At 42.0% G+C, this 225922-nt stretch overlaps 7 protein-coding genes across 11 annotated transcripts; 4 read left to right on the top strand and 3 right to left on the bottom strand.

Annotated features, from left to right (window-relative positions):
- Positions 1-19209: 19209 nt before the first annotated feature.
- On the bottom strand, positions 19210-157615 carry vti1a (vesicle transport through interaction with t-SNAREs 1A). Of its 4 annotated transcripts, none has more exons than XM_069664455.1 (9): positions 157443-157615; positions 149074-149132; positions 148107-148217; positions 128513-128590; positions 122703-122723; positions 113314-113398; positions 65025-65095; positions 61104-61165; positions 19210-20699 (listed from the first exon to the last, which is right to left on the bottom strand). In XM_069664455.1, exons 1-9 carry the CDS (start codon positions 157534-157536, stop codon positions 20606-20608), a joined length of 675 nt encoding a protein of 224 aa, XP_069520556.1. In that variant the 5' UTR covers positions 157537-157615; the 3' UTR covers positions 19210-20605. The 4 variants fall into 4 exon arrangements, with proteins under 4 accessions (XP_069520556.1, XP_069520557.1, XP_069520558.1 ...); XM_069664457.1 differs by having other exon boundaries at positions 20613-20699; positions 61093-61165; XM_069664456.1 differs by lacking the exon at positions 122703-122723.
- Positions 157616-157869: 254 nt separating this feature from the next.
- zdhhc6 (zinc finger DHHC-type palmitoyltransferase 6) lies at positions 157870-163492 on the top strand. 2 transcript variants are annotated; one of them, XM_069664612.1, is made up of 11 exons: positions 157870-157961; positions 158735-159284; positions 159421-159512; positions 159885-160044; positions 160153-160311; positions 161498-161551; positions 161829-161996; positions 162192-162233; positions 162464-162612; positions 162707-162753; positions 162847-163492. In XM_069664612.1, exons 2-11 carry the CDS (start codon positions 159018-159020, stop codon positions 162945-162947), a joined length of 1239 nt encoding a protein of 412 aa, XP_069520713.1. In that variant the 5' UTR covers positions 157870-157961; positions 158735-159017; the 3' UTR covers positions 162948-163492. The 2 variants fall into 2 exon arrangements, with proteins under 2 accessions (XP_069520713.1, XP_069520714.1); XM_069664613.1 differs by having other exon boundaries at positions 162467-162612.
- Positions 163493-164431: 939 nt separating this feature from the next.
- coasy (CoA synthase) lies at positions 164432-173796 on the top strand. Its single transcript, XM_069664992.1, has 10 exons — positions 164432-164552; positions 165736-166477; positions 166547-166761; positions 167057-167188; positions 168961-169150; positions 170834-170898; positions 170984-171068; positions 171172-171269; positions 172453-172599; positions 172679-173796. Exons 2-10 carry the CDS (start codon positions 165811-165813, stop codon positions 172736-172738), a joined length of 1659 nt encoding a protein of 552 aa, XP_069521093.1. The 5' UTR covers positions 164432-164552; positions 165736-165810; the 3' UTR covers positions 172739-173796.
- Positions 173797-173806: 10 nt separating this feature from the next.
- On the bottom strand, positions 173807-185144 carry LOC138593908 (myosin light chain kinase, smooth muscle-like). The gene is made up of 18 exons (XM_069664991.1): positions 185050-185144; positions 184494-184910; positions 181883-182029; positions 181560-181712; positions 181302-181436; positions 181026-181112; positions 180809-180939; positions 180571-180727; positions 179558-179860; positions 179387-179483; positions 179058-179261; positions 178726-178943; positions 177999-178122; positions 176777-176929; positions 176298-176427; positions 176068-176149; positions 175754-175894; positions 173807-174516 (listed from the first exon to the last, which is right to left on the bottom strand). The coding sequence occupies exons 2-18, from the start codon at positions 184657-184659 to the stop codon at positions 174308-174310; spliced, it is 2637 nt and encodes an 878-aa protein (XP_069521092.1). The 5' UTR covers positions 184660-184910; positions 185050-185144; the 3' UTR covers positions 173807-174307.
- Positions 185145-195040: 9896 nt separating this feature from the next.
- On the top strand, positions 195041-198434 carry pus3 (pseudouridylate synthase 3). The gene is made up of 7 exons (XM_069664941.1): positions 195041-195122; positions 195478-195880; positions 195965-196242; positions 196327-196510; positions 196619-196728; positions 196823-196995; positions 198054-198434. Exons 2-7 carry the CDS (start codon positions 195482-195484, stop codon positions 198323-198325), a joined length of 1416 nt encoding a protein of 471 aa, XP_069521042.1. The 5' UTR covers positions 195041-195122; positions 195478-195481; the 3' UTR covers positions 198326-198434.
- A 995-nt stretch (positions 198435-199429) lies between these two features.
- Positions 199430-204281, top strand: dcakd (dephospho-CoA kinase domain containing). Its single transcript, XM_069664888.1, has 5 exons — positions 199430-199709; positions 200380-200491; positions 200915-201118; positions 202691-202778; positions 203045-204281. Exons 2-5 carry the CDS (start codon positions 200380-200382, stop codon positions 203328-203330), a joined length of 690 nt encoding a protein of 229 aa, XP_069520989.1. The 5' UTR covers positions 199430-199709; the 3' UTR covers positions 203331-204281.
- A 9968-nt stretch (positions 204282-214249) lies between these two features.
- Positions 214250-218733, bottom strand: LOC138593497 (C1q-related factor-like). The gene is made up of 2 exons (XM_069664527.1): positions 218077-218733; positions 214250-215357 (listed from the first exon to the last, which is right to left on the bottom strand). Exons 1-2 carry the CDS (start codon positions 218713-218715, stop codon positions 215178-215180), a joined length of 819 nt encoding a protein of 272 aa, XP_069520628.1. The 5' UTR covers positions 218716-218733; the 3' UTR covers positions 214250-215177.
- Positions 218734-225922: the final 7189 nt, after the last annotated feature.

Here is a 225922-nt window from a genome sequence, read left to right on the forward strand (position 1 = left end):
ACTATTTTCTCAAGGTAGCTGAGGGCACTCTTTAAAATGCTGCACCTTCAAACTTTAAAACATCTCAAACCAGTCTAAACTCTTGTTAAATTTTCGTATATTAAGTTTGAATTCTGCGTGGTTACAGCAGGGTATTTATTGCAATCCAATCATAGAAAAAATGGCAGCTATTTAGCTGCTACACTCAGTGTTAGCATCGTCAGTGGGCCACAAAAGCTATCACTGGTGTTACATGATGTTTTCATCTGTGGGAGTTTAGTGCGAGACGTCTGTGATCTATTTTTCGGAGGTGCTAGCTGTGAATCAGCGGGGTGAGTTTAGCTCGGTTACAAGAAAATGCTAGCTAACGTTACAGATAAGTCACTTAGCATTGTCTTTGCAGTTTTGAGAACTGATAGCCAACTGATCTCAGCCAACGTTGCATGCGTATGCTAATCACTAACTACGATACGGATAGCAAAGCATTTTAATGTAATTCAGCCTTCCATGGGTGGACCTGAATCCGGTCTTTTTTGTTCTTCTGTGGGAAATGTTTAAATCTCACCACACGGCCCATAAGGAGACGTGTTCATGATTTTTGTATGAAAAATAAAATGTGTTGAAATTACGTCTTTGTGTAGACGGGATTTCACCGTCCACTGCAAAATTATGTTGAAGAAATTCCTTCACAATATTAGTTTCAGCCCTCCTTTTGACGCTAAAATAAAGAAATGATCAAAATTATAAAACAAAAATGTGTTTCTGATACGTTGATGTCGTAACTGTATTGTTCAAAAGTGAAAGTTTTTTCACCAACTGTTTGAAGACGTTGATTAAACGTTAAAGTTTCGACCAGATTTCACCTGCTTCTGTCACAAGATTCATCACACATTCACACACACACATTAACGGAACTTTTCAAGTCTCATAGCGGCTAAAATGCAGCTCATCACCGTCACCAACGAAAAAATGATGGCATACATGGGTGGACCTGGATTTGATCTCAGGAGAGCTGCATTCAAGTCCAGCTCTCATCACCATCAACCACTGAGGTCTCCTGAAACTTTCCGCCAGGTATTAATGAACCAAGTCTTCTTTTTTCTTCTTCTGTGGGGAATGTTTAAAGCTCACCACACAGCCCATAAAGCGCCATATTTTTTATTTTTGTATGAGAAATAAAATGTGTTGAAATTCCGTCTTTGCTTGGACCGATTTTCACCAACCCCTGCAAAATAATTTGTGTCACAGTCACAGTATTAATTTCCGTCCTCCTTTCAAGGCTAAAATAAACACATTTTTCAAAATTACACGATGTCGTAACCATATTTTAGCCGGTTGAAAAAATGTTAAATTATGTCTTTGACCAAACTTCAACGTTGAAATCCCGGTTGGTGCTCACTGGGATTGAAATGAAGATTTTCAGAAGGCAGGGCTCTGACTTCCTCTACAACTGTTTAAGGCTTCACTACACTTAGTGTCGCATATGCCCTTTAAAATGTAACATGAACTATAGTTCTTAATGTCACAAATGACACGACACTCTTGAAGAAGGTGCAGTTTTTAAGACACCAGACTGAGAAGACCAGAAGAACTCGAAAAGTGTGTTGAGGAGATATGAACAGAGTTACAAACAGGGGCTTAAATGGCAGAAAAGCTTTCTGATTTTATTTAATAAAGTAAATAAATAAAATAATCACTTCAATGTTAAGACAACTAAAAACATTAAACACATACAGTTATTATTGTTGATTAAGTAAATTGCAGTTCAATGCACTTTAATCTGTAGTGTGGTTCCAAAGGTTCTGACAGAAGATGTAATGAATATTTCAGTTTGTAATGATCTTCAATCATAATGCATTCATTACAATAATTTTACAAAGGTTTTTTCTTTATCGAGTGCACATGTGTTGAGTTGCATGAATGATTTCCAAATAATGAGCCCGTATGACCCCACAACAGAGTAATTGTAGCGTGGTATTGATTTTCTAATTTGTGAGTGATTCATGAATATGGATTGAAAGGAAATGCCCAAAAAAATTCAAGAGCATTTTATACACTCAACTAATAAGTCTGTCTACACTCCTTCCCTAAAGTGAGAGAATACGAGGATGTGAATGTGGCGAGACGCTGCAGCAGCTGCAGAGCTCCGGTGAGGACTGAGGGCTTCGTGTAGTGGTTACCGGCTCACTGAAGCCTCTGACCCAGCGACCACCAGCCTCTCAAAAGTAACTCAAGCCAAAAGTGAACATAAGAGCTTCTTTCTTCCAGCCCTGTTAGAGCTCGCATCCATAAAAAGCTCGGCTGGTTCACTCAGTCTAAAGATGGCCAACTCTTCCAAACATCTCCGACCGAAAACTATTAAAACTCTTCAGAAAAATCCACACAAGCAGTCGCTGTCCCGGAGATGTTTTATATGGACTAATGAGGGCTTGATAAATGTGCACTCTGGCTTTCACAGGAGGAAGAATTAGGTTTTAATGTGCTTCTCAGTGCCTTTGTGCATTAAAAAAAAGCATTGGAAAGTGATTATTTTAGTTCTTTGTTTCCTCGAGTAGCTTAAAATCAAATGAAGGCAACAGAAAAAGAGGATGTAGAAGAAAAACTTTGCTGTCTTTCAAAGGAAATGGACATTTTAGTAAGGTCACTTTGCATTTCCGCAGCCCTGGTAGACTCGAATTCCATTTAGAAGAAATTAGTTAATATAGCTAACTGTAATAAATTACTACAACTTCTTTTTATCAAAATAGGCTGTTACCGTAGGTTTTACTGCATGAAGGAGAAGCAGCAATAGAAGAAAAGTTTGTCGTCTTTCTCCAGGAATGAAAATTTCAGAGGGGCTGTTGCTCTCCGATCCCTGCAGGTCCATTAGTGGCCCCCGTACCCCGCCACGACGTGAGAGAAAAACCTGTGTCAAAAGTCTGTTTTCTAACGGAGCCTCATCTGCATATTTGAATAATACATCATGCTTATAAGCATATTAAATGGAATGTGGCCACGCGTCATTTGAAGGCAGAGATTAGACCTTCCCAGTTAATTATAAAGATGTCAAATGTCAGCGGATGAACCCACGCCCTGGGGTCGCCCCCTTTAGTTTGGTGATTATATGCACAAACTATAGATAAAGTGTCATCATACAGGCTATTAAGGTGCTGAGGCTTAAAGAGAGGCTTCCCCTCGCCTTTATTACTATGCAGAATCTGTCAGGGGAGGAAAACGAGACCACGCACTCTTAATGGTTTCTCAAACAACTGCTACACTCTGCCTCATATTTCCCACACAGACTTTGAAACAAAGATTAATAAGGAAGGCTCAACTGATGTTAAATTGCTAAATTAGCTAGCTTAGCCTTTAAGTTTTAGAATTGCTTAAGATAACACACTCATATTGAAGACAATAGTGAGGATTTGTGTGTGTGTGAGGGTTTGTTTTGGTCATTACTGTACCATTAAGAGCCAATCAGCTCAGAAAGGGCAGCCTTGTGGAAAGCAGCCCGGGCCCGGGAGAGTACCTTGGGGTTCACCTTGACAGGACCGCCAGTCAAACGGGGCAGCCCTCTCTGTGTTCCTGTCAATCTGACTCCCCCTCTGAAGTTCATTTAAAGGGAGGAGAAAGCGGCTCACTAGCTCCTAACAGGTGAGAAGGGCCCATATTATCAGCCCTTAGAGGGAGCAGGGCAGAAGTCTGATGTGCTCTTTCAACTGTACTAAACTGTCTGTACTGTAGCTCAGCTCGCTGACTGACTAGACACACACACACACACACACACACACACATTCACACATACATACAGCAGCTCTGTTGGCTGATTGGAAAACAGAGAGAAAGAGAATGAGCAGAAAGAGAAAGAAAGATGAGAGGAGCTGATTTGCATGGAGAAATGGAGATGTAAAGAAACAGAAAGATTAAGGGTAAGGGAATAAGGATGAGATTAAATCTAGGAGAGCCTGGCTGGTGCGTGTGCGTGTGTTTGTGTGTGTTAGACAGAGGGGAGAGAAGAGCGGGTTGAGAAAACAAGAGAGAGAATGGTATATTTTCAATGGAAGGCATATTGCAATCCACTTTTCTGATTTTAGGAGTACACTGGGGGGCTAAGGAGTTTGTTTTGGTTTGGGGGAGCTGACACAACATCCACAGCTTCCACCGTCAGGCAATCCCCACCATGCGCAAACACACACATACACACTCTCACTCACACACACACACAACATGAGGCCCCAGCCCAGCCCTTCCAGCTTCCTCAATATTTCATGGGATGAGCCCATGCTGACTAACTCAAGGCCATGCAAGCAAGACTCCCCGAACAACCAAAGCTCTCGCAGTCTGCTGAGGTTCCTGTTTGCAGATATCCGCGATCATGAAAACAATAACATTTAGCTGCAGTTCCCGGGAATCAGATAAATGAGACAAAGAAGAACAGAGAGAATCCAAGATGACTGCCATTAAATGTAAATGATGTTAGGATTTCTCCAAAGGTAAAGGCGCTAAGGTAAAGGTTTCTAACTGGCAGCAAAACAATTACTCGTATCAACACAATTACGCACAGGCTCGTCTCTGATTGGATCCTGTGGGTATCAGGCAGGTAAAAAGTTCTTGAGCTCAAACTTTTTTGGGGCTGATTGCATGATGTTACCTCATACAAGCTTCTCTTTGTCTCCATTTTGGCCTGCTGGTCAACCTTTACAATCCCGGCAGACAGTTTTCTGTCCAGAAACATATGAAGTGAAAACTAACTGGTCACATGCTCGAGTGAATTATTTAACACGCTCAAACAAAAGGTGCTCTTACATTTGTTTGATTCTGTGTGAGTGTTTGGATTGAGGACGGTATTATAGACAAGGTTTGTAGTTTAATCCCAACTGGTGCAAACCAAATGGCACATGACAAGTGGTCAAAACTTCCATAAAAGAAGACCAAAACCAAAAGCACGTTAATCCTTCCTCAACCCTGTTCTGCCTTTTTGTTAACTTTCTGTTGCTTTTAGTCCCACTGGTTCCTGTAAAAATATTAAATATTCACAGGTGTAAACCGATGAGGAATATATACTTTAATTAAATGAAAAATGCTTTATCATTTCCTTAAACAATTAGGCTCACTTTTCATCCTAATTTAGAAAATTTCACACGGTAGCTATTGGCTAAAGCTAAATAAGGGCCTGTGTCCACTAATGGCGTTTTTTGCGCTGGCAGTGCCCACAACCTCAATTTCAGAGCGCTTCTCTCAGCGCTTGCTGTTGCTAGCTTACAAAAGTTGTCCAGCGACACTCCCACTACCTTTGGTCGTGATCTTTAAGTCTATTTTAAATTGCTCTGTATGCTTAATATTTGCATTTATTCATAGCAATTTTACAAAGAAACCGATGGAAAGGAATCGTGTCCTGACATTAGCAGCATCTCTAAGGAAATTATATCCCATGAAAAAACAAAAGGATTAGCGTCTCCTCCCCTATTGACTAAGTTAATATCTGAAGTCCTGCCCCTTCTTGATTTTGATTGGTCGGTGACAGCTGACACCAAGGGCGTTTTTGCACAAAGGACGTTGAGCGCTGAAAATGCTGAACTGCATTGGTTTTGTATAGAAAATAGACGCTGCCAATGCAAAAATGCTGTGAGTGGACACAGGCCCTAAGAGTACTTGTAAGAATACACGATTCATAGGATTTGGTGAACACAAGAAAAACACAACATATCACCAGATTTCTAGTTTGCAATTCAATTGTTACATTAATTGGTGAACTTGGGGCCGCAGATAGCACCATGGGTTACGCATTACTTGCTAACTCTGCGTGCCCTGCCTCAATGCCTGATTCACAAGACATTGTGTTAACGCTTTTACAGCACCAATATGTCAAACTTTTGCATCGTAGAACAAAACCTACCCTTGCCGTGCACTCCAATCATTCATTTGGCAAAGTAATTGCGTGAAAAGAGCAGGTTAAACAATGGCAGTTCAATCAGAAAGAAATATCTGCTCACGGGCTACTCTGGCTTGTATCTCTGGTGCTATGATCACTGCAACGTTTGGTGCTAACTCCCTTTATAAATAGTTACCACCAACTCTTATGATGCTAATAATTTCACTCTAATCGGTGTTTGCAAATGTAACTTTCTTTTCAATGATAGTCATATAAATAGAAAGGGGGAAATTTAGTGCCAAATGTTTGCATATTACTTTATTTAAGCATGTGCAAATCGCACCGGAGTACGGAGGTGCAATGGCAGTGCAGTCAGGGGTGCATTTCATCCTATGTGGGTGTTTTAAGAATTACATGGTTACTTTTTGTCTTATTTGAGCAAGTTCAGAGTCTGTTTGTCTCACTATCCTTTGGTGAGTTTGTGTTCGGTGTTATGGTATCAGACAGCTCGGTGTCCAGCTGTTGAAGGTAACCCTCTCCCTTCAATGGGACACAGGAAGACTGAGGATAAAGACCATTTTTGGTGTTTGTAGATTGTAATGAAAAATCTGTAACTGTCTACAGTTTTGGCCTGATCTTTGTTTTTGAGTCTTTTCGGCGAGAATATCGAACCATCAAACACTCCCATTTTTGCCACTCTGCCTTGTTTTGTCTAGATTTTCTTCAAGCCGAGTGTCATTGGAGAGTAAACTATGTGTATGCTTTCAGTCCTTTGTATTTTTTTTCCCTCCGCCTCCCTTTTCTCTCTCGCCGGATGTGTGCGAGAGAGCCGATGCGCTTGTGTGTGTGTTTGCAAACGAACGTGTGCAGGCTTTGTTTTTCTTTTGAACATCCCTTTGATGTTGCTGTTTATTTATTTATTTCCCTGCCTGCGAAGGCCCTTTCTCGGCGGTTAGGGCTGGAGCGGATTGGGCGCGCGTTGCTCTGAGTGCCATCCATCAGCGAGGAGCCTCTCTGACGGATGAACCGGTGACCCCCGCTCCCTATAGCACATCAGCTTGAAGCTGGAGCGGCGCCGAGGGATTTTTGTTTTTAAGGAGACGTAGTGTAACCAGGAGGGCCTCTGCTTCATCATCACCTTGTCTGTCTGAGTACCTGTGTGCGTCACATGTAAAACAACTATTTCATCTGTGGCCAGGAGGCTTCGATTCACGTTGGTTTCCCAATGATAATGGAGCTCTTGTAGTTGGTGTACTATTTTGGCTGATTTGATACCTGTGTCTTTTCTGCTTAATCTACAGGCTACAATATTTTGCTGTTGCTGTTGAGGTTATTAAATTGAACATTTAAAATAATCGCTCTCAAAGTCAGATGGAATAATTGGGATGACCATAATGCTTCATAAGAAAGTTTAAAGTCTTGCAGACAGGAGGAAAAGAATCAGATGGACATTCTGGACAAAGTGTCCTCTCCAGTTGTCACCAATCTACTGTTGGTGAAACTCCCTCCTCTCTGAATGTTTTTGAATCTGTCCATGGTGCTGAAATGACCTGGATAGTTTCAATTGGGGGTGTCTGTTCCATCATGACATAAATGGATAAGCAGAATACTGCAGGACATACAGTCTCTCATCAAATTGATACGCATCTTTTGTCATCCCAAATAATTTGAAGATTATTTTTTGGTCTTTTATGCCTTTAATGACAGAGGACAGTGGATAGGGTTGGACACAGGGCAAGAGAGAGTGGGGGATGACACGCGGAAGAGGGCAGATCGCGAGTTGTCCCAGGGCCACCGCATCGAGGACTATAGCCTCTGTACATTGGCCGCCGATTTAACCGGCAGCTGAGCCAATTACCACCTTTTAATTACACTCTAGGTGCTTTTCAACAGCAGGAACTTACCCCAGTAACTAGGAACCTTTGGAAACTATGTGCGTTTCGACAGCAGGGACCAGGGTCTAAATTTAGTTCCAGCGTGCTGATCGTTTCTGATTGGGCGAGTACTCGCAGTGCTTTATTTCACACACTAGGGCTGCATAATATTGGAAAAAAAACATGCATAGCGATATCTTTTTGTCTGTTCTGCGATATTTATTGCAATATTTAAAAATACAGGAAACTCTACCAACTACAAACTCTATTTCTTATTATTTGGGACTTTTAAGTCTATTTTCCTTTGACATAACAACCCCCCCCTTTTACTTTTACCACTCTTGGTTCAGACACGCTGATGAAAAAGTAGGATAGTTCAGGTGGAGCGAGACGTTTCCTTATAAAATAAATAAAAATAGACCTGTGGGCTGCTGTTGTGTTATTTATACGGTATGTCATCAAGCATTTCTAATGGTGTTCCAACGTAAGTTTAATCAGCGTGATCTGCACCGTGAGAGTAACTTTATGAAAAGAAAACTCACGTCTCCTACTTCCTATCCGACGACCTGGGATGAAAATAAGTTGCATATTTAAGAAAACCCGTTCAAAGATTTGGTCACCACCATCCAAGATTTCTTTCAGCCCACTACTTTAGTTGTTGGGCTTAAGACTTTATGGTATGAATAAACTACAGCCAACAAATTGCTTATATGAGGTACAGATATTTGAAAGAAAGATTAAAGTGCATTTCAGTCCAAAGTTTACCTCCTGTCTTCACCAAGTTCAGATCATTCCTTTCCTCCGTGTTGATTTCTTGTTCCTTGAAGCAAATCTTTCAGACCCTGGCCTCCAGGTTCATGTTCAGCTTGTCTTTGACCACATGTCTGCTGCTCCTTGGCTGGTGTCTTCTCTGGTGGATAGCCATCATCCATCAGTCTGTATGTCTCAACCTGTGGAGTTAAACCTCTGACAGACACCTACTGAGACATCCTGACAGCTGGAAGAAACCTGGGCTCTTGTGTCCATTGGTCTCTGCTTACTCACAGAGCTGTGTCCACTGACATCACTCATTTAAATGTACCTCTGCATATATAAGTTTGAAGCGTTACGTTCATGTTAGGGTATTTATTTATTCAGTTGTACTGGCTTTTTTTTTTGCATGTGAAGAACAGTCTTGGCGTGTGAACTCGGTCCCTCGTACCTGACAGACAGAGGACAGGCCTATGATGCACTGTGTTTCTCTGTACTGCTGCCTTCAGGTGCTGTTATGTAGAAAAAAATCTTTTAGTTTTGGTAAACCCAACACGTAAAGACAAAGTTTTCTTTGATGTCGGAGTCAGTTCCTCTGGTAAATTCTGAAGGATCATCAATATCATACACAGTGTGACGGTACGGGTATTCTTTAGTAGCTTGGTTAGGAGTGTTGACGGCTGATTAGATGTGAAAGACTCAATGACATTAAAACTTTAACTTGTTTGTGCCTTTGGAACGTTATAACATAGAACCTGTGTAAACTCTGAAACAATTGGTGTCTTTCTCAAGGAAATTCAGATAAATGAATAGATGGAGCTGAGAATCAAACTTTCAATCCTGCCATTAGAGCTAGTCACTTTATCAGTTGAGTCTCAGCTGACCTTTAAACCCTGTAAGAAAACAGCTTTCGTTAGCATTCAGCCACTTACTGTTTAATATTCACCTTAGCTAGGAAGGGGCTAAAAGCTAACTGACCACTTAGTTTTACACGATACAATAGGAAAGGCCTAAATTCCTAGCATGAGTACTTTTAGCTAGGAATTTTCTTCCTAGCTAACATAGCTACCTAACTTGCTGTCTAGGTAGTTGCTCCCATGCTATAAATTTACTCCCTACAGTGGCGGCTGGCCAATAGAGGGCGCTAGGGCGCCGCCCTCCCTAGTGGAGAGTGTGTTTTTGTTTTTATTTATTTTATTTAAAAAAAACTTATATTGAAAAAATTACTTATTTAAATATGTAATATATATATATGTATATAGACAAAAAATATATACATTAATTAATGTTCATTGGAAATGTGGGAAACAAGCGTTAGGCTACTCATCTCCGCTTTAGGGGCGCTGGAAAAAGCCCCCATAAAGCAGAGACGAGTAGCCAATCAGGGACTGTTGCTGGGGTAAGATACGCGCATATCAACGTTAATTTGGCCAATTAGCGTCTTAGAAAATAATCCCTGAAGAGCGATTCTGAAATCGCCGGATCAGCTAGATATTAAAATCAACCAACAAGCGAGTGAAAAAGGTAAAACCTACACCAGAAGGGCAAATTCTTGTATAAATAAGATAACACAGACACATGAACACATGTTCCCCTTACCCATTTCTTTGTATAGAGGTTATATATATAGATATATAGATATATAGATATATATGTGTGCAGTATTCTGTTATGTTTTTGTTTTTTTTGGAATTAATAATAACACTTTTTCACAAAGCACTGGTATCCTGTAGTTTGTGTCAAATCGTAGTGGGATGGTTGTTAAAAACTGAGTATGGCACAGCACAGCCCCACCTAGAATATTTTTCACCAGCCGCCACTGACTCCCTAGCAAAAGTAATGTTATTCAGCCACTTCCGAGCTAATGCATTGGTGTAAGTGACATCCAAAAAGGAATTTACTTCCAGATTAACGTAGCTATGTCATTTTAAATCTGACAATTAATTTCTGAGCTAGGAATTTACTTCCTAGCAAGCGTAATGTTATTCCACTACTTCCTAGCTAACGTAATAACTTCAGTGATATCCAAACCTGTCTAGCTAGTAATATTCTTCTGAGCAAGGAGTTCACTTTCTAGCAAACGTAATGTTATTCTACCTCCAGAAGTCCAGTTAAATGAACCGTTCGATTACAATTTCAAAGCACCTTCCATACACAACTTCATCACAACACAGATAAAGACGGTTTATATGATTAAATCTCAATTGCAGACATGTTATGTACAATAAAAAGTAACCTCGTGGAAATGTCCTTGTAGCAATGCTTTAACACGCCTAAATGACAACAGCCAACATTGTCAGAGATTTACTTAATCTACACTGATAACAAAGGCAGATGTGTATCTGAAAGAGTGTACAGAATAATGGAGAAGATGCTACCTGAAAGTAGGTCCAGCATAATGAACATGTTCAAATGTCCAATCTGTAACAAAAGGCACCCAAGGCTACAGCACTATCACACGGCACTATACGCCAATAGAGACAATTGCTCAAGGTTCTGACCCCCCCGCATTCTTTATGAAATGGCAGGTACTTATAATAAAAAGTTCTTAGTTACACCATCTTTCGCTTCTACTTACTTCTCCATCCCATTGTCCTGTTTTGCAGAAAGACAACCAAATGAGAAAGCATTTCCACTTTAATGAGCTCTACGAGTGTCCATTGAAAGGCACAGTGTGCAGCTGTAAGATCATTTTCTTTCTAAATAGCTTGTCCTTCAACCATTGCCATCGACTGAGCATACAAGATGATTACATTTGATTTCAATGGGCACAAACAGTGACTGGGCTGAATACGCAGCACGTCTTATTAAACCCATGAAAGATATATTTAATCCATTGGCTTCATTTCTATGGGTTGTACATTTTAAAAGAAAAATACTTGAGCGCTTTTGCATTGACCACTTCACCCATGGTGCTATTGTGTCCATGGGGTGAAGACCCCTTTAACCCTTTGTCTCCCCCACTTTTGCTCAGTCTATGACAAAACCTACAGATACATCCAAGGTTAAAGATTTATAAGCTATGCAAAGAAGTGTTTTTGTTTGTGGGGACTTGAATGTTTAGACAGCATAAGATGGAAAACAGCTCTTCATCCTACAGCCAAACAAATTTGTCTGCTATTTTTCCACTATGTCTAAATATAAATGTCTTTCTTAAGAAACAATGTAGAGGGTGTTTTTGTCTCATTAAGTTGCTTGTGTTTCAGTCTGATTTCATAGTATCATTATGGGTTATATGTGGTTTTCAAGTCTGGTTAAATACTTGATTGATCTTTGAATCATTCTTAAAAGGAAGGTATTGCATACAGAACCTGTACCACTAATAGATTCTCTCTTCACCTAGTCCCATAGATGAGGTTGTGTCCCTCTGTCTGTTGCTTTCTGAAGTCCACATGAGCACATTTGTTCTGCTTCCATTAAGACACAGCTTGTTGTCAGGGCTCTGACCTCTTCTCTGAACGTTGCCTCATGGTCAAGCAGAGATCAGGCCATAAGCAAACTTGACTTATGTCTTTTTGGCTGTGGGTGGCCATGAGTTCTGTGTAAACAGGGTGTAAAAGAGTGGGCTAAGCATGCAGCCCTGAGGAACACCTGTCGTGAGAGTCGGAGTGGAGGACATACACACAGCCTGGGGTCTCCTCTGATTGCTGACAATCTTCTGTACGACCAAATGTCCAGAAAACACATTTGTTTATGTTTCACTACAACGCTTGGCTTCATTTAGAAGCAGTCTAGTCTCTTCTACAGAGATGAAGAAGTGTTCACATTCTCCCTTCATCTTTGTAAACATACCTTACTGTGGTTTGCTGTCTAAACGCTTATTTACATACGTTTTAGCATCAATGAATAGACCAGCGTGCTTTGCTGTTGTTTTGTACCAAGTCTCACACAACAAAATGTAGCTGAATGCATTATTTGGTTGCCAAAGGCAAAGCACACAAGTCCTGAGAACCAGATTGCTGGGTGGTGTGCAGAATTTGCCTGGCGAAGGTCTCTGGACACTTTTTTTTTCTCACTCTCCCCGGAGGGGAGTGTGTGAATTCAGCATTTTGATCCCAGAGTGTAATCGAGCGTCTCCCTGTCTAGAGAACCGCTGAGGGATTGAAGCACGATCAATCACCTCTCTCTGGACTGTCCAGCTGTTTTACATGTGGCTGAGTCCAAGCTGCCCACTGGTAGGAACAATGAAGAAAGAAGGCGTGAAAAGTTTCACATGGCATGCTTGTGTACGAGGAGAGTCGATGATTGACGTTCACTTTCACTTTAAGGAACATTTATTTTGGTGCATGACTACCTTCAAACAATAAAAAGAAAAACAACTGAGCCTTGCGTGTATTTTAGGAGCTGAAAATATTGGATTTGCTCCAGCAGTTTATAATAGACATATTTGTCCTTCTTTCTATGGAAAAATAACATAAAATCTGATAATCTGAAGCGGCACTGTCTCATGAATGGTCCTCAGTTGGGGCAACCTTTGTGGTTTACTTTAACAAGCATGCCAACAGAATAATTAATATGTTTGACCCCCTCCCACGCCGGTCAGAGAAAAGCCTATAGGCCAGAAGTGTTGTTGGTGCGTTTAGCATAAAATGAGTGTATTAATACCCGGAGACTCAATTATTTTGCAAATAGTTTGCTTGACAAACTAACTGCAGGTTACGACAAGCTGCCGACTTTGAAGACCTTTAGGAACAGGCAATGCTGGTTTTAGCACTAATTAAAGATAATAGCATAGCATGGATTACTTGGAATTATGTGTTAAAAATATCTTTGTGACACTATAAAACACATAAATTGAATTCATGAAGTAAATTCATTGATCGTGTGTTTGCTTCTGGATATAATGCTTATAATAACTGTGTATTTCGGGCATCTGGGGGATTGTATCGTATTGTTTGGTTTAAATGAATATTAGCTTAAAATACCTTCTGTACTCACACTTGAAACGTTATGATTGCTATAATTTCGGTTCAATCCCGCCTCTACGTCAGCTCCTCACTCTTGCCCGGTAGATCCAGGCGATTCTCTTTACCCATAATCCCCTGCTGACTCCTTCCCCTTTCTCTCACCTGATTAGAATTTCTGCCGTGGCCTCTGGGATTGGACGATTTCAACATATTTTATTTAACTGCTTTTGTAAGCCCTAATATTCAGCAGCTGTGATCTATGGCTGAATTACAATTTTCAGGGTCAAGGAGGGACTTGGCTTTAGAGAAGGAGTGGGTACAACTGCTACGCTGGTGTGTGGGGGGAGTTGTGTGTGTGTGTGTGTGTAGTACATGTGTGTGTGCTGGAGGGGGGGGTGAACGAAAAAGGAAAAAACAGAGAGAAAAGGGGAAGGAAGAATCTCACGAGTTGTCTTTAAAAATGAATGAGAAAATGGGTAATCCCAGAGTCACAGCATGAAAAGAGGGAAAATCAATATGGCCTCTCAGTTCACTGGGGCCCTCACAAGTCCTTGAGATGAACAAAAAGTTGTGCATTTTGTTGCCACATCCATATGTCTCAATAGAGAAGTGTGTGTGTGTGTGTGTGTGTGTAAGCCTAAGTGAGTGAGTGTGTGTACAGTAAGCCTGCTTTTTGTGTTCGCAAGGCTGTATGTGTGGAGAAGAGGATTTGTGGAGGTGTTTCAGGATATTTGATTCATAATTTGGAGCTTGAACAAATTTTGTGCATAAATTGGACTGTGCCGAGCTTGTTCCAACTTCTAAACTAGTCAAAGAGTCTGACAAAGTAACTTGAACATCCATGTTTCAGTGAGACAATGGATAAGGACGAACCAGAATTCTTTCATGTGCCATGCATCGCCAGTGCGTCACTGTTTCCCGAGAGGCGGAGGGAAGACATCATACAGGTTCTGTAACCTTTGGACTCATGATTCAATTGACCCCACGCACCAGCCTGAAACAGGCCCCCTCATAAGAATCCAATTCCACTTCCTGGCCTATGCGGAGAAAACTGTCCGACGAGCTCTGGGATTGGATGCCCTCTCATGAATATTTAATTGCCACCAACCATCTGAGGCGGAGGCTTCGTAGAGGGGGGGAGTAGGTAACAGACTGCTTGGGGTACAGGAGGGGGTATTACCCCCTTTTTTTTAACCAGACAATGCAAACACGCATTCCTGTCTTCCATCCACCTGCACGTCTAGGAGTTAAGGTTGCTTCCCAGTGAACTCGTACACACCTTCTCCATCCATCCATCCATCTGTCCGTCCATCCATCCCCCACTCTTCTCTGTGCTGTCATGCTAAGCGATACCTCCCCCCCCCCCCCCTCCACCCTTCTCCCCTCCCCAGTTGATTAGCGAGCTCTTCAGTAGCCTGTCATGGCGGATGTGCTCCATCAAAGCTGATCGACTCCCCGTTTTTCCAGAAAGATGTCGCGGGTTATCAGTGCGCGCTCAGATCTCCGGCTACGGGAGGAGCGTGACTGGCAGGCCGTCTTTTGAAGACAGTGATTCCTCCACTGATGCCTCCCAGTTGGAAATTTAGAATCGTGTCTGCTAAGACACCATATGCAAAGTAAATTACTGTACAGGGGCGAGCCCCACTAAACCCTCCTCTCTTTGAACGTCCAGGCCACTGAGTGTCTTCCGGCTAACCTGGCCTCCTTCATCCACACTTTTCTCCTCATTTGTCTCTTTCTATGAATCGTCCACTTTTAAAATAGACAGGGACAGGTAAAACTAGACCAAACGAAATTATGAATTTGCTGGTGTACTTTCGCTTGGATACCAGAGAAATCCATTCATCACCTGACCAAAACAAATCAAACGCTTCAACTTTTACACCTAGGAAATTTGTCTGTCTGTAGCCATTTCTCTCCTTCGGTCTTTCCCTCTATCCAACTTTCCCGACTCATCCAAGTGCGGAACATGGCTGTACACCAATGAGTTTGGTTCTGGTTGAGGTTTCCTTGCCACTGTTGCCAAGTGCTTGCTCATGGTGGTTAATGGTCGGGTCTCCATACATAACTGGGGTAGATGGTAGCTCAGCATGTAGGGACTTGGCTTGGGAACTGGAGGGTGGCCATCCCGGTATGGACCAACCATGGAATTGGGGCTGGTAGCTGGAGAGGTGCTAGTTTCTTTCCTGGGCGCTGTTGAGCAAGGCACCAAGTCCCTAGACTGCATATCCACGTGGACATCTCTCTATTAATGCATGTCCATAGGGTTTTGTTTGTGCATGTGTAGCATGTCGGTACTAACAGAGTACAAACATTTCCCCTCGGGGATCTTCTTCTATAATCCTACAGAGAGTTTGATCTAGACCCGCTCTTTACGGAAAGTTTTATGACTTCCCTTTTGTTGTGGTTAGGCACTACATAAATATAATCTGATCGACTGATAATTGGCTAAAATGTTTTTATACAGTACGCAACATCGAGGACTTTAACTGAAAGGGCAAAGGGCACGCACATAAATAAATAAATGTAAGCAACAAACCTCGGCCGCTATAAAACAGCTCCATTTTCTCCAACTCCTCATTATCATGCAAATGACATTGCTGGTTACAACTGTATGTCTTTGTAGTGGTAAAGTGTTAATTTCAGTTCAAAGGCTGTGGCAGTATTCTACAGGGAGAGATGGAAGGTAAGATGGAGATGGAGGGGAGACGAGGAGGGGAGAGAGAGGAGGGGGTTGTGCTGAGTGGTTTAGCCTGGCTCAGCCTAGCTCTGACCCGGCTCTTTGTGTTTCTATTGTCTCCATGGCGAACAGCATTAGAGCGTCTTGTGCACAAGGCTAGCCATGCCCTTAAAATCAAAAAGGGAGGCAGACGGCGCTACTATGGATTTGAAAATGTCAGCTGCAACGTCCTCACTTGTTCCCAGTCACGTATCTCCATAGGTGTTTTTTTGTGTCTGTTCAATAACAGCTGCCAGAGAAGGGAAATGCAAGTTATGACACAGCGTCTAGGTTGCAGAGATTCAGAGCTGCTTTAATGACAGACAGTAAAAACAGACACTGACGACAGATCACAAAAATCTTTATAGTTTTAGGAGCAGCTCGGAGTTTGATTGGTTCGACTGAAAGACAAGATAACCTGCTGATCCTGGAAGAACGAGTCACACGGACAGATATTTGTGCATACAGACGATTCAGCGTAACCTTTCACACCGAGAACTCCAGCTCTGTCACTACAGGGGGACACATCCTGCATGCACATGCACACCAGCATCCATGTATGTATGACTGCAGCCCCTGTGACTTCCACAAATAATGGGGGGCATTGTCATTTCTTTGTGAGTACAAACACCATTAAAACGGTCGACGCCGCTGATGGGGGCGAAAGAAAAGGCAGATAAAGGGCCGAGGAGAGAAAGAAAGCCATTCTGCTAGGACTGGTGGCGTGTACAAACGGAGAACATGGCTCCTCTTCTAACGGGCGTACACTGGAGCGTGTGTGTCGTCTTATTGGAGGGGCGTCCACCATACGCGTGTGCTTTTCTGTGTGTGCGGAATCAAACAGAAGAAGAGTCATTGTAGTGCTCAAACAGTGCCATTGTGGGTTTTTTTTTTTCTTGGGAAACCGTTGTTGCAGGGCCTCCTTTAATATGTGTGTGTGCGGTAGGGGGGTGGCAACATCATGGACACTCCTGGAGATGAAGCGCCCACCCTCCCGTCGCGATCCCACCACTGGGGCTGTTTATCCCGTTTAAGGCCCGCCCCTTCGCCGGGGGGACAGACAGCTCAAACGACGCTTGTCACAATCTTTCGTCGTCTTAAATGGCTGACAAACATCGGGCTTTTTGTAAGTGGTAGTGCTTCACAGAAGGTTCCACGTTGAAGAACCTTCATGTTTTTTTGCACTAAACCTACTAGAGAAGATCAGGGAGAACAGGAGTAACTGCTGAGCTGGGCGCGAGGGAAGACAGCGAGTAAGACTGACGCAAGATGGCAGTGTAGAAGATAACGTCTCAGGAAAACCGCTTCCCGCTGATGAAATAATAGAAAACAACCGCTTTGTGATCACTCGTGTTATTGTTACTGTATCAAGCGAGAGTCGGGTAGAAATGTTTAGCTTTCACAGGACGGCAAAAGAAGGGGACGTGGTTGGTGTAGAAAATGAACAGGGACTCCCAAAGACTCAGGAGAAGGCAGGGAGAGCTTCAAAATCACTTTTCAGACATCAAATAATTAATTGCCCCCCCTCCCCTCCTGTTTCTCTCCTGGTGTCTGTATGGAAGACACAGCTCCAGTCACTTAAGGAGGGTTAACACCCGTCTAAATTAAATATTAAAAGGTGTCTGTACCTGCTGCTATTGTTGCCCCTTGGAATAAGATATAACCTATTTTTGACAAGTTTTCATCCTCAGCCTTCTGCGGCGAGACGCTTGTCGAAAACCAAATCAGCGAACCGGGGGGGGGGGGTGGTACTTGGGCGTTGGGGAAGGGGGGGGGCATTGATGAATAATCTAGTTCATATTCCGACAACACCCGCCGCTCAGAGGGAGAGAAAGAAAGGGAAGAAGAGCGGGAGAGAGACGGGCAGGTGGAGAGAAAGAGAGAGATGGACAGAGGAGGTGGAGATAAAAGCAGGGGGGAAAGTGAGGGATGAGTAAAAAGGAGAAAAAGAGGGGAAAAAAGGGAGGAGTGGCAGATGATAGCCGACGTCTGCCAAGGTATCACATGACAGTGCTCCTGTTTAAATAATAAAACAGGACGGGGGCTCTAAACAAATCGTTATCTCCCCACCTCCATGCATCCTGCCTTCCCTCTGCCCCTCCCTCGCTTTACCCGCTTTTAAAAACTTGTTTTAATGCCATTTCTTAATGAACATAATAGCTCGGCGCTAATAATGAAAAGAAAATAAAAACATCTAAAAACGCGGAGGGGCCCCCGAGTTGTCGCCGGCGCTCAATTATTTCCTTGTCAAGTGGGTCTGTTTTTAATGAGGCCCTGTGGGACTGACGTCTGTCAGTCAGCCCTGACTTTTTGACACCATTACAACTTCAAATAGAAGCCGCCGCCACGCTGCCTTCCACCGCTCGCTCGCTAGCTACTGCTCCGCTCATCTGACAGGCTGGGAGGGAGGGAGGGAGGGGAGGATAGGGAGGAGGAGGAAAGGTGGCAGGAGAGGTAAAGAGAAGGGGGGTACAAGAGGGGGGAAAAGAAAGAGAGACAGAGAGAGAGAGGAAGAGAAGAGAGCACATCGGCACGTAGGTAGACACGCACACACTGAGCGCCGGGTGAAAAAACAATCACCGAGGGTCATTACCAGATGAGGTTTGTCAAACTGCCAGGGATCTCACCCCCCACCACCACACTTCCTTGTTCACTTCCTTCCTTCCTCTTCCTTCCTTTTTTCATTATTCCCTCACTTTAATGATAAGTCTTGGTGGGTCGGCCCCGCATGGGACGGTCAGAGGCGCGCTATTTTGTCGGCCATTAATTTGAGGCTTTGAAGCAGACTGCGGCGCTGCGGCTGGTGAGGGCCTGTGAAATGGTGGTGGTAGCAGGGGGTGTGTGTTGGGGGGTGGGGGGGTGGGGACACCGCGTCGACACCCCCGCATCATCCGAAAAATGGAGACCGTGGCCCTGAAACAGAATAGCAAATGTCCTCATCGGGAAACCACCACGCCGACCACGAGAGACACGAGCACGCTGCACCCCGCTGTGTGCGCGTTTGTGTCGCGCACAGCGGCTCCTTCATGTATCCCAACTTCTGAAAATCCTCCAAATATGCTCTTAAATTTAGATTTTTCCAAGCAACCCCCCCACCCCACCCCACCCTGAAGAATGGCTTTCCCCTGAAGAATTAAACAACAGCAAACTCACGTTTTTCAAACAGCTGCAAATGTATCACATCATCAGTCGGCGTACAGATAAACACAGAAAAACGAGGGCTGCAGCACGATCTTCAGAAGTTGACAAGAAAAATATAGAACAAAAAGTACAAGTTCTAAAACAAGTTAGATCCATTTATAAGAACAGAAGAAGAAAAAAAACATCTTTAAGACACTAAACTTGAAATCCTCTCGTTTCAGTTGGTCCTGGTGCGCAGCTTATCATTTCATCTAACCACCAAAATGTTGCTAATGTGAATTCTGAAAACGTCTTAAAATATACAGATCTAGCACAGAAGCTTTAATGTGGAACTCATTTATAAATAAATAGTAACAGAATCACTGGTATTGAAAGAAAAACACTATACATAATGTTTAAATGTTAGTACATACAGTATCATGTCTATAGCTATGAACAATGTTAAAAAGTCCATGGGAGGGAGACGTGTGAATCAGTTTGGGAGGTGCGAGGGCTACCAATGTGTGTACTGTATTAATGCATTGTATGATACAAGGCTGGGGTCAGATGCCTTTTCTAATAAAACATTTTAAAAGAGCAGATTTGTACTTTTTTTCAATCTCCAAACGACCTTAAACTGTTCATACTTTCCTCCTGAAATAAACAGTTTCCTCTAAATGAAACTTTTACCTTGATTGACTGAACTGACCTCAACCTTTCTACGTGCATCTTCTTCTCTTCAAGGCAGCGCCACTCGTCTATTTCGGGCTCTGCTGAGCTTTTTAAAGAAGGAGTGTGAACAGCATTTCTCATCTGAAGGCACTGTCCTCTCTGCCGTGCAGGGGGCTACTTAAAGAAGAAGAATCGTTTAGTTACAGATGCTCTTATATACTGCAGAATGTATGACTGTCACTCAAACATACATGTGCAAAACACTCCTCTCCGTCTCATGCATGCTCACGCAATCCTGTATAACACCTGACCCACCTCCATCACAAGAAAAACAAACAGTCTACGTATCTGGATCTGCTTTAAGTTGCAAAAAAATAGTCCCTCAGGCCTTCTTCACCTGGGGACAGGATGGGCTGCACAACCACACAGAGGACGACACCACGAGAACTATCATACAAACATTTGTTCTTGTACCTTGAGATGTAAGAGAAAGCCTGACAGAAAGAGGAAAGGAGAAAAAGGTAAAGAAAGAGAGAAAGAACGGTAGAGGAGAAAGAGATGGAGAAAAAAAAAAGCTCCCTGTCAGGCTTTGGAAACAGTGATTCATGGGGACCATTTGTTCTAATTACAGCAGAACAACGCTTTTGTCGCTATTAATCACGGGCGTGTGTGTTTGTATTTGTGTCAGGGGGGAGTGTGTGTGTGTGCTTGATATATGTGTGCAGAGGGGAGATCAGTGGCCTCGCAGATTGAAATAGATGGCCAGGATGATGGTGAGAAGGATGATGGCTCCGAGGATGAAGACCAGGATTCGATTCTGGATGATCCTGCAGAGAGAGAGAGAGAGAGAGAAAGAGAGAGAGAGATCAGGCGGGGTTCACAGAAGTCATATTGTGTCTGCGCAGAAAAGTAACACACGTAAAACAGTCACATGTTTATGTGCAAACTAAATGACCGGCCATCAAGTGGAGGCTTATCATGTTTAATAGCTACCATGAGGTCTGCGTACACGCTATTTACTGGCGTACGATCTCTGCCATGAGAGTGTATAAACACACACACACAGTTTTTGTACAAAGCCCCTGTCTTAAAATATTATTTCTGACATGCACACACACACGCGTAGCCTCGGCAAAAATGTCTTCCTGACGTGTGGACACAGAAAACAGAGCATAACACTTATAAACAAGCATGACATGCAAAAAATACGTACACACAGCCTCTAAAAGTTTATTTGCACAATAAAGTGGAAAAAGTGGCTCGGTAGTTTCCTGGAGGTAATAAAATCACTGAATTACAGATGGAATTTGCCATAAAACGACTCACTCTTTTGCACATTTAAATTCTCCCACTGTGACCTAAGTAAACTCGACAAGAGGGGGGCTTTGAAGCAAAAAAAAAACACACAGCTGGGAGAGAGAGGGAGAGAGAGAGAGGGAGTGGGTTGCTGGTGTGAGGAGGAGTTGCAGGCCACATCGAGAGTGCGAGGAACTAAATTTGTGTGTGTACCTAAAAAAAATCTCCAGAGTTTGTACTTCTACGCATGCACGGACACAAACACGCACACACAAACTCCGAACCCTCCGCTGCCCCTGACAAATGAGAGAATTATCACATTTGCTGACATGTGGAGGGGGGACGTCGAGGAGGGGAGGGGGCACTGTCCACTTCTCTAAGCAGGAGATGAATAGCCCATGCTGTGGCCATTTATCACTGGGGAGGTTGGGGGTGTTGGCTGGCTGCTCAGTCACCCTGCTACCCTCTAAAGCCGCAGTCTGAGCCCGACGCACCGGTCGAGCTCCAGTCCAGCAGCTCGGACCTGCAGCAGCCTCGACCTGCCACTTAAGCTGAAAACCCACAGCGATGGAAGAAAGGACGACAGAAATATAACACCACGCACTGTTGTTATGTATCACAGTGGTGCTTTTATGCTTACGTCTTTGTATTTCCTCTGTGGGCTTTTTTTTTGACAAGAAGTGGCTTTTTTGTCTACATTGCACAACTACTTTACACAAAGGACTCTACAGCCACATAAACACTCCAAAACACCATATTTATAAACACTACTGTATAGAAAGCTCCTACAACTTGTGATGTGTCTTTACCAGGGGCGTATACAGGGGGTGGCCTGGGCACATCGAACTCTGATTGGCCACCTCATACTCCCAAACTTTGATTGGCTATCTACCCAGTCAGAGGCGGGACTTATGTTCCAACCAACTTATTGTCGGTGTTACAAAAGGGTTCAAGTAGCTTTTGGACAATTAGGTGTAACATATTCAACAACAGTAAGTTCTGCTGATCTGTTTGGATAAGAGGCATTCCATGAGAGCTGATATAGAGTACAACATCACTGGGACTTTTCACTCTCGATATCACTCCACCTCTGCGAGCTGTTCTGAATACTGTGAGGGCCTGTGTCCACTAACAACGTTTCTTGCGCTGGCAGCGCCCACAACCTCAATTTCAGAGCGCTTCTCTCCGGTGCTTACTGTTGCTAGGTTACGAAAGTTGTCTGGCGGCACTTCCGCGTCCCGTTAAGTCTGTTTTGAATTGCTCTGTATGCTTAATATTTGCTTTTATTCGCTGAAATGTACAAAGAAAACATACAAACAATGGAAAGGAATTGTGTGCGGACGAATAAAACGATAAAACGAGAGGATTAGTTGACATCTGAAGTGAGAGAGAAGTGACATTGACGAGTGCAGTGGTGTTCCAAAAGTTCAACTGAGAGTGCTTTGAGTGCAGCGACAAAAAAACAGCTGATGTCGAGGGCATTTTTGCGCTGAGGACACTCAGCGCTAAAAACGCTGAACTGCTTTGGTTTTGTATAGAAAATAGGTGCTACCAGCGCAAAAAAACGCAGTTAGTGGACACAGGCCCTTAATTAACAATACAGCAGAACGTGTATGTCGATACTGAGTGCAGGAGAATGTTTGTGTTTCCAGTTTCAGTTAAGTTGTGGAACTAGTTATCAATTGTTATTTTTACTACTATTTGCTGCTTGTATAACTGTTTGTTTTTTGTTACTTATGGAGATACATCTTCTTTTTGAGTCCTTAAAGAACTAAGATTTGATTTGTATGGTCTCACTATGTTGTGTGTCATTTTTTAAATTAAAAATTAAAAAAACCTTAATACCTTAAAAAATACATTAATGTTAGCAGTAAAAGTATATATGATTAGTTGAGACAGAAATGGTAAATGGTAAATAAGACATATGTGTGTGTCGGCCCCCCCCGGTATAAGTCAGTGCCCATCTTGGGCCACCCCAGTCCAAAACCCTGGACACGCCCCTGGTCGTTTCCGGAACTTTCCAGTTGACATACTGTAATGCTCTTGCTGGGTAACACCAGAGAGCTCATTACAACTACTGCTTGTAAGTAGTGCTGCCTTATAAGAAGACAGTTTATCCTTGAATAAATGCATATATTATCATGACAGCGTCGTACTGTATGAAGTAAACAATGTCTTGCGCTGTACAAGTAACAGTAATGGTTTATTTTTGTATACTTTCATTACATTACGAGGCTTGAGCCTTTAGGATGAAACAGAAAAATAAACAAAATTGTAATAAAATTGCAGTGTAATAGTGACACGTCTATGTTGTGGTAGCAGTATTAGTGATGCTGTGATAGGCCAGCCTGATCCTTGTGTTTGGATGAGCAGCTGGGGAGAGGATCCCACTGAAACACTAATCAGAGCGTGCTTAGCAAGGCCACATCTCCCCCCATTAATTGACATTCATTATTTAGAATGATTATTTATCCCAGCCAAATACCCAGAGGAGGTGCTTGTGTGTGTGTGTGTGTGAGAGAGAGAGTGTTGGGAGAATCCGGATCGCCTTGTGTTGTTTGTTACTTTTGCAGTTGGGGGGAAAAGAGAGGGAGGGCGACTCGAGGCCTGGGGGTGGAAAATGAAGAGGAAGTTAGCTTTTAGCCTCATGGATGAGGAGCTGGGGAAGAAAAGAGAGAGGGGGCTTTAAAATCTGTTAAAAAATGCATTCATTACAAGGAGTCTGATTTGGTGGCAAACAACGCTGAAGAACTTCAAACACTTAAATGTTCAAAGCAGAGAGGAGTATGACAGAGCTGCGATTCAAGAACTACTTCTCAGGGGACGGATATTTTCTTTCTTTGACCCAAACTGATTCTCTGTGCACCAATCTAACAAAACACGCCTTGAAGTGTAATGTAAAGTAGCTGATCTTATTTGTGGCACTTAAAGGAAGCTTGATACAAATTTAGCACTGCCCAGAGAAAAACTTTCAGCAGCTGAGGCAGAAATAAAATTAAGGTTGAATTCAATCCTTTCACTTTTTTAGCTCCAGCGCGAGCAACAACATGTCGGGGCCAAACCAGAACTCGTAACCTCACACATCTCTTTTCTTGCGCTGCCAAAAATTCACTCGATCTTGTGAAGGTTGTGAATCAAGGGTCACCTTTGGCCCAACGACCTGCACACACACACACACACCGTTACGTTAAGATCGAGCCAGACAGACTGGGAGGAGTTACAGTCATAATTTACTTGTGTAGCGTTGAAATCCATCTGTAAAACAGTGTGTGTGACACTTTAAAAAGCCGATGAGTTTTCCTGTGACAGATGAGGACTGAGGATATTAATGTCATCACTCTCCTTTAAGCACCCGCAGAGGTGAAGAGGCTGGAAAGGCAGTACTAGTGTTACATTAAAGCCCGGCAGGAAATTACACTTTTCTTTTAGATTCACACAACGTGATACGAATATATACCGTAAAATCTGGAATATAAATCGCTCGAGAATATCAGACACAGAGGGTAAAAAAGTTTTCTAGCTATGCTAATGCTAATCCTGATGCTAGGTTTTACAGCGGCAACACCAGATCCTCAAACTGCTCCAGGTGATATTTGGCTATTATAAGCATTAAAGTGCAATAGTTATGCTATTAAAGAGCAGCTCCAGTCATGTTTTAAGACCGATAAAATGCTCTGCTTGAAATAATAAATTGTGTCTGATATGTTTTTTCTGCAAAATATGTTTAATTACCTTGTAAAAATTCTCCCAAGGCGTCTCCTCTTTCTCCCTGATTAAAAATCTGCATAGGCCCCGCCCACTATGCAAATTTCCAACCGCCCCCTCCGTCGCGAAAACAAAACACGTCTCTGCCGTCGTTTAGTAGCAACTTGTTGAAAGTTAGCTAGCTTAAAATGTAGTAATTAGTAGTAGCAACGTTAGCAGTCAGTTGTGAGTTAGCAAAAATGACGATGATGGTTACAGCTGGCTTGCGCATCGCCAAAGTGGTTGCCATAGGTTACACATAATGATACGCATAGTGTCACCCCGTCCATTAACGGGATTGGCTCCTTAGGTTTGTGACGTCTCAAACCTGCCAATCTGAAAACGTGTTGTTCAGCCTGTCCTTGGTACACTGCAGTTTAAAAGCAGACAGGCCCAGCCGTGGAGATGACTGCTGATGTTGTCCCTGATAGGTCTTGTAGCACATGAAGAACACCACATGGAGATGTTTACAAGGTTAAACACTTGATTCACTGGAGGGGGTCTTTAATAAAAACGTGTATAGAAGTTATTTCAACTCTATTTCAATGTATTTTTATTTAAAACACAAATTACAGCCTATCATCTGATTTCGCCGTGTCGAGTTTGCAATCCTGCTAGCTAGCGGTGCGGTAGTTGAGCTCAGCCTACGGTAAAGTTGGTTGTTGTGAGGGTGGCGGCTGCACTAGCGATCATGACTACGCATGTCGGTGACGAAGCTTTAGCTAGATTATCACACCATCGTCTACAGTAACACAATAAAATACATCTCTCTGCATTTTATACTAGTATATTGGTTGCGCCCGTATATGGGACGCAGCCCACTTTATAGATGAAAAAAAAAGTATTGAAAGTGCGTCTTCTACACCAAATTTTACGGTAGTTTGTGTAAAAGTTATTTCGCCCATTATTCATATAATCTTTTAGCTGGTGTCTCTAAAAATGGAAACAAATCCCAGGCGACAGATCATTCTCATAATCCTCTAATAAAGTGTAGATTAAATCTACAGATTTATACTCTCTATCCAGTGCACTCTTTTCTATGAGCTCAGCAGTCAAATCAGCTCTTAGAGACGGTTCAGTTTCCATTTGAATTCTTCAGGCAACACAAGCAGCTAAAGTAAAACTCGCACTACAAAAACACAAACCCCGCCAAAAAAGAAATAAATCCCCCAAAATTGGGAGGTATGAGAGTGAAGAACATGGTTTTCCTCTGCCGTACGGTTGATCCCGTCCTGACACGTGGCCAGACAGAACAGAACTTATCAAACCGGATCCATCCTCCAGCTTTGACACTTGACATAAGAGGTGAGGGGGGTGAGGTGTGTGTGTGAGAGACAGAAAGAGGAGGGGAAGATTTAGGGAATGTGTGAGTGGTGCACACAGGGCACGTACAAGAGTGCAGACGAATGCTGACCCACATACACACTCCTGCACTCAAACACACTCAGTCTGGGAAGGTTTGGTTTAACTCTGCGCCCCACTATGATGCTGTGATACCCAAGTCTCCCTCGCTGACGCCCCCTCTAAATCCGAAAAACAAACAAACACTCAAATGTAGTCGGACCAACTGTTTTTGTAATGGAGACGCCAGCCAATAACAGCGCGTATTACTGGCTGTTCTATTGGCTTACGCTGTTCCTTCATCGGGGACAGCCAGTCAGCTCGCGCCTTACTTACTTACGGAAATACACAGATATTCAGCAGTAATGTAAGACAGAGGGGAAGGACGGAAATGGACACACACACAAAAAAAAAAAGCAGCTGCGAGTGAAAAACAAAACCAAAACAGAGGCAGAGAAATGGAGAGAAACAGAGAGGAAGAGGAGAGAAAGAAAGAGAGAGAAAGGAAGGGAGAGAGAGAGAAGTCCGTTTACCCGGGGAGGCAGAGCTGGAGGAGAGGCTCCTCGGAGACAGATGAAAATAATGAGGACTTTTCTGTCAGGAAAGATTTACAAAATCGTACCAGTGTTATTAAAATTTAAAATCTCCCGTTTTTTTTCTTCTCTCTCTCCCTTCCCAGCCTCTTCCTCCCTCCCTCTTTTCCTTCCCCCTGTTTTTTTTTTCCCATCCTCTTCCAGCAGCACAGCCTTATTACCAGCTCTAATGAGCACCGGGATACACCTCAGCTGTGTGTGTGTGTGTGTGTGTGTGTGTTTCTGCATGTGTGTGTGTGTGTGCGCGTTGGGGTCCATGCAGGTCCCTCGTGCCAGCTCCATCAGCGCCCCAGATTCCCTAGTCCCTTCAGTGACACACACACACACAAGGGTGGGCACACAGATACACACACACACACACACACAGCTTTTGATGGCTGAAGGTGGCTGGACATGAACACACACACACATATAGACACACACTCTTCTCAGACAGACACATAACACCCCCCCCACCCCGACCCAAAACAAAAACAGTCTCAGTCAGACAGACATAAGCAGATAGGTACAACCCACCTTAAAACACACACACATGCGCGCACACACACATATAAACACACATTGTCTGAACTAGGAGCAAACTTAGCTGCAGAGTTGCATCTCTCAGGCCCTCCCCGATCCCTCCTCTTTCCACTAGTAGACCAATAAAATAAAAATCAATGGCTGTCTGAGCCATTCTGACTCTCCTCCCTCCAAACCCTGGGAATATACAGCACGGGAGAGGGGGAGGTGGGGGGGAGAGAGGGGAGAAAGGGAGGGAGGAGGGGGGGAAGGATCAATGTGTTCACAAATGGTTTGAGTGATGGACATGGAGGAGGAACGCTGTGAGGGGTAACTCCTAACTAATGCATCGACTTGTTATCACAAACTAATACAAATATATGTTTCATTGTAGGCGCACACACACACACACATTTCACACACAAAACAAAAGGAGCAGACGGGGTTTTTGCGATCGCTCCAGTTTGAGTGAACACAGGCGACTGAAAACGAGGCAGAGCGTTCCAGAACAATCCGACCGGGCTCGTGTCGCTCTGCAGAGATAATGACTTGACCTGTTTGTTGGAGGGATCTGATCCCGCCACGCATGTTCCGCCTATTGTCCCCAAGGGGGTGTTCAAGATAAGTGATGATTTCTGCAACACACACATGCTCACACAAACAGCTGCAGTGGGTCTTTAATTGAAATCTGTTAACTGTAATTATTCAAAAAAGGCCCCGACATCAGGAAGGTCCCCGAAGGACAACAATAGTTAAGAACACACAACACTCACACACACATTGTTGGGTAAACATAGTCTGTTTGTAAACATGTGCAATTATATCACATTATACAACAGTTAGTTGGGACAAAGTAATCTTATTGGATAAGAGGCATTCCATGAGTGCTGATATAGAGAATAACGTCACTGAGACCTCTCACTCTGTGTATCACTCCGCTTCAACCGGACCGTGTATGTCTACATTGATCAAGCTGGTACCTCTGAATCACACAGCAGACTCTTATTTCACTGGTTGATGATAGATTAAAACACAGATTAATGTACATGTGAAAAACAGCTGATCTGTGGTAACCTGTAGACACAAGCAATATCACACTCGAGGTTGTGCTGTTATACTGAATATCAGCACTGCGGTGTTGATAATCAGTATAACAGCATGACCTCAGGTGTGAAATTGCTTAAATATATATATACAAGTCCACTGATGCAAAATAGTATTATATTTATATTCACGTTTTCTAATTTGCAAAAACTTTAAAATAAAAAAAATCTCAACTTACGAGGGAGAAACAAAAAAGACTGGAAGCTTCTATCAATCCAAAAATATGATTGACAGACTGAAAGAACTACTGTAATTCTCTGTTATTGATGTCTTTATCGTGTAAAAAGGTTTGAAGTGTAAAAATACTGCAGTAAAACAGGCTTATATTTGAATTTATGAAAAAATTGAGGCTGCAACAACAAAATATTTTCATTATTGATACATCTGCTGATGTGTATTACAAGAGCAACACAAAAAATGCAGAAGATGGCATCAGTATTTCCTACAACTACAGCTGAGTTGTGTTGTTTTTGTCCGATGAACGGCCACAATCTAAAGATGTTAAGTACATTTTTTGTTTGGGAAAACACTACATTTGTTTTTGTCAGTTCTCTTACTGATTACAAGATTAATTTTGCAGCTTTTAGAACACTTTTAGTGTCACATTTACTACAACTACTAGGGAGGATGAAATGTCTTATTTTTATCCGATGAAATCTAAAGATGTTCAGTACAACAGAGAGAAAAGCAGCAAATTCTCATATTTGAAAATATGGGACAATTAAAGTTTGTACATTTCTGCTTAGGGAAATCTGTTATTTAAAATGTACTTTATGTCAGTTCTCTTATTGATAACAAGATCAACTTTGTAGCTTTTAGTACACACTTTTGAATATTGTTCTATTTAAGCCTTTCAATAATGTATGCAAATAAACCTTACACTTGTCTGGTAACAGGGGCTTTAAATCTGTTCTCCTTTTACTGTGATACGACTGAAATATAAAGTCCCGTACATTCTCACATATAAACGGCACAATTCTGTTGTTTTCACAATCCCCCAACAGAAAAATGAAACTTCTTCTTTGATATTTTTTTGTTGGGATTATCGATCCCTAAAAAGTCGCAGACCTTTGTTTGACCTTTATTGATAAAATTATTTTTTCACAACTGAGAAAAACTGACATGAAAGATGAACAGGGTTTTATTTTGAGGACGTGGTCTGAACAGGGTATTTCATGTCGGCCTTATTCTCTCTCTCTCTCTCGCTCCCACTTTACTCCCTCTCTTTCTACCAGCGTGATACAGGAGAACAGCACCGGGGCTCTACAGGTTCATCCATTTTTTATTTGGCGGCTAACAACCCCGGCCAGCAGCTGCAGCAGCCGAGACTGGGACCCAGATCTCTCTCCCTGAAAAGTGTTGCAAGGAGGGAGAGAGAGAGAGAGGGAGGGAGGGCTGAAGAAGACTCCAAGAAGGAGGAAGAGAGAGGGAGAAAGTAGGAGGAAAATACAGCGTGGGAGGAGAGAGTGTGTGAGACATAAAAAAATGGAGAGAGAGAGACGAGGAGATGGAGAGGGAAATGGAAAATAGGCAGAGTGGGTGAAGGAGGAAGAGGAGGAGAATACATTGCAACTGTGTCTGGAATTTTTACGAACTTTTTTTTTTGCCGGAAGCGATTTCCAGGTAGCTGCTGCAGCTTCTCCTCGCGCTGTTGTGATGTACAGGTGGCTTTCTGAGTCTGCCTGGTTAGCTGCCTGAGCCCTCCTCCGTCTACCCCATCCCTCTCTATCCTTCTTTGTGTTCTCTTTTTGCTCTGTTGCTCGGACGTTCGTACCCCTTATTCTGTTGAGTGATTTTACCTATTTTGACTCACCTTTTTCTACTTTTTATTTACAATATCCGGTTTCTAATGCTCTCACTATAGCAGGAGATTGTTTATAGTCTACGGGAGCGTCACAATAGTCCATATTTAGAGCTGTCAATGTAGCACAACGAACACAACCTTATTCAAGGCTTCTGTAATTACATTATGTCCCGTTTAGATGTAATACCTTAGGTTGTTATGCATAGGATCTTTCAATGGAAAAACATTTAATTATATCTAGTGGAGTTTATTTATGCTTAGAGTTAAACTTGTTGATCTTAACTGTGTTTAATAATTTAACAAGGAACAAATGGCCAATAATGCTGTATTGCTACAGGTATTCTGCATGTAAGGGATAATGTATCTTGAGCATTTATCTTTTCTCCTCCGCGATAACAACCTGCTCACTAAACACTACCCTGCCTATTACACAGCTATTTACTTACAAAATCAATTATTTGACACAAAATATTGATTTAGAAATAATGTTATTAATTTAAAAGTGATTATCTTTCCATTTCCCGTTTAAAAATTACACTCACAGTGAGAGCTGCCTCCATACCAACGGTTAACCCTCTAGCCTTCTTAAAAGCTAAGCTTAAGTATGACACGGGGAACAGGTCTGAAGAAATCAGAGTCTGTTGATATTTTCTTTACCATTCACAGTCTTCAAACACCACCGTTAACTGTACTGTGTTCTGTTTAATGTTTACTTCATGTGCCGTCTTAAAGCTCCTGTGAGGAACTTTCAGTTTGTGTTGATTTTGGCGCCCCCTGTGGACGAAGCTGTACCTCTTATCTCTTTGATGATTTTGTCCTGTACATGCTTAAGTGTTGTTTTAAACAAAAAAATTTCATCCTGCTTTCTTTAACAGTCACGTGTATCACTCACTTTAAATATGTTTGCCCTGGAAAATGTAAACAAAGGCAGCGTGCAATTAATTGCTTCGTCTGACACCTACCCCCCCGCCAGCAGTTTCAGGCATTAAAATAACTATATAGAAATAATCAATCTTGTCTCTGATGGTCTGGTTCGCTTTTGTAGCTCATATAGAGTCATCAGAATTAATTTCAGTCTGTTTCATCACCAGTGAAAAACTCCTCATAGGAGCTTTAAGTTTTGTAGTTCTCTCTGTCGCAGCCTTCAGTTTTTGCGTCTTTTAACCTTCCTTGCTTTCTCTCCGCTGTTTTGTCTCTGTATTTTTTCCCTCTGTAAACAGACTGACGTCAAACATACTGGACTTCTTTTGGCGGATTGTTATGATTACAGTTAGTCCTCCGGATTGTGTGATTAGAGCCGCATCCCTAGCAACAGTCTGTTCTTTATAGCAACAGTCTTTTATAGAGAAATAATAGACCTCGGGATGCCTTAAATAATATCAGAATCAAGTATTTAACACAGCCGTGTAATAATAGATAATATGTAGTTCCAACAATTGTTATGATATCTAAATAGATATTTAATCAACACACAAAAGGAGAAGGATTTGGTTACGTGAGTGAAACTTTTGTGGTGTGCATTTCTCTTTGAAACTCAGTTACGGTCACTGTCAAGGTTCCCTGGGATGGAAAGAAAAAACAGAAACATCACTTGTGTTGCTTTGTTGCCGCTTTGCTCACTTCTTAAAAGTGAAGAATCTAAAAGGATGAAATAAAAACATGACTGACACCCTTTGGATTCAACTCCAACTTTCTTTTGTATTACAAAAAACCTACGTGCAATATTCCTACACCCTGATATCATGACATTCCTCCCCATTCCTCCTTTCTCCTAAGATTTCCCAAAACACAGAATCCCCCTTGTACATACTCCGCGAGGGCCAGGGGCCAGCTGCAGATCCGATTACTGGCCCCGCTGAAAAAGGGCGTAACATTATCCATTAGAGCTGTAGGCCTCCAAAACGATCACGTCCATAAATTTTTATTGTTTGTTCAGGATTGAAATCTCATTAAAGCGCATAAATCATGTGTGCGCTACTTTTTTTTTTAGTTTTAAAGAAAGAAAAGGGAACGAGGAAGAGAAATGAAGAGTGGAGCCGGGATGCTCAGGGAGCACGAGACACCTGAGGCGATGGTTAAAGGCGTGTGCATGCTTTGTTGCCGGTATAATATAGTGACAGAGATAGGGAGGAAAGAGGCTGCTTAGGCTTCACACAGTGCTTCTTAATCTAATTACTGCACAGATTTTTCTTAACCCAACTTTTCAAAGTGTGTTTTTTATTGTTGGTACTTTAAGGAAAGATGTGTTTCTGTTAGGGTTCGTGTCAGGGAAGCAGAGAAGAATACAACCACAGCCTGACACCGAACACCAAATCTAGTGTTGTGAAATTTGACCTGACTTTTTAGACTTAGGAATGAAACACTTGGACTTGCAAAAAGTTGGATTTAAAGCTCTCGTTCCCGCAGCTTCATTCCGTGTGGTGCCTCAAACTCCAAACAAAACCATTCATCAGATCGATGCTTTAAACTCTCCGGGCCCTAAAACGACGTCTGTTTAGGAGTCAGCGACAAAGACGCGACGAGGATATTAGTGTTTATGTCTGAGTCCTTCTTATTAACTGGTGAGGAAGCTCCTCCGCGCGCTGTTTGTTTGCCATTTTAAACCGACTCTCCAAATATTTGCTTCAAGTCCCGTGTGGTTTTAAGGTTCTGCATCCTGTGTGTGTGTCTCCAGATACGGATGATGTTGCAACATTGCCCACCAGCATGCACACAAACACATCCACGCACAGAACATACAAGCACACACACACACACGCACACACACACCCACACAAGCTGACCCACTTCTTATACAAATGTACAAAGAGCTCGCTCTGGCCGAGTCACAAGCATGTGTTCGCCTGCAAACACTCCTATACATGTGAGTTAAAGTGTGTGATACTTTCCTTTATGCAAGAGCTACTTTCCATGTTAAAGTTTGTTCATGTTGGTCGGCTTTCTGGACAGAGTGCATCTCTGCTTTCCACAAGAGTCAGGTTAGCAGCCAACATAAAATCAAAGTGACTTTAAAAGACATAAATGCCTTTTAAGATGTTCTTTTTCATAGCGGTTCAGACTCTGACACACGTATAAAAAGTAGAGCGAGTTCACATGGAGCAACACGTTCTTTATAAACTAGATACAAACAGACTTGTGGGCTGAAGGAGCGTTACTTATACGGTATGTCATCAAACATTTCCAGCGATGTTCAAATGCATGTTTAATCAGCGTGATCAGCGGTGTGTGTGTGCTGCAGGTGTAGCCGCTAGTGGTAGGCAAACACTCCGCGGCACGTCCGCTCCATGAACTGTCCCTTTATGTAACCACAGCATTAACCAGCCCCGGGACGAGGTGCTGCTGTTAACAGGAATCAGTGTTGCCAACTGTTTTCCAATAAAACTAGCTAGCATTAGCTCCTAAAGTAGCATAATGGTGACATCATCGCATACTCATTTGCATTAGTGGTTGTGAGCACATGCTGCCCGCTGCCCCAGTGCTGCTGCGAGAGCAACTCGGAGCTGTTAGCAGGGGAGCTGGGAACTGCGATTACTCTGAGCAGCATACATAGGAATGAATTACAATATGAGAGATTTCACTGGTGTGAAAATGTCGCTAAATTTGTCGCTAGTCACTTTTAAGAAAATAAGTCACCACGAGGGTCTAAAAGCCGCTAAGAAAGTAGCAGAGAAGAAGAAGCAGGAGACGTGAGTTGTCGTGCTTGTTTACAGTTTACAGGCAGGTGACGAACAGACTCTGCAGCTCAGCGGTCAGTTCTCTGATGTGCTCTGATGAAGAGCTGCACTAATGTGACAGACAGACGGACTTTTCCTGTGGATAAGTCACTGAAAACAAGAAACTGGCGAGTTTTCGTTTTGCACCAAGCTACAAAAGAGTAGCAGCTTGACGTATGTTGCTCAATTTGCTTCACTATCGCACTTCCTGCGATGTGACTTTTGCACATGCGCACATCGCAATTGCGATTGTTAGACGATATATCGTGCAGCCCTAGACTGGAGTAATTGTTATAGGTTATAGTTGGGTTTTGCCATTAGCGATAATGGCAGCAAGAGCTGTACAAAACAAGTGAAAAGATTTGTTCAATCCATTTCCATCTTCCAAAGATCCAGTATTTAAGACAGCAGGAAGTCCACCAGCAAAGAAAACTAAGTACTGCTTCTTCTGTCTGTATCCAAGGGTTAAAGGTCAAGGTTGCATGTCAGTGTTCAGACTATCCAAGCTCGGGTTTCATGCCACAGGTAAGCAAGAAAAGAAACCATTTCTTAAACTTGACCTCGTGACCTCCAGGCCACCCTTTCCCCTCGCTCTGTCCTGCAGCTCTGAAACAACTAAAGCCAGCCAAAGGTCACGGTGTCAGAGCGCACATGCGTGTGTGTGTAAAAGATTGCGTAAGGGCGCCTTTCCACATGTGTGTGTACGAACCGTAAATGTGTGAAATCTGCAGGAGCGCGTCTGGCAGTGCGGTGTGAAATAACACCGAACAATTAAGGATTATGTGAACCATCAGGTCCGCCTTGTTTGGACACGCAGGTGCAGTTTGTGCAGCAGGTAAGCTGAGCAGAGAGAGGAAGAGGAGGAGAGAGAATGTAGGGGTATAATGTCATCCCACAACCCCCCCCATTTGACACTACAAGGGAGGCTTTAGTCAGTCTAAATAATCCATGCTGGTCCATTAAATTTGCAGACTAGCTTCCCTAGTCCCTGTGTCTAAGCTGAGAGAGGAGAGAGAGGAAGGGAGAGATGAGAAAGGGGAGTTCGGAATCAAGAGAAGCAACAGTCTTTTACAAGGATAAATCAGTAGTTAAATAATGTTAAGACAGGAATAAGACACAGAGATAGAAAGAGACGTTTGAGTGACACTGATTTGCTCATGATCGCCAGCCCCACCGCTACATCTGTCTCCCTTTCTAAACCCATGAAGAATAACCGCTCGCCCTGTGTGGGGGGGAAGCCACCAGTGTGACGGGTGATTGTTGCAGTAACAGAGTTATTGACTTGTTGCTCCAGCTACATTTGCTTAGTACTCTAGAGGCCCGATCAATAGACTCTGGGCTCTGAAGGCGAGCTAATCAGGGCCTGCAGCCATGCGGGGTCAAAAACAAGAGAGGGGGAAAAAAGGAAGCAAAAAAACAGTAAAGAAAGGGGGAAACCGAAAACGATGACAGCTAACAGAGAATCCTCCTTTAATTCATTTATTTTCCTTCCATCGCTGGAGGTAAACTCATGTGGCGTCCTCTCCCGCTCTCCTTCTCTCTCTCTCTCTCTCTCTCTCAGCAGCCGTGTGGGCGTGAGGCACCAGGAGAGATGCAGATTGCTGCTTCACCTCTGCTTTCCCTGTGAACCGCGGTTCAAAAAGTCAAGGGGCATCCGGGCTGCTTTGGGACTTTTGGAAATGCAGGAGCCAATCCATATTTGCAGCATCCAGTTGCGAGATCTCGAGAGGAGCCGCGGTGCTTAACGCGGATGCGGAAGGAGGGAATCTGTGATTATTCAGGAGGGAATTTAGAGGCCGAAGGTTCAAAGACGTAGATGATTAATGACGCGACATGCTGAGAGTTGTGAGCGTCAAAAGACGAGGGATTCCTTCTGATTTTGAGACATTTGCAAACAAAAACAGAAGCGTGTATTTTTTGTTTGTGATGGATCAGATCTACCTGGTCGCAGTGGTCCTCACGAGACCCCGAGCTGTCTATCAAGTCCCTCGAATCATCTCCATCCGCAGCCCTACGTTCCGCACATCACAAGCCAACTATGGAATGCTATGGGAAATTCACGGGGGAACCGCCCCATTAAAAATTAAAGTCGAGCGTAGTGGGTTTTTCTCACTGCTTTTTTTCTTCCTTCTGGTATCTCTGGTCACTGCCGCGCTAAGAGACTTCCCACAAGAAGCGAAACCAAAGAGAAAAGGAGAAAGAGAAAAAGGGCAAAGAAGGGTAAGGAAAAGGCTCGAAGGGTGCACCGGTGTTCGATATTTTCTTTTGAGAGGTTGGATTCAGCGCAAGCAGGGTCTTGATACACCGGTCCCAAGGTGTAAACACAAACTTGTACACTGTTTGTGTCATTGTTTTTCCGCTCTTTCTCAACACTTCTTTGTGTTGCGCTCGCAGCAGGTGAGGTGGGATCCTCGTGCCCGGTGAGACAGATATAAAGGCAAGGTGCTTTTCAATGACACCGGGTCTTTCCGTTACCTTCTTCCAGGCTTTGCGACAAGGTAAGGCCGTGAACTTTTCCTGCACGATTGAACCGATGGCTCGATATAAAAGGCGATTGCTGGAACTTTATGAGAAGAAAATGAACAAAACTTTCGCGGGGAATAAAAAAGAATAAGCCCTTGAGGCTTCTAGCGGTGGTGAGAGGTCCGATTTAGAGGATGCAAATCAGAGAGCAGGAGACAAACAATAAAAAAAAAGAAAAACGGCAGAACAAGGACTGGAACAGACGCTCATACTTTCATGCAAATATTCAAACACTAAAAAAAAAAAATAACACACTGATGGAAATATTGCAAATGGCTCATCAATGGAGCCCTGTTCTCTGTCTTTGCCACAACCCTCGCATCACCCCCTGGAATACCAACACCCACCATCACAGCATAAGTGGAAGTGCAGGGTCAGCAGCGTCCCCTCTGGCCTTGCTGACCAACAGATATTCTAATAATCACCTTCCTTCTGTGCTGTCAGGCCGCCAACCAACCGATGGATCCCTCGTCCTGCCTTTTTCGCCCTCCATCTCCACTTATACTGGGGGCTTTACGGAGCGGCGCTGCTTCGATACATTAAAACTGCTGCCCCATGATCAAACGAGCAAATACCTCCCGGGTCAGCAAAGGGCTACCCCACGTCAGTTAACAATGCAGCATTTAAACATCAGTCGTATGCAAAGCGGCTGGTACACAGGGGAGGAGATGGGCGGCAGGAGAAAGCACGGAAGCAAGGCCTGGACCGGAGAGATAATGAGCGAGCGAGTACACAGGAGAACATCAGCAGCTATTTAACGCTACCGTGTCAGCTCCAACGCAGCTTTATGATGAAAATATAAGATGTGAGGCTCCATCAGCGCCATAACAAGGATGAGCTAATGGTTGAGCGTGTATTTATCTTGGGGGGGAAATGCAGGCTTGGTATTAATGTGTTAGATTGTAGCAAGTTTAGTGAGCAAATAGTAAAACTATTTCTTCCAAATATACAAACACACCAACGTCTAACACCAAAAAAAAAGGCATATTTATTCAAGAATTCAAAGCAAACGTTCGCATTTGTCTTTGCAGATGTATTGCAAGCACAAAGTCGTCCAAATGTACCTGGTTTCCTACAAAACAAACACCTGAAAGCGTCTTTTTTTAACACAAACAGGAAGGTGCATCTTTTTCAGTGTGAAGAGCCCTTTAATGGAACTTCAGGGTGAAGAGGTGAGGAAGAGTTTTTTTTTTCCTGGCTTATCCCTCTCTCCCTCTGCCTACTGCTTGGTTAACCGACTGACCTGCTGTCAAAGGAGCCTTTGTGAGTGCGCTTTGGCGGAAGGCCAATCAGATCCTCCGGCTTGTCTGTCTCAGAGAGGAAAATGGCGCCCCTGGTATGCCATCAGCGGCAGAAATGTGCAGACAGTCTGACTGCTGGGGCAGGCTCTGCTTGCTGTGGCCCTTCCAAAACTATGCCGGAGGAATTACCTGTCTGGCGCACGGCCAGAGGGACTCGTTCTACAAGCGCCCGGTGGTTATTTATCTGTTTATTCACTTAAACCTTATGCACACGGGCACTTTCAGAAACATTTCATCTCCTTAACACCCACTTCCACGGGTTCTGACAACATTCTCCTGTGAACTACACAGGTAGTCCGAGGTGGAAGCAACAATCGGTTATATAACGAAATGATTCCTCTTACTAAATAAATCTGAAAGAAAACATTTACTGAATGAAACTGGGCGGTTAAATCATATTACTCACTGCATCTTCTACTCAGTGCAGTGACCACAGGTTTAATTTAATTCTGTTCACACCCATTGACACCAATATCCACCTTCCAAACTCTTCCTGTATTTTGGCAACTATGCTAATGATGATTGCTAATGAAACACAGAGTGGAAACTTCAAGGAAAAACCTGAGTTAATGAGTGGACAAAAATACCAAAATACAGATGTATCGACATGTCCGTGGTAAAGTTAGGCAATTTACTTCCCATTATGCTTTGTGGAAAGTATATAAAATGCTAAGCAGGCCCAGCTGATTCTGATTTACAACAACATGAGGACAAGAACATTGAAGGAGGGGTCATTGATAGGGCCCCAATTCAGTCCCAAAGGCTTGAAGAAGAAGAAGTAGAAGTAGGAGAAGTAGAAGTAGAAGTAGAAGTAGGAGAAGTAGAAGTAGAAGTAGAAGTAGAAGAAGTAGAAGAAGTAGAAGTAGAAGAAGTAGAAGTACACATAGAACAAGTAGAAGTAGAAGTAGAAGAAGTAGAAGAAGAAGAAGTAGAAGAAGTAGAAGTAGACATAGAACAAGTAGAAGTAGACGTAGAAGTAGAAGTAGAAGAAGTAGAAGAAGTAGAAGTAGACGTAGAAAAAGTAGACGTAGAAGAAGAAGTAGAAGTAGATGTAGAAGTAGAAGAAGTAGAAGAAGTAGAAGTAGACATAGAACAAGTAGAAGTAGAAGTAGACGTAGAAAAAGTAGACGTAGAAGAAGAAGTAGAAGTAGATGTAGAAGTAGAAGAAGTAGAAGAAGTAGAAGTAGACATAGAACAAGTAGAAGTAGAAGTAGACGTAGAAAAAGTAGACGTAGAAGAAAAAGTAGAAGTAGATGTAGAAGTAGAAGAAGTAGAAGAAGTAGAAGTAGACATAGAACAAGTAGAAGTAGAAGTAGAAGTAGACGTAGAAAAAGTAGACGTAGAAGAAGAAGTAGAAGTAGACGTAGAAGAAGAAGTAGAAGAAGTAGAAGTAGACATAGAACAAGTAGAAGTAGAAGAGGAAGTAGACGTAGAAAAAGTAGACGTAGAAGAAGAAGTAGAAGTAGACGTAGAAGAAGTAGATGTAGAAGTAGAAGTAGACGTAGAAGAAGTAGATGTAGAAGTAGAAGAGGAAGTAGAAGAAGAAGAAGAAGAAGAAGAAGAGCAGCAGAGGAGAGGTCACAATGCATCCGCCAAAAGGGCACAAAAGGTCACTGAAGGTCACTGGTTTGGTTAGTATGAAAATAATGTAATGCAGTAACCAGTTATCAACCCAATTGGACAGCTTTTTTGAGATTTGGGATAAAAAATGATAAGACAGTGCAGGAAAAGGGACTATTTCTTGGAAGAATGGCTCCTGTTAACTCATCAAGCGTCTATACATCAAACTACAAATGTGCATAAGATTTCAGGTAATTTACAGACACAGAGAGGCAGTAACGACTTAAAAGGTAAGAAGATATTATACGTCAGGGGTATTGTGTCTGGGTGAGACTGTGGGAACTCCCAAACCCAAAAACAAAATCAAACACTGAAACGAACGCAAACACTACACAACAAGAATACAAGTTCTGACAAGGCCCCGGCTTACACTAAACAGAGATCACAACTTGCTCGCAACACAATCCCTGTTCATTTCCGCTATGTAAAAACCCTGCCAGAGACGAATACGAGTGCTCAACAAAGTGCCACTTGTGACACATCATCCGAGGAAGCAAGTGTTTAGGCACCTGCTTCAGAAACAAACTTCTGACAGCGGGAGATGATGAAACGGAGCGGATCCGAAATTATTCTCGCACTCCTCTGAACCTGCTCAAGCTGCTGCAGCCTGGAGCATGCCCCTCACCCTCCCCCTGAGAGGAAGAAAGTGAGGAGAGGGCAATAGAAACTAGCAGAAAGAAGGTAGAAAAGATGGAGGGTGATGCAGGAATGCTAGATTATTTATCATTATTTACCTGCTAATGTAAATGTAACGCAAGAATGCACCAATAAAAAGTCAGTCTCTCCTCAGAAAACCATAAACACATTTGTATACGTACACTCGCAAACATTTCCGTTACGCAATGTGACATTTAAATGACACACTCAGCAGATCATAAACCTCCCCAAACACTGTCTCGGCGGCGCTCACGTGTGTCTGCGAGCTCGTGGTGGAGGCGGGGTGAGGAGGACAGTCGAGACTTGCTGATTTCACACGGCGAGGTGAGCCAGGGAGCAGTAACAGAATCTAGCCATAAAACATGGACGCAGTGGAAAAGAAGGAGGGAGGAAGGGAGGGGACGACTACGGCCCATGGTATAGTATGTTTCCAAATGCCACCCCTCCTATACTCCCCCCTCCCGCCTAGCTATTCTCACAGTTATCCATTATCATAACCTCTGTCCCTGCGGGGATGTCTGGCTCACAAGTACACTTAAGCGTGGCGGCTCTCACCTCGACTGGCCTCTTAATGACGTAATACACATAAACAAAAACCACAACCGCTCATATGTACTGAAAACAGCTTCTTGTTTTAAACCTAGCAGCTACTTTCTCTTCATATTTCTCCTCCGAAAGTCGAGGCCTTTTCAGTTTAACCCTACCAGCTCTGCGGCTTTATCAAAGTCTCAGGTTCTCAGGAGGGGGTCCACACCTCAAACAGTGCCACTGCCGACAGAAATAACCCCTATCCCCATCTTCTCCTTCATTTGGGTTAAGTGCACCAGCTCGAGCAACCAAAGCAGAGAGAGGGAGTTTGACGGAGGTGGAAAAAGGAGGAAAGAGTGAGGAAAGAGAGGTGGATTTTGACATGAGAGTTAAAGGGCCAGTTCGCCGATTTTCAACCTCAGTCCTATCATGCTATTATGGGGCGCTAACGCCATTATGGTAGGAAAAAATGCAATTTGGCTCTGTGCCTTTGGAGGACGCTATCCGCTTCTCCAATGGGCCCTGGAAAAATTCCGCCAGACGACGTAAAACAGCTTGCTTAACTACACTTTCTCAATCTAGGACACACGCCTAGCGTCCAGTTTGAAATGTAGACTGCAGACCTGAAGATTTTTTAGACAATCCACTGGTAAATTCTCGTTGTATTTCGGATTCTGTACCGCTCTGAGCCACTCCAGCATCTCTCGCTGGGCCGTTTCTTTCAGAGGGAGGGGTGCAATGCTTGCTGGGTGTTGTAGGAATGTAGAATGGGCGAAACCACGAGCTGTTTGTTCAACTTTCTCCACAGCTATGGCGCCAAATATTATTGCTTCTATCGATTACAGAGAACACCAGCTTTGACCGACAGTGGCTTCTTCCAGGGGCGAACTGCTCCTTTAAAGCTCCTGTGAGGAACTTTAAGTTTGTGTTGATTTTGGCGCCCCCTGTGGACAAAGCCGTGCTGATTTTGTCCTGTATGCTTATGTGGTGGTTTTAACAAAAATCACACCCTGCTTTCTTTAATGTATCACTCATTTAAATATTTGCCCTGGAAAATATAAACAAAGGCAGCATGCAGTTAATCGCTTCGTTTGACACCTACCCCCCCGCCAGCAGTTTCAGGCATTAAAAATAACTATGTGGAGATAATCAATCTTGTTGCTGATGGTCTGGTTTGCTTTTGTAGCTCATACAGAGTCATCAGAATTAATTTCAGTCTGTTTCATAACCGGCAAAAAACTCCTCACAGGAGCTTTAAGAGAGAATAAGGGGGAGAAAATTTGATTACATGGACTTTCCTATCAGTTTCAAATCCACAAAGCTGGACAGTTTAACAACAACGAAAATAAGTATGTTATTATTATTTCCATAAGAAAAAGAGGGTAATCAAATGGATCCAGAGGGCACTCGCTTGAGTTCCACAGTCGCAGTGACTGAAGCGGATTTCACGGGTTAGTCTATTCTCGTCCGCCGGCCACAGTGGTGTGTAAAATGAGAGGGAATGCAATGTTTTGGGAAATCTAATTTGAGGCCTGTGTTTGTTTTCCCTGCCTTATTTTGCAACCATAAGACTGGCTCCAAAGCAGCACAACTCTCCTTTCTCGTACTTTCACAACAACAATGTCCAACATCCAAACCAAAAAACCCCCTTACGCTCGACTAAGGCGAGGAGATTAAGTCGACATGGGTCTCTTTGGCTCTTCTCCTCTCAGCAGAGTTAAGCAGACAGTTAATTGGGAGGTTATTCACCGTGTCACGGGAACATATGCACATGTGCGTACATTCAGACATATTTAAAAAACACAAATATTAGCAGCCATCTTTTGGCAGCTAATTGCGACGTGCTCCCCGTGGGAGGAGAGAGGGGTCCTCGGTCGATAATTAATCCTCGTTTGGAAAAGTAAATGACATTCATTAGCGGGGAATCGAGCCAAGTGCCATTATTTACATGGCAATAATCTGCAGCGTGCTGGTGGTGCTCTTTTAATGTTACAGAAATAACTCCGGGACAGGGGACGAGTACAGTTGCTTTCCTCTCTTTTTTTCCCCGTGTCTTCAGACCCAGGAACAATTAGGCCCCGGCGAACAGATGGGGACGCCTCTGAGTGAGAAAAGCTCCTCTGAACGACTCTTCATCTCCTTCTTATCTCACTCCCTCATACAAACACACTCAGGCGTATGCACACACGCATAAACACGCAGGAGAACTAAAGGGAAATACACACGTGTGTGCATGCTCGTACAAATACACTTCGGGCGCACAAAAGAGCATCACAAGTTCTGAGCATACTGAGCTAACTTTTAACATTAACTGTCGGAAGATAAGCCTCTTACACGAGACCAAACAAGAACTCTGGAATCTTTGCACATCGAAAACACTGCAGGTAAAAACACAAAAGCTGGCCTGCAAATACTCTGAAAGAAAAGGACTGGAAAAGGTTCTACATGGCAAATGTCGGCTCTTTCCTGCCAAGATATCTGTGCTTCTTACTACGTTTATTATTTATGAGAGTATGTTCTGAAATTATAACTGAGAAAACCTCCTATTCTTTGGTTCCTATTGTAGGTTAATAGACAGTGCATGCTTTGTGCACATGTGCCGAACCGAACACAAAAGATATATATCGACGTGTGTGTGTGTGTGTGTGTGTTAACACTGTAGCTGGTGTAATGATCAAAATGTTACACAATGGGCCATTTGTTGCGCAACCCTGAGGTTTTCCACAATGGTACAAGCCACTGCACAATGTACTGTTGGGGTTGTACACATGAACGGTAAGCTATGAATGTCAAGACAAAGCAGACCAATCGACGATACCGTCAACAACTGTTGGATTGTATTTTGAAAATGAGAAAAGAGATAATGAGAGGAAGCTCAAAAGAGCGAGTGGCAGTCAGCTGCTCTACTTTACTATGAATGTACTTAAACGTTACAGGAAAAGATATAATGTAAATGCTTTTTATTACACAAACGGTATGTTTAAAGCTCCTGTGAGGAGTTTTTTGCCGGTCATGAAACAGACTGAAATTAATTCTGATGCCTCTATATGAGCTACAAAAGCAAATAAACCATCAGCGACAAGATTGATTATTTCTATATAGTTATTTTTAATGCCTGAAACTACTGGCGGGGGGGGGTAGGTGTCAGACGAAGCGATTAACTGCAAGCTGCCTTTGTTTACATTTTCCAGGGCAAAAATTTAAAGTGAGTGATACATATGACTGTTAAAGAAAGCAGGAAGTACAGAGTTTACACAGTTTGGTCCACAGGGGGCGCCAAATTCAACACAAAAGTTCCTCACAGGAGCTTTAATGCCCTCTTTCGGCACCTTAGAATGGATCAAGGACTATGTATAATTGTATATGCAAATTAGCTTAATTATTCTGTATAATAATACTGGGATCCTGGAAATTGACCGATAACCGAAAGTTCCTCACAGGAGCTTTAAAACAACATTATAAGCCAAAATGTTAAGACAGGAAACATCCAGTAATCCCAATCCCTACAGAAAACATCATCTAGCGTTGGTGCTTATGACTTTAATTCTAATGCAAATTTAGGTAATTTTCAACATGGCTGAATACAGTTTTTTCCCAGTTTTTCGTGAACAAAAACAAATCCAAAACACAAAGAATAAACAACATAAGCATGAAGTCCAAGAATAAAACTTAGTGAACAATTATAAAGTACACTTTAATGTGGACCCCAGGAACGTACTGTAAGTTGACGCCAAAAGTAGCTGTTGACATCGCAACTAATGAGTATCCAATGAACTATAAATACAGTGGCCTAATTTCTAACCTAGAATATGACTAACGCATATTATTTCCAACACAATGACATCGACCACAGTGTAATCAGAATAACTTGAAAGCCAGTCCCATTGGTTTGCAAGTCTAGAGTACTTAAAAGCCACATGTCTTGTACTCAGTTTTGTTTCAATAATTGATTGCTAGACTTTGGAATTTAGTGTCAACGTCAAGTCTTACAAGGCATCACCTTACAACGCATCACCCCGCACAATCAACTCCTCTCAGGGTCATTATCCTGCTGACCTCAATCCTGTCAGGTTTTCTCACTCTGTCCAATATCAGTCAGCAGGTCACAGCCACGAAAGCCAACACACCTCTTATTGTGCGACCTGTTACCTACCTTTGTCCCGCTAAGTACAATGATTAAGGTATCACTCCTTGGGGGAACCAGGTGACAAAAACAGAGGTGACGGAATTGAATGTCTACATCGCAGCCTCGCAGTTTCACCGTGCCCCCGGCCTCTATGGACAGGGGGGATATTCCCAGCGCCCTCTGGTCGCGCTGCTAGACGGGGAGTGTTCCATCAGACAGTCTAACCCCCTTCTTCACCCGTAAGATTAGGTAACATCATCCTGTGTTTGCTGATACCAAGGATGCAGCCCCAAGCCGCGTAGGCCTCCTCCCCCGTCATATTCTGTTACGGCTCCAAAACAATGGAGGCTGTCAAAAAGACAAACACTAAATATCTCTTCATGCCTCCTTTTTCTTACAGCTAAATCCCTAAACTAGAAAACTCAACAATGGCAAGTTACAAAAACGCCTAAACAAGGGCACTTATTTTGGAACTTTTTTTGCTCTTTGAGAAACTGCTGAATTAATGAATACCTAATGATGTCCACTCTGTAAATCTGATGGTTGTTTCCTATTAGTGACCAAACTTGAAATCAAGCCTCCCTGCCCTCTCTCCTCCCCCGACGCCAACTGCATGCCAGGCTGTTATTTTAGCTATAGGGAGGACTGAGGCCTACCGTGACCTTTCCTGAGCTGAAGGGAAACTTCCGAGAGAAATCCGATAAAATCCAGGGCGCGGGCCTCGCTAATTCGTTCGTCCAGCCCGCCACACTTCCGCGACCTCTTTTCCTTCAGCCAACCCCCCACCAACCCCCAATCGATCTGCTTATCTCCCGAGATCAAAGGCTTGCACCGCCGTTGTACATTTAGCCTCGGCTGGGTCCTCCCACATCATGTCTAAATATTAATGATAATAAAGTCTCACACCCATCCCTGTGTCAGGCAATTACAGCCAACATTGATCCTCGGCTCTCTGCTCCAATTAGAACCCACCGCTCGTAATGCGTCCTAGCACATCAAAGGAAAACAGCCATTGATCCACTCCTGGATCTTAACGTTTACCGTTAGGAGAGAGGGAGGGGGGATGTGGCGTCGTGGTGGGGGGAAGCAATATTCTGACTGGAGAAGAAGAGGGGAGAAAAGAAATCATTTTATCCAGCCAGTCAGGTAAAGGAAGTGCTGAAACTCAGAAGGTAAGGAGAGACAGTAAGGGCTCAAAAATAACAGACACTGACAGTTCAGAAGGTTCCTAGTATCCGGAACCCTGGAAAGACTTCTTCACAACAGCACGGCTACACAAAAAAACCCCACTAAAAAATCTATTGCCTTTTGTTTTAACAGAGATCTTATTGCTCAAGAGCATATAAAAAGACCATGTTTAATAAGCAAAACATTCTTGCAGACATGAGATCAGTAAGAGGCGATGAAAAGTCCATCCAAGTTCAGCTCAGGGACAAAAAATCCTACACTTTTACCCTTCTACTGACTTTCTCTGCCTTTCAGGATTGTGCCTATTTTTGAATATCGATGATTGAACTAAACTTATAAAAATAGTAGAAGGAAGAAACTCGGGGGATTTCTGATCAGCCTTATGAAAAGCAGGTCTCAGTGGGAGGCAAGAAAAGCTTTAGTAAAACATGAGTTATCATGTCACCTCCCACATCATTGTGTCTTAAGGCCAACTATCCTTGACAACTGACCTTTCTGACATCTGAAAGTTTGAGGAAAGAGAAATATATTGATATAAAAATAAAGAAAGCACGATAATATACCATTCTACAGCTGAGAGAGAGAAACAGATTCAACAACAGGCTAAAATCCGTCCCATTGAGTCAATAGACAGCGACACGTCACCATTAAACCGGGGACATTCCTCGCACAAATGAAGCCAAACAATCCCACTGTTGACACCATTATTTGACAGGGCTTGTTGTTCTGCTCTTTCTCTGCCGGACTGATAGCTCTGATAGTGCTGGCCTTGGGCGAGACCTCACAGCCGCTCTTTGTCATAGAGCTGGAAGGAGGCTTAACCATTGCTACGGGCTACAATGATACTCTTCAGGCCACCACAATACACTGAGACACTATGCAGAGAGAATGCAACCCGATGGTTTGTGTACCTACAACTAATTGACTGACCGTGACTGGCTTCTTGACGCTGAGTTGAAATATGTTGAACAATAAGGTAAATATGAAAGACAGGCACCAATTTAATTAGTATGGATGCCGTAATAGTGCTGGCATCTGATGTGAATCCTGTACTACGTATTGAGCGCCAATTTATACCTGGATGGGGAATTTGGGCTGTCATGTTGATGTGTTGAAGTTCATCCAAAGGTCATGGCAGAAATTGCGTTAACTTTCAGTGCGTTCCATCGCAAATCGAGTCACCCCAGCCATCTTCCAGGCCATAAGAAGTCGATTAATATATTCCTAAGTGTAAACACCTTTCGCTTTCTTTTGAGTATTTGTTTGCGTAACATATTTGTTCCTCTATTCGACCCACTGTCCTCCGGCTGTGGTATCCCTCAGTATTATACGCTTTGCTAACATGGTGCTTTGCTTCAACTCTGTACCTCGGCCTCGACCAAACGGTGTAATTAAAGATTGGTGAAATGTAACCAGTGTTTAGAAATGGTTTATGTCAAGCCTGCTCTGAAATGCTATACCACAGGGAAACTTTTAGATCCGATGGGTGTGCGTCAAAGTCTTGTTAAATAAAAAAAGAGCCTTGGCCCTGAAGAGTCAGGCAAAACATCCAACCGACAGAGCCTCAGCGCGAGCCAGGTCAAACGACGAAGGCTGTGTACAATAGTAAAGCAATGGTAACGGGAGGAAAACATTTGTTGTTGGCTGGGGTATCAGGCTCCTCACATGCGTGTGATACTCAGTGATGCATTCAGGTCAGCTGAGGAGAATGAGGGGACTGGCCGCCTCCACAAACAGGCTGGGAAAGTGACACTAGGATGCTAAGCCAAGACTTCAATGTCCTCACAACTTCCCTTTAACACTGAAGCAATGTTAGCCCTGGCGCCATCAGAACATGGGGTGGGGTTTAAAGTTTACACTAAGGCTGACAGGATGTACCCATGTGACCCAGCAAACACTTGAAAATAAACAAAGCTGCACTGCATTTTGCGAGGCAGCGGTTTTTAAGGCTTTAACTGATGGTTGAGAAAGAATTTGTTTAGGGGTTATCTTTGTTGCTACCAGGGTAAGATACAAGCCATGTACAGTGGACACATAGGTATTGTTCATATAGTACAATGTGTCCACGTTACTTTGAAAGAGTCAACTATACAGGTGTTAAATCCAAGAGTTTTTGGTGATGTTTTTTAGATCAGCTGATTGTTTATTAATTTTAAAAACATGGATTTGTGTTCTACTTTTGCTGTTGCCAATAGTGTGAGAAATAATAATAAGTATAACACTCCAAAGGGCGAAGGGAATGGCTCCATAGGTCAGCATTTTTCATTTTCACAACCCTGCAAGAACTTTGGCAGATGCAAGATGGGCAACTGAACTCTTGCACTGTGGAGGCAAACTGCATGTATGTGTGTGTAAACATTATTTGTGTTATATTACACCACAGGGCCACTCAGAAATGCAGTAAAACACATAAAATAAAAGCATGGTCAGTTGTCTCACATCCAGGCTTGTATTACTTTCCGCAAAAAAAAGTAGGCTGCCAAAAAGAAATGGGAAAAAAAATATAGAAACATTTGCAAAGTTTTCAATACTGTTCTGTGAGCAAGGTAGTTGAGACAGATCACGGTGGGATGATGTTGACCCTTGAGGTGCAAACTAAGATCCCTGTCGCCAAAGAGACGTGAAGATGGTGGTGTGAGCGGGGAAGTCTTCTCTCCAGTTGGCAGCAGGCCTGGACTAGCACCGGGGTGCTCAGCCAACAGCTACTCTCCTCTGTCAACCCCCACCCTCCTCCTCCTCCTTCTCCTCAACCTCTTCCCCCGCAGCCTCCTGGATGCCAGTCTGCCTGGCTGGTGTGGGCCAAACAAGGCCCAGCCATTGGGCCAAAGGGGCAACGGAACTGCTGCCAGCTGGGCCAGCACTTCACGGCCGAGCACCACTCTCCAAACAAACAGTGCAGCGGGCCACAAGCCACGGGCAACATGGAACCTGTCATTACCAGCCGTGCATGGCTGGTTCACTCCCCGAAACCCAAGCAGGGCCAAGGGCTTGAACGTGTACGACACTTGACTCGAACTTCTCAGCCAGGGTATGTCAGAAGAGAATCCCATTTCAGAATAATGCTGTATCATCAGCATATCGAGGTACATGTCACGACTCCCTACTCACCTCTTTAATAATGCTGACCGTTACTTTCAACAATAAAAATACATGTAAAGCCATGACTGACAAGGTCACATAGAATTACATAGAAGTGAAAAAGTGGAAAGAGTGTCCCTGCCAAACAGCCACTCAGGATTAACTGCATACCGTCTAATTATACAACATCTAGAAAACTTCCTATGGTCCCTGAGCTAAAAATTGACTCTTTGGGCAGTGGACCTCAATGGGGTTCCTCCACTGATCAAGGTTCTTAAGGAATTTGTGGAACAACTCTGCTTTGTCCTTATGATTTTGGCTACAACAGACGATGGTTTCAGGCATCCATCATGAAAAAAGGCCATTTCAACATGACTAAATATGAATCAGTCAAAAGGAGGATGGTTTAAGCTTACCATGGCTGGAACGCACCACTGGGACTAAGGCATCTAGGGAGAGACTCGGAGTAACAAACAAATAACATGTGATGAAGAGTATTTGACAGCGTTTAGTGCCGTGATTAAATAATCTAGATCCAGAGAAGAGCATACGACACGTATCGGTGGTCATGCCCGAGTCATTGCGAGAGCCTGCCAATTCAAATAACTATGGATATGTTTCTTTCTGTTTCCTTTATTTGTCACATGCATCGGCCAATGTCAAACATCCATGACATTCTGATACAGCAATGCTTCAGTAAAGCCCAACAAAGACCTAAAGTAAATGGGATAGTAGGGTCCTTTACTCTTTTGGAGTGACATGTATGAAGTGCATTAATGTATAAATCTTCAAAATGTGAGATCTCAAAATTGTATGAACGCTGACTGAAGAAACTTCTGAACTGGAATAGAATAAATTTCACTTTGCAATTCGCATCTTTTTTGTTGTCTCTATTTTGTTGAAGTCCCTTCAATGCTGCGAGCATCACACCAAGAATTTTCTTGAAAAGAATTTAAAAAAGAATGAGATCGGCTTTTTTGTGAAGTAGCACAATCCATTGTGAGATTGAGAGTGTTGAGTTTTACACACAATGGAATGCCAAATCGAGCATCACCATCTAAATTAAGGGATGGGTTTGAGTCCTTAGAAAGAGTCGAAGTCTATTTTTGTGTTTAGTAAAAGCACTCAAGGTTAGCCCAATGTGCTGTTTGAGTATTTAGAAGGGAGCTCCTCTCAAATCCTGATGCCTTAACCTCGCAACCTTTCCACTTCCTTAAAAAAAAAGTGGTCCTCTTTTTTTATTGTTTTGCCCGTTGCGATAAAGGGGATCTTTTATGCCATCAAAAACATGGCAACAATGTACTGCCTTTGTTTTATTGCACCATCCTGGGGGTCTGTTAGGGATGAGATACAGACGTACAGAGGCGCAGTAAATGATTGATGGGTTAGAAGAAAATATTAAAAAGAAAAAATAAATAAACACAAGTCAAAATTCAGAATTGTAAATATTTCAAGCTCCTGCACCCTGCCAAAGAGAGATCTGAGGGGCAACAACAAGAACAGCACAAACTACACTTAACCATCTCTCCTGATGCAAACACGACTTAGACGGCTGACTTATTTTGCTGAGACGATCAGCGTTTTGAAAAACTGCTCAGACATCTTAGTTAGGAATGAAGCTACACACAGAAGCAATCTAGAACCGCATGGGGCTTCGGTCTTTTCTTTTCCAATGTTTTTAAGCCACCATATGGTTTTAGCCAACGAAATGGACTGTGCAAAGACGGTGAGAGGAAGAATTAAATGAGAACTGACTGAAAGTGCAGGGAAGGTATGTACAGTGCAAGTGTTTGGGCAGGAGCCACTTTATCCTGGCAAGCAATACAGCCCAAGAGCAAGTTATCATGGCAAAGGGATCCCATGTCCTGGCATGGCTCAAGATGGAATGGTGCCTGACACGCGCATATGAGTCTGTTGCGAAGATATTGGAAACCAAATAGCCCTTATTTCTTCTTGACACAAATGCAGGCATCCAGCAATGCTGTGGCATTCAACAATATTCCAGGCAGCTGTTGCATAGTTTGCCCAGAAGTGTGCACAATGGCTTGCTGGGAGGGAACAACAGTCAGATAAGACACAATGTGATAGGTTCTAATTGCTTCAAAATGTCCTGAAGAAGGCCCCCTATTATCTATTTAAATCGGCTGATAATGGGAGGCTAGGAGGAGGAGAAGGAGAAGGAAAAGGGGAAGGAGTAGAAGGAGGGGGGGGCGACCTAGTCAGAGGGAGAAAGCTATCCTCTGCGCTGCTGTCGCCTCATTATTTTCCGTCTTGACGGACGCCCGCGCTCAACCCCTGGATGAATGGCCCTGTGCTGAATAAGTTATCGCCAGACACACAAAGGGAAGAGTGCCACAAACAACACAGCAGTACTGCAAAGCATGAATCTCTTCTTCCTCTCCTTCCCAGTCTTTCCTCCACCCTTAACTCCCCCCACCCTCCTTCCCCCTGTTCCCTCTAGACGAAAGGCAAGCCCTGCCACAGACTGAGATCTCACCTGTAATTTCTACAGAAGCTCACAGTAGGTGGGGGAAAAAATGTAACGGATATAATAAAATGAAAGGGAGGAAGGATACAGGCTTCTATGCTTGCTGGAAAGATATATATACCTCCATTCCTCCATTTTGTTTCATCTCTCCTTATTGTTGGTGCAGCTCCTCAGTGAAGACAGGGACCTCCTTTGGATGGACTCTGAAGATGTTCGAGGGGATGCTTTTTTTCCCTTTCTTCTTAAGACAAGGCCCACAGCATGATCAGTGAAAATGGTTCGGTTTCATCTAATGTTTGTTTCCATTTTGTTGTTTGGACTGCAGGGACCTGGCATATCAAATCATAATCACCTCCATACAATGCTTCCCTGAGAGGATGCGCAAGAGGGTTCCCTAAAGCTGCTAGGCAAGAGCTAGGGGATAATGACAACAAGAAACAGTCCATTCCCAAATGGTTACAGATCACATCTAATCTACAGCCGCCAATCCCGCTCCCTCGCTGTCACTCAAAAGTAGCAGTGGAACTTTTGGACAGGAGAGCCTCTTTCCCCTCTGACCGGGAAATCAGAGGGTGCCGCGGCCCCGACAGGCGCACGACGGCAGATCAAACAGGGCGGGTACCCTTGGAGTGACACCTGGAGCCACTTCAAGGGATGAGAGCGCCACTGATCTCCAGTCATCTCGTCAGAACGACAGTCTGTCAGGGTTAAAGGAGGGGTGGGGGGGAGCTCTATCAACCGGGATGGTATGAACGAGGTCGAACGAAGCATCACCACAATGTCGTGGCTGGCTGACCCCAGAAGTGCTGTTTGCGAAGAGTGCGTTTTTGTTGGAATGCGAAAAGTTCAGCCTTGATGCCCCATTTCAGGAACTGTGTGACAGCGCGTTGTGCTGAATTAGCAGTTTCACTCAAGACACGGCTGTAGTTTTTGCTTGTTTCGCTTTGATTGCGAATGACATCTGCCTTAAAAGGAATTACTAACTTTAAAGCTTTCTGTCTGTCTCAAACTCTGACATTTTCCCCAGGATTTTAGACGCAAAAAAATCCAAGGAATTTCTTCAGCACCACATTTGGAATAATTAGAATTCAACCACGTCCTGACCTATCAAAAAAAAAACAGGCGCCTGTATGTGCTGGATAATAGAGAAAGGGAGATATGTAGGGAGAAAAAGGGGGCTTTGGCAGCCAGTTAAGCGAGTCAATCCTCAACAGACAAATGCATCCCTTATATAAAACAACAACACGTCTTTGCCCTTGTCAACAACCCCTTCCTCTACAGCCCAGGCTTGTGTGTGTGTGTGTGTATCCTTTTTCTTTCTGCAAAAAACGTCCCATCAGCACTCTCTAATGGGCGAGGTGGAGGAAGAGAGAAAAAGACAGAGATGAAGCAGGAGGGAGAGCAAGAGAGAGAGAGAGAGAGAGGTGGCAGTGGTGCTTGTTTGGCTCAGGAGCAGTGAGTAATGAGGCTGAGGCGCACCCTGTCATTGTCCCAGCAGCAGCCTGTAGCAACAGACACACACACACACACACACACACACACACACACACTGGAAACTTAAAAAGTATCTCCTATCTCCAAGCAAGACTCTTATCTGACATACAAAACCAAAAGAGTGAAGTAAGTTGATAAAAATAAAACAGTAGTTTAATATCACACTGATCAGTGCCTAGCATAAATATTCACTCCCTTGAACTTTATAATATGTTTTCATGTTAAAACTGTTAATTAGAATTGGTTTTGATAGATATATCTAATATATATTGGACCAGTAGGGGTGGGAATCGCAGGGTAACCAACGATACGATACGTGGCCAACAATAACGATAATATCACGATACAGCGATTATGTGATAATTGATATATTGCAAGACAATCATATAATACAACATCACAATATCAGATTAACTGAAGAACACAAAATGAGCGTTAAAAGGTAGGGATCGACTGATTATCGGCCTTTTTTTAAATTTTTTTTTATCCCATGGTCGATAAGAGTGCAGAGTGCTCACACACACGGCAGAGAGGAGAAAAAGTTCATTTCTTTGCAAATTTCATTTAACTTTGTTTTATTTACTTAATAAAACTTCAGGAAGTTATTTATTTATCTATTTACATTTTCAGTTAACTTTATAAGAGATGCTGCTGACCCTGGGAACTCCCTGCGCTTTTTGTTTGTTTGTTTGTTTAATGTACATATGCTTAAAGTCATTTAAACAAAGTTAAGTGTTAGAGTTTGTATTATTCAAAATTTTGACGCCAATATTTTCACTTTTACTGCAAATGAAAATCGGCTCCAAATAACGGTTATCGGCCTCCTTGACTACTAATAATCGGTATAGGTATCGGCCCTGACAAAACCATATCGGTCGATCGATCTCTATTAAAAGGTAGTATTTATTTCATGCAATTTGGTGTCACAGAATCTGACACAAACTGAGATGAAACAACGTATGCGTTTTTAGTCTGTATATTAAATTTACAGAACTATAGAACAACTGTGAAGATAAATTAGGACTTTGAAGTTGGATTAATGTCACAAGAGCCGCCGCGAGGAGTTATGGAGTAGTGATGCGGTGAGTCAAAATGGCAGAGGAATCTTTTTAGAGCGCCGGATATTAGTAAATTTAAATATTGATATTTGGCGCCTGAATTGCACGAGTCAGGACGACGATATATTACTGTATTGATATTTTGTCCGACCCCTATGAGCCAACAGGAAAAAGGTTTTGAAGTGGGATGTAGGGATATTACAGGGTATTCTGCTGTGAGGTTGTAACACTGAAAAACGTCCAGTGGGGCTAAAACTTATGCAACGAGCTGTATTTTTTATCCTTTATCTCGATATATGATAAGATGCATTTATAGAAGATACTATATCCTTCAATGTGAATACTCCTACTATGGTGTAAGATCTCATTTAACATGTAGTCTTCTGATCTTTCTGCTCCTGTTTGATGATGATGTCAAAGCCCTTCAACAAATCATAGGCAGAGAGTGGCCTGTCCCTACAGACCCTTTTAACTACATGGATGTGGAAAGTATAAATGAAACCTATTTTTGCTTCTATATCAAATTGGCCACAAAGATCAGCAACGTTTTCCAGTGCTACTTAAACGACCGCAAACAGTTAACACCAGATATCTTCCTACAATAGCCTAACATGCTACTGTTAATCCTCAGTAATGTGCATGCATGCACAACAGCTGCGCTCATCTTGATATGTAAAAAGTTTAGCTAGGGGTTGTGGCGGGGGCAGAAACGATTCATGCTCCGGCACTTTGCTCCTTTGCCAGAATAAAAACAGACCGGACATGAAAAGCACAGAGTGCTACCCTGGAGGGGGCAGGAAAGGCCAGGGATGGGACTGACCCAGAGGGACGCAGCAATATGGGGATGGGGAGCGAGGGGGTCGAGTGGGGTGGTAATGATGCCAGGCTGAACAAATTGCAAAGCAAAGGGAACGTGTTTAAGCGTAGCACATGGAATTATCGTGGCAGCAACATGGAGAGGAGATCAGAGGGGAAGGATCCACCGGGAGTGATCTGCCACTCTCGAGACTGGAAACACGAAGCTCTGCTATGGCTGCTGTGATGAGTTCAGCTGGAATACAAAGTAAAATAGAATGTAAAATGGGGCAAATATGTCCTACGCACAGAAAGAGATGGATATAAATGACCGTGTAGAGTTGTAAATACATAATGGTAGAACATTAAACCCAACAGCTTTACCCAATCAAATGTTTCCTCTTCACGTAAATTAGGGAAACACAAATAAATAAATGAAAAGAAAAAACAACAAATTGGGAAGAAGAAAAAAACATCTTAACTGCAATCTGCCCGATCGTACAGCTTCAATTAAAAATATCTAATCTTTTTGTTCAACGTCAAGACTTCAAGAAGGCCCCAAGACTCCGATCCCACCACAGCTCAGTGGATTCACAGTTGAATTCCATTAATTATGTGACCTACATATCCCCAGTAGTTAATATTCCAGCCAGACGGATAGTGAGAGAGAGTATATACTGGCCAATAATACAGGAAAGAGGCAAAACTTGGACATCTTTGGGAATCAAAAGTTCCCTTCTCCGGATGCGTTTTTTGGGGTCATGTTCTTTGGTGTATTGGCTCCTGATGTTGATCGCGTTAGGGTTTATTAGGCCGAGTAATCAACGACAAAACAAGGATGTAAATATTGTTTTATGCCATTAGCCATCTGAAGAAGTCTACATCACTGAAATCTGAACCTGCCACATGTAACCACTGTGTAACATCAGAGAAACATGGCCACACATTAGGACAGCTTGTAAACACACGTCTCAAGAAAGGAAGACGGCGCGTAGACTACTGCATCCTCCTCACCCCCGCTCATGGGCTGATCTCTTAATCAGCGTCCAGAGTGTGCATGAGTCCTCCTCTGAAGGCTGAGGCGCTGTCCATCCTCCCTGCCCATCGCTGCTGCCAGTCCCAGCCATGAATATGGAGCTGTTCTGTGGCTGGGAGCTTGCTTATGTTTTCTGTCTGATATCTAGGCCCCATTCCCATTTCAAAGGGAGGTCCACCCGGGGCCTTGACTTTTTGATCTGCCTGGCGACTGAGTCGACCACCTGCATGTGGGATCAGCTGCCAGCGAGAGCAGACAACCCCTCTGCTTCAAAATATACATCCCCCCCCCCTCCTCCTCCTCCTCCTTCCGTCCTGCCTGCTTCATTGCCCTTCACTGTGCCCCCTCCCTCCGTGAAGCTGCCAGGAGCCCCAGTGGTCCTAACTGGGTCTGGAGCTGCCTCCCGTTCCCCGACTGTTCTGACCGGGGTGGGTGTGATGCTTGAGATGTTCAGTGGAGCAGCAGGAAGGATCACGCTACAGTCACAGGGACGTTTTGTACCTATGAGGAGCCATGGTTTCAGTGTGCCCTGGAAACAACAGAGGCCTGATCGTACACCAACAGTCTGTGGTTTCTTTAACCAGGGTTTGTGTCCTGCACTGTGAGCTGGACCCAATTCCCAATGCAGACTGTACAGAAGCCATATTTCTATCTTACTGGAGGGTGACGAAGAAAACACGGTCGACATGTTTAAATCTTTCGACATCAGAGAGTTCAGCGAATACCTGTGAAGATTTTGCCTTAATTAATTCAATCCATGCTTAGACTTGCTAGGCTAAGTGTCTTTTATTTTACAGAAGTGCTTAAAGGGCCAGTTCGGCGATTTTCAACCTCAGTCCTATCATGCTATTACGGGGATGCCATTATGGTAGGAAAAAAATGCAATTTGGCTCTGTGCCTTTAGAGGACGCTATCCGCTTCTCCAATGGGCCTTGGAAAACCTCCACTAGACTACGTAAAACGCGTCATCTGGCGGAGGCCAGGGAGCTCGCTAAACTACACTTCCTCAGTCTAGGACGCCCGCCTCCGATGTCATGTCTCGTTCAAATTCGTCAGGTTTGAAATGTAGACTGCAGACCTGAAGATTTTTTAGACGATCCACCGCTATATTCTCGACGTATTTCGGATTCTGTACCGCTCTGAGCTGCTGCCTGCAGCGATCAATGTCTGGAAAACGGTAGTATTTCACTCCAGCGTCTCTCGTTCCTTTCAGACGGAGGGGCGCAATGCACGCTGGGTGTTGTAGGAATGTAGAATGGGTGAAACCACGAGCAACTTTCTCCACAGCTATGGCGCCAATTTCAAATATTATTGCTTCTATCGATTACAGAGAACACCAGCTTTGACTGACAGTGGCTTTTTCCAGCGGCGAACTGCTCCTTTAATATCCTAAATATGTTCACCATTAAGGTAAATTCAGTCCCTGAAAGTCTGTCTTGTGTAATTTCCATGAAGCATCTGTCTTGTCAGCATGAATTTATGATATTAAAGAGCTGATGAGTTTATACTGTAAGGTGCTAATGAGTACTTAACCTGCTTATGGGATTAAAGTGCTGTTATATTTTACTTTGCATTAAACTAAATACAAAGGAATCCTGTTGCTATAATCCAAAGACATCTGAACAAAATGTTCTATATAAAGGAGTGCAAGCTATCAAAGTTGTGAAATCTCTTGAAAGGCATTGCTCATGGCAAATCATTTCTTTGTGGTATAACGGGGCTGGAAGTGGCTCTAAACCAGCACTGTATCATATCATAGATTATTTGATGATCACAGATATTAATATAATATCAGGATGTCTTTTCTGCCTCATTGGGATCACTGGTCCTGTCTTGGTATAATTAAAACCCAAAGGATTTCAGAGCATTGAATTAAAAATTAACTAAGAGAAGATGCCCGCCACTGGACCACTGACATCCACTGAGTAGATGAAAAGAGGTGACGTGAGACAGAATCTGTTTGCGAGGCTAGCACCTATAAAATACGTTTTATACCAATTACCCTCATCGACAGTGTGAGTGTCACAGTCACAAATTTGGGAAAGATTAATTTTCAAACAATGCAACAGCTATTTTAGATGTGTGTGTCTAACAATAACAATAGTCTTTAAGTTAATTGGCTTTCTTGAACTCTGACAGCTTGCTTAATGAGTGTCTAATTGTTTCTCAGCTGGTGGTGATACACACCAGCCCATGATGACAATTGAAGCAGAGGTGTTTGAAAGAGACTATACCAACTATGAAAAAGGAAACAGTTCATCCTTTGCATCACAAATAAATTGCTCCATCTCTCAAAACACATATTAAAACCACATGGTCACATTTAAGGCCAAAGGATTTGATTCTTGTGCTGAATACAACAGTTTAGTGGCAAAAATGTTACATCTCTTTGTTGACTGATGATATTGGGTTTCAAATTTAGCTAATTATTAGATAACAACAACAAAATAAATAAAAAGTATTAAACAAAAGTTCAAAAATTGATTAATCAGTGCATGAGTAAGCATCTTTGTTAGCCTCAGGTTTGTGTAGAAAGAGCAGAGGTTATAAAACATAACAGGAAGGTTCACTTTACTCACTAAGGGCCTGTGTCCACTTGCGGCGTTTTTTGCGCTGGCAGCGCCCACGACCTGTGCTTCTCATCTGCGCTTACTGTTGCTAGGTTACGAAAGTTGTCTGGCGGCACTTCACCTTCCCTCGGTAGTGACTCGTTAAGTCTGTTTTAAATTGCTCTGTATGCTTAAAGTAACAATCTCGAAGATTTTCATGGAAATAAATATCTGTTAAGTCACTATCTATCGCAGAATGAGTTAACACAATGGTTACTGAGCTTATGGCCCACTGATGAAAGCCTTTGCATTTGCAGAATCGCAGACTGGGTGGCTGGTGCGACTTTCGTGGAAAAAAACACAAGCGGCGCCCAGTTGGTGATGCGTTTTCCATCAGCCAGCAGTGGTTGGTCTGCCAGAGAGGGTAGGCGGAGCTAAGCAGCTGCTTTTCCGCTCTCTACTATGGCTGAACAAGCAAAGAAAAGATCGATGACTACAGATACAACTTCAAAAATAAGTGAAAACCAAAGAAAAGGAAACAAATTGGACACTCAGATGATGAAGAGGACGTCACACATGTGACACTGTCTGGATATCTAGGAAAGCGTGCTCCAGCAATTACAGTTTGTCACCATAGGTGCCGCCAAAGAGAACAAAACTTTATTCAAGGAAATTTTACAAAGAAAAATTTTACTGCGTTAGCAGCAGCTCTAGACAGGAAACTGTACCCTCGTAAAAGCTTAGCTTCTCCTCTGCCATTGTGGTTGACATAGCTGAGATTGGAAGTCCCGCCCCTTATTGATCATGATTGGTCGGTGAGGGAGAAGTGACACTGACAAGCGCGGCGGTGTTCCAAACGTTCAGAGTTGAGGACGCTGAACTGCATTGGTTTGTTATAGAAAATAGGCGCTGCCAAAAAAAGCTGTTAGTGGACACAGGCCCTTATTTGTCATTTGTCATTTATGTATTCTTGTTGGACCAAAAGCTTTTCACTACTTCTCTAGCTGAGACAAACAAGTGGAAATGACACAACAAGCCACCCCCCAACAGCACTGTGAAGAAACTACAATTGCTCTGACATCGCACACAAATAAACAATTAATCAAACGGCACCAAACCAGGGGAGCAAGTAATAAAATGAACGGGCAAATGAGGAAAAATGGCCTAAAAAGGGGGGCTGGGTTGTGAGATATCATTGAACCATCCTGAACTTACTTCTCAGCTCTCAGTTCTCTATCTCTGGTAATAAATTACTTCACGTTTGACGTTTCCAGCCCACAAACTTACAACAAAACACGCTCTTTTATACAAACAGCGAAGAAACAAAAAGGAAAAAAATGACTTTTTGTTAAAGAACAGGCGGGGGGTGTGTGTGTTGTGCTGCTCCCATCAAGCAGAAAGGCGGGAGGTATAGTCGTAGTGGCTCGCAGCCGGGCTCCACTTTGGAAGGCCCTCATAAATCCTGATTTGAGAGGGGCGCTAACCGGAGGAGGGGAGGCACGTCAAGAGAGGGAGGGGGGAGTGGCAGCACGCCTCTTAAAATGCTACGTCTGATTAAGTCTTCCCATTAGGTGACAGCTGAACTTTAACATTAATATGATAATATTGAAATAAGTGTGTTATTTACTTCAGCGGCAGAGGGGGGCGGAGGGGAGAAGAGAGGGAAGGCGGAGGGAATGATGAATGATTTCTGGACAGCTTTGGCTGACACGCCGGGCAAGTTGACCCCCCCCACCGCCACCCTCCTCCTCCTCCTCCTCTCCCCATAATCAGACTTGACAAAATGGAGACATATGCAGAAATATTGGTTACAGTCGGCGTCACAGCCCTTCTCAGGCCGCCCCTCTCTCGTAACTGCCGGCCGCCCTGTGAGCCGCCCTCCAAATTGTCTACGGGCACTGAAGCATCTATTTCAATTGGCACTTCCTTCCTGGCCCCGGGATTTTACATTTAGTCGGTGTCATTTACATATTACTCTTAATCAAAATCCACAGTGGGCGACAGGGAGAGGAGAAAAAAACACAAGAAAGAGGGAGCGGGAAACAAAACCGTGGCGTCACGGTTCAGGGACAGGCACAGAGGCACTTTATGAAATGGAGATGTGACAAGACATTACGGAGTGTGTGTGTGTGTGTGACTGTGTGTGTGTGACTGTGTGTGTTTGGTGGCGCGTGCAGAAGATAATGCAAGGACTATTGAAATATTTGCGTGTGAATGCTCGTGTTTGTGTGATTGTTTGAGCTGTATTGTGCATAAAGTAGCGAGCGAGAGAGACAAAGAGGGCGACTTGGATATGGGCTGTAAATGCATTTTGTGAAAAACAAAAGCAAAGAGAAGAAAAGGATGGGGACATGTACAGCGCGCGCTTGTCTTGTGCAGACTTTTTCCTGCAGGATGCTGCACTAGACAACTCTGTTTCTCTGTCTACCAAAGCACTCAACACTAAGTCCAATGCATGTAACAGAACAAGCATTCACAATGTTAGACTTACATGCTTCCATCCATTCATCTATTTATGTTCCTTTTTGGCAAAGACTTTTTTAGGACTCATCATAAATGGGAAGGATATTATGTGTAATTTTGACCTCAAAATAAACTGTATTAGTTGGTGATGACTTGGAGTAAGCTCGCGGCACAGTGAGAGCATCATACATACAGAGAGTTGCAGAAACAAGGTCCCTACCTGCCTCTTACCTTCTCAGCATGCCGGTAAGGATGCGAGAACTCTTGCCCAGGTTGGCGTCCGTTTCTCTCAGCTGGAGGGGGGCAGAAGATGTGAAAGACAGGATTAGTTTCCATGTGATCAAACAAGCCAACTAAGAGCTTAATAATCTCTGCAAAAACTGGCTAACTCATAAAACAAATAAAGAAGGAAAGGTAATTTCTGTCTTACATTACAGTCGTTACAATTATTACAGCAGCACTGAAAGCTAGTGCAAGGCTACAGTGTTGCACAGCCTTGTACTACAGGCCTTGAGGCAAAGTTGCTTGCTCAAGGGCAAATTGAGAAGGCCCTCTAACATTTGACACTTTATCCTTCCACCCAAAGTTCTTGGTTGGAAGCAAGAGTGAGAGATCCTTTGATTAGCAGCTTGCTTTTTTTACCTTTAGGTTACTGGTTCACCTGTCTGGAGACAACCCCCCACCAAACCCCCTTTTAAAAAAAACTGAGAAAAACAGGTTTTCAATGCTGAAAATCTATGCTTGCTTTAACAGTGTTCAAACTAAAGCCATCTGTTATTTTATGATAAATAGAAGATCTCTGCAACTTTGCACAAGTAGTCAGATTCCTACATAAGAGGATGTGTTATTCTAATAGCGTTTATGCTAATTTTGCTGCAAAGCAAATATTAGAATAGTGTTGAAAAAAGATTGTAACATGCCGTTTATTTTTGACATATACAGCAAGCACAGGGAGTCCTTGAAGGCCCGCTTGAAATAATGATCACGGCCATTCAGGACTAATTGCCTCGGATATTTTCCTCCTTTTTTTGCTCCATCCTCTCTCTGCCTTTTTTTTGCACCCTCAGGGGTCACAGAGATGTTTTCATTCCAGCCTCTTATCAGGCGTAGGGACTCTCACTGGGAAAGAGGAACCGCAGAGATGTTGCCAACAAGGTGCGAGTGTGACTGTAAGAAATGTGCTGACACCGCACTGAGTGAGCTGCCACTAACGTCTACCTGTAGTCGCATTTCTGGAGGATGATGAGGGAGTGCGGGGAAGAATCTCTGCAGAGAGGTTCAGCAGGGAGTCACTCATCTTCATGTCGCTCTCAGATAATAACTGCCTCCCTAATAAAGCCACTTTCACTCGGTATGTTTTCATCAGTGTTTTAGACTTTGTTGTATTCTATTTTTAATTTTCACATCTCTATTTTCAACCTTCCTCTTCTCTACTGTGATTCCAGCATCTCTCTTTTTCCTGTTTGTTCTGGCTCATCTTGCAGTCGTCTCTCACCCTCTCTTCCCACCCCTCCTTTACTGCTTCTTTTTTCCTCTTCTTCCATCCTTCCTTCCTTCCCTCTGGCAGCCTGGGTCGGTGCGATGCAGGTTGCGGGAGCCAAGGATACATGTGGTACAGGGTAGGAGGTGGGGGACCTGGGGTTTGGGCCCTCTGGCAAAGACAACAAGTCCTGCAGTTGCCTGATGTCTGCCTCTACCCACAGATCTGTCCCCTAGATACTTCACACTTTCTCCCAAAATACATCTCTGAATCATTCCTTCTTTCCATTCCTCTTTCTGTTTCCACAGCCGCTCACCAAATATCATGATTTCCTCCTTAACCTGAAATGGAAACCTACTGACATTTTAGTGCAGTTGAGTGTCTAAAATTAACAGTGTCTGTCTATGTGGAAAGAAAGGGAGGAGGATGTACAGCCTCACAAGAGACTACTCTCCACCATAGGTCAATTTCCAGGATTAAAATACTATGACTTATATTAGTATTATTATACAGCTAATTTGCATATACAATAATACATAGTCTTTTATCCATCTAAGGTGCCGAAAGAGGGCGTTAAAGCTCCTGTGAGGAACTTTCAGTTTGTGTTGAATTTGGCGCCCCCTGTGGACAAAGCCGTACCTCTTACTCCTCACAGGAGCTTTAGGTAAAAAAAAGGGGAAGGTTTAGGTTTGAGGATTAAAAGAGCAAATTAAAGGTCTTTTTTGAGTGTTAAAGTTTGAAGTTTGGGAAATCAAATTAATAATTTGTTCATTCATTCAAATTACATTCAAATATTAATAACTCTGTGCTCTCAAATGGCAAAATCCAAGCTGAAAAATTAAACAACAGCTTATACGTATTTTAAATGTTGGCACTTAAAGAGGGGGTATTATGCTGTTTCACATTTTAAGACATATATTTTTTTTTACAATGTTGGATGTCCAGACTAAACGTGGGTGAAGTTTCAAATCTGTAGGTTAAAGTATGTTAGAGTAATCCCCAAGGCTTCTCAGCTCAGTCTGCAGGCTGCTGTGAACGCCACGTTTCACACAGTTTTTTCTACACGCTGCACTTTGTTACATCACAAACGAGAGCTGGCCAATCAGAAGAAATTGGGCTTGTGTGGGGGGGTTTTCTTAAAGGGACAGAGCTGACTGAGTCGTTTCAGTGAGTTTTTTTAACTGTTAATTATGCTAAGCTACTCCACAGGTATCACAGAGTGAAATATGAAGCTTGAAATTAGCATAATACCCCCCTTTTAAGTTATAGATTTTTGTTGCTATAGTCTGGTCAGTTAAGAAAATGAGGCAAAGCAGAAGGCTTAAAAGTAAGTGTCGGTAAGGTGCCTTGAAATTGTTGCCGGAGGTTGATGCACAAACAATTCAAATATGATGATTGGCTATGGGTGAAAAATCTAAGCATGCACCTGTATGATTAAATAGAGAAGGGAGAAGAATGAATAATAAGTCGTTTGGGGGAACATGTTAATATGCTTGTTTTGTACCCTGAAATAAGTCAACCCTTGTCATATATTTTTATATTTTGGAAATATTGATTCAAGGATATAAATTACTAATTTTAAGGGACTTACTGAGACCTACCCTCCACGTCCTGTCAGGTCTGTTTGAACCAGCCAGGAGAGCTGTTAAATTACATCCTTCAATCCACTCAATTGTTCCGAGCTGGAAGCACGCTGCTTTGACCCAGTGCTGAAACCTTCCATTGACTTCTATTTGTACCATAAAAGCAAAACAAAAGGCCACACCCCCTGCTGAGTATAAAGCTTTGTGGTAGTGTGTTTGTGTGTGTGTTTCCGTGAGTGTGTGTGTTTCTATGTTCGCGTTGTGGCATTAATGCTAAAACCATACCTCTTTCAGTTTCCATCTCTTTAATGCAAAAGAGGCGTTAACCAGCCCTTCTATCCTTGTCTTTACATCTTGATGTCTTTCTACTTTACTTTTGCCCCACAAACTGCCTTTAAAGCCCAATGAGTGTGTGTGCGTGTGCGTGTGTGTACATGTAGTGGTAGGGGGGGTTCAGCAAAGAAGACTCATGGGAAGAAGAGGGAGAAAGCAAAAGAAAGAGAGAGCAGGTACTCTCAGTAGACACTGCGGACCGTTTTGAAAGGAGATGTTTGATTTTCCTTTGAAATCGCCTGTGCGAGGCCTTCTGCCATGTTGTGGTCTTTAAGCATTCTGCGTTCGGGGTGCCGTCAGGACCGGGCCCCCTTCCTGTGTTTGGTCTTTTCTGTGTCTGCCTACCTGTCTGTTTGGCAGGCTGGGTGTGAGGAGGGGCAGTGCTCAGGATTGTGGGGGACTCTTTGAGGGGAAAGTGGAGGAGAGTGCTGAAGAGTGAAGGAGGGTAGGTGAGGAAGGATGGCAGATGGCATAGTAAACGGCATTCAGGTTAGAGGAAGAATAGTAAAAAGGTACAAATAAGGACGACATGTGCCCAGGAGAAAGCCGATTTCACGAGACGTGATGTGGAATAATATACTCAACATTCGTGTGCCATGAGCGCAGACTTGTTTTTGTGCGTTTACTTGGCACACCGTGCACAAAGCTGTGAACGTTGTCACCGTTTGCTAACCAGCTGCAGCACCTTTACGGCCTCACGAACACTTGTTAGAATAGACAGATGAGTGTGTGCAGGTGGCATGTGTGGGTACCCACCCTTTCTCTGGCTCTCTGGATCTTCTCACGGTCACCGTGCAGGTTGGAGAGGATCTCCTGACCCACTTGTTCTGTAAGAGAAGAAGAGGCAGCGTGAGAAGAGGTAATGAATTAATGAAAATGCCTTAACTTGTACACTTGAAACCATCACTTTCATAATCTTGGAATACCCTTTAAAATTAAGGACAGACTTTTGAATTTTCTGTCTTTTTGGCGTGATATCAAACTTTTAAACAAGGTAATTATGGTTTTTATGCTGAGGACGCTGAGCACTGAACTGCATTGGTTTTGTATAGAAAATAGATGCTTTTAGCACAAAAAAAAATGCCGTTAGTGGACACAGGCCCTTATTTTGGGCATTTATGTATTCTTGTTGGACCTAAAACTTTCCACTACTTCTATAGCTGAGACAAACAAATGGAAATGACAAACAAGCCACCCCCCAAAAGCACTGTGAAAAAACTGGTTTGAAAACAAAAAAACATTGTTAGTGGACACAGGCCCTTACTGTGGAGTTTTTAGAGAGAGCACAGTCTAGTGGGAGTTGAAAATGGGCAGATAGTAGAATATTGTTTCTGGGTTTTTTTTTTAAACCTTCTTAAAATTCAGAAGAAAATAGTCATGAAGTTGTCTGCAACAATGCCCCAGCATCAAGTCAGTGGGGTCCACTCTGCCAATGTAATATTCATTAAGCCCCTCTTTTTTAAATGCCTCCCGTCAGTTGTTGATGTAAACACATTAACGCACACTTATAAAACATCCCCGACAAGGCACCTGACAAGCTCGTCAGTGGTCACTGTCATTTTCCCGTCCCTTGGGTTGAGGACGACAAAAGACAGCAAAAAAAAAGAAAAGAAAAAAGATAGAAAAAATAAGCCCCCCCCCCTTCACCAAAAACCCACTGCTGCCATCAATGTAACCATACTGGTACAGCATTAGCGTTTAAAAATGAGGGAGGCAGACGATGAATCAGGGAAAAAAAGGAAAAGAAGTGAAGAATCTTTGCATGGATCAAAGACGGGCTTTCAAGCGCACCAAACAAATCCGGAATAAACAACGCACTTGCTGACTGTATTACACTACACAGGTGCCGCACACCAAAGGGCCCACGTGCTGAGCGCCTGTTTGGGGGGAGCAGTGCAGAAATGGGCTACATCTGGCAGCAAAACAAGAGAGAGAGAGAGAAAAAGAGAGACAGAGTGAGGGGATCAGGGGAAAGTAGAAAAAAGCAAAAGCACTGTCAAATGAACGACACTCGTCTCCCATTCATCCCGTCCCTTTTTCTCCCCCCCTACACTGTAACTGACTCAAATGTGTCTCTTCCTGCCTTCATTAATTTCTAATCTGGGACGAGACAGATTGAAGGATACCCAGATTAAACAGTGCAGTCAGACAGTCACATGTGACAAATAGGGCAGATTAAAAGACTGAGTGCAGGTATTAATAACCATAAAAATACAAGCCCTCCCCCGTCGCCATCCGAGGAAGAACAAGGGATAAACAGGAAGGGAGTTGTAGCGGAAATCTTCTGTTAAAGAGACAAATAAGCACTTCTATCCATCTCTGTCAGGGTTGTGTGTTTTCTTCTAAAATAAATGAGTGTGACAAGGACTGCAGCAGTAAAGGGTTTTTTTTGATGGCAAGTGCATTATTGGAAAGGTTTGCAATGTGGAAAAAGACGGATGGGGTAGTCGGAGACAAGGCCTTCAATGTTAGCTTAGCGCGACTACTGAGCAGTCATTATACCCATTGTGTTGAGGTACGTTCTGCAGGAGAATCAGAACAGTGCTGGTGCTATTTAAAGAATGATAGGATACCAAGGCCTGTCCTGACTATCAACCATAGACTGTATAAAATATGGGACGACATGACAGCTCCCTCAAAGTGAAGCCAGAACATCTCTATCGCCCCCTGCTGACTGGCTGCAGTATAGGTCATAAAGCCCGCCTCCTCCATGTTAAAAGATGGGAGATGAGTAAAACTATAAAATCAAAATACACGCCAAATAAATGTTTTCTCAAAAATGGTTTCTGTCATTATAGTTAGTTCTTATCATGCTGATTCACGTGCAAGTGTTCATTTTTCTGACATTTTTAATTAGTTATTTGATGCTGTAAAAAGGATGATTGACAGCTCTGTTGACAAATACGGCTCCTGCAGCCGATCTGTTCCTGATGAGCAGAGTAGAGGAGGAACGGTTAGAGGAGACGTAACTAAGTTAAGTGTGTGTTTTGGTTAGCGGAAGCGGCTACGGCGGCTCCAACTGCGCAGACTCTGGCTCCAAATGACGTCACCATCGCATGATGGCAGCGCCCATCACGGGGGTTATTTTGGCTTCAATTTCATACTATGAGAGCAGATGGAGACGCGTCGTCCATCTATACATGCAGTCATTGCTATCAACTCTAGAATGGTTGCTCCTTAAAAATACTGGGAAAAAAATAGACTAATAAACATTTCTTCATACCTACAGTACATATAATGTCCCAAACCCCACATATTGATTTGTTCTTTGCTACAAAGAAGATAAATTTACAACCTGGATCTAAAGAAGACCTTCTACACTCAAACAAAGTCTAATTTAGTAAAAATATAAAATATGTAAATGAGGGAAGAACAAATTGTACTGCATTAAAGACAGCACATCTGCTCGTGTTGTTTTTAAAGATCTCCAAAATAAGGGCACTGAAATCGACTGCAGTCAATCAAATATTTCTTGAGCTTGCTGGCTTAAAAAAAGTTTCAGCATTAAATATTAAGATAAACATTTTTCCTGGCTGTGTGGTCGTTCAGTTTTCTCCCAAGTCCTCCAAAAGGCCCTCGTTGTTCGTAACAGGGTTTCCCCCACAACACCTCCCCAGGGATTGCATGGTGCCTGTCGTCTCTATCATGCATCTTCTCTTTCATAACTCATTCCCTGGCATGTATCTACATTTCCATTCATCTTATTTAAGCCCTGCTGCCCAGTGGTGCGTGGAAGACTTCATTAGCTAGTGGGAAAAAGAACTTGTTGGGCTATAAATAGTGCAAAATACAAACAAAAATCTCACCGAGAAGAATAACTAAAGGTTCTCTTAAGGTGAGAAATTGTTTCATCATTATCATTATAAGCATCGTTATCTTTTACTTGACCTAGAAAAGGCCTCCACCCTAAAAGTGTCGACACCTGTGAAAAAATACGGAGACCTTTCCCCTCATGTTGACGTGGGAATTATCTGGTAATAACTGTCCTGAAATTGCATTTTAGTGCTTAAAATTTAGCAATCTTAACAGCACAAAACACAAAACATATTTATAAACTGTACAATTTATGACCAGGATAAAATTGTGTGGTATATTCAAATTAAAAGTCCACTGTTGATAAAAAAAACAAAGCAGGAGAGCAGAAATGATTTCCCGTCAATGCCCCCGACTTGTTGCTCGTTAGTGTATAAAATATTCCCCTCCTGTTTAAACAGCTATTAACAATTTAAATAACCCTGGCCCAGAGGCCTTGCTCTGACTCACTTGTTAAAGATCCCCATCCCCCAAGGTCCATTTAACAAGCCCATTATTCCATTACATTACACTCACACCAGCAGCACCACAGAGCCTTAATTTAACCCGCTGCTCTAATGTAAATGTAGACGAGAATTAGTATAGAAAAGTTGAGGGGGAAATTAACGTATAGATCAGGGATTATACTAAAGAACAGTGCAGCTCTATTGTATCTCAGCTCAGACTTCAGTGTTGCTAATAATGATAGGTTGGACGGAAAATATATTAACTGCACAATTAACTTTATGAGTGTTTGTAATGTAATTTGCAACACTAGAATGGGGTCTATAAAACCTGCCAAAGTGCCTTTAAGGAAATGATTTCTGTCTGCTATGACTCTTTAATACAGCCTTAATAAGTAGTGGAGCAACAAATAAAACAATCAGCGACAAGCCACGTTTCCATAGAAACCTTTCCCAGCTTACTTAATTGTGAGAATTTGTTGACTCTCTTGTCTTATGTGGTCAAAAGTAAATATTAAATCTTTACATTTGGGACGTTTGGCTGGAAAATATAAGCAATTCGATGACCTTGTTTTGGGCTTTAGGGAGCTTTGTTTCTTGTTTTTTTTATATTTCCTGTCATTTACAGGCCAAGAAATTAAAGGAAAGTAAACTTCAGATAAATCAATAGTGAAATAAATCATTACTTGCAGCCGTACTGTTGAATTCTCCTTATTTTTATTCTAAAAGAAAAATGCTTTACGACTATAAAACACCCACTTCCGTCCAGCCTGGCTGAGGACACTACAGCTCAGAATTCCAACAACTCTGGCCCCGTCCCAACCTCCACAGCCTTCAACTTTCTCCAGTCCGTGGACACATTTAATTGGAGGCATCATCTATTTTACAGCAGCTGTTTCAGAGCAGTTACACACTGTCTGAGGGCTCTGTCTCTCTGTCTCTGTCGCAGTTTTCTTTTTTTTGGCCTTGCTCCCTCCGTCCCCAGAGCTGAAAGGGTACAAGACCTGACAGTGGTGTTGCTCTGAGGCTTCGGCACAGCTCCTTTTCATTAAGCAGTTGAGACCACTTTTTGAAGGTTACCACACACACTTGTATCCGGACACAAGCCACACACTCCAACAAACGGGGTATGGAAGCCCATGGGAGGGTTGAGGGGAAGTGAGGAGGAGCCAGATAAATGTTAGACTATACATTTTCTCTCTCTAGCTCTCTCTATCACACACACACACACACACACACACACACACGCACACTCAGTGCAGCAGTCAACTTATCTGCCTGTGACTCCCAGGTGAATAAAGTTACCTGTCTTTGTACACTTCCAGAGAAGCTTTTTTTTTTTAAGGACTTCTCAAGTCTACAACCGCCTGGTGACACACTTTCATCACCTCCATCAAAGTTGTACCCACACTGGGATGTATTTGTAATGCTGAGCCCACAGGCCATGAGGCTAGCGTCTTCGCACTGAGATGGAGCTAAGAAATAAAGAGGTGCCAAGTGCTAGGTCACAGGGGGGGCAGGTACCATCTGGGGGGTTCAACGATGTTATGACAGGTAACTTATCATAATAACAAACCCTATTGCATGTTGATCGGGAAATGTTACTTGGCAGGATGGGCAAAGATTGAGGAGTGAAAGATATTCGCTGTTTCTTTATGAGAAGAGTGTAATTTGAGTTGGATTAGAGATGTTTCGATTTGTGATGTTACCATTTTTTCTTCCTGTCTTCCTGATACCTATAGTCTTGTGTATTGGCCGATACAGAGTATCCCTCCAATACCAGCGGGATATTAAAAAATATATATGTAAAAACACTGATTGCTGACATTTTAATAGCTTTGACATGAAATCTGTTAGTTTTTTGTGAAGGGGCTAATAAGTTATGGTATCGGAGTGGTTGACAAGAGTACTTGTCGATACTAAAACAGCATTTTAGGCAGTATCAGAGACTGATACCAATACTGGTATACCGATAACGATACTAGTATCGATGTCAGCTGAGACCAATTCCAGTATGGGAATGGTTGATAAGAGCACTCACCAGGTATCAGCCTCTAATGCTCACTGATGTTGGTATCGGCCTTTAATACTTCCTGATATCGGTATCGGCCTCCAATACTGCCTGATATCTGTATCGGCCTTCAACGCTGCCTGATATCGGTATCGGCCTCCAACGCTGCCTGATATCACTATCGGCCTCCAATGCTGCCTGATATCGGAATAGGCCTCCAATACTGCCTGATATTGGTATCGGCCTTTAATACTATCGGCCTTTAATACTGCCTGATATTGGTATCGGCCTTTAATACTGCCTGATATCGGTATCGGCCTCCAATATTGCCTGATATTGGTATCAGCCTTTAATACTGCCTGATATTGGTATCGGCCTTTAATACTGCCTGATATTGATATCAGCCTCCAATACTGCCTGATATTGGTATCGGCCTCCAATACTGCCTGATATCTGTATTGGCCTTCAACGCTGCCTGATATCGGTATCGGCCTCCAACGCTGCCTGATATCACTATCGGCCTCCAATGCTGCCTGATATCGGAATAGGCCTCCAATACTGCCTGATATTGGTATCGGCCTTTAATACTATCGGCCTTTAATACTGCCTGATATCAGTATCGGCCTCCAATACTACCTGACATCGGTATCGGCCTCCAATGGTGCCCAGCATTAGTATCGGCCTTTAATACTCCCTGATATCGGTATCGGCCTCCAATGGTGCCTGATATTGGTATTGGCCTTCAATACTGCCTGATATCGGTATCGGCCTCCAATATTGCCTGATATTGGTATCGGCCTTTAATACTGCCTGATATCGGTATCGGCCTCTAATACAGCCTTATATCGATATCAGCCTCCAATATTGCCTGGTATCTGGTATCTGCGAGTGTCCCATCCGATGTACTGATGCAATACCATAACTTAGTAACCCCCTCAAAAATTAACCTTTTTCATCATGTGACCAGAGCAAATAGCACTCTGGTGCTAGCCAACAGTTTAATATTTGCCAAAGCTAGCAAAATGTCATGTATCTGTTTTTCCACCGATATTATGTATATTTTGGTATCGGGGGGGATACACAGAATCAGTCAATACTAAAGTCTAAGAAAGTCTAGAATCGTTATTGGCAAGGAAAAAAATTGTATTAAAATCTCTTATGAGAAATGCAGTGTCCTCAATATTGTGATTTTTCTATCCTGTGTGTTCAGACATGGATTCGTCTTTAATAGAACACTGTCTGAGTAGTTTTTGGACTTAAGGCACTGACTTGTTCTTGCACGAGTCAAAAGAACATACAAGGTCCAAAACTAGTAATATTCTGGGCAGAGAGAAGTAAGGCCATCACAGTCGATCCTGACTTAGCCCATGCATCGGCGCTTCCCTTTGCATGTGTATGAGCGGTGGTGGGCAGTCAGGGTGGATTTCTGGGGCCTTTCTTCACTCCGCCAGGCTCTGTTTTATTCATCGCCTGCGCCCTGACCCCGCAGAGCTCCTGTTCTGACAAATCACTTCTGATTAAGACAGATCTCTGTTAGTCAGCCACTCAACTTGGCCTATTCATCATTCCATAGAAAATATCCCTCTCTCCTCCCCGCGTCCCTCCTCCTCCTCCCGGCTCGTTTGCCTGTCCGTCAGACCGAAGCAAGGCGCAAAAGAAATTTCCGCTGCTGTTTTAAATGGCTGATTATAGACAATTGGTGGATGGAGAGACGTAAGAGCGTCTTATGGGTGATAAGACGCCGGTTTAATGGGTATAAATGACCGGGCCTGTAGGAGAGCAGCTGGTAATAGAACCATTTGTTTAAAGCTAAGCCGGGGTGGAGAGAATTGAAAGCTGCATTTTCCTTCTATTTGAGCTCCCCCTCCTCTTTTCCCCTCACCTCAGCCTCAAAGTCAAATTCTCAGATCACCAGATTTACATTTCTTTTAAACCGCAAAGTCCCCTTCACCCTCATTCAATGAGAATTGATGAGGCTTGGAAAAGAATAGTTTGTTTAACATTTATGAAATTACCCATACCTGCATGTCCCTGTGGACCCAGCTGCAGACGCTCTTACACGGTCACTCTTATATTACATTGCCTTCCATGGATTAGGAACAATGTAAACGGAATATTTACGCTCAGGTTTAATTACCAATACAGTCAGATGTCTTCGAGCATTCATATGCAAAGTTATGCCATAATAAACTACAGCAAACTTCCGTGCGCTGTGCCAAAGCATTTACACAGCCACAAAGCTATTGTGTTAAAATTTCTAACAACCCAGATTAAATTAACCTGAACGAGAACCCGAGGGCTGACAAGCAGGAGGGGTGAGCGCAGAATGAGGGCTCCTACAAGCAAATTGCCTGGACTTAATCAACCAGTCTTACTGAACCATCCAAATGAAAACTAATGGACTTGGGTGCTCGCTGTGATTGGCCCGCATGCAACAATGTGTGGGCAGCAGCCCCTGCTTTCTGAGGTCCTCAATTAAAAACCAGGGAATTTCTACAGACGGCTGGTCAGCCCGTACACCTTCTACGTGCCTCCTGATTGGTCAATCAGAGCGGACTTATTAATTCCATTTCCACGGCTTGGGAAATGATTTTTTTTACGTGTTGATTAAACTTGGCTAAAATCGTAAAAAATGTATGAAGTGAAGAATTAAAACTCATATTGAAACGAGCTAATTTGTGTATGCATTATTCATAGTGCTGACATTTGTGTCACACAATTGTGCCGGCCACATTCAATGAAAATGTAAAAAAATAAATAGCACATGAATGAAAATAAAACACAGTAGCACATCAAACTTAATTCGGCTATAGTCAACCTAAACAATGTAACAAAGTTTAAGTGCTTTAGTCTACATTTTAAATAAATAGATGTTATTAGCAGCTGTATAAACGTTGGGTCCACGGAGTATTGGCATTGTAAAAACATAATGACCATATCTAAGCGAAAGGTCAAAGTAGAAGCACATTCTGTTGGATACAGAGGAAATATTGAGCAAATGTGAGCTCCACACATGATGTAAAAACTAGAGAGATTAGGAGAAAACAACATGTCAGCTGGTCCTAATCAAACACAACATCTGATTTAACAACCCCCGCTGGAACTGACGGAGGAGAAAAAGTTTGCCAGTTTGTCGGAAACGGACTCAGGGAGGGATGTACGGAGGAGGAGGAGGAGGGGGGGAGGAAGAAAGGGAAAACTTGACGTTCCTCTGGTTCGTTTTCAACAGTTTAGGAGCGTTAATCATCACATTACTGTTGATTAAAGGCTTTCACGTCTCTAATCAGAACGTTGACAGGCAGATCAAAGAGCGAAACACAAATTTCTTGCCTTTTAATTATCTGTACAACACCACACCTCGGGCAGCTCTTCCCTGCCTATCTCCTCAAACTCAGCGAAAGACTGCGAAAGGAAGATCTAACACTCAACAGTTCATTATCCAATAAAATGGGAGATTGGGGGGGAGAGAAAACACACGCACACACACACACACACGTAATTACACACACCCGCACACAAAGCTTTAAGGCTTTATGATTAGTGAAGACCTGGGGGAGGCCTGCAGTCTTCTTTATTAACATGTCCCGAATTGGAACACCTTAATTATGTTTGTCAAAATCGGACTTGGCGTCGGGCTCATTTGCATGTTTTGACAAGGCCTGTTGGGAGCCTCCCCCCTGTATTTTTCTTCAGAGCGCTTGGAGTATTTAGCGCTTTTCATCACCTACTGATAATAGGGTTTTGTTGCTAAATGAATGAAATAACTTGTTAAATGTGCTTGTTGGATTCGCCCACCCAGCCCCCACTGTTTGTGAGTTAAAGTTAGAACCGAGTGAAGCACACACAAAAGGAGCCTCTACACTGTCTCGATCGGCGCTTGATCACGGCGCCTGTTCAAAACTGATGAGGATGTGACGCCTCGCGCAGCCCGACTGTTCCTGCCCAGCTGTTCCCTGTCAAGTGGTTTGGACTGAAGAATCTTTTAGAAAAGATTTGGCATCGCTTTGGAGGTTCTCAAAAGTCCTGCATGTTCTTGAGCAACACTCTTTCGCGACAACAGATTGCTACCTGACTCAAGATCACATCCTATTTGAATATAAGAAAGCAATAGCCCGCTCCCTCCCTTCCCCCATTAGCAGCGAGCTAAATGAATCCTCGTTACGTCGATGATATGTAAAACAAGCGTGGTCGAAAACAAACAAACAATCTGTGGGGACACGGGACTGTCGGCAGCAATTTAGCAATGGAGGAAAAGGAGGGCATGAAAGCGAGACATCAAACATTAGCCTGAATGGAAGGCGCGGGCCATTAGAAGTGGTTGCACTGACAGGATCTGACAGTTGGAAACACTTAAAGATTATTTTCCTCAAACTTTGAATTCATTAATACTCATGAGCTGAGGACGGGCTCCAAAAACACACAGCACAAAAAAGGGAGAATGCTGGGCTCAGTGCTGAAGCTGGCTGAAGAGTGACAGGTTGCACCGCTGAGGCCAGTTCAGTCTCTGTGAATGAAGCTCATTTTCATGGTACCAATTAGCATTGTAGCTAGTTTCCTGGTTGCATCTGTTCTGCTTCATCTCTTCTCAATGGCGTTATATTTCGGAGCATAAAGCCTTCTCTTCTTACACTTATCCTTTAAGATTAAATACACCAATGAACGCAAACTTAAACTGATGATTTTCCAAGTTCTTTCAACAATACAGTCTTGTAAAAGTAGTGTTCATCTTGGTCCAGTGATTACAGTTTGTCTTTGCAGGTTTGGGTTAGGGTTGTTTCTCAGGCAGGAGAACGAATCAGAGCGTCTGATGGCGCCAAACTCGGTGACGTTATGAGTCCAACACTCGTTCTTTAATTTACAAGACATCCAGGATGTGAGCAGAGCTAATGACAGCTAGCAAGAAATTGCTTCTACGTTAGCTAACCCAGTTTATTGATATGCATACCTTTTATTGGCAAATGTCGATAACGCTAATGACCAAATTTAACATCTAATTGTGACGTACTATCTCCAAATAATGGAAAGGTTTAAACTGTTCCAAACGCTCGTCTTCTGATCGACTTGGATTGTTTTATGCATCCCCCCCGATTTCAGGAGCAACGCGTTGTTGCATAACCAGAGTTTATAGGAACGATAACCAAAATAAAACACTTGTCTTCTATTTGTCAAGTATTGGAGATCTGACTATAAAAGGCTCCTTTCTTGTATTATAGCACATCTTCAACATTTCATGTCAGTAATGGTGGCATTCACTGTAAAACTTGTGCAAAGACGATACATCAAATTCTCTTTTCGCAAATCTAAGGTGCTCTGACAATTTCCTTTGAGCCAGCAACAGTTGGAGCTTGTTATGAGAACACTGTGACATTGTGTCTGCTCTGACAGACAGCACAAACACAAGTTTGTGTTTTACTTTAGGGTAATACCATCACACTTCCCTGCTCTGGTTAAAGGAAAATAATACTGCTATTATAGGGGGAATACGAAGCACAGAGGGGACTCACAAAAGAGAGACACATCATGCGCCTCATTTAACAATGACCCCGGCCACAGAGTTGAAGGCAGATTATTGTCAGCTTCCACTGTGTATACACACAACATGGCACGACATGTCGGGGCATGTCAAAGGCTATTGCATACAGTCTACATTGTTTACTTTGCTTACTTTAAGTCGTTCCTAACAGTTATTTCTACACAGTTATGAAGAATTCAATCCTTTAGGAATTCTCATTGTACACATCGTCTTACAAAAGTTGATCGAAATTCTGTTACATTAAAGTACAAGAGATGACTTCATCGCCCAATGACAGCTGGGTTCGGCTCCAGCCCCCGGTGACCCCCAACAGAATAATCGGTATAGAATGGAAGGATGGATGAAAATTAGACTTCAGCCTCTGAGAATGGCATAAGATGGAAAAAAATTTTTCACATCAAGTCAAGGCTAAAGGTAAATTCAAGTTGTTGCCTACATACCAATCTCGGAACCCATTGGCTTTCGTCTGACAATGATTTAGCCTCTGGAAGGGACGACCAACTTTTTGGGGCTTCCCATGAAGCAAGTGGTAAAGGACTTCTGACCAGACTTTCTAACCCTTTCCTGTTGACTTGGAGTTTCGAGTCGACATGTAAGAGCAGATCGTTAGCTGCATTTGCTAACAGATATCTATTTATAGAGATTAATTAAAGCTAAATCGTTGTAAGCTGAGCACCAATGGGTGCAGGGATGGCATAACAGTAGATTAAGGACTGTTTTCCTGTATACAGTCAATGGCACTAAAAAGCTAGTGGACAATACTACTTAGACTATAAACAGACACCAGTCAATTGCCTACAGATTAGGGCTGCATAATTAGGCTAATCAAATATTCATCCCAATCCTGATTTTGGTTTCCCACGATTAAATAAACATTATTTTCGGCGATATTGACGTTTAACATGCTCCGCCTGTAGAAACTCTGCTGCATATCAAATCAAGCGCTCCCAAAAGTAACAGCCACTCGCCCCGGGGTGCGATTGAGATGTTCTGGCTTTACTTTTGGGGGCGCTGGTGTGTCATGTCATGAGCGAAGAGTTAACAACAGAGGTGTTTCAGTTCAACAAATTTGTCTGTGGTTGTCGTAGTTACAGCAGCGGTTTAAAACAGGAAGAGAATACGAACGTCTCTTAGTTGTTTCCATTACGAGCTCAACATATGCTTACGTGTCACGTCTTTGAAGTGTTGTTTGTGCAAACAAGTCGCGTGTCAAAAGTCACGTTTTGAACGCTGCTTGTTGTTACGCTAAAACAGGAAGTGAAGAAGTAACTCGTTAAACAGAAACATCAGTCCCCCGAAACGGTTCCTCATCAATTTTTTGGAGGTATTTCAGGTTCAGAGCAAGTGACGTTAAGCAAGAAAAAATAATATGCAAAGAGTGCATGAAACCTGTGTCTGCGCCGCAAAGCAACACAACTAACTAGGAATAACGTTGCTACTCCCCGTCCTAGTCCAGCATCGAGTTACACATCCATAACAGCGACGCTGTACAGCGTGACACAATATCCACCCAACTTCCAAAGATAGACTGAAATTACCCATGATGCACCAATGCAAATATGCACCAAATTCAGAAAAACTAACCAAATTTTAAGTCTTAGTTTAATACAAAATCTGTGTATGAGCTGGAATGTAGCACAAAATGGAATCAAAATAATCATGATTATCATTTTGGGCCATAATTGCGCAACCCTACTACAGATATTAAACGTATGCTGTTGAAACAATTACCTATATACTGATGTTCTACAAATAGCTTGCAGATTACAATGCATCCAGAATCTCCCGACCAGCAGACGTACATTGTACCAACACATGCGTTGAATTCCTGAATGTCTGTTAAGTGACACAAATGTAATCCAACACTGAGCATCACTGCTGGGGTGACAAGATGTCTCCTGCTCCTCATCATGAACTAAAACAGGCGAACACCCAACCCCGCCTGCCACCATCTCCCACACTAATGAAGCATATCTAAGTTTTGAGACGTGGCAGAACTAATTTAATCTACCTTCTAAGGGGCCTTGGCGCCATCAAATTAATTATTCATAAAGGACATGATATTATAACTCAATTGTCAACTCCTTAGCTGGCCCGTTTTTTTAACCTTCCCTTGCCTGTCGTTCCCTTTTGTCTTGGTCTCCCTTTCTTTTAAAGAAAGTCCTTCACTTTTAATCTACAACTGAGCAATACGCATTGTCACTGTTGCTGCTGAGCAAAATTATTTCCTTTTTTGTTTTGTTGAAGTTTGCCGACGAAGGTGACAATAGGGTAGGGGAGAGTTTCTACGATCGGCGCGGCTCCCTGAGGGGTTTGCTCTTCACCGCAGAGAAAAAAGAAAGACGCACTGAGAGAGTCATCAAGTCTGTAATAACGCAACCTTATATACGTTTTATATTCCACTCATGAATAATGTATGCCATCTGGCAAAGCTAATCTCGCCATAATGTTACGTAGACAGGTTGGCCAACAGGAAGGAGGGGGACAAAATTTCTCTTACAGTGGTTCATGTAGCCACGTGTCACTTTCTCAGCAGGGGTAGGACGATGGTATGCGACCCCGTCATGACTGACAGGAACAGCAGCAGCCGGGCATGTCTACAACACCCTATAGAGAGAAACTAATACTAATATGCTGATTCCTCATATAAGTATGTCTGTCTGTCGTCTGTGTGAATCAGCATGTGGTCCACACAGCCAGGCAACGACAGGCAAAAATAACCAACAACTCTCGGGCTTGTAATTTATCTTTTGTAACAGAGTATCCATGCACGAGTACGAACTCGAATGCACGCCACAAAGCACAAGGAGATACATGAGCACACTGCAAGTTCACTGCAGCTGTTTGAAAGAAAAGATACACAGTAGTTTTAAGACTATTACGCTATTACACATGGACCAGCACGTGGCGGTATACAAGGTTGGCGACCACCCAAATGTTTGACAAGCCGAGGCCTACGATACCTGTTGGCATGGCTCATCCACACAGGTTGTATCCTTTAAGACTGCTTCCTTCACCTTCATTGTGCAAAACAATGTTGTTGACAGCCAATGAAGTGCAGGCCCGAGTCTAAAATCAAGCAACTTAAAGCCCTTATGCAGTTAACTGTCCACTATATTGTTAAAGTAGACAGAAAACACAAATACAAACATTAGCATAGCTCGAAGTTTTGCCACTGAAAGGTCTAGTTTGATCCACCAACTCCAATCTATGATTACAGATTTAAAGGTAGTCTATTATGTTTGAAACTTGATTGGCGCTATGTAGGTTTTTTGTTATTTCGCTGGTTTACAGTTTGTCGCAATTAATGCTCCAATAAGTCTGGGAATTAATTATGAAAGGACGAAGACAACTTGGATCAAGATCGGGAAAATACTGATTTTAATAAGGCAGAAAAATGGCCTTTTAAGTTTTTTGTGTGACACAAAAAAACCTTAAATGTCCTTTTTTGACTTCAAAGACTCACTTAATGCTTTTTAGTGGAAAACACTTCATGTAAACAAAACTTTTGTTTCACAAAAAAAAATTCACAGTGCAGCTTTAACTTTTTTTTATTATATTATTTCGGGCTTTTGCCTTGATTTGATAGGACAGCTGAAGAGAGACGGGAGTCGAACCTGCGATTAGTGCGTGGAGGACCGTAGCATATGTACATGTGGCGCCTGCTCTACCAACTGAGCTAAACCAGCGCGCCATGCAACTTTAACTTGAAAATGCAGTTAAATTAAATATAGGGGCACTGGTTTAGCTCAGCGGTTAAATCTTCGTCCCATATACAGAGGCTACAGTCTTCGATGCACTGAGCGTAGGTTTGACTCCCACCGTCGGCCCTTTGCTGCGTGTCATCACCACTCTTTCTTCCCGTTTCCGACATTATCCACTGTCCTCTCGCTCTGAGTAAAAGCATAAAAGGCCAAAAAAGTTATTTAAAAGAAAATATATATATATGTGGGCCATCAACTTTGTAAATCTGCATGGGAATATTTATGCTATACATGAGAAACCAGCACATTGTAATACTGACAGCTCTAATTTAAGGCTTTTCCTCAAGGTTACATGAGGAACAAACACAGTATGGCATAATGAATAGATGCAGGCCGAAGCAGACGGGTTGTTAGTGACCGGCAGTTCATTATAAATCATTATAAATAACTTTTTTAGGTGCATATCTAAGGCTAGTCAATGATAGAACAACTACAATTGCGATGGCAGCACACCTCCAGCAAACATCATCAGAATGGGAGGATATAATACAGCGCAGCTATTACTGCAATATGAGCCGTGACAGTGGGCAGCCTTCCCATGCTCCTTCCCCTGATTGTAATTGAGGCCGACGCGTGACAGCCCCCCATGTGCCCTCTCTGCAGCGGCCCGGGGCAGAGGGCGTGCTGACAGAGGACGCACCGGAGACAGTGGCGCAGGGTCCTGGCCTGGCACGGCCATGGCACGGTACCCTTAGGGGCGCTGACCCTCCCCTCCTCGCAACCCACCCCAACTTTCCCCGTCTCACCTCTGTCACCGGGCATCTTGGAGGCTAACGAGAGGGCAGCCGAGACTGCTTAGCAATTCCGCCACATCCGTTGGCTGGGTATGCAAGCAGCTCTTTTTTTTCCCTCCTCTCTTCCCCTCACTCCCCCCACCCCCCTTTTGCTCTGAGACCTTTGGTGAAATAAGTGTCAGCCCGAGGAGACAGGCACTCATCAACACTTTATACCTGGGAGGTATATTAATGCTGTGATGGTTTCCTGGAAGAGGGAGGGAAAAAAAGCTTTGTCCTCGCAGAGAGAGATAAAGGACAAAGACTTGGACAACTTTTGAGGATGTTAACTTCGGCGGGTTTTATGGGCATATAATGTGAAAGGTATATAAGCACGATGACGGAAAATGATCTCCAAAGACACTGGAAACACTTATGGTCAAGTGTTCTCACAAGAACCTATATTTATAGGTTCTTTCCCACTCAAAAAACCCACTAACACCCGGCTTTTTTGCTTAATGGGAAAGGTTACAATCGGCATTCAGACCCGGGTCAAATGACTCTGCAGTAGACACAGGTAATTATCGCATCGGCGCCTCGGCATTGATGGGAACACCAAACCAGTGTCGGCACGCTAATCTCCGTCCCCTCTCCGGCGCGATGCTACTCTCTGTCGCTAACTTCTGCGACTACGTCTCCGTCCGAGCAGCGCTCGAACATCGGTCCAAATTTGTTGCGCCGAGTTTAATAAACGGACTGAATGAGTAATAGATACAATAAAGACCTAACCACCGTAACATCTTCACTGTTTACTAACCTGTCAGGTGCGTTTGTGACTTCAGACGGTGACGCAGCAGAAAAGAGGCCGACAGGAGTATACTTCACTGGCAATGGGAACAGAGACAATCGGCATCTATAAGCGGGTCTCCCCAGGCCTGAAAAACCTGTGTCAACACGCTAAATTTAGGTGGGAAAGTTGTATAAGTAACCGAGATATATAGGAATAACATGATGTAAGAGAGCGAGCAAGGGAGAGGAAAAGAGTGCGAGAAAAAGAAAGATAGAAAAATAGTTTCTCCATTCAGATCCTCCCCACCAAGATCCGAGTTACAAATCAAACTTCACTTCCACAACAAGTGGAGCTGCAAGCCTACAGGGGCCTTCTGGTATCCAGTCGGAGATACATAATTAAAGGAACACGGAGTGGGAGCGTGTTATTACCGATGTTTTCATTAGGCCAAGTTAACACATTGGTTTCCCCATAGACTCGCAGACAACAAGTGGGAAGTGGATGGAATAGGATGCTGTCTTCTGGGGTCTCAAACTCTGTTCAAGAACTGTTCACACTCTCAGTTCTGCATCTTCTCAGTCTGGCCGAAGCGGTTCTCGCTAAAAAACATTTAATTTTGACATCAGAACTAGAAAAAGCATGCACGGGCCTGCCTTTTCATGATATTTTTACTCTTTTCCCCAACATCCAGGCTTAAATTAGCCAGGATTTTTAAGATCAGGGACTGTTTTTTAGGCTATGAAAAATGGATTAAATGAAGAGGAAGTCTGGCCTAATGAGCTCCCTGGGCTACGGAGCAGCAGGGACCGTGAGGGGAAAGAAGGGAGTCGAGGCAAGCCTTTGAGGAAGAAGGGGGCCGCAGCCATGCCCAAAGTGTGCCAGCTTCTCCTCGCTTTGGAGCCAATGGCACAGACGGCACCTGGGCAAAGCATGGCCACCCTTGTCCCGTGCCAAAGGAGAAGAGAGGCGGAGCAGCAAGTTTGTGTTGAACCTCAAAACTTCTATTGGCCGTCTTGTTTTTCTTTGAGGCACTTTTATATATGTATTTTGTATTCTTTTGGTCATGGTTCAGTCCTTGAAAAATGCGTTCTTTATTGTGTGTCAGCCTATATATGCCCTTTTATTGGAAACACACAAGCAACACAGAGTCCTTCTGCGTTAGCAGGCTCAACAGAACGGATAAAAAACAATACTTAAACAATGGAGCAAGTTTTACCTTCAGTTTTTTTACTTATGTGCCGTGTTTTTCTCATTTGATTTGTTAGATATTCTCTTAGAACTGTGTGAACTCTCTTCCCTGATTCGCCTCATAACATGGAATTTAGGTTAGCTGTGAGTCATCCGCAGCCTAAACACAATACTGCTGAAATTTCTGTTATTAACTGCAGCAAAAATACGTTTTTAGATGAGATTTATTTAAAGACATCCTGAGTGCAGAAGGTCACGTTAATGGGAAAAACAACAACTACAATTTTTTGAAATGTAACTGCAGCTCTTTGGCTCCTTTGTTTATATGTTTGTGATTGCTAAGACACATGCTCATTTGCTAAGTAGAAGGATTACTGAAGACTTTACTTTGCCTTTTTACGTTTACAGTAGTGTTGATGTCATTATTTAGTTTAATTTTGATATTGATGATGTTCAGTTCAGTTCATGTTGATTAGCATATTCATGATGATGTCTGCTTTTATACATACTGTGCATTGGCTCTTGCACTGCCTGTCAGCGCCTGTGTCCGCTTGAACTTGAAGCCGTTTGTTGGCTTTTACTCACATTGTTCCCTCCTGTCTTTATTGTTGCTTGTGTTGTATTAACTCTCACATGTACGTCACTTTGGACAAAAGCCTCTGCTGAACAACAGTCAACAAGTTTTTCAATTTGTACAATGATGATGAACTTGTGATATAATGCACATGTGATCACAAACTCCAGCCTGAAAGATTTCATGATGACATTTAAGATAGGAAGGGAAGCTGTTATTGTAGGGCTGTATCGATTAGGGACAGGTCATGAATTTGGAATATTAGAATAGTCATTCATGCGATATTACCTCATCTTAAAAATATATTTTTTCCATTGTTTTTACCTGGGCCTGGTTGTAATGCGGTACTACCGCCAGACACTGGCTGCAGCGCATCTGAAAGCCGCCTGCTAACCGCCATTAAATAACAAAAGAAGAAGAACGCATTAGAGCCAGCGTTGCGCCGTGAGATTCGGAACCGGAGAAAAATGCAGCCGTCAAACATTTCTGCTTCAACAATATATAAACAAAAATGAGATTAAGTGCAAACTTTGAAAGGTAAAATTTGCATATTATAAGTCTACAACAACTATGCACAGCATGACAGGCTGACTGTCACCTTAAGTTGTCCATCCATCCATTATCTTCCGTTTATCCGGGGCCGGGTCGCGGTGGTAAGTTGTGAAAAAGTAAATCAGTCTCTGTCTCTCCGTATGTCAGCTTGTGTTGGAGGATTGAGAAATATTTTTCCTTGAAATGCCCGTCCCTGGTATTGATTGCATTATATTGGGTGTTGATGACACTCTTTATCGGTGTTACAATACTTTAGGCCTGTAAGAATGCAACGACAGCTGTTTAGCATAAGAATACATCTGTACTTCTCCAATAATCTTGCACGCTATGGACTTTCTTTATGAGAGATCAGGAGGAAATAGGACCTGGTCAACGTGTTGCCAAAATGACAAAATGAATATACTTCTCAGTATTTTTCGGGACAACATGATCGCTTTAGAATAGTAGGCACCAGGGCTGGTCAAAACCCTCGCCTGCTGCGATATGAAGTCATGGGACTTGTGTTAAAAATCTAAATGAGGATATAAAGATGAAGAGTTGCTTGTGGTCACACTTTCAAAGTAATAAAACCTTTTCATCATTTCATTTCTCACATATTGGCCAGTTTGCTTTGGCAAAAAGACACCAGGCTAGGCAGGTTGCCAGTGACCATGGGACCCACCGGGACAGGCCGGGCCTTTATGCCAAAGGAATGTCAACAGCTGTCCACAGCGAGGGAAAGGAGGAGGTGGGGTCATCGGAGGAGGAGGGGGGGACAGAGAGGAAGGAGAGGAAGCAGGAAGGAATTACTGTGGCAGGTAGAGGCACCTGGATGCCAGCCAATATAAAGAAAGAGAGCTAAATAAGGGGAGACAAAGATCCTTCAGTCACCTTTAAGGGATACAAGTCAGAGAACGCAGAGAACAACAGCTACAGGAGAGGACAGGAAGGCGAGGAGGGGAGGAAGGGGGGTGTAGCTGGCACATTCTTCAGCTACTTTTCCTGACAGCGATTAGAACCTGTCAGAGCCTCTCAACCTGCCACTCCTCTGCGCTCATAGGAGGCCTGTCATTACAAATAGCCCAGATTAAAATACCACGCTCCCGGGGCACAGGCCTTGACCCCCACCGGGGCCTACCCCGCATTGCCACATGTCTACCCGCACAGTCACCCGCGCTGTCGGAAGGGAGGGGAGGGGAGAGGAGGGGTAGTGAGGAAAGCTGGCGAGGGTGAGGAGATGTTTAAGGAAAAAATGGCTAGGAATAGATAAGCTGGACTAAGAAAAGAAATAACATGAGGGAGGAGAGAATGTATAGCAAGAAGGATTGATGGTTTGATTCTATTAGTTTGGCGTGGATAAAGAAGATGCTTTCAAGAGACCATTATTTTGAAGGAGAGCCCAGAAAGCAAAGTTAAAGTGTAACAACTTTTCCCATTCTGTCAGGATATTAAACATAGCTTCCATTCATTCTAGGTGTGAACATAAAGGGGACAATTGGTGAATTATTTTTCTTCTTCTACTAATTCACAGAACCTCCTTGAATTTAAATCTGCTATTTTCAAGTATAATTTCTATTAAAAAATCTCTGAATACCTGTAAAGTTTGCTATAAAATAAGGTTCAGGGTAATTCATGATACGAAACGTGGCTCACGATAACGATAATATCACGATACAGAGATTCTGCGATAAGTGATATTTTGCAACACAATCATGTACATCACGATATCTGAACAACTTCTTCTTCTGCCGTTCACGTTACCCTCATTCATTTCATAAGTGCCACTGTGTGTGGTCAGGGAAGTAGGGAAATCTGTTTAAAGCGCCACATATTTGTAAATTTAAATATCAATATTTCACGCCAGCCTATCAATAATTGTATTGCACAAGTCAGGACGGCGATATATTGCTGTATCGAAAATTTGTCCCACCCAACATAACTTCCAGTCAGTCTACGTGTTGACATAAAAAGGACAATACAAAAGTAAATGGGGTGGGAATCGCAGGGTAACTCACGATACGATACGTGGCCCACGATAACGATAAAATCACGATACAGCGATTCTGCGATAATTGATACATTGCAAGACAATCATATAACATTGCATCACGATATCTGAGTAACTGAAGAATGCAAAATGCCCCTAAGAATTATTCACTACAACTTTTACAGGTTTGAACACAATTTAGATAAACAATGATGCGTGACTAAAATTGGCATTGATCTGTTTAGAGCGCTGAATTTCTAAAAAAAAAAAAAAACATCGATATTTGGCGCCAGCAATACGATAATTGTATCACACCAGTCGGGTCGAAAATATATCGCAATATCGATATTTTGTCCCACCCCTAACAGTAAAAGTGAATTCTTTTCTTCTTCTCCTGATTCACACAACCTTTTGGTCTCCTTGATGTATTTTAATCGGCTATTTTCAAGAGCCAGAGGAAGGAATCCTGTTTAAAAACCTCTGTATCCATGTAAGGTTTGCTATAGCATCAGGTTGATTTGTTCCTACTTAAAATAAATGGTGGATGGACTGCACTTACATAGAGCTATTCTAGTCTTCAGACCACCCAAATAGCTTTTACACTACATGTGACATTCACCCTTTCACACTCGCGTTCACACACTGATGGCAGAAGCTGCTATGCAAGTTTTCAGTCAGGATGTAACCACTCACACAGTCATACACTGATGGCTATGGTTCAGTGTCTTATCGAAGGAGTCATTGTCATGTAGACTGCAGCAGCCGGGAATCAAACCGCCAACCTTCCGATTGAAAGACGACTCTACCACTGAGCCACAGCTGCCCTATTTGGGTTTCAATAAGATGCAATTCAACCATTTTTATTCAAATCAAGTCCTCCCTAATTGTGTCCACGCTGCAAGAGAAATGATTTCTATAGATATATAACAAGTTAAAGAATGACATGAAATCTAGGATCAAATCCTCCATGTGCTTCTTTTGTGGGACCCCCTATGCATTCATCCTTCCCTGTAAGAGTATGTCACCCACACTGCTAATAGCTAGCAGTGTGTTTACAGGGTTCATTTTGTAATTTCTGTCAGATTTGTGTGTTAGAATCCATAAATCGTTCACATTATTCCTGCACCTGAGATGCACCGCGTTGCAGTTTGATGAGGCTAATGGCAACAAAGCACCGAGAAGCGTTGCAGGTTTGCAGCTCGAGCCTTCTGTACATGTCGACTCGTATTCCTGCATGAGGCAGACATTTGCAAACACAGAATAATGAGTCCAATGTGTCCCGGATCTATCTGGTGCCAACGTGAATCGTCTGTCCTGACACTGAAAAATGACCTATCTCAGCAAGATTTGGATGCTGCGTGTGTGTGTGTGTGTGTGTGTATGTGTGGCAGACACCAGCACCGTGCTGACAGCCCAATAGCGTCGAGGAGGAAGGCATCATTAGGATCACACACACAAATATAGAAATACACACATCATCGCACAAATATTCATGTACGGAATCCTCACATACACTCAGACAGACTTGTGAAATTGTGTGCATGCCTGCTTGCGCAGAAGAAAAAGAAAGAAACATCTTGTGAGTGATATTTTCTAAGTCAAACAGAGCGTGACGTCGTGGCCGCTGTCATGTCAGAGTGGCAGAGAGCCAGACAGAAAACAGGCAGGGAAAACAGATTATATGACACCGCACATCTAAGTTCTACACGGCCTTAATATAAACATAAACACATGACTGAGCGTAACTCCACAGGGCATGACATAATATTCTGTAATACACACATCACTGCCAGGCGCTTTTATTAAAATAGATTAGCCTGAAATTACCTGACAAGCTAAACAAAAATCAACGTCCATATGGTGTCAGAAAGCAGCACCTGCAGAGGCTTGGATAAAACTTAACCCGCAGGGACGGTGCCAAATAAAATCAGATCTCCACCCAAAACTCGTCCTTTATTTTTAACTCTAAATAGCAGTGAAATAAACCTTCATACACAGAGAGCGTGTTTCTGACGACAACATCAGCTCATGGATTTAAACGGAGGGGGAGCTGACGGACGAGTTTCACTCATGAGCCGTCTCCTGAGAGGAGATGACGACTGAATGATGAGCAATAAGGCCCGTCACTTGTTTAATCATCCACATAAGGGCTGAAGGAGACAAGGAAGGAACGGTTTACGTAAATGCCTCTGCAAAGTCGGAGATGAGAAATCTGCAACCTGTAAAAGTGCTCAAACAGACCTGTTCTGGGACGTATAAGTGAGAAATATCTGTCTAATGCCAGAACCCATAACAAACTTGTACTCTGAGCTTCTTTAAGAAGCAGCTCGGGATTCTATACTGTTGCCTTACTCTGTATCCCTCATTACAAAACAGGAAGCAAAGGGCGAACACGGGGATACGAGGAGGTGACAGTGAAAGACGGAGATCTCCGGCGACGTGTTGAGACGTAAACAGCTGATAGTTATCTGTGCACCCAGCCCGGGGTTGTGTTGCTGTGAATCAAGCTCACGGCCCGTGATGTCTGCGATGGGAAAAACAAAATCCGGAGACATTTCATGACAGACAACCTTCACTCTGCTGCGGAGAGCTGTGAGGAGGCCAGAGCCGAGGAGGGGGGTCAGTTTGATTGCTGACTTTTAGCTTTAGTGCGTAGGAAACTTGCAGCATACTGAATACTAAGGATATGTCATGTATAGTGAAAATGATCTTCCAAACGACTAATTGAATAGTTGATTGAAAGAAAAAACACAGCTAGAAGGTTCCGGGTTCAGATGGAGTGGGGCTTTCTGTGTGGAGCGTGCTCTTAAGGTCAATTAGGTCATCTGAATTGCCTGCAGGTGTGAAAGGTTGTCTGTCTGTCAGTGTCAGCCCTGTAGCTGTGTCCCAATTCAGGCGCCTGCATCCTTCGAAGGACGTTATTGAAGGCCGATTGTGTCACAGCGGCGCTTCGAAGGCTGTCCTATTTCGAAGGCTCCTTCAGATGCGGCCGACAAATGCCTCCTGCTTTTCACGGGCAACGAAAGATCCATCAGCTGCATCCATCGTGGCCTAACGTATCCCGAGATTCATTGTGCTGCAATTCAAACAAGACGGCAGACTCTTACGCAGCCGAGGATTTAAGTTTTACATGCAAGTTTTTGGTTACAACGCAATCGACTAGCTAGCGATATAAATGTTAAAAATAACAAAAGGGGCCTTGAAACAAATTATCTTCAGCATAAAAGGTGACGTTACGTGACGCTAGTTATGCTAGCTAGTTAGCGCGCTAGCTACCTGTTGCTAGGCGACAGGAGCGGCGTTTGGTGACAAAAGGTTAAGGACAGGAGGAGCTGGTGACACAAACAGGAAATCTTCCGTAGACCAGACCGTCTCATTGCAGTTGGGCTTTAGCGGTCTACGCAGGCTACGAACGACTCATCCTCCGTAGACCGCCTCCTTCGAAGTCCGCAGCCTCTGAATTGAGACACAGCCTGTGATTGACAGGCAACCAGTCCGGGTTGTAACCCCGCCTCTCGCCCAATGACAGCTGAACAGGATCTGGGTATAGCTAATGGATGGACGGCTGGATTACAAAAACGTCATAAATGTTTTAAATTAAATGTCAAACATCTTAAATGAATGGATTTGCTGCTATTGGTCATTTTGTAAAAGGAAAATCTCTGACTTCACTGGGTGCTGGAAAATTGAAATTAGCATTTTTCTTTTGAACTTTTTTCCTGTTTTACTAATCAAGTAATCAATTTATTGTAACAATAATCAGCCCTAGCTATGTCTTGAGAGCCTTTTGAATTGCATAAAGCGTCTGAGAGTTCTTTCACCACTCAGAAACTCCCTACAAAATAGAGCTCCTGAATCCAAATCTGGCATGACCTGAAGAGAGATGTTCCTCAGTTTGCAAGTCAGATTACCCGCAGACACTAACTAGAGTATCCTCAGAGATGGGAACACAGCAACACACCCTCCACCCTCTTTTCTCCACTCAGGTCATGCTCTCCAAAAAAAAGCACCAAACCTCAGCTAATTACAATAACAAACAAAAAAAAAAACCCTCGCTGTGAGCTGCGCAGTATTCATACAGTACATCATACCTAGAGTGTACAAGCATATAATGTTTAATGTATAGCCCACTCGCCCATCACACATGAAAAATATGTACATATTCCAAAACAATGAGGCGGTACACAACTGCAAGTGGCAGCAGAGAGAGGTGTGTGTGTGTTTGTGTGTGCAGACAAACTCCTGATAGTGACCCCATACCTCATCTCCAGGGCATAAATAAACATGTGTGTGTGAGCGCGCCTGTGGATTATAATCAGAGAGAAAAGGGAATCAAATTTATTCTGCAGCTGTCATTAATATTTCAGGCCTGTTACTGTAGCCCATGTGAAAAGAGCATGAATGATTAATTTAGACATCACCTCTGTCACAGTCCCTTACCAGGCCGGGCCCGTGATCCACCTTTGAGAATAGTAAACAAAAGGTGGGCTCTCCCTCGGTTTTTGTTGTGGTCTGGTTTGGGCTGTTCCTGTCTGGTGAGGGACAGGGGGGGGGTTGAGGTGCTGTGCTGTGTTGTTGGACAAGTTGGCTGTCTTTGTGGTTCGGCTGTGACACTCTGGCGTTAAGCGAGCAGCGGCAGCAGCTTGGTGTAGGGGACAGATATTGTAGGACCATGTGCGAGCGAATGGAGTTTCAGAGAAAGCTTGAAGGAAATACTGTGAATTTTAAAGTTAATGCGCTTAACTTCATAGAGAGCCGTATTAGATATGTAACCACACCTGTTCAAAGGTCTAAGCGTGCAGGATTTTTAAGCTGCTGGAGGAACTGTTGTTCCAGGGAAGCGGATCACTAACACTTGTTTTGGGCCGGACCAAAAGTACTATTTTTTTGGTGTTAGATTTACAAAGAATTAACACGTTTTTGAGACAAACATTACTTCTAATATGGAGCAACTTCTTTTTAGGCTTACATTAATCCAAAAAATATACTTAGAGCCCTGGAAAAAATTAAGCAACCACTCCAAATTGTGCTTAAATCAGCATCTCTCTCTGCATGTCATGGCCAGGCCCATCTGAGCCAGGCCCATCTGAACCCCATTGAAAGCCTCCTGAATGTGATCAAGAGGAATCGTTACAGCGAACAGCAAAGTGAAAGTCTTCCAAAACGCATAAAAGCTGGAATTAAAAACCAGGTTATTCCACCAAATATTGATTTCTGAACGCTTCCTCAGTGAAAACATGAGTATTCTGTTGTTTAAACATGAACTTGTTTTCTTTGCATTATTCGAGGCCTGAAAAACATCTGTTTTGCATCTTTTGGTTTTCTTTACTAGTTGTAATTCTGCAAATAAAAGACCTAAACTTTGGAAGTAGTGAGAAATGTTGTAAACAACAAAACAAAAGTTTGTTCAACAGAAACACAAACTTTGAAATAAAAGAACCAGAGAAAAACTTTTTTTGCAGTGGTCTCTTAATTTTTTCCAAAGCTGTATTTTGATTACTAGAGAAGCTGCCATGAAGGATCATCAGTAATTACATTTTTATAATAGAAGAGTTGATTAACTTCAACTGAGGCTGCAGAAAACCAAATTTGAGCAACTTAGGTGGAAGTTAAAAACGTATATTTCCCTGAAACACTCCTTTGGCCTCGATCAGACAGAGGGCGTTTTGCAGGCTGTAAAACGCAAGGTGCAGCGTTTTATTTGTTGTATCCTACGGTTAAAAAAAAGAGCAGCTCGCTGCACCTTTCTTTTCTACTGTTGTTAAGGCAACCACTGAATCACTAGCTGTCATTAACCTAACCGTAAATGCCAATGACGTCGGGTTTTTTCAACTTGAGGCAACTCAGCAACGCAAAAGCAGCGCGCAAAAAGCTTCAACGTCAAACAACTACAAAAAACCGCCCCCAGCTGCTAAAAGGCGTTCTGTCTGATTGTGCCCTTTTTAAAAAAAATCTAAATCTGTTAAAGGGGGGTGTTATGCTAATTTCAAGCTTCATGTTTCACTATGTGATACCCGTGGAGTAGCTTAGCATAATTTACAGTTAAAAAAACCTAATTTTTCTCACACTGGTGCTCTGTGCAGGCCCTCATACTGCCTCAGTCAGCTCTGTCCCTTTAAGAAACCCCGACCCTACAAGCCCGCTTTCTTCTGATTGGCCAGCTCTCTGAAGCCTGCTGCGGCTCTCTGAAGCCTGCTGCGGCTGCACTTTGTGATGTCACAAAGTGCAGCGTAGAAAAACTGAGAAGCCTGAGAAGCCATTATCCTCCTAAGACCTGAGCTTTTGTGCGCTATGCATTTTTAATTTCTCCTACCTTTTGGGGTTTAATAGGACCTAATAATAAAACCAAAGAATTGTCTTTGTGTTACATTGAAAAAGTCCCAATGTCCTCATGTGAGTGCTTGTTCATATTGATAAAATTAGGCAAATTTGTCTGCCATATCAAGCTACAACTGTTAATACGCATTAAATAAACAAGTTTGAATCATAAAATCTGAAGAGGTTATGTACCAGTGATCAGTGTAATTTGCTTTTGTGACCACAGGGTGGTGGACAAAGTGTCCATGGATGAGACCAACTGGTCTGAGTTTCGCAGAATTAAATATTATGGTGCTGTGAAGCCAAAATGTAATGAGGATGCTGAGCCTGCGTCCCATATGAGGACGCGGCGTCTCAGGAGGTTAAATATGTCTTAAAAAGTGAAACAGCATAATACCCACTCTTTAATGTTAAAGTTATATGTACCTGAGTGTTCTTATACTTGTCTTCTTTTTCAGTTTTTTTCTTACAGGTAAAAACATCCCTTGTTCCATGTTAATGTTCTATAATTATACTCTAAAAGCTGAAAAGGTGCATTATTCTTAAAGTTATTGAACAATTGATGACTGCGTAAATAAAGGTTATAAAAATACATTTTAAAGAGAATTGCCACAGTGTACGTGCGTGTTTGGTTTGAGGGGATGTTTAATGGTTTTTTGGCCACGTACTCAAACAAGTCAGCCACTGAGTTTTGATCCAAAAAAGTTGTTTAAAATCAAAATAGCGCCTACTCTTCTCCAACAGGCAATAACATTAAAGTCTGGGCCATTACAAATCTACCTTTAACGCCCTCTCTATGTATTTCACACTCGACAAAGCTCAGCATAACAGAGCTCACAACATAAACACAACTATTCAACCCATTAGCCTGCAAACCACACACATCAATAAGCTGCAAAACTCGCACAGACCCGTGTTTACGCCCTCCTTCCAAGTCGATTGGGTGAGCGTCTTAGCTTGCTGATGGATGGGGGAGGCATCCACGAGGTCCTATCAAACTGACATGTGCCCCTTACCTGTGTGTTTGATTTGTGTTTGGGCTTTGTGTGACACTTGTCTGACAAGTGGAGATCACAAGGAGACAGGATCCATCTATCAGACCGCTGATGCCACTGCTGCCGTCTCCAGGGCCTGAGGGCGTGGTGGGTACGCCTGTGTGTGTGTGTCTGTATAAGAGAGTTAAAGTAAGTGTGTGAGTCTATATTTGTCTATTGGTAAACTATTGACTCTGACTTTTAGTGCACATGCGCAAGAAAGCAAATTTATAACATTATGTGTGATTTAGAATATGATATATTAAGTGTTAATGTGCGTGTGTGTGCTTGTGTGTGTATGTGTGGCTACCTGCTGAGCAGTGAGCCCACAGGGGCAAAGCGAGGAAGCATGACACTGATGCGATGTGTTGGCATGTGCCCTCGGGTGGTTTTGGTGTGGTTGTCATTTTGTTGTTTTCGTACAGCTCCCCCTTCGTCATACCCCGCATTATTCAAATAACGCGCTTTAAAGTTCCATAAATAAATAATGATTTCACAACGAGATGGATTGATGAACGGTGATGGAGAAGTATTTGGGGTTTTTTTTTTTTTTTCCTCCTTCCTCACAGATTTCTTGTTGTTTGGACAAAGTCTTTGACAGGCGCTCGTCCCTTGGGAGACGGAGCTTATCAGAAAAAGAGGGTTAGAAGGATGCTGTCTCGCTGAGCTGTGTGTGTGCGTGCGCGTGTGTGTTGGTCTATTTTAATTCAAACCATGGCTTGGATTTCTTAAAAATAAAGAAGTTCCACTCTAAAATAGTTATCTGGATAAGCTGGCTGCGTCGGTCAATAACCTGAAAGGAGCTACCAAGTGTGTCAAGAGGTCAAACTCGACGAGAAGAGCCGAAAGATACGTTACACACACACAATACAATGGAGTAGAAATAACACACTCTTTCTCAGTCTTTCTCTACACACAGAAAACGGAAATTAACATGACAGAAGATTACATACAGGATCATAGTCTACTGAACTTCTTTCTAACACATATACATGTTACTACACCCCACCCCTTTCTCTCAGCAAATCTCCATAGCTTATGGGACCCAAGGAGGTCAGCATGCATCTGAAACTTCCTCGTCTTTTTCCCCCAGAATAAAAAAAAAAAAAAATGTGTGGGACTTGAAAGCAGCGGCAACTCGCTGACTCTCTTCTCTATAGTTCCTAAAGCCAATGCAGATCAATACGCAGCCATACATACCACAACTGGAACAACTCCTGTCAAAGGTTACTCCTTTTTCTCTGCTTCTTCTCTCTTCATTTCAGCAGGGCGGAGGAGGATGAGGAGACGCGGAAGAGACGGAATGAGAGGGGGAGCGAGAGGAGACGGACGCGGAGAAGTAAGAGGAGAGCAAGGAAGATAAAACCTAAAATGATCCCTCTCTATAGTTGCGGAACTCTGTGCTAATGGGTTTTGACACATCGCCAGCAGGCCAAAGAGAGAGGGGGCTGGGGGTGAGTCGATAGTGGTGCGCGGCGGTGGCCAGAGGCTAGCAGCAGCGGCTAGGCCGAACCCCTGGTACTAGCATGGGCTGGGGGCCTGACCACTAATCATTAGAAAGTCAATGAGTCCTCTAGCGCTTGCAGCTACACTAGCCTTCCCAGGGAGCCACACCACCTAGTGAGGGCCCTATTGTGGATGTTCACGCACACACAAACACTATGTATGTATTGTATATCCTACATGCATGCCAAACACAGAGCGCTTCACGCACACACGTATATGATTAATGTGCACAAAGCACCTCCAATAGAGTTAGCATATAAAGAGACACACTTAAACGCACACGTCTCATGATGTACGCCATGTCAGTCTGCAGTCTTTGATGCGCCGGCTCTATTATTAAGCGCGGTCCCCTCTCCTGCCCCACACTGGACACAGCCTCTCCTGAGACGCCACACAAACTGCTCCCAGGTCACACCGGGGCTCGGGCACCTCACCCGGACCCCATGCATTTTTTAAACGCCTCAAACTGACGGTGACACGCAGCTTCCGACTAGACTGCGAAATGAGGCAGAGTTTCTCTAATTGGCAAAGAGTTAATTTAAAGAAAAGTTCACATGGATGTTAAATATAGAACAAATATCAGTCAGTTCAAATGTGTTATAGGAACGTTTTCCCATAAGATGTGTGAGCCTATTTGTGTGTAATATATTTGTATTTACCAAGATGACAGGGTGTGTTTTCTATAGATTACACTGTAACCTGTACGTATCCTCAGATTTTGCTGGCTTACACGCAATTCTTGGGTTTATTTTAGTGTTATGATAAAATGTAGATTTTTTAAAATTAGGTTAGGCAGGAAGTTTTGGTGGTCAAGCCCCTTCTTGACAACATATCGATACAGCAATGTATCGTCATCCTGACTCATGCAATACAATTATCGTAAAGCTGGCGCCAACTATCGATATTTTAATTTGCAAATATTTGGCATGAATGAGGGCAACATGAAGAAGAAAATCCCATTATATGATAATCTCGCAATATATCAATTATCGCAGAATCGCTGTATCATGGTATTATCGTTATCGTGGGCCACGTATCGCGTATCGTGTCGTGAGTTATTGTAAGGGTCTTTCGGTTTTGGAAGGATCTATTTATTTCAGTAAGCAACAGGTGGAAGCTTTCCTGCTGGACTGGGGGGCAAAGGCCTGGACACATGGCGGACCACTTCCTGGTCTGACAGGGACTTAAAAGATGCTAATGAAGGCTTCTCAAAATGATGGAAAGACATTAAGTGCCTGTTAAGTTATGACGTTTTAAACTTAAATTATTGAAGAGTTTTATAGGGTTTAATAAAAATGACAACTTATAATGGATATTATTGAAAAAAGCAACATGTTAAAGTCAAATCTGTTAGTACCATTGTCTGGTATTTACTTGCTCTGCTGTGCCTGTGTGTGTTTGTGCAAACAAGATTATTCCATCCAAATGTGTAGACGAACAAAATGAGCTAAAAAAGTGCAAATCCAAAATAAAATCAATAGCCTTACAGCTCCTTAGCCTCTCTCTGATCAATATGCATGCAATCAAACTTTTGGCCAGCATTACCTCCACCACTATGCCCATTGATTGGGCCCATTGATCCCGACGCTCAACCTCCTTTTAGGAGCGGAAGGTATGGATATTTAGCACTTGAGACCTCATCTGGACATCTTTGTGAACTCTGACCTTTGTGTTAATCCTCAGACAAAAGATAGAACTTATTGGAACCTTTACAGTCTGACCTTGAGTCACCCCAGGGGGCTAGACTGAAGCAGCAGGGTGCCGAAACAGACTCTAAAACTCAGACCGATGCCCCCTCTTCTGGGTCCTGGGTTCCACTGCAACACAAGCACCCTGACAGAATTTGAGGTTTGGGACACGTGCGATTTGAAAACAGGGAGATTCACTTTGATATGCAACTTTGGTGCAAGTTAGTCTAGATACGGTCAACTGAAACACTGGTTGAACATGACAGATAAGATCAAGAGCAAAAGAAATGAAGACGGGGAGAAAGAGAGAGTGACGGAGGGTCAATGAGGGTGGGGCAGCCAGAACCAGGGTCTAGCAGGGGATTGGCGTTCGCTGAGCCTTCTCACTGATGTGCCGCCAGGCCCTTTGAAGGGATTATTAACACATTTTGATTACTCTGGTCCAGTTGTCACAGAAAATATAACCTCCATCAGGACTATAAAATGGGCGGCCCTTTTCTTCTCCGGCCTCCCTCGTGTTGTCGCTCCCCTTCGCTCCCCACAGTCCCTTCCTCTGCGCCCTGGGCTGGCCTGACTCAAAGCAATCCACTAATTACAGTCGCAGACATCTTGAAGAATGGACTAACACACTATTAGTCTGATAGGGAGAAGACAGCCTCTTCAACTCACACACATCAATTCACACATACACACACATTACCTGCATTGGCACTGCGCCTGCTGTTAACTTCCTTCCTCTCAACTGTCAGTACCAATATTCAGATATGCATATTGATAATGGAGGGAGCCAATAATTGAGTGATGACCTCTATGTTTCACTTAAAGGTAGCTTTACCAATACTGTCCAATCAATTTTAACCATTGGATCCAGGTTTCAGCCTCTAGGACAACTTCCTATTGATGTCCCATTAATTGCCAGGTTTCCCATGCCACTGGTTACAATGGTGAGCCATATCCTTCTTCACCCATTCAGACAAGTTTGGATCCATTAGGTGTTTTTAGCAAACTTTGACTGTTGGTCAGAGACCAAGCTAACAAGTGCTTTAACTTTTCTGTTGCCCAGAGGAGCTAATTTTGGCCTTTTAACCTGTAGAGTAACGGTCTTTGTGAGCGGGCTGGGATTGTCCTAAAAAGCCTAAAGGGTTTAACAAAATTAAATTTAGATACATTGCAAATTGGCCTTATGATTTAAAGTCAAGGTGAAATGAAAAATGTCATTTTAATCCTTTTAGATCACATCCTCGGTAATATTGTACATCTATTTGATAATATAGGCCCAAAAAAAATACAGAAAATCAATTTCTTCGGATTCTTACATCAAACATCTTTCTTCCGGTAAAACTAAATTTCACGTTTGCTTACGTAAGTTAGCACCAAACAATTTCAACCAACCAATCTGCAACATTTAGCTGCAGAGCACCAAGAACGCTCGGTCAGTTAGCTAGCTACTGCGCTGTGGAGAACGTCTGTCTACGCCCACTTCTCAGCGATCAAATCAAATCCCTCTAATGATATGTCCCGCCTGTTTCACTCGGAAATACGTCACGATACGAAAGCTAGATACTCTCGAAATGCCGTTTCAGCTCAACTTTAAACCCAAGAGTCTGTTATAAGAGAATCCAATGTTTTGGGGTGGGAATTGCAGGGTAACTCACCCTACGATACGCGATACCTGGCCCACGATAACGATAATATCACGATACTGTCTGTTTAAAGCGCCATTTATTTGTAAATTAAAATTTGATATTTGGCGCCAGTCTATCGATAATTGTATCGCACGAGTCAGAACGGCGATATATTGCTGTATCGATATCTTTTCCCACCCCTAGATACGATATATGAGAAAAGGTATTTCCTATTTCCATAGTAGTTAACTGATTATTTGAGGTTTGTTTTTTATTGTGCTTAAAGTTGGGATGATTTCTGACGTTCCTTAGTGGTTGTTTTATAACCACACATACAAGAAACCATACATACAGGACCAACAAGACACTCCAAACCTGATTTATGGACCTGAATGTAAGCGGCTTGAGGTGAGTTCACTGAGGTCATGTTCCCCGCACACTGTGATGACGACGGTGCACAGCCTTGGTGGCCACAGATGCCAAAAATAAAAGCCAGTAAACACGTCACTGGGAACTATATTGAGCAAGCAATGTTTGACAAAACACTGCTAAGTCATCATTTTAAAACCAAACAACAGCCTGAAATTCAGCATGCATCCATGCTATAAAATTGAACTCTCATCCAGCTATTACCGTAAAATTCGGTGTATAAGACGCATTTTTAATATATTTTTTTTCATCTATTAAGTGGGCTGCGTCCTATATACCGGTGTGAACAATATACTTGTATAAAAGAGAGAGGTATTTTATTGTGTTACAGTGGATGATGGCGCTATAATGCAGCTAAAGCTTCGTCACAGACACCATCATGATCGCTAGTTCAGCCGCCATCCTCACAACAATCAATGTTACCGTAGGATGAGCTCAACTATAGCGTGTTTTGAATGTGTTTTAAATAAAAATATAATGTTGCAATAACTTGTAGACACGTTTTTTATTAATAAATAGCTATAGAAAACCTTTTTTTCCCTCTGGGATACCCCCAAAAACAGACTGCGTCTTATACTGCGGTGTGACTTATATTCTGGATTTTACGGTAAATACATAAGTTTCAGTTAAGTCACGATTCAGTTACACGCTGAGTTATTGTGATTGAAAAATAAGTTGTTCTTTTTTATATATATAATTAAATGAATTTGTAATAAAAACCTCCCACTAAAAATTCCAAACAGAAAAATATTACTCAGATGGAAAAAACAACTTTCACAGTTCAAGACTAAATTCTACCATCAGGAATTAAACAACAATGTGAGGTCAGGTGATAAGTATGCACTTCAAGCATTCATACAAGTGTTAACCAACATGGATACTGAACAGTTCTCTGTAGCTGAAGGCAAAGTCTCAACATATTTATTTCATGTGGCAAAATTGTGTAATACAATGCCAAACTGACCGGAGAAACACAAATCCTGTTGATTTCAGCTTCAAAAACTAAAGCAGCACACTTGGTGTCTTGTTAGTGTTTGTGCTTTTGACTTCTGAGATGCACACGCCTACCCAGCTTCACACTCTGTCACTTCAAGCCTAAATGAAAAAGATGCTAACAGACAAGCAAACACATATTTCCTCCCTGAATAAAGCCTCTTCTCTCTTTTCCAGGAACTGAGTTGGGAGATTCGTAGGAGAGGGAGAAAAAAAACACATCAAGAACAAAGAGAAACAAACTCAGCAGTGACTAAAAGAGAAAGGAGAGAATCAAGTAAACGGAAGAGTGGTTTTTACTGTGAACCTTAGCATCATTTACTGTGATAAGCACGGCTAATACATAAGAGAGAACGCTTCTCTTTGTAGACCATTAACCACGTATCCTGTTTGTGAAATGTATATTCATAAACAGACTGAGGAGTGAGCAAAGGGGCCTTCTCTAAACATACACATGATCTGTGGAAGGGGCCAACACAGGCGACATCAAAGGGGTCCGGAGTGGGAGAGGTAAAAGTAGGCCAGGCCACGGCCGGGGAGAGAAGTGGCGAGGATACAGAGGGTCGGGGAAAGAAAGAGAGAGATAGAGATGGAGGGAGCGATAGAGAGAGAGAGAGAGAGAGAGAGGGAGGTTGGTCCCAGGCTGGGAGGAAGCTCAGGTGCGAGTTGTGAGGAGGCACCTTCTGTTCGTGGCTCTGAGGCCCCCGCTGCCCAGACAGACACGGGGCCCCTCTTGTTTGGCCCAAATAAATCCAGGTGGCTCAAGACGCATGGCCTTGTCACTCAACACAACTTCCACCCCCCACAAACACACACACACACTCATGCAGTTGCAGTTTAGTGAAATTTGATGATTTTGTAAAAGGTTTTATGAGCATGCACGCAGGTTATTCCACTTAAAATATCTGTTCTAAGATTTCTAACATTATAAAACAGTTGAAACTGCTGTTTTCTGTTTGCATATTGCACTGCTGTCCTTATTTGGCGCTGCTTTTATTATAAAACAGATGCCACACGGAGGCTTAAGGTGATGCAGAGGCTGCAGAAACTAAGGAAAACAATAGATACACTCTACTTGAATCTCATTAACATCCACATTAACTGGCCTAGGAAAGGTGTAACGCAGACAGTATTATATCAGAGGGCTGTTTGATTTATGTTTTAAGGCTGACATTTATGATCACTGTAGTACAAGAAGGCTCGGGTAGATGGATTGTGCTCTGCAGGATGTACGTTATCTTAAGGGCTATACTTCGGCCGACATGGAGGGAGAGAGAAGAAGCATTTTTTCATGATGGACACTCAAGCTCAAACACTACAGCACAGATTATGCAAAATATGCTAAAAGATTACGACTTTTTGTTTTTGTTTAAAATGCGACAGAAGTGACCCGCATCCCTGTGAAGATCATCCTGACAGATCTACCAAAAAAAAACTTCTCCGTAAGAAAAAGATGCTCAAAACCAACTCAAATCAATGACATCAAAGATGGAGCTCACACATCCAGACTTGTTAAGTTAACTGTAGTCACATTGCAGAGGCAGGGTGCCGGAGCCATTGCTGTCACTCGACGACGCTTGCGTCTAAATTGGGAGTGAAGGCCTCCCCAGGAGAGATGGGTGAACCTGTCACGGAAGACTGAGGGAGCAGGAAAAAAAAACACACCACAACCGCACACACAAACACTAAGCAAACACAGTAGCTCCATATGCTTAAGATCTTAATCATCATCACCATCATCTGTTCTGTCCTTTTAGTGTGTGTGAGTGTGTGTGTGTGTGGTTCAAATGAAAAAAAAGGACATCTGGAATACAATTATTCCAAGACACCCTCACACACACACGCGGCCGCGCACACACATTTTCCCTTTGCTCTAAATTTGCATGAATTCCATACATCTGGCCTTTAAGAGGCAACAACAATTATTCATTGAGATGGTTGTTAGAGTCCAAATGTAACCGGCCACCAGTCTAAACAGCTCATTAAAACAGCACAATACCTACTTCAAGCACGCAGGACAATTGGCATGCAACTCTATCACTGCAATATCCTACAGTTCTGGATGTCCATTCTGGGTGGTATAATGAATCCTGAGCAGGAGAAAGTGAAAGTACTGTATATTTTTAGATGTGATTCTCTGTCTTTGTCTGCTCTCCGTGAATGTCTGGGCTGTGCATTTTTCAAGTAAATCCCGTTCCGGATATCAGGATCAGAATCAGTTTTAGGGGCCTAAAGTGTGTTTACAAACAAGGAATGTGACTCCGGTTACACACACATAAATAGACAATACATCGACAGATATCTCATTTTTCTGCCGATATTTTCCGCCGATAAAACACTGCTTTAATTCTGCCTAAATGCTCGATGATGTCCTAAAATGCAAAAGAAAATACAAACAAATACATATTGCATTTTGTACATAACCTAAGTTTAAGTAGTTTTCTTATATTCCTAGTGAATGTGTACATTTTAAAAATCAATGTAGGGCACAGTGGGCCACTACAATAAGAGTAGGCATGATATCAACTCCACTACAAGGGAGACTTGATGTTCTCAGCAGTTAGGTGGAAAAAAGACATGTGCCTGATATATCGGTATCGAAATAGGCAAAACAGGTGGGAAAATATCGGCATATCCGATATCGGCAAAAAATCCAATATCGTGCATCCCTACATACTTTGTACTACGCTTAAAACAAGTTGGACAAAAGGTAATAGAAACTCTTAAACACTAACACTGCTATGTACAGGCCTACAGATATAAATATACAGCTCTTGGAAATTAAGAGACCACTGCAAAAAAAAGTTGTTTTTCAGAATGCAAAGAAAACAAGTTCTTGTTCATCTTTAATAAACAGAAAAATAATGTTTAACTCAGGAAGAGTTCACCAATCAATATCTGGTGGAATAACCTGCTTTTTAATTACAGCTTTCATGCGTGTTGGAAGACTTTCACGTTGCTGTTGGGTGACGTTATGTCACACTTTGCGCAAAAATTCAAGCAGCTCTGCTTTGTTCCATCCATCTTCCTCTTGATCACATTGAGGAGCTTTTCAGTGGGGTTCAGATCTTGATTGGGCCGACCATGACGTGTAGAGAGGGATGCTGATTTAAGGACAATTTGGAGGGCTCTCTTAATTTTTTCCGGAGCTGTATATTAAAAGTATTAATGTTAAATGCTAAATTTGCACGTTTATTTCTCGTCACAGAAAACGTACAAGAATAAAACGTCACATTTTTACCAATGTTTAAGAAATGTACTAGGTAGAAATTTTTAAAATCCTTTTCTTGCTTATTTGTTACATCTGGACAATGTGATTAAAAGTTGAAAATGACCACTTTATAGGAGGAAAGTACTAAGATAAAGAACTGAAATATGTTTGAAAAAAAACTAGGAAATTCCTCAAACATTAATAAAATCCACATCCCTACTCTTTCTATCAGGTGGCCTTCACCAAACATTAAAAAAAGTCCACATCAATGCGTGCACTCTGTTCTGTGTGTAGTCCTAACTACGCCCATATTCACATCAAACCTGAGACGGGCAAGAGCAAGGAGAGCGTCCCTTAGGCCATCTTAGCCAGTCCTTCACAACTGAGCTTTAAAAGATGGGCCACAGTACAGTACGCTGCAGTTGGCCTTGATTGATGATTGAGTAACCCAAGATCATAGATGTGCTCAGAGAGAGGACTTGCCGGTGCAGAGCTGTGCATACATCAGCCCTTCAGGACTACCACTACAGTACATACATCATGCGGTGAGACTGACTGATGTGAGCACGGGGACTGTGTAGACCACTTAAGGGAAGCTTTCCACGAGGCAGTCAACAGTCAAAGTTGGCTAAAAATGATTACAGCGCAGGAAGGGACGACTTTGTTGTTATAAATCACATTTTATCTGACTGAAACAACCGAGGTGCGAACCACGTGCGCGTGTTACTCGCAGACAAACACATCCAGACACACACACACACACACAGCGCACGTATTAACTTGTGCTGATATCCTTGACAGGCACGACTACAAAAGCAGAACTCAGTGGTAAATAAATAAGTTCATGCTGCATTTTCTTTTTAGGAACTCTTGGGCTCACATAGACCCGTCCAAAGGATTATGTACGTGCATTGGTGCGTGCACAGAGGCCCCCTTTCAGCACCGTCTTACACAGTGAGAACAAGCAGCGCCTCCCTCCTTAAGCAGCTCAAGGGCGCGGCCTATCTACCGAACGGGAGAATGCATGAATTGTGGAGCTGCGCCTCAATTCAAGCAGCCCGACCAGCCTCCCTCTAACTCAGCGCCTTGGTTCATTTATATGGGAGTCAAACTGTTTGTACTGTCAAGGTTATGTTATTTAACAAGGGAACAGGAAAAGGATGGAGGCAATTTAAAATTCTGATGTGTGCTCCAACAACTGTGGTATCCATAAGAAGTGAGAAATGAGACCAATTAACTTCAATCCAGAAATTCTTCCAGACCTACATTTTGCTCCCTTGAAATCTCTGCCATTCAAATATGTTGTGATAAACACAGCAATTATTTTCTTCCTGGTCTGAAGACAGAATTTTGTGGTCAAAATGTGACCGTCCTGCATGCGCGCAGAAGTCACACATAAATTAAAAGGACAATGTCAGCGTGGCGTTTGTGGCTAGGTTCTGCTCTAAACTGTGCTGCAGAGTCTCCTGTCCCAAAGCAACACGCGCACACACACGCGCCTGAGCAGCACGCGGAGCACTCCTAAGGTTACCCCCCAGGACAAAAGCTTTACCGTCCCACTGACTGGCAGATGGGGCGACCAGCTGACATCTCGGCCCGGCTCTGTTTCATGTTCCCCGGGTGTCTTAAACGGGCGGGCACCCTGTCTGATGGGCACAGGACAGCCAAGGAGGAAGCTCCTTTGACAGAGGAAGGGGGGGGGTTGTGCTCCTTGGGGCCACCATTGAGGAAAAGAGGAGCAAGGACAGACGGAGATGGCTAATGTGCTTCACTGTTTGTACAGTATAATTGTGTGTCTTGCAGTGTGGGAGGAACTTCTTTAGAGGATGCACATAATAAAGAGCTAATGACCGCATTTAGCCCTATAAGGTTTTCTAACGCAGCATCAAATATCCTCCTCAAGGCTGGAGTCAAAACTCGCGAGCAGTTGTTTAAAATTTTACACAAAGTCATTTAAATCTAAAAAGTACAAGCCTGGTGTGTTGTAACACAAAAGGTGGCACGCAGCAGTCCGCACACGCGAGGCTACAGGGTCTCTATCTGTGCCGCTGAAAAACATCTGTGTGACTGTAGGAGAAGTGACACACTGCGCGTTCACTAAATGACTCTGACAACAAAGCAGCAGCCACACCATCTTTAGCTGAAAGGGACTCGTTGTTCACTCGCAGACCTTTGGATGCAGTCCATAGCTGGGGAAGCTGCTTTCAACATTACTTAATAATGTCTTTTAAATTATATAACAAGCAATAAAATGCTGTATGTTACTGAATAACAGTGCTGTAGTGACCTAAAAACTATTGGTACACATATTAAAACACATGAAACGCATATTAAATGACATATATTGTTGCTGCTATCATCCATCATGGTGTTCAGTTGTATTTCCACAGGTGTAAAACTTCTGTCTACAATTTAACAAACAAAATGTGTCATTTCTATTATAAATAGCATTTTATAAACAACATTAAATTAATTTATTACAATATAACAATTATAATTTGCAATACAGGTATCTGAATAAGGTGTGTATAATAATCACAAAGTGAATGCACATAACTTTACTTAAAACAATGTTAAACCTGGCATTTTATTTATATTTTAAGATAACTTTTTATGGATACAACTGAATAAGCTGTAAGAATTAAACTTGGACTTGGCGGCACTGCAAAATTAAAAGCTGCTAAAAGTATTTTAGAGAAATTAAATACAAAGAATATTTAAGATTTCTAACTTAGAGCGAGAGCTGCGGCGCAGGGCAAGATGAGATTCATTAAATCATTCAATTAAGAAACTAAAATTTTGACATCTTTTACTGTTATGGTTAAGCAAACTAAAAGTTAAATTTAGCTAAATCTAACTATTATTATAGATATCTATTGTCTTGTATTGTAATGTATACAAATGATATACAGTCTTAAAATCTTAAAATGTATTGTATTTATTTATGTACTTATTAATTTACACTTGAAACATGGGTTTTATTATTGATCGTTCACAAGTATAAGTAACGTATAACTAATTTGGAAGGCGTTAATATTAGCTGACAGTGATAGACGATATACGCTTTAGTTCCTTATTTATGTCATAAGTTTTACAGTTGAAAAAATAAAAATAATTACAGATAGATTTTAAGGAAAGCGAAATGTTATTTATTTATAAGTGAAAAAGTTGCTAATCGTATTCAATAATTACCGTCATAGTTATAGCACCCATTTGGAAAATATGTACTGATGTCATGTGGATGTAAGATGGATTTTATTATGAAAAAGGGAAATGCTTAAAAAACAAACATTTTCCTCCTTAAATCGGCTTCAAAAAGCACATTTATGTCTGTTAGCTTGACAGAAGCCTCACTGCTAATGCTTGTTTCATTACACAGCTGCTTTGTCGTAGGTTGCCTCTTCTTAAATACGGTTGTTGACACTTTACATTGAACACGAGAGCAAATTTAAAGGAGGTGCCCCGTCAAAATAAAAGCAGGGACATTTTTTTTCATTGTAAGCCAGTGAGAAATATTGGATCTCTTGGTTTCATACAAAAGCTGGTCCACACTCGCCCTGATACATTTCCCCTCATTTTTCACTCTTTTAGATTTTTAACTGACATCAATCCGTTCGTCCTCCAGTGCGTCATTCTCATCACTGAATTAATATTTCTGATTTACGTCCTCGGGTGACAAGGTGGCACATTTCTCTCTCACTGCCAATCCTTTACTTTATTACAATATTTCTTTTTTTCCCCTCTTCTGTTTTTAATATTTCAGCGCCTCAGAAGTAGCGGCTCTTTAAAGCGCCCGTGGGGGCTCCAAGTCCTCGCTTTTGTCTCCCATTTCCTTCTGAAACAGTTTTTCTTTAACCCTATGCGGCTCTTCACAGTTGTTGTCTTAGCTCTCTCCACTCTGTCGCGCTTTCTGCTGCTTTCTTTTTCTCCGTCCCCCACTCCTCCTCATCCTCCTCCTCTCCCGCCTCCCCTCCCTCCCTCAGCTTTCTCTGTGTCAGCCAGAGGTCAACGCTACACTTTTTTCTTCTGCATGCAAGAAGGCAGGGGGTATCTTTTTAGTAATTGTAACCTAAAAATAGAATAAGAAGAGTGTGATTTAAGGTTGGGACAAAGGTGTCTTTTTAAGATATAGTGGCGCACCACTATCTGGAAATTAAAGGGTATTTTGTTTCTTGAGATAAGATTATATCAATAAATGATGTGGATGAGGTTTGATCGTTTTTACACACTGGATAAATTACTTAATTTTCAAGGTTACTAATAAGTCACATCATGCGTTTTTTCCAACCTAAAATAAGCATTTTTTTTAATGTAATATATTGTTAATATATTAAGCTATAGTGTGCTGGAGTATGGTGAAACACAAGCTACATTTACCTCTTATAGGGACACTCATTATGGTCTGCTGTTAAAAAAATGTTGCTTTGAGTTGTTGCGTACGGTTAGCAATGCTAATGCTGTTAGCTTAGTACTTCAGCAAACAACACATCAAAGCTCAAGTTACCTGCTCAATCTCTGCTGCTGTTTAAATGTGTACAGTTAAGCTTAAGACCTTTGTTAAATATTAAAATGTTTGATTAAATCAGTGTCACGTTCTACCTTGAACTTTAAATCAATCTTAGAGTTTGGATTTTGTGGAACGACGTAAGCTAAACTAGCATTTCTCTGAGCACTGTTGCCTCATGTTGTACTAAGCCTGAAAGCTTGAATGAGCTCTTTAGTCAGATCATTACTTCCAAGAGTCTCATTATGTCGAGAGCCTTGTTGAAGCTAATAACCGACTAAAGGTCTAATTATTAGATTTTCCTATAATATTATTAAAGCTAGCTAACACCTTAAGCAGACCTAACACAGGGAGGGGCACAACAAGCTAGCAGGTCTTGATGTTGACTGAACTGAACCGCGGTTTTAAGTCAGGAGACGTTTATAGACATCTATCTTTGGTGTTCTCTTCATTATATTTTACACAAACATGTCACTTATTAGCATCTTTGTAGTGCCTCTTAGCTTAAGCTAATATTTGGATGTTTTGCGACAGCACCTGTCGATGCACAGGGAGCAGACTCGCCCATGCACACACAGGGAAACACACACACACACAAGCACATACTCGAGTCTGTTGGTTCAGCTCTTCCATTGAGGGTTCGTATGCTAGCCGGCCATTGTGCGCGGAAGGCCTTTTGTCTGAGCAGCCTGAAACTGGTGATTGCACCTTAGCTACCGCAGTTCAAGCGTAAACAGTGTTTTCATGCCCTCCGATATACACTGTTGCCAGTGGACCCCTAAATCCCTGGAACAGCTGAGTCCTAGGGTGTCAAAGATAATGGCGATTTATTGCAGCGCGAGGCTTTCTCATTGCCCCTCCCGCCCCTCTTTCCAATCGTCCCTCCACCCCTCCTCCTCCCTCAAACAGATTAAAATTAAGCCTTAAACATGTGAGGATGGAATTAACACATTTAGCGAGTCTCCTCTTCCCACATCCCATTTTCGCTCCAGAGCGGCTGATCCCCGCTGCCGAACGCGGGTGCAATTTTAATGACTCGCAACGTTTTTGAAGTCCACATGAAAAAAGCGTCGCTCGCCGTTTGTGGCGGCGCTAGATATGGCTAGGCCACGGCCGGCCGTGATTGGGGGGGACACACGCCGCCGACTCGGACTCCAGGCTCTTCGATAGGATCGGTGTCATTTTCCTCTCCACGATAAGACGCCTTGCTGACAAGGTCCGATTAGGAGAGAAAAAATCATTATTGCTACGCCTTTCATCCACCGGGGGTTTACCGATAAACAGCTCACCCACGGCTAGATTTTCTGAGAGCGAGATGTTGTGCGTTGGAGCATATATATTTAGGAAATACGGTTTCAAGCGACTTTTTCGGGGGTGTTTTTAATAATTATTTTCTTTCTTTAAAACGCTATAGAGAAACAGTTTTTCTCATAAAATACTTTTTTTTTCGGCCTCTTTTCTCCTCAGCTGAAAACTCAAGCTGTGAAATATTTACATCTAGCTCTCGGCTGCAGTAATCAAACAATTATCACATAACTTCATATTCTTTTTATAATACAACATGATGATTTTATCACCTGACAAAAAAGTGATTTTATATGCTATACCTAAAGGAAATACACGTCAGCAAACTGTCCTTATATAGAGAGACATGAGATGGCAGCTGTAAAATATTAAAACTATGTTGTACTACAGAGAGAAGAAACTAAAAATAGAAGTAAAAAGAATTAAGCATGGTGTTAATGAAGTTAAATTTATAAAATATTTATATAAATAGACTGTTTTATTCTACAAATTATTCATATAGTGACGGAAAATTAGATCCTTAAGTAGAATTTTTTTTTTAAATGATGGTAACATAAAACTTATTATAAATAAAGTTAATTTAATAATTAGTAATCTGTTAAAATTATGGGAATTAACTAAAACATTAACAGGACTTATCAAAAAAAATATGGTTAAAATATTTATTTAAATAAAATGTCCATTCCAATAAAAAACATTATTTTTTTTACTTTATAATTTTTATTTTAATTTGTAGTAATATGTTTGGTGATAAAATATATATAATATATAACAATATATTTTTAATAATAAAGAAATAAAATAGCTAAGAGCTAATAATAGCCTCTCCCTGAAATATCCCTCGTGCTTCGTAAATGTAACTGATTATGTCACTCTGCTAAGTGTTTGCTTATGGATTTGAGGAGCGACGCCACTTTGGTGGCCCGGCACCAAAAGACTCATGGAGTCTGATCTTTAGAGAGAACAGGGAGAAATAAAGCGAGTGGGAGAGAAAAAGAGACAGAGCCGGAGATGGAGGGGGAGAGATAGAGAGTCGGGACAAACGTGTGCTGTGTTACTGGGCCACTCCAGCGCCCATGGACTCTCAGCAAGACTCAAAGCCACACTCGGCTTCAAAAGGGAGCCATGAAGATTTTTTTTTTTTATGTTTACAAAAACATATTTATTTATTTCTCGTCACTCCGTCATTTATCTATTTATTTCTCGCTGTCCCAGCACCCCTTGCTCTGCCACTGGAATCGTGTTCGATGCTGCCGACACGCTCGCCCTCCCCTCCCCTCCCCCCCCCCCCTTTTTAATACCACTGCAGTTGAAAATCAAACTGCTCTAAAACAAATTGATGTACTCTTTAATATAGTCGTCACATCATCACAGGGTCCCCGCGCGTCTGCCTTGGTGACAACTGCAGGGCTGCTTAGCTTAGCCCAGCGATGGCTGCCACTTTGTTGGTCGCTTCAATGATTTATCACAAAAAGAGAGGGAGATTGTGAGAGTGGGAAGAGAGAGAGAAAACAGGAGAGACGAAAGAAAAGTCCCCCGGATCATGATTGAGTCGCTGGCACCTTTGATTGACAAGGTCTAATCAGCTTATCTCCATCCTAATAAAGTTGATAGCCTGCGGTGCTGCTCTCTACCTGGCATAGCGTGAACTTTGGGCTCGGCTTTGGCCCCTGGGGGCCGGCCCCGGCCCTCTCTGCTTATCTGAACGGGACTGAAATCAATCCCTAATGAGCTGTTTTCATTTTGCGGGATTGATTACAGGCCCCTAAACACCAAGAACACTCGCCTAAGAAGTGTTCTCAGCCTCTCGCTGGCCACCTTTAAAATGCAGAGTAGCAGCGCTTTTGTCTGCCTCCGTCTTTGTTTCTGCGGCTCATTTTGCTGGCATTGCTAAGTTATTTGTGTCAACTGAACAAGTATAAAGGGGGATGGATTTTCAAAGTCAATACACTGCACATTTTCCGGTTGATTTATTGAGTCGTACATTTTTTAAACAGTGCCTAAGAGATGCATGAGTTTATTCAGAATTGTAGCCTTTATATTTCATGTTAAAATTGAATCTTAAAAAATTAGAAATGTTTTAAATCCTACATGAGTCGTGCTGCAACCAAACTACAGACGCCTTAAGAACCCGGAGTTAAATAATTACCTGGAAGTATACGATTACCGCTCATGTCCTGAAACATTGCATTTTGCAAAGTGCATAGTAAAATGCAGACAAAGCTAATTTAATGCTAATGAATTATTAGTGAGCTAGTGTTAAAAAAATCATATTTACGTCACTGTGATGGAACTTTATTGAAGCCATATTTATTGTATGAAGTGTCTATCAGTATGTAACGCTGAACTCTCTCCCCCTCATTGAATAATGATCACTGCAACTTCTCTGACATGCTATTTATTTCTAAACAAGCAATCATAAATCATTCACAATCTTCTCATACTGTGGAGGGACGGACTAAAATCTGGCATGTCTTTGATTTTAACATCAGTCAAGCCTCCACATTTGGGCATTTCAAATGCCCCTGACTCAAATGTCTTTAAATTGGCTAACTGAATGCCCTCCCTCTTTATTTAGGGCCCTCTTTAACTGGGCTAGCCCCCATGTCTGCTTGTTGCTATGCCTGGGCTTTTAAGTCGCTGCTCTCCACTAATGAAGTTCTATACTTTATTTATGAGACAAACAGAGGTCCCTGCTTCTTGAAGGGTGCGTGTGGTAAATAGCTCTGTACGTCCAAAGAGTCTCCTCTATATCCCTGTGAGGGCTCTCACTGCTTTTGGCAAGCCTTTGTTTTTGCTAAATACACTGGGGACACTGAGAATGGTGAAGCTAAAATCTGATAAAATGGTGCTGTGTGAAGATTCGTCTTTTCTCAGAACTAAGAGTCTTCTTTTTCTCCTTAAATGTGACCTAGAAGCATCCTGGCTTTTTTTGTTCCTGGTCATTAAGAGATATATTGTCGACGCTGAAGAGAAAAAGGGGGCAAAGCTGAGTTTTTCTACGCCGTTTCTTTGTTCAGGATCTCTCGCTTTGAAATAAAAAAATGTCTCTTAGTTCCACTTCCCCCCATTGGTCAATTACAGCTCTTAAGGGCTACTGTGTCATTGTGGATGGAGACCGCAACTTTGAATTACTGCAAAAATAACGATGCTAAACTGCTCTTTTGCGGAAAGTAGAGCTTAGATGTGTGAGGGGGACTTAAGGTTTGTGGCAGGGAAAAGTATTTACAGTGTGACTACAGAGTGTCTGATTGGAGGAGCAGTTAACGCTCCAATTATCCCTGTTTAACGTCTGTTGGTGCTGCACCTTTGTGTTTTAGGACTCACAGATTATTCCTGAACAATTGCCAATGCCATTTTCATATTGTGCATGAATAAAGCGAGGCGCACGTCTTGGGAGTTTTAGTACCTGATATTATATTTGTTGTTGTGAAGGAGAAAGAAGTGCGATAAACGGATCTATTGTTGGAAAATAAACAGTTTAAGGTGTACTTTGTCGCAATACTCGAAGAACTATGGCGTCTTAAAAGAGCAGGATTTCAGGAAGATGTTTGGAAAGTGTCACACGGTAACCCAAGCTGAATCGGTCTTAAACCTTATAAACCATTGGATAAATATGTCTGATGTTATATTCCCTGTGCATCTACGTCCTTTGTGCAGATGTATTCCCTGTTTGACCCGCAGACTTTGCCATTTCAGGTTGTGCATCTGAGCGGAGGGGTTTGGTATCGACAGCACAGCAAAGGAAGGGGTCATGGATTAAAGACGCGGGGCGAAGCTTCCCCACCAAACCACAAACACAGCCCCAGCTGGTGTGGACCACGCCAAGTGTGTGGGGGCCGAGGCGGGATAAACGAGCATTGTTCTTAGCTAGCCGCACACACACACGGCGGATGAGACAGCCACCGGTGACACAGAGGTCAAGGGGCATGTGGTCGACTACAGCAGGGCCCAGAAGGTACTGAACAACGTTAGCCATGGCCCACTTCTTTAACACCGACCAAGCTGTGAGGGAGGAACATGAAAGAAAAAAAAAAAAAGAGCCACTCTGGTGAGTGATACGACTGGGTGGAATTAAAAACATGTCGGCTGTCGCAGAATCCGACACAGTTGAGAAACTGGGAAAACGTCGGGATCATCTGAGGCGTTTGAATCAACATTTTTAAGCAGAGAATGTAGATTGTATTTATGAATCTGTGAATGCGAGTTACAGGGAACATCAAAAGCGGCTGGTCTGCGTGCCTGCGTGCGAACCTTCCTTGACTTGAATTATTAAATCTGTCGATGTCGCGCGCGCCAGCCACCCCGCGATTATAGTGTAAATTGACAAACTTTTTCAAAACTACAACGGAAGCCACAGAAAAAGCTGGTTGATACTTCAAGAATGAGCTTTGATACATCTCTGAGGAATACACTCTGCCTCGATAATGTGGTGACTGTCAGGAAGGAAGACAGGGAGGGGAAAAAAAATATGCTAACTGGTTAAATCTATTTAAGATCCCAATGAGCTTTTTTTTTTTCCTCCTATTTTAAGATAAAAACCAGCCTTGATAATGAGGAAAAAAGGAGTTTGTGTGTTTTTTTTCCGGATGGTTTATTTAGAAAGTGATTTTATGTTTTTTTTCTTCCTTCTGCACTCCTGAATTAAGAACTTCAGGAGGAACGCTGACGTTGTTTATTTTCATAGACCCCCTGTCTGTTTGTGTAAAACAAAAAAAAACACCACCAATGCGCCCAACACACACACACACACACACACTCATAGTGATGCACGATTTTCTTCGGGAGTAGAGCAAGGAGAAGCGTCGCCCGATGCGCCGCCTGTACACCTCTCTCTCTCCCTTCCTGGCTCGCCTTTGATGTGCTCCCGAAAATGTCATCATGCGTCAAGGAAAGAGGTTTTTTTTTCTCCGACCCCCTCCTCCTCCTCCTCTTCCTCCCCACAAACACACATATCCACCCACCTCGCATATGAGCAAGACAATTTGCTGTCGCTCACTCATCCCCACCACTATCTTAAACCCCCCCTCCCTTACACCCAACACCACCACTCCTTCCTAACCCAATCCAAAACAGAATACGCACCAGTTTCCACCGCTATCTGGTACCCGGCCTCCAGTCTCCGTGATGACCTTTCCAGCTTCTCTGTGTTGTCCAACAGATGCGCTCGCTGCAACAAATGGAGAAAAAAAAAAAAATAAAGCCGGAGAAACAAACACACACAAAAAAAAATTGATTGAGAGGGGCTGGGACCCATTTCAAAGAAACACATCAACGCTGTCACATAAACAGACAGACCACATCCACAGCGACAACATAATACAGCCAGGTTGGCAATAACCTTCATGGATGACAATGTGTTATATGCTGATGGAATATCAAGCATATGCATGTTGGGAGTGACAATGTAAGAGGTGCTGCTGCCTCATCTTGGACATGAAAACAAGAAGTACTTTGAGGTGGGTTGGCTGCTCGTATTGTTTCACAGCACAGCTTTCTGCCTCACAGGGAAAAGTTAAGGAAGGGAGGTGGAGCGAATTAAAAAAAGAATTGAGGCTTTCCAGGTGAAAGAAAATCTTACAACTGGAGACAACATTTATTGCCTCAATTAGAGACAGAAATCTAACTCATAGTGTCATTTTTTTACTTTTAAAAATACCAAGAAGTCCTTTTAAATCTACCAACGTCATAAGGGCTGGGTATCGATAAAGATTTCTCAATTCGATTCAATTCCAATTCACAAGGTCCTGATTTGATATTTGTTTAGGGTTATTTCAGTTACAATATCAATTAGAGATAGACCGATATGGTTTTTTCAGGGCCGATACCGATTACTAGTAGTCAAGGAGGGAAAACCGATATTGGAAGCCGATATTAATTTGCAGTAAAAGTGAAAATATTGGCGTCAAAATTTTGAATAATACAAACTCCAACACTTAACTTTGTTTAAATGCCTTTAAGCATATGCATCAGAGCCAAAATAACCCAGTTTTAAATTGATCTCTTATCGGCCGTCGGATTAAAAAAAAAAAAAAGGCCGATGCCGATATGCGTCAAAATGCAAAATATCGGCGCCGATAATCGGTCAACCCTAATATCAATGCACCTTTAACCTGGTCCATTATCAAAACGTTTAATGTTTACAATAAGAATTGATCCTAAAGAAGTTACATCATGTACTTTTTATCTAACATGACAAACACACAGCAGTCAACACAATATTAACAATTTCATGAGTTAGACAGCTCATGAACTTTTTGTCCAGTTTCAGATTTTTAGTCTGAACATCTGGCTCATGGTTCTGATTAAACAAACTGGGCTCCAACTTGCATGAGATTTGGGCACGAGATCTCACAGCGCTTGGAACAAAACCACACGAGACTTAACAACACGCCGAAAATACACTTGCGGCCAAAGCCGACGCTAACAGAGAGTAACATAAACGTCACTGCAAAACTAACTTACATATTCATGGACGCACACGTGATAAAAAGAGTCCGTCAGCGATCACTGAGGTCTCGTAGTAGGTGTAGTAAACAAGTCCGGACATGTCTCCCTCAATGCCGTGTTTCAGGGCTATGCGCTGAGTCATGCTGCGTTCAAGGGCGCTCAGACACGTGAGTGATGAGACACGTTTTTACACATATTTTTAAAGATCGATCTCTGGATTTATTAATCGATATTGAGTCATTCAAATGAGAATCGATTCGAATCAGAAAAGTTGTTTTTTTAAACCCAGCCCTAAATGTCATAACTGTATATAAAACATTGTAAATTATCCTTAAACAAACCCATTTTTCTTTCTGCTCTATTCATCCACATTATTGCACCATAACACAATCCATCATGTATGAGCTCCTGCCTTCCCCCCCTCGACTTTCTCACAGCTATCAACGCCTGACAAGGCTGCCCTTCAGTTCACAGAGCGCATCAAGAAAAGATGTGTTCATAAATACTTAAATAAGCAATTTGATCATTTTTTTTCAAAGTGGATGTTTATGAGTATCAAGGTGATGCTCCGTGAATACCGCGAGTACACATATCAATTGATAGCAGCTCCTTAGATACCGAGAAAACCAGTGGTTGAGGTTTGTGCTCCACAGCTGAAGAATTCATGTCTGACAAGCGAGGCGAGGAAAGATGTGATCTGTTGACTTGTGGCCTTGAGGTCAATCTTTAAGAGTTGTCAAACGTCTACCGTTATGGGTTTATTTCATTGTGTTCATGTATCCAATTACTGACATATACAACTAATAACATACATTATATATAAATATATATGTGGTTCTATGGAAAAGGCAGAGCTTTCTTCTTATAGACTAATAATAATCATACATAAAAAGGCCTCAACGCTGCATTTAAAGAAACACTTACAATGCACTGCATGTTGATCCTTATTAGTGCTGTACAATGTAATGCATGCTTTCTAATCCTCTGTTAAGCAGATTATGCATGTTACCTGTACAAGAAGGTTTCAGGTATGAGTGGGATTTGGTGAGTTTAGTACATGGATATTAAAAAGTAGTGTATCTATGGTTTAGTGCGCATGTTTACAGGGTTTTTCCATGTGATTTAAACTTAATTGTTTCCGCTACAACTGAGGTTTCTAGAGCTACAGGTGGACAGTTTGAAAATTTTTTGGTTGGGAATTTGGGAATTTGGAAACCATTGTACAAAAGTGACTGACTTACAGTGACTGCTCTCTAGCACTGTCAACAAATATTCTAAATTTGAATATATACCCGAATTGTATTAAAAAACATTCTGCGCTACCACAGCTGTCTCTCGAGCTCTCGCGTGTTCTCGTATGTCCTCGCACGTACTCTCTTGGTTACTGAGCGTCTTTGAATGCAAACAATATCACTTTATACTTTAATAATTAACTTTAGTCCAGCTGCATACACCTGCAACTACCGTGTGGCGTGTGGTAATGATGGAGAATTCAAATTCCAGCCTGGCCGGAGAGAGAGATTCTCACCCCCAGCAAAGCAGACAGGTAAAGGTACGTTGATGTTTATGTTTTAATAAATATACCTGTCACAGCACAGCTCGCTCAGAGCGCTGAACGTCCATTCTACCCTAACCAAATTATTTAGTTTATTCTACAAGGTGTAGGAAGCCTATGTTGATCTTTTAAAAGGCATGTTTATGTTTAAATAAATATATCTTTGCACGTATGTTTGTCTTTTGTTGTCTTTTTGATATTTGAATAGTTGGAACTGATGTGTTTTTATTAGAAGGAATAATCAAACCAATTTTGTTGTGGTTGCAATAATTTGGCCATTGGTCAATATCGGACGGTTGTCACAGTTTTCCCATAGAGGGTTTCCTCCAATTTCCTCCACACATTGTGTGTCTCTGTTGTCGACAGTCATGTAAGATTTTCTTTGAAGGGTTTAAACCATCTTTTGGTTCCCAAGACATGACTGTTTATCCAAACGTCTGCATTAGGTTCAATGCTGTGTGTTATACTGACAATTTAACACAATTGCCAAGATGTAATAAACTGTCTCTTAGGGCTGAACGATTTCACACAAAAAAAATGTGATTATTTGGACTTAAATTTCAATTTGATTTGTGATATTAAAAAGGGGCGTTTTTTTTTAATTCTCATTTTTATTGAAACACATTAAAATGATTATGGTGTGATTTTTGCGGAGATCGGTACCAACGTACGTGAAACTTACGTCTGTGTTTGATGTGTAGGCCTGAACATCTCCGCTGCACTATATTTAAATTTAAATGGTGTTTTGACACATTTTAACAAATATTGCGCCTACTGCGATTTGAAAATTGCACTAGGCCATATTGCGATTTCGATAAAATTTCGATTAATTGTTCAGCCCTAATGCCCCTCATAAGAAGATTGTCTTGTAGTGTATCACGAGGGGTGAATCATGGGAGCATCATTCTTTGTTTGGAATAATGGCTGGATAATAACCACTGTATTGAAGTTTAGGATGGTCACTTGGGCGACACTTTTAATATTGACCGAACTGTACAGAGCTTGGTCAAAAATATCAAACTTTTTACTTTTTTTTACGAATTGCCAGGTAAATATTTTGCTGTATTTAAAGACTACCTTGGCCCTGTGATTGACTGCCGATCAGTCCAGTGTGTAACCCCGCCTCTCGCCCAATGACAGCTGGGATAGGCTCCAGATCCCCCGCAACCCAGAACAGGATAAGCGGGATGTACCGTTTTGGGTGTACCGTCTATACAATACTTCCTTAAAAAGTACACAATATCACAATAGGTAATGTGTAATCTCAATAAAGTCTACTTTCATTCTATTTTTGTTTCAACATAGCTTCAAACATCTACAGCCCCATATTGTCCACTGTAGCGACACCCTTTAACTGAAACCCCGCTCTCATTAAATTTAAGTTGCAAGGATCATAAAACATCACAAACATGGAAGACTTGTATGTTTACTCCAATGTTGTTGGTTTGGGGTTTTGATGGCCTTTCTAATATGCTATGTTAAGAAACTGATCAGATGTAACACATTTGACACTCAAAAAACAACCCGACGAATGACAACCGCCTCTCCGACAAGGGTGTATGCCCATCACATGAGCGGAGGGGACAGGGGGGAGAAGTGAAATCTCTAGTTTTGGTAAAGGCTGTCAAAACGCGTACCAGCTAATCACTCAGAGGAAATGAAAAAACGTGGAGGAAAAGGAGGAAAAAAAAAAAAGTCAACGACACACTTTTCAAAGTTTGACAATAAGAGGGATGGGAAAAAGAGCAGGGAGGAGAAAACTCCCTCTGAACTCTTTTCTTTCCCTCGCTTCCTTTTTCTTGGCGCCGCTGACAGATGTCATTTAAAATTGCAGAGATACTTTTTAATAGTTAAAGGGAGGGCAGGGGGGAGGATGGAGGGATGGGAGAACGGGGTGGGTGGGTGGTAATGCGGGCTGCTGGAAGAAGGAAAGCAATGAGGATGGCGGCGGTGAGCAGGACAGGATGCAAGGTGTGGTGGGGAGTTTTTTGGTGAAGGGTGTGGTAGGGGTGTGAATACATGGGTAGTGGCGCCAGCGGAGACGGTGGCAGCGTGCACGTGGGAGAAAATAGACGCCAAGCTTGGGCTATAATGAGCCCCTATGGATCAGAGGGGACGTATTGACATGCAATGCTTAAGCTAATACACCTAGACCATGGCTGCAGTGCCTGTGTGTGCCTGGGAGCATGAGGCAGCCGGGGATACTGACAGAGTAGCGCACTCCCCGGGTTCTTCAAAGAGCTCAAGTGATTAGTATGTTATCATTACCATTCGAAACGTGATTTTCCTATTCCCTCTCGGCAAAGGTGACACGTCTCGGGGAGACGGCCGGCAGACTCACTGCGATGGAAAGCCACTTCAAAGCTGAATTCCTCTCTCTCTCACTCCCTCTCTCCCTCGTTCTGTCTTCTTTTAGGGCCCGGGGGGGGGGGGGGGGGGGGGGGGGGGCGAGTGTGGGTGGGTGGGTGAGTGTGTGAGGTGGGAAAAGCAGGGGGGTGCTGGAGGGTAGTGGCGGCAGTGGCGGTGTGTATATATATATATATATATATATGTGTGTGTGTGTGTGTGTGATCATTAGAATAATGCGCCCCGAGTTTGACGGTGACAGAACCTGAAGGAAAGGGTGAGAGTTCAGACAATGAGAATCCAGTAATGGCGCACTGTGATGGCCCTAATAATGAAACAATCCAGCCACAGACGCTGGATGATTCTGCAGGAAAATAATGAAAAGGAGCATGTTCAATTAAAACTACACATCCTACACAACACAGTCACAGACAGAGGATGATGGAGACGGAAACTTAATCAGAAATGAGAGGCCTCGAAGTCGCCAGAAAAGCGATTATGCTCCAACGTCTGGACATCCCAAAAGTGCATCTAAAGCCGTTTCCCCACTGGTCAAAAAACATGCTAACATCCGGTGACACCTGGCTTTTTTGCTTAGGTTACAATCGGCATTCAGACCCGAGTCAAATGACTCCGCAGTAGACCCGGGTAATTATCACCCCGGCTCAATCGGGATTGATGGGAACACAAACGCTAAATGACGCGCTAAACGACACGCTAATCTCCGAGCGCGATGCTATGAGGGCGAATTTGATCTTTGTTTCGTGCAAGATGCAGCAACACTGCCAAGAAAGCGAGAGCGCTTCTTCTGATCCAAGGGGAAGTTTGTTTTCGGTGCGTTTGTGACGCCAGACGGTGACGCAGCAGAAAAGAGACCGAAAGGAGTATATGCCACTGGCAATGGGAAAAGAGACCTGGTCCCGGGTCTGAAAAACCTGCGTCAACGTCAGTTCGGGTTTATTCTCCACTTGGCATCAAAATCCAAGACACCTTTGTCAGCATTTTTGTTGACGTGAATCCAAAGTGGCGCCTACTGCGCTACAACGTCCCACATCAAGGCTTGACCCTGTGGTTCTCGTATAAACCATCATGAACCATCAGATGAACGCAAAAACACACACACACATGTTTAAGCTAAAAAAAACTAGCTTTCAAGTCAAACCTGCCATTACTCCACTTAGGATCTCATCATAATCACATGTGATGGTCTCATGGAGGCTTCTAGCAAAGGTTTTAAATATAATATATGATAAATATTATGCATCTCGGAGAGCACACACCCCCATCAGCACCACCGTTTCTGCCTATGCATGTATGCCTTTTCATCTGACACCTACATTTTGAACAAAGATCTTCTTAGGAACCTGGAAAATGCTGTTTTTTTGTTGTGCTTTTTTTTTTTTTGCGTCAAGAAACACTCCTCAGTTGTAAGTTATTAACAGGGAGCCCCAGAACAATGCAGCTGTAGCTCAAAAGAAAAATCTCTCCCCTCTTCTCTGTTCGCTCTCCTGCCTTTTTTCAATATCAAACACAGGCGGTTACTATCACCATTTTCCAAAGTTCAGATGATTTCCTTATTATTTCAATAAGGGTGGGGGAGAGTCAAAGTGAATAATGATGACAGCTGTGATTCAGACTGACTGTGTGATCTTCCGTGCCGTTTGTTTGGGACTTGTAAGACGAGGAATTACAAGTGTCAAACAGCTGTGAATATGGGTGCTAAATATTTAAACATGTTTTTCAGCTGAAGAAAAAAAAAAGTATAGTTTTTTTTAAAAGCAAGGCTTAAGTGTGTATAAGCTGTACCAGCCTTTGATTCAAATGCAGGGAGAGCAGAAGGGTGAAAAAAGAGACTGCGATGGGGAAGTGTGAGGGTGAAGAGGGCGCAGAATCAAGCCTGATTACACGGAGTGGGCGAGTCGGACAGGGGCGGACAGGTGAGGCAACTGAGGTTGTTTCCTGAACCTCAGGCGAGGAGGAAATGCACACAAAGTTAGGAAGAAGAGGAAACAGCTAAATAAAGACAGAAGTGTGATAATATGGCACCTGGTCCGGGATGGCACTCTTAATGAGGCTTTGAAGGGAAGTAAATGACACAGCTTTTGTAGAAGCTCTTTTGAACATAGCCTTACTCAAAGGTATACTGTACACATGCAAATGCAGACATGCTTCAGATGACATTACAATGTAACAGACAAAAAAAGGGCCTATATTTCTATAAAATATAATCTTCACATGTACTCATTATAAGATGACAAATGTATATCAGTTGTAAAAACAACAACGTACACTCATGTTCAGGAAACAGTTGCATATCCAAACTATGGGATCTTAAAGACTTCTTTGTGGATGTTTGTTCCTTGTTGCTCACCTCCAGGTGTATGCACTATGTCATTTGACACGTGCTGTATTTTGGTGTACTTGTTTCCTACTATATGAAAAATTAATTAAAAGGAAACAGTTGCATATATAAGTATATTTATGCACTGTATATATTTTTAATGTATGCAGTATTTATATTTCTTTATACTGAGCTTTTTACAAGCTACTTTTGCACACTGGATATTTTTATTACATTTCTAAGCCATCTTTTAGTATCTCATTTGTAAGTTTTACTCAGGTTTAGAAACTTGTGTTATGTGTTGTGTGTATGTCCCTACTTGATCTTATCTTCAGTGTTAGATGTGACGTCTTAACTGAGTTTGAAGCTGCTGTGTGTCCTGTAAAGGATTAATAAACCATCTGTTTATCATGTGACAACTTAGCATGTATCATAAACGTTAATTTTAAATAGCGTATTTGACATTTACTAAGAAATTACGTTTGTTTAAGTTAAAACTCTTTAAGGCTTTTCAACCTTTATGCAACAGTTTATATGCTTTTTAAAACCAAAATCTTACACATTAACTTTTTACGGAACATATAATCAACACTCTTGAACACTTTTAGACTGCTGATTGGAATAATCCTGCTTGTGAAATCACATATCTTCATGATGTTTGGAAATGAAGTTTCTTAAACGAAACAAAGGTCTAATTAGTATTTTAAACTTAATATGAATTCAATTTACTCAGCTTGTATTTAGATATGAGCGTAGACGCTGAGTGAGAGCATCTGTTTAAGAGTTACAGCTGACACAGACAGTGACATAAGGGTTCAGTGATCCTATATTTCTTTACAACATCAGTGCCTTTTGTTTACATCACACCACCTTATGGAGAAAAGTAGTGAAGACAGATGAGTGCAAACTGTTGCTAACAGAAATTGACTTATGAAAAGTCATAGGAATAGTAAAGTAATCATTAATGCCAATTAGCGTTGGATATTGCTTGTCATAATGAAATCACGAAACAGTAGCATTTCTAGTCTGGAAAGCTAATCAGCTAAGCAACAAGCTAGCTACGACTCATGTTCTCTTGGATTTACTGTATACTGCAGCTAACTTTATCTGCTACATTAACATATTATTTTAGGGAAAAACTTCAACTTGTCGATTTCAGGATGTTTCAGAATCATTGTGGGGGTTTTTGAGCATCAGCAGCAGCACTTGAGTTGACATAAATGGTTCAATTACATTGCATACTGCGCATGATACCTTACATTGCACTTTATGGGGTATGGGAAATGAAGAACATCCAAATGTCATGAATAGAGTATGATCATCTTTTGTAATAGTGGTGGTGTTATAGCTGTGAATGATGCGTAGCCTTAAACACGAATGATTTCTCTTATGATAACCCTGCATTCATCACAAAGAGGCATAAAGCGACTAATATGGCCCTATTTAGGAGAATTAAAGGGACAGCAGCAGCTTCCTGTTGAAACTATAAAGTTTATGAAGTTCTGAACTGTGGTTAGCCGAATAACCAAAGCGGCTCTCAGCCTCAGTATATTTTTAAAAAGGCGTATCAGAATTAATATCTAATCTTCACTGTCTGATATTTAATGTAGGGGAAACTGGCCTTCAGTGAATTCATTATCTTTGTCTTGGCCTGTAAGCTGTTCAATCAGACATGCAACAAAAAAAAAGGGTCCAAATGAAAATTTCCTCCAAGAGAGGAGGGCAAATTGAAATTTCAATGTGAAAGCAGAATTTAAATTGTCAGAGCGGAGAAGCACTTACCTCTTCACGCAACTTTATCAACTGCATCAGGAGAGCAGAAAGAGAGAGAAAGATGGAGAGAGTGAAGGAGAGATAAAACAGCAGAAACGTGGCAGGGGGAAGATCAGTCATGTGGCTGGGTGCAGAATTAACCCTGACGATTTATCTGTTGGCGCGTTTTAGCATTTGGAAAATCACGAGACAAACACATTAAACGAAGCTAAACGCGCCGCTCGGGCTGACTTTTGTTTTTGAACAAACAAAGATCAAGTCCTGGCGCTGTCACATTAAACAAAGAGGGGAATGGATCGCTCCGCTCGCGATATCAACTAACATTATCAAAAAAGAGACGTCACAATAGCTGATATAGCAGGAGAGGAAGCAGAATGTAGTCTGCACGGTTACAGCCAAGGCAAAATATTTTGTATCTGTCATTTCGCTGAATTCTCTAGAAACGGATAAAAAGAGAAATGTGCCCTTTGGAAGCGAGTTGCAGAAATGCTGAGCCACTCCATTTGCACCGCTGTTTATCAGCGCTGTCAATTTTTACATGTAGCTTCTGCATCTGAGCAAAAGGTGCATGCTGTTTGGAGCAATGTGAGGCTATACGGCTATACATACATACAGCGCAAGCGTCTTATTGGGACAGCTGCAGATCATGAAAAATGAATCTTAGCATCGCTGTACATTTTTGATGAAAGGGAAATTTAAAGTGACGTAAATAAGAAATGCTGTTTCTATTCCCCCCTGACATGGAGAACCTTGCATCTCTGATAATGTATGAGACATTTGAGGGAGGGCAACAATCCCATTTGTGATTAATTATGCCTGATCACTATTTAAAAAGGTTGCTTCCCTGGCCTGTTCTTAAGTGTGGAGAAGGAGGGAGGAGGATGGGGTTTATTGTGGGAATAATTTGGCTTTAAAAAGGAGGAAAAATTTGTATTTATCCACATTGCTCTGCCAATGTTAAAGGTGAGCGGATCTAAAAGGGATTCTCAGGGCCACTATCACACTGTTGATTTTGAATTGTGTGGATCCGGAGTAACGTTGTTTAAAATAAAGGAGATATTTATTCAACACATGGAAACATCTCCTCTAGCAGCTGTGGACTTGCTGTAACTGCTTTCACAACGGGCTCGTACAAACGTCCAGTCTAAGGGAAACCTGTCGTGACATGTGTGTTGGTCTCCTCCTTATTCATATACACTCGCCGGCCACGTCATTAGGCACACCTGTACAATCTAATGCAGTTCAATACAACAGCACGGCCATGGGTTCTGCTTTTAGGAAGTTTTTGTTGACTTTTGTCAGAAGTGTGTTAATTCAATGATGTTTATTACTGAGGCTGTTGTTAAAAGGCGGTGTTGTACTGAACCCAATTATACTAATTTTTTGTCATACATAAGAGGGCCAGAGTATTAGGAACACCTCTCCTATCATTGAATTATCACCTCTGTGACAGCTTAGAAAGAAGCCTGTACATTACAGGCAGCTTAAAAGCAAATCTTCTGGCTGAGCTGCTGTATTGGATTACATTAGATTTTTCAGGTGTACCTAATAAAGTGGCCGGTGAGTGTGTGTGTGTACATGTGCACTTAGATGTGTGTATAGGTATGTACATCAGTATGTATGTGTATGATTATGTATAAGGATGTGTGACTTTTTTTTTTTTTTGCATTACTTTCTTTTTTTAATATTATTATTGCATCATTGAGTTCTTTTATTTTTATATTGAAAAAAACCCCCAAAAACAATATATAAAAAAAAAAAATTAAAAAAATTAAAAAAAAATTCTTATATTTTGATTCATAAACTTGATAGCTAATTTTAAGATGTAAAATAAACAGGTGGGAGAGGGAGCGAAAGTGTGTAAACAATTCAAAACAAGCGACAAAGAAGAGAAAACACAGCCCAGGCTCCTACTACCACCTCTTATTACCAAAATAAATCAAAGCACTTACATTCTGCATTTGCATCTCTTATTTTGAAATCCTGCACAGAAAGCAATACTGTACACTTTCTCCTCTATTTATATTTAATCACTTGTAAACACACTCAGAGAACACACGATAATAAATGCAGGAGGAATCTGCACTATATAAAACACAAAGTACAATGCTGCATTTGTCACATAATGACACATCCCTGTAATTTTAGAAGCACTTTAAAAATAGTTGCTGCATCCTTTTTCTTTTCTTACAATAAAAAATATAACTGTGAATGTTGCAACTATAAAAATATTGTCAATATGTGTAACGTGGGAGGTAAACAAGTCTAATTGCATGTTTTTCTAAAGAGCTTTTTTTCCTTGGAAACGCTCGCAGGAACGAGACGCACTTAAGGGTGGAAACCGTCTTTTCTGACTTAGGCAACAACTCCCCACTAAGAATGCATTATTAAAGAGGCCAAAGTTTAAAACTACACTGTGGATGTGATTATTTGGGGCTTGAAAAAAGCACAGCGGATCCTGCGATCCCTCACCCCCGGCTCTGCCATCAGTCAATGGGCACCAAACAAAACTTGTTCTAGCTCATTTGTGCTGCCTGACTGATTGCAAGTCCTGGTGAAGGATTTGTAAAAACTATACGAGGGCCGTGTCGAGCCGCGTTTCTTCCTGTCGAGCTTTATTTTTCTTTGGCATCCGTTCTTTAGAAGAGCCAACGTTGCTCAAGAGATACAGAGCAGTAAATACAGAATATTGTAAATGTTATAATTACTCCTGCACGAGCGCCTTTCCTTGTGTTTTTGTGATGCCTGCCAGTATTCAAAATTGCACTGCTGCAATTTTTCTGTTATGATAATCAGCAATTTTTTTTTCAAACAAAAGATTTTTTTTTTATCCAATACGGAATTCGATACAAGTGGTAATCTGCTTCCTTTGTAGCCTGTAAAATCTGGTCCATGCCGGCTCAAACCAGCACAATCTCTTGTGGCCAAGCCTTCTGCTGTGACTGAAATCGAAACTATTCCGTGTAGTGTTCGTGTGTGAAAAATGTGCTGCTTTGTGTGTGGCGTCTGAGAGTGTGTGTGTGTGTGGGGTGTCGGTGTGTGCGTGTGTTGCATGCAGAGGGAAACAGAAAGAAAAAAATGTGCAATAGTAGCCTACCACATTATTAAAAAAAACGAGCGATAGTGCCAATTCAGTCTCTGTCCGCATACAGATAACGAATAAATGCCGAACTCTATTAAATCGTCCTTTGGCCATTATCGCAGGGCCAACACGCCATTTTCAGAACTTATGACGCTTCCCTATTTACTTAGCTATAAATCCTTGCCATGTAACCAGCAGATTTGTGACTGGTAATGATCTGCTCAGCCAGGGCTATATGAAATGATCCTGACCTCTTTCAGATCGTCAGGAATTAAATTGACCGACTTGCCCCGGCCCCCACCATCTTTTCCCCTCTCCTATCGCCGCCGTCTCGTTAGATAAAAAAAAGAAAAAACCCTGAAGTTCCGAGCACTCCACTCACAGCAAGACCAAGACGAGTGTAATCTCCAGAAGTTTTTTAAATGAAAATGAGGTAAATACGGCACCTGGGAGAAAAAGGGAAAACGTACATCATCTGTTTCCTTTGCTTTTAGCCTCAGCCTGAACTCTTTCTAAAGCTCTGGTTTCTATGCTTTTAATTACAACTTTTAAATGTTCACACCAGACTAAATTAGAGCTAATTATTACTGTTATTCTCAATTTAATTATTTATAATGTATGTTTTAAAAATTTATATTTTGAGTCTATTTTATCTTTTTGCAAAAGAAATAAGGAGAATAAAGACAAATGAAGAAAAAAGGAATAAGTCGCTTTCTATGGGTTAGATTGTTTTTAAGTGAAGCATGTTTGGCCTTAATTCCTAAAAATGTATACATTTTAAGAAAATATTTAAAATCTTTATTTTTTTATTCATTTTAACGCAACTTTTGATTTTATTAATATAAATGTTAATATTAATTTACATCAATATTTTGATATGTCCTAAAAAAACAAGAATAAATGTGTAGAAAGTGTTCAAATGTCACATTCTGCACCCTCTGTTTTTCCTGACATGTGTGCATAAATGTATTTAAAAAAGCACATTTTATTGTTTTTCATTTAGCAAAAGAATTTTGGTATAAAATGATACCAAATAATATTACTATTAAGTATTTTAAAGAATAGTAATTTAATTTTAAAAGTGTTATTTCAACAATAAAACAGCAGTTATCAAAATGTAACATACATCTTTAGCATTATTGCATTGTGTTAATTTGATACTGCTAAAAAAATATTCAGATATTTTCTTTGATATGTGTAAAATCTAGATTTATAAATATTGCTCTTAAATATTTTGTATATATTTTTAATGAAAAGGAAATGTGATTTTCTTTGACAGGATGGTGATAGAGCTCATCAGCGTCTCAGACGTGACGTCTCTGACAGCGAGTCTCCTTCCAACTTGAGCAGAAAATGTCACAGTCACTTTTGTGTCTCACTAATTTGCCTGGAATATGCATTTCAATTACACATGGAGGCTCGTGATACATATGTTTGTAAGATGTGCAGTTCATGGGTCATCATTGAAATGGTAATCGGGGGAGAAAAAAAAACTTTATTTAGCTTGGCTTTGGCTGCGAATCATCTAAATATACTCACATAAAGCTCTGTGGGACTAAATGTGTAAATATGCATTCGAGTATTCATCTTTGTCTTTTTTCTTTCTCTCAGAGTGCCCGTTTGGAAATGCAAAGTATTTATTTGCATGTGTGTGTTTGTGTGTGTGTGTGTACTATGAGACACAGTAACCCCTCAGAGCTGACAGCCGATTGTAAAGGCGATATATAATTAGTCAAAAGACGTTTGGTCAGAGTTGAGAGTGGCTGCGTGTGAGTGGCAGCTGTGCAGGTGAGAAATAGGTAAGTGCGTCTTAAATGTTAAAACGCTGCTTGCCGGATCCGTTGGATGTTCCGCCGTTTTGATGCGGCTCTAAACAACTTAAGTTTAAAATAACACGCGGCGTATTTTGGCCCATTAAGATCACAATGCGAGATAATTGTTTGTCTTCTTCGTCGCCACTTTCAGAACCGCTGTGAATGAGACGTTCTGTAGACGTCGCTGACAATGAATGAAAAGTGCTAATGTGTTCTTTATCCCTCCGATTCAACAGGCTGAAGTGATATTCAAACAAAACGTCAGTCATTGTCTTTTAATACACAATCAACCAATTATGAATATGTTGGTGGGTAAAAGATCAAAAACGTAAAGAAATCAAAAAGATTTTTGATTAAAAGCTTTTTAAAATAATAAATAGAAATATTTAGGGGCTTAAGATTAATTTCTAATAACAAAATATTAGTGTATTTTTTCATCAGTTGTCAACCTGCATTATTAATTTTGAGTATCTGCATTGTGCAGGTTCGCCACCCTTGGAGTTTAAAGAAAGAGAACGAGATTTAGAAATTCTGCATGTGTGTGTAAGTGTGTGTGTGTGGACGCTGATGGAGGATCTATTATTGGCCTAAGTCCACACCCGGCTGGAGAACAGCTGTGGGACGGTTGGAGCGGGGAGGCCGGGTTTTTCTGGATTGAAATTTTGCGTCGGATTGTGTGTTTGTGTTTAGGTGTGTGCGTCGGCCACAATCTGTCTTTGGCCAGACACTGGTCCCATGCCCTGAGCCCTCTCACTGGCAGCCCAGCTTTGCATTAAACAGTGTTCCTTCCGCATGACTTGGTGACAATACTCTCGATGGCTCCTACGAGGGGGGGGGGGCCCCCTCTCCGTCACCCCTTGGGGCCAGTCAGCCACCCACACTGGCGGTGGTGCGGCGGTTTGGGCCCCTGATTAGCACCTCACCTGGTTCTCCGAGGAGCTGGCGTCATCCCCCAGGAGCTCGTTGCGCACTTCGTCACTGTAGGCGATACGTGACCTTTTCTGCAGGGGGGGAGGAGGAGAAAAAGGAGGACAAAAAAAGAAGAAGGAGGAGAGGGGAGAAAGAGAGGAGGGGAGAAAAAGAGAAAACAAGTGGGGAAATATGGCTTAGTGCTGTTGTCGATGCAAAAACACAACAGGCATTCCTTAAGCACGAGAGCCCCCTAATGGAACTCGGTGACAAGTCACACACATAACCTGCATGTGTGCGACTGTGTCTCTCTGAAAACAACATGTCTGGGTTTGTGCCCATGCCTCCCCTTCATAGGTGATCTACTCTACCTACTGCACTCGTGCCACAGAAGTGTTGGCAAGGACTCCCACCCCCCCTCTCAGCTTGCCCACTTAAACAAATATAAGTTGAGGGATGAAAAAGCTCATCCTGTGTGCACGGAGAGGCTGTGGAACAGGGGGGACAGGGGAGAGGGCCGCGGAGATGTATTATGAGGAAGTATCACTTGTCAGCGCTAAATCTTTTCTGGGGGCTGTCACTGCTGTCATCCCAGTGCTGTGGCAGGCTCTGTGATAACACCAATGCTGAGACTCAGACAGGGAATAATTCATCACCCATTGGCGGCCCATCGGATTTGGGGTTGCCTCTCTCTCCCTCTCCCTCACACACACACACACAAACCCTTTCTTACTCCCTCTCTTTCTCTGTCTCTAGATAGGCTGGAATAAGAGGGAATGCCATGTCCAAAAAACAAAAAAAACAAAAAGACAAACACACATTTCATACACACTTCAGAGGATGCCACCTCCGATTGTCGAGGAGTGGGCTGCCGTTGTACCGCTTGTTTACAGACGCCCGACCCGTGGAAAAAACAGCCTCTTGGCATGCCCTCTAAACTAAATACACACCAGCAGCAGACACAGAAAGTGTTTACTAAGCCTCCTTCGCTTTCTCTCCCTGCCTTGACAGGGTTTCTAGGTGGGCTGCAGGAGGTGGGCAAAAATCAAAGACAAACACGAGCATAGGAATGAAAATATCACTTTTTCTCCACACGAATTCTTTTCTATTTCCTATATTTACTTAGTTCTCCACTCTAAATAAATAAAACAAAGTAAGAGAATCAGTGAAGGAACACCAATTACCTGCTGGGGACACTTTTTTTCCCCCCTCACATACAGTATCTTTCTTTTATTAAAAAAAGAGTTCACTTTGATGCAACCTTCCACAAGAATAAGAGCTCAAATCAAACTTGAATGATGATATCGAGTTTCCTTGATTGAAATAACTTTGGAGCCAATCACAATCCAGCCCGGTTGATTCTTTTTTTTTTTTTTATTTGTCTCTCCTGATAATCTGGAGCAGTGAGTGGAAAGTCATGGCTGATGTGATTTGGTTGTTATTATCGTGATGGTGAGGGCCACAGTTCTCTGGAGTAATTACTGACTAGACGGAGGGCCTGATTGACCCGGACCACAAAAACCCATTAGATAAAGAGTGCGCCCAAACAATGCTCAACCGCGGGGACCTGAGCCAAGCGCAGAACGCCTACTGTGGGGAGAAAGAGGAGATCGGCAGCACAGAGTCAAGTAAAACAAAAACACCCCCCAACCCCCCAGAACGCGTTACACTGGAGCACTGTGTCAAAATGTGCTCTTAAAGAGGTTTTTGGGATTGTTCCATAGAAAACTTTGCTCAATTATGAACTTTTAAGCTTGTTAGAATTGCTCCAACACGAAATGATGTGACAGAAAACACCAAGATATCTATCTATAGGTATATTGGTGGATTTTTTGGGTGGATGTTGGCACATACAAGGAATTTGACTCCATTACTCTCGATGTACAGACAAACAAATAGACATGTTACACTTAAAACAAGGTAAAGTTAGACAAAAGTAACACAAACTCTGGCACTAAAACTAAAAGCTACATTTACAGGCCTATGGATACAATATATATTATACACATTATAAAAAAAAAAAAAACACTTAAACAACTAGAAATAAACAACAAACAATAGTGCAATAGAGAGTGCAATATCGTCCCCCGACTGGTGCGATAAATTTATCGTACCGCTGGCGCAAACTTTAAAAAATTCAGCACTCCAAACAGATCTTCCTGCCAATTTGAGTCACCGCATCATTGTTTATCACAATTTCCTTTTTTATCATTGATATTTTGTGGATTCAGCACCCAGTCCTTAAGATTTATCTGTGAGTTGAGTCGTTGTGTCTTAATTTTTATCTCAGTTTGTGCAACAATCTGTGAAACAGACACCCAATTGCAGGGAATAATACATCAATTCTCTGCTGCACATCTTGTATTCTTCAGTTAATCAGATATCGCGATGCGTCGTTTTACGATTGTTGTGCAATATATCAATTATCGCAGAATCGCGATAATATCGTGGGCCACGTATCGTATCATGAGTTACCCTGCGATTTCCACCCCTGATATATACACAAGAGGTAGATGCTTGTAGTATTTACAGAATTTAAAGAGAGCAAGGATTGGTATTGGAGGCAGTGATGACGTATATAAATCACAAAAGTCGCTTTACTTCCTCATTACTCTTTTGAGTTAAAAGAAGCAACAAAGATATGCTATTCTATGGAAAATATTGGGTACATTAATGATTGTTATTAATCTTTCTTCTATTTATTAAGTAGAGGTGGGACAAAATATCAATACGGCAATATATCGTCGTCCTGACTCGTGCAATACAATTATCGGTAGGCTGGCGCCACAATACCGATATTTTATTTACAAATATATACGGCGCTCGAAACAGATTTCCCTCCGATTTTCGCCACTAATTCACGACTCCTCACGGTGGCGATTATGGCATTAATGAAGGTAACGTGAACGGAAGGTAATTGGCCGGATGTCAATTATCGCAGAATCGCTGTATCGTGATATTATCGTTATCGTGGGTCACGTATCGCGGATCGTATCGTGAATTACCCTGCGATTCCCACTCCTAATATAAAGTATATTTTTGTTGTGTTTTAAGTGTTAAAAAAGTGATCATATTTTGTCTTCAAATTAAACTGATGAGTCTGATCTCTTATTTCAATTTAAATTCCAGCATGTTTTTAAGCCCTCACTCTCTCTGCAGGGGTAAATAAGGGGTCACTGAGCTGCTGTCAAGACATTAAAGAATTCTGAGTAAAACCAGAAAGACAATAAGCATCAATCTGACGACAGCATGTACACTTGTACACAAGGCACAGACTCACACACGCACAAACATATTTGTTGCCAGGAAAACACCCACATATTCCATTTAAGTGGAGTTTCATCTTAAAGAGCTGCAGTGCAACTTAGGGGGAAAGACGACTGGAGCAGTAATTGAGACGAGGAAGCCTGGGAGAAGCATTGATTTGAATGCTAAGGCTTACGTCGCCTTCAAACCATGTGCAGTGTTTTTTTTTTTGTTTTGGGGTATTTCTAAATAGCTGTCTGTTACAGATGAATGTGTGTGAAGCGTTTCCGCAATGAGAACAGTGCAGATAACAAAGAAACTATAAAGAACGGGAAATGTCACTGAAATGAAAGTGCAGCTACAGTATACACTCCAGTTTTTTGGATTCCCCCTCTGGAAAACAACAGATTCCTGAGTGATTACTGTCTTCCCATTTGATGTGAAACATAAACAGCTGTGTAGTATTGACTGCTTAATACAGTGACAGATTGTGATTATGAGTTTGGGTGGTAAGGAGAACAAAAAAAAAAAAGCAGGATGAATCTTGAGGTCAGGAAAGCAGATATGAGATACCTTTTCTATAATGAAACCCTCTATTCTATAAAGACAATGCACTGAAACGCTCTCATTCTAGCTGCGGCATGTAAAGACGGAGCTCTGCATCTTAAGACGAATCCGGCTAATCAGGCTTTGTAATCTAAAAAAGAACGAGCGCTTTCAGAAGATACCTTATTGCTCAGAGAAGAGAAGAAAAAAAAAAGAGGGAGCTTTTTTTAATCCTTTTGAAAGGTCTGTCTTTTGTCACTTTTTTAATCTTGGGTGAGAATTTTGCTTCTATTCCCGGAAGCACGCGAGAGAAGTACAAAGGTACATCTTAACTTTATGCAAAGTGGCCCGCCTTTAAAACTCCACACATCCCGTCAAACGCGGCGATGGAGGTGCGGGTGTCCTGTCAGAAACACACGTTTTTACCTCTGTTGACATGGATAGCAGACGAAGGGAAGCTATTCTTCTTTAGCCATCAAGATGTAATTACATATGCATGCATAACAATTCATATCAGATATGCTAATCAGCTCTGCATAATCCTCTGAGCTGCAAATTATATTTATTTAATTATAGCAAATATGGATCTTTCCTTTGTGCAGATTCTTTCTAGTATGTTGGCATGCATGGGTGTATGTTTAAATTAACATGATTGTTTTTAAGTTCCTCTGTGGTCCATATAGAATCTTAAATATATGTGTGTTATTAATTTATAAAACAAAGATCTTTCCTGCAATCAAGCAGCCGATAATCACTTCTCTTTGTGATGTAAAGAAATAGTTCCCTTCACGATGATTCAAATCAAATAAACCAACATTTCTATACACACATTTCAATGCCCTCCAACTCTCCTACATGCTTTTCGCACCGTGCAACCGCCGATACAAGGACGAGCGCAAATTATTGTGCCGCCTGGAAAGCGGAAAAATGTAAACAGTTCATTAGATGGGAAATAAAAGGCGTAAAAATACCCAGGGGCAGGGTGTAATGAGGGGCCCTGAAGTTCCTCCGCGCGCGCCTTTTCCCAAGCTTTTTCCTTTTCTTCGCCCTACACACGGCTAACGGCATAGCATGAAGAGTAATTAAGCATATTCAATTTAAGATACTGTGTGCCATTACAGGATGTTTCACCGGTAGGAGAGAGCGGCGGGGCATTTCCAAATTTGAGAGTAATAGCGTTTATGTCCGGCGCCGACGGTCTGAAACTGTCTTTACTGTTAGAGCTGCTTTTTAAATGTGGAAACTTATGAAACAACTAATAAAACTTTTCTTTCAGAGTTTACTCGCCTTGAAAAATTCGCACAAATTCGGCAATGACATGACAATAAATTGAGGTGATAAAAAGTCTCTAAACTCAAAGGTTACCAATACCTCTTCCTGTCCTCCCTCCCCCCCTGCTGTGATTTTTTCCCAGGTGAGGTGTGGACCAGTGCCAGCAGGTCCCGCTCCTGTTTCCCCCTCCTCACAAGTGGGGTGGGGGCAGAGGTGGACCGATCGTGCGGCATGGCGTTAAAAGGAAGCCGAGACCTTTAAGCAGGCACAAGTATCACAACAGCATCTTAAATAATGCATATCTGCTTGGCAGGGGTTTAAACACAGACACACGCGCGCACAAAGGGAAAACACACACACACAAATTGTTGCCTTGCTTCTTTTTTTTTTTACTCTAAACAAATCGGGGTTGTTCAATTAAGTAAGAGCTCTTTTTTTCTCAATGCATTTGATATATTATCAGACAAAAGGGAAAGAGCTACAATTGGGATTGTCACAGGAGGGTGTCATTTGTGCCTTTGTTTCATTGTGGTCTTTGGTGTCATCGAATCCTCCACTTGTGACTGCTGCATGCGTGTGTGTGTGTGTGCGTGCGCGCAGTTTCTACTGTATGAACGACAGAGGCTTCTGTGAGCCTTTGCATCCCGGGGAAACCTCCTTTAGAGAGCGTGCGCGCATGCAGCGACATATGTGAACGGTAGCCCGGTGTGTGTTCTCTTCCCCCTAATAGAAGAGCAGCAGTGGTAGAGGAGCCGCAGCCTTAGATAACAGCATGGGGCCCTCTCATTAGCTCACAGGTTGGCGCTTTGGTGGCTTCGAGAAAAAAAAAAAAAAAAAAAAAACGCACGCCGCATTGTGTTCCACTTCCATGAAAAACCTGAAGGAGTCTCAGAGAGGCGCTTGTCGAAAACACAAATAAAAAGGTGAGTGATCGACCGGGGCGAGGCCCGACATGTCTAAACAGGTGTGAGGTGAGGAGACAAAAATATCACTTATTCAGTTTTATTCAATAACATATTAAAACGCCAATTCCTATCTTGCCATTCTATCACAGGATCGATCATTTTTTACACGAGACCACAAGGAAACAGGATTCATCTCAAGGGGGGAAATACCTATAGCGCTTTGCTGCTGACAGACTATTTTATTCTGATAGGGGCCTTTCATGCTCGTACCTCTGTGATACCGGTGGTGTATTTCCCTGTCAAAGTCATTTCTATTGCTAAGTACAGCCGAGATCAGTCAATAAGCCTAACGACTGTACCCACAAAGCGAGAGGCCGAGAGGCGGCGAGAGCAGAGAGAGGAGGAAGAAGAAGAAGGGGGGGGGGAAGGATCGCAAGTGAACTCCAAACAAAAGAGCAAATTCGAGGAGGGCTTTGATTGAAGAAGCGCCATATACTTTTTGAAGGCCGAGGGATCATCTCTCAATGGTTATTTCTTTAAGGCATGAGGGCCCGATTAAACCCAATATTAAAATATGGAGGCGCTTCTAATGAAAAATCAAAGGCCCCGTTTCCCCTCCCACACCCCCGTCCTTCCATCTCTCTTTCTCTCCTTCTCTCATGTTCTGTCAGGTTCTCTCCCCTCGCCCGTGGACATGTAGGAGGGGACAGGAAGAAAGACGGAGGGAAAGTATGAAAAGAGAGGAAGAAGAGAAGGAAGGAGAGAAAACGGGGAAAGAGGGAGGGTTATAGAGATGAGGGACCTAGGTGCTGGTGGTGCAAAACAGAGACAGACAGCATTGGTTGGAGGAGTAAATCAATAGAGCAGAGCCGTCGGGGAGGCGGGCAGCCGGGGCAAGGAGAGAGGAGAGAGGAGAGGGGGAACCGGCGCAGGGGCTCGGGCTCCGATCACAACGCTGGCTTCTGGCGTGCAGTGGGGAATAAAGTGGGCCTCCCCGGGTCAGCACCAGAGAAAAAGGTGAGATTAGAGGAAAGTGGAGGAGGGATTTTCACAGAGGGGTGGGAGAGGTGGGTGTTGGAGGATGACGAGGAGAGAAAAAGTGTGTGTGGAGGAAGAAGGGGGGTGTTAGGAGATGTGCATTGCAGGATACCTGGCAAGCCAGGGACCAACCGGCCCATTAGCCTGTGGCTACCTACATATGGTTCACTGAACCCTCTGCTGAGAAGAGCTCCTCTCCTATCAGTCCTCCCATCTTTTTTAAAGAAAGAAATACCTTCACTTTTAACCCTTTCTCTGCTTTGGAAAGAGGTTCACTCCTGACCTCGATTTATGATTCATTTTTTGTTTGATGTCTATTCTTGGAGTGTTATCTAAAATTGAAAAATGTAATAAAAAAAATAAAAAAAACCTAGACACAAAGGGAGAGGAGTCGGGCCTGCTGAGCGTGTGCGTGTGCGCGCCCGTCAGTGGACACGCACAGAAGACTATCTCCTTCAGTGCTTTGCCTTTTCTTGTAATGTGACCATTGTTGGCGCTGAATAGCCCGCTCATTAGCATAAGAATGCCGCAGCACATATAGGGACTTAGCCAGATCATTATCTCTATATATTTATGTATACTTTGTTATTTCACTGGCCGGAACACATTCAAATGCTGATGAGGCCAGTAAGGCCCCCCTCCAAAGCCCTTCCAACATGTGCCCTCCTGAACTTCCCCGATACACTTACCAGTTTCCTGGGAGTCTGCGGGTTTGTACTGGAATTTACAAGAGGGGTTGAAAAATTCTCAGAAATGGCAAAGTGAAGGCTACAGAAGGACCTGCTTACAGCTTTAAGCTGGTTTAGAAAACAAAAAGTGCACAGAAAGTGACGCAAGGGATAAAAAAGCAGAGCGGAATAATAAAGAAACAGGAGGAGGAAATTTAAAGAAGGTCCACCGCAGAGTGAAAAAGTGCGTCTGATAATTAAATTGTTTTTAGAAATAGGCAACAGATTTGTTTTCCTCCTGGGAATTCTGTGTGATAGGAACACTTAAAGCCGAGGATGTTTCATGTACGTCGTGAAATTTTCCTGAATAAAACGAAAGAAAAAAAAAAAGAGACAAAAGTTTGACAATGCAGAACAAACAAGCGCTCTATAACGACGAGGGGGAACAAAACTAAAGGGTTTAGTCTCACTGCAGGAGGAGAATGATGCTCTAATGGTGGCCAACCTCTGGGATAATTGAAAAAAAAAAAACGACTTAAATCATCTTCCACAATGTAATTCTGATCAAGGCCGCAGCCGGATTCCACTGCAGGCTTCAAAAAGAGCCGAGGAAAAAGGCAAAAGTGTTGGTCGCTGAGAGTAAAGACGCTTTCTCTTTCTTTGCTGCCTCATTAGAAACACTTAGGATGAGAGGGAGGAAAAAGTTTAATTGTGTGTCTGCATGAAGGAGGGAGCGAGCAGGGGTTAAAGCATCTGTAAACACGGGGCTTCAACTCTGAAGAAAGATGCAATGTAAAGAATCGTCTCCTCCGTCTCCTCTTCTCGGAGTCGCACTTATTAAAAAACAAATGCCTCAAATACAGAGGGAGAAACACAGACCCGATGATTCATAATATATTTCATAAATACTTCATGAATCCCTTCGCCATACTTAAGCCAGTCTGGCAAAAAAAAAAAAGAAAACATTGTCACCTATTCTAGTACCCGCTTGTCAGCACATCACTGGGGAGTGGGTGTCACATGTCACTTCTGGTTTACACTGCTGCGTGGGACAGGCTCGGTGCACGGAAAATCGGGGGGTAGGACAGAAAGAAGAACAGACGGAAAAAGTGATGGGGAGGTGGAAAGGGGAGTAAAGAGGGGGTGGGGTGGGGGGGTGTTATCATATCATCGCCCCATGTCTTTATATTTTCCCCCTTATTATCTTTGGCCCCCACTCGCTCCAGTCACTCAATCACACAAGCCCCGAGGACAGCGAGTGGGACCTGGGAGGGCCCCTCCGCTCGCTTCGTGGCAGCCAGACAAGCGTCTGAAAGCTATACTGATCGCTGTCACTGAGTGTGGAAGTAGCGCGGGCGACTTTGGAGGAGGAGGAGGCCAGGAGAGATAAGCGGGAGAGGAAGCGATCGCGTTGGATAAGGAGAACGGCCGAATTTGCACACTGCCAAACAAAACCTGTGCTCCAGGCATAATGCAGATACCACCCCCCCCACCACCACCACCACCACCATCCATACTGACAAGTGTTAACATAAAGGGATGGAGAGGGAGTAGAGGGGCGATCTGCCTACGAATTACCGGCTGTGTGATTTCCGCGAGACAACTACTGACAAGAACTCATCTTGTTAATGAGTGTAAAACTACTCGGATGACAGTAAAGCAAATGATGGCAGAATTTATTCCCACTTCTCTGTCTGGGAGGTTTTTACGGAGCACTTATCACGTCTGTAAAAACATATTTCTTCATGATAAATGTGCACTCTGTTTCCTGCTGCAGCGATATCAGGTGTGGTGAAAGAAGACACCGGTGTGAAGACTTGTTTTTTCAATTCTTCTTGTGCTAAATACCTTCAATTGTTAACTTGAATATCGCAGCAAAAGCCTGCAACTGCCGCGACACCTGGCTGACCGCACTTTTCCAGCGAGGCTTTTCCATGAGGCTGAAAGACACTTCCATCAATCTTTAATAAAACGTACATATGAAACATAACATATCCAACGTTTTAGCCACAATAAAGTGACAAAAAGAATAAAAACTTTTGTGATATTCTTCTTTGTATCTCTCTCATATTCCCACTCCTCCTTTTGTCCTCATTGTGACACTGTCCTTCAACCCACATTTGACCCGCTGCCGCCGTTACACCATCAACCCCATAAAAAAACAAAAAAACATGAGCGACAAAAGGCTAATCCCGCAGAATGAATCCCATCTTCGTGTCCATAAAGACGACATGGGAAAAGCCTCCAAATCCACAAAAGGCTTCGAGGAAGACGCACTGCGCGCAACAACTTCCATATGAAAGGACGTAATTCATAAGTAGAGGAGAAGATCTATTTGTTTACATCTTAAATCTGCACTCGGCTCAGAGGAAATATACAGAAAAAAATCCCTTTTAAAACTGGTTATGAGCGATTAGACTTTGGTGTCATTGATGGGTTGTTAAGCAACAGACCATGAAAAGAGCCAATCTGCCTTTACTCCTCTGTGTCTAATAAGAACAAGTAAGCCAAGGCAACCTAAGGCGATTTACAGTGTCTAACATCCAACTAATGTGGGTCTGTCATGTTGTCTGCTTGCAGGAGTCACCACAACGAGGACAGGGGCCAAACAGCGAGAGCCCTTCAAGATGGATTACAACAATGCTAATTTATAATCGCTGCTAGTTTGTGTTGGACGGCGAGGAAGGAGTAAAATCTCCCATCAAAACCTAAATCTCATAATTATCGGGATCTGGTTGAAAAAACATTGAGTTTCAGAGCCTCTTAAAGGCGAAACTTTCTGATAAACGACTTTGCAAACTCTTCTTTAGGTTGCTAATTGTGCCAAACATAATGAGTTAATAGCAACTATTAGCTAAAGTTGGATAGTCTCCACAACCTTGAACTGCCCATGACGACTTATTAAGAAAGTAAACAGGAGCATTAATATAGTAAAGGGAGTTAATGAAGGTCGCTTATAGCTTCTTTCATTTTGCTTGGTTATATTTTGGGATGGTTCTCTCTAAATACACAGATGAAAGTTCAAACTCCAACTTAGAACAGAAACCAATTATAAAAAGAACATACTCTATACTAGGGGTGGGACAAAATATCGATACGGCAATATAACATCAGAGCGGTGAGAAGAAGTTAAGTCCTGCACCAGCCACTTTCAAATCCAAAGTCCTAATTTGTTTTTACAGTTGTTCTATAGTTCTGTTTAATTTATAGACAAAAAACATGTTCATTGTTTCATCTCAGTTTGTGTCAAATTCAGTGAAACTAATCCTGCACTTCATTCAGTTATTCAAATATTGTGATGCATCATTATCAGTATCGCTGTATCGTGATATTATCGTTAGCGTGGGCCGATACATATCGCGTATCATATCGTGAGTTACTCCGTGACCCCCACCCCTACTCTACACTTTTTATGGAATTTGAAAAGCCCTAAAAAAAAATAAACTCTTAACACATGATGAAATGATGATGGACATCCTTCAGGCACAAAGGCAAAGTCAGGAGTCATCATTGGATGTTCAGCAACATGTTAAGAATTTGACAGAAGGACAAAAGAAGAAGAAAGGGCAGTGGGATCATTTTGGACAGCGCTGAGACAAAGTTAAAAGATGCGCCAGCCACTTTTAAATCCTAATTTGTTTTTACGGTTGTTCTATCGTTCTTGTGTTCATCAGTTAATCAAATCTCGTGACGATTGTCTTGCAATATATGAATTATCGCAGAATAGCTGTATCATGATGTTATCGTTTACTTGGGCCGATACGTATCGTGTATGGTATTGTGAGCTACCCTGCGATTCCCACCCCAACTCTATAGTTTTTATGGAATTTAAAAAACCCAAAGAAAATATAAATTCTTAAAAATATAACAAACTGATCATGGACATCCTTCAGGCGCAACGGCAGTTGTGACGAATCATCATTGGATCTTCGGCAACACGTTAAGAATTTGACAGCAGGATAAAAGAAGAAGAAAAAGAGAGTGGGATCATTTCGGACAGCGCTGAAAAGAAGTTAAGAGATTCGCCAGCTACTTTCAAATCCAAAGTCCTAATTTGTTTTTACGGTTGTTCTATCGTTCGTCTGTTCATCAGTTAATCAGATATCATGGTATCATTATAAGATTGTCTTGCAATATATCAATTATCGCAGAATCGCTGTATCGTGATATTATCGTTATCGTGGGCTGATACGTATCACGCATCGTACTGCAGGTTACCCTTTGATTCCCACCCCTACTGTATACTTTTTAGGAATTTCAAAAACCCTGATAAAAACCCTGTTTTAAAGGGAGCAATATATTAAAGTTTACACACCAAACTCCAACCTAAACCTGAAAGCAATAACAAAAAGAACATTTACTTTCTATGGGATTTTTAGACCCTATTTAAGTGTTAAACCGTTACATATGTAGAACTGACCGTGGACAACCCTCAGACTGAGACCCAAATTCAGGGATCGTCATTATTTCTTCTGCAAAACGTCCATTTATTCTGATGACAGACTAAATAAGAACGATGAGTTCCAGAAGTTTGCCTTGGCCTCGTTTGAGGCGCGTTTACATTTGATATACGTCCAATTTGATCATTAACTCATCTCATTTGTGTTCCCAGATTTCAATCAAACCCTGTCTCCTCATTTACAAGTTGTTCTTAAAAAGGTCCCATGTGCCGCTTCATTAAACACAGCTCGGCGTCTGCCTTCAACTGAGAGCATTTCAAATAATCTCTAGAAGGTCGCTGATAATAACCACTTATGAAACTGATATATTGAGGTAAATAAAAATCAAGAAATAAAAGGAGTAATGAGAACCAATAGCTCTTTTCATAGCTTTCACCTCGGTGTACCTGGCGAATAAAACTGTTCAGTATTTCAAGGTTGGCCGACTCTTTGGAAACGCATTAATTATCTCCCTGGGCTGACACTAGGAGGCATTCTATCCAAAGGTTTTTATTGAAAGAAAAGGCAGTCCAGACACGGTGCTTGACCGTGACTGTGGCTCCAAACAACAGACCATTAGTCAGAAATTAGAAAGGGATAGTTGTATAACTATGACAGTTGACCTCATGATTCAGAATCAGGGAACAAAGGCTGGGCATGAGTGAGAATAAAATAGTCTTAGTTTCAAATCTTACTGAATGTGAAGTACTGTACAGCTTACATTTACTTGCATTATTTACATGTATTTACAGATGTCATGTAAAGAGTTTGAATGTTTTTCAAAAGATGCTCGGTGATGAATGACACCTTCATAGTCCTTGATGAAAAAAAGCAGACTGCATATTATGGCAACAATAGCTTCATATTCAGAATTGGTGCCTTGACCAGTTTGCACCCAATCCCACCCAAAAAAATCTGAAGATTCAACATGAAAACTTGTCACAGCTTGATATTTAATGACTACTAAATAAACTTTACGAGTCAAGGATCCTTTGACGGAAAGACTTGGACCCGAGGTGTATTTCTGCATATTGAAATATAAAAGAAAACATGTGAATACACCTCTTTAAATAACATTGAAGAGGGTGAAGTGTTTGCAGCAACAGCTCATGTCAGAAAGATTAATTGAGACAGGAAACGAGAGAGTCTTTACAATAACGTTTCAAAACGACTTATTATTCGCAAACGTATTCTTATTTTGTTTTGCTCCCGTGATTAACTTTCAGAGAACGACCCGGCCGAGTCGAACTAAAGGAACGCACGGAAGTTTGAAGCGAAACTGCTTTAATGCACTTTGAATTAACTGAGCTTTTAGCACAAGGACATTTTCGGTCACATTATGTTCAATCTCTATTACAGGGTTTAAAGGATGAGGTCAGACGTAGTAATAAGTGGAGGGATTTATCATAGCGAGTCCACTTATACATCAGAAAGGCAAAGTAATTGGTAAATGTGGCCAATATTGTCCTTGTCATATACCTTAAGCAGGAGGGGAATTCTTAGAGCGATACCGCCATCTGCTGCAGGAAGAGCGCAACGACCGCAGCAGGAAGTGCAAGTGGGAGGCCTCAAAGTAAAAGCAAAGCACTCTACTTTATGTTTTAACAAGAGGCACTTAGAAACAGGTTTAACAAAATATGATGCAGAGATTTGTGATCACTTTTGATTTCTTGTAGGATGCAACACTTTTGTTAACAAACATGACCAGAGGTAAATAAATTCAGGGAAATACAGGAAAGTTCTCACAAGTGATTAATGAGTAAAATGGTAACATAACAGCATTGTCCTCTCAATAAAGGCATAAAAGGCAAAAAAAAATCTTTAAAAAAACTATTAATAATGGCAATATTGTGGGCAAGAAATGCAGCAAAGGGCCGGGGGTGGGAGTCGAACCCTGGGCCGCCGCTTCAAGGTCCTGGCCTCTGTATGTGGGGCGTGCGGTTAAACTAGTGCGCTAAACCAGCTAATTTTTTATCTGTTTTATACTCACAATTAGGGATGCACGATATTATCGGCACATTATCGTTGTCTGCAGATTATGGCTAGAAAATGACATGCCGATGTCATTTTTCTGCCGATATTTTCCGCCGATATAATAACGTTTTAATTCTGCCCAAATGCTCGATGATTCCCTAAAAAAGCTTGACGTAATGCTACGACATTAACTCTTCCATCAAGCGTGAAGAAGGGTGCAAGATGTTCACGGTATGATATTTATTCAAAGAGTATTTCAGTTGACTTTAATCGCTGTACAGTTAGTTTCACATGATCCTATTGGACAGATTTCATTTCATGTGTTTTTTCTGTGCAGTAGGTAACATTTGCCCTGGTTGTGGCTATTGTCAGGATTGTCTCAGGTAGAGCGTCGTCCAAGCCTGTCTAAGTTGTGTGAATATTACAGTTTTATTTGAAAGAAAATGTTACAAACAAATAAATATGGCATTTTGTTCTAAGTTTAAGTAGTTTTCTTGTATTGCCCAGTGAATGTGTACATTTCACAAAGCACTGTATTATGTTATATCTGCATCTACCAGTGGGACACTACAACAAGAGTAGGCATGATATCAAATCCACTACAGGGGAGACTGGGTGTTCTCTGTAATTAGGTGGAGAAAAACTAATATATCGGTATCCAAATCGGGAAACAGGGTTGGAAAATATCGGCATTTCGGATATCGGCAAAAAATCCAATATCGTGCATCCCTACTCACAATATTATTTTTCTCAGTTTGTTTGTTTTGTTTTGTTTTGTTTTGAATCTCAAAACGGTAAACATAATGTTAAATAAAATCATGGCAAGCTGGCATTTTAGACACAATTCTTTCCATTAATTCCAGTTTAGAGTTTAGACACTTTGTTAAGTAAAGGTCTCCTGAAATCTGCGCTGGACTGAAAATATTTCCTTTTCACTCACATATTAAGACAAAAACCTAACAATAAAACATGGAGGAGCTTTGAAAGAGCCAAGAAAGGAGCTCTGATATTAAAAATATGTGCTGACAACACGGAGACACCACTATGAGTTCCCAGGACTGACTAAATCACCTCCAAGTCCCTGAGTCAGTGTTGCTTATGGCATCTCACATTTACAATTAGAATTGTACATAATTCAGAGTCACTTCCTCAAACTGGATTGTGTTTTGAGAGACGCAGCAGACATCTGCAGACCCCCACCTTCCATGCTGGGACAGGCCAAACGTGGCCCTTTGAAGACGGCGCCTCTGTTTACCCGATAGATTTCATTAAATTAAGCTTAAGTTGGGCCTCCTCTTCGCCTGATCAAAGCTGCTGCTAAGAGCCGTGCCACCCTGCTTCCTCTGACTTAAAAAAAGCCATCAAATAGGATTTTCATTGTCCTTTCTAATTCTTCTCCCACTCCGACTTCCTCTCTCTGTCAGGCTGGCATCCCCTTTAGCCGCCGCAATGCCCGTTTGGCACAACCCAGCACCTTTAAGACCCCCACTGTCCCCTCTATTATCGCAATGAAGCTGTCAGCCGAGCCAACAAAGCCACATCTCATATATACACCTTTGGGATGCCCGTTTGATAAGTTGTCTTCCTGGATGAAATGGCTGGGTTACAGAGGTCGACTCGGGGCCCTGTCTGGGAAAAAGGAGCGGGAATGAGGTCTCAAGCTGGCACACCGGTGGTAGGAAGACTTCAAACCACGGGGTGAATGGGAGGATGAGAGAGCAGGTTAAGGGGGGAGACACCCGTGGGAGGCCAGTGGGAGGTGGGGAGGATTGGGTAGTGAGGGAGTGGAAAGGCCTTGATATCCACAGAAAGCACAACAAAGCCGCAGCTTTTTACATTAAAAAGAAAAGAGATTGGCTTTTTTTTTTTTCTCCAGCAGACGCCTTTCGAGCCGGGTGTCATGTCCTCCGCGGGCCTGCAGGAAGCGAGAGGCTGAGCGCGGCTATAGCATTTGGCACATCTGAGGCTCTTCTGAGGGGGCTGAAGTTCTGGCCTTCTGAACACTTGCATCAGATTTACGGGAGGCCTGATATACCAGACGTTGCCGCGTGAGGTGGGTGATCCTGGTTTAAATGTACACTGATCTGACTTCGCCACACACCGAGGTGTAAAAATGAAAATGACTCCATCAAACCAGGAAGTCACAGCTCCAAGCAGGACAGCATTCTTTATACTTTATCCACTAGGGCTATCCTACTGCTGCTACCTTCTGCTTTGCTGCACATGCTGTAATATGGTCAGAACTTAGTCGTAATCATGTTCTCTGTGTGCGTTTTGCATGAAAGGTTTAGTTCTAAAAAGTGGGTGCTAACTTTTTAAAGCTAACCAAACACATTTCCCCACATAAGCCCCTAAGATACAAATTAAAGCACTGAAAAGTAGCACCAATATCAGCCACAGCAGGTGCTAACTGCTCGATGATTAGGCACAGTAAGTGTGGGGGGAAGAAAAGTTAAAGATTAATCATCAGCCAATTAAAGGCCCACGGCGAGGAAAGTAAACTGTCTTGGCACGGAGATCTCCTCTGTGATCTCAGTTAGCACATCTCTGCGCCGCGCCCACAGATCACTAGCGCACCACATCTCCACCCAAAATGGGTTGTTTATGTGTGTTTACTTGTTTGTTCTGCATTTGGAATAGTGAAGGATTTGGAGGGAAAATGTGGCTATGTTTCCAAATGTAATCCAACATAGATTTTGTGATCAACTTTATTAGATATTAAGCAGATGTTTGAAATAATGATAAGGGTAAAATACTAGCAGGTTATTGTTGTAGTCAGTTGTAGTAATACTGCTGTGATAACAGTATAATATAGATAATAAGGGTACTACTGTTTTTCCTGAAGCAACACAACGATCGTATTAAAGTAGAATTTAAGAGGAGAGCTCCACCTTGGATTCATTTCAAGATTTTGAGGAAAGTCTGTTGGCTATTTTGCTGAAATCTCAACAATAAAAAACCTTAAAGTAATAATCTCGATTACAGACTGGCTGTCTGTGGCGACTTCCCCGGAAAAAATCACAAGCGGCGCCCAGTTAGTGACGCGTTATCCATCATCCAGCAGTGGTTGGTCTGCCAGAGAGGGTAGGCGGAGCTAAGCGGCCGCTTTTCCGCTCTCTGCAAGTGTTGCGAGTAAACAGTAATCTACTATGGCTGAAAAAACAAAGAAAAGATGGATGACTTCAGATACAACTTCAAAAATAAGTGAAAATCCATCGTCAGTGAGGAAAATCCGTGAGTTACAATCGGAGCCATCCGTGGACGTCACACATGCGACACTGTCTGGATATCTGGGAAATGTGCTGCCGCAATTACTGTTTATCGCCATAAGGTGCCGCCAAAGAGAACGAAACTGAAATCTTCGGGATTATAACTTGAATTTATCACTGCCTTGATAAGGGTATAATAATGTATAGATAATGGTACTACTGTTATTTCCTGAAGCGACCCAACAATGAAACTAAATAAAAGTTCAAATTTAAGTAAAGCCACAGGAGGAAAGTCATTTTTTATTGGAACCACCTAACGGCACGGTTATATGATGCAAATAACCCGACTGTAAATTGAATCTAAAGTTCTTAAATGTCCATCTCAGTATTTATTTTTCCATCACCTTCTGCGGCTGTTGGATTATTTATCATCACATTTGATTTGGGGAAGGACTCCTCTGCTCTGGAGCTGAAGGTCAGCTGGTTGCATTCACACTGCGGGTTTATTATTGTGTTGTGAGCACCAGAATAACAAAAACCTACCAGAGGAAACAATAATAAACAACAGATAAAATACAGATTGAATTAAAGATAAGTGTTTTTGCAAAGTAAAGATTTGAATGCAAAAAATGTAGCATTGTTACTTTTGGAAGTTAAGGTAACAGGAAAAGCTACAGGATAAAGGACGGAAGCAATCAATGGAATTAGATCCATTAATTTGCTCATTTCTATTGCATCACTGATTAAGTGAAACACACTGAGCTTTATTGGTAGCTAACACTAAAAGCACGAGACCCATAAGACCACGCTGTTCATTAAGCTTTGATAGAGGCTCGAGATCAAGTCAAGACATACACTGATTTATGAATTACTAAACAAGGCCAGATTCTGCAGCAACAACACAAACACACACACAACCTGTTCTCAATAGGCGTTACAGGCGAGTTCAGATCCAAACTCTGAATTAACCTCGGCGGATGCACCTCTGTGCTTCAGCGGAGGGCTGCTGGTGTGCGTGTGAGGGAGATATGTTATCAAGAGAGAGAGAGGGAGGGAGTTTGGTTAAGGGGCTTAACTGTGGACGTGCAAAGGATGATGGAGATGACGTCTTATAATTTTAGTGTCTCGAATGCAAAGAGAGTCGTTTTCTTCTTAAAGCCAGACTAAAACTTAGATTGAGAAATGTTGATGATGGACTATCTAACTGTAGTCAGTAGTTAAAGTTGTAATCTCGAAGATTTTAGTTTCGTTTTCTTCGGCGGTAATTGCGGGCGCACACTTCCCAGATATCCAGACAGTGTTGCATGTGTGACGTCCACGGTTGGCTCGGTTGTAACGCTTGATTTTCATCGCTGACTGTCGCTTTCCTTTTTAGACTGTTTGCCTTCATCTGAGTGTCATATTTGTTTCTTTTTCTTTGGATTTTCACTTATTTTTGAAGTATCTGTAGTCAGCGATCTTTTCTTTCTTTGTTCAGCCATCGCGTCCCAAAAACGTGTCACTAACTGGGCGCCGCTTGTGATTTTTTCATCGCACCAGACACCCACTTCGTAATACTGCAAATGCAAAGGCTTTCATCAGTGGGCCATCAATCTCGGACCCCATCGGCTATAGTCTGAGACAAGACGAACGTGCCGGGTGGTAAGCGATAAACGACTTCCCGTCAACACTTCCTTTTCCACGTGCTGCATTGTTACAGAAAGAGAAAACGTCTTCTTGTGATTTCTTTGTTATTAACGGGTCTTACCTTCGCCCAAATTTCAACATCATGATGCAGATTAGTAAGAAGTAAAAATTCAAGCTTTGTCGGGTCTGTCCTCAAGAGGAGAAGAAAACTTTTAAAATGCTCGTTTGTTGAACGGCAGTCGGATCGATGATGCATTTGGGGGAGTCGGGAAATCTGAACGCTGAATAGCTTTCGTGACACAGCGTCAAGTTAAATTTTAGATCTAGAACGGATTGTTAGCTGTTAGCATGCAGATGTCTGTTTATAGAGATTAATAAGAAGCTATTTTACGATCCGCCGTAAGGCTGCATACGCTGCAGCCTGCTGATACGTGATTGCTCAATATTACTCGGACTACAAGCGTAGTTCAAACAGAACACTTGCCTTCCCAGAAATCCACGTCCCTGCTTACAGGTTCTACATTTCTATGTAGAATCTGTAAATAGAGATCAGTGGGCCATAGGCTCAATCACCATCGTGTAACCTCATTCGGCGATAGATAGCGACTTATTTAGATGAAAATCTTCGAGATTGCAACTTTAAATAACCGTTAACAAAGATTTATTCAGGTGTTAAAGTACTTACAAAGTCTTTCTCCAGCTTCTCCATCTCCTGCTTGTAGCTCTTCAGCCTGCTGTTGTACATGGCTCGGCTCTGGATGGGGATCTCACGCACCTCCAGGTCCATCTGCTCCATCTGAAACGTGCAGGAAATACAGTTTATTTAACATACATTAAAATATTCTTTCTACTGTCAGAATAAAACTACATCTAGATAATAATGTGGAGAAGAAAAAATCAGCTGTAGAATGTATTCTTTACATCATACTGTTAAAGTAGCAACCTGGTGAAATATGTACTTTTAACACGCCTCCTTATCCGCTAACGATCATATTTCTCTTAGCATCTAAGCATTTCTACGTCTAAAAAAAGACTTGTAAACTTCCTAAAATGAGAAACTTGAGCAGCATTAACTGTAATACGCTCCAGTGTTGATTGTGAAAAGAAAAAGCCTCCCGCTCACGTCACTCCGCTGTGATAAAAGCCGCGACGGAGGGAGGCTGTTCTGTAAATAAATACACAATCAAATATGAGGGCCCCTTCATTGCGGTGACACGAAGAGGCCCAACAATGTCGCGGCGAATGTAGTAAAAGTACATTTGATGTATGGCGAGACAGATCTCTGCGTGGCGGATTTGGAGGGATCTAATCACTGTGACATAACAAGACAACTGCGACAACAATTTGTCTCTGTCAGGTGACTTTGCTCATTCTTAAACAGCAACATGAAGACTCCCACCTCCAGATAATGGCTTGAAATGTGTCATAGGTGTCACTTAAAAGCAGATTAGTGGAAAGTAATCATGTGAGGAGGAAGCCTCCGTTCCGCCACGTGAAGTGTGCGTTTGTGTGTGCGCGTCTGCATGTCATGTCACCACCAGGATAACGCAGGTGCTGTTGTCTGGTGCCGGTGAAAATCGCCCCCTCCCTCTTTCCACAAATTCATTATTTAGGAAATGGGAAGAGGAGAAAATTACTGATCAAAGACGTACCAACTCTCTGACTTCTTCAAGCTGTTTGTCGACATTTAGAACCAGCTGTGTCTTCTCCTCTGAAAGGGAAAAAAAACAGCAACATATTGATCAGCCGACAGAGGAACAGCGCTTCATGACAACAACCTAACTCCCCCGCAACGGGGGAAGAGAGGGGGAGAGAGAAAGAAAAGAGACTGGGAGAAAACAACACACGAGGACACATTTGAAGATATATTTACACATTCTCTCTACACGACGAGCCAACATTTGATGTCTCTTAGTTATTGGCGTCTACGAGGCCTTTGTTGGTTTCTGTTGAGGAGCAGTGAGACACCTCGTGCCAACTCAAAGGGAAGGGAGGTGTCAGCTTTGCTCACTTGCCAGAAGTATGAGTCGCACTCAGAATGACTAACGCGCCGTTCTGCGCCTCACCCCGTGGCTGCTCTTCCACATTACCCATTGAAAGTCATTACGACTCGCTCGAGGTTCCAAAGAAGCGTGTAAACTGGAGTACGTCCTGTGGATGTTTAAGGCGGCAACATTAACACTTCTTTTCTGTTCGATAAGATCTGGTCTTTATTCCGAAATTAGCACTTTGGCTTTGAAGTTATTGGAATGTATTGTAGAGGTCTGGTCTCGGAATTTAGTGAACAGGCGTCATAAAACAAGCAACATACACTGAAACTTAATGTGCTTGAATACCTCAATTTTAGGTGTAGTCACAGGTTGATAGCCAAATCATTGTTTAAGCCATATCATTTTCTCACTTTTACATGATGTCACCTTTTTAAATGCGTTTTTAAAATGCTTTTAATCTATTCATCTGTTCGGAGGTCCTCCTCTCGTCCTTTATCGCTTTTATTTACTTATTTGTTCATCTTTTATTTATCTTACCGTTCTAAATCTTTTCATCTGATATTTTCCTCTTATGTGACGTCGTCTTTTTAAATCTTTTTCTTTCTTTTCACACTTTTATTCCTTTATCTCTTAATTTGTATTGCTTTATTACTTTTACTGCTACTACTTTTGAAATCTGAGTTATTCTTTTTATTTGCTTTTATTCTTGTTGACTTTTTGCGTTTGCATTTTGTTCTGGCCTATTGTTGAATTCTCTGTAATCTACTCTGTATTCTGTAATCTTCCTGCCTTTGCTTTGTCCGTCAAAGCACTTTGTAAACATCTTAAAAGGTGCTATATAAATTAAGTAATTATTATTATTATTATTATCAAGAAACATTTATTAAACATTCACACTAATATTTGAGCTTACCTTCTCTATTTTCCATTAATTAAATGTTGTATGTTTTTTTTTTCTGGTCAGACTCTATGATTTTATAACCTCAGTTTTCTTCTAAATTTTCTTTACCAAAAAAAAGTAGTTCCAACCGAAATACAGAGCTGACAGTATAAGTTAAGTAACAGAGTTGTTGCTGTCTGCTATTTCTCGATTACAGACCGTTGCTATGAAGAACAGACCGTTGCTAGGGATGCGGCTCAAACCACAGAATCTGGAGGAATAACTGTAATCATATCAATCCGCTATAAGAAGTCCGGTATGTTTGAAAAAAAAAAAAACTGACGAAAGCAGTGGAGAGAAAACAATAAAGGTTAAAAGACGCAAAACCTGTAGACGATGATCTACAAACCTGAAGACGGCACACAAAGTAAAAACTAAACAGAACACCATTCACAGTGTCACCATCAGTGGAAATGTTGAGTAAAAACAGCTAGCTTAGCTCACTTTAAGAAGGCTAAAGAGTTAACTGTTGCTATGGACGCAGCTCTCACTGTGAGTGTAACAGAATATTTTTAAACTGAAAACTGAAAATGAATCATTTGTCAATTAATAAAATAATTTCCAAATCAATATTTTGTGTCAAATTATTGATGTCTTACGTAAATAGCCGTGTAATAAGCGGGATAATGGATAGTGAGCTATACATCACTATACATTCCCTTACATGAACAATGGCTCAGATCATGTCAAGTGTCCAGGTGACCAATGAAATTCTCTGCATGTTCCACATTCATATTTTATAATAAGTCTATACAGTGCACACATATATATAAACACTTCACACTAATCGGCTTAGTAAACTAATTAAGCATTCAGTAAAGAAACTTAAGCATTTTATTCTAAATGGAAATTTACTGAATACGTTAGAGAGTGAACGTCAGTCACACAGCGACTTAGGATGTCACTGTTAATTAAACCTCACAGAGACAAAGTGTCTTAGCACTGGTAACAATGTCCATCTGTGAGGAACTCCTCCATTGCCTATACGTTGACTAAATTGTGGGGGAGACTTTTTTTTTAAATTTTATTTAACCTTTAATTGACCAGGAAAAAAGATCTTGAGATTAAAAATCCCTTTTTTCAGACCGTGTTGGCCTAGACAGGCAGCAGCATATTAACAAAGTTTCTGACGAACAATGAGCAGCCATACATATAAACATAATACGGGATACAGGATACGTGACTATAATACAATAAAAGACGTGAAATAACAAATGAAACCAGTCAAACTTTGTCTAAATTGACCACAATCATAAATATATCAAGGAGAACATCTACAGCCAGATGTACCTGCCTCCAAGTGCTAGTAGACTACTGAAGTGTCAATGTCAACAAAATAAATGCAAAACACACACAAAAAAGAAAAAGGAATCAATCACATTTAGTATACTGTGTGGTTCAAGTTTCCTTCACTGTGTCACTTTCCAGCTTGAATACTTATTGAAAGCTCAGTTTAGCAGGGATCCGGGAGATGCCAAATGCCGCATGTGTGACAGAATTCACACCTTCGCACACCAAGGTTTACCTTGTCACTACTTTCAGGCTTAATTTTTAAATCTTACAATACATACATACATACATACATAAATTGGCCTTGTGCAAAAAATATCAAATATTACACATCATCCTGGTTGGTTTTGCAAAGGTCCTTGAAGTCCAACTGAAATACAACACTGGTTTACCTAAACCTACAAAACTCAGGAGTAAATACTGCAGACCTACACTGAGGTTGGACTTGAACTGCCAGAAAACAATAGCACTTAGCATCTCTAAAAAGACAGCCAATCTTTGTAAATTAGCTCTAGTCCTAAAAAGAGCAACACATTTTGATGTGTGATTAATTTTAGTATCTTTTAAGATAACATCCTTTTAGATAAATTCTTATAATTTGTAGTTAAAGTAACAATCTTGAACGTTTAAATAGCCTAAATGTCGGTCACATCACTATCTATTGCCAAATGAGGTAACGCAATGGCGAGTCTGTGGCCCACTGATGAAAGCCTTTGCATTTGCAGTATTACAGACTGGGTGTCTGTGGCGACGTTTGTGGAAAAAAAATCACAAGCGGCGCCCAGTTAGTGACGCATTTTCCATCACCCAGCAGTGATTGGTCTGCCAGAGAGGGTAGGCGGAGCTAAGCGGCTGCACTTCCGGTTTCTGTAATCTACTATGGATGAACAAACAAAGAAAAGATGGATGACTACAGATACAACTTCAAAAATAAGTGAAAATCCAGAGAAAAAGAAACAAATTAGACGTTCAGATGAAGACAGTTTACAAACGAAAGTGAGGAAAATCAAGAGTTAGAACCACGACAAAAGGAGCAAGCCGTAGACGTCTGGTTAAATTGGGAAGAGTGTCCTCTTAATATCCGATTATCGCCAGTAGGAGGCACTCATGAGCCCAAACAATGAAATCTTGGAGATTGCATCTTTAAATTTAAATTAATTTAACAGAAAAAACACCCAAATCAATCTGGAAGAGCTTTAAATTTGTTCAATAATTAAACAGAACTTCCATCACCAGCTTATCAGCTGTAGGACTGTAATAACGTAAGAAAACAAGGCCGAGATCTTCATTTCTCAGTCACCGTGGGCCAACGTTACCTTTTGCCCAGTCCTCAAATTCATTTTTAAAACCTGTGTCCAACCCAGCAGCCTACACAGTAAACAGCCAGAGGCGATTCACTGAGAGGTGCGATGGTGCTTTCTTGCTCAAACTCAGGCCCGAGCTGCAGGGCTGTGAAATATGTATGGATATTTACCAAGACTACAACCTGCTGACGGGCGGATGAGGAGTTTTGTACACAATAGAAAGCCAAAAAAAAGAAGAAGAAGAAGCAGCTTGCCAAATATTTTCTTTACTTGAGAAAAATTCTGTATATTTGAGTTGCAGTGATTGACAGGCAATCGCGCGCCATCATGAGTCAATGGTGGGAGAGGAATGACATTTATGTTTCTCGGAAAAAGGGCCTAACGTTTCATTGTATTCCTGATTTTTCCGGAATGGGAACAAATAAATATATAAAACACGCATTCATTTGATTGTCACATGAATGAAGACAGTCAAGGACAATTTTTCCACATGCCCTGGCCATTATCAGCAATTGTGCACATGTAAAATAGAGAGCTACAACAACAGCTGTGACAAAAGCCCTTTGTCTGGAGTTATATTAATGTATTAAATAGAGCGCAGTCAAACCACGGGCAAAATCCAGCCACTTCAGGAAGAAGAGCCAGAAGGACTTAAGAAAGGAAAAAAGAAAAAACCCTAATGAGAAGGAAGGGAATTGAAATTCAACTGTAAACTATTCTGTTGGTGGCAGACGACAATGAGCAGCTACTTATGGTTGTAATGTGTTTCCTGGCTTTGTACATATTCATATGGGCTTACTGTGACACAGTCAACAGATGGCGAGAGGCAGCAATGTGGAATTACAGTGTGGAATGGGCTGCCATGAATCTTCAAAGATGCCAATTCCAAACCAGAAATATTCAGTCAGCCGAGGTTTTTGTGCCCTTTGAAAAAAAAACCAATGAGCGAGTCTGAGTCCAGAGGAAGAGATAAATGTTCCAAGTGCAGGTTGGAGGCACTTTTTAGCACAACTGAAAACTAACTACTGCAAGAGCTAGTCAACTAGTTTTGGCATTGAGGCTACAGGAGCCCATTATATAATATGTAATGCCTTATTATATTATGTAACCCCTGTACATTTATGCCCAATGTACAGAGGCTACAGTCCTCGATGCACTGATTGGTGCACTCCTGGTCTGTGATCATTTAGTGCACATCATCCCCCCTTCTCTCCTCCCCACATTTCCTGTCTCTCCTCAGCTACCCTATCAAATAAAGGCAAAAGCAACCTTTGCTGGAAAATTTGAGTTTGGCCATATGATACGTCCTGATTGTATTTAGCGCCCCAGGAGAGGGAAATAGTGTTATTGGAGCTAAATACATGTCTGCAAACTTTAAAATGTTATACACAGGCTACTTTCCCTTCACTGGAAAAACTCAGCCTCCATGTCAGACAGAACACGTTTTAGCAGCTGGGGGCGACTTTTATGTGGGCGTTTTCAATGAGAGGGACGCTTTTTGCGCGCTGCTTTTGTATTCCTGGCACCTTGCGTTTTTAAGGAAACGCTCTGAGCGCTTCGAGTTGAAAAAACTCAACTCAAAGCAGAAAAGCGCCCGACGTCATGGCCGTTTTTTGTCATTGTCCAATCAGATGAATGGAGAGGCGGGCCTTCTGTCAGTTTACAAAATAACGGTTAGGTTAATGACAGTTAATGATTCGGTGGTTGCCTTAACAATCGGGAAAAAAAGGCACAGCAAGCTGCTCTTTTTTTAACCGTAGGCTTCAACAGAAAAGGCAGTGCAGTGTGTGCGTTTTGCAGGTCTGATCGGGACCGAAGGAAACGAATTCGAGAGAATGTGGTGTCCCTTCCTGTGCCTTACTTAAAGCTCCTGTGAGGAATTTTAGGTTTGTGTTGATTTGGCGCCCCCTGTGGACAAAGACGTACCTCTTATCTCTCTCTGATTCTGTCCTGTACATGCTCAAGTGGCAGTTTTTAACAATAAGTCTTTCTTTAACAGTCAAACGCATCACTCACTTTAAATTTTAGCCCTGGAAAATGTAATCAAAGAAAGCGTGCAGTTAATCGCTTCGTCTGACACCTACCCCCCCCAACAGCAGTTTCAGGCATTAAAAACTATACAGAAATAATCAATCTTGTCACTGATGGTCTGGTTTGCCTTTGTAGCTCATATAGACGCATCAGAATTAATTTCAGTCTGTTTCATAACCCGCAAAAAACTCCTCACAGGAGCTTTAACAGAGACGTGTAATAAATTATTAGTAAGTAACACCTGTGCTTTTCTTTTATAACAACCCAAAGTGTCTGTCATGGAAAAGGAGCACACATTATTGCATATATCCCATTCCTGGTTTAGGCTATCTATTATCACTAAGCACTTTAATGCATTAAATGTTAAGTATTTAAACTGTGAACTCTGTACTCGGGTTGGTACAGATTGTTTTCTTTAACCCAAGCTTTAAATGTCCCAACATGTAAGTTGCAGACTCACGGTCATTTGCCTTCCTTATTGGACATAAATCTGTCACATATTATCTGAAACTGAAAACCAATTTGATTACACAATTTTTTTTAAATGGCTGTAATATTGAAATATGCTGCACATATTAAGAACATTAAGAAATATGTAACTCAATGACAATTTTACCTCGACTTCCAAATGTGATTGTAAGCACGGACATATAGTACAATTACAGATTGTAAGGTTGTATGGGCATTGCGAAAACCTGCGTTTGACCTGTGTAAATAAGAAAAGGCCTTCACACTTATAAGCAAAAGCTTCAGTGCATAACTGTGTGAACATTGATACTTAGTGTGATGTCTGTTTAATACAGATGTGGCAGAAAAAAGGAGTCATATATTGGACAGGACGAAAGTGGGTGTGAGTAAAAATGTGAAATACAATGTGGTAATTGTAATGGTAACAATCACTGAATGGAAACAAGCTGGGAAACTGTTGCATTGACTCAACAGAGAGAAACACTGCTCGACTTAAGTTATTACGCGTCTGTATTTTGTTATTCTTACTTATTCATATTATTTTGTGACCTCAATTTAATACATATATATATATATATATATATATATATATATACACATAGAGGAGTGGACTAGAAGTTAAGCTGTATTACAACTTTTATAAGCGCGAATGACTTTTCCTCTGTGACAGACTGCAGCTTGTGACACTAGACTCCTACCTGTCAGCATAGCAGCCCTACAAGTGTTCTATCTCTCCCATATCTTAACTTGAAACGGCTGCATTTGTTGCCATTGTGTTACATATTATCTTAAAATTGTGGAAATGGGTACACAGTTGTGCCTATTATTTTATTTTATGTAACACACTGAGCATCACAGTACGTGCTTTCAGTCAGTCTTTCTTCTAACAGGCGGAAAAGCACAGGTGTTATTAATAACTTTAACAATGGTTCTGTTCTATTCTGGTGTCTGAGAAAGCCATGACAGGCAGTCAGCGTGCACACAACCATAGATACAGAAACACACAACCAGGACCATGAAACTGAAGCAGCTAAATGGAATACACGTGTGCTTTTCCTACTGTGACATGCTAAAAACCGTGTGCGAAAAATTCAAATCAGATTGATCTTCTCTGCCTCTCTCTCCTCGTTATTGTCTTAATCCACAGTGTGTGGATTAAACGTGAAGTTGCCCGTAACGGTTAGTAAAACAACTTGGTTGCCAGGTACTTTAATAATGCATCTGCACAATCAAGGAAATACTAAGCAACCTGAAACCAGTCCTCTGACTGCATGGATGTGTGCAGGTGGAGAACAAAAGGGGAAAAAAAATCTCTATTCAAGCAACATTTTAAAAATCACAACAAATATTGACTTGGCTGAATGGCTACTTGCATTTGAAGACTATTTTTAACACGGCAGAGTTAGAGAATGTGTTTCATTCATCCGCCTCCTTATTTATGCACTCAGTTATGTACATGCATGTAAAAGCAAAAAATCCTTGTTTCCATCATCTAACAATATGAAATGAAGCCCTGTGTGGTAAACCAAGGGGTAGAAAATGTGTTACCAGTGAATTTCATTTACTATCCATCCATTTGAACATGTTCAAGTAATAGGCCCATTAACTAACCATAATAAAAGTGACCAAAGGTTGACAGCTGATAGAGAAAGTCGTATATAAGACTCCACGTAACCTCCACTACCGGAAAAAAGATGTTATTTGACTCTGAGCTCAGTGTTACACATTTTCACACAGGCTAAACACATTAAAGTCATATCAAGCTATTAGACAAGCAAGCAACACGTGATATGTCATTTTACATAATATTCAATTGCATACACAAGCCGTGTTTCTACATTTAGTGCGATAAATTACTCAAACAAATATGACAAATTGATAAAATAACACAATAAGAACTGTAGGCTACCGTTAGCTAGCCTTCTCAGCTGTGAAATGCCAGCTAACTGATAGCTAGCTCCAGCTCAGCGATTCCAGCTAATACATTAAACTCTTACCTCCACTTAGTTTGGGAATTTTGCCAACTTTGTTAGTTATTTCTGCTGTAATGGTACTAAAGTCCTGTTCGTAAGCTTCAAAGTCTGAAGACATCTTGGCGTTTGAGTTTAAAACAGGTGCTTTAGGTTTGACAGTTAGCTGAGAATAATAATAACAAGGCTCGAATGGAGTCCCTTCCTTGAGTCGCAGTAAAATATGTCCGGCGAGAAACTGGACTTTTATTTTTAAGGAGACTAAAAATGGTACAGGTAGTAGATATAAAATATAAGTCCCTTTATTTTTATTGAATGTTAATAATTGTTTGTATTTTTTCTGCTCTGTGACTGTTGAGTAAGACATTTATTATGTTTAAAAGTGCCAACAAGGGTTGAGGGTAATAGTTTCTGAGACACCACGAGAAAGGTTCCTATCTGTACACAGAAGAAATTAAAGAAAAAAACCAAGGAAGTGGCCAGGTTCCTTTTTTAAAGTGACAGTTTTATTCTCCATTCATAAAAATTATGAGTGTGCGTGTAACCGTAAGTATTTGTTATATTGTTAAGATGCAATATTTTCCCTTTTGCTGTCCTTGGCAGTAACGTTAATCCAGCCTGATACCTGAGTCTTGTCAAGCTAGCGATCAAGCTAACTAACAAGCTAACGTTAGCATAGTGCTAACCGAAATCAACACGTAAAATACCTCGTACATTTTTTCAACTCTGTGGTCTCGCATGTCTTGATGTTTGATATTGTTTGCGGTTGCATGCAATAATTATTTGCGATGTTTTTTTTTCTTCTTGACGTAAATTAGCTAGCTTGGTAACATAAGCTAATTAGTTGGGTCGCTGTTGAATAGATGCTTTGGCTCTGTATCTAATAAGTCCTTTGTGTAGAAATGCAGCACTGTCTGCTTTGGGAATGTAACGCTATATTATGTTTCTCACATGTAGTACCTTACTTTAAAAAGCCATAAGCTGTTAAACTACTTGTTGAAGTTTATGAAAGTTCTTGATCGACAATAGTTAAATTTGGCAGTGACTAAGATGTGAAAGACAAAATATATAAAAAAGGAACAATCAATAAACAATCAAGCTCACTGGGTGTAGTTGGTGTGTTTATTGGCCGCACAGAAGAGGTGTATCATTCAAACTATTACGGTTCTTTATATTTAAATTATGAAACCAGATAACTACAGATGTGGGACAGTTTACAGTTAACAGCAGAGCGTGCTGATGGCACTGTTAGTATTTCACAGTTGAAAAGTGTTGGTCTGATGTTTTAAAAAGTCTCCCTCCCTCCCTTTTTCTTTCAGATGGGGAATTTGAGTCGCTCACAAGGATAGTGTGCTCCAAAGATCGGTAGGAGAGGATGCTGCTCTTTTCCAGGGGAAGGACCAATGGGACACAGAGAGCCCCAGTGACCCAAGACCAAGCCAGTTGCTGGGTACTCAGAAGACGAGGAAAAACATGTGCATCGTCCGCACCGCTGACTTTGCAAGATAGCAGAGGAAGAAAGTAACACTCGACACTGAAGCTCTGTTATACATTTCAGGAACTCAACAGCCAAAATACTACTTCTAACTTTGCTGCGAAAAGATGAACTTCCTGTCAACCTTTGTGACGTTTCAGAACCTCCATGAGGTTCGTAGATTGTGCCACTGGGGTCCAGTCATAGCCCTTTCTGTCATTGCTATATGCTCCACCATGGCAGTTCTGGACTCCATTATCTGGTACTGGCCGCTGGACACTACAGGTGGCAGCATTAACTTCATCATGCTCCTCAACTGGACTGTCCTCATCCTCTACAACTACTTCAACGCTATGTTTGTTGGACCTGGATACATCCCTCTTGGATGGAAACCAGTAAGGACCCTCAGTTAGACTTAACATATCTGTCGCTTGTCTTTTTTTCTGGAAATAATGTCAAGAACAAGGTGGGACCAAGTCATCATAAAGATGTAACTTCAAGTGACGTATTGACTTGTTTGTCCCGTCACAGGAGAGTCAACTGGATGCCCAGTACCTACAGTACTGCAGAGTGTGCCAAGGACATAAGGCCCCAAGATCCCACCATTGTCGCAAGTGTAACAGGTAACTACATTTATCCCAAACGTAAGGGTGGGCTATCTTTCACCTAAAGTAAATTAGAGCCCACAGACTGAGCGACTATAAATAGATAATCACTTGTATATTTCAGGCACACCAAATTAGAGCTAGCTTGTGCGTGCACGTGGCTTGTCCCTCTTATTTCAGCCCACACAGTGCTGTAAAGTCTCTGCGCAGAGTCGCATTATCTCCCCATATGATGTTAAATAGAGCACCATCATCCCTGTGATGTTGCTCTATTTCTTCTGCTAAAAACATCCAGTGTGTCCTGCTTATGAACGTGTCACTCTGTGTCCTCCCTAACAACCAGTCAGTTCCCCCAGCACTCCTCTCCTCCTCTGCCTCCCCTCCCACCAGGTGCGTGATGAAGATGGACCACCACTGCCCTTGGATCAACAACTGCTGCGGCCACCTGAACCACGCCTACTTCACCAGCTTCCTGCTGCTGGCTCCGCTCGGCTGCTCACACGCCGCCATCATCTTCATCATGACCATGTACACACAGCTGTATGAGAGGGTCAGCAGTCTCATTAATCCCACCACACCATGCCTGTTGCACAAACAGCTTCTCTCCAGGCAGGATGTTTGATACTGATGTTACTGTTTTCTTCTCCCTTCACTGCAGATATCATTTGGTTGGAGCACTGTGAAGATTGACATGAGTGCTGTGCGTCAGTTCCAGCCCCTCATGCCCTTCAGTGTGCCCGCTTTCGCTGCCACACTCTTTGCCTTAGGCTTGGCACTTGGCACCACTATTGCTGTTGGCATGCTTTTCGTCATACAGGTACATTTTTTAAGGTCTTCATTCAGTTTACACAAGGAGCTTGCTACTGACTATGATATTTATCATTAGCCTTGAGAAATGTGCATGTGTTCAAAGTATTTTTGTGAAAACCGACCAATCAAAATATTGTGACAAGTATTGAGGAAAGGGCTGTGACGGTACAGAATTTTTCTAACTGTAGTGAAACACTAACACCCTGTTCAGCCAGCTGCGAGAGTGTGTTTTGTTTATTTCACTACAGCGCGTCCCCACGCGATGGAAACGCAAGTTTATTATCACTACTAAGTTTGTATCCTTATTTGTTGCAATAAAATCCGTGGTGACGGGCTAGTTGTTGTTGTAGCGGCTGAACTATCATGTTGCGAGACTGCACACAGGCTCTTCTGCGCCGATTAGATGCGCAGAGGGTTTAAACAGCAGTGCTCTGACAGCAAGGTTTCTCTTGACTATGATTTTTAAAACAACTGTGTTCATAATGTATCGTTCTGTATGGAAACATGAGGTGCGTCCCTGGGAAGTATGGATAAGATAAGATAAGATACACTTTATTGATCCCCCATTGGGGGAAATTCACTTGTTACAACAGCTCAAAGTAAAGGACGTTTTTGTACTAAAATATTGCACAAAGTCAAAAACACGTGGTGTGTATCATGTTGATATGGTTGTGGATGAGTAAACTGGATAGTAAGTTTCCTGCGTCCCTTTAGATTTGAATGCGCCAGAGACGGTGGACGCATACCTAGCAACATCACCGGGTCTATATTTAAAAATAAAAAGGCGGCGATGACGGTCAAAGGGACCACCCCGCGGCTGGCGTCTAATAACCGCGGTATAGCAGTCATGCCGTTACCATGACAGCCCTATTTAAGGATGAAATCACGTTTTGCTTTTCAAAATTTCCTCCTACCTCATTAGCAAATACTTAAAATCATTCTATCAGCTCACTCTGTTCATTTTGATTTTCAAACACTGAGATATCAATTGTGTAAATTGTGAAGTGAAATTAAAACAGGAACAAAATACAAAAAGAAACACTGATTTATACAAGAGAGAAATGTACACAATGATTGCAGCTGTCCAAACTTTAGGTTAAGGGCATGTTAATGAGATCAGTACTGCAACAATCAAGTCCCTGATAAAGAAAATATAAAGCAACTCTGGTAATGAAATGTTTTGTCCCTTTCAGATGAAAGTCATCCTTCGGAATAAGACCTCGATCGAGTCTTGGATCGAGGAAAAGGTGAGGATGTGTCTTTGATTCCAGTGACTCTGTTTAGTTACGACTCTTTGTGATTTTAGAGTAATTTAAGATCAGATGACTTTTTATATTTCTTACCTGATTTCAAATGTTAAACTAGGAAGTCAAAGTGCTTTTTCATTCAAGCAATATTGAAGGATGTCACATGACATGAAGCTATTAAACTTTCAAAGAATCATTTGCCAGTCCAATAGAGTATGATGAGAAACATCAGGTCCCTTTGACACACGCACTTCTTTTCCCTCTGCCTCTCCGCTAGGCCAAAGACAGAATACAGCACTACCAAACAGGGGAGGAGTTCATCTTCCCGTACGACCTCGGCAGCCGCTGGCTGAACTTCAAACAAGTTTTCACGTGGTCAGGGACGCCCAAGGGTGATGGCATCGATTGGCCAGTCCATCCCAAGTGTCACCAGCACACCTTAACTGTAGGTTAACCTTTGAGTCTTGTTGGGTAACCTATTTTTAAATAGCCATTCTTATGCGCCGTTTGTATGTTTTATTATATTAACTTATCTTTTCATAGTAGAAGGATGTATTTTCCTACCCTTGATACATTTCAGAGACAAAGGTAACATCGTCAAACCATGGTGACTTTAATTGTGTTGTTCCTCTCAAAACAGATCGAGCAACTGAAGCAGAAAGCTGATAAACGAGTGAGAAGTGTAAGTACCAAATTTGTATCGTGACACACCACAATCCACATACTTGACACGGCCATAATTCTCAACCTGGCAGCAGTCATAATGTTATAGCTGATCGGTGTGTATAGACTGTTAGAAGTGTTGTCAAAAGTTGTAATTTAATTAGCTTATAAGCACACACCTGTAACTTGTCTGAACATAGGTTGTGGTTAAGGCAGTAGAATAATCAGATTGTTTTATGCCTTGGCCAGCAGGTTCAGTACCGCTCTGTGGAGGACTATAATGGAGCTTGCTGCCCTCTGAGTAAAGGTCTCCAGACCTTCTTCAGAACCCCGTGCACCGAGGAGCCCAGGATCCCCCTGAAAAAGGGCGACACGATCCTGGCCACTCGTGGAACTAAGTGAGTTGTTTGTTTAGAGGTCTGCATTGTTTAATGAACCATGATTAATGGACAAAACTGCATTGTTTACATTCTTGTTATATTTGTTCTTTAGATGGTGGATGTATGGTGACAAAGCTTTGAGCGATGATCAAATGAGAGGTGAGATGAGATTTTTTTTCTATGATTTGAATCGAGTTTAAATCTACTGTGACAAATATGTAACAGCTTTCTGTCTTTCTACTTTGCCGACAGCGGGGGAGCGTGTGAGGGGATGGTTTCCGAGGCGATGTGTGGAGAAGTGCCATTATGACACGGCTGCCAGTGAAAGCACCAGCGATAAGAAAGTAAATTAATATATTTTGAACAGGCTTTATGTAGAGCAGGGGAGTTAAACTGAACAAAAGGTATCTGCCCATTTTCACAAATGTACATCCACTGAAGATGTCATGCCTGACGCTGCAGGCTCCCCATCAAGAATTTCACACTTGATTTAAACTCCTCACACATTTCAGTAACAAGCAGGATTTTCTGAAAGTCTAAACAACCGCATTGCTGTCAAATACCGTCTTGGAGAGGACGACAGTGTTAGGAGAGTGATTCAGTTTGACTCCTCTGATCGAAAGTAAAACCCAGCATAAGTCTTACTTTCCAAGAATTGCCACCAGGCTTTAATGTGACTTCATTGTGACTTTTTACTTGAATCTTTTGTTTTTACTTGTGTTGATGTTCTTTTTTGCTAATTATGCAACGCCTCTGCCCAGCTAACCCCAGGGCTTCGTCATGCAACTCTTTATACAGTACTAAGATAACACCTAATTCCTTTTTTTTATTATTTTTGTAAAAACAAATTGTTGGCCTCAAAGTATAAATTGAAAATTAAAAATGTTCTGCTACAGTGGTTGTTTGCCTCTGTCTTTGTGATTGCTGTATATTCTCTTTTATGAATACATATTCATTTCTTAACAGCCTTTTAAGTATAAATAAGTTATTTTAAATGCATCACATCTTTAACAATGTTTTCACAATCAGTGTCATACACAAGTCTGTGATGCTACAGATTCAATGTATTCTAAACAAATGTTTATAATGCCATGTTACATTTTTAGATAAACAGATTGCTGATCGGCAATTTCCTCACCAGTGCACCATTTAGAAATAAATATTCAAATCTGATTTCCTCTTTTAAGCTTCCATTATTTTTAGCTGGTAGAAATTACTAAAGAAAGAACCAGTCAGAAAGAGAGAGAGAGATAGCTAAAGAAAATTGCATCCATCATGGATCAGTCAAGCTGGATGTAGACCGATCACATAACTAATTCAAAGTTGTATAAAGCAGAACCAATCTTTTTTTCATATAATGTATCATTTTATCCAACTGAATTCACACAATAAACAGCTGCTATTATTTTATTTTAATATTTCTATGGAAAAATTATGTTGTTTTTTTCTATAGCTGCCATGTCATGTGACCTAGTGTCCTCAAATCAGTGTCAGATGTCAATACCCACTTGGACAAATAGGACACACACCTCATTATAGTGGATTAAAGCCCTTTTTCTATTTAATATTGTATGTTTTAACATAACTTAATGTTTCAATGTTTCAACTGCTGATACACTACATCAAGACACAAAAGCAAAACAATAAAGAACATTTTAGAGGAAAACATTCGTTTCCCTGGTTGTTAAACGACTACATATCCCAGACACCACAGCTGTTCCCTCAACCAATCAGAGCGCATGTAGAATGTCACGTGATTATCCAACCCATTTCATGTGTGAGTGACTTCCACCACCAGTGGGTGCTTAGCTATTTGGGCTGGAGTGGACTGGATAAGACAGTAACTCGTTGAAGATTACCAGGACGACGATCCATTCAGTAGATATGTAAACACAGACCTGCTTATATTCAGCATTATTGATCCGTTCTTCACGTCGCTTTAGATTTGCTCGACACAGGTAAACTCAAGCTAAATTGCAGGGCTGCCTCTGCCTGATTGTCAACAATTATGTATCAAATATTGTTTATAGCAAAATACAGACTGCTCCTTTATTGCAGAGTTATAAGTAACATCATCATCGCTTCTTTGCGGATTTTTAATTCGTTCCTGCAGAATTACTTTGCAGACGATTTTTTTATTGTATTTTTGTACAGGCAATGTGAAGGTAGTACTAAGAGTTAGTTAGCTACGACTTTGACATACAGATAAGTTCATTACAGCTCCAGCTGTCAGGTGTTTATGCAAAAAAAGGACATTGCTTCATATTTTACGGCTGTCATGTCACGTTTCCCAGTTGACAGCAGCTAGCTAGCCAGCAATAGTGTCAAAATATTGATCAACTTTCGTCTTAAATTAAGTTAATTTACTGTTCTTTCCACGTTTAAACATTATATGTGATTGCACAATGGCTGAAAGTTCGACCAATAGTGTGTTCAGGTTTATACTGCAACATTTGCGAAGTTACTTGTCCTGTGTGGAAATTCCAGACATGAATTGCCACAGGCACAATGTCATGTGTTAAAGCGTTGTATTGTCACAATGTTTACTTGATACAATGTAACGAATGCGTTGCAACATCAGCAGAAGGGAGGAATTTAATCACAGAGCATTTGTCAAGATTAATAAATCAATCTATTGTTGCAACCCGATACAGCAGATAGATATTACAGAAGGCCCATAGAGTCTCTCCAGGTATGTTAATTATAGTATGTCTCGTGTAGTCGTTCTCTGGCTACTCCCTAATTTAAACAGTGGAGCAGTAACTACAAACAATAGCATAATGATAGTCTGTAGATAGCTGCAGTTAAGTTGCTAGTGTTGCAACAGTAAAAAACATGATTTAAAAAATGTATTTTAAAAGTGCCAGACAGGTAGTGTCTTTTAGTAACTGTTTTAATCTCTTATTTTTATTAAAGCCCTTCTAGGCATTGGCACAACAAAGCAGCATCGCCTAGAAACATTATGATAAGTGCATAGGATAGCTGTTTTTAGTTTATCAATGTATGAAGTGTGTCGGTATCAGTAGTATTTATTATCAGGAAAAAAATTACCAATACAATTAAATATGCAACTATTAGAACTGTCTTTATTTTCTTCCAGTCTTTGAGCTGATACAGTTTTCTGTGCGTCTCCTTCTGCAGTGTTCACCCACACCCTCACTGCACCTCCTCTGTTACCGCGTAAGACTGTGATTCCCTCCGATATCAGGCAGTAACATGTCCATGTTCAGCACGGGCATCCTTGTGCTGACGTCTCCTCTCCACACCCTTCCCTTGCGTATTGCTCCAGTCCTCAGCTCAGCTGCAGAGCGTGTAGAGCGCACGCTTTACGTCCACCTCCACCCGGGGCTGAACCTGGGAAGCGGGAGCCAACCTCGACCAGTTTTCATCCCACCAGTAGTGGACCTGTCAACACTCATTTCCCGCCTTTACAGCAATGCAGCCGATGTTTGCGGCCACCTTGATGTTCGTGTTCTGCTGACCAATGTCCGCAGCGGGACCACTATACCAAACTCCCCCTTCCCCACACCACAGCCTCTGTCCCACTCCCCGGAGGTGGTGCTAACAGACTTTCCTCTGCAGGACCCAGGTCAGACCCATCAGGTTACACAGTGTTTGCAGAGGTACACAGGCCACTGCTATGTGTGCAGCCCCAGCCTGCGCTCGGTGCTGCTTCACCCACAGATGATGACGCTGCAGGAGGAAGAGGAAGGCGTGAAGGAGCCTGAGGAAAAGGCAGAACCCTTGGAAACCTACAGTGATGTGGTGGTAGGAGGGACGTTTGACCGGCTGCACGGGGCCCACAAGACACTACTTAACATCTCATGCCTGCTAGCCAACAGACGGTTCCTTATTGGTGTGTGTGACCAAGCAATGCTGAAAAGTAAGTACTTTATTATTGGTATGTGTATCATGTAAGATTTCTGAGGCTAATTGTCTTATATCCATTTAGAAAAAGTGCTGAAAGAGCTGGTCCAGCCTTACTCGCTGCGTGTCGAGAAACTACGGGAGTTCCTGCAGGACATCAGACCCTCCTTGCAGGTGGAGATAGTGCCCCTTGATGACCCCTATGGAGTGTCCGTGGTCGACCCCTTGCTGCAGTGCATTGTGGTTAGCGAGGAGACTAGAAAGGGAGGCGAGGCCGTCAACAGGAAACGAATTGAGAATGTAAGGAAGCTGACATCATGTTACACAGGCCTACAACAGTAAAAGTTTATCTTATCTTCTATCTAAATTAATCTCTGATGCTAGCTTCTACTCTGAGAATCAATGAGCGTTATTTTCATCCATTGCTTTTAAAAAGAATTTTACTGCAACTTGTTAAAAGAAAACTGACTTCTATAGCAAATTTTAGTCCTGGGAGAGCCGAGGAAGTCATTGGTTTTAATACATTTGAACGTAGCCTAGCTTCACATGAGCACATATATGATTTTTGTGTTGTGATTTCTGCTTCCTAAATCAGGGCCTTCCAGCTCTCGTCCTCCATGAAATCCAGCTGCTTAAAGACGCCCACCACACTGAGATAGAGGAGGAGAAGATCAGCTCCTCCAGTTTACGCTCTCGTCTTCTGGGCACCCTTCTTACCCCTCCTAAAGTAGGTCATTGATAGGAGATTTTAATTAGGGATTGAAGGATGCTAATCATGGTGTATTATAGTCATGCAACTTTCATTAAAGTTTTTAAAGAGTGTGTGCTGAAGAAGAGGAAGATTGTCAATTTGTGCGCTAAAGTGAGTTTGATTTTTAATCACTCACTGAAGCAACACATTTAATTTGAACTGCAGAATTTCCTGCAGCCTTTAGCCCTCCTGTTGTGTTCATTTGTCAGGGACAGCAATAATGTTTTATATATCATCGTCCCATTAGGATAATACACTTGTTTTTTTTAGTCAAAAAAATACATGTTCAAACTATTTTTTATGTTCATTGTAGCTCAGCTCTACCTCCCCACCACAAACCATCTTAGACAGCCAAGCAAAAAAGGGCCGAACAAAGCAAAAGAGAGGCTTTTAAAATGGTGCCCTCCGTCTCTGATTGGCTAATTGGCTGGAGTGTGAGCCAATCCACACCTCTTCTGGAGCTCACAGGTGGCAGCCAATCTTCCACTTCTCACCTGCAGGACAAAGGGAGAAGAGAGCAAGAGAGAGAGAGACACCTACACACAAAACTCTATACACATAACAGTAACTTACATATAAAATACATTCATTTTACAGAACATGTATTTTTTTTTTACATTTTCCCTCATGGGGTGATGTTGTTAAACAGATAAGGCACCTCTTCTGTTCAGCGTCAAATTGACTTGGTTAGTTAAATCAAGTCAAATTAGAAGATGATGAAAGTGTGAAATGTCTCCAGAGAGATGGTGGCTCGAAATAACGGCCGGCCTGTTTCTGCATCCCACACGCTGTTGATTCATTATTCGACTTGTGGAGCCCAAATACATTTCATTCGGCTCTTTCCACTTCTCCCTTTTAGATTAGTCATTTCCGGAAGGATTTTCTGTATTGAATTAAGAATGACGAGCTGACGTCTGTGACACGAGTCACTGCGATTCAGGTGCGCCCTGGCACTGCCTGTATTATGTTTTGTAAAGACAGTGTTGCCTGACGTATATTGGGGGACGAGGACCACTGTGTTTCACAATTCTTTGACATGAATGCGTGTGTGTGTCTGCGTGCCTGCATGCGGTTGTGTGTGTTATTGCGGTAAAATATGGTGCGAGTGAGTAGGAAATACCTTATGTCTCACATTTGCAAAGAATGAAATTCATTCCACTTTCACTGCCGGGTCAAACTGACCCCAACAGTACCTGTGTGATATAAACATGCAGGAGGGGTTGCATATACATGAGATGAACTATTTTAATTTTAAATGGTGATAACACCAAACTAAGGCCAGCAGAAGAAGTTTCACACTGAAAAAATACTTTAAACTATTTTTCCTACATTTCCTACACACGCCCGTAACATAACAGGAGGGATAAGTAGGAAGGGAATTGGTGTTGTCACACAAAAAATGGCAGCTGAGCTTTTCAAAACAAGGGTCAAACTTTAATGTGTAACTGTTCTAATAGGAGCTGTTTCATTTAGGTAAAAAATAACAGCTTTCTTTCCAGCATGAGCCAAAGTACAATGTCTTGTCTTAAGCAACCTACTAGGTTAAAATGTGTTAGGAAGTAGGTGGTAGGAGGTATTATTACTGTGTTATCAGAGAGACAGTGAGCTACACTGCAGTTAGGGAGGAGGGTATATTTCACCTGCCAGGGCAAATAAACCCTTTAATACTATAATCACCTTAACCCATTAATTCTTCATGCTGTAATCTTTAGTGCTGCTGTATTTTGTTCCTGTTTCCTCCGCACTAGGACACATCCCATCTCCCTCCCCTTCCATACGTGATTGGCCTTACGGGGGGCAGCGGCAGCGGAAAGAGCTCCATCGCCAAGCGGCTGGAGGCTCTGGGCGCCGTCCGGATTGACTGCGACAAGTTGGGACACGAGGTGTACCAGCCCGGCACGGCAGCTTATCACAGGGTGCTGGAAGAATTTGGGTCAGGTGAGGAAGAGATCTGCTTTAGAGGCATGTAGTTGTTAGAAGGGTTGAAGTATGTGGCTTGAGATGTGTCATTCATACACATCTTGTTTGTAGTTTTTTTTTAGTATTTTAAAACATAAGCGATTGACATGAGTGCAGTGTAGTAAGTAAAGGTCACAGTCACGATGTCTCTGATTTGATTTTGATGTAAGTTGACGGGATGTCTTCTGGCAGTTGGCCCAGTGACAGGCTAATGGAGCGCTAATAGCATGAGGTCAAAATAACAAATTTGAAAGGCCATAACTCCTACACCAATCCTCTCAAAAGCATCAACAGCACTTACATCTTTTTCAGGATAATTTTCTAAAATGTATCCTTGTTTAAAAACTCAATCACACTGATTCCTCAGACACCTACAGAGCAGTTTCTCTGACTTCCTGATTTTACTTTGAAGGCTTTGAGAGTAAAAGATAATCCTGATATACCGTAATATCCAGAATATAAGACACAGCGTTATTATAGTTTTGAAATTTCCATTAGTTTTTATTTTTATTTAGTCCCTCTGTTTGGTTTTTGATGTCAGTTTAGTTTTAGTTAGTTTAAGAGTTCATAAGTAGTTTTAATTTTATTTTGAGAAAGTAACTCGTTTTAGAAGCTGAAAAAAGTAGGATGAAAGAATGCATGTGTCTGTGTCGTCTTCATTGTAAGTTCTTTTTATTAGGCCAGTGTCTCTCGTCAAAGAGAATAGGACAAAGTGCAACTAAAATAAGATAATTTTACCTGCAATTCTATTTAGTTTTAGTTTGTGTTGAACTGTTGTCATTTTTATTTTTCTTTCAGTTCACAAATTTATTTTTTCAGTGTTAGTTTTAGTCGTTTTAGTTTTCATTAACCATAATAACCCTGGTAAGAAGCAGTTATTACAACACTATTTCAATTTGTTTTCATTTAACACACATTAAAAACATACGCAAATTACAGCCTACCATCTGTTTTCGCCATGTCGAGTTTGCAGTCCTTCTAGCTACTGATGCGGTAGTTGACCTCAGCCTACAGTAACGTTGATTGTTGTCATGATGGCGGCTGCACTGGCGATCGTGACGAAGCTTTAGCCAGATGATAGCGTCATCGTCTGTGTAAGCCCACTTTTCAGATGAAGAAAAATGGATCGAAAAACCAAATTTTATGGTAGTGGGGGCAAGTATTACAATTTTGTCATTCATTTTGACATCAATATGTGAGTGACAAAAATCGACCATCAACACATGTAAATGGTAAATGGTAAATGGACTGTACTTATATAGCGCTTTTCTAGTCTTTGCGACCACTCAAAGCTGCTTTTACACTACATATCACATTCACCCATTCACACACTGATGGCAGAGGCTGCTACGTAAAGTGCCCAACTGTCAATCAGATAACACGTTCATACCCGTTGGCTATGCCAGCGGGAGTAATTTGGGATTCAGTGTCTTGCCCAAGCACACTTCGACATGTAGCCTGGGGATCGAACCTCCGACCTTCCGATTGAAAGACGACCGACTCTACCACTGAGCCACAGCCGCCCCATTGTACATTAGAGGACATAATTCACATTCATAGGTTGCCCACTACCTTGATTTGCATGTTGTCTTATAGATGTTATAGTACATGAAATCTGATGTTTTGCAGTGCAATGATGAAGGTTGTTTTTGTCACTTTCAGATCTTCTGAATGAAGATAAAACCATCAACAGACGTGCGTTGGGAAGGAAGGTGTTTGGAAACCCGGTAATATGACACGTTAGAATTTCAGCACTTTGCAAATTAACATGAGAGACTGGTGCGTTTAACAAACATGCTGTTCTTCATGTAGGAGCGGTTAAAAGCCCTGACAAACATTGTATGGCCGGAGATTGCACTTCTGGTGAAGAAGAGAATCAGCCAAGCAAGAGAGGAAGGTAATGTGCGGACATTTATAAGTATACAAGGTAGACAACAGTGCCCTTGTTGTGTACTAGAAGAGAATTCTCCAGTGTTAATGTGATTCTGTGCTCTTTACAGGTAAACAGGTTTGTGTGATGGATGCAGCCGTTTTACTGGAGGCCGGCTGGACAGACATGGTGCACGAGATCTGGGTCACTGTCATCCCCGAGGAGGAGGTTTGTACCTGCATTCCTTAAAGTGACAAACAGGGAGGCACGCAAGCTTAAGTGACTGTAAGGCGATACATCAGCTACCTCTCACATCCCATCGCTGACTGTTAGAGGATTTTACTGTACACTATGTTCATTATTATGTGTGGCACAAGGAGGTTGCTGTATCAGTATTCCTCAGTGAAAGCAGTGACTACAGACTGCAGCAACAATTTGCATAATAAACCCAGTGATAAGACAGTTTCTTGATTTTCTGGTTTGTGTGGATATCATTGTGCATTGCTGTCTGCTATAATAGTGTATTTTCTGTGTACAACCACCAGAGGCTGCCAAAGTTATTCTACACACACTGGCTCTAACCACAGACTGTATAATAGTAGTAGAAGTAGCCTGTGGTTTAATGAGTGAAGCCAATACAAAAGTACCCTGGACCTGCATTCTCTCTATTGGCCAGCAGGGGGCTCTACTGGTCTTAAAGGGCCAGTTCGCTGCTTTTCAACCTCAGTTCTATCATGCTATCATGGGGAGTTAATGCCATTATAGTAGGAAAAAAATGCAATTTTGCTTTGTGCCTTTGGAGGACGCTATCCGCTTCTCCAATGGGCCCTGGAAAACCTCTGCCAGACTACACTTCCTCAATCTAGGACGCCTGGCTCCGATGTCATGTGTCGTTCAAAATCGTCAGGTTTGAAATGTAGACTGCAGACCTGAAGATTTTTTAGACGATCCACCGGTATATTCTCGTGGTATTTCGGATTCTGTACCGCTCTGAGCCATTGCCTGCAGCGAGACGGTAGTATTTCACTCCAGCGTCTCTCGCTGGGCCGTTTCAGAGGGAGGGGCGCAATGCATGTGGGTGTTGTAGGAATGTAGAATGGGCGAAACCACAAGCTGTTTGTACAACTTTCTCCACAGCTATGGTGCCAATTTCAAATATTATTGCTTCTATTGATTACAGAGAACACCAGCTTTGACTGACAGTGGCTTTTTCCAGGGGCGAACTGCTCCTTTAAGAAGGATCCAACTTTTATTACCTCAGGAAACATGTTTTCTAATAAATGAATTCTTCTTCAATACAGGATAATTTCATTCATTTTGTAAATTATGGCCCCAGTTAGAGTAAAACTGACGATAAAGCAGGGCAGCACAAACCAATGTGTGATTTACCTTGTTTTGCCTCTCCTTTCAGGCAGTGTTGAGGATAACCGAGCGAGACGGCGTGAACACAGACGACGCCCTGCGCAGATTGCAGAGCCAGTGGTCCAACGCTAAGCAAGTAGAGCACGCCAACGTGGTGCTGAGCACGCTGTGGGAGCCAGAGGTCACCGGGAAGCAGGTCAGACTCTCACGAAATCATCTGTTTGAGGCTGTTTTGTTTGTTTGTAATAATGTAATGTTCGTCTTTTATTTTAAAGGTACTGAAAGCTTGGAATCTTCTTCAGGGGAGAATCCAACAGAGGCAAGAGGGACAGTAGCAACATGTGCTGTGACTGGAGCATGCAGAGAGAACACACGTCAGGTCCAGGGAGATGTGTGCGCGTATGACTGATCCACATAATGAAACACTGCCTTAGAAAGAAGTGAGAACGGTTGCTGTGCCATGGCAGCAGAACCAACAACTCCCTCACTTCTTTGCCCAAAACTCAGTGCCTGATTGACTTTCTTCAGGTTTTTAAACTCTAGATTTATTTTAAGAGTCGACAGAGGGTGGGATGAGGAAAAAAAGAGAACTATAAATGCTCCCTATAAAATAATGTTGGAAATTACAAGTTAAATTTATTTTGGGGTTAATGAAATGTTGAATTATCCCAACAATTGTAGGTCTGTTTCCATCCAAAGATGTTTATTTGAAAAGCATGCCTTCTCACGATCGTTGGGCACCTTGTTAGCGACCCTTCCCATGTCTTCTAAGTCTAACGAATATGAATGTAGCTTTGAAAAGCAACAAAAGTTAAGGGAAAGGTGAGATACTGTACGTCAGTGAAAGATTGTGCGACTCCCACAGTTATAGAATAATATGTTGCTTCTTTGTTTCTGGATTGGGAGAATATTTTAACAAGTAAAATATCATTACCTAATAATAAGAATTATAATTAACCAAACAAGATTTGGTAGAAATATTTGCTTAATAGATTATATTTTGTAATATCTCTGTAGTTGTCACGTTGAATGGGAGCAAATTAATGTGTTGGAGACTTTGAGTACTGATGTAGGTTTTCTGTATCTTAGAAAATTGTATCTATAAATGTAAAGAAATGTTATCCAAGAAAATGGCTTCATGTATTTTGTTGTTCACAAACCGGTTGTGACGTGATCGCGATTTGTACACGAGCTCACCGGAACATCCACACATCTGAAAGTGATGACGTGTTTAGCTTGTGGCGAATGTTACGGTGTCTGATACTATTAAACTATTAAGCAATGTTTACATACCGCTAAAATACTTGCTTTATTGATTTAGCCATACCTTCAAGGATTGTCCAATGAAGTCAATGAAGTGTAATGTGATCATAAAGTTGGTTCGAAATGTCAACTGTCTTTGAATCCATCATCTTGCACATCACTTGGATGAATGAGCTAACGAGCTTTCCTATTTTCCATAAATGCTCTTTGAATTCACAAACTTTCACTTTGAAGCGTACGTTCTCTAAAATTCAGCCTTTAATTATTATGTCTAAAAAACATATTTAAATGTGCAAAATGTACAATTTTCATGTGACTTGTGTGTTAATGATGCTGAGCTCAGCAACAGCAGCACATTAACTTATATCAGTACAACAAAACCCTGTGCATTAGTCGAACGTGGTAATAAAAGAATACAGCATGAGTAAGTGCACTAGTAACTGGTGACTTGTGAAACAAAGGGCTCTCTGGGTATGCGTGTCCAAACCTTATTGTCCTTCTGATGGTGGATAAACACGACACACCCTGTTCGCCTTGAAATAATGTGTAAGCAGCCTTTTGTGTGGCAGTGAATAACTGTCCCTCATGACACGACAAAGTCCTGGCTTTATCAAAATCCTTCTACTTCTCTTCTGAAGATTTTAAGTTGTTGCCTTAACTTTCAGTTTGGCGGAGCACATTGCTTCCCCTAGCTTGTTGCTGGCTCTGCACACATAAACCCCAGAGTCAGACGGCTTCAAATCAGCCACAACCAGAGCGCAGAGCCCTTCATGTTGCTCCATGGTCACTCTGCTCGATTCAGACACCGGCTGCTCGTTCTGAAGCCATTTCACCTCTGGCTGTGGGTAGCCTAGAAATGAGACAATAAGACATTACTTTAGAATCGAGAACATAAAATAACAAACATCAAAGATATTTTTGTGTGGTATCCAGACTAGCAAAGTGTGTTCAATATTTACAACACTATACCTGGGATTGTGCGGAGGGTTAGCATGAATATTACCCCATTTTTTGTAATACATGTACAATTTCAACATTTTAAATATAATTAATTCTCCCCGTATTTTAGGTTTTTACTCTCAAACTACTTTAATCTTCTTACTTTGCTCCAGTTCTCTTTCCCCTTTACACAATAGACTGTATGAAAGAAGCTAACGTAGCCATTGGTTTTTCAAATGCCATTCTGAAGCCTTGATTTAAGCATTATGGCGGTCACCATCTTTGTTTTTCGAACCAGAGATGATTATATGTAGACAATAGGATGGAAGGAGAGGAGCAGGGGGTTGGCAAACACTAAGTTATGAGCGCTATATACAGATATCTAGTCTATGCTAAAGGATAATTAGTTTGTTAGATTGAGAACAACTGTTGCGTTTCAGTTCAAGCTAGCTAAAAATCCGCTGGAAGCTAATATGTATTCGGTAAAGCTCTACAAGTTTTTATAATTTTGTCAACATTTCAGTAGCTAGCTTAACTGCCAAAAGAAAGATAAAAAGTGCCCTACAATAAAGCCTTTAAAGTAAACATTAACCTTCAGCTAGCAGCTAATCAGCTTAGCTAGCACAAAAACAAGAAAAACTGCTAGCTTGAAACAGTCCAAATGTAACAAAATATTTCCAGTCATAAATGAGGCTGCTAGGTGACCAGTGCAGTTTTTGTTCATAGCCATGAAATAGTTGTCATTTCCGCACTTTGGATTTGTAGGAATTAAAGAAGATATAGTTTGTGGATAACAGAGAACATGAAAATTGTGTAAATGGACAGAGTTTGTTAGCTTTGGACAGAGCCAAGCTAGCTGCAAAAGAGTAAAGTAGCAGACCATAAATTCAAAACAGTGAGCCAAAACAGTGAAAAGCTCCTTAAAACTGATGTAAAATTAAGTATGATGTAATTTCAAATCAAACTAACTGCAAGGACCTATAGTAGTTTATAGATGACATAAAATATGAATCATGGCAGCTTTAAGTTAAGTCAGTTCGGGCTATTCGACTGCAATAAGAGCATTTCAGACAGTGTTGTCTTCGTTGCTTTAGGCCCTTGCGTTGGGCCATTATTTAATGAACTGCATCACAGTTCTGTCACTCTACCATTGACAATGCATGAAAGCTGAGCGGTTGCTCCTTTGGGAAGGGTGACGTCCTTCAGGGCCTGCTGGAAGCGCGGTTCACTCTGAAGCTGCTTCTCCAGAGACTGGATGGCCTCCTCTGCCTCTGGGCTCCAGCCTGGCTCTGGATGAGAGGGAGGATGGTGACGAATAAAACGGACACAAGGCCTTTACTGATCACAAAACGGTAAACTTGAAGTGACAATCGGAAAGTGCGAGTCATCTGCCATATGTATGTAGCTCTAGGACTTTACAGGACATTATGTGAGTATGAGTGTGTCTTTTTATCTGTCTTACCCTCTGCGGAGCTGCCAGGGGAGTCTGGCCTGTTAGAGAGGTTAGCCATCCGCTGTAGGGCCAAAACAGCCTTTCCAGTTTTCTACAAGTTTAAAGGACACATAGCACTTCATGACGAACTACTCAGAACTCCGCTTCAGGTCTATATAGGAAAAAAATGTATTCATATGGAAGCACTGATAAGAAATTGTACATCTCTCCAGTGCTAGCCTGGCAGCATGTTGTGTTACCTTCCACTTGCGCTTGGCCAGAAAGTGTCTCATCTTCCCCTTATTGAGGGACTTTGTGGGTCTGCGGTTCAGAGGGGTGAAAGAGACCATCCAGGGGTGGGCGAGGGCCTCGGTACATGACAACCTGCATCTACAGAGCACGTGGAGAGACAGGGAGAGGCGAAAAGGTTGTCAAATGCTGCCAGCAGTCTCCTGGGATCACAGCTGTGGATTATCTGCTGCATAAATAAGGCTCCTCTCCTTGACTCATATTAGAAGCTTACTTAACAGCTTGTTTCGATGCAAATTGTCTGTAAATGGTTGGAAATGTCACAAGGAATAAGTTGCTCCTAATGTGACATTATCAACCAGCTAGAATTAAAGCACCCTCATCCATTTTCCTTGCTCTTGTTGCTGCTTCTCACAGTGAGTGAGCTTTGTCACTGTATCACAAGGGTGGGATTTTGATGTGGAAAAAAATAAAGGACAACCAGACCAACCTCTTGTCTTTCTTCAGCATGTAGCCGATGAAGTCTTTAGCCTGATCAGAGATGTCCTCAAAACTCTCCTGGTCAAACTCGTAGCGGGCAGCGGTCACAAGAGCTAAAGTCTCGGCATCGCTGTTCCCCTGGAAGGGAGATTCTCCACTGAGCCTAGGACACAAGAGTGTAAAACAATGAATACTGCACAGTCTTATGGAGGCCCGCCATGTTTTTCTCTTCTTTTAACACTAACGTGAAGATCAATTAATTCTCTCGAGGCTGTTATTCCATTATGCTGGTTTTGGTTAAAATTATGCATATTTAAAGAACTGTAGCACTAATATGATGTTGTGGGCGACTGTAGTGATACAACTTTACCAGGAGATGGCGCCAAATTAGCATTTATACATAAGACTACTTTGGATGTATTTTAGATCATAAATATATATTCCGAGATCGTTTTGTATCCCTTTACATTTTAGTTCTGTTCAAATAACTTTGCCACAGTTGACATGTGGGTAAAAGGAGGTTAAAGAGGAAATACTGAGCATTTATGTCATTTTAAAGGGGCCCTATCTTTTGAATATTTTGCATGGGTTTCACATTTTGGGGTGTTTATTGTTCACAGTGAAAAAGTAAAAACTGCATAACTCTGTTTTTTTTCCCAGAATTACATTAAAAAAATTTTTTTTTTAAAAAGGTCGCCTCTGAAATGAGCCGTTCAGAACAGTTACAGGTTTCTACGTAGAACCTTGCTGTCGCTGCAATCGACCATTCACCATCATTCACCTCAGGCCGCCAACTCACCATTCCAATACCTCCTGGTGATTCTGGCTTGTACATATAAGGCCGAATAACTGATCCTAGAGCAGCCATGTTTTCTACAACTTTGGAGTGACAGTGCGGTGCGGCTGCTCCCTCACGTGGGATCGCACTACGCGGTCACACTAAATGCTGTCAGCCAATCGTGGCTAATGTCTAACCTTTGAATGGCAAAATGGCTTGTTCGTTTCAGATGGACGGAGAGGCTCCGAAAAAATAATTAAATTAAAATCTGTATACAATTTTTAAAACGAAACAAACTTCACCAATGTGATTCAAAAACTGCATTGATTGCATAGCTAATTATGTCCCCTTTAAGCTATTTTTCTGTCCCACAACAACCCCAGTTTCATGTTCTTCTTTAGTAGTGTGTTACACTTGCTTATGTGTAAACCACTACAGCCTTCTTTTCACGTACAAGATGAAGCAGATGACTCCAATGCTCCACATGTCCGTCTCCAGGCCCACGGGCTCGTAGTTGATCACCTCGGGGGCCACAAACTCCGGCGTGCCGTGCATCACCATGAGAGGTTTACTCTCCTCTGAAAAGCAAGACAAGAAAGTCAGAGAATTGTAAATGTCATCCTGAATGTTGTGTTATCGCCTGTTTGCATTAGCCTATTTACAGACGGCTGTAGTCGCCTCTAAATAGACCACACAGTCTGGAGCCAAGCCGTCTGAAGAGTCACCAATTAATCTGCCTGAGTTGGCTTCAGAGACTCTGCTGCATTTATTGAGTTTCGGTCTATTTAAGGAGGTTTTATTATGTAGTGGGATGAGATCTAGGAATTTAGAAACAACACACTTTGAATTGTTGACCCCATGTGGCAAAATACTTATCATTACTTGATGCAAAGTTTTGTGCAGCCAAGATTTTTTAGGCTTCTATGTGAACCATAACAGGAAGAATTTTATTATCTATGCTGGGTGCAAAGGCTGCACAGCACTGACTGCCTTATAAGGACTCTTGGATTTCCCTGTATTGCAACTTTTACAAGAAAACACGCCGGATATGCATTCGAATACACGCAGGGAGAATTATTCACCATCCCTGGTGAGAGGCCGTAAAAGTTAAATATAAGTCCCACTGAGAGATCCCATCGAGACGGCAATGAGGCTGTTTACCGCAAATCCAGCAAACTCACCCAATTTACTCGCCAAGCCGAAGTCAATGATCTTGATCCGCGTGCCGGTTGTGTCAACACAGACGATGTTCTCTGGTTTGAGGTCCAGGTGGACGATATTCTGCTTGTGAACGTACTGCATGCCCTCTAGGATCTGTTGCATGTAGCGGGCGCTGGTGGGCTCTGTGTGCTCGAAGTTGTCGTCCACGATGCGTTCGAAGAGCTCCCCGCCTGCAATACTGGGCAGACAGATAACATCCACCTGCTTTACCGTCTGTGGGCCATATTTTTATTCCCTCTAGCTCACACGGAATAATCCTACAAGATCAAATCGCAGCTTCACAATTACTTACTACTCCATGACCATGACCATCTCCGAGCGCGAGTCATACGCAGCCACACATTGGACCAGTTTGGGGTGGTGCAGGCAGTTCATCAGTTCGATCTCTTTGCGAGCTGCCGTCCTCTCCTTGGAGGTCCGGCCTCGGTAGAACTTCCCCGCCCACTCCTCACCCGTCTCTTTGTGGGTCAACCGGAACACCTGGCCAAACTTCCCACTGGAAATATTCCATCCAGGACAAACAAGGAGACAACTTCAATTCGCTTTTTGGAAATGGTCGTGAGAATTCTCAAAACTGTACAAGTGAAAGATTTGTCTTGAATATAAAGGATTGATGCTTACACTCCCAGCTTCTCATGCACATTGTAGTGATCCTTGACCTTGTTTGTGGTATCAGTGGTCACTGTGACGTACGACGCAGGCTCTTCCTTCTTTTTCTCTTCAAACATAACAACAACAATAAGCACATCCCTCCTGACAGGTTTCTGACAATCCTTTTCTACTATCACTTACTTGTGGTCGCCATCTTGATACACTCAGACTCCTGGCTCGGCTCGCTGACCCCTGCCGAGTTGTACGCTCTGACACGGAAGCGGTACTTCCCCTGAGGCTCCAGGCCCGAGCGGACATGGTAGGATGTGTTTTTACAGCGGGTTGTCACTTCAGTCCAGCTCCCCGCCTCCTCTGGTCTGACCTCCATGATGTAGCCCAGCACGGCCGTGCCTCCGTCGTAGCTGGGACCCGTCCAGGACAGGACCAGGGACTCGGTGGAGAGCTGGGACACGACTGGGTGGGATGCAGGAGGGTCTGGTCGGTCTGGGGGGGAATTCAAGCACAAAACAACTTAATGCGTACTCATAGACACCAGGTGACCAACTTCGGTACATTTTTTTCATTATGGGGAGCTGATGCCATTATGGTGGGAAAAAAATGCACTTTCACTCTGTGCCTTTGGAGGACGCTATCCGCTTCTCCAATGGGCCCTGGAAAACCTCCGCCAGACTACGTACAATGCGTCTTTTGGTGGAGGCCAGGGAGCTCGCTAAACTACGCTTCCTCAATCTAGGACGCCCGCCTCCGATGTCATGGGTCGTTCAAAATAGTCAGGTTTGAAATGTAGACTGCAGACCTGAAGATTTTTTAGACGATCCACCGGTATATCATCGTCGTATTTCAGATTCTGTACCGCTCTGAGCCGTTGCCTGCAGCGATCAATTTGACTCCAGCGTCTCTCGCTGGGCCGTTCCTTTCAAAAGGGAAGGGGCGCAATGCATGCTGGGTGTTGTAGGAATGTAGAATGGGCGAAACCACAAGCTGTTTCTACAACTTTCTGCACAGCTATGGCACCAATTTCAAATATTATTGCTTCTATCGATTACAGAGAACACCAGCTTAGACTGACAGTGACTTTTCCAGGGGCGAACTTCTCCTTTAAGGGACAACAAACACCAGTTTTTGCATCATCTAAAGTCCCATGAGAACTCTAAATATAGAAATAATAAACTTTAGACTCAAGTGTTGCTCACCTATGACACTGAGGGAGATTGTATGTTGAGCAGAGCCTTTTCGGTTTCGTACTACGACCGTGTACGAGCCTGTGTCGTCCGGACAGGCCTTTGAGAACTCCACACTGCTTTGTGTCTCACTGCTTCTCACGGACATCCTCGGCCCCCCTACCACCGCCTGACGAGAAAGCAAGGAGAAAGTCAAAACTAGGAACTTTGCTGGCACAGAAATTTTAAGTGAAGACAAAGTTAGCATTACCTTGTCTTTGTTGAAAATCCAGCAGCAGGCCACAGGAGCAGAGCTGCTCCTGAACTCACAGTGTAGCCGGGCCTGCTCTCCGACTCGAACCTCCACCTGCTCTGGTGGGTCTAAAAACTTCACAGGAGGTGCTGAGGAGGAGCAGAATCAGCTAAATCAATAAAACACGACAGAGGAGCAGTACAATTTTACATATGCTGTGGTGCAGTCTTCTCACCTTTGCTAGTAGGGACTTTTCTTTGAAGGTTTGTATCCCTGGTGTCGTTGGGGACTGAGGAAGAAGGTGGACTCACAGGTGTGTTTGCTAGGAAAGGCAGAATCCAACCAATCACATGAGAGCAGTCAAGTTTGGTTGCAGTAGCACCAGCAGGGGCATCCATTTCATACACCAGAAAGCACTTGATTATCAGCATATTTAGCATTATTTTGAGCTAGTTTTGCAGACAAAGAAAAAGAGGACTTTTAGGACCCTTAATAACATTTTGGTATCTACCTTTGTCTTTTCCTTCTCTGCGTCTGACTTCTCCTTCAGAAAGTGAGGACAATTTGCCGTTTCCAGGCAATGCAGCTTTAAATGCGCCACTCCTGTGCAGCTCGTGATTGCTCGCACTGGAGATTCCCTTTGTTGCTGCAAACAGAGTAAAACAAGTTTAATGTTGAAAGATCTATATGGTCCATTTAAGGAAGGGTTTAACCTGTTCTTGACGTTTGTAAGGAATGTCTACCTCGACACACTCGACCCCTGCTTTACCTCTGATGTGTAACACAGCACTGCTTGTCTGTTTCCCAGATGTATTCTCAGCGATGCACGTGTACGTCCCAGCATCTCCAGGTGAGCACTGAGTGAGAGCTAGGCTGGCCACGCCGTTTTTGAAGGAAGTATTAGTTGAACGCACACTCTCACCTTAAAGACAAAATAACAATAGAAAAAACACATAACTGACAGTTCTTATCTTCAGGATGTTGTGGAAAATGCATTAAGCTTTGGTTTGCATGTTACTTCCTGGCTCATAATGGAGAGTAGGTTGAAGGTATTTTAAACATATTTTGGATGTATAGTAATCAGTCGTTTACCATTGTGTTGCCAGGAAACGCTCACAGGCTGACTTCCTGTGATAACACCTTGAAAAGTAGCATCACTTCCTTCGCAGACTGTGCAGTCGCTGAGTGGCTTTTTGAAGTGAGGCTTTTCTGGCGTCTGGACGGGTTTCAGTCTGGAGGCTAAGCAGAGGGGAGAATGTGAGGACAGTGGGTTATGTTTTTCGGACATGTTTCATTGGATCACAAAGTGTGTACAACATTGTTTCCTCTGAACTGACCAATCAGGGCTGGGCACAACTAAAATCATCAGCTAATGTTTCAGTGGAATATTATGAATAAGTCTTTCCACCCTTGACAAAAAGTTACTGAACAAACTTTAAATTAACTTTAATCGCTTTATTCACTTTTTTGTTTGAATTTTTTTATTTGAAGTGATTCATTTTAAAGACCATTTTTTAGACTGTGGAGGGGCAGCAGATCAGGCTCTGACTGACATCTCCCTGGCTCTGCACACAACAACAGGAGTGTTACAATTATCGTAGTTCATCTTTTACAAACGTATGTTTAAGTTGTAATATTCAGAAACAAAGGAGGAAACAGGAGCTCTGACTTCTTAGATTATTCATTTCAACTGGTCACTTAAAGTGATAATCTTGAAGATCTCAGTTTCGTTCTTTTTGGCACCTCCTATGGTGATAAACGGTAATTGCGGGAGCACACTTCCCAGATATCCAGACACTGCTGCATGTGTGACGAACACTTGATTTTACTCGCTGACGGTCGCTTTCCTTTTCAGACTGTTTGCCTTCATCTGAGCGTCAAATTTGTTTCTTTTTCTTTGGATTTTCACTTATTTTTGAAGTTGTATCTGTAGTCATCGATCTTTTCTTTCTTTGTTCAGCCGTAGTAGATTACTGTTTACTCACAACACTTGCAGAGAGCGCAAAAGCAGCCGCTTAGCTCCGCCCACCCTCTCTGGCAGACCAACCACTGCTGGCTGATGGAAAACGCGTCACTAACTGGTTGCTGCTTATGATTTTTTCAGCGAAAGTCGCCCAGTCTGTAATACTGCAAACGCAAAGGCTTTCATCAGTGGGCCATAGGCTCAATCACCATTGTGTTACCTTAGTTGGCAATAGATAGTGTGTTAGTGCTATATTTTTTAACTAGATTTCCTCTGGCAAAAATCAACACCTGCCACTAAGAAAAAATATCAAATGGTCCACACTAAACTTCGGCAGCCAAAAATAGTCAACTGCGGTTGACTCAACTTACCCGCAGTCATCAATAATCGCCAGTGGACAACGCTCATGCTAGGTGTAAAATATCTGAATAGCAGAATAGCTGCTGTGGGACTTTCGTTATGATTGGTTTGTGAAATTTATTGCATAACTTATAAAAAAAAAATCTGACCATAACCACTCCCAGCTTTAATATCAAGGAAGTTGTAGCAACTGAAATGGCATTATTTTGAATATTGAATTTCTAAGATGCTAACTATTAGCCTAAGACCTTAAAGGAGCAATTGTCCCCTGGAAAAAAACGCTGTCAGTCAAAGCTGGTGTTCTCTGTAATCCATAGAAGCTGAAAGGAACAGCCCAGCGAGAGACGCTGGAGTCAAATACTACTGTTTCGCTGCAGGCAATGGCTCAGAGCTGAAATAGGATGGGAATATACCGGTGGATCGTCTAAAAAATCTTCAGGTCTGCAGTCTACATTTCAAACCTGACGATTTTGAATGAGACATGACATCCGAGGCGGGCGTCCGAGATTGAGGAAGTGTAGTTTAACAAGCTCCCTGGCCTCCACCAGATGACGCCTTTTACGTAGTCTGGAGGAGGTTTTCCAGGGCCCATTGGAGAAGCAGACAGCCTCCTCCAAAAGCACAGAGCCAAAAAGCATTTTTTCCCTACCATAATGGCATTAGCTCCTCATAATAGCATGATAGGATTGAGGTTGAAAATTGGGGAACTGGCCCTTTAATGCTGTCAAACTAATGTCAATAGGAAACTCTGGACTGATGTGGTTGTGTGGTATTTAGTTAATCAGTCACCCCTTGCTGAGTCTACTGGAGTGTGTTACATGGTGTTTACAAGACTTTCCCAACACATGTGTGTTTACACATGTGTCGGTGTTGGAATGTCCAGCAGGGGTGGGTAATGGGTGGTCACCAGTGGATGGAGGAATGCAGTGTGTGCGTGTGTGTGTGTGTGTGTGTGTGTGTGTGTGTGTGTGTGTGTGTGTGTGTGTTTTAGGTGAAGAAAGGGGGAGGCAGGTTGCATGTCATACTGACATATCCTGAGTGCCTGAGGACATTTCTGACTACAAGACGTATCATAATAATACTTTTACAGGGAGCTACACCTTAACCAAAGTTGAATAGGTAGCAACTGTATCATATATGCAATCAAGCAGATTCCAGTATTCCTGGTTTCACTGGTAGACGTTTGGTCTTATGTATGTAAATAATAATTAGCATCTTGTCATGTCAGTTTCTGTAAACTTTTCTAGTTGCCCTCATGCAAAGAAATTCAAATTAAAACATGATTTACTTTCCTTCCAGTCATATCAAACAGCTACAATGAAATCAGACACATTAAAACGTCTGTAAATTAACTTTCAACCTCTTCTTCTTCGTGTTTACCTGTTGCAGACGTGACATCCTGTTTGGTGTTCCCCAGTAACGTCCTGTCAGTGGCGTCCAGTCCATCCTCTTTCTGCCTCTTCACACAGAACGGTCTGCTTTGAGGCTTGAGGGCCAAACGAAAAGTAGACACGAACGTCTTTTGCTTCCTGCCATCCTGGTCCATCCTTAAGCAGAAACAGTAACCAGGCAAAAGCTGAGTTTCTAAAGGTCACTCATCAGTCGTCTTCTTTTTGTGGTTGAGGTTGTACTCAGTTGTAAAGTGTGAAGTTCGCAGATGCTTGCAGGAGGAGCCTCTGCTTTCAGACTGCCTCTACAAATCACAGCCCACTCTGAGCCCCACAGTACACAGGAAACAGGCAGTTTTATCGGAAGGCCAATTAAAAACACCCGTCCAGCCCCTGTTGTCTCCCTGTGCTGAAACCAGAGGGAGAGAGGCAGAAACACATGTGGTCGAAAACAAAGGGAGTGTGGGAGTGACAAAACATTGAAGCTGAAGAGAAACAGAAAGGAGTAAGGCAGATAGTGATAAGAGACATGAAACAGCACATTTTACCTGGTTCTTTTCTCCTTTCAGAATATACTTCTCAATGTCAGCTTCTTTTTGACATTTTGTCCCTGTAAGAGTTGAAACGCTCAGACAAATGTAGGTTGATCCACGCAGACAAAGTCACCGCAGGAATGAAGCCGAGCCAGTAGAGCAGCTTTCTGCGAGTGTGCATGAAAAGGTTTTGTTTTTGTAGCATTGAAGTTGATTCTTCAAATGGTGGACTTCCGGGGTAGGTTTCTTTGAATGAAAGTAGGATCATGTGACCAGCAGTAAACTCACTTGTAAATTACACCTTTAATTCTATTGATATGTTAATGCTGCTGGTTGGGTGTGTCTCATTTACCCTTTGTTGATCCTTACCCCCCTTTAAAGCCTGTGAGGCGAATTAGGTTGATTATTCTAAAATACAGTTTAACTGACTTTTTGTGCGTTTATTTTAACACCTGCAGAGACTCAATTGGCCAACCAGTCTTAAAAAAAAAACAACCCAACAAAATCACAGAAAAACAAGGTTCAAATTTCAATTTATTGTTTCATGTATAAAAACACTTAAAAAGAAACATCTTGGGCTTTTTGCAGTACTACAACTTCTGAATGGTTTAAAAAAGGGGAAAACAGCCCCTCACTATATTCACACGGCAGCCATTATCCTTTGACGTCACGCTCAGGGTGGGAAGCTCAAATGCAGTTATGTCATGCTGCTGTGTTCAAAGTTTTAAATGCCATGAATGTGGGGAATCTGACAAATAAGGATCAATTCAACACTTCACTTGATCAGCAACTGGAAAGACAATGAAAAGTGAAAATCCAGAGGGACATTAGGTCATATAATAAAAGGTAAAACAATGATAAACCATTAGCTAGCGTTGGACAACAGCTAATTCTAGCATACATCCGCTCCCTAGCTAACGTTATGTTAGCTAAGAAGTACATTCAGAGAAAATATTCCTAGCTAGCATAATTTACTTTTGTATCGTATGACACTACAAAACTTCAGCCACTTCCTTGCTAACAGCAACACAATAGGCAGCTAAATGCTAACACTAGCTTGTTGTCTGACTGTAGTGAGTCATCACTAAACATGTTTTTACTTGACACATGGCTTGAGTTTCCCTTTTCTTTGTCCTAACAGTTGCTGATCATTTAGTAAGCGTTCAAAAAATAATGATTTCTCAGATTCCCAATATGATACACAGCTTGAAAGACAGCTGCTGCTTAACATTAGACCAGCATGTGAGCTTCCCAATCTGAGTCTGAAGACAGAGAAAAATGGCTCCCGATGGCTGCCCTTCGTAGTTGTTCTTCCCCAAAGGATTGAAAGAGTAGCTTAATGTCGTTATCCTAATATTTCACATGCATACAATACCTGCAGAGCGCAAAGAGTGGGTGCAAGCAGTGTTTGCTGCATGTGGTATATGTAGGCCACAGAGTGGAGGCACAACCAGACACACCTGACTCCAATCAACCCACTGGTTCACAGCTATTGCCTCACAGCAGATGTCAAGCCCCTCATTAGTGAAATCATTTCACATTGTAGGATCAAAAAGGTAGATTAAACCTTACACACATGTAGATTTTCGATGAAATATTGTCTATCTCAGCCTTTTAGCGCGCATATAACACCACATATTGATCAATATACAGCTATATTGTAATATGCAGTGGAAACATGGAATTAACATTACAAAACTGATGCATTTGTGGCTAAGATATCGTGCTAAACTATTTTTCCGAAGCACATTAAAAACATTACAGCAATAACAATGGTGGCATAATAGTTTTCATAAAAGCGTCCCTCAAATAAACGAGTTAATACGCTGCGGTTTTAGATGGACACATTTCACTCGGCGCTGGTCAGCGTAAGAATGTGAGGAAGGAGTTACACGAACTGGAATGCGTAAGTAGTACCAAATGGTGGGAGGCACATAAATTACGTCCCCAAGCGATAAAAGCAGCGTGATTGATGGACCAGGCATCAAGGGGAACTTAACTGTTCTCATTCCACCCACTTCTAACCCCGTCCATATATGAAGAAAGGTCACATGTATTGGTTAAAACACACATGCACAAACATTCAACAGTTAAGACAGATGTGAGAAATAAATATGAGTGATGTAAAGTAATGAGAAGTCACTACAGAAACAGATAAGAAAAAGGAATAATATACTGTAAAATCTTCATATTTATGCCTTTTTAGGCTGATTTTTGATGGAAAATTTAGATACTTCACTCTACGTTCGGACAAAACACGAACAACAGCTTGCTTAACCACGTCAAATCATGTCATTTCGAGTGCAGACAAAAAGAGCGTACGGGTACTACTAGTGTTGCTTACATTACTCTGCTTGGATAGTCCTTGGCCCCTGCATTAGTTTTGCTGCATAACAAACTAAATACTAAAAATATTTTTCTTTCTTTTTTTATTTTAAATTCTTAAAGACCAGCTCCAGTCATGTTTTAAGGCATATAAAATGCTATTTGGAATAATAAATTGAGTGCAAAATACGTTTACTTATCTTGTAAGAATCCTCCCAAGGCATCTCCTCCTTCTCCCTCATTAAAAACTCCATAATCTGCATAAGCCCCGCCCACTATGCAAATTTCCAACCGCCTCCTCCGTCACGAAAACAAAACACGCCTCTGCCATCGTTTAGTGGCAACTTGTTGATGTAGTAATCAGTAGTAGTAACGTTAAAGTTAGTAGTCAGTAGTGAGTTTGGAAAATTACAATGACGGTTGTTGCCTTAGGTTACACATAATGATATGCATAGCGTAACGGGATTGTCTCCTTAGGTTTGTGACGTCACAAACCTGCCAATCTGAAAACGTGTTGTTCAGCCTGTCCTTGGTACACTGCAGTTTAAAAACAGACAGGCCCAGCCATGGAGGTGACTGCTGATGTTGTCCCTGATGTGTCTTGTAGCACATGAGAAACACCACATGGAGATGTTTAGAGTTAAAAGCTTGATTTTCACTGGTGGGGGTCTTTAAAAAAATATAATTGCACATTCCCATGACAGATTTGGCTTTAAACTAACTTTTGCGAAAGCTTGTAGTAATTGCCTTTTGGATATGTGCAGCCATATATAAGACTATTAATTAATAGCACCTTAAAAAGATGTGCACATTGCATAGGTCTCATAGACATATGCACAAAACAGCCATATAAGGTAAAAAAAATTACACACAAAATACACAATTTGGTATAGGTGCATTTTCAAGCCATTTATGGACTTTTCCACTATACACTATACACTAATGCATTTATTGTACTTAAATGTTAATATTCCGTGAAGTAAATATAAACATAACCCCACCTTTCCTCGACAATTTTCCTTATCAGGCGGAAATCATACAGTTTTCACAAAGTCTTGTGGAATTCAAAACAGGAAAAGCAAAGAGAGGGACTGTGTGACTGAGCACTCCAACTATGGTAATCATTTCACTTCCTGTTCTCAAGAAGCCCTTCAAAGACATGCAGACTGTGTTATCCTGTTCCCACAAACTCCTGCAAACACAGCTTCATCACTCCAACCCAGATGTTAATGATGTTTACATTTGCTGTTTAAAAGTGGAACAGGGCCCTCCTGTGGTTGTGCACCTCATATTGCAGCAAAGATTTTAAAAAATGTCAACCAAGTGAGTCAGTGAGGACCCAAGTATGCAGTTAAACTTTGAAAATGAAATGAAACACATAGAAATTGCAAAGCAGCATGGTTCTTCACAGCCTCATGCACTCTGGCTTGGACTCTGAGAGAGCAAAGATGTGAGGACACTCTGGCAGTGCCTCACAAGCAGCCCGGCCGCTCACTCTACCATGGCAAAGGTAATTGTGCTGCAGCCAGAGGCCTCTTGTCCTCTTCCAGTCCGTGGAGTCGGGTCAGGTTTCCTGCAGCTGCTCCATATGTTGTACCGAGAAGCTCCGGGGGAAGTTTTTAGACCTCAAACGGATGGAAGGACCGTCATAACAAGGTCCAGTAATCATAGAAAGCTGTGACGGAAAGAAAGTGCACCTTCCAAGTGAGCCTTGGACTAAAAAATCTGGGTAACAGAAGATATTTAAACAAAAAACTAAATACTAGTGTAGAAATATGAGATAAACTGCTTCAAAAATGGAACTGAAATGCACGCAACACATGATAGCCGTGTCTTAATTTGGGGGCTGCATCCTTCAAAGGACCTATTTCAAGGCCGACTACGTCACAGCAGCACGTCGAAGGCTCTCCCATTTCCAAAGAATCCCTCAGAGGCGGTCGACAAATGCGTCCTCCTTTTCCCAGGCCATAAAGGATCCATCGGGTGCATCCTAAAGTATCCCGAGATTTATTGTGCGCCAACTCAAACGAGATGATGGCCGAGGAACTACGTGACTGGAGCGGCGTTTGGTGCACAGACAGGAAATCCTTCGTAGACCAGACCGTCTCATTTCAGTTGGGCTTTGGACGTAATCTTTGACACACAGACAGGTGCATCATTATTAAGCTAATTCTTGAGGGGTTTTATTCTGAGTTTTGAAATTATTACTCTCCCTACTCGACCGACCTTAACTCAGACAAGGCCCCGGCCAGCCTTGAACACAACCCAACCAAGGAGAACAGAGGACAACTGTGATCTGATCAGACAAGGCCCTGGCCAGCCTTGAACCCCGCATCTTCATGCTGCGAGTCAACCGTGCTAACCACCATGCCACCTTGCCACACTGCAGAACTTGCCTGTTCAACTATATCTGTTTTAAATTACATTATGATAACTTAAAGACCACCCACATGGTTATTTGTTTTGCCCAGGGTTGGATTAGAACCAGGGTGTGAACGTACGCTTGGATACACAGGTAACTTTCCCTATCCATTGAGCTAACCCATCGTCGTCCTTTTACTGGTTTGTTTGGAGTTTTGACATCATCGTGGTTCTGCATAATTGTATTGTTAAATGACTGTGGCATATTTGGAAATGGGTACAGTTGCAGAGGTCAGATTCGAACCAGAGTCTGAACGCTCTTTGATACACTGGTCGGTTACCCTATCCTTTGAGCTAACTGACCACCCTGTTTACCTGGTTGGCTATATCAACCTTTCATCCCATAGTGATGATTTACTTTAACAAACAGCACTAAGCGCCTTGATCCCACAACCTTCTCTCTACAAAGCAACAGACATAACCACCTCACTCACCTGCCACACTGAAGATCCTACCTGTTGGGGTATATCTACCTTTTTATCACACTGGGATCATTTTAAGAAAGGCCCCAGTAGAGGTCTGGTCGAAAGGATATCAATACTTGATTTAATGATTTCAAAAGGATTTGATTCTTCTTCTAAAAATATTACTTTGATGTTTCAGATTGAATTGGTAGAAGTAAATCAACACCACTTCCTGTTCAATCAATTTTCTATTCTCTACTTGCTAACTGCTACTCCAGTATTTATTTTGGATTCATATGAGCGAGTTGTTTTCATAAGAAATCACACTACAGCCCAACTCTACCTCTTAATTCTTCAGGCAAATTATTAGACAAACTCTGACTCACTCTCCGACAATACGTGATTTTGAAGAAGCACAGGAAGTCTGCTGTGACTGTAATCCTTCATTTGTCTGATGCAGGGGAGTGGAGGTAATTTGACGCGTCGTTTGAAAGCGAGCGAGTAAATTGATTCTCCCAACTGTATCAGACACAATCATATTAGATGGCTTCGGGGGTCACGGTGGATGGTGTTACTAGAGGGAAGAGTAGCAAACATGGAGGATTAACCGTCAGACTCACCGGTTATTTTGCAATGTTTTCCAATTAAAAAGGTTTAAAGCCAACTTTCTACGCTTTTATGTGCAGGGGAATTTAAAAAACGGATAGAATAGATGAATTTGAAATAGATGTGGCGTTAAATCACTAACATTACAGGTTTTGAACCGGGGTTTAATGCTGCTACATAAAGCACTGCTTTTGCTTTTTGCCTTTAAGCATCTTTACAGACTGTAGCACTACCATACGTGACTTACTCACAGACTGGCTTTTTGCACGGAGCTAAAAATCCCTATAGTCCTTATTGCAGGGGGTGTTATTGTTGCCCTCGCCTCCCTCTTGGGACATGTATAAATAATTCCTCTATGGTGGATTGTGTAAGTAACATTATGTTGCACATAAGATGGTTTCCTCATAGATTTGATTGAGAACATGCCTGTGGAAAAGATGGATCTCTGCGGTTGCACGGCTGGAAGTAGATTAAAAAAAGAAAATATTTTGAGAGCGTCATCAGAGATATTTCACCAGATATGTAACTCCTCTTTATTATTTTGCTGCCACTGAGAGGGTACATTCCATCTATAATATGAAACAATGGAAGATTGTTGTAAGTTTTTCTCGACCGCCTCGAAGGCCCAGTGTGAAACAAAGTACCGTAAGCTGTAAGCCCCTAAAATAAATCAGGACCAGTCCTTAAACGTGATTTTTAACCGCTGTGCAAGTCAGAATAAAGTAATAGCGACGGTGTTAACTTAAGGACCTTATCATTTTTTTATGTTGATGATGCACCTGGCTGCACGGTGGTGCAGTGGTTAGCACCGTTGCCTCACAGCCAGGGGTGTGTCTAGATTTTTTTGACTGGGGTGGCCCATCTGGGACATGAAGTATGGGTGCGCACACACGTCAAGATGGCATTTATTTACCATTTCTGTCTCCACTAATTATATAACTACTAACATTGAGGTATCACACCAGGGGCGGAACCAGACTTTTGGGACTGGGGTGGCCCAACTGGGGCACTGACTTTTGCAGGGGTGGCATGAAGTATGTGTCCACACACACACACACACACACGTGAATGAATAGCATTTAACCCTTTCTTCTAAGCTTAATTCTTTAAGGACTCAAAAAGAAGATGTATGGTCAGATGTAAGAGTAACAATTGTAAGTACTAAAGTGCCACATTAAAATACAAAGATAGCTACTAGCAGCCTGTGGCAACACAGCACAGATAGTTGATATTAAGTCCTACCTCTGACAAGGCAAATAGCCAATCATAGTTTAGGATTTTACGGTGGCACTTAGGGTGGCCAATCAGATTTCAATCAGAATCCCCTCTGGATCTGCCCCTGTATCACACAGATCTTATATTTGTTTGAATAGGTTTTTAATTAGGAATGAACACAAACAGAGTGTTTGACTTTATAAATCCTCCATTCTTAATTCTTTAAGGACTAAAACAGGAAATGTATTTCCAAAGTCAGTTTAAAGAACCATCAAAAGAAAAAGCACTTCAAAATGCCACATGCTAGCCGCCCCAAAAAGTTGCTTTGAACATAAGTCCCGCATGGGCAAATCGTAGTTTAGGATTTTGGGGTGGTACCTGGGGTGGCCACCCCAGACCTACCCCCTGGATATGCCCCTGCCCACAGCTACAAGGTTCCTAGTTCTGACCTGGTTTGGATGGAGGGGGTCTTTCTGTGTGCGGTTTGCATGTTCTCCTTGTGCATGTGTGGGTTCTCTCCGGGTGCTCCGGCTTCCTTCCAGGTTCATTGGTGACTTTAAAATTGCCCGTCGGTGTGAGCGTTAAAGGTTGTCTGTCTCTATGTGTCAGCCCTGTGATTGACTTGCGGTCAGTCCAGGGTGTACCCCGCCTCTCGCCCAATGACAGCTAGGATTCGCTCCACTCCCCCCGCGACACTAAACAGGATAAGCTGTGTAGATAAAGATTGTGGGAGGAAGCCAGAGTACCATGAGGGAACCCACGCATGTGCAGAGAGAACATGTAAACTCCACACAGAAAGGCCCCTACGTCTGAACTGGGATTCGAAATATGTTCCTTCTTGCCGTTTTAAATTTCACATAGCTGCTTATTAATCAACAACAACAACAAAGCCTAAATTAGCCACGGTTAGCCCAAAAGGCTAATGTTGTTTCCCCGGGCATCAAGGTGATATATTTCTTCTGAACGCTCTGGTAAAACAGGAATGACATAAATGTCATGATACCTTTTAAAATTAAATAAAATCACACACATTTCTCTGCATGATTTAGCAATTTAGTTTTAAAAGATAATAAGCATTTTTCAATTTGCTTAAGAAAATGATCATAGAGGCAAATGGTAATACAGACATTTGACGAGTAAGCAGAGGATGGCTTGAATGATAATACAGCCTATCTCCTTCTGTTTGCCCGGGGTAGCGAAATCCAGAATTAATTAGAATTTACAGAGAGGAAAATAACCTTTTTCACCCGACTATAACTTCATTTGCTGCCAGTATCTTCTAACCTTTTTAACTTTTACAGGTTTTTGGGGTGTCTTGTGGGCTTGCTTGTGTCTGGACACGAGACGAGCTGTGAAAGCCTCAGCTCATGAGTCATTGTGGACAAAACACAGCCGACTTTCCACATCACTGACATTCTCTGTTTTGGCTCAGATTTGATCTTTCTTGTTTATTTGTCCAGTTTATTATTGCTGGACTTTGCTTTGTTGTTTCCAAACTGTCTCTGATTCGTATTTTGGATCATATAAATAGTTTATATGATCATGTCATTGAGGTGTTGTTATTGCTCCTTACATGTGTGCCAAACATGATTTTGGTTTGTTGTTGTCTTTTGGTTTGATGCATGCTTTGAGTATTTTCGATAAATGTGTGATGCATGTGTGGTTCAAAGAAGTTTTTTCTTGTGAGTGTATTTTGGACATGTTTGTTGTTTGCAGATGAACAGCTCAGTCTGGAGGCCTCCGAATGTAGATGTTTTTTTCCTGAGCAATTGTTTTTTCTCAGCTGTTCTTTCATATTTCTAAATGTTTCTTTTCCAGTTCCAAATGCTTAGTCAGCCTGTAGACCGCTAAACTGGGCTGGAGTTGTTCTTTCTTTCAGATAGGGCATCCTTGGTCTATGCTCTATGCAGTTGAGGCCGAGAGCTAAAGTTTAACAGGTCATCTTTAAAGGAGCAGTTCGCTCCCCTGGAAAAAAACACTGTCAGTCAAAGCTGGTGTTCCCTGTAATCGATAGAAGCAATCATATTTGAAGTTGGCGCCATAGCTGCGGAGAAAGTTGTACAAACAGCTCGTGGTTTCGCCCATTCTACATTCCTACAACACCCAGCGTGCATTGCGCCCTCCCTCTGAAACGGCCCAGGGAGAGACACTGGAGTGAAATACTACCGTTTTCGCTGCAGGCAATGCATCGGAGAGGTACAGAATCCAAAATACGATGAGAATATACCGGTGGATCGTCTAAAAAATCTTCGGGACTTCAGTCTACATTTCAAACCGGACGATTTTGAACGAGACATGACTCAGTTATAAATGTGGAATGTCTGGGAGGGTAAACAGGAGAGCAGGCAGCGTTTCAAGGCACCTCACGGAATAAATGTATGTGCTTTTTTCAACTCAACACTTCAGACATCGGAGGCGAGCATCGTAGATTGAGGAAGTGTAGTTTAACAAGCTCCCAAGGTCTCCGCCAGATAACGCATTTTACGTAGTCTGGCGGAGGTTTTCCAAGTGGATTGCGTCCTCCAAAGGCACAAAGCGAAAATTGTATTTCCTACCATAATGGCATTAGCTTCCCATAACAGCATGATAGGACTGAGGGTGAAAATTGACGAACTGGCCCAAAATCTGAAAACTTAGAGTGGCAACATCCCAGTAACTGTATGTAATGAATGGTAGAAACATCATGTAAGATAAATTCACTTAACATTCATGTTGATCACCCATAACTAAAGTACTCTAGAAGTAATATTATGATTAGAATTATGATTAAAACCAGAATGACATACAAAAATATTGCTGTTAATTATCCAATAACCAATTATTTATAATTAAAAATAAATAGCAAAATATATTCTGTATGACGATTCATCTTTGTATTTACTAACACCCTTAATGACACAGTGTCTGGTTTTTAAAAAATTGTTCTAAAGCCTTGGTCAGTCATAGCGGGGCAATTTAACTAGTAAACTACATTACCCAGCAACCCTATACGGGAAATGCGTCCGCTGTCAAATTTAGTCCGACTCCAGCATAACTGAAAAGTAACGTGTGCGCTAGCAATCCAGAAAACTCGCCGCAGACACAAATGTATCACCAAAATTGAGACTAAAATCAAAGGTAAAGACACGGCGTTATTCTAATTTTGTTGAGCACCACAACCTGTCTTAATGTCGCTTTACTGTGTAATAATGCGCACGAGCTATCGGCGTGTTTGTAGCATTTAGCCTCTAAACATAAAGTACAGAGTCCAGAAAACCAAGTGGCTGAAAATTGTTGTTACTTTTAACTATGAATTTAGCAAAAATATTAATAAGTCTGCTTCACCTGGTGTAGCAGTGTTAAGTTAAAAAAAAGAATATTATAGTAGCTAACCCAGCATGTGTTTATGTGTTAGCTAACAGAGGTCTTAATTGGTGAAATGTTGAAGTTATCCTGTATACCTAGTCCCTATTCTTCTCGTTAATTTGTCAAGCAACATGTCCGAGGCTTTAATCCAGCGTATAAAGCATCTGGAGGCAGAGCTGGAGAAGCTAAAGTCCCAACTGAAGGAGAGCAGTGAAGCTGGGGATTCATCTCCTAATGAAAACACAGACAGCAGACCTGATGTCAGCAACAGCAGCAGCAGCAAAAAGGGTAAAAAAGCATCCAAAGACCGTCCCTTTGACTTCTCTGCCCACCCTCGGCGCCATGTTGCCCTGCGGCTGGCTTACCTGGGATGGGCCTATCAGGGGTTTGCCGTCCAGGAGAACACGGACAACACTGTGGAAGCCAGACTCTTTGAAGCTTTGTTGAAGACGCGTCTGATTCAGGACCGACAGAGCTCCAACTACCACCGGTGTGGTCGCACTGATAAGGGAGTCAGTGCCTTTTCCCAAGTGAGTTCACTGAGACTCAAAGTGTAATTTATTGTTTTGCATTTGTCCAATCAGTGGTTGAGCAACCTTCTCTTCCCTACACAGGTCATAACGATCGATTTGCGCTCCACGCAGTTTTGTGGAGGACTCGGCATCACACTCCCTGAAAACATTGATGTCAGTACCAAAAAAAAAGCTACTGCCTCCGAGCTTCCATTTGTGAAGATGCTGAACAGAGTCTTACCCCAGGACATCAGGATCCTGGACTGGGCGCCAGCAGCAGAGGGCTTCAGTGCACGCTTTGACTGCCAGTCCCGCACCTATCGGTACTACTTTCCAAGAGGATCCTTGGATGTGGCGTTGATGACAGAAGCTGCAAAAAGGTGGGCGATGACACCAAGTTATCAACACTAAATTTAAATATAAAGTCACAGTTCTGACTTGAGGACGTCTTTGACACCCTACAGATATGAAGGCACCCATGACTTCCGTAACATTTGCAAAATGGATGTGGGCAACGGAGTCCTGCAGTTTGAGAGGACCATCCTGTCGGCGTCAGTGAAACCTGTGCAGCCTCAGAACAAATCCAGCACAGACCAATATGACCTCTTCATATTTGAGATCAAAGGACTGGCCTTCCTTTACCACCAGGTATTAAAAGATCACAATGTTGTATCTCTCTAATCTATTGTGGAGCTGATCTTCTATGTGTTATTACTTGGATTAATGACGTGAATTTCCTTTTGTGTTATGCTGCAGGTACGGTGCATGATGGCACTACTTCTCCTCATAGGGCAGAAGCTGGAAGCCCCAGAGATTATCGATCAGCTCCTGGATGTTCAGACTAACCCCAGGAAGCCCCAATACAGGTGAATCAACTCCGTCTGTTCTATCACAGTCACGTTTTTAACACTGACAACTATAGTGCGACTCTTCCTTAAACCTTTCTCCCCTTGTTTCTAGCATGGCAGTAGACTACCCGCTGGTGCTGTACGACTGCCACTTTGAAGGTTTGAGCTGGACGCAGGAGAAAGAAGAGGTGAACCACGTCCTGTCTGCGCTACAACAACACTGGACCCAGAGTGCTGTGAAGTCCCATGTCCTCCTTGGGATGATCCAGGGGCTGGAGGCCATAGGTGAGATGTACAATGAGAAGTAAAGACCTCAACATGTTTGTCGTTAGTCCATTGAGTTTAATCATAAGCCGGACTATAATAACAGGGGTTTTGATATAGAGCTCTGCAGGGCTGGAGAGGGGTAATAATGCAGGCAGGGTATCTAGCATCAGCCTGTTTACAGATTCTACATAGAAATAGCCGATGGTTTCCGAGATTGGCCCAGGACAGAGCTATAAATTTATGACACATCGAGTACACTATCAATGTTTTGTTGTAATACTTGTTGTGTTTATACCAATAACATATTTAGTTTTGTTACTACAGAAAAAAACTGTTTCAAAATAAATTAGGTTTTTTTTGAGTTCTCCATTCTCCATCCTTGAGAAAATAAAAATGATTTGCTCTCCACGAATTATGTTTTTATCCTGAGAAAATTAACCTTTGTTTTTCTGTAATTTCAAGATGAATTATTAATGAATTCATCATGTCTTTAAAGTCGAGGTGAAATGAAAAATCTCATTTAAATCCTTTTAGATCACATCCCCGGTAATATTGTGCATCTATTTGACAATATAGGCCAAAAAAAATACAGAAAATCCTTTTTTTTGTATTCTTATATCAGAAGAAAAAATATCACGTGTGCTTACGTAAGCTAGTACCAATCGATTTCAACCAATAATATCATGATATCCACCTGTCAATCAATCTGCAACATTTAGCCGCAGAGCGCAAAGAATTATATGACACGCCCACTTCTCAACGATCAAATCAAATCCCTCTAATGATATGTCCCGCCTGCACGTCACGATACGGAAGCTAGATACTCTCGAAATGCCGTTTCATCTCGACTTTAAAAAATAACTGCCTCCATGGTTGATCTCTGTAAATAACAAAACAGTAGTCCTGCAATACTTAGCTCCTGTGTTGCACCATTATGCTTCTTTCTATTAGCACCATCATGCATACTGCTAACTGGTACATATACACTTACATCCCCATGTTTTCTTTTAATGATGTGCTGAATCTTTTCCTTAGATCAAAAGGCTGTAAATTGATTCACGTCTCTCCATCCACAGGTGGAGCGTCCTCCAACCACTGCTGGCTGGTAGAAGGCAGCAGACAGAGGAACTACAGGCCCCTGCTGGAGCGGCCATGCTGCGAGAGCCTGGAGTCCAGGATAAATCATTTTGTCAAAAGGGGCCGACTGGAGCGAGAGGAAGGGGAGAACGGAGGTGAAATGGTCCACAGAGGGAAAAGGTCCAAACATTCCCATAACTCCCCCAGTCTACCTGTTTCTTCAGAGGTGCTGTCGATGACACAAAACGCAGATCAAAAATCGGAAGATTAGCAATTTCTCACAGGAGAATGAACTTGCCAGAGAGTCATTTCTGGTCAATTTTGACCATGAGGAGACATTTTATTTACTTTTTTTTTATTAACCAAAGCTGATTGTTTAGATTTTCATTCAGGCAAATATTTGTTTTGCTTTGAAATAAACAAGTTTTGGAGAAAGTGGCTGTTGCTGACTTTAATTTCCTGACGGACTATAATCAGAATCAGCTTTTTTGGCCAGGTATGTACACATACAAGGAATTTGACTGCGGTTTAACTTTGCTCTCTATGTACACTTAAACATTAAACATTAAAAATTTAACTAATATGTACATGCCTACTTTCAAGATTAAATATTTATAATAATAATAATAATACATTTTATTTATAGGCACCTTTCAAAACACTCAAGGTCACCTTACAAGGCAGAGTTAGAAACTAAAAACAATGCAACAATAAATCAACAAGACAAATTTTCAGTGTATAAAATCATGTACAGAGGTATTAAACTAGTTTCTACAAGCCTGCAAAAGACAATAGTGCAAATATGAGGAGTGCAACGATGCAGAAATACATAATATGATTTAGAAAAAATCTGTAATTATGTATAGGATGGTTTAATTTAAATGAGGTAGATGGTTTCCAGTATTTACGGTAAAGAACAGTGTGCATAGATTCGTGCCAGATAATTTACATTAATAAAATGTTAGTCTGCCTAACTAATAAATGTTTTCATTTTAGATTTTTTTTGTCAATTAAACGGTTAGTTTCTTGATCTATAAAATATCAGTAAATGGTGAAAAAAGCCCATCTGTGGTTCCCTAACCTCAAGATGACCTTAAATGTCCTGTTTTTCGCACAACCTAAAGACATGGTGCTTACTGTCATAGAGGAGTTAAGAAAAACAAACAGAAAAATATCACATTTTCAGGAACTGTAATAAGGAAAATTAGTTTATCTATATATGTTTATATGTTTTAAAGTTACTTTAGTTAATCACACAGCTGAAGTGGCTCAAAGTTGACTGTGAACTGGAATAAGCTTAAGCGGAACAAATGTCAAGCCGGAGGAGATTTCGGAAGATTTTTAAGGTGGCGCCAGTCAAGCTAAGCTAGGTCGCTAGTAGTAAGTTCAATACTAGTCAGTGAGACTGTAAGAATTATACAATAACACAACCACTCCAACCTTTTTTCTGACTGCATGTTTGACAGGACGGAGCCGACATGCCCGCAGCTTCGTGTGGTCATGTGTCTTTGGTCGCTCTGACCTGAAAGAAGACTTGTGCTAACGTTCGCTTGTTAGCAATACTGGTTGTTTACTAAACCAGTCCTAGCACTGTGTCTCTACGCGGATTTCTACTGTACATTCAGCTGGTTAAAGGAGTATCACACGTTTAAGAGGTAAATCAATTATACATCAATCAGTCTTTAACGATAACCGTAAGCAAAAAAAGTTTAGTTTGGAACCAACCATTCATTTACTTCAGTTTGAGTTGTTTTCCTACGTTAAGCAGTTGTTAAGCCTCGTCAGGGTTTATGTTGGTGTTTGGTCGAGAATAACTTCAAAGCTGATTTTTCGGCCAGACAAACATGTACGACTCCAAAGTAGTACATGATCTGACTGTAGCTCAGCACCTTCACAGCAGGGGGCGTGTTGTGAACCCTCAAGACAGCCTGGGGAAGGATAAAAAAGATACTCACTTTAACTATAAATACCTAAGCTTCATGAAGTCTGTCAGTGAGGGTGACTTTATACACAACTACAGCAATTTTAGCTTTGATATTTGCTGTTTTCAGGTTGTAGTAATTCCCTGTATAATCCAAAACTTGTTGACACTATTATGTGAGGATAAATACATATTACAATGTAAATCTTTTAAATTGTTACCTTTTATTTTGCTTTGTATGTTTTTACTTTAAGATATTTTTTGCTTCACATATGCTTGTGCTGTCATTAACAAAGTAGTTTGTTTTGTTTGTTTGATATTTTTATAAACTTGTATTTAATTTCCATAAAGGGCGCAGTAATATGACTTAACAGACGTACATTATTCTGCGTCTTTGCTTCAAGATGTTCCTGGTGGGGCTGACAGGAGGCATTGCCTCAGGGAAGAGCGCCGTGTCTTCGATGCTGCGGGAGCTCGGGTGCCCCATCATTGATGCTGATGTTGTGGCCAGGAAAGGTAGGTTGAAATATTCAAGGTCAATATAAACACCACTTGCAAAACGTCAACCAGCTGAGCTGTTCTCCAAGAGACACCCCTCTGAAATAACCCCATATTTAGGCATTAGGATTCACCTGCGTGTCCTACACAACTGGCTGTGCTACACTTGCTGTGATGTTTATTATAGCCGGGCCTGTAGGAAGTTCATTAAGACAAACGCTCGGAGAGAGTGCATGAATCATGATGTCCATCGCTGCTGACTGCAGGGATGATGTTTAAGCTGTGTGCTGAAGAGAATAAGGTCACAGAAGAATGTGAATAGTGCACAGCTACATGTGTTTCGTGCTCACCAGTGTGCTACAATATTGAACATTTTAATTAAAGCAATAATACAGTATACCACAAATAATCAAACGTTGCTTCCTTCTCTTGAAAAAACAGTTGTGGAGCCGCACACCCCTGCCTATTCCCGCATCATCTACCACTTCGGGCCAGAGATCCTCCTGGAGAACGGGGAGATCGACCGGCAGAAGCTGGGTCAGATCATCTTCGCCAACGAGGAGAAGAGGAAGCTGCTGAACTCCATCACCCACCCAGAGATCCACAAAGCAATGCTCAAAGAGATCCTGTTCTACTTTCTCAGGGGTGAGTTTGGCTCAGTTACCGGTTAACTGTGAAACAGAGGGTACTTTTCTGAGCGCGAGCCAAGGCTGTTTGGCAGTGAAGCAGTAGGCTTAAGGCTGCTTCTTACAAAGCTCTCTGTGAGCCAAATAGAGATTTTAGAATACTCCCAACATTTTATGAGGTAGAAGGTGAAGAAAGGAGTAAAAAGTTGCAGCACGCAGGTCAGTTTCTGTAAATATTCAAAAGATTACTTTCAAAACAATACTGAAACTGCCATGACTCCCGCTCACTCCATATACAATATAGCAAATCATGATATGATAAGTGCCCTATGATAAAATTCTTAATTAATTAATGTAATAAAACATCTGTATACTATCTGACCCTCCTGATGGAATCCTCTCCTAAAACAAGCTAAGACAGCGTAAGTGGCAGCCAAAGTGGAAGATATTTTTAACATGTAGAGCCTGAAGATGTGGAATTGGAAAACACCCCCTTTTTACACGGCGGTTCTGCCTCAGTGCCGTAACGAAGCTCCGCCCTCATGCAGCCTTTGCCATTTTACATTGGACCAAGCAACGCCGGCGTAAAGCCGCATCAGTGTGTGTTCTCAAATAGCGTTCCAGAAGTAAACAAACGCCTTCTTCAAATACGCACACATGGCGCTGTTCCGCCATGCCGACTCTGCTGTTTACCCTGACGCCGTTTCGCCTCTGTTACTACCTCCGATGCCGGCTCAGAGGCGGAATGACTTCGCCCCACCGTTCCACATAAAGGACGGAATGTAACAGAGGCGTAATAATCCCGCCTTGAACTGGCAGAGTAAAAAGGGCTAAAACTTGCTGACATTTTGCTAGTTAAGCTAACGTTAAACTCTCTGGTTATTATTGCTGTGAATGCCACTATTTTGGAGTACGGAAGCCCTTAGCGGACATATGTCCATACGTTATATTTACTAAATTTTCCCATTATAACAAGTTAATTTTGATTGTTTTCTCGAGATCTCGACTTATTTTTCTTGTTATCTTGGGAATACAAAGCTGGTTTTCCCATTATAATGGATTAATTAGGCCCGTTACCTCGAGATAACAAAGCTGGGCACTGTGGTATTACAGACCAGGACTTTTCATGCTGCCATTGCCCACACTGATGAGGTAATTTAAACCTGTTTCTGCGTTCGGTTTGTGCTTTTACAACTGTGGGGATATAAGTTATGATCATCTGATGGTGCGGTGGTGCCGCGTCGCTATCTCGTGATAATGTGATGAAGTAAAGATCTCAAGAAAACGACCAGAAATGACTCATAATCACGTGAAAGCAGAGTATATAAAATGTATGTATGTGTATGTAAACTTTTGCGAGGCTAAAAAAATGATGGTATCAGCTTGATGCATTGATTTGGGTACTGATACCAAATACCTAATTTTTGACTGTATCCTACACATTTCTAAACACAAAGAACAGTATCGCTAACTTTGACCACTTGTCTTCTGATGTTTAAAAGTACTTGACTGTCTATAACACTGTATTCTCTATATTTGAGTGCTGATGTGTTGACCTTCCCCTCCTCTCCTCCTCCTCTTGTCTCCTTAGGGTACCGCTATGTGGTGCTGGATGTTCCCCTTCTCTTTGAAACCAGGCGCCTCACTCAGTTTCTAAACCACACTGTCGTAGTTTACTGGTAAGACGACGGCTCAGTTTCCTTCATTTCCCCATCACTTTGGAGCTTTACTGTTAGACTGTTTAAAGATTGCATATTTTAAGATCATTAAATATTTTGAGGTTTGTTTCCTGACAGAAAATGGCCATTAAGCTCTGGTTTTTTGACTCATTTGTTACCTCTCTCCAGCTCTCTGTGCCTTATTAGCATGACTCACCGCCTCTGGATTTTTTAACAAGACACTCCGGCTGTACCATAAATATCTCCCATTGTCTGTTCCTTTCCAGTGACCCTGCCACTCAGCTGTTACGCCTGATGCAGAGGGACGGCCTGACCCAGGAGCAGGCCGAGCAGCGCGTGGCCGCGCAGATGCCGCTCAACGAAAAGCGCGGCTTGGCCAATCACGTTATAGAAAACTCCGGCAGTCGAGAGGACACCCACCGGCAGGTCCTGCGGCTGCACACGAAGCTGGAGGACTCCATGGACTTCCTCTTAGTGAGGGTCATTGCTATTGCAGCCACAGCTGGTCTGGGTGGGATACTGCTCTATGCTGCCAAGATACTATTGTCCTAACAGAGGACAGATGAGGGGTGAGAAGGTGCTTGGTCCGGGATGTGGTCAGAGATGAGGTTGTGAATAGGAGCAGGCGAAGGCACGTCAGGGGCACCGATGCAATTTACTGTGAGATTAGTTTCACAGCACCCACCTCGGCAGCTCGGAGGTGTGACGTGCTCTGTTGGCAGTTAGCACGGACTTACATTATTGACACAACATGCACTGACATATAGGGTTTGGTGTGCAGGGTTACTATGTGCAATGTCAGCTGGTCTTCCTCAGAAAACATGAAGGTGATACCTGAGAGGCTCAGCCGCTGTACAAGCGCCCCAATTTCCTCAACAGTGATCGGTGAACACTTTGGGCCTAAAAACACTTTTTATTTTATGCAGCAAACATTCAGTAAAAACAGTTAAAACGTGTACAAATGCAGAGATTTTATTTTGATACACCTTTACACCTTATTAAGTTATCCAAACTCAACAGTTTGGGTGATGGCATAGATTGTAAACACAAGCTTATAAGACAGTAGAGAGAGCACATATAGAAGGCTGTCACTCTCATTCCTACACTGGTCATTATCTCGCATAAACTGTCACTTTAATTTTAAGAACAAAAAGCCAGAGTCATCCCCAGTCATGCATATCTTTTAAATTGGATAGACTACTAATTAAAGACGCATTAAAACAGGAACAGCTGAGTGCTTACTACAAATATTGTGATTGTATGTTAATGACCTGTATAATGAAGATATCTAACAGAATGTATTTGACAATCCATTATAATGGACCAGTGTGAATTTACATGAATTAACAAACTTTATATTTATCACTGTATTTTCTTACACTTGAAGCTGTCTTCTGTAAAAACCAAGTCTGTGATTTCTGTTTCCTGTGAACGCTCACGTTTAACTGAAACGTTTGTAACATTAGCTGCTTAGCTGGACTATAAAGATTAAACACTATTGTTTTAAAGAAGCAACAGTCAGATGGTGTCACTTTCTCAATGTTTTATTATTTGAGTGGTAATATAGCTTTCTGTCGCCTTCTAATCAAATATATGTTTTGCTTATTGCTTCTTCTCCCAGATGCTGGAATTTGACACCAGAAGACTATTTTCAAACTAATGCAATGAAGGGGAAAGTTTCTCTCTGCTCAGTTTAAAGTGGTAATCTCAAAGATCTCCGTTTCGTTCTCTTTGGCGGCAACTATGGCGATAAACGGTAATTGCGGGATCACACTTCCCAGATATCAAAACACCTACCCTCGCCTACCCTCTCTGGCAGACCAACCACTGCTGGGTGATAGAAACGTATCACTAAAGCCGATTTCCCACTGGTCAAAAAATACGCTAACACCCGGCTTTTTTGCTTAGTGGGAAAGGATACAATCGGCATTCAGACCCAGGTAATTATCGCTTCGGCTCCGAGCAGCATTGATGGGAACACTAAACCTGTGTTGACATGCTAATCTCCGCCCCCTTTCCGGTGTGATGCTATGCTCCGTCGGTAACTTCTGCGACTCCTTGTCATCTCAGCTACAAATTCCACCCATCTCCGTCCAAGCAGCACAGTTTGATAAACAGACTGAATGAGTAATAGATGGTCGATGGTAAAAGAAAAGATCGGCATTTATAAGCGGTTCTGAAAAACCTTTGTCAACACATAAAATTTAGGTGGGAAAGGGGTGTAACTGGGCGCCGCTTGTGATTTTTCCGCAGAAGTCGCACCAGACACCCAGTCCGTAATACTGCAAATGCAAAGGCTTTCATCAGTGGGCCAAAGGCTCAATCAGTGTTGTGTTCTCTTCTCTTGAGCACCTTCCCTTAGACTTAACTTTACAATGAAGTAGGATTCCAGTATTAAACAGGTGTAATTTTAAGAATCTTCAATCAGGTAATTAAACATTTATGTCCAAAAACATATCAGATAAGATGAGACTAAGATAAATCATCAAAGTAGATTTTTTTTGGGGAACATTTTTCATGTCTAGGTTTTTAAACAACTTAAGTCTGCAGCAATTTAGCATTGGACCTTAGTTAAATTGAGCCACTTCTTAGAGCAAATTTAAGAAAGAATTTGAAGCAACTAAGGCCAAAATATACACATCTTAGGTCAGTAAAACTGGTTTAAAAACGAGATACGTGATACCACATTTCCCATAATGCAACTCAGTTGTGTAGCTTTTGTTAGACCTGTCCTGTCTGGTAAAAAGCTCCCATCTTTCAATTCCCACACCTCCAGTTTGTAATGTAGGCTTCATAAAAGTGTTGAAATCTCAGGCCCAATCACGGATTAAAACCTGATGACGTTACTATGACAACATCAGTGTTATTTTCGTAGACTGTGGGAAGTTCCCTGCGGAGCCACAGAAAACACTAAACGACTGTTTTCAGAGTCTCAGTAGGACTTCTTGTCTTGTGACAGCAAAAAAAACTCAGTTCAATGAATATATGTACGCAGCTCTAGCCTCCATAATAACACATATAAATCATATTGGCAGTATTGAGATGCACAGATTCTCTCTAGAAGACAATGATATAATCAGGTCTAACAGGAAAATGTGTTGGCGACATGACTGCAGGAGAAAGAATAATGAACTTAATGGTCAGTTGTGATGTCCTTGCTCTCATCCACATTAAAGCTTATGCATGAAATCTCAGGCCCACAGGCGGGCGTGGTGACATCATCCTGGCACTAAGGTCCCACTAGCCTGTGTGGCTCACTTGGCCCCGTCTAACGCCCCTACTGGTCTGCTCTTTGTTTTCATCAAGCAACAGCAGAATTAATGCAAAGTGACTCAGGCTGCGGTGGGCGGAGGAAGGGGTCAGTGAACCAAGGCGGCATTGGTACACATTCAGATACATTTTTAGAACACAGAATCTCATTAACGAACCAGTAACAGTCCACACATGTAAAACATAATACCAACAATCACACAAGAACATAATCAATCCATGCTTGTCACAGACATGATGAAGAACTTGGTCTATTCTTGGGTTGTTGTTTTTTTTAAAACCAGGCTCCCATGGGGTCCAGGGGGGTAGCACGCTTTGCTGGGCAGCCAGCTGTTCTGCAGAGATTTCCAAGTGTGCCTTTTCTCTGTCTCTTCCTTTGACACAGACAGAGGCCAGATGCAGAGCGTGGAAGGAGGACTATATCTGTACCAGCAAGTGTGAACGCCCCGGGCAGAGGAGGGTGGCAAAGTCTCAGTCTGAATATAAATTGGGTTTAATTTTCTGAAGGTGTCAAGCTAAAAGGTGAAAGTCTTAAGTTGCCTTGTTACACTTTGTTAGAGTGCGTGCATGCAGGCACAACCCAGGCGCTTTATTCTGTGTTGCGGGTCCTCTCCGGGAGCTGAGCAAATAATTTTCTGATGGCAGGGGGTAAAGACTTCTATCATCTCACCATCATGTTCAGAGAGCTGGCCTACGGCTCCACAGTGTGTCGACATTTTGGAATCTCCTGTCTGAGTGGTTTTTCATCATTCAGCCCGCCTACTGCCGACAGGGAAGGTAACACAGCTAGGGCAAAGGCAAGAAAAATAAATAGCTTTGCCCTAGACTCAGCTTCAACCCTGGATAATGGATTGCTAGACTACTTCTTAATAACTATTGCATTAGTCAGTGTTGCTGTGAGTCTGGATTGTTTACTTTATTATCATCACAGTACAATTGCACCTCGTCCTAGAGGATAATAAACCTTTAGTATTCATCAGGGATGGAACAAACCAATTCAGTTGTGCCATTTTAGTGAACTATCTGTTTACACACTTTTAAATATTTATATATAGGAGTGTGTGAGTGTAAGAGCAATAATAAGATCAAAAATCTTTGAAACTAAATGTTAAACAACCCCCCAACACACACACACACTACATCTATCTGTAATGTGCGATGTGTGTAAATGGTGGTTGTCATTGGTATGGGCTAATCTGTTTACATTTTTATTGTTGTTTGTTTTATTTTTTTTTATTTATCAGTATACTTAAAGTTTGCAGATTCAGGTCCAAGGAAAATTTTCCGCATCATATCGCAACATATATCGTATTGTATCTTATCATAACGTATCGTATCTTATTGTATCATATCTTATCGTAAAGTATTGTATTGTATCATATCATAACGTATCGTATTGTATATTTTTGTAACGTATCGTGCTGTATCTTATCATAGCCTATCGTACCGTATCTTATCGTATTATATCTTATCATAACATATCATACCATATCTTATTGTAACGTATCGTATCGTACTGTATTATATCATAACGTATCTTATCGTATTTTATCTTATCATAACGTATCATACCATATCTTATCGCAACGTATCATATTGTATCTTATCATAGCCTATCGTACCATATCTTATCGTATTGTATCTTATCGTAACGTATCGTATCTTATTGTATCGTACCATATCTTATCGTAACATATCGTATTGTATCTTATCGTACCATATCTTATCGTAACGTATCATATTGTATCTTATCGTAACGTGTCATATTGTATCTTATCGCAACGTAGCGTATATCTTATCATACCGTATCTTATGGTAACATATCGTATTGTTTCTTATCGTACCATATCTTATCGTAAAATATCGTATTTAGTCTTATCGTACCGTATCTTATTGTAACGTATCATATCGTATCTTATCATAACCTATCGTACTGTATCTTACCGTTACGTACCATATCATATTGTATTGTATCATAACGTATCACATTCTATCGTAACTTATCTTATTGTATCGTATTGTATTGTATCATACTTTTTCTGGAAAAAGAGAGCCATGGTGAGTGAGGCTGGTTAAACAGACAAAATGTAATTTCATTTAAGATACACATTTAAGATAACTCTTTAAATGCTATATCTGAATATTTCAGTATTTAACATGAGAATTTATGAGTAATGGCTGATAAGGACCACTTATGTAAGATGTTTTTTTTTAACGTAGTGACAGCAATGAGAGTAATGATAAATCTTACACAGCCACTGGTATGCCCACTCTCCCTTTGCACACCAGTTAACAAATGCAGATCAACACCACCGTGTACAATAAAGTGGCCTGAGCCACTGTAACCACTGTAGTGCTCTTGAACTCTGGCATCTGGTGTCACGCTGAGGAAGGGGCAATCGCAGCGCCTCCATACCCCCTTGTCAAGCTTCATCCACGAGACTGCGGTGAGGTGAAGAGACAGGCAACACGCCAGCGGAGCGTCCCCGGCCACATGACTCAACCTGTCCCTACGTGTTAGCCCCGGCTCAGTCAGGGCCATGAGGGAACAAGGACGATGGAATTGAGTCACTGACACACTGGACAGTCCCCAGATCAGATGGGGACGAAAGAGGGGAGGGGGGCATGTTCTCCCAAGGAGGGCTACAACAAGGGGTAATGCAACATCATCCACTATAATGCAAGGTGATGTCTTTTTTGCACGTAATCTGCCTTACATCTTCCGTTGTGTGTATTGCTCTTGTTTGCCACACAAGTAGCATCTGTTTCCAGTGTTAGATTAAGACCACAAATTAGAGGCTCGGTTTTGTGAACAAATTGGTGGCACACTCATAAAAACAGCTCCATGGCGCTACTTGAGGCCAAACTCTATTTGTAACCTTTTAATGGCCTTTTTGCTTTAATTTGATTATTTATTGAACCGGTCGCTTTCCTCAACCTTGAAGGCTCATAAATGACGCCAAAGCACTGATGAGAAACTGGGTAACTTAAGCCTATGCAGTATGCAGTGGTCTAGTGTTTAACCTCTTAAGCCCCCTATAAGGATAACACACAGAAAAATGAAAGGAGTGCATTTTCTACAGCGATTGCACACATGGTTTACCAGAAATGTCAGCTGATACACGATCTTCTGTCTACATTAGACAAATACAACCAGGCCTTATGTTATTTGGCCAAACCATTTTGATAATAACAATTTAAATTCAACATATTCCTTTACTTTATGAGTTATTTGTCGAGTATTTTGCTGTAATCCAAAGCAGGACAAGACTGAAGTTATTCCATGATTCCTGCCTCTTTTCTGCAAGCGTCATACCTCAGATCTTTGGTGAGTACTCCAGTAATCCATTTACATATTATATATATATATATTATATATATTTATATATCAAATCAGCTTTTAAACACAAGCAGAACAAGTTAATAACACAACTTTGCACTGGCAGAGCTAAACACAAATAAATATCTGCTGCACAGCCGAGACAACTAGTGGGAAACAGCAGAAACTGATTAAACCATTGTTCTTTTAACAATGCAAGTGAGATTAAAGGTCTCGCAGAGTTTAGTCACTACCTGCTTCCTCCTTGTAATCATGCCTTTTATTGTTATCATTGATTCATACTGTACACCATGTTTCCATGTCAACAGGTCTGCCCTTACCCAGGCACGACAGGCCTGTTGACTTGATGTTATATAAAAACAATTTTCCTACCTAACACGATGATGCGTAAACATGCCGCTGCAGACCATGCAAATCCACACTGTCACAAACAATGACATCTTTGCAAACCCGTGATATACAGTAATTGTCAGTAACATTTCAACAGAGTGGCTGGAAGTATGCTGGATTTCAGATTGTAGCCTGAACACACAACACTTCAAGGTGATAAATACAGGCTACTGGTGACCATTGAGAAACTGGCAGAGCAGCTGGAAAGATTCTGTTCAATGTTAGTTGATAGCCTGACTGTGTTGACGCAACACTGGTTAAATGCTATGCTAGTAGCATGGTGCCAGGAAAGGTGTCCACTACTTTAGTCTAGACTGGAATATCTCAACTACCCGATGGATTGCCATTAAATTGTGTTCACATTTTCAAGTAAAGATGTTCCACTGCCATTTTTTCCTTACTGATAGCAATTTTTTTCCCCTAACTGTTTGAATTGGTGTAACTGAATTATCTACTTTGACTGTCAGTCATGCTTGAAAAGAAACAACAAATAATCCCTTATGGATACGGTTTTTTTTGGATAAAACTTTATGAACTACGAACACCAAAGGAATCCTTATCAAAAACACTGTCGCTGTGTCCAAATCCAGGGGTTGCATCGGTATATGTAGGCCGATTGCACAGCGGCGTGTTGAAGGCTGTCCCAATTCGAAGGCTCCTTCAAATGCTGCCCAACCTAACCCGAGGTAAACTTTTAAATGTTAAAGTTTTTGCTTTCAACTCCATCAAATAACTACACAAATACTATACAAGTGTTTCAAGCCCCTGAAAAAAATAATCTTTAAAGTAGTAGGTGAAGTTTCGTGACGTTAGTTATGCTAGCTAGTTAGCCCGCTAGCTACCTGTTGCTCGGCGACAGGAGCGGTGTTTGGTGACGCAAGGGTAGGGGCGGGAACAGAGAACAGAAAAACAACGGTTTAAACATAAAACTGCTTTATTCAGCGTAGCTCTGACTAAAAATCAATTCTCTGCTAGCATTGCACTGTGGTTATGCTATTGTCTCATGATAAATGAGCCGAATCCAATTCTTCTGTCGCTGTCCTAATACAGTAGTTATTAGTGGCAGCTATATTACATCCATAGTGGCGGCTCAGTGCAGCTTTTTACTGTGTAGGATGCTGTTGTTGAGCGGCGAAGAAGGACTGATTTCTGGTAAAAAAGTTTTGTTGGCAAATAAATTAGACTAGCGTACTTGCCGGTGCTTGGTCTCACACTAGCAAAGGGTACTTGCTTTTAAAAATACTTAACACAAAGCACGAGTGCAGTCAACAATACATGGGTGTTCATCTGCTGTTATGTTTATTTAGAAAACATTATTTACATTTTTAATCTCACATGCTACAGAAAAATAATAGGAACAATAACAGGAACAAGCAAAAATACCTGATGACCAGGGAAAATGTCAGCTGTAGCCATCATTACCACCACTGAATGAACCGCCTGATCTGAGTGACGTTTGGTCTGCGTTCACTCTACGTTCAACCATTGAGACGCGCGAGGTACAGGTACGGCAACACCACTTAGAAAAATCAAATGCGGAAGTACACGAACGCAGTTTATTGTCTTTCAGATTTTAGAAAAGAAAAGAAAATTTACCAGCTGACTTCAGAGCAAAAGTAGCGAGTAACGAGAACAGTGATAGAAATTGTAGTGGAGTCAAAATCGGACATCATATCATGTCAGAACAACTCTCCGTTCATCGTTGAACTCAACCAACGGGTCAAACGTTTCACTTGTGTAGACACTTGTGTGCTCATCTTCGTAGACAAGGTAGCATGACTTTTTATTTTTACTTTATTATTTTTTGGTCTTGAGTGAATATTTTCAATAAGCAATGATGTTGTTCCAAATTTAAATTTCTTTGCTTCCCCACTAAATATCTGTTAAACTTTGTGTCTCATGCATACAAACAGTAAACCTGATCAAAGATTGTGTACATGGTAAACCTGTAAGCATTATCCTCCTGAGCACGTTAGCAAAGCGCTGCTTCAAACGTTAGCACGGCAGTAAGCCCTTAGTCATACTTTGTGTTTTTCTCCGGTGTGTGCCTGCTGTTTACGCTGTGTCAAAAATATTAAAATGACTTAATTAGGACATGTGGGACTGTTTGTGTCGCCTCAGAGAGATTCTTGTTGCCTTTGTGTTACAATCTAAGATAACATCTTCTTAGGTGCATGCTTACACGAGTAAAACCATTTGTGCATGTAAGTGTGGGCAGGTGGCTGTACTTTGGTGGGAGGAAATGAACATGAGCACAAAGGGCAATTTAGCTTGACAATTGAAGCATCTACCTCTAATTTGGATCTCCCCTGGTGAGTTAAGTAGGGACGCTCAAGATAACAACACCAAGGGCTCATTAACATCACTTCAGACATTTCAGATGAGGTTCTCTCTCCGAGCCGAGCGTTCTCCTGTCTCGTTGAGACTATAGAGACACATGAACTGACCAAAAAAAAACACACACACAGACCCTCAGACGTGCACTCGCATTTTTGCTGTAGCTTGATAAGCCTCACGCCTCACCAATTGGCCCCCTGCAAATGTCAAGCCGAAGCCATCTCAGTGCGCTGATAGGGAGTGGGCGAGAGTGAGTGAATCAAAATTTCCTTCAGTTACGTTTGCATACACTGGAGATTAGCTAAATTAAAACAAGTCGGCAGCGGGGAAATAATCTTTCAAATCCCTCTACTTAGACATGATGAAAAGAGGTACAGTAGAAAATCTCAAAATATCCCCACACAGCCGCGTCCAAGAGACGCAGCTTACGTCAACAAAAAGCGGCTTACAGCGCGTCTCAGAGGAACGCTTATCTTCAAACCCTGGACCTGCTTAAAGTCAGGGACGACATGAGATGAAATATGAGTCAAGAGGTTGAAGCGTCGCGCACAGCGCAGATGCTGTTTCATCACTTAAAAAAAAAAACACGCCGGCCCCGGATTGTCCTGTTGGGGAGGTTGTTCAGCTAAAGTCACGATCAAAACCAGACACCCCTGAGGAGGGGTATGTGTCGCTTACACAAGCACAATAGCTGGAGCGAAGGATCACCCTGTTCTGCAGGATGGTGCCTGCCAAGAGGGTTTCTCGACATGGAGGTTTCCACAGACGGTTTTGGGCGAACCCTGGTTGCCTGTGACCTCAGTAAATGGCTCTAAAAGGATGTGTTACGGCAAAATATGAGGCTTCTTTTATTATCTATGAAATCTGATGCAATAGTTAGCATTTTTTGCTAACCTGATGCTACAACTAAAGTACTTGCCTGCAAACAAATTTAGCTGCATTTTCATTTCTCTGTTTTGACACCTTGAAACTGTAAATTCTCTTCTCACTTAATCTTCAAGGTCTCTCTTTTTTCCCCCATATAAGAATGGTTTTGTGTGTTTGTGTTTCACCCCGAGGACTTCAGGAAAAGTCTAGATGTTGCCGACTCTCATGCGATGTTCACTTCCACCGTTTTCAGCACTGAAAGCCGTTTCCCAGCAGACCGGGGGCGTTCGTCTTTGACATTGTGACATGAGGTCTCTAATTTGACGATGTGCTCATACGCCCTGCAAGGAGAAAACAGCCTGTGCGAACGCTCAGCCGCGCCCCGTGGCTCGGGTGACCTCTGCCCAGGCACGGACCCTCGGTCTTAATTGTATCTGGAGGTGCTCCGCGGAATAAGTTTGGACCGGAGGGCGTCTTGGCCTTTGCTGTTTAGAGCAGTTAAACAAACAAGATGCTGTAATGCTAAACAGTCATTTTATTCTGCTGTGTGCGATTGCACCAATTCAGGCTGGATTTAATTAAGCTCCGTGTGGCATTTTGAGAGGTAACATTTGGCTGACATTCAGTTTCATTACCTTCAGTGAATGATTAAATGTCTCTTATGACGTGGTGCCCGTATCCACGTTTCTGGACACACGCAAAACTTTTGTTCTTGAACTCTTAACTTGGCGTTTCAGACGATATAACAGAAGTTTTCGACCTTATGTGGCCCGGGTCAAAGGCGAGTCGTGTCTGAAGAATTTCATAATATCAGAGTGAGCTCTTAAGAAAACAGAAAAATAAATGTATTGCTTTTTACAGTTGAGGCCTGGAAGCTATTTTCCTGTCTCTGACGCTTGTGTCGCCGTCACAGCAGAGCCTAATTTGCCCTGGATAACTTTCCGACACTGATCTAAGCTTTGTCATGATACGTCCTAACACCCGTCCTCTGACTCCCCCCCGCCCGCCATATCTCAGCGTCCCCAAACCCATTAGAGAGAGAGAGTACAAGACACATCTCTCCTTTGATTGTAAAAAAAAAAAAAAAAAACACAATCATCTCCCGCTTCATTTGGCATTTAACACAGCTGTGATTTCCTCTCCTTTTCCCTTCAGTGATCACCTCTGCTGTTGATTGCCTCTCGCTGGCTCTCTTGTGTGTCACATTTGCAGAGCTAAATGTTGGTTTTACCGGAAAATGCGACATTAACCACATAATGTGTGAGGAAATGCAAAAACCCTTTTTAATGAAAAATCATGGACATTAAAAGTAAAAGCAACAGATGTTCCTTCAGCCCATAATTAGACATGATTTAAAATCACTGTATTCTCTTTATCGGAAACGTACAGAACATTTTAACAGGTGTTGCATGCATGAAATAAATAAATAAGTCTTTACAAATGCGCACAATAACTATTAAAAGATATATTTGTACACCTATCAACTTTACCAGACACACAATATGGTGTATATGCACCACTTTGACTGTGTTCAGACGTCTAGATTCAAAATTAGATTTACATTTTGTACACAAACACGATGCCAAATATAATGGGCTTATATAACATGATCTTCACACCGAGACACAATACATTTTGAGACACTGTCTGCCATTCAAAATAATCTCAATTTGGCGTCCGATATTTGACAAATTCATATATTCAGGACATGTTTTCTCAAGCACAACATCGTATCATACAAACAGCATAAAAGAATCTGAAATCAATCTAACCAGCACGTTAACGCTCACTGCAGCCGCCACAACTGTTGGATTTCCCGACTTGAAATTGACATGACAGCTCAAAAATGATGGCGAGGCTTCTGCACCGTCAGGATTGTTACTGCACCTCTGCGTGACACGCGGCGGTGACTGTCGCCGTTTTTCGTCACTCGCGTCCGTCACAACTCACGGCATAGGCACCCTGTTTACAATGGAACGTATGGATGAGGAGGTGGACGGTTACCCATAACCACGGATCCGCAGCGTTAGTCACGGTATCAACGCTGACCTCAAACATCTGTATAAAAACAATCTGACTGTGGATCAGTGGCTAAGGGCAACGTCGACCTTACAGCGAGAGCAGAGCGAAAAGTCAGGAAGTGAACGTCCTCCGGACGTGACCTTTCACCCCTCAGCCCACGTCCTGTCTGCTCTTCAGTCGGCGTAGAGGATGAACCCTGAGAAGGTGCTATATTTGTTGCTGTTGCCCCCGTGAGCTTTGCCCCCATCCAGTTTTATGAAAACCTCATCGCCTGCGTCCAAATGAAGGATGACACTGTTGCTGGCGTAGTCATAACTCTGGTCCTGGTCTTGGGCGATGGCGCTGGCTCTGACCTGGAATATGACACACAGGGAAGGAGAGAGTAAGAGGAGGATGCGTGTCAGGAAAAGAGGTTGTTACAATTCACTATTTTACAAGTATAATTAGAAAAATACATTCATTTATTATCATTAAATTCTAATTATATTAACTTTCATTGATATACTCTACATTAGGACGATATCACTGAAGTGGACGTTGAAAAAAATGCTTAATTTGATGCACACAAACACTCAGATAAGTTGACAAAAGCAGTATTTGCAAGAAGACGAATTGTGGACTGCATCCAAGACTTTTTGTAAAGTGTGTCCCCTGTGGTGAATATCTCCCTTTTCTCTCATGACTCAACTCTAAGGGTCAGGCCTGAGTCAGTCTGCCTCTGAGGAACAATAGCTGAGTGTACTATCCCTTTGCGTCGTGTTCTACATTCACCTTTTTTTGGGGGGGTGTAACGCTGAAAATCCCACGTTATCCCAAATATGAGTGTCATCGTGTGAACAGGGTGTGATTAAGGAGGGCGTTAGAAGTTGCTTTTGCATGTACAGGTAAAAGGACGGACACTTGATGTTTCATGTTACGCTGCAACTTTAACAGACCAACCGTAGAAGTGTTTACCGGCTTCAAGTAGATTGTGGTGACTGGTTTTAAACTTAGAAACAACCACAACAGGAAAGTGGAGTTTTAATTAGTGCCAATTGAATGAAAAAGTGTATATGACTGTGTAACTCCTGATCTCTGCTGCTATGTTGGGTCTTCGCTCCGTGCAAACTCTGCCTTATCTTGTATACTGCCTGATTTTCTGGCTGATCACCACCAGGGTTCGTGAGTGGGTTGTTTTTTTTTGTTCTTTTGTTAAGTCTTGTTTCCTTTTTTAACCGAGGATCTTCTTTGAAGAAGGGGCAAATTCTGCTTTTAACTGGCAGCAGATTTTTTTAGATCTGTATCCTGTCTTTCTTTCTTTTATTTTGCGTAATGGGCAGTTAATGTCTATCGAGTGTGTTTGATTTATTGTAAAGAAAAATTAGAAATAAAATAATCAATAAAAGAAGAAAGAGGTCTGAAAGTAGAGGTCAAGCCACCGATCAAAGCAAATGATGGGTGTGTGAGACATCAGCCGGAGCCTCCTTCCCATCCCTGTGTCCATCCTCAGCTACACCGCAGCTGCATAATGTAGTGGACATCGCTGACAAAAACAACACTAATTTATAGTAAAATGATGTCTTACTTTATGTCCGGAAAGTTATCTTTCTTGTATCAGCAATATTGTTATTTAAACCAGGGAAGTGTAGGCTAAAGCGGCCCGACACCATTAATCATTATAAAGAGGGTTTAACCAGCAGTTTGAGTGTTTTTGTCCTTAATTGGTTCTCATTAACCACATAGGACTTTTGCCATGAACCTTGGTGATGTGTAAGAGGATTTGGCACTTTAATTTCTTTAGCAGAGACTCTTTATCTTGAACTCAAAGCTGCGAGATTGCGATGGATACATTCTCGCTTGAGGTAAATTAAATTAGTGTCATTCCCCTCTAAAGAAAGAAGACAGCAGCAAAGGGGTTAAGAGCTTAAGGTCACTCTAATCAATATATCAAGCGACTAGTTAAGTTATAGTGTACAGGTGTTATTGGGTCCACGCTGTGTTCAGCCTGTTGCAGCCTGCCTGAGATGTTTGCAGGAAAATGTCAAGGCACAGATTTACATGCTGTTTGATCAGTGGCATCACCTGGGGCTTTGAAGACATTACAAAATTATCCATGAATATAGCAAATATCATGATTTGAGAGTGAAACGCCTGGGCCTGACAGGCAGTCCGATAACGCACACTAGCACATCATGACTCCATGAAGTTTGTTGTATTTCAAAGGGCACCAGCTTTGAACTAGCCACTACCCCGGGCTGTATTCTGATGTGTGCAGAGTTGAGATAGCGCTGCACTTCTTCCTCTTCCTTCAACGTGTACATCATCGGATGTGTAATATGTACAGATACACAATCTGGCAGCATGCCACAATGAATTGTCATTATATTGGACTGTAACACCAGACCAAGACAGACCTAAAATCACTATCCACATGAATGCATGACTACTCAATTTAGCCTGCCTGCACACTGGTTACACTGCTCTCTGAGCATTTTGATGTGGGCTCTTCCCTGTGTAGGATTCAGGCTTCTTCACTCATAATATCTGTGATTCTCTACCATTGTAGTTTTTTTTACATTTGTTTAATTAAATAGAAAAGTTGTTCTGATACATATCAGAGGCTTATATTTCTTGCTCCATCCACCAGTCAGTTTAGAACTGAAGAGGCATTTCGTTACCAGTATCAGTAACGGTATTGGCCTATGAAACGTCCTAAAATGTGGTATGGGGTATCAGCGGGTATGCCAAAGCCCTGGTCCAATACTATAATCAATAAGCCTCTCAAATAATCCACTGGTTTCAGGTAAATTATAATGTAAAGATAACAAACAGCAACACTCTGACGCTAGCAGAGAGCGGAATGTTAGTCACAGCTAGCGAGATGTCAGCGATCAAAAGTGTTTTTCCACACATATGATGTTTACTTTTTTCATCGCTCTCGTATCAGAGAGAACTAGGTATTGGCCGATAAAGTCTTAAGGTTTTGGAATCAGTATCGGCCAGGACAAAATTGTATCAAACATCTGTATTAAACAGTAAATGGTTTACAATGAGTGTGCTGAGAAGGTGTCTGAGATTATCGGTCTTACCCACCAGACCATTCTTGATCAGATCAGCCCACATGCTGGTCCCGTCTCCTCCCCTCATCAGCACATTGTAGATGAAAAAGTAAGTTCCAGGAATCTTGCAGGTGAACTTGCCCGTCGCGCCCTCAAAGTTCCCGCCAATATTAGTCACCACGTCATCAAATCGCAGGATGTCGTAACCTTCTTGAGGGTTTCGTAGTCCTGCATAAAAAGCCACCCTAGGCGAGGTGTTGTAGGTGGTAGTGCTGACTGACCCTTTCCCACCTAAACCTAGAATCCCAGTCCGCACAATGTCCACACCATCTCCTGGTGGGCCCTTCGGGCCAGGTGGACCCGGTTCTCCAGGTGGTCCCGGGGGTCCAGGCTTGCCCGGACGTCCGGGTTTACCTTGAGGGCCGTGAGCGCTGTAGGTTGGCAGTGGCGGGCCTATGCTGTGGTCACTCAGATCAGCGTCGTTGTCCACCTGTAGGCCTGTGGTTACTGTATCTGTTCCAGCATTCACACCTGTGCCCGTGCTGGGGAAGGGGTCACAAACCATGCGGCAGGTACCCAACATCTCGAAGTGGCTCGCGCTGTCATCCGCTCCACCCGTGCCAACGGAGCTGACCAGCACCGGGATGAGGACCACCAGCACCAGGACCAGCATGACCCCCACAGCAGCCGCCACCAGGGTCTTCCGCCCGATGCTCAGCCGGGGAAGGGGCTGCGCAGCCACCGTGGAACTCTCCGGGGTGGAAATGGTGACTGTGGGGAGTGCGTCCACCTGGCAAAACGCAGACACACTGAGGATCTGTGATGGTTGGAGATGGAGAGCTGGTATGAGTGAGTGACAGAGCAGTGTGGGAGTAAAGGAGAGTGGAGCAAAGGACTGAAGTGATCAAAAGGAGAGAGGGAATGAGAGAGTGAGGAGAGAGAGTAAGAGGAGAGGAGGAGGGAGAGAGTAAGATGGCTTGAGAGAGAGAGAAAAAAAGAAAAGACGCAAGGGGAGGAGAGAGTGAGCAACATACACTCACCAACAATCTGAGTCAGGGCTGAGGAGGGCACTTTCCTACTGGCAGCCAGGGTAGACATTAGGAAGGAGTGTGATATATAGGGCAGTGAACATGCATGAGGAGGATCTTTATTTTCTACCACTAAAATGTATGTACATTCCTCTGTACTCATATCAAACAGTAGACATTGAATTTGTGTGAGGTAAATATTATATTTTGAGTTCCAGAGGACTGTTTTCATGTTTATGGTGTACTACTTAGTTAATCAAGCTGAGACCTTCATTTAATTTGCAAAGTTTTTAAGGGTTAGGGTTCAGAGTCTGGAAGTAAAATTATGTTCTGCTACATATGTCGTCTTAGTTGGCTTTGGTAGGATTTTGCCAACTAAAATGATTGATGAGACCAGGGTTGTGGCACAGTTATCTTCAGAGAAAGTGACTCAAGTAGTTGCTAATGAAGCGGATCCCATCCAAGTCTATCATCACGAGTAAAATCAGAAGTGACTCATTATAATATTATCCAAATACAGCTTTAAAATGTCACAGTAAGCCATGACAGTGAGTCTTGATTCACAAGAGGAAGGCCGCGGGACTGGCACGCTTTAACAGATTACAGCTTCTTGTTATTCTGGCTACACCTAATGCTGTTTCCTGCGACGACATGTCAGCCATGTCAAATGTAGTCTATGAAATGTTCCTGTAGCTATTGAGCAGCAATAACAGATGATCTATGTTTTATGAATACATACTGGGAAAGAAAAAGCTAACGCACGTTTTGTCTTCCAATTGGCTTTGTCAAGTTTCATATTAATTTATTAATTATTTAGTGCAATGACGCCTACAAGCTACAGTATTTCAAGCAGACAACAGGATCTTTATCAATGAGGCAGATTTTTAAACCGCTAACTCTGCTCTTACACTTTTTGCAACTACTGCTGCTCTAGTAGCATTTCATTAGCAAGCTAAGCTAACATACTGGTGAATCAGGAAGACATTTTTCCAAAAGATAGAGACAAAGCTTCCCTTCACAATTTAGCCGAGTATTTGTTGGTTAAGCTAACATTGATACAGAGTGTCTACTTGTTGTCCACGCCTACAAGCTCCAGTATTCCGAGCAGACAACATGGTGGATTTTTAAACTCTCAGTTGCCTTCCAACTGCTGCTGCTAACTCTACTTTTTACACTTACTACCCCTGCTCTTGTAGCATTTTAATAGCAAGCTAAGCTAACATACTTGTGAATGCGGGAAGACTTTTTTTTGTAGAAATAATGTTTGCTGTAACAAATTCAACAGATAGAGACAAAGCTTCCCTTCACAATTTAGGTAAGTATTTGTCGGTTAAGCTAATGTGAATGTTAGCTGGTTGTCCACATGTTTGTGTGCTGAGCAGTTAGCTTGTAACGTGGTTGCTACGGCTGCTAGCTACTCTGTTTGTGGCCGCAACATTGTGTCTGCTGATTGATCATTTTAGTGTTGCCTACACATATGTTAACATTAATATTTGTATTGATGGAAGTGGATCGATGGTCGATTGTTGGTGTTATCGGTTTAGCACAGAGTTCAGGGTGATTTTTATTTTATATGATTTTAATTTTATTTTGAAGGTGTTCTATTTGGTGGGCTCGCTTAAAAACTACTAGACCACTGGAAGGTAACATTGTTTTGGCCAAAAAGATATAGAATAGTCTTGCACACAGTCCAATATAAATATTTAAATATAAAATCTAACGCACAAGAGATATTTACTCTGCTGCAAACACATACGACTTATAATTTCTGGATTTGTGTCTCAGCTTACTTAGGTAGTTTTGATAAATATGTACTGCTCATTAAAGCTGTTCAGACATATTAATGCGTTGAAAAAATACACAACTACACCTGTCTGGCTGATGGGTATTGGTCTTGTGAAACCAATGCAGATTGCCTGGTTAAGACGCCTTTATTTGAGTAGCTATCAGTTTTCAAGATGATTTACTCTGCCATGTTTGGAGATGGCTGGTGCCCGAAAACATGATAGATCTTCTGCAGTGAAGGTGTTTACGTGTATTTATGCTATGCTTCGCTTGGTGCATTCTTGTGTGAAATTATCATTTCAAAGCCTGAATATTAAAAATCTCTTCAGTTCATATTCTGTATTAATAAAAATATCTATACCACATGAGTTGGCTGAATAATCTCAAACTGATCCAAACTCAGAGTGTGTTGGCAGAGCGGCCTCTGCTTGATACAGCGACCATTGCCAGTTCTCTGCTCAGGCAACAGTTCTCAAACTAAACTTGAGTTGATGTACTGGTCTGATTTAAAGAATATTAATGTGTGTGAATCATTTCACGGAGGAAGAGAGAGACATATTAATAGTATATAGAAGAATAGATATATACGTTCCCTACTTTAGCTACTTTCCTACCTAAAATCAATCGAAATAAAAATGACTTATTAAACCAAACCATACCCTTTATGTGGTTCAGTGTTACAACATACCTGTTGTGCACAAAAGTATTATTCAAATTAAAATCTCCAGGAGCACTAAATATGTAATGCTTAAAAGCAGGAATATGTGTTTTCCATTTGGTGCCACTAAGAAGTAAATAAAAAAATACTTGTTTCCAAGAAGTCAATAAAGCGGTGGACATGATTATGTTCATCCATCAACTGCAAACAGTACATCTTAATATTCCCTGAGAGGATAACTTCCCTCCAATTAACAAACAAATGTAGCCATGAAACAAAATCCACGTCACATTGAAGACGGTTACATAAACGTGTATATTGCATTTTCATGACGGCGGTGTATGAGCAGGGAGTCCTCTCCATATTTTTGATGCTGCTGTTGTCACAGGACACAACAATGGTACTGAGTCAGACACCTCGAGCGCTGCTTTCTTGCTGAATCTCTCTAGCTGACAGTGGGTTAACCGCTTATGATGGAAAAGGTGCTCTTAATCTTTTATAATCAAAAATATGTATATATACTTATTTGTTCACTTGCTGGTGGTCTCACGAATGATAAAACAAACAAAAATACACCTGCTAATCTTCATCTCCTCCCAGAACCAAGCGTAAGTCAAACATTTGACAGAAATGAGAAGCATTCTCACACATTTTTCTAAACTTAAAGCAAATTGAATCAATATTTGCAACAGTTCTCATTGTACGTCCGCCTTCTATATAAAGTCCTGCACAATGTCTTAAGTCTATGTGTAGAATTTAGTGCCCTCATGTGGTCTTTTAACAAATTACAAAATATATAATCTTCACACAGCACATTCATTCCCTTGCTTACATTCTTTTGCGGTCACTATGTGTATATATCCAAAGCTATACCCTAACCCACCCTAACACACTTTCAATAAGGAGTCAATACAGCCGTTAAAAGCCTCTTTCTGGAAGCAATGACAAACAGTGTGCGGCCAAAAACAGTAAAAAAACATTTCTGAACATCAGCATGATAACAAGCTCATAACTACATAGTAAAAAAAAAGTCATAACAATTCATCTTCAAGGGGAAATGAACGCGATAAGGCAATCCATCCAATAGACACATTTTACAACAACAACAAAACCCCCTCAAAGGTTAACCTCAAGGTGCTGCTCGAGAAAAACACTAAAACAAGAAAAACAATTTATTTTCCCTCTGTGACAGGATCGGTCACAGATGAAAAAGAGGTTTAAGACAAATTATCCCGACGAAAGTGGTTTGGTCACATTTGACGAGTCCATAGATCAGAATGTTTTTTCCCTTCTCTCCATTGGAGCTTGCTTCCATATTCATGATGTGTCTAAACACCTGTGTAAGGGCAGAAGCAGGGGCGGATCCAGAGGGGCGGCCATGGGTGGCCTAGGCCCCCCTTGAAAACGGATTGGCCACCCCAGGTGCCACCCCAAAATCCTAAACTAGGATTGTCTATTTGCCTCGTCAGAGGTGTAAAATCAACTATTTGAGCTGTGTTGCAACACATTCTTTGCATTTCAATGTGGCACATTTCCTTTTGATAGTACTTTAAATTGTTATGCTGGACATAATAATAATAATGCATTTTATTTATATAGCGCTTTAAAAGGTACTCAAAGGCACTTTAGATAAAAGAAAGAACAGAAACAACAATAGCAAATACATTAAGAACATAACCAATGCACAAAATAATAACAGGTCATTGGTTAAAAGCAGATTTAAATAGGTGGGTTTTGAGTGTGGTTTTAAAGGAAGGAAGAGAGGGAGAGCTTCTGAGGTGTTGGGGGAGAGAGTTCCAGAGGGAGGGGGCAGCAGTGGAAAAGGCTCTGTCCCCCCAGGTCCGGTACTTGGGTGAGAGGGGTGAGGAGGTTGGCATCAGTTGATCTTAGGTTGCAGGAGGGGGTGTATTGGAGAAGGAGGTCAGTGAGGTAGGAGGGGGCACGATTGTAAAGGCCTTGTATGGAATAGTAGGATATTGAATTCTATATGAAATTTGATGGGAAGCCAGTGGAGCTGTTGTAGGACAGGGGTGATGTGGTCTCTGGTGTGACAGTGGGCGAGCAGACGGGCGGCAGAGTTTTGGATGTACTGGAGTTTATTAAGGATTAGGCCATGCATCTTCTTTTAGAGTCCTTAAAGAATTAAGCTTAGAAGATTTATATGTTGCCACTCACTGCAAGTGGAGATAGAAAGCTTAAATAAATGTGTGTGTATGTTTGTGTGTACACATACTTCATGCCACCCCTGCATAAGTCAGTGCCCCAGTTCGGCCACCCGAGTCAATGAAGTCTGGATCTGCCCCTGGGCAGAAGGTGTAAGAAGGGAATGAAGAACAAGTCTTCATAGCAGGCCATGTATAGGAGAACAAATGAAAAAGTCATTTAGAAAACACCATGACACATAATGTAATCATACAGATGTTTATAAGAAAGGTAATAGTAAGCCACATCACATAGTCTTCTTATGCGCTATCATAAGATATAACATCATGTCTCTACCCACTAAGCAGGCAATGTCTTTTGATGTACAAATCAGGTAAATATCATGGCCAGTGGGCCGGGCTGTCTGGATGTACAGAGTTAAATGAATGGCGTTAGTCCCTGAAGTTCTTTGGGAATAGACGAAGAGAATAGAGAAAAGTTTGGCCAACATCTGGAAGCTATTGAACGGAGTTAGTGAAGAATACCAAGATGCCAAAATCTTGACGTTCCAGTGACAAACAGAAGTACTTAATAAATGAGATTGAGAAAAGACTTTCGGCCAGGCCAACCATTGGACCGCCACTAACAAACAGGGCTAGTTTAGCTAGATGACTATAGCTACAATTACATGTAACCTTATATATAATCCATTATAATGTATTATAAACTATTATAATAAACTATATAAAGTTGGTCTAAAAGCCTGGGTGTATAAGCCACTGACAGACGGGCCTAAAACCAAAGTAATTAACTGCATTTTGATTACCTCTATGACTAATACTTCTAGATGTTTCTGCATCAGGATGTGGTTGTATGTTTTTTATGGCCTAAATGATTCAATTGATGTTTCAATAAAGTCATTTTTAAACAAACCTGACTATTTATTTTGGCAGTTAGAAAAACACTATGCCCTTGAGGACAGGGTGAATTGGGGGGTTTTGAAAGCCCCCAGCACTAATAGATTTTCTTGGAACATGCCTGCAAAGTCCACAAGTCTGCAAGCCTGATAAGGTCCAGACATATGGACTTAACCTGGAATTCAGCCTTCAAGTCAGTGCAATCACAAGCCCTTTTTGAATCTGTGCTGATGGGCCTTTTTAGCTGCATTTCCTCCCAAAGTCCTGTGAACAGAAAAGAGACAGCAAAAAATTATTTTGGAAAATAAAATGTATTAATTGGCAATTTTTCCCCACTTACTGTATAATAGTGACTTGTGTTCACATTTCACTGACTGCATTTACCTCTTTAAACCAGAAGATGTCGCCCTCTAATTGCTCTTGTAGAGATTTTCTCTGAAAATGAAAAGATGCAGCCAAATACCAACAACTTGGCCTCAATTAAAAACTTTATTGGATTTCTTTTCTTTGTTTTTTTATCATGTATTTTGATGTCTATCTATCAGAGTATGTAAATGTAAATGGTAAATGGACTGTCCTTATATGTATATAGCGCCTATAGTCTCTCAACCACTCAAGGTGCTTTACACTACATGTTACATTCACCCACACATTCATACACTAACAGTGCCATGCAAGGCCACGAATCGCCAACCTTCAATATGGAGGTCAACCCACTCTACCTCTGAGCTACAGCTGCCCCGTTGTGTGATAAAATTTTTACTGAGTTTTTAATAAATAAGGGGAAAAAATTGATAAAAGGATGAAAAAGAAAACAAAAACTAAAGCATAAATAAAAGCGCCAACCCTACCTGCTAACCTGCTATCACAGTATCTTTGTGGGCACTACAAATACCACAATGTTTGCACTGCTACTGTACTTCAGGACATTATCTCACCTCTTTATGCAGCAGCAGATGTTTGTGTTATCAGTCCTACAGAAGGGGAAGGTGTAGACCACCCATCTTGAGCAGCCCTGCTCACATTCCAGAATAGACACACGGGACCGCCTTGTCAGTAACTCGAGAACAGGCCATCTTTGATGTCTATATTCAGGATGGACTCCACTGGAGAGTGCATTTATTTGACTTTTGGGAGGATGGGAGAAGAAATACGTTTTGTTCTAGTGTCAGGTTAATTTTTATTCAAGACATAAAGGGATAGATTTAAAAACTGTTCTTTTTTTAAGTGGCAGAAATGACCTCCTGTACTTTAGTTGGGTTAACAAAATTTGTGGGGTGTAACCAAATAATAGTCAATCATCAAAATAAAGAAATCCAAATCTCTTCAGATTTCATTCTTTCCGTGTAA

This window comes from Semicossyphus pulcher, unplaced genomic scaffold (assembly GCF_022749685.1).
Source record: "Semicossyphus pulcher isolate SPU_LCO1_2020_fin unplaced genomic scaffold, fSemPul1.0.p SCAF_16, whole genome shotgun sequence".
Classification (NCBI taxonomy): Eukaryota; Metazoa; Chordata; class Actinopteri; order Labriformes; family Labridae; genus Semicossyphus; species Semicossyphus pulcher.

Bases quoted from the DNA above. Each gene is read 5' to 3' on its own strand.
- vti1a (XM_069664455.1), bottom strand. From the start codon at position 157,536: ATGTCTTCAGACTTTGAAGCTTACGAACAGGACTTTAGTACCATTACA. The intron at 122,724-128,512 runs GTGAGGTGCTAA...CTCCTGATGCAG, and splicing joins CCAGCTCCTCGGAGAACCAG to TTGATAAAGTTGCGTGAAGA. The intron at 20,700-61,103 runs GTAAGAGGCAGG...CTCTCTCTGCAG, and splicing joins CTTACCGGCATGCTGAGAAG to GATCATCCAGAATCGAATCC.
- zdhhc6 (XM_069664612.1), top strand. From the start codon at position 159,018: ATGAACTTCCTGTCAACCTTTGTGACGTTTCAGAACCTCCATGAGGTT. The intron at 159,513-159,884 runs GTAACTACATTT...CCCTCCCACCAG, and splicing joins CATTGTCGCAAGTGTAACAG to GTGCGTGATGAAGATGGACC. The intron at 161,997-162,191 runs GTAGGTTAACCT...CTCTCAAAACAG, and splicing joins GTCACCAGCACACCTTAACT to ATCGAGCAACTGAAGCAGAA.
- coasy (XM_069664992.1), top strand. From the start codon at position 165,811: ATGTCCATGTTCAGCACGGGCATCCTTGTGCTGACGTCTCCTCTCCAC. The intron at 169,151-170,833 runs GTGAGGAAGAGA...TGTCACTTTCAG, and splicing joins GCTGGAAGAATTTGGGTCAG to ATCTTCTGAATGAAGATAAA. The intron at 171,069-171,171 runs GTAATGTGCGGA...TGCTCTTTACAG, and splicing joins CAGCCAAGCAAGAGAGGAAG to GTAAACAGGTTTGTGTGATG.
- LOC138593908 (XM_069664991.1), bottom strand. From the start codon at position 184,659: ATGGACCAGGATGGCAGGAAGCAAAAGACGTTCGTGTCTACTTTTCGT. The intron at 178,123-178,725 runs GTGAGTTTGCTG...CTTGCTTTTCAG, and splicing joins CGGCTTGGCGAGTAAATTGG to AGGAGAGTAAACCTCTCATG. The intron at 176,930-177,998 runs GTACGTGAAAAG...CTTGTGTCCTAG, and splicing joins GGAGTCATCTGCTTCATCTT to GCTCAGTGGAGAATCTCCCT.
- pus3 (XM_069664941.1), top strand. From the start codon at position 195,482: ATGTCCGAGGCTTTAATCCAGCGTATAAAGCATCTGGAGGCAGAGCTG. The intron at 196,243-196,326 runs GTGGGCGATGAC...GACACCCTACAG, and splicing joins ATGACAGAAGCTGCAAAAAG to ATATGAAGGCACCCATGACT. The intron at 196,729-196,822 runs GTGAATCAACTC...CCTTGTTTCTAG, and splicing joins CCCAGGAAGCCCCAATACAG to CATGGCAGTAGACTACCCGC.
- dcakd (XM_069664888.1), top strand. From the start codon at position 200,380: ATGTTCCTGGTGGGGCTGACAGGAGGCATTGCCTCAGGGAAGAGCGCC. The intron at 201,119-202,690 runs GTGAGTTTGGCT...TTGTCTCCTTAG, and splicing joins CCTGTTCTACTTTCTCAGGG to GGTACCGCTATGTGGTGCTG. The intron at 202,779-203,044 runs GTAAGACGACGG...GTTCCTTTCCAG, and splicing joins CACACTGTCGTAGTTTACTG to TGACCCTGCCACTCAGCTGT.
- LOC138593497 (XM_069664527.1), bottom strand. From the start codon at position 218,715: ATGCTGGTCCTGGTGCTGGTGGTCCTCATCCCGGTGCTGGTCAGCTCC. The intron at 215,358-218,076 runs GTGGGTAAGACC...GTCATATTCCAG, and splicing joins ATCTGATCAAGAATGGTCTG to GTCAGAGCCAGCGCCATCGC.